This window comes from Nomascus leucogenys, chromosome 10 (assembly GCF_006542625.1).
Source record: "Nomascus leucogenys isolate Asia chromosome 10, Asia_NLE_v1, whole genome shotgun sequence".
NCBI classification, from domain to species: Eukaryota; Metazoa; Chordata; class Mammalia; order Primates; family Hylobatidae; genus Nomascus; species Nomascus leucogenys.
This window is the reverse complement of record NC_044390.1, coordinates 75,190,686-75,414,935: the sequence shown is the minus strand read 5'-3', so window position 1 is coordinate 75,414,935 and position 224,250 is coordinate 75,190,686. Positions and strand designations below refer to the sequence as shown.

At 45.6% G+C, this 224,250-nt stretch overlaps 2 protein-coding genes across 5 annotated transcripts; one reads left to right on the top strand and one right to left on the bottom strand.

Annotated features, from left to right (window-relative positions):
• Positions 1 to 4,987: 4,987 nt before the first annotated feature.
• On the top strand, positions 4,988 to 5,726 carry LOC100583627 (DNA dC->dU-editing enzyme APOBEC-3G-like). Its single transcript, XM_012509720.1, is given in 2 exon segments — positions 4,988 to 5,419; positions 5,421 to 5,726. Coding segments are annotated over 2 exon segments (738 nt in total).
• Positions 5,727 to 37,126: 31,400 nt separating this feature from the next.
• WSCD2 (WSC domain containing 2) lies at positions 37,127 to 160,170 on the bottom strand. Of its 4 annotated transcripts, XM_030821320.1 has the most exons (10): positions 159,528 to 159,827; positions 92,892 to 93,824; positions 82,706 to 82,820; positions 78,806 to 78,990; positions 64,121 to 64,242; positions 60,350 to 60,524; positions 54,581 to 54,745; positions 53,740 to 53,807; positions 46,960 to 47,160; positions 39,603 to 39,690 (listed from the first exon to the last, which is right to left on the bottom strand). In XM_030821320.1, exons 2-9 carry the CDS (start codon positions 93,271 to 93,273, stop codon positions 46,993 to 46,995), a joined length of 1,380 nt encoding a protein of 459 aa, XP_030677180.1. In that variant the 5' UTR covers positions 93,274 to 93,824; positions 159,528 to 159,827; the 3' UTR covers positions 39,603 to 39,690; positions 46,960 to 46,992. The 4 variants fall into 4 exon arrangements, with proteins under 4 accessions (XP_030677177.1, XP_030677178.1, XP_030677179.1 ...); XM_030821317.1 differs by lacking the exon at positions 53,740 to 53,807 and having other exon boundaries at positions 37,127 to 39,690; positions 159,528 to 160,168; XM_030821318.1 differs by lacking the exons at positions 53,740 to 53,807; positions 159,528 to 159,827 and adding an exon at positions 157,599 to 157,800 and having other exon boundaries at positions 37,127 to 39,690.
• Between the last annotated feature and the right edge of the window lie 64,080 nt (positions 160,171 to 224,250).

Genomic DNA, 224,250 nt, shown 5'->3' with positions numbered 1-224,250 from the left:
ACTACATACAGAGAGATGATCAAGACGTACCCAGTCTCTGTCCTCCTGAGCTCATTCATTGACTTATGAGAGAGACAGCCAATAATCAAAATTATACACTTCCCCCAGTGGAAAACAACCCCAGGAAATGTTACACACACACACGGACACACACATACGTGTATAGAGAGAGTCTCACTCTGTTGCCCAGGCTGAAATGCTATGGCACGATCACAGCTCACTTTAGCCTTGACCTCCCTGGGCTCAGGTGATCTCCCATCTCAGCCTCCGGAGTAGCTGGAACCTCAAGCACACGCCATCACACCCAGCTAATTTTTGTATTTTTTATTTTATTTTATTTTTTGTAGAGACAGGGTTTCTCCATGTTGCCCAGGCTGGTCTTGAATTCCTGGGCTCAAGTGATCCTCCTGCCTCAGATGTCCAAAGTGCTGGGATTACAGGCGTGAGCCATGGTACCAGGCCTACACACACTTTATAGAGGGATCCGATCCTGTCCAAAGACTAAGGAAACTTCCTTGGGGAGGGAACACTTGAGCTGACATGTGGAAGATGGGTGGGCATGGATGTGGTAGGGAGGTGCAGGAACAGGGTGCTCCAGGTGGAGAGGACAGCAGGGGCAGTGGCATTGATGCAGGAGGGAGCAGTGCTCTCAGTGACAGGAAGCGGAGGGGGTGGGGAGCTGGCTGCAAGGACGGTGTAGGATGAGTGAGACCAGGTGGGGGTGGAGTGGAAGGGCCAGGCAGTGGGGAAGACCTTCACCCTGAGATGGGGCAGCCATGTGCAGGGGAGTGCCATGCTCAGATCTGCATGCTGGAACAGTGCCCCTAGCTGCTCTGGGGAGGACAGATTGGAGAGGGGCAGGGTGAGAAGCCTGAAGGCTACTGCAGCCTCAGATGAGCCTTGGTGGAATCTGGACTGGGGAAACAGAGGCGATGCTGGAGAGAAATGGACTATTGGAAAGACATTTAAAAGCTACCCAAGCTTTCTCAGGGGAGTGGTTAGTGGGAAACCAACCCAGGGCCCATTTCTGCTACACAGAGGCCTCGGTGCATTGGTTTATTGTCTGAAATTAATTGTAAATACTATTCAAATGTACCTCCCAATGCACAATTATGTTTCTCAGGGGAGCCCTCTGAACACATAATAAAGCCCTATAAATAATACATATATTAACCTAAGCGGAACAGAGGCATCTCAATGCTGCACTTGCAGGTTGTGCTGTGGGGACTTTATACAGATGAGGTGCCAAGCAGTTGGACTTGGGGTTTAACCTTGGAGGTCACCTGAGTTCTGTCCTGGGGAATCTTCCAGAAGTCTCTCCCCCTGGGATATGGGGATACCCCCAGACAAGTCAGGCAGCTACTGCTCTAGCTATCTAGTCAATAGACAGGTGGGGGCAAGATGAGAGTTGGTAACGGAGGAAGAAGCACAGGTCTATACAACACTTCCCACTTCCCTTGTGCTCAAAGATGCAGAAACAACAACAGCAGTAATAATAGCAAATATTAATTGAGCCTTGTCTAAGTTTTGGGCAAGCTCTTCAGTTTCATTATCTCACTGAATCCTTGCAACAAGGATCCCGTGGTAGGGGTATTGCTATCTCCATACACAAGTGAAGAGATTGAGGTTCACAAAGGTGAAGTGACTTTGCCCGATGCCACACAGCTGGTAAGTGACAGAGCTGGGATTCAAATCTCAGTATGTTTATCTTGAAAGCTCCTGCTGTTTTCCCCAGAAATGTGCAAATGCAGAATGTCCTCTGTAGAGACCCTTCCCTGGAGAGAAGAGGACAAGAACATATTCTCTTTCCCATGTCAAATTTTGAGGATGTGGGAGTGGGGGAGTCTGAGGAATTGCTTTTTCCTTGAGAGGAGGAAATTGCATTTGAATGGGCTTGTCACTTTCACACAACCCTGAGAATCTTAGGGTTTTTGAGTTTGGAAAGGACTACTTCCTCAAGTTTGTCCCTTCCCGTTCCCCCATTTCACAGATGGTGAAACTGAGACCTCTTTGCAAATAAGATGGAGACCACCTGCCTCACTGACTGCTGGGAGATGAGAAGTGTGTGAAAATGCTCACCTGAGTCACTCTTAAAACACCATCACCCCATAGACCTGAGCATTCACCAAGCCACCCTGCTTCACTTCTTAGTTTATTGACAAGCACTTTGGTGCTAATCTGCTGTAAAGAATTTCCGCCCAGGGTCTGGGCTCCCCTGAGGAGTTTCCAGCAGAGTCCTGGCTGAAGGGGAGGCAGGAGATCTTGGCAAAAACTGCTGTAGGGCAGACATGCTTTGTTTGGGGGCATAAATGTTATTCTGAAATATTGTCCTGAATATGAGTGAGGGATGCTCCCCATCTTGACCTAGATAGTGGTTACACGGGGTAAGGGGTGGGGAGTGGGGGTTCATCTGTAAAAACCCAATTATCTATACATTGAAGATGAACGCGCACTTCACTGTAGTAAATTATGCCTCAGCAAAAGTCTTCATAAAAATAAAATAATTCATGATGTCTGCAGAAATGAGTTCCCACCTCCACTGGTACCCAGGACAGGTAGTGGCAGGACAGGACCAGGTCTGAGGGTTTGTCCTTGATTCAAGAGAGCATTTTAGAGGGCAGTGGCTCCTGCAGCATCCATCCAAAGAGGTAGAGTCTCAGGAAGGACTAAGCCCTCCTGGGGGCCTCCCCAGCCTCACCACCTGACTCAAAGGGCCTTTGATGTTTATGACACGGGGTCAGGTAGGCTCAGGAATCAGACTGTGAGGGCTCGAATCCAAGCTCTGCTATTTATGTCAGCTAAGGGCAGGGTTAGAGTTAGGCTCTGTGAGCTTGGGCAAGCTATTCAATGCCTCCGAAGGCTCAGTTTTCTCCTCTGTATGACAAAGGGCCTGATAAAGGTTTGCAGCTCTCAGGGTTGCTCTGAGGATTCAGTGAGATTGCTGCACTTTAGTGTTTAGCAGGTGCCAGGCTCTTTCATCTGACCATGCATCGGCTTCCTTGCTGGCCTCCCCACTTCTGTCTTTGCTCCCTCAACCCACACTGTAGGAAGCAGCCAGAGTGAGCTTTTATCACAGAATACAGTAATCCAGAGCCCTTACTATGGCATCAAAACCCCTATGTGATCAGCTACTGCCTCCTTCCCTAAGTTCATCTCATGCTGCTTTCCAGCTAGGTGATCCTTTCTGCCTCTCACAAGCAAAACGAAACAAACAGATCAACAGCAACAATACACCCAAGATTGGCCCCACCTCAGGCCCTTGCACTTGCTATTCCTGCTGTTCCTGGGCCCAATTGCCTCTTCCCTTTGCATGACTGATTCGTCCGCCTCCTTCTGGTCTCAGTCCAAATGCCATCTCCTCAGACAGGCCATGCTAAGGTAGCCTCCATCCCTACTCGCTGCCTATCAGATTCCTATTTTGTATTAGTGTTTTCTTTACATTAGTTACTGCCATCTGAAATCATGTTATTATGTGTGTATTTAGTGGCCTTAAGTCTGGCCCCTACTTGGATGCAACAAGATGGCAGGGACTTTGGCCATCTTATTGTATCCCCAGCAGTGCTTAGCCCAGAAAAGCTGCTCATAACTTCTGGTGGAATGAATGAAGACATAGCCATAAGCTGACATTATTTTTGCCATCATCATCATCATTGAGTTTCATGACAATCACTTTTATAATACACCATTTCCAAAGTATTTTCACACTTTTTTCCTATCTTAATGAAACTTGGGGAGGGTGGGATTTTTCCTCATTTCACCAACATGGAAACTGAGGTTGCAGGTCACTTAGTTTAGAAGTGGAGGAGCCACAGTTCTTTACTTGTGCCATTAAGAGTAATCACAGGCTGGGCGCGGTGGCTCAAGCCTGCAATCCCCATACTTTGGGAGGCTGAGACGGGCAGATCACTTGAGGCCAGGAGTTTGAGAGCAGCCTGGTCAACATGGAGAAACCCCGTCTCTATTAAAAATACAAAAAAATTGGCTGAGCATGGTGACACATGCCTGTAATCCCAGCTACTCAGGAGGCTGAGACACAAGAATCACTTGAACTTGGGAGGCATAAGTTGTAGTGAGCCAAGATCACACTACTGCACTCCAGCCTGGGCAGCAGAGTGAGACCCTGTCTCAGAAAAAAAAAAAAATAAGAGTAATCACAGACAAAGGAGGTTTCCATTAAGTGCTTCCACCTCCCTTGGCCTTTTCTTTTCCCTGTTGTCTGATTTATTACAGCCAGAAAATAAAGGAACCAGATGCCTCCCTCCTCCTCATATTGTTTTGTAGTTCTTTTCCGGACCAGGGTTCTGTTAAGGGTTTGGCTGGTACCACTGTGACCACAAACTTCCTGTGTTTATCCCTTCAGTTAGAAATCATAATCAACTGGGCGTTAAGGTCTGTGCTGGACACTGGATGACGCTAAGACACCAACGCACAGCCAAATACCTGGGGGTCCCATGGGGCCCAGACGCCTAACACAGAAAGAGGCAGATCCAGGGTATCTTTGCCCTGGTTTCCACTATGCAGATGTTTGCCACCTTCAGAGCAACAACTGGATGACTGAACAAGTCTCCAGTTTGCCTCCAGATGTTGGGACTGTGGTTGTGGAGCAAGAGCACATACAGGGAGGTGGAATGGAGGCTCTCAGCCTTGCCTGGTGGCAGATGATAGCCTGGTTGATGGCAGGCAGTTTACAATGCCTAGCCCACTGCCTGGGCACCAGTGCCTTACTGGGAAGGATTGACTTGTGATGGGATTTTAGGGATGGTGACAGGCAGCCAGAGGGAACTCCACATTGGTCAACCTATTTCATCCTTGTCAGGAGCTTAAATGGTAAAACCACCTTGTCTTCAGAAACGAAGAAATGCTGGGTCAGCTGAAATTCGAGCCCTCACTGTCAGAGAAGCTAAGCAGAAACATCTTAGAGGTAAGAACGGGGAACAAATTTCAGACAAAGATCATGGTCAGGGCAAGCCTGCCAAGAAGGCTGCGCATGAAGCCTCAGATCAGAAACCTGATGGAGGGGATGTATCCAGGCACATTCTACTACAACTTTGAAAACAGACCCATCCTCTCAGGTTGGAACACCACCTGGCTGTGCTACAAAATGAAAACAAAGAAGGACCCCTCAAAGCCACCTTTGGACGCAAGGATCTTTGGAGGCCAGGTCTATTCCAAGCCTGAACACCACCTAGAGATGAGATTCGTAGATTGGTTCTGCAACTAGAGGCTGCATCATGACCAGGACTACCTGGTCATCTGGTACATGTCCTGGAGTCCCTGCCCAGAATATGCAGGGAATGTGGCAGAGTTCCTGGCCAAGGATGGCAAGGTCACCCTGACCATCTTTGTTGCCCACCTCTACTACTTCTGGGAACCAGATTACCAAGAGGAGCTTCACAGACGGTGTCAGAAAAAACAGTCCACATGCCAGCATGAATATCATGAACTATGATGAATTTCAACACTGTTGGGACAAATTTGTGTACAACCAAAGAATGCTATTTGATCCTTGGAAGCAACTGAATACAAATTATGCATTACTGCACAGCATGCTGGGGGAGATTCTCAGACACCTGGTAGATCCAGGCACATTCACTTACAGCTTTACCAATGACCCTTCAGTCTCTGGGCAGCACCAGACTTACCTGGGCTACAAGGTGGAGTGCCAAAACAATGACACCTTGGTCCCTCTGGACCAGCACAAGGGCATCCTCCCAACCAGGCTTTGAATAATCTCAGTTGCTATTAAGATTTCCATGCAGAGCAGTGCTTCCTGTACCTGATTTCCTTTTGGAAGCTGGACTGGGCTCAGTGCTACAGGGTCACCTGGTTCATCTCCTGGAGTCCCTGCTTCAGCTGTGCCCAGCAAGCGGCTACATTTCATTGGGAGAACAGACGTGTGAGCCTGCACATCTTCGCTGCCCACATCTATAATTATCTCCCAGGATATGAGGGGCAGTGCACGCTGCAGAGGGCTGGGACCCACATCTCCATCATGACCTCTGGAAGTTTAGGCACTGCTGGGTCACCTTTGTGGGCCACCAGGGACGTCACTTGCAGCCCTGGGATGGACTAGATGAGCACAGTCAAGCCCTAAGTGGGAGGCTGCAGGCCGTTCTCCAGAATCAGGAAAACCGTAGGATGGACCTCAGTCTCTAAAGAAGGCAGAAAACCTGTGTTGAGCAGCAGAATGGAAATCTTTCAAGAAATGCAGACAGGCCATTCACCACTATCTCCGGCTGAGCAGTGGACACTAGCAAACCAATGAGCTCCTGACAAGTAGATTTTTTTTTTTTTGAGACAGAGTCTCACACTATTGTCCGGGCTGGAGTGCAGTGGCACAATCTTGGCTCACTGCAACCTCTGCCTCCCAGGTTCAAGCGATTCTCCTGCCTTAGCCTCCTGAGTAGCTGGGATTACAGGCACCCACCACCATGCCCGGCTAATTTTTTGTATTTTTAGTAGAGATGGGGTTTCACTATGTTGGCCAGGCTGGTCTCGAATGCTTGACCTCATGATCCATCCACTTCGGCCTCCCAAAGTGCTGGGATTACAAGTGTGAGCCACCACGCCTGGCTGACAAGTAGATTTTTTTAAAAAATCAGAGTGAATTACTTTTAATCAAAAATTTATACCATGTTTCAAGGATATAGTACTTAAGATTACGGTCAATACACACAGAAAGTTTTCAAATTTACTAATCCAGTGACCATTTGATTTTATATGTAGAAGAATAAAATGAAATACTAAATTAAAAAAAAAGAACTTCTAAAATTTGGTGAAGACAAGGCTTGGCAATGCCAAAGAAACTTTTTTCCCCTTGAAACAGGGTATGGCTCTATAGCCCAGGCTGGAGAGCAGTGGTGGGATCATGGCTCACTGCAGCCTCGAGCTCCTGGGCTCAAGTGCTGTCCCCACCTCAACCTCCTAAGTAGCTGGGACTACAGGTGTGCACCACCATGGCCAGCTAACTACAGAAACTTTCATCTGTTTATTCTTTCTTTAGGCACCATTAATACCTAAGGCAGGTAGAATGGGTCCCAGAAAGACACAATTAGTAGTGGCTGATTGTTGGCTTCGGTCATTGCCCGCAGGTCAGGCGGTACAGGATGCCTTAAGGTGGTAAGGGGTGAGGGTGCATGAAGAATAATGAGCACAGGGAAGAGAGAAGCAGAGCAAAGTACCAAATAAAATACCAGCCAAGCACAGATGAATGTCTTCAAGGAGCTGTTATGTTTCTCTGCACAATGTAAATACCCTTGCTATTTCAGGATGGCGGCTGGCCTGCTCAGTAACACACGTGTTCCAAATAAAGATTTTGCATGAAAGTTAAAAAAAAAAAAAAAAAAAGAAAGAAACAAAGAAGTGAAGTTCAGTGAGAACAAGTAAGCTTCCCAGAACCACACAGAATCTACCCATTGATTTGTATTGAGAATTTACTATATGGCAGGCAATGTGCTAGGCTCTGGGGATACAGCTGCAGATGCCATCCTGACCTTCATGAATCTTACAATGTATTGGCATGCAGCAGAGCTGGGATTTGAACCCATGGCTGTATAACTGTATGGTTTATACTCTTTTACTACATATCCTTCCTGAGTTAAATAAATTAGATACAGAGGAATTAGGACAGAACAAAGGGAAAGACTTCATGTTATAAAGGCTTGAACTTGTCAGGAGTTAGAGAAGACTCATTTTGGCTAGGGATTGCTGAGTCGAGATTGATTCTGGGTTTTATGATGCACCTGTCAGTAACTGCTCCCCCATCCCTGAATTCTCAAAACAGAAAAGTGATCTAATCCAATAGTATTTCCCTCCTTTGAAAAAGCAGTAAAAGATGATGCTGCTTAACCCAAGTGAATGGCATGCTAAAGGTGAAATTGCAGGAACCGAGGCAGGTTAAAAGATAAAGAAACAGGGAATGCGTGGAGACTCCCTAGCTTCTTCCATTCTCCCCATAGGGATGATTGGTTTTGCAGTTTATTAGAATCTGAAATGTCATCACTTTCTGATTCCTGAATTCCTTGGGCATACCATCCTTTTATAAACCTCATCTCGGTCTTCTGGCCACAGAATCCTCACGGATATAGATAGATGTATGGAAACAGCTGGTTCAATCTTAACATGTCAGAGATAAAAAGCCCTATAGTCAGTATTGTCAAGCCCATCCCAGGATCTCTGATGAAAAATTAGTCTCACAATACGTTAGCAGTGAGACATGGCTAAAAACTTGGACGTGTCCATGCCCGGCTCCTGTTTCCCACTCCACGATGTGATCCTCCATTTCATTCAACTGCTCAGTCATCTTCTCACATTTTGGTTCAGACACATCAATCCCTGTAAACTTGAGAAGCACAGAAACAGAAAATCAATATATCTTTAAAGGCTAGGAATATACATTACATGAATAAAAGTCTTGATACCCTATGCTATTTAACATTTATCTTAGGAATCGCAGTTTGAAATAAACCAAGCAAAGTTTGAAAGAAATAAGATTATATCAGTTAGAATGCATTGGACTACAAGTAACAGAGACCTCATTCAAAATGGTAGAATCTATAGGAAAAGTGCATTCATTTGCATACTAAGAATGCCTGAAGGTTGAGAACTCAGCAGCTGAATATTAGCATCAAGAACCCAGAGTGTTTCCTTCTGTTTGCTCTGTCATCTTCAGAGGATTGGCTTTGTCCTCAAAATGACATATCTCCTGGTCAAAAGATGGCATTCACAGTATCAGATGTTGCAGCTGCCCATGGCATCAAGTAGAAGAGCCATTGATTATGTCGGAATGTTGCAAGAGAATCTGCCCCCGCCCAACCCCTAACAGAACTCCCCTCACACCTCTTTGGCCAGAACTGGGTCACATGGCTACTGCTAAACCAATCACTGATACAGAAAGAAGATTGGCTTAGACCAGTCAGGATCCGCCCAGGGGACACAGGACAAAGAAGTGGACATTCAGACAAGATCAGGGTTTCATTTACATGGAGGAAGGGAAATAGGTTAGGGATAGGCACTGAGTGGTGTCTCCTACAGAAGAGACAGGAGACACTTTAAAAAATAATGACCAACCTGTTCAGGCCAGAGATTCACATTTTTGTTAGGAGAAAACATAAATTATTGGATCTGAGCAAAATTATGGTGTTTGATGCGGTGGGCTCTCCTAAAAAGTAAGAACTTATTTCTCAGAAAATCAGAATGCCTTATCCCTTGAGAGTAATAATTTTTCTCTTTTTTTATATTAGCTCACCATAGTTGGCAAAAAATTTAGTATATATAAACCAGCAAAAAGAAAAAGAAAGTCAGAGAGAAAGAAAGAGAAAGAAAGAAAGAAAGGAGGGAGGGAGGAAGGAAGGAAGGAAGAGAAAGAGAGAGAGAGAAAGAAAGGAAGGGAAAGAAAGAAAAGAAAAGAAAGAGAAAGTGAAAGAAAGAAGGAAGGGAGGGAGGAATGAAGGAAGAGAAAGAGAAAGAAAGGGTAAGAAAGAAAGAAAGGAAAAAGTGAAAGAAAAGAAAAGGAAAGAAAGAAAGAGAGGAGGAAGGAAGGAAGGAAAATAAAGAGAAAGAAAGAAAGGGTAAGAAAGAAAGAGATAGTGAAAGAAAGGAAGATTGATTAAAGGAAAACTACCTGTGAACCCAGGAATAAGTACTATTATAATTTTAGTTTATAATCTAAAGTCTAATTTATATGTCTGTATCTTTTAATATCTATCTAGTAAAAAAGATACTCTGTTCTATAACATTTTTATTTATGAACAGACACTTCTCAAGAGAAGACATTTATGCAGCCAAAAAACACATGAAAAAATGCTCATCATCACTGGCCATCAGGGAAATGCAAATCAAAACCACAATGAGATACCATCTCACACCAGTTAGAATGGCGATCATTAAAAAGTCAGGAAACAACAGGTGCTGGAGAGGATGTGGAGAAATAGGAACACTTTTACACTGTTGGTGGGACTGTAAACTAATTCAACCATTGTGGAAGTCAGTGTGGCAATTCCTCAGGGATCTAGAACTAGAAATACCATTTGACCCAGCCATCCCATTGCTGGGTATATACCCAAAGGATTATAAATCATGCTTCTATAAAGACACATGCACACGTATGTTTATTGCAGCACTGTTCACAATAGCAAAGACTTGGAACCAACCCAAATGTCCAACAATGATAGACTGGATTAAGAAAATGTGGCACATATACACCATGGAATACTATGCAGCCATAAAAAATGATGAGTTCATGTCCTTTGTAGGGACATGGATGAAGCTGGAAAACATCATTCTCAGCAAACTATCGCAAGGACAAAAAACCAAACACCGCATGTTCTCACTCATAGGTAGGAATTGAACAATGAGAACACATGGACACAGGAAGGGGAACATCACACACCAGGGACTGTTGTGGGGTGGGGGGAGGGGGAGGGATAGCATTAGGAGATATACCTAATGCTAAATGACGAGTTAATGGGTGCAGCACACTGACATGGCACATGTATACATACGTAACAAACCTGCACGTTGTGCACATGTACCCTAAAACTTAAAGTATAATAATAATAAAATTTTTTAAAAAAATCAGTTCACTAAATGTTCCTCTATGCAGGTTTGGTTATTCAAGTGATTGCCTAGTAGACATAGTAGAAGTTTTGCAATTTATCTGACCAATCCCCTACTGATGGACACTTAGGTTAGTTCCTTTTTATTGTTGTTTTAGTAATTCCTTGATGGGTTCTTCCTCCAGTACAGCTGAGTTTCTGAGGCCCCATGCTTAAGCCCTAGGAAGCCAGCAGATTTAACTAACCCAGGCTTTCTGCACACTAGCGCGACCTCTGGGTCCCTGCCTCCCTCTTAGAGCAGAGGGAAGAGCTCTCTGGAACCTTTAAGAAGAGGTCAGCCAGCTTGGAAAAGAGGGGATGGTAGGCAGGCAGTGATCACATGCACAGGCTCTGGAATCAAGCCATTATAATTGGATAAATAATTCTCCCTCTTTGAACCTCAGTTTTCCCATTTGTAAGATTGGGAGTGTAATACAAACATTTCGCAGGGTTGCATGAGGATTCTGCAAAATAGTCCATTTATAAAGTTTATCACATGGTCTGGAAAACTATGTGATTAAAAAGTTGCTAGCTCTATGGGAGGCCAAGGTGGGAGGATCACTTGAGCCCAGGAGTTTCAGACCAGCCTGGGCAATATAGTGAGACATTGTCTCCCCCCCTCAAAAAAAAAAGAAAGAAAGAAAGAAAAAAAGAAAAAAGAAAAAAAAAAAGAAATTGCTAGCTCTCACTGCTGTAATGTTTTATTCTTTTTTTTCTTTCAAAAACTGGAGCTACAAGCTTGCATTTGCTTTGTTATCTCTGGGGGGCCATATCTAATCCAGGCCATTGATTCAGGAGGCTGCACAAATCTGCCTAAATTATGTATTGGGGTTGCATGTTTAATGCTTGCTTCTATTTGGTTGTGTGAAGAAAATGTATTTTATTTGTCTGTAGCTGATCTGGTCTTCTCTTCCCTCTCTGACACACACCCTATGTTGGCAAAAAAAAAAAAAAAAAGAAAGAAAGTTTAAAAAATTAAGATATACCCCTGTTATGAGTTGAATTGTATCCCGTCTCCCAGTTTACATGTTAATAGCCTAACTCTCAATACATCACAGTGTGACTTTCTTTGGAGATAGGGTCTTTATAGAAGGAATCAACTTAAAATTAGGTCATTGAGGTGAGTCCTGATTCCACTATGACCGATATTTTTATAAGAAGAGGATATTTTGGGCACAGACACGTACAGAGAGAAGATGGTATCACAAGACACAGAGAGAAGATGGCCACTTACAACTCAAGGAGAGAGGTCTGGGACAGATCTCTTATAGTTCTCAGAAGGAACCAGTCCTGCCAGCAGCTTGATCTCAGACTTGCAGCCTGCAGAACTGTAACAATAAATTTCCATTGTTTAAGGCACCCAGTTTGTGGCACTTTGATATGGCAGCCCTAGCAAACTGATACAATCCAGTTTTAAAATATTTGTCCTATTGATAGTTTTACAAGTTCCTGAGGCAAATCTCCTATGGATAAACATGCGCATCCTCTCTGAAACTCTGCCCTCCTCCATTTTCTCCTGGGGAGGCTTTGGGCATATGGAAGGTGGGCATGATTTGATGGTCCTAGGAGAGTATGGAGGAGTAAGGAGCAACTAGGGTCCTCTGTTCTCCCCTGTGCTGCTTGCCATGCCACAGGTGGTAGAATACAATGGATGGAGGGAGCTTACTCTGGGCTCAGCCAACAAGCTTCCCTTGGGCTCCTCTATGTGTAAACCTGTCATTCAAGGCACCCCTGCCTTACCCTTTGTCTTAGTCGTTTTTCTGTTGCTATAACAGAATACCCGAGACTGGACAATTCATAATGAACAAAAATTTATTTAGCTCATGATTCTGGAGGCTAGGAGGTTGAAGAGCATGGCATTGGCATCTGGCATGGGTCATCCCATGGTGGAAGGGCAGAAGGCAGAAGTGAACACAAAAGACAGAGAGGCACCAGGGGCTGGGCTGGCTTTATAATAACACTGTCTCTATAACTTATCTGCTCCATCAATAAGGGCATGAATCCATTCATGAAAGCTCTACTCTCATGTCCCAATCACCTTTTTTAGATCCCACCTCCCAACACTGTTGGATTAAGTTTCCCACATATACACTTTTGGGGGACACAATGAAGCCATAGCACCCTCCATCCAGCTTTGATTGAGATGATGTATCCCAGGAGGGTGGGCATGGTGGCTTGAAGGTCACCCAGCCCTGTCCCATGGCTGCCCTGCTGACTGTCAACCCCACATCCATGTCATGTGAAAACTGAGGGGGCCCAAGAAAGCCAGGGAAGTGGGGATGTGATCCAGAGAGCCTCTCCTGCCCTCTGTGCACCTGGAACAAAGTGGAGAGAGGGAAAACCAAGCAAGCGCAACTGGCCAGTCTGCTCTTCTGCTCCTGAATCCCCTTTCTCTTCTTCTTTCACTAGCCTGGGTTCTGGAAAAGGGTCAGCTTTTCTCTGTATTTCCATTTGTAATATTCTCCTGTCATCTAATGGCAAGTCCCAAAGTTATAGATGGAAGGCGGTCAGTTCCTCTCTCTGGCAGAATCCAGAAGCCAAGCCTTTCTGGCTTAGCTGTCATGTGTCAAAGGAAGAGAATAAAAGCTGGAAAATCCTCCCTCAAGGCAATAGCCTGACTTCAGTTGATAGCCTTGCTGCACAATTCTATTTTGCATGTCAGAAACAGAATATCCCATCATTCTTTCTCTTATATAACAGATCCTATTTTCCTCCCATGCACATGAACTCTGGGGGCCAATTGGACAAGATCATGTACTTGAAATCCTAACTATACGAGTTCTTCCATAATTTCCAGAAGAGTCATCAGATACAATTTTTAAAAATTCTTTCTGCTATTCCCAACAGGCTTTGGATCTTAAATGCTAGAATAAAAAGCCAAAATGATCATTATTAAGATAATTATCAAAAATTCTTCAATCATTGTTAACAATTATTCCACCTTTCACAGAGGAGGAAATGGAGGCTCAGAGAGGTGACAGTGCTTGCTCAAGGTGGCCCAGCTGGTGAGATAACACGAAGGACAGCATTGAACACAGCTTCATCTGACTTCCAGATGTTGATCATTGCAACACAAAGAACCTCATCCATGGACAGCCTGGTATTGCTGTACTCAGGTTCCTGTTCAGTTGCACACAATTTTTCTGCTCACTTATGCAGAGTTGCTTACTAGACTTCTGAGAACCTGGGGACTGGCCAGGGACAGAACTGGAAAATATCCATGGAAAGGGTGTGCTAGGTGTGATTCCCTAAGGTTCTTAATGCATTTGTAATAGGATTAGTGTTGTCTGGAATCCTGGGCATCTGTCCCCCTCTCCTGTGCTCTGTGTGTCCCTTGGGTCTGAGGATTGCCAGGAATTAATAACCCATCTGGGGCCTTTGGAGACTAAGAAAATAGATGCTCAAGCTGTTCCCCAAATGTCCTCTATGTGATGCTCTTTGTAATGGGTCTCTGTATGGTACTTTCTGGCTTACATAGGGCTTCATCTGCCTGACCTCATCCCACTCTACAGGTTCACTGGGACAGGAGTGATGGGCTTCATTTTTAAAGAGGAGGACCAGGTGCTCACAGAAGTCAAGCCATGTGCCCAAGCAACACAGCTAAAGGACAACCATGCCCAGGACACTGTGGCTACTAAACTACTGTGCTCAACACTGAACCCAGTGACTCTGGGCAATTGGTTTCTACACTGTGTACCTCAGTTTCCTCATCTTCAAAATGAAGGGTCTGAAATGGGATGCTAGACCAGGAGGCAAGGACTTGTGCTCAAGTCCTGGGACTTAACTCTGTCCCAGGGTCTTTGTGCAATCTTGCGGAGGTCAGTTTTCCTATCTGGATCTCAGCCTTCCCTTCTGAAAACTATGGAAAGGGAAAGGGAAGGAGATGAGTTTTGACACCAGTGCAATTATCGGAAGTTAGCATATAACAAGCATCTACTATTCGCTGAGTCCTCTTCTTGAGACTCACATTACTTCATTGACTCCTCCCCAAAACCTGGGAGGTGGGCGTGGTTGTGCATGTTTTGCAGATGTGGAGACTCAACTTGGTGTGTTGCCAGAGCCGTACTCTTGGCCAGACAGCCTCTCGGGACTCTTTGATCTCTGACATTCCAAGATTCCAGGCAGAGGGGCGAATCCTGCCTCTCCCACTTTCTAGCTGTGTGACATTCAGGAAGGGTTGCTTGACTTCTCTGAGCCTCAGTTCTTTCATCTGCAAAATGGGTCCAATAGTGCCCACCTTGTGGAGCTACTGAGGTAATTAGATGATATAGTACAGGTTGCACTGTTCAGCATATGGCAAATGGGCTCTCTTTGCCTTCTCCCACCCACATTCAGAAAATGCTTGAGAGGAGCCAGGCTAAGTGAGGGGGTCGAAGGATCTCTTCTCTCTCCAGCAAATCCTGCCTCCTCCTCCCCCAATTCTGCTCTGCTCCACCAGACTCAAGTTCCAGCAGCTGCAAGTAATTGTATTTAACTTAATAGTCTTATTGATGCCTTTTGGTTCAGGCGATGCAGAGGCCTCTGGGTAGTTTGCACGTTTTAAACAAACCAAGTAAAGAGCTGATAAGCATAAAGAAGTCCATTATAATTGGATTAAGGGGGGCTTGGCTTGGTGACCGTAAACCACAGAGGGGCTGGAGAAAAAGGGCTCTTGGAGATTTCAGATTTTCTGCTTCTTTGGACCACCCCCAGCCACACCCTTTCCCTGACCCTGGGGCATTCTGCACAAGGCGTTGGCTTCCTGCTGAATAAATTGTGCGCTATTGTATTCATGTCCATGTTTTACACAGACGCACATGAGATGGTGGTGTCTTTCCTCCACTCTCCCTTCCTACCTGCTATGTACAGTTTGACAAGTGGTTCTACCCACCGGCTTTGGTCTGAGATCAAAGGCTCAAGCCCTGACCCTGTCACATTCCTGCTTATCTTGAGCAATTCATTTAATCCTCTGAACCTCAGTTTCCTCCACGGTGAAAAGGAATGGTGCTGGTTTCTGCCCTGTAGGTTTGATGTGAGCATTACATGCTGGAAAGTTGCCCGCCACTTAATAGGTTCATCAAAATGGCAGCCACTAATAACATGAGCCAGTTGGAGTGGTCACGGCCCCTGCTCTCATGGGAGCCAAAATCTAGCTGGGGTCCCAGCTAAGTAAAGACAGCCACCTGTAAGTGTAATACTTACTCAGTGAAGACTCACCTAATCCAGCCAAAGGGGCCAGGATGGCTTCCCAGAGGAGGTGGCATTTAAAGAATGCATAGGAGCTGGCTAGAGCTGCACTTCCCAAACTAATGTGTGTGCAAGTTCCCTAGGGATCTTCTTAAAATGCAGTTTCTGACTCCAAGGATCTGAGGCAGGGCCTGAGATTCTGCACTTCTAACCAGCTCCCAGGTGATGCTGACTGGGCTTGTCCAAGGGCCATATCTTGAGTTAGTAGAAGTTAGTGAGTTGATGAAGCCAAGATTTGAGGCCAGCCAGCTTGCCCCCAAAGCTGGCCTTTTTAATTGTGCTCTGCCTCCTCAAGAGACCAGCAGGACGATGGGGAACAGGTATCCTGAGGCATCTAGCAGGGCAGATGGGTCTCAGAAGCTTGTAGCCTGGGTGGGAAATTATATCAACATTTCCTTATTTTGTCTTACACTTCATGGCTGTTTTGCATTTGACAATGTGCTATATTTGAGCCTGTTCTTATGTAAAAATAACACTCCCCTCTCTGAATGTATTTTTTCTTCTATGTTCCAGTAAAATTCATGTCCCAAGCTGTGCCTTCCCACATGGTCCGACATGGTCCCACATGGTCCCTCCAGGGAGTGCTGGTCCTATGTGATCACTGGCCTGGGCAGCAATTCACACATGCTTTTGGGGATGGAACTGCCTGACCTGGATTGCATCGTGGCCTGACTACTAAGGCATATGTGCTGAGGTGTGGTGGGGTTTTGTTTACACACAAATTCTTATCTGAGGAAGGAAGTAAAAATCCTGGTATCATGCCTCCAATGGCATCAGAGCAGGGCAGTAGGGTGGAGTCTGGTCTGCAGAGACAGCCAGGCCTGGGTTCCAGAGCTGGTCTTGCTTTTTTCACAGCTGTGTGATCCTGAAGACATTATTCACCTCTCAGCCACAGTTTTCTCATCTGTCAAATGGGGCTTGTACTAGCACCCTGTCAAAAGCTGTTAAGAGCAAATGTTACTTTCTTGCTTTCTGGGGGCCCAATGTACTCAACTGTAAAATGGAAAAGTTGAGCTAGTCCAGGGGTTGACAAACTAGATCCTGTGGACTGCAGCCTGTTTTTGTAGTTACAGTTTTAATGGCACATGGCCATGCTCCTTCATTTACATATTGTCTATGGCTGCTTTTGTCTTACAGAGACAGAGGTGATTAGTCATGACAGGCTTTATGGCCACAAGCCTAAAATATTTGCTATCTTACCTGTTACATAAAAATATTTGATGTTCCCTGGGCTAGTCTAGTGAATTGCAAACTTTTATTAGCTAATATAGGGCACACTCTCAGTTGCCTACCTGTTGCATGTTGGATTTTTCTGATAAGTGGACTCTGAGATGGAATGTAGTGTCCAGGACTTTTTTTTTTTTTTTTTTTTTTTTTTAGGGAGTGCCCTTGAATCAACACCTGTGGAAGGATGGGGAAGGAAGTGGAACCAGCCAGAGAGAGAAGTTGAGCTGTGATGCAGGCTCAATGACAGTTTCAGCTGACTCCTTAGAGACATAGAATGCCTCTTTGGGAGTTGTCTTAAGTTGTGCTGTGTGTTCAGACCTTTTACTTTATATCAATTAGTCCTTCGATAAAGGCTGCCCCAGGAAGGGCATGACCTTGAAAGCTGAGGCAATCCCTGAATAACTGACAGTTGAGCCCAAGGACTTCATTGAAAGGAGCAGTACATTTTAGAGTCCCCCACCTAGCCCCACAGCCACTCCCAGCCTGTTCATTATTGACAGAGCACTGATTTGTCTGATGACCAGCCCTAAGGGTTAAATCCTGACTCCCTGACTTGTTAAAGCTTTTCATCTTTCTCCCTTTCCCCTTTACCATCTTTTCCTTCTCAGTATTCCTTAGAGCTAGCAGTGATCATGGGACCAATTCTGGCCAGTAAGGTATAAGGAGAAGTCTGCAGTGATGGAGGAGATAGCCTGCAGAAATAGTGGTCCTGAAAAAGATACTTTGCTTTCTGACTAAAAGTGATAGGTTTGAAAGGGCAATTTGACTGAGAACCCCTTTCCATTTTCTTCATTCCTACATTTCTTCCAGATGTAGTCATTGATGCCTGGGGCTGTAGCAGCTCTATTGAGGCCATGAGGCAATATGAGTTCAAAGGATCATCACATTAGGATGGCAGAATGAAAATTAAATAAATAAATAAGAAAACAGATAAGGAAAAGTAAAGAGAAGAAAAGGAAATAAAAGAGAAAGGGTCTAGGCTATTCGTATCATTGTTGAATCATTGAATTAGGCCTGGAACCATTGATCTCCAGTCTTCTTGTTAAGTGAGATATTGTATTAAGTACTGTGAGTCAGATATTCTATTACTTATTGTCCAAAGCATTTCAAACTAATAGGGATTGTTTGGCCTTATGAAACCCTGCATGGAAACTTATATGTGAAGATGAAATCAGAGCTGTTGTAGTTAAAGCAAACCTGGAAGCTTAGACCTTCCCTCCTATACTTACCTCCCTTTGGGCACCTCCACAGATCTCTGGGGAATCCTGTTTTCAAACTGAGGATGGTGGTGTATCAGTTACCTATTGCTGTAATGATGCTGTGTAACAATCACAAAATTTCAGTGCATACAGCAATAACAGCTTGTTGCTCACCATCTGGGCTGGTTAACTAGAGAATGCTGCCGATCTTGGTTGGGGTCACTCATATGTCTGGTACACAGCTGATTGTTGGCTGATCTAGAATGGAATCAGCTTGGGCAGTTGGGCCACTAAGCTTTCCTCTCTAAGTCTCACCTTTCAGCAGAGGTAAGAGACATGAAAGACAGCAGTCAAGCCTAATTAGGCAAGCACTTTTCTAGCCTCTGATTATATCGTATTTGCTAACAGCCCAGTGACCAAAGCAGGCCACGTGGCCAAACCCACAGATGGAGTGGGAAAGTACTGCAAAGTCACATGATGAAGGGTGTAAGGAGAGGTAAGAAAATAGGACCATTTTTACAATGTAACACATGTGGTATCTGAGGATCCTCCTGATTTTAAATGTATGATCTTGAAAGGTCCACAGGAACCCCATTTTAAGGAAGTGGCTTTTTCCATTTCAATGATTAGACCACACGGTTTAACAGGTTAGTTCTTAGGGCGTATGCTACGAAACACCTGGGCTTAAATACCTCAGACCAGCTAGATGTTGATCAGATATACCTGTGATGACAAATATGGATACCTATAGTGGGGATTCAGTGGATTAGAGCTATATCCATACATTTAAGAATTACACTAGGAGAACCAAGGAGCCTGTGGTTCCCACCCAAGTGTCCCTGAATGGGGAGAGGGATGATTTGTAGCTCAGAAACATGAAGCGACTGTCAAAGACTCATGAAATCAGCCATATGAATAGTGGAACATAAGTTAAAGTTCCACTTGTTTCATGACACATGAATTTCATCAAGATTAAAAGAAAAGCACTGAGCATACTTATGTAACTAACTGAGGCTGGCACACCAATATGCCGCATTTGCCTGTGTGGTGCTTGGTTCACCCTCCTGCGCTCAAGGATTTGTTTATTTGTGTGGTCACCCACACAGCTCTGTGCCACTGGATACACATGGCTTCCACTCTTCTTCAGATTTTCTCGTCATGCTCACATGCAATTTCTTTCCTGGGAGCTGCTACCACTTGAAAGTTTGTCCAAACAACAGCCTATCTTCACCTAGTCAGTCTTTTCAGAAAACCATCAGCCTGTATGCATTTATGTGTCTTACTTTTGTTCATATCTTTCTTTCTCTTTCTTCACCTGAATTAGAATCTCCAGAAGGGATGGATTGAAGTTGTAAGCATCCCAAAGGAAACAATGGTGCCTAGGCATAAAGGATATTTCAGGACCACGGATAAAGCCCTTGACACAGTAGACACTGTATGCCTATCACACAGCCCATGGAGGACAAGTCTGTTGCTTAATTTTCCTGTCTGCAGAGCACTGTTTCATCAGGAAATGGATAAGTGGTTAAGAGCTGGAGTCTGGGGTTAGCACATCTCAGTGTCACTCCACCCCCTCTCACTACTACCTGCTTGACACAGCCTCTGTTTCCTCTTCAGTAAAATAGGAAAAATAAAAGTGTCTAACTCCTAGAGTTGTCGGGATTAAGTGGCATGGTAGGTTGAATTACTGGCTCTAATTCTTCATCCCTACTTGTTTTCATGCCATGTGACTTGGCAGTTCATTCTACTGGGGTCAGGGTATATTTCCCCATTCCCTGATTTTGGGTTTGCCATGTGACTTGTTTAGCTAATGGGATATTAGCAGATGTGTTATAAGCAGAGGCTACAGATGTGCTTAGAAATTATCTCCTGTGCTTTTGTCATTGTCATGAGCAAAGCTTCCCCCAGGTAGTTACTGCTTCTTCAGCTTGAACCCCAGAACCAACCTACATGGAAAAATTTGAGCTCAACCTTTAGTCTGGAGCATAAGACCTGAAGTCCAGCCTGGCCCTGCCATGTTGTAGCACACACTTAAACCTGGAAAATAAATGATTGCTGTTTTGAATCACCGACCTGGGGTGGTTTGCAATGCAGAATTATCAAGACAATAGCTGGCCAATACAAATAAGATAAAGCATGGACAACACTTAAAACAGTGCCTGCAAAAAGTAAATGCACCATAAATTTTGGCTTTCAGGGACATCATTATCAGGAGCAGACGGAAAGGTCAGTGGTACATTACCAAGGTCTGTCTGTCCAACCTCAGGCAAGTTATTTAACCCACACTTGTTTTCACTTTCCTCATGTACAGAATGAAAATAAGAATACCTCTTCTGAGTATGTTTGAAATAATCAAAAAAGGTATGAACCTAAAACAGTTTTGGAAACTATAAGTTGTTCAACAATAAAGGCAATGTGGTCAGGTGTTCCCAGCACATCCAATGAGTTAGAAACAACACTCAGATTATGAAATCAAGTTGAGAGACACAACCAGCACCATAGGGGGCAACAGCCATTAGCTGCAATCAACAAGCTACTAGCTTTAATCCAATTTGTCAACAATACACCTTCTACTAATTTGCTGCCAGTTCCCATGTACAGCCTCTGGCCTCACCCAGAGATATCCACCGGTGTGGTATACTTTTAGCATCAGGAGAAGAACCGAATGGTTCCCAGCAATTTGCTGTAATGACTGAGAAAAAATGTTTTCATGAACACTGTTCTCTTGGGGTAAGAAGCTACCACCTGCAGGTCTCCTTGGAAAGGTAACTAAGTTACTAAGAATAGAGGCACGTGAATAGTTATCCCTGTTTAAAACAGATTAGCAAGCTGTCCACCAACTGGGAGAGGGAATGAGGCAGAGGGCAGATGTGTTTTGATGGTAAGAATGAGGTAGCATAGAGAGACAGAAAACACAAAGCACGAAGCCATGCCAAGGAGAAGGGAATTGAGAGAATGGGAGAGGATGGGAGAAATGGACAGTAATGTTCTTTGGAAGGCACTGGCAATTAGGAGACCTTGATATGCCTGGGTTCACAAGAGCATGTGAAATTTAAACAAAGATCTCTTAAATAGACCAGAAAAAGCACAAATTAAAACAGAAAAATTGAGGAGTTGAACTTTGTTAAAATGAACATTTTTTGCTCTTCAAAAAATACTGTTAAGAAAATAAAAAGGGAAGCCATCGACTTGATGTAAATATGTATATTCAGTAAAGCTTGTTATCAGAATATGTAAATAATGCTTACAACTCATTAATAAGACAAACAACCAAATTAAAAAACAGGCAGAATATTTGAACAGACACTGCACTAAAGAAAATATAGAGATAGTAAGTAAATGTGTAAAGATGTGCTGTATCATTAATTATCAGAGAGATGCAAATACAAACCACAATGAAATGTCACTCAAACCCACCAGAATATCTGAAAGTAGAAAGACTGACAATTCCATGGCTGGGCATGGTGGCTCATGCCAGTAATCCTAGCTACTAGGTGGGAGAATCACTTGAGGCCAGGAGTTCAAGACTAGCCTAGGCAATATAGCAAGACCCTGTCTCTACACAAAAAGTAAAAATAAAAAATTAGCCAAGCATGGTGGCATAAACCTTATAGTCTCAGCTACTTGGGAGGCTGAGGTGGGAGGATCACTTGAGTTCAGGAACTCAAGGCTGCAGTGAGTTATGACTACACCACTACACTCCAGTCTGGGCAACAGAGTGAGACCCTGTCTCAGAAACAAAACAAAACAAAACAAAAAACAAAAAGCCAACTGACAATAACCAGTGTCGGTGAGAATGTGAAGCAACTGAACTTTCATACATAGCTGGTGGGAGTGCAAAATGGTACAGCCTCTTTGGGAAACAGTTTCTTTTTTAAAAAAAATAAAGTTAAACCTACACTTAATTTTTGACCCAGCAATTTCACTCATAGGTATTTACTCAACAGAATGAAAGCATATGTCCATACAAAGACCTACATGTGAATGTTTATAGCAGCTATTCTAAACTGGAAATAACTCAAATTGCCAACAATTGGTGAATGGTCAAAAAAACTGTGGTATGTCCATATAATAGGGCACTGTGTAGCAGTGAAAACGAATGAACCGCTCACACATGCAGCAACATGGATAAGTCACAATAGCAGCAAGTCAACTGAAAGAAACAAGACTCATTGTATAATTCCATTCATATGATTTTCTCAAAAAGGTGAAACTGTAATGATAGAAAGCAGATTGGTGGTGGCCAGGGGGTCATGAGGCAGAGGAAGGGAATCAACTGTAAATGTCAGGAAAGAACTTTTTGGGAAAATGGTAATGTTGTATAGCATGATAGTGATGGTGATTACGTGACTGTATACGTGACTGTCAAAACTCGTCAAATCACTTACCTGAAATTGGTAAGCCTTGTTGTATGTGAAATATACTTCAATAAAGCCAACCAAAGAACATGACAAAAGAAACCACTAAGCCCACGGTACAGGATGTATTAATATTGACAATACCGATTAAATAGCTTTGATAGGCCAGGCACTTCACATACGCTTGTCTCATTTTCTAGATTAGGAAACTGAGGGTCAAGAACATGAAACGACATTCCTAGGGCCACACCACTGGGAAGTGGCAGAGTCAAGACTTGAACCCAGGAAGGTGAGCTTGGAGCCCATCTGCTTTCCACAGGACCCCATTCAGGCCCTGAGACCAACCAGACTGCCATCCTGTGGCTTTAGAATTAGGTCAATTGTGGGGAAAGATGTAATCCTAACATGTGAGGGGCCCCTGGTTTCTCTTTGGAATTAGCTAACAATTACCAAATCCATGTATTTAATGAGGTGGAAAGCGGCCTATGATAACAATAATTAGCACTTAACCATCTCTCTGTAACACCAGCTTGCTTTAAAGGCGTGTTTATTAATTAAACCCTTTGCACAGCACTGGGAGGTGAGGGAAGGGTGGATGGCCGGCTTTCCAGGAAAGCGGACAAAGGCAAGGAATTGGGTGCGGTTTTTCCTAGGTCAGGCTTCCTGCCAGTCTCAGTTTGGGGCCCTCTGGCCTTGGTTCACTCAGCCCATCAACATGCAGAGAGAAGGCACACAATCCTGCCACCCCCTCTAAATCAGAGTTTTGACGACAGGGAAAGTAGGTGTGAAATATTATGTGCCCTTGGGCAAGGCTCTTCCCCTCTTGGACCTCGTTTCTCTCAGTGAGTTGGTTCATGTGATTCCAAGTCCTACATACACCCCTAGACTTCCCATTTCAAGGATGCACTGAATCCTTAGGGGATCACTCAGCCCAGCACCCTGGGGTTACAGCAGGGAGGGCTGAGACCTGGAGAAGGCAGGGCTTTGTTGGTATAGTATTTCTGAACAAAATCCAGTTCCATGATTAGAGAGGGGAATACATAGATTTTGGCTGAAGAAAGAGTTGCTGGAAAAGTCACACTATGGTTCAGTCCTCATGGAGCAGCCTGGATCTGGAGGCAGGGGGACTGGATGCTTTTGTGGGGTATGTTGGATAAGCGGAGGGAAGGCGCAGTACTGAGTGACTGTATGAACCAAGGAATTGCCAAAGGGTGAGTGAACATGCACATAAATGAATGATGGATGAATAAATGAATCGATGAATGAATGATATTAGAGAGGCAACTAGATGTCAGTCTCTGTATGTTTCAGTCAGAATCCCAGGAGGAGATTAGGATAATCCAAGGAAGATTTTATTACAGATGGATGTTTATGAAGTTGTCATCAGAGTGTGGGGGACCCTCAGGAGAGTGTGGTGACCTAGGAAACTGTTTCCACTTCCGGACTCAAAAGGAGGAAGAAAAGGGGCAGTTCCTGGAAGTTGGAAGGAGAGGATGTGCAAAGAAGCAAAAGTAAGGCTGTGATCCAAGGCAGAGCCAGCCTACAGCTGCCCTGCAGGGAGGAGGCCAGAAGAATAAATTTCCTACCTCCCTCTGCTCCCGCCCCCATCTCCTGCCAGCTCTCTTCTGACACAGCCTGCACAGGTCAGCCTCCTGAGAAGAGGGTAAGGAGGAGAAGCAGGGGAATGGATTCAGAGGGTCATACAGACATCATCCAGCCCCTCCTAGAAATTTTCTACCACTTGCAATTCTCTACTTCTGATCCCCATGCATACCCTTTTGAGGTACCTTGAAGCAAATAGTGAGTCAAACCAAGGATGAGCCCAGAACTGTGCCCCAGTTGAGGTGAGTCAGTTCTCCCTAAAGTGTCTCTACTTTTCCTCAACCAACATGACAGCTGATACTATTCAAAGATGCTACACCATGATCTCAAATCCCATGTACTGTTTTTACAGTGGACTGTTGCCTCCCCCATCAAAGATAGAGTCCATGTCCCCTCCCTTTGAATCTGGGTGGGCTTGTGACTATGAGGAAATGATGCACTGTGGCTTCTGAGGCTAGATCTATAAAATCAATACACTTGCCTGCCCCCTCTCTCAGGACACATGCCTTGGGATCCCTGACCGCCAGTAAGAAATCCTGACCACCAATAAGCTGCCATGCTGGAGAGACCACATGGTGATAGAGAGAGATGCCCAGGTGTTCCAACCCCTTGACATATGAGAGATGAGCAGTCAGAAGATTCTAGTTGCCAGCCAATGCCCAGTGGAACAGGGATGAGCTGTTCTTGTGCAGACTACACATTCATAAACCAATAAAGGGCACAGGTTCTGGTGCTGACAGCCTGGGCGTGAATCTCTATTCCTCTGTGTGACTTTTGGGCAAGTGAGTTCACCTCCATGAGTTTCAATTTCCCCTTCTGCAAAATGCCATAGAATTGTGAAGGTTAATTGAGTTCATCTATGTAAAGTGTTTAGCAGAGTGCCTGAACTGGTTCAATTCTTGTTTAATGTCAGCAATTCTTTACTCATCATAGCCACTGATTTTGCTTCAAGCAAGTTCTTCCCATTATCAGTGTCCCAATCTCTCTGTGATAAATAAAGGGTTTGAAGCCAGTGGTTTGCAAGCTCCCTTCTGGCTTTGGTTCTCTAGCTCTGGGACTCACCTGCTTGGGGGAAGGGAATTAGACCCCAGGCCACACACTACCTCCCAGCAGTCCAACACAAACCAGAGTTTGCAGTGCACAATCTGCACCACCATATACTGAGGACCTGTCTTCTAGATTAAAGATCAAGAAAGCCCTGTTCAGAGTGATCCGGAGGGCTCTACCTCTGGGGCAGAAACCTTTATCCTCCCTCTTCAAAGCCCTGCCTTTCTTCCTGAGAGACCAGGCACTATCCACCCCAGGGCATCCACTTATTGTCAACTGCAGATTTCTGGCCTCATAAACTTATTACGAGGAAGAAGGAAGATTGAAGCTATGTATAGATCACAGAGAGTAAAATGCCATTGGTTTTGGGCTTCTCCAGTATAATGTTCACAAGCCAGCTGATCATGGGAGCACATGTAATCTACAAATATGTTCTGTTTGACCAACATTGTGTTTTAAATGATAAAAAGGTAAGAGATTTTACCTAAAAGTTTCTTGAAAAAATTGGAAGCTCTGGAAACTGTAGCTTATGTAGGAATAATTGACTAAAGCTAAGTTGTAGCCATCTCCTTCATGGGACGTAAATTCTCCTATACAGCTCCACCATCTCCCTTCCTCACCTTTTTGTTGTAGGGTCACAAATTATATAAAAACACAACAATACTGGATTTTATATTTACTTATGTATTTACCTTTATCAGAGTTCATTAATCCTTCATGGCCTTGTGTTACTGTCTACTGTTTTTTCATTGCAGCCTGAATGTATCCCTTTAGCATTTGTTGTAGGGCAGATCTACTAGCAAGGAACTCCCTCAGCTTTTGTTTATCTAGGAATGTCTTCATCTCTCCTTTATTTTTGAAGGATAGTTTTGCAGGATATAGAATTCTTCGTTGGCAGTTTTATTTTTCTCTCAGGGCTTTTAATGTCCCACTGCCCTCTGGCTTTCGTGATTTCTGATGAGAAATTGGCTGTTAATCTTATTAAGGATCCCTTGTATGGGACAAATCACTTCTCTTTTACTGTTTGCAAGGTTCTCTTTGTTTTTGTTTTTTGGCCATTTGATTATATCTCAAACTGAATGTCCTTGAGTTTATTCTACTAAGAGTTTATTGAGCTTTTGGATGTATAGATTCATGTATTTATTCAAATTTGTGAAGTTTTGAGCTGTTATTTTTTCAACTATTCTTTATATCCCTTTATCTTTCTCTCCTTCCTCAGGAATTCCTATATGCATATGTTGTTATTCTTGATAGTGTCCTATGTTCCTTAGGCTCTGTTCACTTTCCTTTATTCTTTTTCCTTTCTGTTCCTCAGACTAGATCATTCTAATTTTCCCATCTTCTGGCTCACTGATTCTTTGTTTCTGCCTGCTCAAATCAGCTGCTGAACCCCTTTAGTGAGTTTTAATTTCAGTTATTTTACCTTACAGGTCTAGAATTTCTATTTGGTTTCTTTTTATAGTTTCAATATTGTTCCTGATATTCTCACTTTGTTCATACATCATTTTCCTGATTTACTTTAGTTGTTTGTTCATAGTTTCCTTTAATTGCTCAGATATATTTGGAACCATTTATTTAAGGTTATTGTCAAGTTACTCCAATGTCTGGGCTTTCTCAGGGATGATTTCTGTTAATTTATTTATTTTTCCCTTTGACTAAGTCATACTTTCCCATTCTTTTGCATGCCTTGTGAAAGCTGGTTGTGTTGAGTATTATAGAGTGGTAACTCTGGATATCATATTCTCCCTGCTCCCAGGATTTACTGTTGTTGATTGTTGGAGGCTGCAACTGTTCATTTGTTTAGTAACTTTTCCAAATTATTTTCACAAAGTCTGTATTCCTTGTCATGTGTGGTCAGTGAAGTCTCTGTTCCACCATCTCAGTGGTTAGACAGTGACCCAACAAAGATTTCCTTAAATGCTGAAATTCAGCTTCTCTTTTCTTCATTAAGCATTCTCTTGGTTGTTGTAAGTTTTGGATTAAATTCCCAAGTTCCAAAAAGTTCATTCTTTCAGTCTTCACCAGCTTATGGTTGTTTTAGTGGAGAGACTAATTCTTTTAATTCCCTACTCTATGTTTCTCTGTGATGTCACTGAGACAGATGATATCCAGTTCCCACCACTCCCTATTGGTTCTTTGATATAGAGTTAGCTGCCATTTAGTACTGTGCCGGCATATTTTTCTTGTAGTAGAGAAGTACATTTCTCAATATGTCTCTATCAAAAGGGAGAATTGAACAAAGGCTATGAGAACCCCATGTTTCATGAAAATTACAGGGGTAGAATATATTTCTTTGTGGAAATGAGAAGTATTCTTTTGTGTTCAGTATGTGAAATTACTTCACACTTAACTCACTTGTGGAACACATCTGTCTCCTCTTGCCATGGGAATTTGAGACCCTCTACTGATTGGTCTGGTAGTTTCTTTACTTGGAAAGTAAGAAAAAGTTTTTTCTGTTCTATCGAGACAATGTCAGTTGAAACCTACTCTGGATATTAGCTTCTAATAAGGACTTGGGGATGACTCTGATGAGGTCTTCCAGTGGAAGATAATTATTATAGTATTAATCTCCAAAGAGCCTACTGGTGATTTGTTTCTCCCTTTATCCCTTGCCAATCTGTCCTTCCTTTGACCTTTGGCCTCAGAGTTCCCCAGAGTCACCAAATTTCATTTTCTGGGAATTTACTCTGGGTCTGACATAAATCATGTCAAACAGGTTAATGAAAGTGGAGTAGATTCCATACCCAATAAAAACTGCTTTGAGACCAGGCCTGCTCCTCAGGCATAAGGGTGGTAGCTCTTGTTTAGACAGCACCTACTGTATTTCAGGTGCTTCATAAACACAAGCTTATTCCATTCTCCCAACAGCCCTGTGAGATAGGTACCATTACTTCTACTTTACAGAAGAGAAAATTCAGACTCAGGGAGTTTCATATTTGGTGGAGGTGAGACTTAAACCCAGCAAGAACCTCAGAAAGTCTGTGTCCATGATACTATGTGCTGTAATATTTCATCTGGTGCTCTAAATTGCACCTGTCAGCCCACTTCCGATTTCAGTTGTGGCTGGCATAGACCATTTTGTGAGGCTTCCCATTCACTCCCAAAGTTTTGTTTCTCACCTCAAGCATATGCCACACACCCTACTTTTGGCCATTGGCTTCTCTAGTGTCGTGAACTTTGGTTGTATCTTGCCTGGGCCTATGCAAGGGGAGTTATTAGCCCAGGGACAACCCTCAACTAGTAAAAGTGGAGAGTTGATGAACAGATACTCCCAACTCCTTCTGGCGGTTGATCCTGGGAGGCAATCTATATACTTCTTAGGAGGTCCTGGTGGAATCGCACCCTCACGACCCAAAGTCATGACTTGATAATGCGGTATACCATGATCTTTCTCTTTCTTGTCTCACTTCTCCTGCTCCCTAGGGCCATCTCTCAATTAAACAACCTATAAACAAATCCTTGCCTCAGGCTTTGCTTTCAAAGGACTCCAAGCAAAGACAGTCAACATACTTAGATTTCTTGAATCAAGATTTTTTCCAAGGATGAATATTGAGGTTTGAATAGGTGAAAGTGGGAAACATATCTGTACAATTATAAGGTGAGGTTTTGCACGAATCCACCACACTAGACATGTCCACATGGGTTTTTCTGGCTTCTTCAAGGTAGTTCCTATGACAGGTTTCCCCACTTGACATTACTCAGAGAAGTTCATTTAGGGCTAGTTTATAAACTACACAGAGAAAAAAAGCCTCATGACCACACTGTTGTGCCAGGTTTTCAGCTGACAAAGCACTTCATGGCTTAATCATGTCCTTGATCCCTCAAGTTAGCCAATGGCAGGCACTTCTCTGAGTTATTACAAGCTAATTTCCTAATTTGTAAAATCTTCCATGACAACATTAACGATAATAGTGATGATAATAAAGACAATAATACTGTCGCTCTTTTTTTTTCCCTGTGTATACAGCATGGTGACTAATACAACACTCCCATAAGCTAAACTCCATGATGACCTCCATTTTAGAGATGACAGGACTAAGGCTCTCTGACATTTGACAGCTGGTCCTAGGTCACACAGCTGAGTTTAAACGTAAATCAGGTTTGTCTGAGACTGGAGGTGTACCATCCCCCACTCCCCAGCTTTATTTATATTACACCAGGGCTTGTCAAAGTCGACACTGTTGACATTTTCTGTCAGATCACACTTTGTTGTGGTGGGTTGTTCTGTGCATTGCAGTACATTGAGCAGCATCATTGCCCTCCATCCGTTAGATGACATTAGCAACTCCCCCTTCCCCTAGTTATGAAAACCAAAAATTGGCCGGGCGCGGTGGCTCACGCTTGTAATCCCAGCAGTTTGGGAGGCCGAGGCGGGTGGATCATGAGATCAGGAGATCGAGACCACTGTGAAACCCCGTCTCTACTAAAAATACAAAAAAATTAGCCAGGCGTGGTGGTGGGCGCCTGTAGTCCCAGCTACTTGGAGAGGCTGAGGCAGGAGAATGGCGTGAACCCAGGAGGCGGAGCTTGCAGTGAGCCGAGATTGTGCCACTGCACTCCAGCCGGGGCGACAGAGCGAGTCTCCGTCTCAAAAAAAAAAAAAAAAAAAAAAAAGAAAACCAAAAATCTCTCCAGACATTGCTGAATATCCTCTGGGGTGCAAAATCATTTCTGCTTGAGAACCACTATTAGAGATTAGGATTTTGCACTTGGTTTTGATCAAAGATAGGGTTCCGCTGCCCTAATTTGGAAACCACTGGAGTCATTGATTTTTAATTTCCTAATTTTGGTCCCAAGGGGTCCAAATGTTCCTTAAAACTATACATAAAACTTCGCGTGCATGTGTATATGTGCTTGCACTCATTTTTCTGGAGAAACAACTCATGGTTTTCATTAGATTTTTAAGGAGGTCTGAGAATTCCTCTTCCTCTCCCAGCCCCTTCCCAGTTGGATGATATGACTTTTGAGATTTTAAGTCCCTTTCCTCTTTTTTTTCTGCCTCCACTCAAATTTCCCTCCTCCATTGTTGTAACAAAAGGGTCTCGGGCTATGGTTTCTCCTCCAGTGTAGTCATTCCTAGAGAAGAAACTGCCACCCTGCCTCCATGGGCTGGGGGCTGTGGTGGTGGAAGCAAGGAGGAAAGAATTTCTAGGGAACCACTGAGCTGTGGAATAAGAGATTATTGCTTGGCAGTTGCCATGGGAACCTATAAACCAACTGTGCAGCTAAGAACCCAAAGGCGTCTGTACCACCAGCTCCCAGCCTGCTTCCCTTGTGGTGGCCTGATCTTCATCTCACCTCACCCCATGGGTCCTCAGCCCCCGAAAGGCTAGCACTTTTCTGGCTCTGTTTTCTTCCCTCATCTTTTGGGCTGCAGCAGTCTCCTTCTTGTTAGATGCTACCACCAACAACTCTCACTGCTGCCTTGCAAGACCCACCCTGTCTTCTTGACTCTGGACACACATGCCCCCCCTTCTCCCCAGGATGCAGTATAGTGGTTAAATACATGGACTCTGAAACTGGACTCCCTGGGTTCAAAGTCCATTATTTCCAAGCTGTGTGACCTTGGGAAAATAACTTCACCTTTTTAAGCCTTGGTTTCCCCAACTGAAAAATAGGGGCAATAAGAGTTCCTGCCCCCAAGGGATGCTTCAATGATGTTACATATGTGAAGCTCCCATCATAGTGCTCAGCACAGAATTATTATTCAATAAATATTAGCTACTATCATCACTGTAGTTTCTTGTTTCCCTTTCTCCTTGGCCAATCTCTGGGCAGGCAGATCCTTCTACCCACTGACTCAAAGATTTATGAGGCCAACAGATTGGTAGATGGTGTTAAATATAATTGATGTATTCATTCTTTCATCAGCTGAACATTTGCACATCATATAGTCTGTGCCAGGAGGCACAATGGGAATCCAGAAATGAAGATTTTGTTTCATCATAATGAAGCTCATATCTTTGTAAGACACACACACACACACACACACACACACACACACACACACTGGATTACTAAACTAAATGGCTATGTCCAGAGCTGTGATTAGGGAGGTTAGAGGAGGAATAAAATCTGGTCTCTGTAGTCAGGGGAAGCTGCCTGGAAGAGGAGGAGGCTGAGAGAAGTTATAAGGAGGCCAAGACATCAGCCAGATAAAGGCTTTCAAGTGGAGGAGACAGTATGAATGAAGATATGGAAAAGAAAAGAAATAGCATGGTATGTGCCTGTGTGCTTTGGGCAGTGGTGTGCTGGTAAATACTTAACTGTTTCTCCAAAAAAGAAGAAGAAGAAGGAGGGGAAGGGGAAGGAGAAGAGAGAAGAGAGAGAAAGAAGGAAGGAAGAAAGAAAGGAAGGAAGGAAGAAATGAAAAGAAAAACCTGATTTGTAGCATTTGCCAATTTCCATGGTGTATATTCCTATCATGACCAATTTTAAACTACCCATGGGATGCCACTGAATGTGAATTTGGGAAGAGATATGCTGGCTGTTGAGAGCTGGGCTGGCGGACTGCAGCACACCATTGGCTTTGGGGGTCCAAGATGGGGTTGGGACAATAAAAAACAATTCTATATTACTAGAGGTAATATTCAGGGCAGCTAAAGGACTAGGTCAGGGCTGGTCTGGCAAGTGGCTTGTGGCTTTTATTTCAATATCCTTTAATATTCCTTGATTCACTTATTCAGAAAATCAATAGACATCTCCATAGCACTTACTATGCGCCAGGTACTATGCTAACTACAGGAATACATAGATCAAAATGCATGAAGAGCCATGGATGCCGGGTAATATCAACAATGCTTTGTGCTCTGCTGTCATAGCAGTGCCTACACTGGGGCCAGTAGTTATCAAGGGGTCCATTGTAAGCACACCTTTGCCTCACGGCAAGTCTACAGGATCGTTGTAACCCACCCTCCAGGTGCACCGTCTCTTATCGCAGTGTTCCCTGTACTTGGGAAGCTTTGGGAAACACAAAAGGACTTCCTGTCCCCATATTTTAGAAAATCTGATTCAGGAGGTCTGGGATAATAATTAGGCATTCCAAGTCCTAGAAGCCCAGGTAATTATGGTAACAGATTAGGTACCTAACTTGTGTCTCAGAAAAGAATTTCCCTTCCTTCCTCTTGTCTCCCACTTTGAAAGGACACGCAAAAGTCTTGTCGCCATCAAGTGCTATACCCTGCGTCTCACCCCTGGCTGAATGTTCATTTCTCCATAATTGTTCAACAAATGACTCCAGAATACACAAAAATCATTTTGCTGCAACACATTCCATTCCATAACGACTGCTCATTTCAATTAGCTGTCAGAGGCCTGAAATAGAGCTGCCCAGCCCTGCTTGGATAAATCACCACCTTTGTTTGAAATTGGATTTAAGGCAGCCGGGGCAGAGCGGGTGGGGTGAGGGGATAAATATTTTATCATTTCTTCCTCCTCAGTGCTCCGCCAGTTTGTTCTCATTCTCATGTTCCTCCCTGTGCTCACCGGCAGATTGCTGACTGTAAATTTGAGGGGCAATAGTAAACCTGCAAACATGATAAATAACCATGTTGCTTTTGCGAGGACGGATATTATTATCATCCAGATTTACAGCTCTCCGCACCTACCCGTTTTATTGCTTTCTGGGAAAGCCAAGCTAGGTTTTCATGTTACATTGATCAACTTTCTGCCCTCCGCCCCCTGACATCCACTCTGAGTCACTTAAATATCAACATGGACTGGGGATACAATTTGTCTCTCTGGAAGTGAATGTGTCTTGACAGGTGTTTTCTTTGGGGACAGTTATTTATAACCACCAAAGCTATCATACAGTGGGGCGCCTTTGTCTCCTCTCATTTCTCTAAAAGTGAACATATTTTTGTTTTCCCAGTGGGAAGAAATGCAAGATCAATGATGTAAATCTCTCTTTCTCTGCTTCTCTCTCCCTGTCCTTTCTCTCTCCCTGTCCTTTCTCTGCCTCTCTCTCTTTCTCTCTCTCTCTCTCTCTGCATATTCTGCCCTCTTCTGTCCCCTCCACCCTCTGGACAGGCCTTGGATCATCCCCAGGTTGAAATCCAAGTGCTGCCACTAACTTTTGTGTCTCTTGAGCAAATCATTTAACTTCTCAGAGTTCAGTAATTTAAAACTATACGTGTTCCCCCTCCCATGTTCCTCACTGCCTATTTATAAGAGAGAATTGAATGAGATATTTCTGTCATCTCTATACCTTCCCTCCCCGCACCCCCAACTTAGGTGGTGAACTCTTGGGGACAGGAAGCCATGCCAACTCAATGTCTTTTCTCCCTTTCTCCCTGGCTCCTCTGCTCCCTCCCTGGAGCTGCTCAGGCCAGAACCTTGGGGTCCTCTTTGTCTTGTCATCTCCCCATCCACACATTCAGTGTGTCACTGTGTCCTGCAGATTCTTCCCCACCTCTCTCCATACTCTGTGCCTCTCTCTGACCCCAAAGCCCCACACTTCTCATATTTTTGAGTGCCCCTAAAGTGCCAGGCACTGATCTAGTCTCTGAGCACTGTCCCCTCTCATGAGGAGCACATAGCAGTTTCTTTACTGTTTTAAGGCTTGTCCCCCCCGCCCCATTCTCTCTCTCTCTCTTTCTCTCTTACTGTAATAGCTAAGGGCTGGGGCAGTGGAGCGCGTGCCTGCAGATTCTGTTGCTAAGGAAACCACTTCCTTGGTTACCAGCCTGGGTAGCATTTGTCTCACTATGTCTGGATCCTGCTGAGTCGCCCCCACTCTTCAGGAAGAGGATGAGGAGATGGGAGAGGACAACAGGGGTGGGGGAAGGGAGGGGTAGAGAGAGGCAGAGAGCTCAGAGATCCAGAGGTAGAGATGGAGAGATTTTGCACAGGCAGAAACAAAAATCAAGGAAGAAAGAAAGGGAGGGAGAGAAGGGGGGGAGGAAGAGGAGAAGAGAGAAGAGAAGGAGGGGCAGAAAGACAGGAAAGAAAAGAGATTTAATGAGCAGCTGGAGGAAATCAGAGACCACAAAGAGGGGAATTGAGAACAGGAGGCTGGGTAAAGAAAAACAGAGAGAAAAGGGGGAGGGATGTGGCGAGAAAACAATGAAGGAGAGAAAGGGGAAGGAAGGGGGCTGGGCCTCCGGAGGAGGCTGGGTCCCTGAGGATCTGCTCCCAGCATCCTTTTTGCCTCCCCCTCTGCCCACTGCCACATTTTCCACTGGGATGTGTCTGCAGCCTCTTCTGGGGTTATAGGAGAATCCAGAAGAAATCCCCCAAATCAGCAGATTCCGAGCCCTGGTCTCTCTCCTGAGTCCTGGAGCCACAGTGAGCCCCAGGCAGCAGCAGGAGGAGAGTCCAGGTGCCCTGGCTTCCAGGCCTGGCATGGACCCTACACTGGGGAATGCTTGGATTCAAAGCTTTCCTTCTTCTTTGGGTGCAAGGGCCTTGTCACTCTCTGTATGTGGAAAGGACTTTTAGGCCCTCGGAGGAGACAGCAGTGGCCCCAGCTCTGCTATAGCAACCTAGGCTTTCTGGGTTTTGGGGAATGCACTGTGAACAAGTATCCACTTGTGACTGTTGCACCTTGAGTTCTTGCTGTTTCGAAAAGGTTCCAGGAAGAAGCTCAGCCCTGGAAAATCAAAACCCAGTTGGATCCACAGATGCCTGAGTTGGAGATGAACTTTGGCGAACTCTCCTGATTACCATACTAACCCCACACCCTGCCCAACCCCAGGGAGGAACTTATTGGCCATTTTCTATGCATGTGACATATGTGGAAGGATGATCCTTGACTGTACATTGCGGCTTTGACCCCACCTCTGCATACAATGGCTCAGCTCACCAGTTCAATACGAGCCCTGTGTTCACTGTTGTTCAGGGAGGCACTGCTTTGGGAGCCATCTCTAGTGTCCTACTTACTCGTGACAAATAATAAAATCCCCCTGTTAAATCCTCCTTGGTTGTGGTCACCCGCCAAGCAATTGAACCCACCGGTTGTGTGGGTAACACTATTAGTTTCTGTGTGGCTTGGGCCAGCCACTCTTAGCAATGATGTCCCCCTATAAAATAGAGTTAATGATCTCTGTTCTAACAACCTCATGGGGTTGGTCAGGAGCCACTCGAGTCCTTTTCCTTCTTTGATTCACTATCTTCTCGCTGAAAGCTTTCTGATCACTTTGAGATACCTGCTCAGTACTGGTAAAACGTACATTGCTGGAGCATAGATTTTTGTCTGTCTTATTATTTTTTTAGTTCCTAGAATTGAGAGCAGTGCCTGGCACATGGTAGATGCTCAGTAAATATGTGCTGAATGAATGAATGAATGCTACCTTGGTTCTTTCTGGGTCTGAAATACAAAGATTTTATTCCAGATGGCTGATGAAGTGTAATAGGAAGGGCAGAAATTAGCCAAAGAAGAGGCTGGTAGACTGTCCAGCCCCACCTTTGGCCTAAAGGGCTTTCGCACCACCCCCTCCCACCTGACAGTGATCTGTGGTTGGGGGCAGGAGGAAAACAGGGAGTTGCATAAGGCACAGAATCTGAGAGTTCTAAGAAGGACCCGTGAGAGCTTGGGGCTAGACGCTGCATGGCTTCCTGCACTTCCAGTTGGGAGGATTTGGTGGCATGGATAATATTTAGAAAAGTGAAAGAAAACTGGCACATTGGTTCAGGGCTCAGCCTGTGACCTGAGTCAAGGCTTGATCTGAGATCAGAGGCAGGACCAGGCCCAGGGCTTGGAGTGACCAAGATCATGACTTATGCAGGGCCAGGACTGGGGCTCCACCTGTGGCCAGAATCAGGGCTCAGTCTATGACAGAGATTAGGGCTCAGTCAGGAGACACTATCAGCATTAGTTCTGGGGCAGGTCGGGGCTCAGTCTGTGACCCAGGTTGGAGTGTAATCAATGACTAGGGTCAAGGCTCAGTCTAAGTAGTTTGGGACTCAGTCCAATGTGACTCAGTCAATGTGGGGCTGGAATGAGGGTTTGTGGATCAGTATGTGCACAGGATTAGGGCTCAGTCTGTGATCAGGATCAGGGCTTAACTTTGACTCAGGTTCAAGGCTCGAGGACTGGGCTCAGTCTGTGACCAGGTCAGACTTGGTTTAATATTGGGGACAGAGTGTAGTCTGGGCCCCAGATCAGAGCTCAGTCATCACAGAATGACTTTTGTGAGCCAAGATGAACCCCTAGAGAAATGCCCTGTTCTTTTGGATTCTGGAACAAACTCACACCCTTTCTGAGATCTTCCCCTCCCCTCCCCACCACAGTCATCCCCGCACTCTCAGTCCTCCTGAGCTCTCCGTGCCTGGGGGAAGAGAAGCCCCTCTCTCTCGTCTGCCTGGCCCAGCTCCTACCCCGCGCGCTGTCCATGTGGCAGTATATAACACTTTGCCTCTCCCTCTGGCTGGGAAACAGCCCCTGGACATCAGCACCTCCTCACAGAAGCCCCTCTGATGCATGAGGAGGAAGAACACAGGGTCTTCCTTCAGCGGTATGTGGAGGTTTAGAAACACTCATCCCCACCTACAGGGAACAGACTGGACTTCTCTGTCCTCCTGGACTCTCACTGACTTCCCTGCTGCATATGGCTGTGCAAAGCATGACACTCAGGGTCTCTCTCTGTGTCTCTGTTGCTCTCTCTCTCTCTGTCTCTCTCTCTCTTTCTTACATACACACACTCTCTCTCTTACAAAGATACACAGAAGGGATGCCTCTCATAGATAACCTCTTCCATACCTGTGCACATACTCAGGCAGGAACACTTCCACCACACTCTAGTGACCTTGTCCCATCCACCATTTCTCCCCACATCCCCTCCCTGTCACAGCAGCCAAGGACAAAAGGTATATGCAGAAGACGTGCCCCCCCACCACCCCGCCAAAAATAGACAGGCAGCTTCTCACACATGGATTTCATGCACACTGACCGTTTCCTCCTTTACGCGGGTGCAATCCCATACACAAGGACCTGCACAGACTCATTACAAATAAGATGGTCATAACGGCAACTTGTGGGATACAGTTGCAAAACATAGAGAGGCAGGAGAACACAAAGGCAATTTTACACACAGAGGCACGTAATTCTTCCTGAGCAGCTATGCCAGAGTCACACAGGCACAAAAGCAGTTATATACCAACCCGCCCGCCACCCCGAACATTTTCTGTCTATCTCTGTTTCTTGTCTCTCTCTCTCTGTCTCTCTATGCCTTTCTGTCTCTCTATGCCTCTCTGTCTCTCTCTGTCTCTGTCTCTGTCTCTCTCTCTCTCTCTCTCTCTCTCACACACACACACACACTAGGAAAACATCCCATTTGTGAACCTGTCTTACACAACACTCTACCACATGGTAGAATCATCAACAAAACTCGCATTTAATGATGGTATTGACCTGAGGAATCTTCAGACAGAAGCTTGTGGTCAGAGGGGACCACCAGCAAAGAACTGACCCAGGTCTTGGACCAAGAGTCTCCCAGAGAGAGTCAACCTCCCAGTAGAAGGGAGGCCAACCCCTCCACTGCTTCATGAAAGAAGACTAGAAATTCTCCTGGGGGAAAGAAACATGGTACAAAATACATTCAGAGCCTCCTGGGTGGGCCTGGGGCAGCCCAAATCCTACAGATGAGGGAGTTGGGGAAGGGTGCCACAGGTCTAATCCCTGTGCCCTTCCTTTGCATGGCCAGGTTCCAAGGGGCGGAATGTATTAATCATATTCCTCTTACAAAAATATATCTCTTTACACGCACCTTCTCCGTGGTCTCTTTGCTACTTGGGAATGAGCATTTACCTGCTCCCCAGGTCTTCAGAGGGACTGCACAGGGAGGCTGCTGCAACAGAATAGCAAAGAGACTGTGACCTATGGCTTTTTCATCTACACAATGATGGATGGTGCAGGTTTGGACTGAGTGGGAAGCCACTGGTGTCCAGGGTTGGGGAAGAGATGGGACTCTGGACCAACACTTTGTAAGATTGATGCTCCGTGATTCAGGTCCTCAGAAATCCTTTGGTTTGGCATTTCAGCATCAAGACAGCAGTGTTTGTACAGAACGACACAATTTCATTCACTCCATTCCTTAAAGGGCCACCAAGGGAAGCTGGCCCTGTTGGACTACGATCAAGGGGAGATAGATGGTCTGGGAAGGTAGTGGGGGTCCATTTTGGGTGTGGTTCCACCTGATTAAGAACACTCTTGCTGTCTCACCTGGATAGCAAAGGACCCATTTGTAGGGGCCAGAAGGGCAGTGTAAGACTGACTGAAGCCCACCACGGAGAGATGTGTCACTAGGGCTCTCTCCTAAGTCAAATTCTGCACATGGCATGTGACCATCCTTGTGGGCTCATTGTTGGTGCCTGAGGTTCCTTGAAGGTGCTATCAGGGTCTCAAGGTCACCTCCTGGACACAGCATGGATAGAAAGGGGCAGGGTTCATGCCCTGGAGGTGGAAAGGCAAGCAGCTCGTTTCTGAGAAGCAGTGTGGCCTGGGGGGCTCATGACACCAATGGCCACACATGGTGTCTCCAATTAACCTGCCGTGAGCACCATTGCCTCCCCACACTACCCAGGATGTCAGAAACCTAAGGCCATGGAGAAACTTCCCAGCAATCTTTCTTTAGAACAGAAGGTGGCCTGAGTTAAACATCGGTGCCAGCACTTCTTGGGTGGAGATGAGAAGGGGGCTGAGAAAGCTCAGCCCAGAAGGGACAAGCATCCGGGGCCAAGTTTTTACAATAGCCCCCTGGGCTCATGCAACAAGAGCCTTGACAATTGCCATGGGGCATCCAGCAAGTCTCCATGAAGTGGATGAGCCCTCCCTCCTACAAGTGGAACCCAGAGTGGTAGGGGCAGGGACACAGGAGACAGAAAAGAGTCCATGTAACTAGAACCCCCCAAACAAGATGCCCCACATTGCCAAGGGGGGAACATGTGAGCAGAGTGGTAGTGCCTGGACAATCTCTTCCCTTGAGCCTCCTCTGTCATGCAGGAAACTCAATGAAGGCAAAGAGCAGCCAAGGGGATTGTTCCCAGACCAAAGAGAGGACAGATGAGTGGGGGTCACCAGGGCTCTTGAGTCCCCAGGGCCTGCATGGTCAGGACTCCCAGTCTACCCTTCCCCTACATGGATGCATCATCTTGGGTAGTAGTCGTCAGGGACACCCGTGAGGTTCCGCCCTTTGAGGGCCGCATCCACCATCTTGATATAGGCAGAGATGGTCTTCTGCATGTCCTCAGTATAGGGGTCATACTCGAGCTTCCGGAGCCCCGAGCGCTTGAAGTTGCCATCCTTCTGGCTCTCCACACAGAGCAGCCGGTCCTCCCTGACAGCCACACCCAGCAGGCTGACCATCCGGCCCAGCTGGACGAAGAGGTCCTGCTTCAGGTCCTCAAAGTGTACCACCAGCACCTTCTTGCCGAACTTGAGCCAGTCCAGTGTGTGAGTGGCCCACCATGGGGCATAGTTCCTCACAAACTCTGGCCACTCTGCAGAGAGAGGAGAGAGGACACAGTCAGAGGGAGGAGGAGTTCGAAAGACCCAGTCAGATGGTGCTGGCAGTGGTTACTGTTATTCACAGCACAACACAGTAACACAATTAACAATTAAGTGTAATAATACAGGCCGGGTGAGGTGGCTCACACCTATAATCCCAGCACTTTGGGAGGCCAAGGCTGGAGGACGGCTTGAGGCCAGGAGTTAAAGACTAGCCTGGGCAACATAGCAAGACCCTGTCTCTACAAAAAAATGAAATAAAATAGCTGGGCATGGTGGTGCATGCCTGTAGTTCTTGTTACTCAGGAAGCTGAGGTGGGAGGATTGTTTGAGCCTAGGAGGTCGAGGCTGCAGTGAGCTATGATGATGCCACTGCACTTCAGCCTGGGTGACAGAGCAAGTCCCTACCTCAAAAAAACAAAAAGAATAACAACTTAGCTCAATTCACTCCTTTTAGAGCTCTAAACACACCCCGATGCTTCTCACCTCAACGCTGTTTCTCCCTGGAATATTCTTGGCCACCACCTTCTCTTTGGGGATAGCAATGCTACTCGTTTGGTGATTACTATATGCCAGGCAAACCCTATGTATAAGTATGTGTTACTATAATATAATATACAACATATTATTATGTTATATATTATTTATGCTAATATATATTAATTGTATATTTTAGATTACATACTTATATATTAATAAATACATTAATATAGCTCTTAATTCCACTTAATCTTCACAACAACCTTACGAGGTATCATCATTATCTCCTTTTGATAGAAGAGAAAACTGAGGCCCAGAGAGGTTAAGTAATTTGCTCAAGGTCATATAGCTAATAACTGGCAGAGTCAGGATTTGAACCCAAGCAGTCTGGCTTCAAAGTCTGGGCTTTTAAGTACCAAATTTTTCTGTGTAGTAGTGGTATCTCCTCACAGGATAATAATGGAGCTGTTATACAAAGTAGAAAAAACATACAAAGTTTCTAACATGGCGTGTTGAGTTCAGCAGGTGCTCAATAAATGTTGGCTACTGTTATTACTGATATTATTCTGTTTTCAGGTCATCTTCTCAGACTCCCTGGGCTCAGGCGGGTGCCTCCTCTAGGTTTCACAGTTCCTCTCTCCGTCCCCTGCAGCCCCCCACAGCACTCATTATGCTGTGCAGAAACCCCCCACTTCTGTAGTCTGTCTCCCCAGCAGATGGTAAGCTATCTGAGGGCAGGGTTTAAGTGGGACTATTTTTATCATCATCTTCACACATTTCTGTCCTACCTTTCTTTATTTTTCATGGAAGTGTCATGGTGAAATGACAGGATGGATTGTCATGCAAACTTGGAGGGTGCATTTGGGACTGTCTGACTTGAAAGACAGGTTACAGAGAACCTGGGAATTCCATGGGGAGAGGCAGTCAGTTCCTGGAGCTGCTAAAACTCCCACAGAAGGAGGAGCCGGGGAAAGTGCAGAAGGGGGACCTGGAGGGTGTTGGGAACAGAGAAAAGGAATCACAGCCTCAATTCTGAGCCCCAGCTGGAGAATCAGAGGGCAGGAGCTCCAAAACCATGAACTGAGACCTGCTGCTTCTCGCAAGGACAAACACTACCCGGCGCCTGCCAGAGCAGGCAACAGAAGAACTCTGTTTATTGAACGAGGGTGGTGAGTCCCCCAGGCTGCACTGGGGAGCCCAGCTGGTTTTTAAAAATTAATTCCTACACCCTTGCTGGGCGATGGATACCCATTATCTTATTTAATCCTGCTGACTACCCTGAAAGGAAAAGGACTACTGTCTGCTCCTCACCAGGGAGGAAACTGAGGCTCAGAGAGGTGAAGTGACTTGTTCATGGCCACACAGCCAGGAAGCACCATCCAGATCAGGCCTGCCTGGTTCCAGGATGGATCTTTCCCAGGCACCAGCAGCCTCATCGCCACTTCCTCCCACTGCCTATACTCAGCAGGTGCTCAGTGAACGGTTGTTGAACTAAATTGAAATTCACAACTGCCAAATTGCAGTGTGGCGAAGGCCTCCCTTTCTTTGCAGAACACATCAGAATCTGTGGCAAGACTCCTTCCCCACCAAGTCCCCCGGAACATCACAGCTGCTTGGGAGATATTTATGCTGCTGACAAGGATATTTTTAATCCTTAAAATAGATTATTTATAATGTATCTGGCTAATTGGGCCTGTACTGTTATAATGGGTTAAGACCAGATGTATCTGAGTGATTAGGAAAAATCTAGCATGTTGTATGCTCTGTTTTCCCTTTTCAGAATTTCCCCACTCTTGCATCACCTTACAGCATCACTGATGATTCAGAATAGCTGCTACTCTCAGGGGAGTTGCCCAGGTGATAGAGACGGTGCTCGTCGCCTAGCACCCAGCAACAACACAGATCCAAACTTCTAGGCTTGGCCACCTCTCACCATCTCAAATGGTTGCTGAAAGGGGGCTGCAGGATGGCTCAAGAAAAAGGAAGGAGTCTCTCAGGTAGCTCCAGGTATCCTAGTCTTAGATGCAGGGGGCATGGAGATGACAGTGTGTCCTTGTTGACTGCAAACCTCTGTGGGTCACCAGGTGCCTCTGTCTGAGGGGCAGGAAGGGAATGTATGTTGCCTGAGCATTTCTTGGGCGTTGGGAGCTATGTGGGGCACTCTGCATGCATGATCTCATTCCGTGCATTCACGTAGCCTAGAGAGTAGGAATTCTTAATACTGGCTCCATTTTAGACACAGGGAAAAGGAGTCTCAGAAGCAGGAAGCAACTTGCCCAAGTCCACACAATGGGCGCTGAAGGCAGGGTTCCAACCCACACCTATCCCAGACTGAGCCCAATGGAAAACAGTGTGGAGATTTCTCAAGAACTAAAAATAGAAGTACCATTCAATTCAGTAATCCCACTACTGGGTATCCACCCAAAGAGAAAGAAATCATTACATAAAAACACACCTGCACACATGTTCAGTGCAGCACTATTCATAATAGCAAAGACATGGAATCAACCTCAGTGGAGGATTGGATAAATAAAATGTGGTACATATACATGCGTGTGCATGCATATATAAAATATTGATTTTATACATTTATTTATATATATCAAGAAACCTGCACTTGTACATCCTAAATATATAAAAATAAATACATTTTTAAAAAGAAAAAATAGAGCACCTGGTCTGATCAGCTCCTGCCCTCTTTTCACTCTGGGACCAGGGAATCATGACTTCTAGGCTGCCTACTGCTCAATTTACCTTCAGGCTATTGTCTGAGACGTGGGGTCTGTTTATAGATGATTCTGCAGTCAGACTGCCGGGGTTCAGGACCCAGCTCCTCCCCACACGAGCTGTGTGACTTTGGAGACATTACTCAATCTTCAGCCTCAGTTCACCCATCTGCAAAATGGTGATCTGGATAAGACCTACCTCCTACAGATGCTGTGCAAATTGAGCGAAATAAGATTTGCAAAGATCCTGGTACGGCGCCTGGGACAAGCAAGGTGCTCAATAAATACTGGTTAGTGTTATGATTGTCCATGATGCTATTTGTCCTCCTGTATCTCCTGACTCCCCACATGCTCCATCATTTTAGTTCAAACATCCCTCCAAAAGCACAATAGATATCTGAGCTGTTTCAGCAGCAGATGTTTATCCACCTGGCCCCCTCCTATGGCAATGCTTCCTCTCTTGAAACTCTCAAATTACTTCATTGGAAAGAAAAAGAAGAAAAATTAAAAACCAAAGCCCTCGTTTAACTCAGGATTCCTGATCATTGACTGCTGTCTGCAAATTGGGCAATAAAGCCATGGAACATTGGTAATGAGTTCTGGTTCCACCGGAACTGTCATACAGGTGTGCCTGGCAGGGCACAGGCTGGCCAGCCTCCCCTCCATCTTCTTGTTGATGGAAAGAACTGGGGCCTGATTAATAGTTTAACTGTACTTAATTCCCCATGGAATCATTAAACACAGTATCTGTTTCATTAAACAGATCCAGGACAATTCACCTTGTATAATCATATCACATAAAATTTTGCTGTGAATTCACTCTAGGGAGATTGTAAAATTAACTCTATGGAACCAAAAGCAGAGTGGGGGTGGTGGTTCTAGGAGTCTGGACTGAGCTGTAATTGGGAGGGGGGCAAGGGCATGGTGGGGTGGACACACTTAATAGCTAGGTGACCTTGGCTCTTACAGGGTGACCTTCACATTCTGTCACTGAGGGCATCCAACAGCAGCACTTCTCAAACCTTAAAGTGCACATGAAGTGTCTGGGGAAATCTTGTTAAAGTGCAGATTCTGACCCAGGAAGCCTGGGATAGGGCCTGACATTTGCTTGCCTAAAAATCTCCCAGGTGATGTCCATGGTGCTGGTCCACAGGCCACATTTTGAGTAGCAGGGACTTATAGCAATGGTTCTTAAACTAGGGTGCTCATCGGTATCACCTGGAGGGTTTTGTTAAAACACAGATTGTGGCTGGGTGCGGTGGCTCACGCCTGTAATCCCAGCACTTTGGGAGGCTGAGGTGGGTGGATCACGAGGTCAGATTGAGACCATCCTGGCTAACACAGTGAAACCCTGTCTCTACTAAAAATACAAAAAATTAGCCAGGCATGGTGCTGGGCGCCTGTAGTCCCAGCTACTTGGGAGGCTGAGGCAGGAGAATGGCGTGAACCCGGGAAGCAGAGGTTGCAGTGAGCTGAGATCACACCACTGCACTCCAGCCTGGGCAACAGAGCAAGACTCTGTCTCAAAACAAAACAAAACAAAACAAAAACAAAAAACCACACACACATATTTCTGGAGTCCCACTCCCAGAATTTCTGATTCAGTGGGTTTTAGCATTTCCAACAAGCTCCCAAGAGATGCTGATGCCACTGATTCAGGACCTTAAAGCAAGGGTCTCAAACTCAAGTGTCTCCAGGGGCCAGAGGGTGAATGCAAAGGGGAAGAATGGGCTGAGTGGAGACTGGGGGTTCTGTTCTTTAAGGAAGCCTCTCTACTAGAGCCCTTGTGTACCTGGGTCATGCCTTGGAGGGGGCACTTGGAGATCTCTTCTCCCATCTCAGACTCACATGGGACCCCAGGCCCCCAATATGAGATGAGTGTGGTGGATCCCCTTATCCCATACTCCCTGCAGCCTCTCCGTTCAGCCTGTTCTGACTCCTTCCTTAGTGTTGGTTTAGAGCTCCCAGCTGTTTTGAATAAGGAAAAAGAGGAGAGATGGGTGGTTCTTGGGAATTAGGAGACTTGTCTGAACCTAAGACGGGGTTGAGGTTCCTCTTCCTCTGGAAGAGGAAAATATCTGAATGTTACCAAAGGGTCAGCAACGTCTCAGGCAGTAGAGCCTGGTGATTAACGTCTGGGTTTGAATCCCAGCTTAGTCAGTACCTAGGGTCTTAGTCAAGAGACTAGTCCCTTCCTGGGATGGCTCTCACTTGTAAAGTGGGGTGTACTGATGATCACTGCCTTTCTTACCTCATGTGGTCCCTAGAGAGCTTAGATGAGATATCAAATGTGAAGTGCCCACAAGAGCTTCCCAAGTAAGCCCCGTTTCTGTTCACTTGGGAGAGCAGGGTGCCTGGGCTAGACCAGCCTTGGTGGTCTCTGCTTCTCTCTGGGCCTCAGTTTCCCCACTACTCAATAGGAATCAGTGGTTCTCAGCCCTCCACACACATTAGAAGCAGCTGGGGAACTTTAAAAATATTCACACAACGCGGGAGTGGGGTGGGCACAACACACACTGAGGCCTGTCGGTGTTGGGGAGGGAGAGCATCAGGAAGAATAGCTAATGTATGCTGAGCTTGATATCTAGGGGATGGGTTGATCTGTGCAGCAAACCACCATGGCACACGTTTACCTATGTAACTAAACTGCACATCCTGCAAACGTAACTCAGAACTTAAAATAAAATTTGAAAAAAAATATATTGATGTCCACGCTCCACCCAGTAATAGTCCAGGGTGCAGCCTGGGCACTGGGGTTTTCCCACTCTCCTCCAGGGACCCTAAGGAGCAGCCAGCACAGAGGCCCACCGAGGGATCTCCCAGGTCTTTTCCAGCTTTGACAAGCAGAGTCTGTGCTCTTAGGACAGGCTACTACCATTTGCACATATGGATATCTCAGCCTGGCGACCAGTTTTGCTTTTGACTGATTGTTCTACCAATAAATAATTCAGAGGCCTCTCTACCCCTGGGAATAACCGGACAAATGTCACCACCTATCCAAGCTTCCACCCCCTCACTGAGAAGAGGAGCGAGGCAGAGGGAGGAACAGACAAACTGCCTTGAGTGAATTGGGACCCAAGGGGCAGGCCCAAGGATTTTAATCAACGAAGTCAGTATTGAGGGTGTTACCGGTGAATTGCTGAGTTATGTCATCCTGCCCTGCTCTGTTCCTCTCTGGAGAGGGGCTGGAGTACTGGAGCAGCCTGGTTCCTGGAGGCTGGATGAGCTGGGGACAACTCACACTTGCAGAGCGCCTGCTGTGTGTCGGGGGCTCTGGACTCGGTGATTCATAGCCACCAATGGTTCATCTAATCCATTATCACAGTGCAGTGCTGAAGAGTGTGGGCTCTGGAGCAAGATTCCCTGAGTTCAAATCTCAGCTCTACCACTTTATGGAAAAACTCCTCCCAACCCCAGCTTTATTAAGGTCTAATTAATATACAAAATACTGCACATAATATATACAATTTAGTGACTTTGGTTATGTGGATACACTCATGTTACCATCACCATAATCCAGGTAATAAGCATTTCCATCACTTCTGGAAGTTTCCTTTAGTCTGTTTTCTTTGTTCATTTTTGTGTATAGTAAAAAACACTTAACATGAGATCTACCCTCTTACCAAAATCTTAAGTAAAGAATACCTTCTTGTTAATTAGAGGCACTTTATAAATGGGGCCATCTAAGTTCAGGGAGGTTAATGAGCCCTTATGGGAGGTGGTAGAGCTGAGATCTGAATCCAAAGAGTCTTTCTCCCGAGCCCATGATTTTAATCCCCTGTGCGATGCAGCAGCCCGGCTCACAGAAGGTGCTGCTTGTGGGTGGTGGGGGGTTGTGGGAGGCACCTACTCTACTGGAAGCAAGGACTAGAGCATGACACGCGCCCTCCAGGTTGTCCTCCAGGGTTCCTCGCATGAGGCATTGCCTCCTTGCTGGCCACGTTGGTCCGGAGCACGGGACCCTCCCACCGCCCCCTGCAGCCCGGGGCCCCTCCCCCCTCCCCTCCCTCCCCTCCCCTCCCCTCCCCTCCCCTCCCCTCCTCCCCCGAGCTGTACCTTTGCCCTTCCAGTGGGCATGCGCAGCAAAGCCTATGTGGCCGCCGTACTTGCGGTTGAACTCAGCCATGAGGGCCTTGTAGGGGTTGCGGATGAGCAGGATGGCGGCGTCAAAGGCCTCGATCTCTTTCTGACCGCTTTCGTGCGTCTTGATGCAGATGGTCCGTCCGCTGCGCCAGTGGTCCCGCTCACCTTTAAACCCTTCCCGCAGCCAGAGGTGAGGAACAGGACTGGTGAGCTGGGGAAGCAGGAAGCCCACCCCACTCTCTTCTGGGCCACCTCAGGAATCCTCATGCATTTGTGCACTCAGTCATTCGCGTATTTATTGAGCACCTACTATGTGCCAGGCACTGTGCTAGGACCCCGGGATTAAAATGCCTTACAAAAACATTCACGGGTCTTCAAAAATATTCACAAGTCTTCCTGTTTTTCAGAGTTAGATTATTCAAATAGTGAACACAAATAAGTGTAAAACCACTGCCCTGGTGAGTGTTACAAAAGGGGAGTATTAATGCTTGGCACAGTGGCTCACGCCTGTAATCCCAGCACTTTGGGAGGCCAAAGTGGGAGGATAGCTTGCTCCCAGGAGTTGAAACCAGCCTGGGCAACATAGTGAGACCCCATTCTCTACAATAAAAAATTTAAAAATATTTAGCCAGGTATGGTGGCATGCACCTGTAGTCCCAGCCACTTGGGGGGCTGAGGCGGGAGGATTGCTTGAGCTAGAAGGTTGAGGCTGCAGTGAGCTATGATCATGCCACTGCACTCCAGCCTGGATGACAGAGTGAGACCTGTCTCTTGACAAAAAAAGAAAAAAAGAGAAAAGGCTTGGGTGCTGTGAGAGGGGCCAGTGATGTACTGGGTGATTCCTCTTTGTGGGGAGTCAGCGTCCCTACCCCACTGATGATGGGCATGGCCATGTGACTTCCTGTTGTCCATAGAATGAGGGTGGAAGTAGGTCTTCAGCACAGTCTCAAGACATATCATATGTTTCTGCTTACTCTACATGAGGGAGCTCTGCTATCACCATGAAAGGACATGCCTTGGGGGTGGGGGGTGGGGGATTGGTCCCAGATGATGACAGACACATAGAATAGACATGGTCCTAACCTGCAGCCTGGAGATGGGCAGCCCAGTCAGCTCAACCAAAATCACTGACCTAGTCAAGTGGCATCCAGAAAGGTTTCCTGGGGGAAGAGATGCTTAAGCATAGAACTGAAAAATGAGGAGAAACTTACTAGCTCAAGAGAGCTGGGAAGGGAGGGCCAGGTGCTGGGAAAAGCAGGTGCAAAGGGCCTGTGGTGGGTGGGAAGAAATCTGTCACATACGAGTGACTGCAGAGGGAATGCAGGTAGCAAGAGGGGAGCATGGGGCTGGAGAGGGTTGTGGGGTCTGTGATAAAGAGGCCAGCACTAGACCAGAAAGACTGGGGAACACTTAAGAGGATTTAAGCAAAAAAGAGGGGCATGATCAGGTTTTCCTTTCAAAAGCTGAGGAGCTGAGAGAAGTTCTGTGCAGCTGGAGACTAGTCTAAGCCCTTTACATATATTAAGCAATTCAATCCTCTCAACAATTCTATGAGGAATTTTACAGATGAGGAAACTGAGGCAGAGATGTCCAATAACTCGCCCAAGTTACAGAGCTATGGAAGAGGCAGAGCCGAGATACAAACCTGGGCTCCGGGCACACATGTCCTTCACCCTCTAAGTGCCCCTTAGCTCATGCAAGCTAAGGCATTTGGATATGATATTAAGGCCAGGTAGAAATGTTATTGTAGTAGGCCTTCAAGATACTGGCTGTGTTTACAACCCAATGAGTCATTCTGGATATCATGTCACCTCTCTGGGCCTCAGTTTTCCTCATCTGTAAAATGGGTCCATGCACTTTCTCCCTCACAAGGCCATTGTGAGAAGTCAATGAGGCCCACAGTAACACTTCAATAAATGGCAGCTAATGCAGAATAAGACTTAGGGTGAAATCATGGACTGAGAAGTCTCCCTGTATCATCAAACCTTGGAGTATAGTTTCTTCCCTCCCTGTTGTGCTCTGGCTTTTAAGATGGATGGAGGTGAAGACTGGCTTGATACCTGCTCCTGTTCCTGGAGACAGGGGTCCAGAGAGGTGCAGCCTCCCTCACATGGCCACTGAGCAGAAGAACCAAGAATGGAATGTGATTTTTTCAATCAGGTTCCATTCTGGGACTTGCCAAGTTAAGTTGCCTGGGATAAGCCTAGTCTTGCAAATTAGCACTGACCCGTGCCCATGAGAAAATATTAACCCACAGCCTTTGAGGTCGATGGGAAGCACAGTGTCATGGAAAAAATCTCCTCCAGAGGAGAATGAGGAATAGGATGTGGGGGCTTGAGAGAGAGAGAGAGAGCTTCGGACATAAACATTTATGCAAGGCAACACTGGATATAATTTCATGTCATGTATTCTGGTAGAGCTCTGCATGACATGGACAAAGGGCTTTCCATCCATGGTTAAATTTTATCTTTACCAAAATCTATTTCACTATGAGCACAGCAATGGAAAACACAGGCAGGGGGTATACCAGAACTCACACAGATTCTCAATGAGGAAAAAAAATTGCCAGAAACATGGAAGGATGGTCAAACTATTTTCAATCAGCTCCATGCATTGGGAGACCCAAGTTACAACATTTCTATTTGTTCATGATGGGGTCAACTTAGCACAGTATTTATCAAGATTAAAAACAAACAAAAACAAAAAACCTAGAAAAGCTATAAAGATTGGGAAAGATCTGTTTCATAATCCAGATTCTGGTTGCCTGAGGAGTTTATCTATAGGAGTATTGCAAATGTAGAGAAAATTCCATTTAGCAGAATGTGTCCCAGAGAGGGAAGAGTACTATGTCTGGAAAGGAACTTTTGAGAAGGCACATGGAATAGGTTTGCCTGAGGAACAACAGATAGTTGCTCAATTGTCTTCTAAAGAAGGCCTGGCTAGGTAATTACAAGGGAATCATGGATGCAAGCTTTGAGCCAGAGCGGAATTGCTGGACTCCACCACCAGGGTGTACCCCTCTCTACTGTCCTTGACACCCAGGATCCAGCATCTCCATGACATAAACATGATATATTTAAATCCTATCTTTTAAGAGTCACCAAAATATCAGCTTATCTTGGGCACCCATGTGACCCTCAAACTCTTAAGGAGCTGCCCAACTGTCCCAGGATTTGGAGAAACAACCTTGTTCAGGGCCACAGAGAGAACAAGACATGTTTTTCCCTTCTCTCTTCCAAACCTCTGTTACTATAGTTGCTCATGCATTTTTCAGTTAGGGGAGCTAAGGTACAGAGAAGGGAAGTGGCAGAGACTGCACATCTCTGCATGTCCTAGAGTTTACTGGGACAGGAAAGTCCCATCTTGGCTCCAGGCATGGACACCCCTGAAGGCTGGTGGTTCTCCAGGACAGTGGGATTTGTTTTGAGGACAAGGAAATCCTCAGAAATCATTGTCCTGTATCAGGTGGGCTGAGAGGCTGCCCACTCTGTGGGCTGATGTACCAGTCTGAGAACATCATCCTGCCCTTCCCTCTTCTGTCTCCCCTCCTTCAGAAGTCAGGGCTCTGGCTCCTCACATACCGCAGAGCTTGAGCCTGCATTAGGCCAATGAGGTCTCTGAGATGGGGATTGGCAGGGAGAGGGAGGATGAAGCCCAGGGAAAGGGGAACGGTGAGAGAGAAAGACACAGTTACCTGGAGAGAGGGAGGGACTGAGACAAAGTGGGGGAGAAGGCAGGAGTTGGGGGAGATAAACAGACACAGAATAAAATGAGACAAAAACAGAGAAGGGGAGATAGACACCTAGAGAGAGAACAGAGAGAGACACGAAGAGAGAAACACAGAGAGGCAAAGGTACATACTGGGCAGAGGTAGACATGCAGAGAAAGGACAATTAGAGAGAGAGAGAATGAGAGAGAGAGAGAGAGAGAGGGAGCGCCAGATGGCAGATGGACACAGAGACAGAGAAAACCATGCTTTGCAAATGGCAGTTGCACCCAGTGAGGGAAAGGGAAGAAAGACCCAAGTGGGACAGACACTTGGATTCTGGGAGGGAAAGGTCCCTACATTTCTTCATTCATTGACTCATTAATTTCCTCCCTCCCTCCCTCACCAGCTTGCTGGTGGAGTGGACCCTTTTCCAGTCTGAGGGAAGAGCAGGTTGCAGAAAATATGGAGGAAAGAGAGAAAATGTCACGCAGCCCGTCAGGCCTAAGAGGGTCTGGGAGACCACCCATCTGACACATGCTTCTTACAAAGAAGGAAACTGAGGTCTCGAGGGGCAGGGGAACATGCATCCAGCCATCCAGCAAGTTGGTAGCAGAAGAAAAGAAACTCTAAAGGACTTAGATAAATCAGCAAGAGTTGCCGGGGGATCAGTTCATTGTGCAGATGATAGCACGTGCAAATCTCCAGTGCATTCTCGAACTACAAAGAGCCCATTATACCTGGAGTCTGAAAGGGGCTGCAGAACTTTGCCCCAGTGTGGCAAATGTGGCAAAGGATTTCATGAAGTTAAGCATCTTTCAGCTGCAAGGTGATGTGGGGAGAGACTGGGCAGGGTTAGCTAGATTGACTGATGCTGTTGGGGGGCAAGCGGCTCTTCATTTTGTCTACACCCCACTGCCAGCTCCAAGCTCCCAGGGAGAGTTCAATGTTAACTGCAAGGGCTCAGGCTGCAGGAAGGATTTTAAAGCTCCTAATGAAAAGGCAACTACATTCAAAGCCTCAGCTGCCTGTGACCAGCCCACAACCCCCTGCCTGTCTCAGAACGAATGAAGGAAACATCCAGTAACTAGACACAGCTTGAGGCAGGGAATTGCCACAGGGGGTTATGTTTTCTTTTTTTTCTTTTAAATCCAGTTAAAATTTTAGTAGGTGGCTCACTCCATTAATGACCAATTAATAATGCCCACACTAGAGTATTAACAAACACAGGGAAAAAATGAATTTTTGGAATGTTTTGGGTCTGGAAGTAAGAATGCTGGGTTCTTCGTCTAGGGCCAGGGATCTTGGCTCTGGTTTTGCATTGGAATCCCCTGGGAGCTTATAGAAAACACCGACGCCTGGGCCCACTCCTGACAGTCTGATGGAAATGGTCTGAGATGCAGCCTGTGTGTCAAGACTTTAAAAGCTCCCTGGGCAATGCTAACGTGTAGTCAGAAACCAATCCTCTTTGCCTTTGACTAAGTAAATGACTGTCCTGGTTACATAGCATTGAAAAAATGTCTATTTTATACCACAGGCTCACACATAGTATCTCACAAACATTATCTTGTTATATTTTTTGGAAAATCTCTGAGTTCAGTACTGACATCCCCGTATTATAGATTAGGAAATTAAAGCTCAGAGAGGTGAAGAATTTTGCACAAGCTCTCATAGCTGTTAAGTATCAGAGTGAACTTTCAGACTGAAAATCAGATCTCCTGATTCCATCTTAAGATTCCATTTCTTCTTCTCTGAAGTTAGGAGGTTGAGTTAGATCAGATGGTGAATACTTGGTGTATAGGCCACCATTCCCCATTCTCCACTTTCAACAGGCGTCACTACTAGATTAAGGCACTTTGTTTCAGAGAGAGAATAGAACCTCAGAATCTTTCTTAACATATCATCCTTAAGCAAAAATTCACTGGAATCAACACTAGATGAAACCAATTTTGATCCCTGAACTAAATCATCCTGAGGGACCCTTCTGTTTGTGACATTCTGGGATTGCATGAGTAGGGTTGCTGCCACAGTCAGGAGAGTGAGAATGTGGGCCAGCCATGGCATCCTTTCTGAACTTGCATTCCACAGCCGCTGCTCCAGGACAAGCCAGAGAGATTCCAGAATATCCCAGTGCTCTTCCCAGAAGCTCCCACAAGGCAGCACAGCATAGGGGTTAAGATCATAGGGACTGCTGACAGCCAGCCCTGGGTTCAAATCCTGATATAAGCATGCAATACCCTCAGCATGGAGCCTCATATGTAATAGGTGCTTAATAAACAATCACTCAGGCCAAAACTGGAAATTGATAAATATATAAAAAGCTGGGACTCTTAAGCAGATTCCCCTGCCTGACCCGCTGCCAACTCCAACCATCAGCCTGTCCCTCTTCACCCTTCTTGCCTTTTCTCCCCCAGTCTCTGCCTCCCTCCTGTGTCTCACCCTGAGAAAGACATACCCCCTGGCTCTCCCTGAGCTAGGGTTCGGGGATGACTCTCTATCAGCACTAAGCTGTGCCTGGCTAGTGCCTGGCACCCAGACCAGAGTACCCAGAGCCAACTTTTATTGACGACGTTGAATGCGGCCCAACACAAACTCGTAAGCTTTCTTAAAACATTATTAGATTTTTTTGTTATTTTTATTTTATTTTTAGCTCATCAGCTATCATTAGTGTTAGTGTATTTTATGTGTGGTCCAAGACAATTTTTCTTCTTCCAACGTGGCCCAGGGAAGACAAAAGATGGGACATCCCTGCTTTGAAACAACCTCATGAGGTACATACTCTTATCTCTAATTTGTGCATGAGGACACAGGATCAGAGAGGTACAGTAAGTTGCCTAAGGTCACACAGCCAGGAAGTGGTCTTCAGCTGGTTTGCAGACACAAAGACCATGGCCAAGGGCTGCTCCACATGTAGATGCAAAGCCTCCCACAGGAGGAGGCCTTGCTTCTCTGATGTCTCCCACCACGCCCAGGAGAGGGCTTCATGCCCAAAGGGCATTTCATCCATGATTTCTTGTTCCTCAGTAAGAAACCCAGGAATTTCTTACCTGTGTGATAGAGTAATAAAGATGTGGGCTTTGAAACTGGGAAACACTAGAATGCAATCCCCAATCAGCTTGTTGAAAAAAAAAAAACATTGTGTGACTTTGGGCAAGTTATTTCTCCTCTCCAAGCCTCAGTTTTCATTTCTGGGAAAGAACATCACCATCCTACCTCACAGGGGTTCTATGCAGGGTTAAATAAGAATACAGCACCTGGCCACCTACTAGGTGCCAAGAGAACATCTTTGGCAATCTCAACCTACATGAGGCGCCTCACACACAGTTGGTGCTCCACACATGCATGTTGGGACACCTAACTTAGGAAGTGCATCCAGAACATTCCGGTGCTCAGTAAACATCTGTGAATGGAATGAAAATAGAGCACCCTGCATCGCGAGTATTGTCGACTTAAATGTGGAGAGGACACCTGGTGAATAGTAGGTGCTCAATAAATGTCCCCAAAGTGAACTTAGTTCTTGTACCTCTATTACATCAAAGAGCTGCTGGTCAGTAAACATCTGTAATGAGGTACCAGCGTACAGTAGGTGTTTAAGAAATGTTTGTTGTAACCTAAATGGAGGAAAGGTACCAGGCATAGGATAAGTACTTGACAAATGTCAATTATTGAATGGATGCTGGTGGAGTATCCAGGACATGACTCAAGAAATGTTTTTGGGGTAAAAAGGAAGGGAGGGTGCCAAGCATGCAGTGAGTCTCAAAAAGTGTGCCTGGGAGAGTTGAGTGGCACACAGTAGATACTCAAGGAGGAGTATTCCCATACTCTCCAAGTGGGGACCTTCCCAAGCCCAGGGAACCTCCTGCCCTGCCCTCCCTGCCATCTCCTCACCTTTGTTGTAGAGGGAGCCATCGAAGTAGTAGCTGCCAGTGTAGAAGCCTGTGGCCAGCTCAATGAGGTGGCGAGCCCACGTGTTGCCAGCACCTGGGAAGCTGGCCAAAGCAATGAGCTGCTTGGACTTGCCTGGCAGGAACCGTCTGTCCATGCAACGGTTGTCTGAAAAGGGCGGAGCATGGACAGAGGTCAACACCAGGGGCAGATGGAGCCTGTCTGAAAGGGCCAGGGTATGAGCCCCACCCCTGCCACTTCTCAGCCAGGTGATCAAGGGCACAGGACACTTGCGTGGGTCACGGGAAAGCTTCCTTGGGCCTCAGCTTTCCCATCTGTAAAATGAGGGAGATGGTTCCTCCCTCATAGAGTTTAGGTGAGTGTTAAATGGGATAATGATGGAAAGGGATAAGCACAGTGCTTAGCCCATAGTAGGGATCCAATAGAAGTCAGCTAGGAGGGTGAATCTTCTCTCCAGCCCCAGTTTCCCCACAGCAGAGCAAGTCTTTCCCATTCACCCCTACCCTTTTCCTTCAGATTGAAACCGTCAATGGCTTCCATCATGTATTTTTTGTTATTCTTGTATTTTGAGGGCTCTGAAAAGCCAGAGAATCAGGAATATCCAAATGGTACTCACCACCTCCCAACCCATTTTACAGATGACAAAACTGAGGGCTAGAGAAAAATAATACCTATGCCTTTTGAGCATAGTATGCAGTCCAGGGTTCTTATCTTGGCCTCCGAGCCCACATGGTTGGCCTTTGCAAACTCACAGGCTCATTCTAATCCACTCCACCACATGCCAGCCAACTGGTCTCTCTGTACTTCCTCTCCTGTGCTTTGCTGTGTCCTGACATAGTGCCTTCATGCATACTGTTCCCTCTCCATTGCCTCCTACCTGCCTTTGCTTTTGTTCGTCAGCTCTCAGTTGAATGGGTCTCACTATCTTTCCATCTGTCCTTCCTTCCTTCTTCCTTCCCTCTTTCCTTCCTTCCTTCTTCCTTCCCTCTTTCCTTCCTCCCTTCCTCTCTCTCCTCTTTTCCTGACTCCCTGGGCTATCATTAGTGCATTACTACATCCATCTCCTTCATATTGTTGATCACAATTGCAATTCAGATAATTATTCATGCAATTAGTCGTGTGGTCAGAAACCCTGCCCGTATTGTGTTTTGCTGATTCACCAAAAGTTTCCGCAATATCTGGTATACAGCAGGTACTTAATAACTGCTTCTTGGATGGATGCATGAATGGGTAGAATGGTGACTGGGTGGATAACAATAATATCTATTTTGTAGGGCTCTTAGAAGGATTGAATGAAACAAAGCATGTAATATGTTAATAGTCTAAAATGCTCAAAAGGCATAGGTATCATTTTTCTCTAGCCCTCAGTTTCCTCATCTGTAAAATGGGTTGGGAGGTGGTGAGTACCATTTGGATGTTTTTGATTCTCTGGCTTTTCAGAGCCCACAGAATGCCATTACCATCAGAGTTAACAGAAAATGCAAGCCCCAGCACCTCCCACTGCAACCCCAGAGGGGGCTAAGAAAGCACAAGATTTTCTTTTGGTTCCCTCAGTTGCAAAGGCAGCTGAGGGAAGGCTCAGAGCAGGGGGTGCTGGAGCAGAAAAGAAGATGAGAGAATCCCAGATCCAGGCCTGGAGGCCCCAGGTCTCAGTGCTGCCTTCTTCTGCCCGGGGCAGATGAGCTCCACCCTTATTTACCATCCAAGGGAAGGCAGGCAAACCTCCCTCACCTCCCATGGCCCCTCATCTCCATCTCTCCCCATTCTGGGGAAGCCACCTATCCCCTACTCATGTGTGTGGACTCCATTCCCTCCTTCTTCTCCAAGCTCCTTACTCCTTCCAAACCCCAATATTTTTTCTCTCTCAGCTGGCTCAATCACATTAGCACTCAAACAGGAACAAATAGCTCTATCCTTTAGAAAGAGCCCTTTCCAGCGATCACCAGCTCCCCTTCACCCCATCACTGCCACATTGCCAGCAGAGTTGTCCACATTCCTTCATGTTTCCTCCCTTCTATCTACTCCTTGGCCCTTGCACTTGGCCTCCTCCCTGTTCACTGCCTCGAACCAGTTATGGACAAGGTCCTCAGTGACTGCCCCATGCTCAATTCAAGAGACAAGCTCACCTCACATGATTACTCGGGCACGAGGGCAGATCACTCTGCCCTCCTATAGGTAATTCCTTCCCAAGATTTTACCAGGGTCTTTCCTGTTCTGCATTAGCTGCTATTTATTGAAGTCTTACTGTGAGCCTCATTGATTTCACACAAAAGCCCTCTGAAGGAGAAATGTGAAGTCCTAGTTTAAATTCCAATTATTTCACTTACTTGTTGGGTGACATAGGAAAAAAATGATCTATCTGAGCCTCAGTTTGCTCACTTATAAAATGGGACTATTAAGCAGTGATGACAGCCTGAGGTTGTTTAGGAGAATGAAATTCATGAATGAATGCAGTGTTAGAGTAAGACAAACATGCTGGAAGTGCCCACAGAATCGATTGTGGTTCCTGGTATTGTTGCTGCTAGCTGGAGGTTCAGCTCTCTTCTCCTGCTTGTTTAATTTTTGTTCTGAGATGATCAGATTTAGGAGAAAATAAACCAAGGGACATCTGTGTGGAAGCCAAGTAAGCTTCAGGGAATGGTTTTCACTGGAATATACTGCAAAAAGGAGCTCAGATACAGGGACTTTCTAGAATATGGTTATGTTTTATATTTTGATAGTGGAGTGGATTTCCCAGCTGGCATTAACTAGTACACTTAAAATATGTGCATTCCACTCTATGGAAATGTTACTTCAGAAAAGCTAATATTGAATTATAACCAATGACAACATTCTGAAGTACAATGATGCTTGCAACTTGCTTTGAAATGCACCAAAAATTAGGAAGGATTGAGGGATGGAGAAATGGAGAGATGGACAATAAAGTAAATACAGCAAAAGTTAACGTATGTCACAAAATTCTATGGAATGAGTATATATGTGTTCACTGCATAATTCTTCCGAGTTTTCTGGAGGTTTGACTTTTTTTTTTTTTTCCAGAATAAAATGTTGGGTTGATAGGTTGGGTGGGGCAGAGCAGGCGCCTTAATTTCCCCCCAAAACAGAATTCTCTATTTGAATACTTCCTGAGAGGCCAAGGCCAACCCCAAGGTAAAAGTTGTGGTTTTCAGGGCTATAAAGAAAGTTGATTTGGTTCCTAAGCCCCATACATTAAGCAGCTGTTGGACGCAGTATTATACGCAGTTGTGGAATCAGACCGACCTGGGTTTCCATCCAGAACTGTCATGGCCTACCTGTGTGACACAGAACAAGGCTTTCCCCTCACTAAGCCTCAGTTTCCTCACCTATAAAACAGGGCTAATAAACCTTACACAATTATGTGGGATAATGAGTGTGAATTTTTCACAATGTATTTTGAGAAGCTAAGGTTGAGAGTGCAGTCTTGGGACCTAGATTGCCTGGGTCTGCATCCCTACACTGCCATGTCTGAGCTATTTGACTTTGGCCAAGTTACTCAGCCTCCCTGTGCCAAGTTACCTCATTTGTAAAATGGTAATAACAGTGCTTATGCAACTGGACTGTTTGGATGATTAGATGATTTAAGGCAGGTAAAAGATTTGACAGAGCCTGGCCCAGAGCAAGTGTTCAATAATTATCCCATAAGGGGCATCAGGGCTTAGCACACAGTAGGTGCTCAATAAATGGCAGCCCTGGTGGGCCAGGCTCTTGGCAGGCTGATGAGCTACATAACTGTCAAACCTCCCCAGTGTGTAGAAACTGCAAGAGTGACATGGAAAAATGGAAGCCCTAGTAATGGCCTGGGGGTAGGGCACTGGGAATGAGCAAACTCATCAGTTAGGGAATTGTTATCTGCTGTTGAAAAGGCTCCAGTGTCTGTTCTGGCCACTTCAAAGCCATTCATGATCACAGGGTAATTAATCTGTGTATGACTTTCCCCTGCAGGCTAAGGCAGCACAGCTTTGCACAGACTAACCAGCACTTCCCCGAAAACTAACAAAAACCCATCCTTCCCCATCGGACTGTAAATAGGGCCAAGAGCCACATGCTCACTAGGCTCTCAGAAGGACTTGAGCTACCATAGAAACAGCCACAGTTGATCACCACTGGTACCCCATCAGTCAAACAGGGACAGGCTATTGGTGGGGCTGCCACTAGCTCATACAGCACTTTTGTGCAAATCAGAAAAAGGTGCCCACTCCTTCCTCTGGACAGACGTTCTGCCATCCAGGGCACACAACATGTGGCTGGCTTTTAGGCACCACTTTTTCTGTTGGCTGTGCCAGTGCAATGCTCAGCCTGCTCTACCACATATGGCAGCTTGGTGACTGGGACATGAGAAGGAGGAGGTCTAGCCCAGTGGTGTTTTCTTGGCTCTCCAGACTCTGGGGAGTGTCACTAGAGCATGGGCAAAGGTTTCTAGCAGGGGCTTTGGAGTCAGACTCCTGAAAACAAATTGTTTTGTAGATGTATAACTGTGGCCAGTTCCCAATCTCTCTGAATTTTAGTTCTGTCATCTGTAAAGTGGGGATGATACTGCCCTGATCATAGGTTTACTGTGGACTTCACATCACTAAATAAGATGAGGCTTGGCATAAGGACTGGTACATAGTAGATGGTCAATATATTCAGACATTGAGGTGATCTTTCAGGGGCTTCCTTTGGGCTGAGTGTCCTAGCAAGGGATGCCCCCCAATCCCCACCCAAGTGCCACCCTCCCTTCATGATACCTTGGTCAGGAGAAAAGGGTTTTATTGGGAAAGTTTACAAACAGTATGACTTAAGGTAAGTTCCTCAACTGTTCTGAGTCTCAAGCCCCTCCCCCACCCCACAGTAAAGAGGGCATAATTACCGTTCCCAACTCATAGAGAGTTGAGGGGATTCAATGAAAACATGTATATGAAGGATGCAACACTGAGTCTGGCACAGAGTAAGACCTCAAGAAACTCCAAGTGTTGCTGCCTCCTCCTCTTCCTCCTCATCACCATCATCATCATCACTATCATCAGCACTATCAGCATCACTCTTATCACTATCATCACCATTATCATCATCACCATCATCATAATCATCACCATCATTATCATCATCATCATCATCATTGTCATCACCATCATCATCATCATCATCATCATTACCATCATTATCATCATCATCATCATCATCATGACCATCATTATCATCATGTCTGGTAGCCCCAAGAGACAGAAGAGGAGATAACAGTGAGTGTGGATTCCACTAGCAAAGGAAGAAGACTAGAAGTGGAAAGGATGAGTGAGACAGGGAAAGAGAAGAAGGAAGAACTTATAGATAAAATGACAAAATCTTAGAATTGGAAGGAACATTGGAGGCCAACAGTCTACAGCTTCATTTTACAGACGGAAAAACTGAGGCCCAGAAAGGGGAAATGACTTGTCCAGGATAACGCGGTGAATCTGTTTTGCAGCCAGTGGGAGACTCAGTCTCTTTTCTCATTCAGTCTCACTACAGGAGCCACCAAGGGTCCTTGGTGATGAGGGATAGAGATGGGTCATCAGAACGCTTCTCATCCTGGGAACTCCTTCTGTTGCCCATCCAGGAACTCTAAGCCTGGTGGAGTTCATCAGCCCTGCCCTCTGGCTTGCATGGTTTTCTCCTTGCTGCAGGCTGTGTGGGATGGACTGGCAGCGACAAGTCTGGGAGGGAAGCCATTGGGAGTGCATCTGGGGTCCACTGGGGAAGGGCCTAGCTCACCTTGGACTTGTGTCTGATACACAATGAAGTAACTAGGAGTCCCGCAGCTCTCAAACTCCTCCGCGCTGCACTTCTGGGCACAGAGCTGCTCATCCTCTCTGTCATGGAGCGGGAATCGGGTGGTGGGAAACCCACAGTGGCAGGCGGTGCCTGCAAGAGCTGCCAGCGGGTACTCCTGGGGATGGAGTGGGAGAAGAAGAGGAAGAGAGTTGCTAAATCCCTGGACAGCTTCAGACTCCAAATGGAGAACAGGATTTGCATTCCAACCACTGCCTTCTCTGTCAGTCTCCCTCAACTTGAAGGTCCCCAAATTCCATCCACAAACCCTGCTTTTATGATTTTGCCCTATCTGTGCACCTACTGTACTACTGTTTACTTATTTGTTTCCTTTAAGTCGATTCACTTTTTGAAACTTAAATTTCAAAGGATACTTTGTATTGCTACCACTAATAGTACTTGTGGACAAGTAGCACTTCCATACATCTCCATAGTGTAAATGCACATAATATAGAAACAAAACAAGCCATAAACAAAACAACTACCTAGGCACTCTGGCCAACCAAGACTGTGAGCCTGGGGCTGGCTCCACGTTTCCTGCATAGAGAGTAGTTAAGGGTGAGAGGTGTTGACACTGAAATACTGAAACGAAGCTTTCTCCTGGAAAGAGAACTGAAAAAGAAATCCCTTTCTCATGGTCATGCAATACACCACAGTAAATGCCCCCTTGACGAGACAGTGATATGAGACCCATGCTTTGGGAAAAGCTGTCTGAGTCTGCTCTTTTAAGCAAAGGAGATACTGATACCCCTGTGTTCCCAGAGTCTTTGTTGGGAGAGCTGCTTCTGATTGCTTTATTTGTTCTGTTGAACAGCTAAGTGGGGGCAAGATTGACCTGAGATCTGGCGGGCAAGGGTTTGTCTTCTGCCCAATTTACTTCTAAACTGGACCCACCACTTCTAGTTCTTTCTGGTAGCCGGCCCAGGAATAATCAATATGGTAGCAAACCAGGGTCACACCTGTGTGGCTGGATCCAGCCAGCTTTGCCATGGTAGCTTTGGTTTCTTTCCTAAAAGATATTCAATAGGAACTGCGGCACCTAGCTAAAGGGCAGAAGTGCTGATATACTGGAGGGTCAGCTTGGGCCATGACTGATGACATTTTCTAAATAATGAGAATCCTGGAGCCTCCTCTGACACCCTAAACTTCAGACCCTCTATCACGACACAAGCAGCTCTGTATCCCTGTCCACTTGATCCCCTTAGTTTCTCTCCTTTGCCCCCTAAGGAGATCAGAGAAAACAGGAAGAGGGAGGTTTGCAAGGGGACTTCTTGTTCACACATACACACCCTCGCTTCTCTCCAGTCCTGTGTACAGTCTGACACTTTGCTACGCTAGTTTGCCCCATAATCTCACTGTCACATGCCTGTTTATCCCCCCAATTCCAGGGGATCTGTAGGTTTCCCCAGGGCCCTCTGGAAGTGAGGGAATGCCATGTGGGTGGAGGGATTCCTGCTAAGGGGAGAGAGCTGGACCAAATGATAGCCAAGCCTCCTTTAATCTCATAAATGTCACCTCCCATCTTCTAGAATGCCTCTTAGGAGCACAGCAAGCCCTTAAGAAATGCTTGGTGATTTGAGGTAGCCTGGTCCCTCTTGAATGGCTCTGGGAAGCCTCTCTGGTGGGGTCGCCAGGGTGGATCAGAAGTTTAAGAGCTTGAATTTGGAGTCAGTCCCCAGTGTGAACTCCAGCTCTGCCACTTGCTTGTGCTGAGAGCTTAAGCAAATGACTTCACCTCTCTGAATCTTGGTTTTCTCATTTGTGAAATGGGACTGAAAATGTCCAACTCATAGACTTGGCCTGAGAAGTAAACCGTGTGATCCATGGTGCAGAGGGCTGCATGGAGGATGTTCTCAGCAAGCAGCCACTGCCGTGATGCTCCAGCCTTTTAGACTCCAGAGAAATGCTTCATGCATTAGAAGCCCAATGAGAGAAATAGCCAAAAAGGATGACTCAGAGCAGATGGGGGCATCCAGGACTCAGGGTGTAGTCTGAGCACCCAGGAGGTGCCACAATGCAGATGTCTAGCGAATGCCTGCATCCTTGATAGAGATTGTATCTTGTAACTTTGCATCCCCAGCACTAAGCAGGAGTCCTGACATACAGTAGTGTCTTATTAAACATTTGCAGATTTGGCTTGATGGTGATATAGGACCCATGCTTTGGGAAAAGCTTTCTGAATTTGCTCTTTTAAGCCAAAGGAGATCCTGATACCTCTGTGTACTCAGAGTCTTTGTTGGGAGATGTGCTTCTGATTGCTTTATTTGTTCTATCAAACAGCTAAGTGGGGGCAGGATGGACCTGAGATCTGGTGGGCAAGGGTCTGTCTTTTGCCCAATTTGCTTCTAAACTGGACCCACCACCCCTACTTCTCCCTGGTAGCCAGTCCAGGACTAATCTGGTAGCAAACCAGGGTCACACCTGTGTGGCTGGATCCACTAGCCAGTGGATCTGTGTGACTCAGAGCCACTGAGTCTGAGAACAGACTCAGACAGCTTTTCCCAAAGCACGGGTCCCATATCACCATCACACCAAGGGGGCATTTACTGTGGTGTATTGCATGACCGTGAGAAAGGGATTTCTTTTTCAGTTCTCTTTCAAGTCCTGCAGGAGAAAGCTTCATCTCAGTGTTTAAGCATTTATACCTCTCTACCCTCAACTACTCTCTAGAATGAATGAAATGCCCAACCATCTTTTTGTGGTGGAGGAGGGATGGTTCTCCTCTGGACACTTGAGTAATTCGCTCATTTTGAGAAAAAGCTGGAGCTCCTTGGACATCGCTAAGTGCCAGTTATGTGCCCAGTTCTGTGCTGGGGGTATTGAAGGGGGGCACAAAATGTACAAGGCAGAGCCCCTACCCTCCGGGAGTTCACAGCCTGGCTAGGGAGGAAACATAAACAGTCAGACATCTAGCTCCTTAGGCCGAAGAAAGATCATCCAACTCAAGTGCTATCCAGTGCCCAAAGCTCTGGATGACACTGCTGCCTGGCCTCTGCTCACACACCTCCACCAGTGGGGAATTCCCTCTGTCCCAAGGTGGGACTGTCCTTACCTTTACCTGGTAATTTTTTCATGCTTCTAGGCCCAGTTCAAATGTCACCCCCGATATGGTTTTTCTGTGTCCCCACCCAAATCTCATTTTGAATTGTAGCTCCCACAATCCCCATGTGTCATGGGAAGGACCTGGTGGGAGGTAACTGAATCATGGGGGTGGGTTTTTCCCATGCTGTTCTCATGACAGTGAATAAGTCTCATGAGATCTGACGTCTTTAAAAAGGGCAGTTCTTGTACATACGCTCTCTTGCCTGCTGCCATGTAAGACGTACCTTTGCTTTTCCTTTGCCTTCCACCATGATTGAGAGGCCTCCTCAGCCATGTGAAACTGTGAGTCCATTAAATCTCTTTTTTTCAAATGAATTACCCAATCTGGGATATTTCTTCATAGCAGTATGAAAATGGACTAATAACCGTCCTTCCTAAGTATTCATCAGTGTTAAAACTCACTTCCTCAAAGGCAGGAAAATCTATTCTGTGTAGCTCCAGCCCCTTAGATCCATGTGAAATGGTCACATCCCTCTCCCATGTCATAGATCCCAGTCAACGACTACATCTATCCCAATTGAGCTGTTGCTTCTCCAGCCAAGCATGTGGTTCCTTCAGCACTACTGCACAGTTCCCTCCCACTGAGTTCCAAGGGCCCCGCCTTGTGCTTACCTTCTCAGTGCAGAAGTCCACGCATTTGTCCACAGACATGTTCAGCATGGCAGCTGTCACGGGCAAGGCCAGGGAAAGGTTGTCAGGCCTGCGGAAGCAGCCCCGGAACACTGCACTTCCATCTGAAGAGCCAGAGAGAAGAGGACTAGTCAGATATACAAGGAGTCAGATCTGGTTGGGAAAACCACCTTCTGAAGAAAGCTCAGAGAAGGCAAGAGTCTTGCCCAAGGTCACAGAGCAAGCCAAAGCAGAGATGGAAAGAGTGGCCATGCTTTCTGTTCTTGAACATGTCTGTTCATAGTCAATGAGCTCGATACATCAAAGAACGTTCTCCTCAACCCTGGCCCCTTTGTCAACAACCCAGGTCGCTGAGATGAGATTCTTCCTGGGCCATGCTATCCCCCTTTCTTTGTCAGATTCCCATGCCTCACTTCCTCATTCCCAACCATGGCAATGCCCCATTCGGGGAAATGATCAAGTACACGGAGGATTTTTGTGATCTCATCAGGGCTGAGTGTTTGAGGACTGAGCGAAGCAAGGAGTCTGGGGCTGTCCTGTCCTTACTCACTACTAGCAGGGTTCTCCTTTCCCTCTCACTGCCCTGGGCTTTAGGGGAAAAGTCCTGGGCCTCAGAAGTCTCTACCTACCCAGTATTGGGCACCGACAAGCTGCAAGGGACTGACATGTCAGAGGCAATCTCTTTAAGAAAATTTAACCCAGAAATAGTGCAGCTACACAATAAAAAATTTGGAACCCATTGTCAAATCTTCAGTAGAAGTCATCCCTTAAGAAAATATTCAGAGATGTTGTCTTAGGTTGGGGCTACTGAAGCAGAGCCTGAGACAAATGTTTCATTGAAGGTGTGCTCTCAGAGAAAGAAAGCGAGAGGCAGGACCAGACAGAGCTAAGTGAGGATGTGATCTCAGCTGGGTGCCACCTCCATCCTGGTCTCACGGCAGGGATCAGGAAGGGGCTCTGGATGAGAAATTGCACTACAGAGTTGGCACCCCCTTAAGGAAAGGGGGCTGGCTTGCCTTGGCATTGTCTATCCTAGCCTCCAATGTCAGTCAGTTTTTGGCTGTGGGCTGTCCTCCAGGGTGGGGCATAACTTCCTGGAAGGGGCTGCTTGCTCCTGTTGGGCCCAAAGCTATTTTTCAGAGAAGGGGACAGTTGTGAGCCATTGATCGCCACCAACAGTCACCACAGGAAAGGGGACTTGGGTGGGTGCCTATAGCATCCACTACAGATGTGCGCAAAGATTTATCAATAAGGATGTTCATTGCAGCATTTTAAAAATTAACAAGTGAAGGAGTAGAAACAACCTAGGTGTCTAGCAATGAGATAATTAGGCCAATAATGTCTGAAATGACAACACACCATGGAATTCCATTGAAAGTGGAATTCCATTCACGCAATGGAATTCTATTGAAAGTGGAATTCCATTGAAAGGAATGGTGTTAAATGTTATTTTAGCCAGATGAATATGCGTTTAAGATACGAAGTTAAATAAAAACTGAGAATGTAAAATTCTACAGGTTATAAAATATCAATTTTGTAAAAAATTAATCTCTAGAGAGACATATACCAACATGTTAATAACTGTGATGTCCCTGGACAGTAGGTGTGAAGGATAAATTTTATGTGTCAACTTAGCTAGGCCATGGTGCCCAGTTGTTCGGCGAAACATTGGTCTAGATGTTGCTATGAAGGTATTTTATGTATGTGATTGACATCTACCATTAGTTGACCTTAAGTAGAGGAAATGACCCTTGATAATGTGGGTGAGCCTCATGCAATCAGTTGAGGGCCTTAAAAGCAAACCTAAGGCTTCCTGGAGAAGAAGGAATTCCATCTCAAGATCGCAGCATTAACTGCTGCCTGAGTTTCCAGTCTGCTGGCCTGCCATACGAATTTCGGACTTGCCAGCTCCCACAATTGCGTGAGCCAATTTCCTTAAAATAAATCTCTTAATATATCTATCCACATATCCTATTGGTTTTAATCCTGTTGGTTCTGTTTCCCTAGAGAACTCTGACCAATCAAGTAGGAATATAGGTAATTTTTATTTCCAACTCTTTGTAAAACTCTTTTCTAACTTTTTTCTACAATGAATATGTATTTTTATGTAATAAAGACAAAAAAGGTGAAGCCAAGGCAGGAGGATTGCTTGAGGCCAGGTGTTGAAGACCAACCTGGCCAACATAGTGAGACCTCCATCTCTAGTAAAAAAAATTTTAAGTGGCCACTGTTAAATCTTTTGAAAGTCTGGTGATACACATTTAAAATTGGGTTATTTCTCAAATTCTGAGTTGTATATACCCCTCCAGAAGCATAGCCATCCACATATAACAAAGGGCATTGTTAACACGGTGTGATCAAAACCATCAGCACAAGAACAGACCCCATTTATTGAATCCCTATTATGTGTCATCTGCTCTGCTGAGCACTTCAGAAACGTCAGCTCATGTCACCTTCTTGAAAATCCTGCAACGTTCATTGTAAACTCTCATTTTACGGATGAGAGAAACAGGGCTTTGAGAGAAGAGGTTACAAGACAAATCTAAGGACCCATCGTTTGCAAAAACTTACTGAGGCTCATCTCAGAAGCAAAGTGTTAGCCCTTGGAAAAAAGCAAAGCAAGTTGTAAAAACCATATGTCTCTCTCTGTAGCGGTGTCTGGGTCTATCTAGAGTGTAAAAGCGCTTTTTAGCATACACATATATATTTATATTTATGTGCAGAGAAGAGGATATGGAATAACTCCCTGAGTAGAAGGGTGGGGGAAGGGTGTTTATGAATGATAATTTTATATTTTAGCCATCAAAGACACCCTAGTGATTCTTTCTACCACATGGCGCCTGATAGCCTGAAGTTGCTCATTGCAGTGACAAGCCAAGAAAACTAAGAGGACATTAGGAATTTGGTTAAATGACGAATTTCCAAGGCATCCCCCAGACTCCTGCTGTCTTAGCTTTCTGGGTCTCTGGCTTTATCCTGGTGAGACAGGTGGCAGTGGTAGTGGTGATAGTGTCAGGATGCGCTGATCTGCTGCGTGGTCCCTCCAGGCCTCAGTTTCCCCAAATATAAATGAGGACTGGGAGTTAAACTATGCAGTAACTCTCATGCCTACTACCCTGAGAACATTCAAAGAGGTGTGGGAACACCTTTGATGGCTCCAGTGATTTGAGGCCACTGGCACTTGAAAGGCTGGGGCCAGAAATGTGCATGCCTGTTCTGTACAGGACAACCCTTCACCTCCTAAATGAGCACGTGCCACATCCACATGCCACTAGTGCCCCGTAGAGAAACACTGGACAGTCTTCCATCTTGTGGCCTGGGGTGCTGAGAGGGATGCCCTGTAAGGTCACCCAGAGGATGGAGTGCAGTGGTGGGATCTCGGCTCCCTGCAACCTGCGCCTCCTGGGTTCAAGTGATTTTCCTGCCTCATCCTCCTGAGTACCTGGGATTAAAGATGTGCGCCACCACACCCAGCTCAATTTTTGTATTTTTAGTAGAGATGGGGTTTCACCATGTTGGCCAGGCTGGTCTGGAACTCCTGACCTCAAGTGATCTGCTTGTCTCAGCCTCCCAAAGTGCTGGGATTACAGGTGTGAATCACCACACCCGCTGGGGAAGTGGGCATTTGAGCTAAAGATTTATGGCAATGAGACGGGAAGTCCCAAGCACTGTGGATGAACCCTCACTTAACCAGAAAACTCAGTTAGCCGGATGCTTACTCAGGTCATTGGGCAATGAGATGCTGGCTTTCCCTCTCTCTTTCCACTCCACTTGAATTTACTGAGTTCCTGCTAATGCCAGGCTCCATGCTGGGAACTCTGGGTCCATTCAGTCTGTATAGCAGCCATAGGTGATAGATGCTATGAGTACCTCCATCTCTCAGATGAGAAAACTGAGGAGGCTGAGGGAGGCTCGCTGGCTTCCAGTGTTACAGAGCTGACAAACAACACAGTGAGATCGAAGCCAGTTTCTCTGTCTCCAAAGCCTGTGCTTCTTCCAATAATAATGATACTATTATGAATAGATGCTTATATTAATATAGTATTGGCAGGGTGCAATGACTCACACCTCTAATCCCAACACTTTAGGAGGCCAAGGCAGGAGGACCCCTTGAGCCCAGGAATTTGAGACGGACTGAGCAACATAGCAAGACCCTATCTCTACAAATGTATATATATATATTTTTTTAATTAGCCATGTGTGGTGGCGCACGCCTGTAGTCCCAGCTACTCAGGAGGCTGATATGGAAGAATTGCTTGAGCCCAGGCGGGCGAGGCTGCAATGAGCCATGATCATGCCCCTGCACTCCAGCCTGGTTGACAGAATGGGACCTTGTCTTTAAAAAGAAATCATAATATTGTTGTGATCATTATTGCTACCATGTACTGATTGTGTGGTATATGATGGGAAGTAGGCTGAGCTGTTCACACACGTGGTCTCATTGAACTCTCCCATTCACCCTTGTCCTGTGGGTCTTCCCATTTTTACAGATGAGGAAACTCAAGGCTCAGAGGACTGAAACTGCTTGATACAGGTCACCCAGCTTGCAAGAGTTAGTCTGACATCTTTGATATTTATCAAGTGCCAGGCATTGTGTAAACGCTTGATATATCTTATCCGATGGAACCCTCCTAACCCTTAGCAGGAAGATCTCATTCTCTCCATTATAAAGAAGAGAAAACAGGTGCAGAGGGGAAGTGACTTGCCCAAGGCCACACAGCTGACAAGTGGCAGTATCTGGATTCCATCTAGGAATGTCTGAACTCCAAGTCTGCACTGTCCTGGGCTGTCCCTTTTTAAAAAGCCACCCCTGGCTTTAGCATTTCACAACAGTGGGACATTGATTTTCTCTCTCCCACCCTTCATGTCCACTCTGCTTTTCACCACAAATCATTCAGAAAGTCAAGGCTGTCACTCTGAGGTCGCCTGACACTGGAGTCTGATTATTCTTTAAGCATCCTCAAATGTCCAGATCTTGACCCTGGGTCTCTAGAACCAACTTCAAATTGTTAACCTGCCTCTTCCCCACCAGGATCCTATTTGAGGGACCATCATGAAATCCTAGAGCTTGGAGGGTTGCTACAGACAGTATTTTGGGGGTTGGGGCCAACGGAGGCCCCTTTGGGGCTGGGGCAGTCCTGGGCACCCTTGGAGGGATCCCAAGCCCACCAGCTCTTATCCTCTAATGTGGGTCCTTTCTTGAGTCCTGTTCCACTACCCTGGTGGGGTCTGAGGCCCCCAACACAGCAGTGTGTTGAGAAGACGCAGTCGTGTCTGAAGAAGTGAGTGGTGTTTGTGCACGTGTGTGTGTGCGTGCATTAATGGGGGCAGGAGAGGCTGTGTGAGGGCAGTTGTGGGTCTGGCTGCACTGAGATTGTTTGGGCAGTGGGACGTGACACCGAATGTGTGTCTGTTGCTTTGCACACAGTGCACATCTGTGTATGAAAGGGTGTGAGTGGTGATGTGTGCATCCCACGTGTATGTGTGACTGTGCTCATGCCAGTGTGAGTGCAGATCCCCCTGTCTGGGCATGTGGATGCCGACCTCTGAGAATGCAAATGTGATCCTGTGGACCGTGCTCATCTGCACATAGTGGGTCTGTCTGTGGGGGAACATATGAGTCTCTGGCCCTGTGCATTTGACTCTGCGCTTCTGTAGATAACTTGTGTGGCTGTGCATCAAATCAACCTCTAGGAGGGCAAGTCTTACCATAAGGTGTTTGTGCATGTGGAGACAATAACCCCATGGGCTCTCTCTGGGTTGCCCGGCAACCAGCTGGCTGAGAAAAGGGCTCCTCTTCTAGTAGAGGATGAGGCTGGGCTTCAGCCAGTCCCTCATGAGCCCAGCTCAATGCCACCAGGGGTTTGACATTTCCCGACCATCCCCCCAACAGCTGGCACCTAGGTTCAGATAAAAATACTTATTTCCCCCGTGCAAGGGGAAATGCACCATAAGAAGAGAGAATAACTTGATGGGTAGGTCCCTCTGATGGAGTCCAGCCCAGGTGGAGTCTTTTCTCAGGATGCCAAGAGCACTGGGGACCCTTGCACCTGGTGCCCACAGCCAGGGACACTGCTGGTATCTGTCCCGGTTGTTTGCATCACAGTGGGCCTCACATACAAGTCATCTCTGTATGGTAGTGTGCATGTCTGACTGTGGGAATGTGAAAGCTGAAGCAAGCCCAGGGTGGTCTTTGGGGTCCTTCACCCTCAGGAGTCACCCTTGCATCCTCTAAGAGCATGGCCCCAAATAATTGAAGGAACTGGGGCATTACTCAGGGCCTGTGGGTGGCACACATGCAACTTCCTCTAGGCTTCCTTGGCCAAGAACTCTGCCCTCTCCCCTGCCCCCAAGCTGGGCACCCATCTTTTGGGCTCAGTCCACTGATGGGTCACATTGACATGCATCTCCAGATGAGCCTCAGGGGACCCACCCTGGCCCAGAGCCCCAGGAGAGGCCTTCCATCCTGGCACCACACCAGAGAGCCATGGCATTTCCCTGGACTGACAGGCTCAGGATGAGCCATCTTGGCTGAGGAACAGAAGACTCAGCGACTAGGAAACACGAGTTCTAATCCCGACTCTGTTTCTCCTCTCTGGAACTCAGCACCTTCAGCTGTAAAATGGGGAACTCTCCTTCACATGGCACCCACTGGCACTTCTGCCCTTCCTTGTCTTTGACCATGGGCAAGTTCCCTCTCATTTCAGAGCCTCAATGTTCTCATCTCTAAAATGGGGGCATAAATATTGGGTGGCTCATTCAGAGATGGGCATGGATAAACTTTGTGAGCTGCAGGTACTACAGAGGGGGCAGTCAAAGGTCTGTCTCCTTGCCAGCTGTCCTTAGACTGAAAAGAAGGGGAGAGCCATGTGGAATCCCTAAGCTGGCATTTCTCCATGTGATTTCTTCCAGCCGGCCTAGATATTAGGAGGCCAGAGTAGGAAGAGGAAGGAAGTCTTTGTAGATCCAGCTCTGCAGAGACTGGCCTCCCTTTGACATTTAAGCACCTGCTAATGAGTCCCTGACTCTCCCAGCTTACAGAGGAGGGCTAAACTGAATGCTGTGAATACCAAGTAAGGTAAAATTTTTAGAGGACTTAAAGGGCCCGAGATGGATTAGAAGCTACTGCTGTGCACCTCTTTGGGCAAGATGTGTTCTGGGGGTGCGGTGAGGGGGATAACAGTTTGGGAAGTCAGTTCCAGGAACAGTTAATCTCCTGGGTGGCAGGTATTCCTGAAGTCTGGCCTATTCTACTTTGTGAGGAAACTGTGTGAAGTCACAGAGGGCTTCCTGATGTCTGGCAGAAAGGTTGGAGAGCCTTCCAAGCCAGGAAGAGAAGGATTTAGCTCGACACCCAGGGACCTGGGGAGCTCTCTGGAGGCCATCTCTCTCTGCAGGTGGCTCTCCACTGTCTTGGTGATCTGGACACAGAATACACACGGTAGCCAAGACATTTAATCTCCCCACTTGCCTCATTTCCTGCATCTGTAATATGGGTCACCTGGCCCTCCCCTTCAGTGGGTGAGAGGCTCTTTCATCTCTTATGTCTGAAAATGAAAGGGAAGTGGCTAGGGAATCCCTTGGCTTCCCTGACACTGTCCTGTGGTATAAAGAATTCTGGATTTCCATAGCAGTGAAAAGATGCTTTGTTTGCAAAAGGCTCTGGTGTCCCGAGGAGAGGGCCTTGGCTTTAAGGCAGACAGACCTGGGTCAGCTGCTTACTTAGCTGTGTGCCATTGGGCAGGTGTCTTCACTTTGCTGAGCCTCAGTTTTTCTCATCTGTACAGGAGGATTGTCGTATCTACCCTGCATAGCTGGGGTGAAAGTCTATGCGATGGCATTTACAACAGAGTCTGAGATATAACAAGTACTCAAACCATGACACTCCTTCTTCCTTTCATCACTTGCTCATAATATATGGAAGGTGGCTAGATCCCATGCACTGTTTGCTGTTAGTGGTCCACTAATATGCCTGCTCTTGGCATTTGCCATTCCATTATTGGCTGATAGTGACCATCACTCTGCCTTAGGGCCTGTGAGGGACAGGCTGGGCCTGCCAGGGAGTTAATTTCCCCAGGAGCCACCCTCAGCCAATGATGGATGACAGTTGGAGGAAAAAAAAATACAGCAACTTTCTGCTCCTCGGGTGGAACACGTCTGAGATTTGTTCAATATCATCCCCCAGAGCTCTCCAGTGGGGTTAAGCTTCCGTTGTCCTCACTAGAGACCTGCTTTGTCAGGGACCCTGTATTAGCTTTCTTCCCCATCTAACCTTTCTAGTCCCCTATGGGTGCATCTTGGCAACACTTTCCATGTAGCCAAGGTTCACATCCCTGTATTGGGGGAACCCAACTTAAAACATCTTGGATCTTTGAGCACTTTTAATTACAAGGAAAATCCTTCACAGATTTCAGGGCCACTGCTTGTCACAGCTCATAATATATGTGAATGGTACTCCCTGGAATCATGAATGACAACAGCAGTAGCCCTGGATGGCATCTTCCTAATGATCAACCCTTTCTAAATAATAACAATGATGGCAGCAATAACAGCTGTTTACTCTATGTCATTAGTGCTAAGTATGTTGTGTGTATTATATCTCAGTTAATCCTCATAACAACCTATGAGGTGAACAATATTATTATCCTATTTTATAGGCAGAGACCCTGAAACTTAGCAAGATTCAATTACTTTTCCAGGTCACACAGCTGGTAGGCAGCAGAGCTGGGATTTGACCCCAATCTTGTTTGACATCACATCCTAGTTTCCCATCTCTACTATCCTGAAGAAGATCTGCCCAATTTTAACAAGTTGGGCTCCATAGACTCCCATTCCAGCTACCTGAATTTTCCAGAAATCCTCTCAGGCCCCACAGTGGGAGTCCAAGGATTGCAAAAGCCCATGCCCCACATTCTGACAATGTCAGCTCTGCATTGCCAGGCTAGCTGGGATGGTACATGACCTCAGCAGCTTGGGCTTTTTACTAGCAAGAAGCAAGCAGAGCAACTGTTCATCAACTCCCTTTGCTGGGGGCAGACGAAGAACAGCCCGGAACCAGCTGCAAGTGTCTCTGAAGTCCTATCATCTCTTTGTTCTGGAGCTTCACAAAAATGAGGTAAATGTCACCAGGCATCAGCTTAGAGGCAGCCGTGGAAGAGTTCTCCTTGGTTTGAAAGAAGCCACCACCCCCTGGGTAATTAGGCCAAGCTCCACTGCATTAAAGATGCTGGTGAGGAGGAAAGGCAGTGAGCTGGAAGCTGTTAATGGCTACCTAGCTACCTATAATCAGAGAGAGATTGAATTACACAAAGAGCCTAACTGTCCAAAGAGAATTCAAGCCAGCTATTTTTAGACATTACCAAAGGCTCCTGTGGGCTGTTGGAAATTCAAATCGCTTGAATTGGGTGCTTCTCAGAGTGAATTGGGGAGTTTCCATTAGGAAAAAGCTACTCTGTAACAGGCACTGTGCTAGGTGCTTTCTAGTCTTTACCTCACTCGGTGGCCACAGAAATTGTGAAAGATTGGGATGGTTTTCATTTTATAGATGAAGCACCAGACGCCTAGAAAGAACGAGTGGCTTGGCCAAAGTCAATACAGCCATCAAGTGACAGAGTTGGGATAGAAACTTTATGCCTGATTCCAAAACCTGCATTGCTCCCAATATTTTCCTGTCCAATGACTTAGATTTTGCTTAGGGGAGAAGAGCAAACCAATTCTCTCCCATCATGATGCAGAAAAAGAAATATTTTCTATCATTCCCTTGGCCCTACAGAGAAGAGCTCATGGGGTCCCATATGAATTATGAAATTCAGGGCTCCCAGACCTACAGCAAAGGGAGGTAGAAGAAGCCTCCAGGTCTAGCAAAGAAGGAACTAGACGTGGTCCATTCCAGCAAATGTGACTGTCCCCTAATCATCTGAGGGTTCCCCTCAGTAAAAGTAGTTGGAATGGAGTATCAGTGAACATAAAGCAAAGCACTGCACAAAATTCTCCTAACTTTTGAGTTACAAAAGTTTTTGAGAGACAAAAAATTGCCAGAATTAACAACAGTACACGAAAACCACCATGTAAATTGTGAACCATAAATAAGGTATCTATTTTTTTCAGTGATAGTGTAAGCTTCATAATGTCTTCACTAAACTAGGAAGGAAAAAACAAAAGGAAAAAAGTACAGATCCCTGGGAGAGGCTGGTTTGCCATCATTGGGGTTTTAGGCAGTGCAGTGGTCAGCACCATGGACAGCCACCCTCGGGACTCAAGAGCCCCGCTCTGATGAACTTTGCAACCCAAATCTTGCAAGAATCTTTCAGGCAAATGAAATTTCTTGCAACATCCCATAAAGCCATAATGTTCTCAAATCACCAGCAGGTCTCTACCCCTGGGAGGAGAGCTACACTTGCCGACACATTTAGCAAACTACTGTGAAAAATGTAATCTGACCAAGAAAGAAGTCCATTTCTCAGTTCTTTCGTAGCAAGGGCAAAGAGTCCACGTGCCTGAGAGTCTGTGTCAAGGCAGAATAGCAGGGTGCCTGCAGACATTTGCTCTGCTAACCTTTTAATGCGCTCACTATTATGGGAGCATTCCATCACCTCACCTCAGAAACATGTAGGCTGGCACCCTGTGCGAGGCAGATGCCCCACCAGAATGGTCCTTGGGAGATAACAAGCTTCCTTTAGATCTCTCCAATCATTAAGCCTTCTGTGCCACTGCTTAGGAAAACACAATTAGGACACAGTGTTAATACCAACTAATGACTCTACAAATGAAATCTGGTTTCTGCCATAGCTGTTTGCTGGAGGGTTCACTCATTTCTCTTGCCTGATGTAATACATGCCAGAGTTGTGTGCCAGTGACTTGGAAGCCATCCCTTTCTGACTTCTTTGTGTACAAAGCAAATTCTAGGCATAATCCTAGGAAATCGAAGGCGCCACTGAGTCAGAGCAAAGACATTGCAGATTTCACATTGCATAGAGTCTGGAAACAAGGTGGAAGGAGGGATCAGGGGTCAGGGAAGGGAGGAGATGAGCTGGAGCCAAGGAGTTCCCCTAAAAGAGAGAAAATGGTGTTCTGAACCAAATTCCAGGGTCAGGGTGTCTACAACACTGTAGCAAGCGGGTATCCTAACTGGGATTCACAGACCTGGGTTCAAGCCCATGCTCAGTCCCTAAGAGGCACAATAGCCTTGGAAAAACCATGCCTGCCAGTCATTTCCTGCAATAGGCACCAGGCTTTTGTGCACTCTTTTATTTGCCTAATTCCTCTCCCACTGCTTGGTGATTTGTCTTGAGTCTGGGTATCCTCCTCTTCTCCGCCAGGCAACAACCTTTCAAGGCTCTCGTCAAATGTCCCCTCCTTTATTGAGCTGCCCCCTCCTTTAGGGAGCCTCCCCCAGTGCTGTTCAATTTAGCCATTTCTATTCTCTGAGCCACAGTTTCTACAAATGTAAAATGCAGACATCAGTGAGAAAGGTGCTTCCAACATAGCATTCAACACATGACCTTTGCTGACTCTGGACTTTTGATCATGAATTAGAACACATGGCTGTCCCTTTCACCTGGAATCCTCTTAGAATGAGATTCAGCTCAAAAGTTGCTCCCTTGGCTCTTGAACACAGAGCCCCCACAGCCCTCTGGGTCTCTGGTTCAACCAATCCTACTTGTATTGGGTCTGCATAAAATTATCCTTTTAACTCATGGTTGAACCATTTTCATTAGTATCAGGTCTGTTGCCCCATGAGATGGAAAGCTCCTTGAGTTCAGGCACTGTGCTTTACGGACCACTGAGCCTCTCCATACCTCATCCACAGAGGAGCTCATCAAGTGTTTTGGTTCAATGAATGGTCCCTGCACTCTCTTTGTATACCATGTTGCCACCTGGATTTGAAACACTGTCAGCCATCTCTCTCCTTGTCCAAGCTGCCTCCCTTCTAAGTCTCAGCCTTAGTAGCCTCGAGGTTAATAAGGCTTAGATTTTCTTTTAGGGTCTCCAGCTGAAGGTGCTCAAGCTTCAAACGTTATACAGTGATGATTTGGAACAACGGTGATGGACTTTAGAGAATCCAGGACTCCACTCTCAGTAGAAATAAGTGTGTTTCTTCCTCTTGGACATAATACAAAAAAGCTATTCTCAGATGGTACAAAGCACCACCCAAATAATTGTGCCACAGAGAAGGGGGCAGGTGAGGGGTGCAGCAGCGTTCCTGCCAGCAGCCCCCCAGCTCACCCATGGTCAATGAAAGTGTTTTATATAATACAAGGTGATCACAGCAGTGTGTGTGTGTGTGTGTGTGTGTGTGAGAGAGAGAGAGAGAGAGAGAAATGGGGGTGGAGAGACAGAGGAAGAGAGAGGGAGGAAGGTGGGGGAGAGAAAGAGGAAGAGAGAGGTGGGGAGAAGGAGAGGGGAGAGAGGAGAGAAAGAGATATTGAGAGAGAGTGTGTCCAGGTTATTCAGCCAACCTGAACGTTAACCAAAAGGAGGTCTGGCTAGTGTCTGGCTAATGACATACACAGTCCAATTCTTGTTACCTATCTCAGCTTCATCCACTAGGATGTGTTACTGGCAGCAGCTTTCCCTCTAAATATCCCTGACTTTCAGGTCATCTCTTCAGATGGTCCAAATGTTGCTATCAAAATGACATAAATATTGACATAAAGGCGAGCAGTTGTAAAGGTGATAAATCTGCCACTAAGTTAAAAACTCATAATATTAGCAGCCAAACCAGAAAGCCACTCTGTGGACATTCTCTGGCCTGGATTTCACATGCTACCTCTGTCCTCTGCCCTCTGCCCTCCTAGGCCTTCATACCTGAACTGAGGTGACTATGGGGAGGTGGAAGTTGCAGTTCATTTGGAAAAACCAGCCAGTTTGCAAATTGACCGCATGCTTGACCCTATTGCACAGCAAAGCTTGAATGGAGCTTCAAAAATATGGGATTTGAGGCTGGATGTGGTGGCGTTTGCCTGTAATTTCAGCACTTTGGGAGCCTGAGGTGGGTGGATCACGAGGTCAGGAGTTTGAGACCAGCCTGGCCAACACAGTGAAATTCTATCTCTACTAAAAATACAAAAAAAATTAGCCAGGCGTGGTGGCGGGAAACTGTAATCCCAGCTACTTGGGAGGCTGAGGCAGGAGAATTGCTTGAACCCAGGATGCAGGGGTTGCAATGAGCTGAGATGACACCACTGCATTCCAGCCTGGGCAACAGTGTGAGGCTCTGTCTCAAAATATATATATATATATGTGTGTATATATATATGTGTATATATATATATGTGTGTATATATATATGTGTGTATATATATATATATATACACACATATATGTATTTGGGATTTGAAACACTGAACACATTTTCAAGCAAACAAACAATGAGTTTCTATAAATGATGAAATTCACATGGAAGAGGCCCTTCTCTGCAAACAGACTAGCTGTTAACTTTCTGCTAAAGCCATCCGGGTGGGCAGGACTACATTCTGGACGAGATCCAGAGAGGCTCAAAATGTGGTCTGTGGACCAGCATCCTGGCATCACCTGGGAGCTCTTTAGAAATTTGGCATCTCACTGGACCTGCTGAGTTGGAATCTGCATTTTAACAAGATCTCCCAGGGGAACTCTCAGACACATGCAAATCTGGGAAGCACTGGCCAGAGGGCTAGAGAAGCAGCTGTGGATTTCTGCCTCTGTCCTTGGACTGTGTGGGAGGGGTAACCCCCAGAAAGGTCAGCACCCCCCATCTTTTATCAAGCCCATTAACTCTTCTCATAGGTCTTAAGGTCATCTGGAATTAGGCTGTGTGACCTTGGACTGGTTGGGGGTAATGAAAAACAGTAATTACCTGAAAAGGCTGTAGGGAAGGTAAAGGAAATCAGGTCTGTAATTGGCTTAGGACAGTGCCTGGCATACAGCAGATTATTGATAAATAGTTACTAGCTGTTATTAAACATTCCCCCCCCCAGTCCCCAGGAGGGGACAATGATGGGACAGTGCCCTCAGACAAGCAGCCAGCTCCTGTCCTCTTATTCACTCCCTCCTTCTGTTGGTTTGGAAATCAGAGAGATTTTCCAACAAGACTCAAACCAGAAGCTTGAACAAGCCAGGATGAATTCTGTCTTTGAAAGCATCAAGGATTCCAGAGTCGGTTTAAATTCTCTGCTGCTTACAAGCTTTGTGACATTGAGACTCAGTTTCCTCATCTGTAAAATGGGAATAAGTAAATAATAGTCTATGTCAAGGGTCATTGTGAAGATTAGATGTGCTATTCTATATGAGGCATGGAGAAAAGCACAAAGTGTTTGCTATTGTCATTACCACCATCATCATCATTAGAGACAATCTGCTCTGAGAAAATCAGGATGGGAAGGCGAGGCTCAGGCTCCAACTCAGTTTCAGAAGGAGGAAGACTGGTGAGAATGAGGGATGCAGCTGGAACCAGAGGCAGCTCAGAGTGGGAGGGAGAGAAAAGCGCATGCAGGACCATTCAAAGGAGCTGGGGCAAAGGGTTCTGTGAGGGACTGGGAGAGGCGAGGCTGGGGCAGGACGGTGGTGGCCTTGGAGTGATGGGGAGCCATGGAGGGTACAGGGCAGACATGTGGGACTCTTTACTCTGGTGGGAAGGGCTGCAGCCGAGGGAAGAGCAGCAGAGAGGGGCAGGGCAGACTCACGTACACCTGCGGGCCGACTCCTGGGCCAGCTGCAGCCGGTAGACAGAGAGGCGGTTGGCGCCGCCGCACACGCTGCCTCGCTCGCCCTTGCACTCCATGTCGCACTCTGCCTCGCTCACGTTCGTCGCCTGGATCTTGTGGCCGCAGTAGCACTCGGCGCCGAACTCCAGCCCGGCATACAGGTAACCCCTGGGGGAGGCTGCTGTCAAGCAGGGTAGCTGCCACCATGGAGACCCCAAGGCAGGGAGACTCAACGTGGAGACCTGGGGGATGGGAGCACTCTGGGGACCAGGAGATCCCAGGGGAAATAGGGAGACTGCTGATGGGAGGTTGGGGCCACTGGGAGACCCCAGGGGACAGGAGAGACCTCAGGGGACAGGAGACTCACCCATTGTGGAGACCTGGGAGATGGGGGCCTTCGGGAGACAGGGGGACCCCAAAGAAATGAGATTAGGGAGGTAGCACACAGGAAGACCCTGGAAAGAGTGTGGGGAGACCCTGAGGTAGGCAGGGAGACTCCAGGAGATCTGTGAGACAGGCATGCTCCATGGGGCAGAGGGATCTGGGTCTGGGATAGGGAGACCCTAAGAGGAGTCAGGGAGGCTACAGAGTTAGCCTTGCAGCGGGGCAGCGTGGAAGCAGGAAAGCCAAGAAGGAATACAGGGAGGCCCCTAGAGGACAGGGAGACCCAGGGAGGCGACAGGAACACCCAGGGACCATCCACCTGCCTTCATCTTCACCCTTCTACACCTACTCACATAGACACACCATGTCCATATTCACACTCACCTGTACACACCCACACATGGTACGCCTGTCACACACACACACCCCGGATCCTGTGGTCTCCCCTACCCCACTCTCTTTCTTGCTCTTCCCTGTCTGGAAACCTGAGACATTCACCTCTCCAGAGTCCAGCTTCTTTATTCTTGGAAATATCACCAGGAATGGTGCCTCCTTGTCCCTTGAGAGGAGCTAGGGTGAGGGGAAGAGGCGCAGGGAGCTCGTGAGGGAGGTAGGGACTCTCACATCCCTTTGGGAGAGGACAAAAATGAGCTCACATATTCACCAAGGAAAAATTCCTAAAAATAAAAATCCAGGCACTGCAAGGTTTTCAAGTTTTTTTGAAATTTTTCATAGTGATGGAATCCTTTCCTAAAAAGGACTCTTAGTGGCTACCCCACTCTGTAAACAAATGAAAAGAGCATTGCTTGCTCTGGCTCCGGGAGTAGGAAGGATAAAACCTGAGATGGAGGAAAACTGAGGTTCAGGGAAATCCATAAAAGAGGCTTCAGGGAGCACTTTTGCTCTTGTTCTCTAGAATATAATATCTTTAGACACCCTCATCACTTTTGAAATGATAATAGTGATTTTTAATGTAGTTTGTAAATTGCTTTTGTTCTTGTTCTCTAGAATATAATATCCAGGAGGGCAGTGACCCTGTGGGTCTTGCCCATCTATCCCTGGACAATGCCTGGCATATGAGAGATGATTAATACACATTCACGGAATGAATGTAAACCACTTCCCTGATAGACACCCTGCAGTGGCTCCCCATTGCCCTCCTTGTCAAATCTGGATGCTTTAGTTAGCTTTCAAGTCACCATTTCACTGGGCTTTGGACACCTCTGTGGCTTCCCCTCCTGACACTCCCTTTGTACCCTCTGTGCACTCCCATGCTGCCTATCTGAGCACCCTGAGTGTTTCAGTGTATTTCAGGAGTCCTGGCCTTTGAGCATGCTGTTATTTCTGCCCTACCTAGAAAACTCCTACTCATCCTTCAAAACCCAGCTTATGGTCTCACCGTGATAACTCTTCCTAAACCCTCCACATGGAGCCCTCCATCCCTTCCATCTTCTTGACTTTCCTGCACCTTGCAAAGCACATCCACCCCAGCACCCATTATACTTGATGTCTCTGTACCCTGGTTTCCTTATCTGTGGAATGTGGCTCATAACATTCCTGCCTCATAGGGGTCTTGTGAAGTTAAAGAGTTAATATTTGCAAAATGCTCAGACAGTGCCTGGCACAGAACAAATGCTTTTTAACTATTGTAGGCTGTTGTTATTCTATTGCCCAAGCCTATTGTTCATGCCTCTATCTCCCCAACCAGATGGGAAGCCCCCCTGAGGACAGGACTGTGGATGGCTCATCTCTTCATCTCCAGCACCTGGAATCAGGTCCAGCACCCATGAGGGCAGTCAACAAATATTTGCTGAACCAAATTGAATTACATGAGTAGTTCTGACTCATCTTGGCTGTCACCTTCTCTGAAAAGTATTTCCTTTCACCCCAGGCAGCTTAGACCTTGTCTGCATGTCAAACTGCCTGCAATTCTTCCATCTCAACCCTTATCTGACTATGTTATCCCTCTCTGTTTACATGTTTGTCTCCCCTTGCAGGCTGTGAGCCTGTTAAGGCCAGGGGCTGTGTGGACTCCACCTCTGTTTCCCCCGCCCCCCCTGCACCCAAGTTTGACAGATAAGTTAGTGATTTCATATTATCAAGGACTTGGAATCCTTTTCAAGTTGGAGAGGGTCCTGGGCTCAGGATTTTAATAGCGGGCTCCCCAGGCAGCTGATTTTAAAGGGGGTAGTGTTTCCTAATCAAGAACAGCAGGGGCCGGGTTTGGTGGCTTACGCCTGTAATCCCAGCACTTTGGGAAGCCGAGGCGGGCGGATCATGAGGTCAGGAGATCGAGACCATCCTGACCAATATGGTGAAACCCTGTCTCTACTAAATATACCAAAAAAAAAAAAAAGCCAGGCATGGTGGCATGTGCCTGTAGTCCAAGCTACTCAGGAGGCTGAGGCAGGAGAATTGCTTGAACCTGGGAGGCAGAGGTTGCAGTGAGCCGAGATTATGCCACTGCACTCCAGCCTGGGTGACAGAGCAAGACTCCATCTCAAAAAAATAAAAAAATAAAAAATAAAAAATAAAGAACAGCAGGAAGAGTCTCTCGGTGGTCACCCACTTGCCCATTTCCACACCAGGCATGCAGCTGAGGTTGGCAGAGCTTGTGATCGTCAGAGACAGCCGCCTGGAGCCTGAAGGTGAGCATATTAGAGCCTCTTCCTGAGCTACTACAAGGTCAAGGGGCCCAAGAAACAAGGAGAGAAGCTCAGCTCAGCCCCACGGTGCCCCCAGGGGTCCTGTCCCTGTTCACCAGGCCTCTGGGGACTTGTCCACTCTCAAAACATCAACTCCCTCCCCCCTACTCCCAGTGCATGTCTAATAAAAATCATCATTGTCTTCTTAGATTGGAAAACACTGTCTGAATAGGTAAGTGTTTCTCCCTTGGAGAAAAACAAGGAGTTTATATACTGAGAAACTATTAGATACCTTCACCTTACCCTTCATGTGGACATCTTGCAAGCCTTATGCTTACAGCCCTCATCTGCATGCACACGCACATCTAATGGAGTATTTCTAAGTTGTGTGCAATTCTTCACAATCTTGTATGCTCTCAACACAGTGTTGTACATTCAACAAATGCAATCAGACACCTACACACACAAGCACAATTCTCGGCCCTTGCACACATATTCACAAAGACTCCTGCATACACGGCCACTATTATTTAAAGATCATTGCATATTGGCATTAAGCTCACAAACACAGCTAGCTGACCCTGTACCCTGTATGCTACAAAATTGTTCCTAGACACAGTATGACACAGTTGCACAACCACAGACTTCCACAGATCAACTCTTGAGCAGTCCTCAGTTGTGTGGATGTGCTCATGCACATACACACCACGCACACACACCCTTGCATCAACCTTTCCTGTGGTCACGTGCTCACCCTTCAACACACCCTCCCATAGCAGGGCAAAGAATACCACAGGCAGGAATCTGAGAAGGAAGGGCCTGAAATGGACAAGTCTGGGATGCTGGGACCCTACCGTTCAGCACAGTTGTCCTGGCAACGGAAGATGGTCATCTTTTTGTAGTCAAAAAAGGACACTCCTCGAAGGGCCCGACTCTGGGTGTCATCCAGGTAGCAGCCGATGTACTTGGCTTTGGGGAAAGGAAAACATCAGAGATGGCTGGGGACAAAGCTGCAAGGGTTACAGGAGGAAGCCTCACCAATGTGTCTCTGGTTATGTGACCTTGTTGACCTTTTAATGTCAAGTCCTTCCTTTGGGCAGAAATGAGAGAGTGAAAGTCATTTGTCTTGGCAGAACCTGGTCTAGTCAGGGCAGTGGAGACCAACAGAGAGGAGGGAAGCCTTCTGTGGGCTGCAGCCAAGCCCTTGGGGTCACCTGGTGACAGCTGGGCATCCAGGAACCCAAGCCAAGGCCATTCCCTAAGCACCAAACAGAGCTTCCTGTTTCTTGCATTAAGACAGCTCTAAAAGGCTTAACATTTGACAACATGTTACTATCTCTACAAGCTGCCTCAAGACATTTATTTTTCCTTGGAAAGTGCCCTGGACTTAGCTATATCAAGGTCTAGGTCCTCATTTCACTTTGTTTACTTCCTAGCATGGGCCTAGAAAGTTTAAGCCAGATAACCTTTCAGAGACCTAGTTTTATTTGAATCAGGAACAAAAATAACAATCCAGTGAGATTAAAATAGAATGATTTATGTAAAAGTTTCTACCATAGTGTCTTGCATATGATGGGCATCAAATTAAGATGAGTAGAATAAGAAACTGGCCATTCACAGTGCTGTGTCAAGTACTTTACAGTTTTCCTCTATTGTGGGTCACGATGATCAAGTTTCCATTCAAAGGAAAATTTTAAATAATGTGAAATAGCCATCCAATTATAAATCATACACTTAGTTTTCTTAAAGTAGTAAACATTTTTCCTGTACTTTATGGTAAATAGTAACCCCCATACATGAAAATTGCACTTCACCATTTATAATGTCTTTTCCCATATGTTTTTTAAATTATTATTATTATTATTTGGACATCCACTTTGGTAAGTGCTTTATATACATTGTCTCCTTGCAGCCTTACAGTGAGCCTATGAGAATATTATTACCATTTTATACAGAAGAGAAAAGGGCCTGGAGAAGTCACTTGCTCAAAGTAACACAGTTCATATGTGTGGATTCAGAACTGAAGCCAAACAATCTGGCTTCAGAGCGTCTGTTCTGAACTGCTTGTTTCTGAGTTGGGGGATCTTTGTAATGCCCCCATGTGAAGCGGAGAACACTGACATTGTCCTGCTCTTAGACGATTTAACAGTGACCCAGAAAGGTGAAGTGGCCTCCCTAAGACCCACAGCTAATTTTTCACAGAATAAAGGTTTAAATCCAGGTCTATGAGACCCCCAAATCAGTAACTGGAGGTTAGACTGAGGATCCAGCCAGCGCTTGGAATTAAATGTCCCTTATAGGGGAATGATAGAAGAAAATACTAAATGCCACTTACTCACTTCCTTGGCTAGGCAGCTGTCTAGTTTAAACTGTGAGCTTCTTTCCCCACTTCCTTGTGGTGGAGAGCAGGATCTAGCAGAGAATGCAGGCTCATTACTGAGCAATCACTCCCCTGGACATGGCTCTGCTAAGTGCACTATTTTTTTCAGCCCCGCTGGAGATGTGTCTTGACCTGATCACCTTGAATTTCCTTCATAAGACAGAGGTGATTTGCTCGACTAAGAACAGTCCATCTTTAAAAGAAGCATTGTCTCCCTGGAGCAGGCACACTAGACAGTGACAGCCCTGGAGAAGCCCGGGTCTTGTCTCTGTGCTTGTTCAACAGCGCGTGCCCCTCCCATCACAGATGGAGTCACAGCCCTTGACTTGGGGCACGAATGCTGTTCATACCTGAGCTGGGAGAGAGCACTTTGTGGCCACGTGGGCAAGGGCTGCACACTAACTTCAGTTCAGCCATTCCCTAGAGGACTGAGTGTCTAAAGATGCACTGTAGGATAGGCAGGAGGGAAAAATAGAGGGAGTTGGAAGGAGAAAGAGAAGGAAGGAAAGGAAGGAAGGAGGGATGATGGAGTAGGGAGGGAGAGAGAGGGAAGGGAAGAGAGGGGGTAAAGTTTGATTTATTTTGGTGGCCTGAAGTCTTTGTCATCAGATCAACAGATTGTTTATGTGTGTGTGTGCATGTGCGTGTGTGTGTGTGTGAGAGACAGAGAGAGACAAAGACAGAAACAGAGGAGACAAAACTATCATGTGTTGAACACCTACTACATGCTATCTACTTTACTATGGGCCATGTCTCATTTTTTAAAAATTCAATCTTCACAAACTTCTTATGAACCCATTTTAGAGATGAGGCAACTGATCATAGTGACTCTTCTATATGTTTACCTTAGAAGCAAATCTTAGTTTAGGCATATTGTGTATGTTCTGACTGGTAACTACTCATGTCACATCTGCTTTTCCTCTTTTCAAAATGCAATGGGAACCTATGTCATCTGTCCAAGTTCCTACAGCTTGTAGCATCTGACTTCAAATTAAAGCCCAGGTCTGTCCTCCAACCATCTTATACTTGAGGAAGTTTCAATTCTCTTTGGCCACCCCAAGACCTGAAGGGGAGGAATGCTCATGCTGCAGAAATGCTGGGCTTGAAGTTGGATGTGATAGGACTTTGGGTGACTTCACCTTAGGGTAAGGATAGGCACATTCGGCTACCTATGGAAGAGTGGATCATGTTAGATAAGATTTTTATAAGCAAATTAATGGGAGTAAAGATGTATGTGGGCATGTCCATTGCATGTCCATCATGAAGTGAAGGGGTGGACTGTAGTGGACTGTTTGTGCCTTCAAAGCATCTGCTCTAGATAGGTTTTTCCATCAGCAGACCTTACTTTCCCTGACCACAGGAGACATGATGACCTTGGCAAGGCCAATCATATTGTCCATCCCAGCAGCCAGTGATTGCTTCAAGGAAGGACACATGACCCATTTGTTGCATTCCAATAGAGTAAAGCTGGGAGGAAGAAATCTGCCTCTCCCAGGTGCTATAACCCCAGAGCTACCACCAGCCCAGTCCCTGGCACCAAGGCCAATCTGTGTAGGAGAACAAACAAGCCAAGGCATAGAAGAGCAGAGATGAGAGTGACAGGAAGAAGACCACCAATTATACATTTGAAAATCCAGTCCAGCAGAGCCACTGCTGTAGTTTGATGACATGACACAGTGCATTTTCTTCTTTAGCTTAAGCTGGTTCAAGGTGGATTTTTGTCCCTTGGCACCGGGGTAGGGGGAGCACTAACTACTACACTGATACTCAAGCTTAGCAACTTGCCTGAGTCCACCCCACAGTGAGGGTCTCAGACCAAATCCATGCCCAGGTCTGTCTATTCAAATTTGCCCCTTCCTATATGCCACACTGAGTCTAGGATTGGGAGGAGATGTCTTGGGAGGAGGTGTCTCCCCAGAGAGACCTGCCCAGGAGGAGGAGGGAGCTGGGAAGTGGCATGGTTCCTTGGGAGAAGATCTGGGATTTTTACCATAGGACCATCTTCCCCAAAGCCTGGGCTTTTAGTTATTTGTTTTTAAGCTTTATTTTAAGTGCAGGGTACATGTGTAGGTTTGTTATATAGGTAAACTCATGTCACGAGGTTTGTTGTACAAATTATTTTGTCACCCAGCTATTAAGCGTAGTACCCAATAGTTATATTTTCTCCTCTTCTCCCTCCTCCCACCCTGCACCTTCAAGTAGTCCCCAGTGTCTGTTGTTCCCCTCTTTGTGTCCATGTGTTCTCATCATTTAGCTCCCACTTTTAAGTGAGAACATGCGGTATTTGGTTTTCTGTTCCTGCATTGGTTTGCTAAGAATAATGGCCTTCAGATCCATCCAAGTTCCTGCAGGAAACATGATCTTATTCTTTTTTATAAGCCTGGGCTTTTAAATGGTGCTCTATCCCCTTCCTCACACCAGACCAGGCATCAGGCTGAGATGTCCCACACAACAGGCGCTCAAAGACTTGTTGAATGAACGAATGATCCTGTTTCCTTATCTGTCAACAGGAGGGAGAGGAAGATACATGGTTCTTTATTAATGCTTTTGGAAAACACAGGCATGTTATGCATCACGGCCTGATTAATGGGCTGACCTCCATGGATCAGGATATCAATATTGAGTCAGTTTCCTTCCTGTCTTGGGAAAGATCTGGTGACCCCTTTCCCACGGACCTTTGGTGCAGGCTGCGACCAATACAACCATGGTCCCTGTCCTCAGAGTTGTATCACCCTGCTGAGCTCATTAGCATGGTTACTGCCAGCCCACTAAAATCCTCTTCAGCCATTCCTCAGGGCTCCACCTTCAAATCCTGCTGTGGTAGCAGAATCTCTCGGAGACAGGAGGTCAGATATGTAAAACAGGGACAAAATCACAGGCCACTTGAGGGTGGATTAATGGCCAAGTTCACATAATCTATTAGTTCGTCTCCACAGCGGTCTGTAGACTGCTGAAATGGCAAAGTCACCCCGGCTGGGCTATTTATCTCCAGTACAGAAACTGGCATCTGAAAAGAACCCTCCTGGTGGCAGTTTTTCTCCCCCTTTACTTTTTTCTTCTGCTACAATTAATCTTTTCATGAAATTTTGCTCTCTTCAATGAAGGTGATTTGTTGAAAGGGTAGCTAAACATGAACTAATTTGTATGCCTCTGATTTATGGTTTGTGAACAGATTCACGAATAGGAGGCCTCACGCTGTACTGGAGTCAACCAGATCTGGGTTCAAATCCCACATATGATGCTGCAATAGCCTCAAATATTACTCAAGCACTTGGAGGTGCAGTTCTCCACCTGAAAAGTGGGAGCAAAAATTCAACTAGGGTTGCTAGGCTGAATTGTGTGCCCTGTCCCCCCCCCAACAAAATGACATGTTGAAGTCTTGACTCTCAATTCCTTAGAATGTGGCCTTATTTGGAAATAGGGTCATTGCAGATGGAATTTTGTTATGAGGCTGAACTGGAGTAGGTTGTGTCCCAATCCAATATGACTGGTGTCCTTATAACAAGATGGCTATATGAAGACACAGAGGCAGATGAAGGCTATATGAAGACACAGACGCAAAGGAGATGGTCATGTGAAAATGGAAGCAGAGATTGGAGTAACGTGGCTGCAAGCCAGGGGTTGCTGAGGATGGCCGGGAACACTGGAAACCAGGAGAAAGGCATGGAACAGAGTCTCCCTTTGAGACTTTGAGAGCGCATGACCCTGCCAACACCCTGACTTCAGATTTCTGGCCTCCAGAACTGTGAGATAATAGATATCTGTTGTTCAAGCCACCCAGTGTGTGATACTTTGTTATAGCAGCCTGAGAAAGCTAATACAAAGATATTGTTAAGCGTGACCTAAGTAACATTAATTTGATGCATTGAGCCTATCACAGGGTCTGGCACAGAAGGAAGACACAAGAAATACTTTTTCTCCTGGAGATTCTCTGAAACACTGGAAGGTGGTCCCTCCAGAAGACCAACCAGTGCTGTCCGGATTTCCTTGTACCGGCGATGGAATTTCCTGCTCATATCTAGGCTTCCCCAGGACAGAAGGGATGCACCACTCACTTTGGTCAAGGCATAAGGATCCTACATACTAAGCTCACCCATCTCCTCTCCCAGAAAGCCAGCTGTGATACCCTATGACTGAATGAGGTCCCTCCTTTGGGGTCCCCCAAAACTTTTCTAAATTTTCTTAGTATTGTCCATTATTTTTTTAAATTAGAAATAATTTTGGCTTATTGTAGAAGAATTTTTAATAAAATGAAAAGGTGTTATAATGGGGAAAAGCACAGCTTTTTCTTCTGAGAAATATTCACAACCTGTGCTTGAATCATTCCTGTATCTCCACCTCCCAGCAAAGATCTGGGCATGTAGTAGGTGTTTGATAAATATGGAATGAATGAATGAATGAATGAAGTTAGAGATCATATATTTTAAGAAAGAGGTAGTATAAGTCCAGTGGTTAAGAATAAGGGCTTTGGACTCTGATCAAATTGGGCTGGAGTCAGCTCTGCCTCTTGGCATCTGTGTGATGTTGGGCAAATAATTGAACCTCTCTGAGCCTGTTTCTTCATCGTGAAATGGCACTCAATATTTTTACCTGATATAAAGCTGAAAGGAGAATATGGACAAACAGTCCCTGACACAGAGCACCTCAGTAACCTGCGGCCATTGCATCTCCAGCTGGAGGAGATGGGAAGTGGGTGCTCCTGCTATCCTTCCAAAAAATGCAGACTAAATCTTCCCATGGCGACCTTCACACCCAGCCCAAGCCTCTCTGTAATCTCATGGAAATAGAAGCAGCACAGCCTTTGAAGTCAAAGTGGGTTTAGCTCCTGGCTCTGCCCCAGATTAGCTGTGTGACTTTAGGAAATTCACATTACCTCTATTCCCCCGTTTTCTCCTGCAAAATTACAGTATAAATAATAATAGCTGGCATGTATTAAGGTGGTATGCCAGCTTATTATAATAATAATAGCTGGCATGTACTTTCTGTACACTGAGAAGTGACGTGATGTAGTGGTTAAGGTTCAGGTGTAAGACTTACAACACCTGGGTTCACATACTGGTTTACTCCCTCCCCCAGGTGGGTAATCTTGGGCAAGTTACTTAACTTCTCTGTGCCTGAGTTTCCCTCCTGTAAGATGGAGTTAATAACAGTGTCTATCTTCCTTCATTACTAGGAAGATTATGTGATGTAACAGACGTAAATGCTTTGAACAGCACCTGGCACTTAGAGAGCACACGCTGAACTGACCTTATGTAATCATCACAATGCCATCTGATGTTAAGTACTTTTTATCCCAAAGAGGAAATGGTGTGTCAGAAAGGTGAAGCGACCTGCCCAAGGCTGCACAGCCAGCAAGTTGCAGAACTGGGATTTGAACCCTGATTTGGCTGCTCAAAGTACAGGCCCTCACACGGCCATGTGAACCTAGAGAGGCCTAGGTAAATGACTGGCACATGGTAGGTGTCAGTTACACCAAAGAACTCAGACTCCTGCCTAGCCTCAGCTCAGCCTGGGTGCAGCTCCTCCCCTCCCACTCCTCGGCCATGATGGGCTCTGAATCCTCTACGGCTTGAGTCCTGCATCACTGCATCAAGCAGAGCCCTCACCAGCCTTGGAGAAAACAAAATGAGTTTAGCGTCAGGCTGGAGAAGCGTCTCATTTTTATTAGCGTTAATCTAATATGTTGTCTTTCCTCGCTGAACTCTGAATAAGTTAATCAAGGACAGGCTGGATTTGTGCTTTCTTAATAATACTGCCTGATTCCAAAGGCTGTCTGCTGAGAGCCCTGGGCTTGGGGCTACGTTCTTATTTTCTCTTCCTTCTCTCTGCACTTTATACAATATATAAGATTGCTGGGTAAGGCATGGTGGGGGTGCAATTGGCATGGTATAGAAGAATGCTCACAAGCTTTGGAATTAAACAGACCTTGTTTTAAACCTTGGTTCCTCCACTATTGACTTGTGTAAACTAGGGTAAGTGATTTCTTTCTGGATCTCAGTTTTGCCGTCTGTGAAATGGAATAACAATCCCTAACTTACTGGGTTGTAGTAATTAAATGAGTCATTGAAACACATAACATGGTCTAGCCTGTAATGATCATTCACTAGATATCAGCTAATATTACTACAAATAACAAGGACAGCAACTATTAAGTGACCTATTATTATGAGCCAGAGGATATTATAAGCATGTTACATATATCATTTCATTCAAATAATACATGAAAAGCAAATAGACAAGTGGTTGGTGTGAAGTAGGTACTCAAGAAATGGTCATTATTATTAGTGGTATTGATGGCAGCATTTCATTCTCACAACAAATGAGAAGCGTTGTCATTTGTGTATCATCTACACCATAAGGAATTCATATTCTGTCAGGGGACATGGACAAACATACACAATTGCCATTCATATAAGGGCCATGCCAGGAAGCATAGAGGAGGAGCATTTGATCAAGCCTGTAAGGGGATCAGGGAAAATTTCTTGAAGATTAGCAAAGATGAGACTTGGAGGAAGAGTAGAGCTAATGCTGTAGAGGTACTCCAGGCAGAGGGATAGTCATTCATTCGTTTATTCATCCAGTCATTCACCCATTCAACAAATAGGTGTTCAGCAACAGCACTTAGCCAGGGGCTGTCCCAGGTGCTGATAGAACACAGACAGGCGGGACAGGCAATAGCCCTGCCCTCCTGGAGATGACAGTCCAGTAGAACAGGCTGACCTTAAACAAAGAGGCAAACACATAAATGAGATGCTTTCAGATGGCGATAAGTGTTATGATGAAAATAGAGTCAGGGAATGTGGTTGTGACTGGGTAGGAAGTGGGGTTATTTGAGTTAGGATGCTCTGGGACGGTCTCTATGGGAAGACGAGGTTTGATTAAAGACTTGAAGGAAAGGAAGAAGGGAGCTATGCAAACATTTGGGGAGATGGCATCCCAGATAGAAGGCACTGCATATACAGAGATCTTAGGGTAGAAACAGGCTTGGTGTGTTCAATGAACTGCAAGGACAGTGGGGCAAAGTATGGTGAGGGGAGTGGGGTTATAAGATGAGGTTGGAGAGGTAGACTATGGGAGGGGTCTGGAATTTGTCCTAAGCGTTATGGGGAGCATATCTCAAGGTGTTGGCTGGCGAGGACTTTGGGGCTTTCAAAGGCCAGAATGGAGTTTGGAGTGGCTGGGGTGCAGCACTTCACACCTCACCTATACCTATAAGATGATCCCCAGGGAGATCCCAGGAGCACTTCCTGAGCACCTCTAAGCACCTACTCAGTGCTAGGCCTTCATGACCCTTGTCTCATTGAACTCTCAGGAGCATCCAGTAAAATCCCCATTTTACAGATTTCAAAACTGAGGCTGGAGAAGGTAAAATCATTTTCCTCGGCCACATGGCTGGTGGGGGTGGAGCCGGAATATGAATCCACATCCTCTGATCCATTGTACCACCTCCAACATCTCCTTTGCCTCCCTGTGAGCATTGGTTCTTGAAGAAGCAGAAGTCTAGGAAATTCCTGAGGGCAGAAAGATAGAGTCTTCTAGATGGTTCCCAGGCCAGGTCGGGGGCAGGACTGGGGCAGGAGAATGTGTTCCAAGATGAATCCCCTCCATTAATCCTGCTTCCTTCCATGGTAGAAGGGTTTTTTATGAGCTGAATCACAGTAGAACACAAAGGCTAGTGAGGTTTTCCATCTGCCTTGATTGGTGGTTTATTCTCCCAAACCATCTGGCCCAGATTTCTGAAATGTCCATTTGTGTTAATCTTATGAATTGTAGGGGTTGTGGGTTCCTCCCTAGCATGCTGGTTGGATGGGTAGATGCCAGTGGACTCTAGGAGACAGCCTTAGAGAACTGAGCGTTCAGGCCAGATGGATCAGATTTAAACTCTGTTCCTGCCGCTGACCAGCTGCGCAGCTTTGGGCAAGTGTCTTCCCTTCTTCAAGCCTCAGTTTCCACATCTGTTAACTGGGCACAGGATCATAGGGGCCTTGTTTAAGCCCATGAAGTGTAATGAAAATCAAATAAGGTAATGCACTCATGAAGAAAAGCCTTTTTATATTATAAATGGCTGAGAAAATGCAATGAAATCTATCCAGGGCAATGATCTCCCCTGAGTTCCATCACCAAGGGACCCAGCAAGATGGACTGAGAGACAGTCTGGTGGAGCAGAAGCTCTGCCACTTAGCTGTGTAATCTTGTGCTCTTGGTACCTCACTTTCCTCATCTTTAAAATGGGAATAAATAAAATCTATCTGCTATAGTTGTGGTGATGTTTCTATATGTGTAAAGTGCTTGGAAACAGTACTTGGTGCCTAGTAAGTACCCAATAAATGCTCACTGTTTTTATTTTCATGTATATTTAACAAGGACTGTGAAAGGCTGCAGGGGAGAGTCAGACTTTGACCTCTGATAGATGTGGAGTTCAAATCCAAACTTGCCTGTTGACAAGCTGTGTGACCTTGGGCAAGCTGCTTCATCTCTCTGAGCTTCAATTTTCTCCTCTGTGCAATGGGGATGATAATGGCAGGCGCTATCTATTTATCGCTACAACTATATGACAGCTGGTTCCTGTTAAACACTGAAAACTGACAGCTGTTATTACATTGTTAGAGTCTCCTCCCTTCTCCCCAACCCGTCAGTGTCCAGATCTTCCTCGCTCTTACCTCGCTCTTCCTCCTTCTCCCGGACAACCCTCCCCTTGAGGGCTCGGCTCCAGGCTCCACCGTAGTCACCAAGTTTGGCTCTCTCATTCCCATCCTTGCCTTTGAACCAGGGTCCATACCTGCGAGCGATGCTCGAGGCTTCACCTGTGTCCCGGAAACCTCTGCCCAGATGCATGTCGCCCAAGAAGGGCAGCTCAGCACCCTCAGCTGGGCCTCCTGCAGCGGCGGGGTTCGCCTGGTTCCCCGAGACAGCGGGCTGGCCCACAAAGCCAGAGTGAAGGAAGACAAGGCTCCCAGCAGTCAGGTAGAGTGCCAGGAAGGTAAAGAAACGCACAGGTTTCCGGCGGAAGTACCGCTGGAATTTGAACCAGAGCTTGGCCATAACGGGATCATTCCGGACTGGCTCTCTGGGGCTTGGCTGAGGTGCTTGGGAGGGGATGGAAGGGGCTTGGTTTCCCAAGTTTTCCTTAGGGATGGAACACTTGGGGGTCCTCAGTCTCACTCTTCCTGAAAAAGTGATCACCAAGGCCAGAAGGGGAGGGCAAGTTCAATGCTTGGCTGAGGCCATGAGAAAGGACAGAGCTTACCAGCCTTCCCAAACTCAAGATGAGCTTCTTTGGGCCAACAAAGGGGTTTTGAGGCTCAGAACACACATAAGTTGGTCCCATTTTCCTACATATTGTTCTTCACTTCAGAGTGTTCCCAAAGAACTGTGACAATAGCAATTGGAGAAGGTTTCTGAGGGTTACCAGCAGCTGCAGTTCACTTCTTGCTCTTTCTCTGCTCCTCAGGCCAATGGATCTGGGTTATTTCACTGGGGGCCTTGTTTCTGGCCTCTTCCCCAGCTGAAGACCAAGCTTGGCCTTTCTACCTCATGGGAACAGAAGCTGGTGGGTCTCCATCCAGTCAGGCATCAGGACTCAGGGACGCCACCTGCAAAACAGCAGAGACACAGGCATGAGAAGCCCCTTCACCAAAGCACAGAACCCAGAGGGTTCTTGAGCATCCTACAGGGAAATGCAGAGGCCCGGAGAGGGGAGGAAACCACCAATGGCATGAAACAGCTTAAGAGCAGTGCTGGATAAACAGCATCTCTGAGTCTTCTAGAACACTGCCTTTTTCTTGACACCAAACTGGGAATTTGGGGGCCTGGATCCTAGTGGGCCCTAGTTTGGGGACAAACTTTGTCTTGGACAAGCACAGGTTCTTATGGGCCAGTGGTTTGCTTTGCTCCATACTTCCTATATATTTGTCAAATATACACTGATCCAAGGATTACCTTAAGTCTGAAAAGTACTTTCAAGGTCCTTGCTGAACTACCTGCTGAACCTGGGCAATTCTGAACCAGACCAGATTCATTCATTTTTTTTTTCCAACAAACACTCAGTGAGACCTACTTTGTGTGAGGCACTGTCCTAGGTGCTGGAAATTAAGCTGTGAGCAGCAGAGGCAAAATCCCCTCTTTCATAGAGCTCACATTCTGGTGGGAGAAATAAAATCCATAGCCCCTCTCCTCTATCCAAGGAAGAAAAGGAAAAAGAAGGAAAGTAGGGTTATTTAGCAGCATATTTGTCCATTCAGTGTTTGTTGAGTGTCTACCATGTGCTCAGCTTTGTGCCCGGCCATCTACACTTGTCTCCTTTATTGCTCCCAACATTCCTATGGGAGGTAACTATTTCCCTACTTTACAGATGAGGAAATGGAGGTCACACAGCTGGTGAGTGATGGAGCTGGGATCTGGACCCAGGACAGTCCAAATCGCAAATCACAGCTCTTAATCAGTGTCTCTTTGACTCTGCCTCTTTCCAACATAGTCTGGACATCACTTGAGAATTCAGAGACAGCCCCCCAGACAGTAGCCCATCCTTACAGCCTCTCAGTTACCAGCATGGCTCGCCCTTTGTCAGGGTCTCCCAGGTGTGGGTCTGAGAAACAACTGATTCAGAATCACCTGAGAACCTGGTGAATATAGATTCCTAAACTTTCCAACCAGAATGTCTGGTTGAGGGGGAAACCCACAGCTGTAACCAGTGCTCTCAGATAATGGTAATGAGCACAGAGAGTTGAGAACCACAGCTTTATGAGTAAGTGTTCAGGATCATCAGTCAAGAGGAAAGATAGAATGTAAATTAGAAAACAGAAAACCCCATTTAGGCAATGCTTTTTCATATTACCACCAGCAGGGGGCCCCATGACCATCTTAGCCAACGCCTGAGATTCCATAGTCAGCCAATGGAAGATACAAATTGTAACATACTCTCCTAATCCAGACAGTAGTGTGGGCATTTAACTGTGGTTTAAGGTAGAGTTCGCCATCCCATTTATTCAAGAACTAAGTACTGAGCACATACTATGCACCAGTCACCCTTGTAGGCACTTGGAATAAATAAGTGAACAAAACAGACAAAAATCCATGCCTTTGTAAAGTCAAACTATCCGTCCATCTATCCATCCATCTGTCTGTCATCCAGCAGTCCACCTACCCATCCAGTCATTAAGCCAACCATCTATCCATCCATCCAACCATTCATCTGTCTGTCATCCAGCATCCACCCACCCATCCATTCATTTATCCCTCCATCCATCCATCCATCCATCCATCCATCAATTTGCCTTCCAGCAGTTCATCTACCCATCTATTCATTGAGCCACCCAACCACCTACCATTAATCTATTCATTAATCTGTCCAACTATACATCCATTCATCTATCCATATGAACTATAGCAGCCCATCCATCCACCCAACTCTCCACCCATCCAGTCATCCACTCATTCTTCCATTTATTTAAAAACATATGCAGATTGCCTACTATGTATGTGTTTGAGATGCAGGAATAAATAATTCACAGTCCCTGCTTTCAGAGAATTCACAGTCAACTGAGGGAGAAAGCAATGTAAACAATCATTATGCTAGACAGACTATGATAAATCCCATAATAGATGTGTGTACAAGATACAGCAATCAATATTATAGTTAATGTTTATTGAACAGTTAATACATGCCAGGCATTCTTCTACACATATACATACTCTCATTTGAACAGTTCTATGAGGGAGAGCTGTATCTATTTTTATACAAGAGGGGAATGAGTATCAGAGAGATTAGGTAAGTTGTTCAGGGTCACAGAGCGAGTAAGTGGCAGCAGGGTGGTAAACTCAATGCCACCTGATTTCAAAGCCTATATTCCTAACTGTATGTCTATTCTGGTCTTGTAACTCTTTGAGGATCTCATAACTATAGATCTATGCCAAGAAAAAAGCCCTTGCACGTAAGCTCCCAGAATTTGGCTTAAAATATCGGGAGGGGGGGGTTGGTTGGACCCTGGGTTGAGAAGCCATGGAATGTGGGAGCCAAGGGAAGTGAGGGTCTGCAACGAATTAGGGGGACCACAGAGGGCTTCCCCATGGAGGAGTCTTTGAGCCAGCAGGTCTTGCAAAAGGAGTCAAAATTCTCTGGGTGAAGGAGCAACCCAAGGTTAGCCCAGGGAAGAGGAACAGCCCACATGAGGGTGCATCACTGAAGGGGAAGAAACAAAGGAGCTTGGGGGACTGTGGGCTGGGAACACAGCCAAGCAGTGGGCAGAAGCCAGATCATGGGAAGCCTTGGATGTCAAGCTCAGGAGTTGGGACTGTGTCCTCAAAACGCGCATGAGAATCCACTGAGGTTTCATGGTTGTGCCAACACATGTGCCAGATGTTTCCACAGCTGGGCTGGGATGAGAAAAAGTCAGCAGTCCTCGTGGGATGGGCAAGGGGACACCAGCCCTTCCAGAGGCACTCAGGCAAGAACAGAGGTGGACTCCACAGGCAAACAGACCTGGGTTCAAATCCTCCTCTTCTATTCCCCCAGGTGAGTGATTGGGGCAAGACATCCCTTCTCAGCAAGACTCAGTTTCCTCACCTGTAAAGTGGCCTAAAGGATCTTGACTTCTCCCCTAAAAAGTATGTTGCTGGAAGGACTGAATTAAACATTGTAGGAGGAATACCTGACGCATAGGAGATGCTCAAGATAAGCCCCACCCCCGCCCCCTCAAGGGCACATGTGAGACACTTGAAAGCCATTTGCCACCTCAGCACATTTGCTGTTGTGGAGACAGCAAAGTTTTCAGCTGTAGTGTTCCCTGTGGCTTTCTGCCTCTCTCAGGATATTTCTGGGTCTAGTCCTTTTTCATTGTTCCCTCTTTGTTCTTTCATATTCCAACACATCTCTTCTCTAAGTGGGTGCCAAATGGGCTTTAAGAGGATAATGAGCTCGTTAGGAGCTGGCAGGGAACAGAAAGAGACTGAGGCACGGGCGATGTGGAAAATGAAGGAGATCTGCTGGAGGGATGTGGACCGTGTGGAAAGGGGCTGTGTCCACCCCCGACTTTCAGAGCTCCCTTTCCTCCTGGGGAGGGAAGGTGCTGACCTGAGTCATCCCACAGCATCCTGCCGGTGCTAGGAGGAGGCGGGGGCTCACCCAGAGGAAGAGCCCTCTGCAATCTGAGCCGGAGGTGATGCTATTTGGTACATAGGAGGGTCCCAAGAAACACTGGTAGAGAAAAATGCGTAAAAACAGTCAGGTTTATCCCCCCAGGGCTTAAACCTACAACCATGGCTTCACATACTGGACAAAACACTCAGGTGACAGCCTTGGAGAACTGTAAATCCAGGGCTCTGTGGAGGCAGCATTTGTGTTACTCAGCACTGGGTGGTTCTGGGGTTCAAGGGTTCCAGGATTCGGCTGAGCCAAAGCCCCATGTCCTCAAAGGTATCCCAGACTCCCCTGCCTCCCACATCCATCTGTCATTCTCTCTCTCCTGCCTCTCTCTCCATCTCTATCTCTTCAAGTCTCTCTCTAGTCTGTCATTGTCTCTCTTTCTGCTATCTCTCTCCAGAGAGAAATTCTGCCTCAAAGGGAATGGGGAAATGAAACTAACTGCATTTGTTGAATACCTACTATATGCTGGATACTGTGTTTGAAGGTTTTACAAATACGTTCTCCCACACTCCTCCCTCTGGGATAGCTGCAAGGCAAGGTGTGATGTTTCTTCCCAATCCACAGATAATGTGTCTACAACCCTGGGTGAGACGGGGGCTGTTGGCCTTCAGCAACCCACTTCTCTCTGTTTCTGTTTGTTCATAGCATGTTGAGGATCATAATTGTATTAATATCCCCTCCTGTCATTCACTTACAGGTGTGAGGTCCAGACAGGGGACTTCATCTCTCTGAGCTGCCATCTTCTCTCTATAAAGCTAAGTCAACCATAGAATGCCCCTCCCAGAGGTGTGGGGAGGATTCGATGAGACAATCCACAGGCCTGGCTATCATGACTTCATCCCCCTTTATTTTAAGTGACACCTCTCTAAGCCTCAGTTTCCCCATCTGTTAAATGTGGTGGATGACCTCTACTCTGCCTCCCTCCCAGGGCTGGCATGAGTTTCCACAGGGAGGAGGCTGAGAGGCCCCCTTTGTGGGAGTGGCAGCATTCGGTTACTGCAGTTCATGTTTCCAGCAGGAGCCTCAAAGTGTCTAAACACAGCCTATTTTTAGCACCAGAATGAGGCTCTGGTGTTGAGCTGCCAACTTGAAGATGGGTGGGGAAGAGCTGCCTGCAGGGGAAAGAAAAACAGAGGCATAGCCTGCCCTGTGGTTCCTTACCTCCCCTGGGAGTAAAAGTGTGCCTCCCCCTTCCAGGTTCTAGAGGCTAGGGTAGGTCAGAATGGAAGCCTGTGAGGCTGGGTAGGGGGCTGACTCCCTCTCTACAATCCCCAGCACCTGACTTGGTGGGGGGCAGAGGCAGTTCGGAGGGACTGGGCAGGCCCAGCGACCAACTGACCCCCAGATCACCCAAGCTTCACCAAGAAATAGCTATCGAGAAATCAGGTTCACGAAGGTTTGATTTCTTAAGAGTTCTGGGTAGGAGACCCATCTGTGAAGTTTCCAAGAAACTGGGGAGCCCAGGTAAAATTTCAGTCTTGTTCTAATAATAAAAATATCAGAAGTTGCTGGTGTTTGTTGAGCACTTACTATGTGCCAGTCATCTTATTCCCATTGTGCCTTTTAATCCCCACTATCATTCTTTGAGGTGGTCATTAATTTCTTTGAACATCAGTTTCCCCATCTATAGAGTGATGATGTAATATAATTTATCTCTTAGGATTGGCATGAGAACTAAATAAGTCAATATATACAAATGTGTCGTATTTATATATATTAGGTGCAAATGCTACATCTTATAATAATTTCTGGAGAATACATGTGGTTTTGCCTGTTCAGTGCCCCTTCATTCTGATACAAGGACTCCATTTTCCTTCATGGAATTTCTCCCTCATTAATTCTCAGATCATGTGGCTTGGATAGAATGGATTCCTCTTGCCAGTTGCTGCAGACATTCCCACACCTCCCTCCTGATGCATGTATATAAGAATTAATGTAGGGTGCATATATACCTAGGAGTTAAAGCACTAGTTTTTGTTTGTTTGTTTTTGTTTTTGTATGAGCATCTTATGATTACCCTAAAAGATGCCAGTTTTTTTCCAAGATTGCTGTAGTCACAACTTCCCCAGTACAGTTTGAGCATTCCTGCTGCTCCAAATCCACACCAACATTTAATGTTGTCAGTCCTTTTCTTTTCGGTCAGTTTGGTAGATCTGTAACAGATGCTGTATGTGCCCCACCCACAGAGTTAAATTCTGAATGTTCATCTGGTTGTCTGAGGGGTTTCTCCAGCACCTTGAATGGTTTTTGTGCTTGTGTGGTTGGCAGGCAAGACATGCTAGAATATTAACATTTGGAAGAAGCTGCAAAAAATGACTGATGGGAGTTGGTGTATAAATGCCCCAGCTCCCTTGCTCCTCAGCTGGAATAACTCTGAAGTGTGTATTTCTCCAGAGGGACTTAGTCTCAACCACCCTCTGTAATAGATGACTCGACTCAATAATACACCCTTTATTGATTTCTTCCCTTCCCTGTCTCACTTCCCCACTCAGGGAAGGACAGGAGTAAGTGTACTCTTTATTTCCTAAATGAACTACTTATCAGTGGTATTTATTTCTTGGAATAGTTGATTCCTTAGAATAGGAATCAATATGGTTGATTCATATCATATCAATGGTTTTTCAACCTTTTCCTTATCATTAGACATGTAAAATATTTCCAGTCTTCCCTCTTTTATAAATAAGTAATGCTATGATAAACACCCTGTAAGTAAATCTTTATACAGATCCCCAGAAAGCAATATAGGACCTTTCAACAATGATGAGACATTGGCATATTATACCCACTTTACAGATGAGAAAGCTAAGGTTCACCGAGATTAAGTAACTTGCCCAGGCACACAAAAAGTGGAGGATGAATTCAAGTGCAAAACTGAGCCTCAGTGTCATGATGCCATGGCAGACACTATGCAGACCAGCAAGGCAGCTATTCCCTGTCTTAACCACTAATCCCTCAGTTGAATCCACGCCTTGATGAAAGGAACCTTTCTGAGCCTGAAGATATGGATGGCCATGCCTCAAACACTTCTCCAGGTAGATAACCCCCAATTCCTTTAATCAAAGTTCTTTCTCACCCTTCTTGGTGGTGGACCAGCCATTTGGCAAGTGAAAGACTTAATAAAACAGCCTGAGAAGAAATGCCACTATAAATGCCAAGTCCTTTCACTCATTAGGAATCCAGAATTTTACTAACCCAACTAACACTAGGGAAGGCTTTTGCATCCCATACAGTGGGTAGACTCTCTCTGGGACACACCCTTCCATTCACTGGTGTGCTGTAATTTAATGATTCCATCGTGCTCATGATGGACATATTGTGGTTCTGCAGATCTTTGATGCAACAATTCTGCAGAATCTTTGACACAATAATCCCACTTTTTTGACCAGGAAGCATGTACACACCAGGAAAGCTTCACCAGGTTCCTAGGCACACCCGTATGTTGCCCCCTACACTTGCTCACACCACCTCCAGAAAGAATCCCCTGGGTCCCCAACTTCCCTCTGTTCCCAGGAAGGAAACTCACTCAGCACTACCCTGTGCTCACAGCCTGCCAACCATGTCCACTTTCATTTATCTTCCCCAAAACTCAAGAAAATAAATGAGAAGGCAAAGTGCCATTAGCTTAATGGCCTTTAACACCCAGCCATCTGCCATGATGTAATTAAATAAAAAAATCAGAGGGAGCATATGGTGTCCATTATAAATAAATATTAAAATTTTGTTTCTCTGGGTAATGACTCTAGTGCCTCTTGCTCCATGGGCAATCTTTACAGCCATCTTCTCTTGTTGCAGGGAGTCAGGCTGGGCCACTGTGGACAGGAATGGCCACGGAGAGGAAACATGGAAAGGGGTCAGGGCCAGAGTCACACACTCCTGCATGTGAACCTGCCTTAGGGCCATGGTGGCTGTGTGATCTTCAGCAAGGGGCCTCTCTGTGACTCAGTTTTCTCACCTGCAAAATAGGGCCAATCCACCCTGTCTCATTGGAAAGGTAGGAGGGTTAAATGAGCTACTGTTTTTAAAATATATAGCACCCTAATAATAATGTGGGCTAGTATTTATTGAGCACCAACTATGTGACAGACACTGTCTAGAGAGTAACTTGTAATCCTTACAACAACCCTATAAGAAAGGTTCCACTTGTTAGCCCCATTTTACAGATTAGGAAATCAGAGAAGTCATCTGTGCAGCGTCACACAGCTAGCAAGTGGTGGAACAGGCTTCGAGCCCAGGGAGTCTGGCTCTGGGGCCTGCACTCTTAACCATATGCTATACCTGTCATGACAGTTTCTTGGTAGGTAGTCATTCTCTGCCACAACTTTGGCCAACTAAACAAAACATTTACCTCTTCTCATGACAATACCCTTTGCCCAGACTTCAGAAAAAGATAAAGGTTCAATGAGTTGGTGCAATGATTGGTGACTACCTAAGGTAGGTGTGGAGGACACATTTTGAGGAATCTGTCTAGTGTGTGACACCCACCCCTTGCTTACAGAGGCAGACCCCAGGGGCTGTGTTTGCAGCATATTACCCTTCCCACTGGCATTGCTGGTGGATAATAGGTAGGCTCAGATCTAAAACTGGTCAATCCATTCTTGGCCCCAGAAATATGGAGTTGGGATTTGAGACATTCACATCTTTGCTGATCACTTAGACTATGGACCTGTAGCCTCAGGAGCTGTCACCAGGTGCCCAAAGAAAGAGCAAAAGTTAAGTCTGCAAAGAGAAGAAGGAGAAGAAAGTAGCTGAGCAGAGAAGAGACACTGAACCGAGACAAAGAAGAGACAAAGAACCCAAGGAAGACGTGGATCCTTGATCTCGTAGGACCAAGCCTTCCAGGGTTATAGAAAGCACTGAATGAGAAAACTGTTCATTTGTCTCTTCTTACCATGGTGCTACGTACACCAAAAGGGCACAATAAGCTACAGTTAGTCTTCAAAGGGCACCTCATAAAACAAAACATACTCTTACCATATGATCCAGCAGTCATGCTCATGGGAATTTACCCAAAGGAGTATGTACATCCAGACAGTGGAGTATTATTCAGGGCTAAACGACATGGAGGAAACTTAAATGCATATTATCAAGTGAAAGAAGCCAATCTGAAAAAGCTGCACACTGTACGATTCCAACGATATTATATTCTGGAAAAGGCAAAACTATAGAGACAGTAAAAAGATCAGTGGTTGCTGAGGGCTAGAGGGAGGGTGAGTAGGTAGAGTATAGGATTTTTAGGACAGTGAAACTGCTCCGTATGACACCATAATGGTGGACACATGTCATTATACATTTGTCCAAACCTACAGAAAGTACAACACCCAGAGTGAGCCCTAACTGACACTGCAGACTTGGGTGATAATGATGTGTCAGTGTAGGTTCATCGACTGTAACAAATGGACCACTCTGGTGTGGGATGTTGATGGAGGGGGAGGCTGTTGGAGGAGGGTCTGGGGTTATATGGGAACTTCTGTACTTGTCGCTCAATTTTGCTATGAACCTAAAATGGCTTTTCAAAAGTCTATTTAAAAAGGGGGGACAATAATTTATTTGAAAAGGCAGAGACCCACGGAGGTATATGTCAACGAAATATCCAAACTGTGGGCTCTGGGGAAGGGACCATGTTGCAGAAAGGGTCAGGGGGTTGGAGAGAGATGAAGGGGTGAACTGACAGTCTCCCTTGTACAGTGGTTTGATGAGAGGGACCCAAGGCGCAGGTCACCCAGTCCACTGGCCAACCCATGAGGCAGCTGGCAGCCCTTCTCCAAGTGCAGATCACTCTTCCCCAAGAGGGACTTCTGAAGGGACTTCTAAATCCCTATCATTAAGCCATCTGGAGTCATCCTTCTCCTCCAGGAGCTGCTGTGTCTTGGGTCAATTAGGGCACATTTGCATAGAGTTCTTTAATAGGCTGCTAATTGTCTGGGGGAGATAATGGACAGCTCTGCTGGTTCTGGGCAGAGTGTTTACCCAAGAGGCAGACCTACAGGGAATGGCAGAGAACAGGGAGGAAGGCAGAAGTGAGGAGATAGGATGGACTAGGATAGGATGAAAGGGAATGGCGTGGAGTAAGCTATCATTGACTCACATGCAGTAAGGATACATGTTATTTTGTGAACCTTTGCCTCGGTTGTGTGTGCGCATCACAATGTCAAATGCATTTCTCACTGTGGGGTCACTGAAATAATTGGAAAGTCCTAGCAATGGAGAATAGGAGGAAGCTGTGTGCGGTAGGGTGGTTCCCAAAGGCCCCTCTCAGAAGGCATTTGAGCTGAGATCTGCAAAATGACAAGGAGACAGTCATGGGAGGATCTGGGTCAAGAATGTCCCAGGAAGCGGGAGACACCATGCAGAGACTGGGAGGTGGAAAAGGGTCGGTGGGCATCCATCCCACAAGGGCCTAGAGTTTCTGCTCAGGACTGTTCTTGAACTGCAGTGTGACCGGAGCCCGTTTCCTAAATAATACATTGAGGACATTCCTGTCCCAGTGGGATATGATCACTTCTCAGAGGCTGAGCTGAAAAATGCTTGTTGATTGCTGGAACTTAGAAAAGGCCAAGGTCCAGGTGCTTGGCAAGGCTTGTGGGAGGATCTAGAATTTCTTCCTGGCTGGGGCTCAGGGGAATGTGGCCCTCAAAGCCTAAAATATTTACCTTCTAGCCTTTTACAGAAAGTGTTTGCTGACCCTTAATTTTCATCAGCAATGGAAGCTGATACAGAGTTTATGGGGGAAGGGGCTTAGGACCACTGAAGGAGTTCACCCTGTCCCTCTTCAGAGCTCAAAGGCCAGTCTCAGGTCACTCAGCTTCTTCCTTACAGCAAGTGACAGAGCTACAAGAAAGCCTGGAGATCCAACACCTAGTGAAACAGCCTTCCTTTACATAAGGGGAAACTGAGGCTCGGAGAAACTTGAATGAAATAACCTGTCCATATAAAATGTCTCGCACAGACCTGGACCCAAGCAAGTGCTCAATACTTTTTAGCTATTACCAAGATTATGATTATGATACCATAGAATCCTAGAGTTCAAAGGGCCCTTAGACACCAGCTAGTTCAAGTCTGATGTTTTACAGATGAGGAACCCGGGGGCTCAGAGAGGCTGGAGGAGTGGTCCAGAGTCACACAGCCAGGTCAGGGCTGAGCTGGTTCCTGCCCTGCAAGTTTCTTCCCAGAGCACACGCTGCTCCCTGGCAGCCCCCATCGCTCCCAGCCGCAAACATGAGCAAATTGCCATTTGTTGGTTCCACACTGACCACGGTGGATTGAACTCTAATTTAGGAATGGTGACAGCACCTATTAGCAACCCTTCCCCAGAGAGGAACTTTCCACCAGGAGTGAAAAATAACTGCCGTCCCCACCCCCACATCACCCAAGCCCAATCTTTCTGTCCAAGCCAGTATGTGTGTGTTTGGGGGGTGGTGGTAGAGAGGTGGTCTCTGTGCTCCCCAGCCCACCTCTACAGATTCAAATTCTCTTCCCCTGCCCTGGAGAACCTTGTGCCCTTGGAGGGGTTGCCAGCACCTACTGCCGGCTCTGAGCAGGACTGAGAGGTGGGCTCACAGCCATCAAAGCAGGAGGGAGGACTCTTCATAACTTCCAGGTCAGCTTCCTCACAGACATATGGGGTAACTGAGGCCTAAAGGGGAGGTGGAGGGTGATTCTACCCAGACCCAGTTTTCCTGCATCCTAGCCTTCAGCCTTGGCACCCTCCTGAGAAAGAAGAAAAATGGATAAACACCTTTTGTTGCACAACTACTATGTGCCAGGCCCTTCCATGTACCCTGTGCCATTGCCTCTCCCCACGGGCTCTGCTTGGTAGGTTGGGTTTAATCTCACTTTACAAATGAGACAGCCAAGGCCTGGAGAGGTCAGTCAACTTGCCGAAGGGCAGAGCTGGTGAGTGGCAGAACAAGACTCAACCCAGGCCTGTCTGACTCCAGACTCTTAATCCTAACCTCTATGTGACATTGTTTTCTGTGTAAGTGCCACCCTCTGACCTCTGACCTCCGGGCCTCCTCTCTGTGGGGCAAGTGGGGTGATTTGGAGGCTTTCTGTACAAGAGAGCCTTTCTCCTCTGAATGCTCAGAGCCTGCATTGAAGGCACAGGGGTTCCCAAGCCTTCAGTGGCCCAAGGAGTTCTGCTGGCATCCAACAGAGAGATGTCCCCTCATATGCAAGCAACAAGTGCCAGAAACTGACTGACCATTCCATCCATGAAGATATCACCTGGACACCATCATACCAAAGAGAAGGTGCCAGGAGGCCACACATATGTGCAGAGACTCACACATGCTGAACATGTGCACAGCCCCATGGCTGTCATCCCCCTCACCCCCAGCACATACACAGAGTTAACCAGCCCCATCAGGCCATACCCATTTATAACACATGGCAGGAATCCTTATTCCCACTTCATGAGTGAGAAACAGCAGACACCATGGGACCCGCCTGAGATACATGGTTAGTCTTGGAGATAAAACTAGAAACTGGATCTTCTCATTTTGACCAAAGGTGGTTTCTTCATCCCCTGGGATTGTCAAAAGAATAAAGAAGCACATGTCTTGAAAAGTCACGACCAGAGTTTCTCATCATCAGTGACACTGACACTTTGGACTGGATAATTTGTTGGAGAGAGCTGTTCTGTGCACTGTAGGGTGGTTGACAGCATCCCTGGCCTGCACCTAACAGAAGAGAGAACCAGAACACTGCCTGTGGACCCATCTGAATCCAGGCTTACAAAGTTTTGGTGCCAGATTCTAGAGCTCCTTTCTAAGATTTTTATCCTAGCTCTCCATCATAAGATCCTATTGTGAGGTTCCACGCTAGGATCCCCAACTTCTAGCACTCTATGCTGGGATACTAGGGTCCGTTCTGTGCAAGGAAAAAAAAAACTGTATTAAAAGGAGGAAAAAGTTATGCTGGAAGCTGAGTCAGGCAAGAAACTGCCTCTCCTTTTGTTCCTAAGCAGCTAGCTACAGATAAAAGGTGAAATATCTCCACAGGTAGCTACTTGATGTTCACCTTATCTTATGTAAAGTGCTGATTTACTGAGTGGGAGACAAATAACGTAATTGACTACTCCTCTTCTTGCTCCTTTTCTCTTGCAACCTGTGGGTTTAGTAACGTGACCATACCCTCTTTCTCCTCCAGCTTGCTTTTCTCCTTTAAATACTGAAGCCCTCAAAGTCATCTCTGGAGAAATGCACAGACCTCTCTCCTGGGCATGTCCTTAACCTTGGCAAAATGAACTTCTAAATTGATTGAGACCTGTCTCAGATAGTTTTTGGTTTACAGTTTCAATGTTGGTGGGCTCTCCAATTCTGAAATTTTGTTCTAAGCTCCTAAGATCTCATCTCCCATGTCAAGGTTGAAATTCTCTCCAGGAGACAGTCATGCCTTGCTGCCTTCCAGTGACCAGGATGAAAGATGCACCCATGAATTATGTATTTCAAGTCATCTCTAAATTGCCTGGCAATTACAGAACAGCAAGGTCAGCTGCCGGGAGCAAGAACCTCCCCTTCGGCAGAGAAAAGCAGATGGATGGAAACACAACGATATACTGGAAGATGTTACCTCTTGGAGGTAGGTTTAGGAGTGATTTATTTTTTCATTTTGCAGATCTGTGTTTCTGTTTTCCATAATCAGCTGTGATTTAAAGAAAGAGATAGAGCATGAGTTTTGATGTCAGTTAGACTTGAGTTGGAATCTTGGCTTGTCACTTAGCAGTGAGAAAGCTGAGGAAACCATTTAATCTCTCTAAGTCTTAGTTCCTTGCCCATAAAATGAGATGAGAATATGGCATGCGAACCATCTGCGTATTGACAGAGTTACCTGCAGTAACTGTTTAAAATGCTTACCATGGGGCCAGGTAATTCCCGGGCCTCAGCACAACCACAGTTATTGTTAATTGCACGTCTGTATCAACAGGCGCAGCTATGGCTTGGCGGAAGGTGAGTTCTGGAATGTGTAGGAGTCCTCCTCCAGCTCTGTCACTTTGTAACTCAAGACCATGGCAAGGCTTAAGCCCAGGAATTTGAGGTTGCAGTGAGCTATGATCATGCCATCAAACTCTAGCTTGGGGAACAGAGTGAGACCCTGTCTCTAAAAACAAATAAACAAGAGACCCTTAACAATCGCATGCCACCTCTCTGAGCCTCCATTTTCCCAACTTGTAAGTGGGTGCCATCATGCCACCTCTCAGGGTCCCCAACAGGCATCTAGTCCCTGTCGGTATCCTTTACTCTTCTTATCCCAGGCCAGAGGGCTGACAGGCACAGAGTAAGGTGGAACAGGGACAGAAGTTAGAACTGGGGCGGTCTTGTATCTCTTAATTTATTTGGGATTCTTTTAAAAGAGAGTCCTCACCAGCCCCAACATTAATAGGTCTTTGCTGTCATGATGTCTTTAAATTTAGATGAACACCCCACACACAAACACGCACCCGCCCACACACCCCCAGGAATAAATCCGCCGGGGTGGGAGGGAGGAAGGTCTGTCTGGTTGCATCCCAGGGAGGAAGAGCAAGGCACGAGGGTTGGAATAGGATGCTGATGGCTGCAGCATGTCAGGTTCCTGAGGGGATGGGTAAGCTCCTTTCAGTTCTCATAGATAGCACAGGACACCCTCTGCCCATGGCAGTGCACAGGGAGTCAGACAGGCTAGTTCCATGAAGAGGTCAACCAGATGACCACTAAGGTTCTTGGGCTTGAATCTGGACTCCCCTGCAGGACAGGCTGGGTGTCCTGGGTGACATTTGCAGCCTCTCCGAGCTGGGTTTCCCCATCTGTAGAGGAAGTGGTTGCAGGGCCATTTTCATAGGCTCACAACCTGCACTGTGTGGTCCCACAGGACCCATACTCAGAAGGCCGGCTGTGCTTGGTTTAAAGCTCTGCTGTCACTGTCTTGAAATTCTTAACAATTTTTGAAGAAGGAGCCCCACATTTTCATTTTGCCTTGCACCCTGCAAATTATGTAGTGGATGCTGGGTTGTTGTGAGAATTGGAGTAGGCTCAAGCTGTGGTCTCAAACTTTCCTTCTTCCTGTCCCCACCTTTTAACCTCATTCTAATGACTGTGTGGCCTGGAGCAAGTGGACTGAGCTTTCTGTTCCCCTGGCTCTTGCTTAGTAAAACACAAAAATAAAAACTACCTTAAAATTTCTTCTGGTTCCTACTTACTTCTCCCTTCCCCGACATTCAAACTACAGCTCATCCATTCATTCAACAAACATTCAATGAGTGACAGCCACTTGCCAAGCCAAGGTTTGTCCCATGGGCCTGGCCTGAACCAAGGGATCTATCCATAGCGAGAGTATCCTGCACAAACTGCACAAATGCATCATCTCTGAGGAAAATTTCTCCCTCCTTGGCTGAAAAGACCTCTATTCTAATCAGTGGAGGCCAAATATTCTCCACTGCCGGGGTGGTGGCATGTTTTTATATCTTCAGTTAACAAATATTTATTGAGTACCTATTGTATGTTAGGTGCTGTGAATACATCCATGAAGATGATATGACCCCTGCCATCAGGAAAATGACAATCTTATTTTTTAGCTTGTAAACTCTTGGGGTCTGTCTTAATTTCAAGCATAATCAATCCCAATTTTACTTGTTGGGCTTCCAGAACCTTGAAATATATGATTTCTTTTCTTTTCTTCTTTTTTTTTTTTGTTTTTTTGAGATGGAGTCTTTCTCTGTCACCCAGGCTGGAATGCAATGGAGCGACCTCAGCTCACTGCAACCTCTGCTTCCCAGGTTCAAGAGATTCTCCTGCCTCAGCCTCCCAAGTAGCTGGGATTACAGGCACCTGCCACCATGCCCAGCTAATTTTTTCTTTTGTATTTGAAATGCACAATTTCTAATGTTCACCATGACTCTATAAGGTGAGTGCTATTCTCCCCATTATACAAATGAGAAACTGAGGCTCAGATAGGTCCAGCGACTTGCCCAAGGTGACACAGGTCATAAGTGGCAGAACTGGAATTTCAACCTAGGGCTGTGTGGCTCCAGAGGGATTTTAGTGACACCACTGCCTCTGGTACTGAAGCTCACCTCCCCAGAGGACACATGCATTCCTTGGAGCTGGGTCTTCCCCTCTCCTCTATGGCTAGCTCATTGCCAAGTCCTGGATGATCATCTGGATCAAACCATTCCTGAAGGAATCTCATGTACAATTGCCAATCCCACCAGAGAGAGGGGAGGCCTCACACAGCACGTTGGTCTCTAAAGTCTCCTGAATCAGAGAGAAGAAGACCTTCCAGCCCAGAGAAAGCTACTGGCCATTAGCCACATGCTTGCTGCAGTTTTATGTCCCATATGGAATCTGGTTTGGCCTTTTGGTTTGATCCAATCAGGCAACTCATTGCTACAGTGTGATGCTCAGGGGCTGCATAGAGCAGGAGTTCTCAAACTGGAGTGAGCTTGGAAATCCTTTGGGGGGCTTGTTAAAATACAGGCTCTGCCCACCCCCGACCCCACCCCACATTGAAAGTTCTTGACACAGCAGGATTCCGGTGGGGCCTGAAAATGCGTTTCTAACAGGCTTCCAGGTGAGGTTGATGCTGCTGGTCCAGGGACTAGAGTTTAAAAACCTCCTGTCCAGACAATTAGAACAGCCCATGTGAAAGTGATTAGAGGAGGCTGGAAAAAAAACTCAGAGTTTGGTCCTCGGTGAGGGGATAGGTGGACCTTGACTTAAAGGCCAGCCTACTATTAGTGCCCATGAGACACAGGGCGTGTCCCAGAACCTTTCTGGGCCTCAGATTGCACATGTTAAGTGGATAGTATCTCCTTCAGAGGTTGTGAGAATTAAATGAGAATGAATGCCTTATAATAATTACCACAAACTACTACTCAGAGGGTGCTTTCTACGTAGGTGGTTGTGGGTTGAATTATGTCTCCCCAAATTCATACGTTGACATCCTAACTGCCAGTACCCCAGAGTGTGGCCTTCTTTGGAGACAGTCTCTTCACAGGGGTAATCCAGTTAAAATTAGGTCATTGGGGTGTGCTTTAATCTAATATGACAGGTAGCCTATGAGTATTGTTGCTATTATTGTGACTACAAGAATAATACCAGTGTTTCAAGTTTCTAAGAAGGTGTAGGATCTGTAGTATAGGCCTTAGCTTACATGTAAAAATAAGCAGATAAAGAATATTGAAGCCCCGTTGGCATGTAGATGTCGAATGATTCAGCCATAGTTTACATCTTGACAGATGTGTGTGACTGAGGAGAAGGTGGTAAAGTATCTGATTTACAGTGCATAGCAAGGAACAGTCCTGTCATGATTTGAAGGGTCAGGCAAATGCCTAGAAGCGAGCCAAAGTTTCACCATGCAGAGAGATTTGATGGTGCTGGTAGGTCAATGAACGAGTGATTATACTTTTTATTAGGGGGTGTGTTTTTCAGATGCTGGTCACCACCAAGCCCTTTTATAAATGTCCTTACAAAAAGAGGAAATCAGGACAGATACATCCAGAGGGAAGACACTATGAAGACACAGACAAGACGGACATCTATGCCAAGGAGAGGGGTGGGAAGCAAATTCTTTCCACACAGACCTCGGAGGAACCAACCCTGCTGACACCTTAATTTTGGACTTCCAGCTTCCAGAACTGTGAGATAATAAATTTTGGTTGTTTAAGCTACTCAGCACGTGGTGTTTTGTTACAGCAACCCTAGCAAACTGATACACCAGTGCTCTGCATTTGACCTCAACATTTCCTTTTTCTTTTTTTTTAATGAGAGAGAATTTATATGTGGCATGGTAAAAACAAGTGCGCAGGAATTTCACATATGTACACACCCGGGTGACCCACCCAGATCAAGACTCTGAATGTTCCCCTGGCTCCTAGCGGCTCTCTGCTGTCCCCTCTCAGCAAATCACCCTCCCCAGGGGCCATCACTTTTCTAACTTCTATCACCATAGGTTAGCTTTGTACATTATTGAGCCTTTTATTATTATTTTAGAAACAGGGCCTCACTATTTGCCCAGGCTGGTCTTGAACTCCTGGGCTCAAGTGTGATCCTCCCATCCCAGCCTCCCAAAGTGCTGAGATTACAGGTGTGAGCCACCATGCCCAGCTGTTGAGCCTCATAAATGGCTGAACAATGTTGAACAAAGGAAGCTGGCCCCTTACATTTAAACTCATTTGTGCCATATAAAAACCCCTTGAGACAGGCACTATAATTATCTTCATTTTACAGGTGTAGAATCAGAGGCCCAGAGAGCTTCAGTAACTTGTCCAAGGTCACACAGCTAGGGTGTAGGAGGCAGAGCCAGGATTTGACTGGGTAAGTCTGGCTGCACTCACTATACTTACTGCTTTTAAATACACAGCAAGTGCCCAGTAACTATAATCACAGCGACTTCTAACAAGCAATAGCTCTCACTCTGGGCCAGGCACCATGCCAGATCTCTCCACATTACTTCATCTAACGCGCACACCAGTCCTATTTAGTATTTTAAAAATATATCTATATAAAATAACACACATAATATATATTACATATATATACATACTAAATTTTCTATACCTCATAATATTACCAGTGAGAAATACTAATACAAGCCCCATTTAACAGAGGAGTAAACTGAGGCTCAGAGCATTGAATAATGGATGCAAGGTCATAGACTCAGCAAGCGGCAGAGCTGGGATGGCTTGCCGAACTCGTGCTCATAATGACTGACATCAGCTGCCTCCTGCCACCTGCTGCTAAGAGCAGCAGCAGGACCACAGAACTCAACAACTGTGCTTTAATTAAAATCACAATGAGATGCCACCACACACCTGATTTTTTCCAGTCACCTCTAATCGCTTTCATGTGGGCTGTTCTAATCGTCTAAACAGGAGGTTTTTAAACTCCAGTACACACACATTGTACTGGAATGGCTCAAACAAACAAACAAAAAAAACTAATCCCAAGTGCTGGAGAGGATGTGGAGCAACTGGAACTCCCATCCATCCATGGTAGGAATGTAAAAAGGTATACTGCCACTTTGGAAAACAGTTTGACCATTTCTCAAAAAGTTAAATGTCCACTCCTAGGTATTTGCCCAAGAGAAATGAAAACCCATGCTCAGGCAAAAACCTGCATGCAAATATTTATAGCAACTTTATTTGTAATTGCCAAAAATGAAAGCAACCAAATGGTGAATGAACAAACCGTGGTGCCTCCATACAATGGAGTACTACTCAGCCATGAAAAGAATCAGCTACAGATGACACAACAGCACGATAAACCTCAAAAGCATCATGCATTATGCCGAGTGAAAGAAGCCAGACTCAAAGGCTATTATGATTCCATTTATATGACACTCTAGTAATGGCAGAAAAAAAAGACAACACAAAACAGATCAGTGGTTGCCAGGGGCGAGAGATGAGAGAGGGATTGACCACAGAGGGGCAAAGAGGAATTGTTGACGGTGATGGAACATGTGTTTATCTTGATTGCAGTAGAGGTTACATGGTTGTACACATTTGTCAAAACTTGCCAAACTGTGCATTAAAATGGGTGCATTTTACTGTAAGTAAATGATACTCAATACAAAACATTAAAGAAAATGTAACAATAGGCCAGGCGCAGTGGCTTATGCCTGTAATCACAGCACTTTGGGAGGCCAAGGCAGGCGGATCATGAGGTCAGGAGATGGAGACCATCCTAGCTAACATGGTGAAACCCTGTCTCTATCAAAAACACAAAAAGATTAGCCAGGCATGGTGGCGGGTACCTGTAGTCCCAGCTACTCAGGAAGCTGAGGCAGGAGAATGGCATGAACCTGGGAGGCGGAGCTTGCAGTGAGCCGAGATCGCGCCACTGCACTCCAGCCTGGGCGACAGAGCAAGACTCCGTCTGAAAAAAAAAAAAAAAAGAAAAAGAAAAAGAAAATGTAACAATAACCAGCTGTGCTTTTTCCCTCCTATGCTGGCTGCTTCCCTGAAGGAAAGGATGCTTCCAAGAGGATTAACACCTGCTCACTTATTCTAGGCACCTGAAAGGTTCACCTGGAGGCAGGGGATGGCTCAGTGGGGCAGGGATGGCTCCCAGGAACAGCTGGGTTCCCACACACCCCTCATCCCATTGCCTGCTTTGCTCCCAGAGCAGTAACACTGGGGTTATTTTTGCTCTGAGAAGTACCAGCCACAGGGCTCTTTCTCTGCAGGCAGCCACCACCCCCTGCTGTGTTTACATAAAAACACATTTGCACAGGGTTTTGTTTTTACATTTGCCTCAGCGGCCTGGATCCTATTAAACTGAGGGGAGGCCTGATTATCTGGCTGGAAGCAGCTGATGGGAGAAGGCAGGTTGGAAGAGGGTGGTGCGGGCACGTGCTTCCTCTCTTTTAGTCTGTGGAACCCTGGGGTCTCTGTGCAAAGGCCACAGCAGTGCTCATGGGGCGCACTTGTGCATGTCCCAGCATTTCTCAGCCTCTGCACTACTGACATTTTGGGTCAGATGCTTCTTTGATGAGGGGAACTGTCCAGTGCTGTGCATTGCAGGATGTTTAGCATTCCTGCCCCCTGTGTGCTGGTAACACCCACCAGTCGTGACAAGCAAACCTGTCTCTAGACATTGCCAAATGTCTCTTTGGGCAGGGAAGGAATTGTCCCCTGCGAAGAATCACCTGCTTATAAAAAGAAAGCTGATGCATGCTCAGCTCAGGGTCCCCCTCCCTTCCAAGACCACCATCAGCACTCTGAAGAGAGGGGCGAGTCTTGTCTCTCTCACCTCTGTGTCCCTGGCTCCTGCCACAGTGACTGACACATTTCCATTTTAGAAGCTCAAGGAGGCGGAGCATGGTGGTTCACACCTATAATCCTAGCCTTCTGGGAGGCCGAGGCAGGAAGATTGCTTGAAGCCCGGAGTTCAAGGCCAAATCTGGGCAACAAAGCAAGATCCCACCTCTGCAAAAAAACTCACATGTTTTAAAGTTAGCCAGGTGCAGTGGCATGCACCTGTAGTCCTAGCTACTCACGAGGCTGAGGCAGAAGGATCCTTTGAGCCCAGAAGTTTGAGGCTGCAGTGAGCTATGCTTGTGCCACTGTACTCAAGCCTGGGCAACAGAGCAAGACCCTATCTCTAAAAAATGAAAAATAATTTAAAAATTAGGAGCTCAAACACATTTTGTGGGATGAGCAAACCCTGGCAATAGGAATGACCCAGTGTTCATTAGCTTCCTTGGTTTGCAGGACACTGTCCAGCAATGACATCAGACTCTGGCCACCATGTGGGGACTCATGTACTAAGTGCCAGGCTGTTCCCATATTCCCTCACCAAATCCCCACAGGAGCCCTCGAATCAAAATCCATGATTGTCTCTATTTTACAGGTGAGGAAACTGAGGCACTCCGTTGGCAGGTGGTAGAGCTGGGATTTAAGCCTGGAAATGTCTGACACCAGAGCCCAGTCTCTTAATTATAACACTCTATGTAAGGCAGCTTCAGCCTTGAATATTTTTTGAGGGCAAGATGCCTACACACGTGGGGAGGGAATGTGGGTGGAGAGTGGAGAAGCTGCCCAGATTACTACGGGAAGGAGTGTGGACTTTGATGCAAGACAGACTAACATCCAAATCCTGCTTAGCCACTTGTCAGCTCTGGGAACTTGGGCAAGTGACTGGGCCTCGGTTTTGTCATCTGTCAAGTGGGGACAGTGATCATAATTCAGCACAGCGGTTTGTATCAAGTGAGATGACGCTGTAAAGTGCATAACGGGGCCTGGCAAACACCCCACATTCAAGGAGCATGGTTGGATGAATGCACAGCAGGCTTTGGGGAGAATGGCCCAAACTAAGATGGTGATAGAGGTGAGTTTATGCCAGATCATCTGGTAGGGAAGGGTGTTCAAACCCCTGATAGTCCCTGACACACACACACACACACACACACACACACACACACACACAGACTGAGCCAGGAATCAGCTCTTCCTCAATGGCTTCCTGCCTTCTGATTGGATCAAGTAAAGGCCGACTGTGTGTGCAGACCAGTGACAGGACTCCTGGCTGGACAGGAAGCACACTCGGGCCCCTTCACCATAGGAGTCAGAAGAATGCTGACGCCCTGGAAACAGCAGAACCTCATTCAGCATCCCCTGACCCCAGCATCTACCTGGCAATCAGTCCACAGGCAACTTGGATCTGGCCTCCACCAAGGCTGCTCTTGTGGGAACCCCTGAGAAGCACCACTTCCCCTCCCAGGCCTGACCAAGGGATAGGATGAAGGCAGAGGAGGGTGGGGGGCCTCCTGGCCATCAGCCATAGAAGCTTCTGATTCTCTGAGTTAATTCAAGAGCCTTCACGTCTCCTGCTGAGCAGCTGAAGAGCCCTCTGGAGCCTCTTTTCAACTGAAAACAGTAATTTGCAAGAGCTACCATGCCTGGAGCAGAAGGCCTTTCTCACAGCCAAGAGCCAGTGGGGCCACTCTGAGACTCCGCAGCTGCTCAGGCTGGTGGCTGGTGGGAGGACCTGGGCTGAGGATGGGAGGCGGACATCTCGACAGCGCCCCAGGATGAGCTGGGGCTTTGACAGTGAAGCAGCAACAAGGGTGCCATGTCTTGTGTCTTAGTCCTCTAGACTGGGGGGCTTAAACAACACACAATTATTTTTCACAGTTCTGGAGTCTGGGAAGTCCACGATCAAGGTGCCAGCAGATCCAGTGTCTATGGAGGACCCAATTCCTGGTCTTCTCACTGTGCCTTCCCATGGCAGAGATGGCGGAGGGGTGGGGGAGGAGGGAAGCAAGCTATCTTCTGTCTCTTCTTGCAAGATCTCTAATCTCATTCATGACCTAATCACTTCCCATTGAAGATTAGGGCATTAGCTTGTGAATCTGGGGGGACACAAACTTTCACACCATAGCACCTGGTGTGTTAGCTTCCTAAAGCTGCTGTAACAAATTACTGCAAACTGGGTGGCTTAAAACAACAAAAGTTTACTCTCTCACGGCTCTGTGGGCCAGAAATCCAAAATCGAGGTGATGGCACAGTTGGTCCTCTGGGGAGGCTCTGAGGAAAAATCTGTTCCGTGCCCCTCTTCCAGCTTCCAGCAGTTGCTGGCGATCTTTAGCATTTGCTGACTTGTAGAGGTGTAACCCCAATCTTTTTCTCTGTCTTCACGTGGCATTCTGTGTCTACATGTTTCTGTTTTCTTTAATAAGGACACTAGTCACTGAATTTAGGGCCCACCTGAATCCAGTACGTCCTCAACTTAACTAGTTACAGCTGCAAAGAATCTATTTCCAAATAAGATCCAATTCTGAGGTTCCAGAGGGACATGGAATTTTGGGGGGCACTCTTTAGCCCAGTATATCTGGCATTGAATGCCACCTGCCACTGTGTGACCACAGACAAGTGCCTTAACTTCTCTGATCCTGTTTCTTCATCTTTAAATAGGGCTAAAAGTAGGACTTTTGTGATAATTGGGTATGATGACAAAGTATAGCAAGTGATCATGAGCACAGACCCTGGCAGGACCTAGTCTGCCACCTACTTGCTGTGTGACCTTGAACAAGTTACCTAACCTCTCTGGTCATCCATTCCCCTGTCTGTAAGGAGTGAATATTGATCACAGTCCTCCTTCCTCTCCCATAGTCCCAGCTTCTTAGAGGTCTCTGACAGCCCTCTAGGGTCCAAGGGACCCCTCAGGATTTCCAAAAACCCTAGAAATCATATATTAACTCTCAACAATGGTGCAGCTCTGTGCTTTTGGCTAGATTTGAATTGACTGAATGCAAAGCCTATTCTTTCTCAAGGCAAGTAGAATTCCTCATCAATAATATTTGTCAGTGTTTCTGATAGTATTTCTTTTTTGTTTAGGAATAAAAAGAATTCTTATTTAAAATCATACAGTTTGACAAAATTCTTCCCAAATATTTACCTTTATTTTACAAGCAAGTACACTGAAGCCCAGAGAAGGGAAGTAACTTGTCCAAGGTCACGCAGCTGGTTAGAGGTGAAATGGGGATTTGAATTCAGTCTGTTTGACTCCAGGATGGAAACTCTTAATCCAGCTGTTTAATCACCTCAGTAGACTATAAACTATAGAGCAGAGAAATAGAATATGAGCCACATATATAACTTAAAATCTTCTAGAAGTTATGTTAAAAAAATGAAGAAGGAACAAGTGAAATTAATTTTGATAATATATTTAATCTATTAGATCTAAAATGTCATTTCAACATAAGTGTGAAGCATTATTGAGATATTTCACATTCTTTTTTTCATACAAAGACTTAAAAATCTGATGTGTATTTCACATGTCCAGCACACCTTACTGCAGTCTTGCCATATTTCAAATGTTCAACAGCCATACGTGGCCAGTGGCCACCGTAATAAATGGTGTAATTCTAGCAATATGGGTGTCTGAGCCTCTCTCTGACTTCTTCATTCCTCCATCCATGACCCTGGAAAGCTTACTGTCCTGTGCCCTGTTCCCCTACATGCTGCCAGTCTAATGAGCTCGTTAAAGCCAGTGACAAGATGGTGATCGTGGATTTTTATGCAGATGTTTGCATGTCAGAGGGGTCTTCCTAAGAGCTAGAAAACTAGGTTCTTTTGGCTGCAAATCAAGAAGCACCACCGGCCTTCCTGGGCGGGAGGTAACAGATTTGAGTGACTTGTGTCTCTGCCACCCAGACTAGTCCAGGTACCCAGCGATTCATTTCACGGGCACAAAAGCACCAGCCTTTCCCACCTTAGCACAACCTTACCCTGGCTGAGGGCTTTGTATGCTCTGAAGCCAGTCTGGTCTCATGTGGACCTTTGAGCCCAGCCTTAGCCCAGGGACCCCTGTGGATCAGAACTAGCCCTGCAGAGATGCCTAAAACAGCTTCTGCAAGCCCACAGGACTGAAATCCCATGACTAGCTTTGAGACCCAGCTCAGCCACTCCTAGCTGGGAGAACTTGCCTACCATTCTGTAAAATCAGGGTCAGAAAAATACTTCCTCTTTCACAGAGTTGACAGGAGGATCAAGTGGGGCTACATAAGAATCACTTTTATCTCTTGAACGCTGGCATCATGTCAGACACTGACTAAGCATGTTACCCAGAACTGCTATTTTTATTTCCATTTTATAGATAGGGTCACTGAGTCTCTGAGAGGTGAAATAACTTGCCCAGCCACACACAACCAGCCAGTGATAGATTCAATGACCATAGATCCTTTCTCATAGGGTGATTATGGGACTTAGATAAATTAGTAAACTAAAGCACTTAGAAGAGTACTGGGCAATAGATTTTTGTTCTCATTATCATCATCATCATTGTTGTCAATATCATCAACCCTGCCATCATCAGCAGCAGCATTAATATTTACATCATCACCATCATCATCATTGTTGTCTTGTTATTGTCTTTGTCATCACCATCATCGATGTCATCATTATCACTTATTTTCCCATTTCTCTCTGTGTGTGTAGTGAGTACACTGCATAGTGCTGGACCTGCATTAAGTGAGTTTCCTAACTTAGCTAAGCAATAAATTGTGCTAAAACTAACCCATAACAGAAAAAAAAATAAAGGTAAGGCTGAAAGGTGGTTCTTGTTTGGAAGACACACATACAAGCTCACACACATACATCCAGGACATTTTCTTTGGCTACAGAACACCGCCGGCATACAGCTTCAAGAATGCCTTTGGGGAGAGAAAAGCAAGCTACCTGCCACAGGTTCCGCGGGGCTTATTCTCCCCTTCCCAGTACAAGAAGGCTTTGGGAGCACAGTCTCTGCCTTCAGCTTCTTGGCCACCCTGTGGGGAAGCCGCCAAGTAAAATAACCTCCCTTGGGTCTTTAATGTGCTGCTCAAATAGTGAGGACCTTGTTTGGGGTGTTATGTCAACACTGCCAACAAAATTTACAGAGTCACTGCCAGTCAAGCTCTGGGCAAAACCAACAGTGTGCTCTCTGGCTACCCTTCCTCTCACCCAGGGAGGTAGCCTCTCTCTGACTTCTTCATTCCTCCATCCATGACCCTGGAAAACTGTGCTGTGCCCTATTCCCCAACATGCTGCCAGTCTAATGAGATCGTTAAAGCCAGTGACAAGACGGTGATTGTGGATTTTTATGCAGATGTTTGCATGTCAGAGGGGTCTTTCTAAACTCCAAGCTCTGGGTGGGCGGGAAGCAGACAGAGCCAAGAATGGGATTTCAAGAAGGGGAGTGACTTTGGCACCACTCAAATCAGTCACAGACGAAGCCTCCTACCAGCTCACACTGACCTTTCAAACTTGACGTTTCTGTCAAGGCCCACGGACAGCCTAATTTTGCAATTCTTTGCTCTCAGCAGAGGTAGGGGAATACCCTAGAACAGTGGTCCCCAACCTTTTTGGCACCAGGGACTGATTTCACTGAAGACATTTTTTCCACAGACCAGGGGGTGGGGGGCATTGGTTTCTGGATGATTCACGTGCATTACATGTATTGTGCACTTTATTTCTATGATTATTACATTGTTACATATAATGAAATAATTATACAATTCACCACAATGTAGAATCAGCGGGATCCCTGAACTTGTTTTCCTGCAACTAGACGGCCCCATCTGGAGGTGATGGAAGACATTAGATTCCCATCTGGAGGTGATGGAAGGCATTAGATTCTCATAACACGTGTGCAACCTAGATCTCTTGCATTCGCAGGTCACAGTGGGGTTTGTGCTCCGGTGAGAATCTAATGCCACCACTGATCTGACAGGAGGCAGAGCTCAGGCAGTAATGTGAGCAATAAGGAGCGGCTGTAAATACTGATGATATTTTGTTCACTGGCCCACTGCTTACCTCCTGCTGTGTGGCCCAGTGGTTGAGGACCCCTACCCTAGAACATGCTGAACTAGGATATTGATTTAACGAATTTTATTGAGGACTTGCTATACACCAGGCCCATTGCTAGATACTGAGGTGCAGGAGAGAATGGTATAAAAACACAGCTCCGTGAATCTTATACAGTAAGGGAGAAGTTTTATGTCACAGGCTTGTTATTCCACTCGGATTTCAGAACCATTCTTTCAAGCTAGCAATTGCTGAGCCCAGCCCTATGTTAAATGCTTATATAAATTATCCATTGTAATCACTGCAACAACCCCATGAGATAGGTACTAGTCACAGTATCCCCATTTGACAGACAAGGAAACTGAGACACAATGAGATTGATAAACTTGTCCAAAGTCATTCGGTAAGTAAGTGGAATAACTAGGATTTGAACTCAGAAGTCTAAGGCTGTATATGCACACGGAGGAGCATCCCACCCAGTCTTGGGACGGGCAGTCAGTCTTGGGATAAGAGATGTGTAGGGGTGACCTAATGGAGGAGATGGGGGCAGAATAAAAGGACACTTGAGGGAGACATGGAGATGGTGATCCAGGGAAGATATGTGACTTGCTCAAGGTTTCTGGCTGAAAAGTGGCAGAGCATGATCAGGATCCAGGACTTCTGCTCCAATCCCATGTTTCTGCTCCTTCTTCATACCCTTGACCTCGTGAGCCCTCCTGTCTAACCAGCTAAGCTAAACCAGGGCTCAGCAGGAGCCCAAAATAGCTACGGCTTCCAGGCAAAATTAGTGCCAAGTCAATGTTGCCCCCATTTATCACTCTGACTTCAACCTTGTTATTTTCAGGCAACATGGCACTAAGAATGAGTTGAGACAGAAAACGAGAGAGAGGCTCCTTCAATCCTGCTCCGTTGCTGAGTTTCTAACGGAAAATTTGTTATTTATTTAGAAAAAACAATGGGACATCAGTTGATTGCAGCCCCAGGATCATTTTACCCCTCACCCTCTTCTAGCATTGATGCTCTCCAGAATCCACATTTCATCCAACGGTGGGGTTTGTGTGGGGTTGACCCAACACTCACCTCCAAAAATAGGTCCTGTCTAGCCTAAGCCAATCAACATGGCCCATATCCCTCTCCCACCACAGTGATTGGTTCAGAAACAAGCAGGTATTCTAATCAGAAACAATAAGCCTTTGGCTGGGAGAGAAAGGTTCTAGATTCTTATGGATTTGGGCATCTGGGAGAAGTGAGCTTGGCCTCCTGGCACTATCTTGCTACCATCAGGGCAGCTGAAGCCTAGGGGAAGGTAGAGACGCAGAGAAACTAAGATCTCATGAGCTTTCTTTGAGCCTGGATCAAGCCATACCTGAAGCAATCCCTTGCGAATTTTGATGTCTGTGAGCCAAAATAAATTAGTCTCTTTTTAGAAAGTCCACTTGAGTTGTGTTTTGGTCTTACTCAAGTTGTAGCCATTGCAGAATGACCACCTGGGTTTGGGCGGTGGAGAACACACAAGTGAACATCTGGAATAGAATGAAAATTGAGGGGTTGGAGTGGGGTGGGGAAGGGTCTTTCCAAAACAAAGATTTAGAATGATCATGAGTCCAAGAGGCAGAGTAAGCTCTGCAGAACATTTAAATGCAGCTTATGGCTTCCTCAAGTAAGAACAATTATAGCAATGATTTTTGTCTATTAAATACTTGGTTATTGTATTTTGTGCTTCATCTCATCTTATCATTCATATCACTCTATAAGGTTCGAATATTCCCATTTACAAGATGAGCAAACTGAAACCCAGAGAGGAGAAGTGGCATCCCCTAAAACATGCAGCAAATAGTCCGGCCGCTGTGCTCACGCCTAGAATCCCAGCACTTTGGGAGGCCGAGGTGGGTGGATCATTTGAGGTCAGGAGTTCAAGACAAGCCTAGCCAACATTGTGAAACCCTGCCTCTACTAAAAATACAAAAATTAGCTGGGCGTGGTGGTGGGCACCTGTAGTCCCAGCTACTCCGGAGGCTGAGGCAGGAGAATCACTTGGACCCGGGAGGCAGAGGTTGCAATGAGCCAAGATCATGCAACTGCACTTCATCCTGGGCAACAGAGCGAGACTCTGTCAAAAAAAAAAAAAAGAAAAGAAAGAAAGATGAAAGAAAGAAAGGAAAGAAAAAGAAAGGAGGAAAGGAAGAAAGGAGGAAAGGAAGAAAGGAAGAAAGAAAAAGAAAGAAAGAAAGAAAGAAAGAAAGAAAGAAAGAAAGAAAGAAAGAAAGGCAAAAAAGTGCAGCAAATAGACAGTGAAACTGGGATGGGACACAGGTAGGTCTGACAGGGAATCTCCTGTCCCAACACATCACCACCTCCATAAGAACAGATGCATGGGAGAGATCCTGCTTACTCTCCGGTGGATCAGATTTAGTATCTGTGCCTGCGAGCCAATGACAAAGTGTGTGAATTTCACCAGGACCACTTTCTCCATTTAACCTTGGCAGAATCCCAAGGGCAATAAACATTCCCCCAAAATGGCAGAGAACTTTGCTGAAGCCAACAGAAGATTTTGCTTAGGCGCAGACACCCTAAGAATCTCAATGTAGAAATCTTTGGGATGTCCATTCCCACTGCTGGCATCAATCTTTAGACATAAGATTCATTAGATGACCCCATCACAAAAATACCAAGAGGAGAGTCGTTTACTGAGTTCTTCATTCACACTCACAGGCCTCTGAGGCAGGTGCTATGATCATCCCACTGCACAAATGAGGGAGTTAAGGCTCAGAGAGATGAAGTCACTGATCCAATATTACAGACCTAGCAGAGCATTTGGACAAAGATCTGACTCCCAACCAGGAGGCTTTTCAATACATCAGTGTTTCTCAAAGTGTAGAAGCCATCTCATCACAAGGGAAGATTCCAGTGTTAAATACCATTCTATCATAAAGTGAGAAAAGTATTCACTTTTAATTTTCCTTCAATATCTCTGATGACATCAATACAAAATCTCAGTTTGGTGCTAATAGAGCTTCAACACCTCTCATATGCTTGCTAATCTGCCTTTATAACAGAGAGAGGCCTCAGGCGCAGAATCCCAGGCAGGTAATGGTGCCCGGCTAGAATTGATCTACCTTGTCTTGGTTTGGAGTGTTTGTAGTGATTAACCTCTATTTAGGGAAAGTCATATTGATTTCATATTCACAGGTTAGTTAACTTCCTAAATAAACAATTTTCAGTAAAAAAGTAAATCAATTCCAAGAAAAATAGCAAATGTGGGAAAAATTGCAAGGGTGGTGTGCTGACGATTTAAGTTTGGGAGATGTCTCCACCTCACATTCAACTAAACTCCAAACTTCTGTCTCATCAGCTCAGCAAATGGGAGGGTCCCACATAGAAAGAACATGTAACCTTGGTACCAGCCCAAACTGGGCCTGCTCTGTTGAAGACAAAATGCTGAGCAGACGGGGTGCAGTGGCTCATGCCTATAATCCTAGCTCTTTGGGAAACCAAGATGAGAGGGTCACTTGAGCCCGAAGTTCAAGACCAGCCTGGGAAACATAGCAAGACCCTGTCTGTACCAAAAAAAAAAATTAGAGTCCCCTTTGGGGTAACAGAGCCTGGGTATGCACAACAGAAAAATCTTTGACCTTTAACAGCACCCGGAACCATGATTCCTCCCCTTGGAACCAAGAAGACTGGGACATGACCAGGACCTAAACTCTGGAAGTCTTTCAGAAGTGAGGGGTCTATTGGCCCAGAAGATCCAGGGTTAAAATCTGCCTCAACATACTTTACTATAAATGGTCAAATTGTAAGCCCTTTAATCAGACCCTGCCAACCCACTGTTCCTAAATCATTTCCCTTGCCCTCTGATCGCTTAAAATTTGCTCCAGATCCCAAATTGGGGGGACAGATTTAAGACTGACTTCTGTCTCCTTGCCAGCCAGGTTTACAATAACGCCTTTCTTTTCTCAAAAACCAGTGCCATAGTTGTTGGCTTTTATGTGCATTGGGCAGCAAGTCCATTTGCTGGTTAGCAAATGAGCCCACATGAAAAGGCGACTGGATATCCTCTTCGTCTCCACCTTCTCCAACATCACAGCTCTGAAACCCATCAGGTCAGATGAGGCTTTCCTGGACTGGGATGTGAGGAGTTACTGGGCCTCCTTGTCTCCTAAGCATTGTGACCCACACAATGTGGAGATGTGGGTAGATCTGTTGGAGAGAAAGCTGTTGCAGGCAACGAAGGCATTCCTCAAGTTAGATTCAGGCTGGAGACTGGTGTTGTCCACTGAAGCGAAACATTCACATACCTAGGACCCTGCAATTCCACTCCTGGGTATACACCTACAAGAAATGAGTGCCTAAATCTCCCACAAGATTTGTACAAGAATGTCCCTAGCACCTCTGTTCATTAGGGTCCCAAACTGGAGAAAATCAGCCATATGTCCTTCAAAAGGAGAAAGGATTAAAAATTGAACAAACAAGAAAGAAACTGCTGATATCTGCAACATCGTGAATAAATCTCACAGATTTATATAAATAACATCGAGCAAAGGAAGCCAGGCACAAAAGAAAAGACAGCACAAGATCCCATTCATATGAAGTTCAAGGACAGGAAAATTAATCTCTGGTGACAGGGGTATCAATTACGAAGCAATGAAAAGAAACCTCTCTGGAGTGATAAAAATGGTCTGTATCTTGACCTTGGCAATGGTTCCATGGCTCTATAAGTTTGTAAAAATTTATTGATTTTGTACTTTACAGTATGTAAGGTACACCATCGCAGGAAGTTTTCAAACATCTCCCTCTCTGCAAAAAAAAAAAAAAAAAAAAAAAAAAAGATTTAAGATTAAACAACAATATAAATAAGTGAAGGGCTACAGGTCTAGTGGTAATGCCAACCACTCTGTCATGGGCCCTGGGCTGTAGAGAAGACAGTGACCCACTGGGATGTCAAAGGCAAGCCATCATTGATGCCACTATGTGTCACTCATTTATTCACTACCTTTCCAGGCATTCACTTATTCTTTTAGTATCTTTCCTTAATTTTTTTTATCCATGCTTAGTATATTAGTTTCCTGTGGCTGCAGTAACATATGACCACAAACTTACTAGCTTAAAAAAAAACATAAGTTCATTCTATTCAGTTCTGAAAATCAGAAGTGTAAAATCAAGTTGTCTGCAGGGCTGGTTCCTGCTGGGGGCTTCAGGGAGAATCTGCTTCCTTGCTTTTTCAGCTTCTAGAAGCTGCCTGCATGTCTTGGTTCCTGGCCCCTCCCCTTCCTGCCTGCATTCCATCACTCCAACGTCTTCTATCATCGCATCTCTTGCTACTGACTCGGATCCTCCCTGCCTCCCTCTTATAAAGATCCTTGCGATGACAGTGGGCCCACTTGGAGAATCCAGGATAATATCCCATCTCAAGATCCTTAACTCATTTACATCTGTCAAGTACCTCTTACCATGCTTAAGGTACCATATTTGCAGATTCCAGGGATTTGAACGTGGACAGGTTTGGTGGGGCAGAGGAGGATTATTCAACCCACCACACTTAGAAAGAAGGATGGTATAGACTTTTTCTTTCTTTTTTTATTTTTATTTTATTATTATTTTTTTTGAGACAAAGTTTTGCTCTGTCTCCCAGGCTGGAGTGCAGTGGTGCAATCTCTGCTCACTGCAAGCTCCGTCTCCCAGGTTCAAGTCATTCTCCAGCCTCAGCCTCCCGAGAAGCTGGGACTACAGGCACCTGCCACCACGACCGGCTAATTTTTTGTATTTTTTGTCTTTTTAGTACAGACGGGGTTTCACCGTGTTAGCCAGGAGGATGGTATAGACTTTTTATGAGCTCAGACTTGGAATCAGATCAGACCCATCTGGATTCAAATACTACTTATTAATGATATCACTTAGCTGATGACCTACCACTTATTAGCTTCATGTCTATAGGAATACGATTCAGCCTCTCTTGAAGCCCCAGTTTTCCTGCCTATACAATGAGGCATCACTCTACTTCCTCCAGGTTTTTGTGGGGAGTAAGTGAAGTGATGTTTAAGGCAGTTAACACAGAGGCTGGCACAAGATACAGGCTCAACACACAGCCTGTGCATGCAGTGATATCTTATGAATGAATGATATTGATGGAAACAGCCATTTACCAAGTCCAGGGTACTTTGCTAACCAGGTCTGTCGGACTCCAGAATCCATCAGAAACTGTTCTGGAAGGGCCTCCAGGTCTGAGCAGAGGTCGTTTGGAGAGAGAAAAGAGAAGGCCTTACTCCCAGCCCCTCCAGAAAATGGAGGAAATGCATTCTCCAGGATGCGGAGAAGGGGGTCTGAGCCCTGTTCCTCTCCCCAGCAGGGAATAAACATCCAAGCTTTTCTGGTGGCTGCCTGTCATTTATCAGAGATGGAATTTCCTTGGCACTTTGGGAAAAATAGATGCCAAGATGCAGAAAGAAATAGATTTTTTTCTTTCCCCCAGAAGTAGAACTTGGCTCATACATGTGTGGGGCACGTTGATACAAACGGAATGAGAAAGCTCTGGGAGCCCTGGGGACTGAGGGTGTTGCTTGCATCTGAGTGTGAAATGGGTTGGGGGGCTGGGGATCCCCCAGCCCATTTTCCAAGGCATATGTGCTTGATTATTCCACCCGTGAGTCTGAAGGGGGCTTGGTGACTCCTCCCTATGAACAGGCAGGATTCCAAGAGCTTCTGGAGAGATGTGAGCCTGCAAGGAAAATGCTGAAGAAGCCCAAAGGAAGAAATGAGAACAACGTGGCCAATGTTGTCTTCAGGCTTGGAAGAGAATCTGAGGTCACAGTCCCTCTGCTGTCCTTCCTTTCCACCCTTACCAGTATTCTGTGGCCAAGGGCAGGCCTTAGCATGGACTGTCCACCATCTCTGCCACTTGGCTTCTGTGCAACGTTGGGCAAGCGACTTCTTCCCTCTGTGAGCCTCAGTGTCCCCATCTGTAAAGTGGGGAGGATGGTGATGCATGGGCCATGGTGAGGGCTTGAGATGACAGTGCACAGTGAAGCCACGGTAAAACCTGCATGTGAGGGGTCTCATTCGTTATTCTGATCAGGTGGAGCTTTTGTTTTACAGATAAGGGCACTGAGGGCCCAGAGTGGGAAAGCAACTCACCCACATCACATAGCCCAGCTGTGTTCTGGGTTCTGACCCACTCTGGACCCACCACAAGCTTCCCAGGCATCACAGGACTGAACATGCTGGTCATAGGAATAACAAAACAAGAACTTCGCAGTGAGCACTCGCTTTCTGCTGGGCTCTGTGCTAAGCCAGGCTGCCAACAGAGAACCACAAACCAAGTGGCTTAAACAACAGAAATTTATTCTCTCCTGGTTCTGGAGGCTGGCAGTCAGAGGTCAAGGTGTCAGCAGGACTGGTTCCCTCTGGGGGCTGTGAGAGAATCTGTTCCAGGCCTCTCTTGAAGCTTCTGGTGGTTTGCCAGCAATCTTTGGCATTCCTTGGCTCATAGAAATACCACTCTGATCTCTGCCTTCCTGTTCCCATGTCCTTTCTCCTGTGTTCAAGTCTGTGTCCAAATTTCCCCTTTTTCTAAGAACACCAGTCACATTGGATTAGGGGCCCACTCTACTCCACTATGACTTCATCCTAATTTAACTAATTCCATCTGCAATGACCCTACATCCAAATCAAGTCACATTCTGAAGTCCTGGGGGTTAGAACTTAAACATATGAATTTGGAGGGAGGAACACAATTCAACCCTTTACAGCCCCTATATGCATTATGATAATTTTCTTATAACAGCTCTGCAAGGTAAATTGGAATCAATATTTCTATTTTACAGATGAAGAAAGTGAGGTTCAGAGAGCTGAAAAACTCCCCCTAAAGCCACATACACCATGTGTGTGATGGCAGCACCAAGATTTAAACATCAGGTTGCACCATTCCAAATTTCATTCTCTCTACCACACACCTGCCTGCCTCCATACACATGCTTTCATCTATCATCCCAATAATCCAGTTAGGTGGCTTCTGTTATTATTACCACTTTATAAATGAGGAAACTGAAGCTCAGGGAGGTGATGAGACAAGCCGAAGGCTTGCAAAGCTCATCAGTGACAGAGCTGGGATTTGAATGCAGGCACCTGCCTCCTGAGTTTGTGCTCTTGACAATTTCACCCCTCTCCTATTGAGAAATCCTGGGTGTGCTGCACAACACAGTATAGCATAATATAATACAGTATATTGTGTTGTATTATCTATCACATCATATATCATATCTGACACGGTTTGGATTTGTGTCCCCACCCAAATATCAAGGTCAATTGTAATCCCCAGTGTTGGAGGTGGGGCCTGGTGAGAGGTGATTGGATCATGGGGGCAGATTTCTCTCTTGGTGCTGTTCTTGTGATAGTGAGTGAGTTCTCATAAGATCTGGTTGTTGTTTAAGTGTATGGCACCTCCCCTGCCAGCCTCTCTTTCTCTTGCTTTGGCCATGTAAGATGATCCTACTTCCCATTTGCCTTCTGCCATGACTGTAAGTTTCCTGAGGCCTCCCCAGAAGCCAAGAAAATGCCAGCATCATGATTCCTCTACAGCCTGCCTAACTATGAGCCAATTTTCTTTATAAATTACCCAGTCTCAGGTATTTCTTTACAGCAATGCAAGAACAAACCAATACAATATACTATCTTGTCGTATCCTATCCTATGGCTACAGAGTAACTAAGGTGGGATTTAAAGTAAGCTCTGTCCACCTCAGACTGCAGGCTCTGAAGCGAGTCCTTAGAATCAGCCCATCCCACCAACCATCTTCCTGCAGAACTCACAGCAATGGTTCATTTTCACGTTGGGTCTTGAAAGAAGCTTACCTTCAGCAGCCATCCTTGGCAGCCTCTAAAGGCCAAGCAGCCACACCCTTCATCCAGCCAAGATCCTAAATTAACTATGAAGCTGTAACGAATGTAACGTGGCTCTCGTGTTATCGTACCGTGTCTGATATCTCCACGAAGGCCCCTCGCAGAGCCCTGGTTGGGCAAATTCCCTTTGTCTCAGCACAGGGGGAAACCTCAGGAGCCCTCACAGCCAGAAATACCCTCAACAGTACTGAATCCTTGGATTCTGTTGTCTGCCAGAGGCAGATTGTATAGGAGAAAAGCCAACGCTGAAAAAAAACAAATGATGGCAAGGACCGTCCTCCCACGCCTGCATTCCCCAGCAAGAGATGCTGCAGGGGCTGCCGGGGGCTTTCTGGGGCAAGGAGACAGATTCCTCCCCTGGGCAGAACCAACTCACAGTCCAAGAGCAAGAATAAGAATCCCTCATGCTCAGATGATCTCAAGCAGTTGGAGCGGGGATTTCAGAACATCACTAGCTCATTTGTTTCAGCAAGACAGCCATTCATCATTCCATGAGAGTTCACTGAGCATCTACAATATGCCAGACTCTGTGTGCTGGGGATGCAGAGATGAGCAAGACAGAGTCTTACCCTCCACGGGGATCACAAATGAGTGGCCAGAGGCATAACACTGTAGTACTGTAGAGCCCCAGCTTAGCCACTTTCCTCTCTGCCTTGGTTCTCTCATCTGTAGAATGGGTATACTGTGAGTAGTTTCTATCTCACAGAGCTGTTGTGAGGACTAAATGTGTCACTATAACAAAAGAGGCTTAGGACTGAGTATGGTGTACAGAAAGCACGACATGCACATTGGCTATCAGCACCAGCATCATCACTAGAGCTGTGATGGGGAAGCAGCAAGGACTAAGGAGAGTCAGCTGGAGAAGGAGGTGTCAAGAGTGACACCTGAGAAGATGATGTCATATTAAGAAAAGGAAACCAGATGGAGGAACAGCCAGGGCAACCTCCAGAGGTGGGACAGGGCTAGATCCCTTTCAGAGACACAGAAGAGGCTAAGATGGCTGGAGCACAGTGAGCTTTGATTTTATTCTAGGGGCCACAGAAGGTCTTTAACCATCAGATGTGTGTTTCCAGGAAGAACTCTGGCTGTAGTGTGCAAGATGTTACAGAATCCAGGCAAAAGATAGATGGTTTGGATCAGAATAGCCAGAGGTGAAGGCACAAGCATCAAAGACACAAGGAGGGTAATGCTGGTTCCATGAGGGTGGGGTGGGATCTGTTTTGTTCACCATTGTATTGCCAGTACCTGGCACATAGGAGGTGCTCAGGTAATACTTGTGGCTTGAGTAGACATGGAGGGCAAGGGAGAGGGAGGACTTGAGTATGATGACTTGGGCAGTCGGCAGGATGTTGATACTGTCAGGGAGGGATGCAGGGCTGGGACAGGAGACCTGGAAGTCCCCTGGGATATAACATCCCTTTTTATTCTGCTGTGAAAGAAGCATCTTTGCCACCTCTATCTTCCAGAGATGAAAATGGAGACTCAGAGAGACAAAGCAACTTACCTGAGATCACACAGCACAGAAGGGGCACATACTGGGCCTTGCATCTAGGGCTGTTTTGGCCACTCCTCACCTGGCCCAGTGGCCCTGTGTGTAAGGACCCCCCCCAGGGACTTGTCATAGGAGAAAGGATGGGAACATGCTCAGCCTAACGCCAGGTTATATTTCACTGCTTAGAGCCTCAGGCTCTTCTGCAAAATGAAATCTTGCAGCCAAGTTAAAGGGTGGCCTTCATTGCTGGCTGTATCTCAGCAGTGTACTTTGAACTTGAACCTCTCCTACTCTCTCCCTTTGTGGCTGCTATCACCCACGCCTCTCCAGGGGCAATTTAATCTCTGGGTGTCCAGTTCTCTGACATGCTCCAGAAACGAGGTCAGTAGGGTGAATTGCAGCATTAGCATAAATTATTGACCCAGAGGTGTATGGCCACTGAAGGACTTTATGTGTAGCCCACACCCGGGCTCACAGCCTCAGACATCCCGTAAGTACAGGCTGTGCGGAGAACGCAGAAGGAATCTGCCGAGTGTAGGATGTTGGCTGACATGGTACCAGCCTCAGACAGCCTGTAGTGGCTGGGTGTTTGTGTGACCTCAGAGAAGCCTCCCACAAGTTACGAGATAATTTCTAGAGGAATTCATTTGTATTTGATTTCCCTAAATTTTTCTCTCTTTCTCATTTCAAGCAGGTGGCCAATTTTTTTGTGATCCTCAGCCCCAAGAATATATTTGCAGGGCAGGAGACAGTGTTTGCAGGAGGCCAGGCTAGACCCACAAACCCAAATGTCTACCAGAGCCAAGGAAGGGAGAGGAGGCCGCTTGCAAGATGATGAGGAAGAACAAATGGAGGAGCTCACCCCACTCTGGATAGGGAACTTGGGGAAGACAGCAGCTGGCACTCAGCTCCAGCCTGTGGTTGCTTGGAATATCCTAAGTTTTTAAGAGACTTTGGACATCTGGGTTTTCATATAAAATATTCCACTTTTTAAATCTTGGAAGCTAAAGTAATTAATTTAAAAAGATACAAAAAAGGGAAAACTGTGGAGAGGGTAAAAAGATCAGTCATTGCCAGCACCTCCGGGGGTAGGAGGGAAATAGGTGGGGCCCAGAGGATTTGGGGCCATGAAACTCTTCTGTATGACACTGTAATGGTGGACATATGTCATTACACACTTGTCAAAACTCAAAGACTGTGCAACACAGAGTGAACTCCAATGTATGCCATGAACTTTAGGTAATAATAATGTATCAATATTGGTTCATCGGTTGTGCCAAATGACCCTCACTAAGACAACTTGGTCATATAATGGTGGAGTGAAGGACAGAGTGGAAAGAGTATATGGAGGAACTCTGTACTTTGCTACTCAATTTTTCTGTAAACTGAACACTGCCCTCCAAAATAAAGTCTATTATGACAAACAAAAAGCAAACAAACAACCAACCAAGAAGCCATAGAGAAACATCTGGGGCCCTCATTCAATTTTACAACTGCCTGTTTGCAAATTCTGTTGAAAGCTCATTGATGAGCTTATGGGGTGGGGTCCTGGGGAGGAAAGTGGAGGTGAGAAGTTGATTTCTCTGGGACAGGGAACAAGCCAGAGGTTCCAAACAAGTGTGGCAGTGCCTGAGGGAAGCGTCTAGACACGCAATGCCAGAAATACCAATGTGGGCAGAGGTTCGCCTGTTGCTCCAAGCTTGGCTCAGAATAGCAGAGTTTCTAGACTTAGAGGAAACATGCTGGATGGCTAGTCGGGGTTTGGTGGTGACCAGGGAGAAATTCATCCATCCTGGGAGCGAGGAGCCTCAGTAATGACTGAAATTAGAGTTTTTCTACAACTCAGTAGAGACTCCAAGTTGAATTTGACTTAATTTAAAAAGATTTAAGAAAGTTGATATTTCTGGTATGCCTGTATTTGTGGGCTTAAATAGATTTCTTGATACCCACAACCCACATTTGTCCACCTTAGCAGAAATCAGCAATCTGTCAGGTCAGATTTTTTAATGTGCTGGCTCCTTAAATATATAGACGAGGTAGGATTTCAACCCATTCTTAGAAAGGCTCTGCTCAACAACCCAAGGTCATCCCTCTACTACTGGGTCCCGCTTATGGGGAAATGAACACCTATGAAGACCCTACTATGCACCAGCCAGTACATGGATATTCTTTTAGAAAGTTATAACTGCTACTATTGATTGAGTGCTTACTATGTGCTGAGCTAGCTTGACTTGTTAACCTGTGAGTTAACCCACTGTACAGAGGAGGAAACAGCTCAGAGGTACTAAATGGTGGGTTGAGGTTGCCTGATGCTAAGTGGTGGGGCCAGGACGCGGACCTGAGCCTGCCTGGTTTCAGAGCACGTGTTCCTCCCCTTCCTCTTTGTGAAGATCCAAATCTACTGCCTTCATCTTCTCACCATCTGACAATCTATTCACACAACGCAAAGCCAAATAAAAATTATATTTTTTGCTCACGTGAGATTTTTAGAGTTTTGGCAAGCATTTAGGAAGCATCTGAAAAACACTTTCAAAATATTACATTTGAACAATATTTGAACTTCAGCAGATGGCTTGTTGGTATGTGTGTGGGGGGCACAGCCTGGGTGGTGTAGATGTATATTTCAAAGAACTCAACATACCACTTCCTATGTGGGGTCTCCAACAGTTTCCTAAATCTTTTGAATAGCCTGGAAGAGGTTGGGAGTCTTTTCAGATCATCTTCATCTTCCCAGACAATATGGGAGGCAGAATGATAACAATAGTATTTGTCATTCTTAATATTTATGGAGCTATGTGCCAGGCACTGGGCTGTGCTCTTTGCATAGATTATATCACTTAAATCTCACCACAAACTTACAGAGGAGGTACTATTCTTATCCCAATCATCTAGATAAGAATACTGAGGCTCAGAGAAGTGATGTAAACTGCCCAAGGTCACAAAACTCACAAGTGTTAGGGCTGGGATTTGAACCTAGGTCTCTGACTCACAGAGATCACATACCCACCACTAAGTTTCCTGGGGTCTTCCGGTCGTAAGCAGGGCCTTTCAGTCAGTGTTGACCTCTTGGGACTATCACAAGAATCATACTGCCATTTCTTCTGTCAGTCAACAACCAGAAAATATAACAGGTCCTTATTCTAGGCTTAATAAGACACACATGGCTGAATAAAATTTTGTCTCCCTGCTGAGAGCCCTGATTGGTGTATGCATATGGTATTAGCTGTGCATCAGGAAGAACAGTAATTCTGGTCCTAGGGTACGGGGGCCACAATCATGCCCCTAACGGTACCCCCATATACCAACTCTCTTCCATCCATATCGAAACTTACCTGTCCTGTGCCCCATTCTCCCACTTCCAACATACCAATATGCTAACAGCAAAACCTTATCATATCTAAGCTGGAGTTAACCTTAGGAATTGTCCCCATTATATAGATCAGGAAACTGAGGCCCCACAAAAGAATGTGACTTGGCTGAGGTCACAGAGCAGATCCAGAACCAAAACCCAGGTCTCTTCACTCCTCTTTCAGAATCCTTTCCACAACATTACCCTGCAGCTGCAGGCTGGGATCTGGGGCATATTCACCATGTCTCACGTGGTACTTCTAGGTGGTACACAGATAAACTCTTCTTAAAATGTCAATAGTTAAGTAATTATTTTAATGGGAATAGTTACAAAAATCATAAGTGCCCATCACACCTTGATTGCATATGTATTATTGCTTAGAATAAAGCAATAATAAATAATGAGTTCATTTGGATTCATGAAAAATTTGCAGCTCTGGGAAAATTATTGAAGATAGATTAATAAATGCTGGAGTATGTGGACATTATTAATCAGAAAAAGAAATGTTAATGGAGGTGATTATGGACTCTTGTGCATGACAGTGGGAAGATGCCTTTCCTCTGAGAAGCTTCCTGGAACCCTTTTGTGGCGAGCAGAATGCTCCCCCAAAGATATCCACATCCTAATCCCCATAACCTGTGAATATGTGACCTGTCATGCAAGCAAAAGGGACTTTGCAGATGTGATTAAGCTAGGAATCTTGAGAAGGGGAGATTATCCTGGATTATCTCATGGATACAATATCATCACAAGCATCCTTATGAGGGCAGCAGGAGGGTCAGAGGCGGAGAAGGAGAGAAGACAACAGAAACAGAGCCCAGAGGCATACAATTGCTGGTTTTGAGGACGAAAAGGGGTCATGAGCCAAGGGATGTGGGTAACATCTAGAAGCTGGGAAAGGCAAGAAGCCAATTTTCCTCTGGAGCTTCCAGAAGGAACTCAGTCCTGCCAATACCTTGATGTTAGCCTGGTGAGACCCATGTTGTACTTCTGACCTTCAGAACTGTAGTAGAATAAATGCGTGCTGTTTTAAGCTATCAGGTTTGTGGTGATTTGTTACAGCAGCTATTGGAAGCTAATACACCCTTTGCAACTCCAGGACACCATCTACCCACTCTGAGGACACTCAGGGGGCCCTGACCTTCCCTCCTGGTGCCTCTGCTTTCTCTAATCCAGTAACAACAGAAATGCCTTCAACTTAATGCTTTACAACCATGTGTTGAGCATCACACTTCATCTAGACTAAGGAAAACCTTCCAGCAGTGTCAAGGCAAGCAGTACCACCACCACCCCCATTTCTCAGATCTGTCTGCTATCTTCCATTTGCCTCTTGAGACACGCTCTTCCCCTTCATCTGCCTGCTGTCCACCTGGAGGTGGCTTGGGGGAACCACATCAATGAGCTTTCTGCTTCCCTAACTTCCACTAGAGTTTGGCCAACGGGAGGCCCTGGCAGGATATTGGAAGCTGGGTCAAGGATGGTCAGGGCATACATTTCTTTCCCCATCACCTCTCCCTCTGTGGAGCCACCAGGGTTGGCTGAGCCCCTCTACCAAAGAACATGGCACTGCAGGTGACCCTCTCCATAGAGCTAATTTTTCTAGGTTTCTACACTTTGCCTTTTCAGGCTTGGGGTGATTACAGCTCCCCAATACTGCTAACTCTGGGGTGCTGCACCATCCCTTGTGATTTTCCCACATCCTGCCCCTATGGTTATAAGCCCTCACTCTTACCAGCATCCCCACTGATACTGCAGAAAATGCAGACGCAGCACAGACAAGTGCCATCACTCTTCCAAGGTCAGGAACCAATGAAGGGTAGAGACAGTGGTGAAGGCTGAGTCTAAAACCCTCCACCAGAGGTTGCCAGGATGGCTCATGGAGTGTGGGCTACAGAGACCCACAGAGCACAGGTTTTATTTAATTATTTTCTTGACTTGAATTCATCACTAACACTGAGCCAGTGGGAGCTTTTAAATACAAACCCAGTCTCTAGGTCTCTTGAAAGATAAAATGAGCTGCACCATTCTAAGTGCTTTCTGTGTTAACTTCTTTAATCCTCACAACTCTATAACATAAGTACTCATGCTAAGTCAGTTTTTGTTTGTTTGTTTCAGACACAGTCTCACTCTGTCACCCAGGCTGGAGTGCAGTGGTGTGATCTCGGCTCACTGCAACCTCTGCCTCCAGGTTCCAGTGATTCTCATGCCTCAGCCTCTCAAGTAGCTGGGGTTACAGGTGTGCATCACCACACCTGGCTAATTTTTGTATTTTTAGTAGAGATGGTGTTTCACCATGTTGGCCAGGCTGGCCTTGAACTCCCAACCTCAGGTGATCTGCCCACCTTGGCCTCTCTCCCAAAGTGCTGGGATTACAGCATGAGCCATCATGCCTAGCCAAACTCAGTTTTAAATGGGGGAAACAAAGGCACAAAGGTTAAACCGCCTGCCTGAGTTTAGGGATCTGAACCTAGCACATCGATTGATTCTGGTAAGCTGAGCCTCCAGACGTGGCATGGGCTCCTCGCTCTGCCACGGTTTGCAACAGGCCCTTTTTATACCACCCACCTGGCCTCCAAAGGCCCCTTGGGCTTCTGGGATGGCCCTGGTTAATTCCTGGGACTCATCTTTATCCCAGAGCAGGCTCTGCCACCAAGAGGGGAAGTTCGTCATCATCCCTAATGTGGCTCACCCTGAAAATGCACTATTCAGGGCTGAATTACACAGCATTCAGTACCCGCCCGACCCTGTATTTCTCTGGCCACATCGTGGATTTCTGATTGTGTCCAGCGCCTGACTGGAGCCTGTGGGAGCCCAGCACACATGTCCTGTGCCCAGGAGCACACAGAGCCCTTGTTCTCCTGGCCTCCCACCCTGCCCTGCTCAGGTTGAACCCTTGCCTTGGCCTGAATGGGGCTCTCACTTTATCCTTCCTTGGTCACAGCCCACCAATGGGGAAACCAAGCCAAACAGAGGCACTTTCTAAAAATCTCTGAAACTGGAGCTGGCTAGGCCTCCTTCTTCAAGTGCAGCACACTCAGAATGGGCAGTTTTGCTGGGTTTTGCTTCTCTTCTTTTTCCTCTTGGCCCTTGCTCGGGTTTCCTCTGAGCATTCCCCGGGGGGAGCAGAGTGCAGCTAAATGCCCTCATTGTGAGAGCAACTGCAGCGTCCCTGATGCCTGGAGCTGGATCCAGGAGAGCAGTGACTCCCGTGGAAGGAGATCGATGGCCCTTCTATTGCAGACCATTCTCCTGTCTGGGCCAGTGTACGCAGAAGGAGGGCTGGGAGGGAGCTGAGAGAATGTTGGAAAGAACTGGCTTGACCTCAGGGGAGGCAAACACAATGCTAGAAAAAGATGAGAAGTGTTATCTGTCCAAAGAGAGCAATTAATTGGTCATTAGCCCATGGAGTAGGTTTTCATCTCTAAAAACCCTCAGAGGTGAGAGAGAGGGAACTAGATCAGGTCCCAGAGAGCGGCCTCAAGGGAGTTCCCAGTGAGTGTGTGGTTAATCAATATTCATGGCATTCTGGGAGATTCCCAGGAGGGCTGCATGGATCAGGAGGCATGGCAGAGTTAGGCCTAGATTCTAATCTTGACTTTCATTCTAAATGGCTGTGTACCTTGGGCGAGTCCCTTTCCCTCTGAACATCAATTTCCCCAAATATATAATAAGAGTTGAACCCACCTCTGAGCTTGATTCAGTGAATCCTGTACTCCATCTCTTCCCTCTTCCTAGCTAACAGAACCCCCACCCCTGGGAAGGAGGTCATTTGCCAGTTCCCAGGGAATGTATTATGATTGGCCCAAACCAGTGGTTCTTAACTGGGGCTAACTTTTCCCCCTCTCCACCTGCATCAAGGGGACATTTGTCAATGTCTGGAGACATTTTTATTGTCATTATTGAGGAGGAGGTGCTATAGGCATCTAGTGGCAGAGGCCAGGGATGCTGCTCAACACACTGCAATGCACAGGGCAGCCCCAAACGCCCGCAAAAAGAAATTACCTCACCACAAATGTCAACAGGGTTGAGGATGAGAAAGCCTTCAGTAGATGGTAGGTCAGCAGTTTGACCAGTAGATGAATCTGCGGGACCTCATGGGAGTGAGCTCCCTGGGAGATGGCACAGGGAAGGAGTGAGGGACAGTGAGGGAAGCTCGAGTGCTGACCACACTGGACTCAGCCAAGCAGAAGCTGAGCACCGGGACAACAAGGGGCCAGGGTGTGGGCTCATGCTCAGGCGGCAGGAGCCCAAATCCAAGGAGAAACTCAGGTCAGAGGAAGGGTTGTGAGGTGGGGACCGAAGCCAGGCTGCACCAGGAGGCCGGCTCCTGGAGGCTCCAACAAGGGGCCTTTTTTCCAGAGCTTCTCATGGAGGTCTGCTCAAGTGCCTGCTGGGCCCAGCAACATTCAGCCCCAGCAGCAACCCCACTGGGCTTGGCACCTGGACTTGTGTGCGGGGGCAGTCGTATCCGGGCAGGGTGGGCAGAGACAGTGCCAAAGGGAAGGTCAAAGTGGATCCATTCCCAAGCACACACTGAGCACCTACTGCATATCGGGGTCCTGCCTGCCTCTCTCCTGTGTCACTGCATCGTCTTTACTTCTGCTTCTGTGCTCCGGACAGGCATGCTGTGTTCCTACCATACTCCAACTCCACCTTCTGTAGGGGACTTTCTGCAAATCCATCCCTCACACTGGAATATCCCCACCACACACACTCCTTTGCTTGGTCGAGTCCCGCTCATTCTTCCCATCCCAGACTCCACACCTCTTCCTGGGAGAGACCCTTCCAATCCCCCGAAATAAACCAAGTCTCCCTCCTCCATGTTCCTGTAACACTCTAGCCTCTCCCTTTGAAAGCTCACAACACTTCCTTTAAAGAACTTATTTACAATTAGAGGGGGTGAATTCTATACTTCATCCTCTGCCCAGAGGGGAAAGACAGAAGAATGGTTAAGAGCACAGCCTTTGGCATCAGTCAAAGGCAGGTTCAAACCCTGGCTCTGCCACCAACTGCATGACGTTGAGCAAACTCCCTCACCTCTCAGAGCCTCGGTTTTCCCATCTATAAAATGAGGGTAATAATAACACCACCCTCATAGGGCTGTTGTTAGGATTAAATGAGATCCTCCTAGCAACATGCCCAGCACATAATAATCTATCATCATGATTATAATAATTATTATTATCATCATTAGCATGGTGGTTAAGAGCATGAACTCTTGGGCCAAGCATCCAAAGTCAAATTGCCTGACCTCACTGGACCTCCATTTCCTTGTCTGTGAAATGGGAACAATAATAGTTCTTACCCCTTAGGGTTGTTGAGAACATCACATGAGCCAGTGTATGTGATGTCCTGAGAACAGTGCCTGGGGCATGGTAGGCAGAACATAAGGGTTTGTTACAATCATGTTTTAAGAGCCAGGGGATAGGAGCTGGGTCTGTTTTGTTCACTGCTGTATCTACAACAGGTGCTCAATAAATACTTGTTCACCAAGTTTCTGCATAAGTAGCACACAGCCTAATTGTGTGTGTGTGGCGGGGTGGGGGGCACATCATAGCCACACCATCACCATCTGGTTGGGGCTATATGTAGGGGTAAATAAGATACTCTGGCCTCCAGAGAGCATCCCCCTGCCACTCCAGGAAGCCTGAGCACTGAAGGCTCAGCCTCAGCTTCCTCATCTGTCAAGTGGGCCCTCAACAGGACTTTCATCATAGGAATGGGGGCCCAGCCGGGGGAGGGGGGCGATGTTGGTGCATACTGAAAGCTTCTGACAGGCCTACTGGGGAGATTTCCAAAAAGAGAGAGTGGTAAAATGTAGGGAGTTTTTGTCTGTTTGTTTAAGCTGCAAAGCCAGTGTTGTGATTGGCTTCCATTCCAGCATTTAATTAAGTTAACATCGAGTCTCTGTTGTCTTTGGGTGAAAAGAAATAAAAGACTGTCCACTTGCTCAGAGGTTTCCCAATGTTTAGCTTGACTGCAAATCTGTTGCAATCCCTCAGTCCCATTCTCTGCCCAGTTCCTGCCCATCCCACTGGGCCAGGGAGATCAAGGGTAAGGACCAAGAGGTTTCACATGGCCAGGGGTCTTTGTGAATTTTACAGGGTTTCCTGCAAATCACTCTAAAGTGAAGCCTTCCATAATTAGCATGCCAGTGAGAATCCTTCGATCATGTCTCCTCTGCTGACTAAACAGAAAGGAAAGGGACACTGGGGTGATGCCTATTACCTGAAGGTGGGTTGTGCCTCCTTGAGCCCCCACCTTGAAGTCAGCCTCAGACTCTGAGTCAGACATGCCCAGCTCCACATCTGCTGTGTGACTGTGGGCAACTCACTCCACCTCTCTGATCCTCAGAGGCCTCATTTGTAAAAATGGGATGATAACAGTAATCACAGGATATTGTCAGGGGCTTCAGTGAAGTGATCCATCCACAATGTTTAGCCCGGTTTCTGGCACTTAGTAAGAGCTCAATAAACAGCAGTCATTGTTATTGTATGACATCATCCAACACTTGCAAAGACTTCCAAAGACCTAGGTTCCAGCTTGGTTCTACCACTCATTACTGAGTGGTTTTTACTCACATCATGTTACCCCTAACCTCTCTGATCTTCCTCCATCATATGATGAGAGGAATTCAAGCCCTGGAGAGGATAATGAAGTGGATGAGAATGATCACCATCATAAGTATAATGATAGTTCCATTTATTAATTGATTCTATCACTGAACTGTTTCTAAAACTCTTACCTCCCACACTACCCCCACTGCCATTGCCCCAGCCCAGGCCTCATCATCTCACACCACACTCACTTATTCATTCAACAAACACGTAGTGAGCACCACAAAGCGCCTACCAGGCCCCTTTCTAGGTACTGGGGCTACATTGGCAAATACACAGGCAAACATCCCAGCCTTTGTGTGCAGCGGTTTTCAACTGGGGGTGGTTTTGCCACCCCTTCCCCACCTCAGGGGGCATTCGGCAAATGTCTGGAGATAACTTTTGGTTGTCACAGAAATCACGCTACTGGCATCTACTGGGTAGGGGGCCAGGGATGGTGCTCAACATCCTACAATGCACAGGTCGGCCCCACGCCACACAAAGAATGACCCAGCTCAAAATGTCAATAAAGCCAATATGGCAAAACTGTTCTAGAGGGAAGACACAGGCAGGAAACAAAATAAATCAGTCATTCACAGGGTAGATTTGAAGGTGATAAGAATTATGGAGAAAAGACAGAGCTGTGGTGGGAGAGGCCAGGAATGGGACAGAGGGGGTGAAAGTGGTGGTGATGGGATTTACCAAAGATCTCATGTGGGGTAGGAGAGAAAGAGTATGGTCATTTTCTTTCCTTTTCTTTTTCTTTTTCTTTTTTTTTTTTTTTTTGAGACAAGGTCTCACTTTGTCTCCCAGGCTGGGGTGCAGTGGTGTGATCATAGCTCACTTTAGCCTCGACCCATCTCAGCTCCCCAAGAAGCTGGGACTACAGGTGTGCAACACCATACCTGGCTAATTTCTGTAATTTTTTTTGTAGAGGCAGAGTTTTGCCACATTGCCCAGGCTGGTCTCAAACTCTTGAGCTCAAGCAACTAGCCCGCCTCAGCGTCCCAAAGTGCTGGAATTACAGGCATGAGCCACCATACCCGCTGTCCCTGACATTTCTGACCTGAGCGTCTAGAAGAATAAATGAGTAGGGTAGCCCAATCCAAGCATCCCTTGATATCCACTCATAACCCTCCCTTCCCCTGCCAATCCCTCCCCTGTTCCCTACACAGCAGCCAGGAGAGTCTTTAAATAGAAATTTTACACCTCTATTCCCTTCTCTAACCTCTAAGCCCGCATGGCTCCCAATGGCTGTTGGCACCCACCCTGACCCAAAGGCCTACCATGACATGAGCCCTGCAGGCTCCCCAATCTTCCTCCCCTTCCCACTCTCTACCCCTGCCTGACCCTGCTTCTCTTGAGTGGCTCAGGTCAGATGCCACCTGCTCCAGGAAGCTTCCTCAAGCAAAGTGCTTGCTGAGCATGCTGGTCTGTGATGTCCTGTCTCCTCCACCTGAGCTCTGTGCAGGTGGGCATCAGAGCTTCTTGCTCACCATTCCAGGGTGACCCACCATCCAGGCTTGCCTGGGATCCAGTTTTGCAGGCCGGTTACACATTCAGTGCGAAAAGTGGGAAAATCCTAGGCAAACCACAACCAGTTGGTCACTCTCATTATATACTTGATGTTTAGCAGAGTCTAGGCCCAGCTAAGCTCAATTAATATCTGTTTAATAAATGGCAAAAGATGTATACATGTTTTGTATGGATGGATGAAGTTCATTTTAATGAGTTAATAATCCAAAAGGACTAGCCGGAATTTTGGGAATCCCTGGAAGACCCTAACCCTGATCCATCCTGACTGGAGCTTGAAAGACCTATAAAAATCACAGCATCTCTGTTCTCTAGCCAGGGCCCAGGCCAACCTGTCAGTCTGTGCAGAAAGGGAGGTCAAGGCCATTGGAGAACACTTGGAGCATTTGAGTCCAAAGACCTAGTTCTCCTGAACCTGGACGCCAGCCCACCCTAGGCCTGGGCCTCAGCTGCCCCACCTTGGAGCCCTGTGTCCTGATTCAAATCCCTGCCCAGCCCTGTCATCTGAGCTCCATCTGGGACAGTTTATCTCCCTGGCCAGCAAAAGTAGGTATCTGAAAATGCTTCTCCCCAGGTTTTAGTTTCCTTTTTCTTTCATATTTTCTTTTAAAAATACTTTCTGGTGAAATCAATCCTCCATCCTTATCATGTTCTGAGAAAAGGGGCTAACTGTATCCTCTAGGCAGGTGGCCTCTGTGCCAGGACAAAAGCTGCTCTGGTTCTTTTCACACATGTAAATCTGAACCCCTGGGGGAATGACAGGACAGAGTGGTGCACACCCACACTCAACTAGAGAGTAACTTGGCTTAAAACAGGATTTCAGAGGATGTTCTCTGTGCATAAAGCCCAACCAATGATGGTCCTGGTGGATGGGGGCCCCCAAAGATAATCATCTTGGGGGATGGAAGGGATTTTTTTCACGACCACAATACAGAAGATAACATAAAACAAAGATGTACAATTTGCATCATGTACAATGATGTACAGTTTGCACAATGAATGCACACCCCATGTAACTCCCATCCAGGACAAGAAACAACACTGCCAGCACCTTGAGACCCCTTCCAATAACATACCCCTCTCCTTCCCCAGTCAAGGTAACTACGTTCAGGACGATGGTGTTAATTTCTTCCTTGTTTTTATGTTTCCACCAAAGCATGCATGCATCCCTAAACACTATAATGTAGTTTAGCTTCTCTTTTGAGCATTTTATAACAAGAATCCTGTAGTATGTGCCCTTTTGTAGCTGGTTTTCTCACTCACCATTATTTTTGCACCATGCCTCCTTTCACGGCTTATAGCTGTAGGTTGTTCATTGTTGCTGCTGTGTACTATTCCTTGGTATGTCTAAACCTCATTTTACTTATCTATTCTACCATAATGGACATTTCAGCAGTTCCTGTTTTTCACAGTTAGGAGTATTATAAAACAATAAAAGAATGTGTATACCGATTTCTGTTGAGTGTATATCTTGACATAAAACAGCAGAGTCACAGGGCATGTATTGTGCTGCCTAAATACTGCTGAACAGTTTTGCAAAGCAGTTGTACCAATTCACACTCCCACCAGCAGTGTATGAGGGTCCTAAGGCCTCTTTGAACTCCATCTATTAACTCCACAGTTTTGTTGTATATATGTGGCAGGCTTGGAGTGTTAGCCTGGGAAGCCTACTGAACAAGACCCAGCTGGTCCCCTGCCCCCAAAAGCAGACAGTCCGGTAGAGGGGATGCAGGTTGGTTAGATCAACACACAACGCTGTAATCACAAAGCCTTAAGGAATGCTGTGGAGCTTGGAGAGCACATGCCAAGGGGAGCCCCAGAGGAATTTCCAGAAGTGATGCTTCACCCAAGACCTGAAGGAGGAGTTGCAATTAATCAGGTGAAGAGGGGTGGGGATTGAGTGGCAAAGCATGCTGGGCAAGGACACAGTACATGCAAAGGTCCTGAGGTGGGAGGCAGCAAGGTGTGTTTAAGGAGCTGGGGGAAACAAAGGCCCAAAGAGGTCAAGAAAGTCTCCTGAGATGACATAGTAAGTGAGTAGCAGAGCCGGGCCTGGATTCCACTGCTCAGGGATCCTTGGTGCTCATGGATGCAGCCAGTGCAAATGTAAACCGGTTCCCTTGAAATGCAAGGCCCTGTCACAAGAGGCAGGGCCTGGATTCAGGCAGGCCAGAGTTCAAACCTTGGCTCTGCCATGTCCGAGTTGTGTGAGCTTAGGCAGTTCCTTTGCCTCTCAGAGTTTCCTCATCTGTAAAAAAGAGGACAGTGATGGGAAAGCCACCAAGCTCAGGGCTGCTGGGGAGTAAAGGAGGCTGTGCTGGGAAAGGGCCTGGTATGGAGTGAGTGCTCACTCACGATAAGGGGCATCATTGTCTCACTCCCTTTCACCAGGCTGCTGGGGCTGCAGTTTTACAGGAGGAGCTAAGCTTTGTTGTGTACCTACCATGTTCCTGACACCTCCTAGAAGGCAGGAGCTCCAAGGGTCTCCATGCTACGGATGAAAAAACTGAGACTCAGAGAGGTGAAGTGAGTTGCTCTCCATCACACAGCTACAAACTGGGAGAGAGCTAGGATAGAATCCTCCCGCACACATAAGGACGGCAGCTGAATTACCTTCTCAGCCTCGGCAGAGAGAGTTTTATCCCAGGAAATCAATAGTGTGAAGCAGGAAATCAGAGAGAACATTAATAATCTCAGGCAGCAAAATGAACTGCTTCGAAGCAGCCATTCTCGCTGAATTCCATCCACAAAGCCTGTTACAAATGGCACAGCTCAGAGGAAGACAGGTGCTCCCATGGCCATGAAAAAGGATGCTGAATGCATAACGCGTATGACCCAGGTTGGTAGAACAATGGGCCAGTGTGTCTTTTGAGGTCATCCATAACACAAGCTCTCAACATACAGACAGTGCAGGCTCTGGTTCCCACATGCTGAGGAGACTTGGCTTTACAAGAAGTGGTCCAGCAGGGCTCACAGACACACTCATCTAGCCTGCCCTATGTTTTAAAATTGCCCGAATTGGTGGAATTCTCTTGGAAAAAAAAAAATCAAGATATGTGACCATCCTGAGCAGGCATTCTTGTGTGGCAACAATAGGCTGGGGCTGGGAGGGGCAGCGCCCTGTGGATGGAGCACTTGGTCTCTGGCTCACCATAGTCCTCCTGCCTGTCTCATGCCTATGGGACCCACCTGTCCTGGAGGCATCTGGATTTGTGGCTGCCCCCCTGCAACCCTGGTGCCATCACAGCTTTCCGCTGGTAAACTGACACAGGAGGTGGGGGCTTGTTAGGGAACAGCCACTTTTGTCAACCAAATGGGAGGGAAGTGACTGATCCAAGGCTACACAGGGGTTAGTGGGATGTTCAGGTTGAGTCTTCAGGATGTGGAGTGCCTCCCATTGCCCTGGATACTGATGGGCCCCTGTCTGGCCTATATTATCACCCTGCTGATAATAATCACAATTGTAACATTAGTCGTAATAGGCGTGATTTACCAGGCACATTGCATGCTGGGGGCAGTGCTAAGTACCTTGCATGCCTGATCTCATATCATCCTCACAGCAAGGCTCTGAGATGGGGACTAGATAACTTGTTGACCAGTCATTTTAGTCTGACCAGTTATCTCTTCCCTTTCCTTGGTTAACTAGGTTCTGATTTTCCACTGGGGGCCCACCCCCTCCCTAGCTATTGGTCTTTGTGGCTCAGGAAGCCACAGACAGTAATTAATGCCCCTCCCCCAAAGAGGTGTCAAGGTTGATCACATGACCCTGACCTGATCAAACAGCAGAGATCATTTCCCTAGTCGCTGTGACAGGTGCCAGGAGGCTGTAGGTCTCAATTTCAGAATTCCTGGAACTGGGCTTGCAGATGCCACGATATAAGTAGGGAGAGACTGATGGGTATTTGTGTTTAGAAGAAGATAGCTAGTCTAAAATGAAGCCCACACAGAGAAAATGGGAGCCAAATGATTAGTGAAGCATGACGGAGAGGCTGGATGTGGTGATTCATACCTATAATCCCATCACTTTGAAAGGCCAAGGTGGGAGGATCGCTTGAGGCGAGGAGTTTGAGACCAGCCTGTGTAACAAAGCGAGACTCCATCTCTACAAACATTTTTTTAAAAATTAGCCGGGCACAGTGGCACCCACCTATAGTCTCAGCTACTAAGGAGGCTGAGGCAGGAGTATCTCTTGAGCCTAGGAGGTTGATGCAGTGAGCTATGACAGCACCACTGCACTCCAGCCCGGGTGACAGAGCAAGACCTTGTCTCTAAAGAGAAATAAAAAAAATAGAGAAAGAGAGAGAAGGAAGGAAAAAGGAAAGAAAAGTGAGAGTTGACCAGAAAGAAAGAGAGAGAGACCTTAAGATGCCAAGCTCCTGGATCCAGCCAAGCCTGAAGCTAGGTTGCTAGTTTTATAAGCCAATAAATTTCATTTTATGCCTGAGAATAAAAGAGTGTAAGGATGTTTAAGTTGGGTTTTCTGTCACCTACAACCAATAGAATCCAGATGAATGCAAACACTATCATTATTTCTATTTTACTCATGTATATGAGGAATCAGAGGCCAAGGAGATTGAAGTAAATTATCCAAGACCACACAACTGTGAATTGGAGCACTTGTACTTGAGCAAGATCTGCCTTACACCTGAAGCTGCTGGGTTAGAAATATTGGTCTCTTATAGGGCTGTCCCTCTGCCTCTAGGAGCTGAGGGTTGGAAATTTTAGAAATAGCATGTATTCAGAGCTGCTGGTACCTGTGGTGTTTTGAGGAGGCCAGGGAGGGAGGAGAGGAGGCTGCATAAAAATGAAATACATAATTGCTATTTAAATCAGTTCAGATGCCATAAGAAGAAAAATCAAAGCTTTCTGTGGCATTTACCCAGTGCCATTTTTAATTCTACCTTATCAAAACACAGCTGGGATTAGTTTTTCAAAAAGGAAAAAGCTCCTTTAATAAAAAAATAAAAATGTTCTAATAAAAGTTAAAATAGCCCACAGGCCCATCAGGTGACAAAGGAAGGAAGACAGGGGAATTTTAGCAACTTAAAGCAGATTAAGAAACTAATTTGTTGACTCTTTTCTCCAAAGCTCACCTCTCCCTTGGAAGGCTGTGTGTTTTGCATAATAAAGCTGAAATCACCCTGTTCTCTCTGCTCTTTGCAGGGATTTCAATAGGCTCCCACCTCAAGTTGAGGGGGGACAGCTGGGAGGCCTTTCTTCTTGTTGCTCCGGCCAGGGTTTAATGGAATCATTCAACTCCCCTTTACTTAAACTCTTTACAAGGTTTCCCACTGCTGGGAGGGGCTCACAAGGCCCCGACGACACTCCAGTTTCATCATATACCAGCTCCCTCGACCCCAAAAGCAGGAACCTGTGACTATGAGACATTTACCTAGTAAAAGAAACTTTGCAGCTGTGACTAAGTGGAGGATTTTGAAATGGAGAGATTATCCTGGATGACTCAAACAGGCCCAATGTCATTACCAGGGTCCTGATGGACAGTCGCAGCCAGAGACAAAGATGTGATGACAGAAGCAGACATCAGAGTGGCTTGGGGCTATGAACCAAGGAATACGGGCGGCCCTCCAATGCTGGAAAAGGTAAGAGAGTGGATTCTCCCCCTGGAACCTCCAAAAGGAACTCAGCCCTGCTGACCCATTTTAGACTTCAAACCTCCAGAACTGGCAGATACTAAATTTGTATTGTTTAGAACCGGGGATGGTGGTGGCCATCTGTAGTCCCAGCTACTCAGGAGGCCAAGGCAGGAGCATCGCTTGAGTCCAGGAGTTCGAGACCAGCCTAGGCAATATAGTGAGACTCTATCTCTTCAAAAATTTTTTAAAAATCACAAAAACAAACAAACAAAAAAGAACAAGAAGTTTTTAAAAATTAGCTGGGTGTGGTGGCACTTGCCTGTAAGTCTCAGCTACTTGGGAGACTAAGGTGGGAGGATCACCTGAGCCCAGGAATTCAAGGCTGCAGTGAGCTATGATCGTGTCACTTACATTCCAGCCTGGGTGATAGAGACTCCATCTCAGCCGGGTGCGGTGGCTCAAGCCTGTAATCCTAGCACTTTGGGAGGCCAAGGTGAGCGGATCACGAGGTCAGGAGTTCGAGACCATCCTGGCCAACATAATGAAACCCTGTCTCTACTAAAAATACAAAAAAATTAGCCGGGCGTGGTGGCGGGCGCCTGTAGTCCCAGCTACTCGGGAGGCTGAGGCAGGAGAATGGCGTGAACCCAGGAGGCAGAGCTTGCAGTGAGCCGAGATGGTGCCACTGCACTCCAGCCTGGGGGACAGAGTCAGACTCTGTCTCCAAAAAAAAAAAAAAAAGAGAGACTCCATCTCTAAAAAATAAACAAGTAAAGAAAGAAAGAAAAGAAAAGAATTTAAAAATTGTCTTGCTCAAGCCACTACCTTTGTGGATATTGTTCATAGGGAACTCATCCGCTCACGCTGAAAAGCAGCCTGGGAGCGAAGGGCCCACAGGACCTGTCATGGATCAGGATGTGAAAGGCCCACGTTCAAGTCCCAGCTCTGCCACGATGCCCAGGGTTTGGGAGGCCTGGCCGGCTGCTCCCTGGGACCCCTTCCAGAGCTGGCAGCCTTGCTCTGCTGAAGTTCACACTCACGGGGGCAGTGGTCACAGCAGCCCAAGGCTTCAGGACTGTAGCAGGGGCTGGCAGGGGGTCAGGGGGCCAGCAAAGGCCCCTGGCTGGGGGGATCATGAGGGGTGAGGGCAGAAGATCTGGGCAGTCCAGGGGAGAAGACACTGACACCTCAATCCCCAGCACTTGAGGAACAAGCTGTGTGGGCCCCCAGCTACTACCACCTGGTTCTTTTTGAGCGACACACAGGTTTACCTCTCATGATCAGCCAGTGCCCAAAATCAGGCGGACAGACAGAGCAGAAGGTTGCTGTAAAAGCTACGCCAGGATGGATTATGGGGAGAGGCCCTGATGACCAGAGAATCCCCACGCCTCTTCACTCTGCTCATAGACAGTTAGGAGGTGCCTCACCGCTCTATGATGGAGCTCACCTCTGACAAGACCTGAAATAAAAGCCACCCAATCACAATCATTACGTTACTAACTGGCACTTATGTAACCTGTACCATATGCTAGGCGCCATTACGTCATTGAATCTTCACTCAGCCCTTCCAGTTTTGTATCTCAGTTTTACAAATGAGGAAATGGAGGTGAAGAGTGGTTAACTCACGGCCCAAGGCCACTCAGCTGAGAAGCAGCAGAGCTAGGATTGAAACCCAGACAGGCTGACCCTGGGCGTGACTCGGGATGATGCCATCATCCTACCCCGTGTGCCTTCTGAGTTCTTGCCCTGGGCTGAGAACTCTCCATGCATAAGGTCACGTCATCTTCACAGCAATCCTAGACACATCAGCTCACTCTCTCTCTTTTGCAGGTGAGGAAACCGAGGCACAGAAAGGTGATGCCAGTGGCCCAAGGTTGTGTGATCAGCTGATGGTCTCTCTAACCCAAGCCTGGTGCCTCTTCTCAGCTTTTCACTGCTGAGCTAGGTTCCTGCTCACTCGCCACTGGCTTCGGCCAGTGTGAGAGAGTTTCTGTTATTTAAAATCTGCCGTGTCCCATTCTGACATTTCAGAACCTCATATGGGCTTGTTCTCTCCCTACTAATAATGATGAATATTGTTCTGAGCATTTACTATGTGCTAGGTATTGTGCTGGGGTTCTATGTGAATTCACTTATAAAACACTCATAGCAACCCTTGGAGAATGCATTATTGTTATCCCCATTTTACAGATGAGAAACTGAGGCACAGGGGTTAAGACACTTGTCCAAAGTTAGTGAGCAAGTGGCTGATCTGGGCTGTGAAGCCAAGCAGTTTCAGTCTAGAGCCCATGTTGGTGACTCCAACACTACACAGCTTCGAATTCGCTCACTTTGGAGCACGTACCACTCTGGATCCTAATCTCCTCCCCACCTGAAGCTGAGCTGGGAAAACTCTTCCTAGGTGCAGGCGCTGGGTCTGTTCCAAGTCCCCAGTTCACAAGGGCTGGTGAGGGAGTCTTCCATAAAAATGGAAACAAGAAGAACAACTCCTAGAATTACTACAAGTCATTTAGCCATAAATTCTCTCTTGTTTGAAAGTATGTTTCTCCCAATTAATTCTATCCCATGCATCTATCAAATTTTATTTGGAGACAGACCTCCAATGCCTAAGGAATGATCCAGGAACTCACACCTTCGTTATTTTCTTTCCTAAGGTGGTAAGCTGAGGCTGCTCTTCTCAGTCTGGGACTCAAGAATTCTGGGGCTCAGATAGCAATAGGATCCACCCATCTGATGGTGCTAAGTACAGAACACTCATTCATTCATTCTCTCAACAAACATTGAGCACCTACTATGCACCAGTCCTACCTTGGTGGAGAGGCACAGCTGTGAACATGAAGCCTGCTGCCCTCCCAGGACAATTATCCATGTGTCTCCTCTGTCCTCCCAGGGGGCATCGCTACCCAGGTCTATCAAGTTGGGCTCATCTCCCAGGGCCCAGCACAGGACCTGGCAGCTCTGAAATGAAATAGGTGCCTAATAAAGAGTGTTAAATAAATGAATGGATGCACAAATATGTTTATGAATCAAGCAAATCACTAAATAACATTCACGGCAGAGGAAGCTGAAGTTCAAAGAGAAAACTTATTGGAGATGCCCCAGATGGTGTGAAGAGGCAGAAACCGACTGATTCATCACGAGTCCTGAACAGATGCCCACAGACACATTAGTGCTAGGAAGAATCTTAGTTATGCCCATTGGAGAAAATGACTTATCTTCTGGCTAAGATGACCATTGTTGAGTACTTACTCTACACTAAGCATGATCTCACTGAATCCCTGTAAGAACCCTATGAGGTAGGTATTATTGCCATTTTACAGACGAGGACATGGAGGCACTGTGAGCCCATGCAACCTGCTCAAGATTACACAGCCTATAAGCTACCGAGCTGGGATCGGAAGTGAACCTATTCAATCCCAAAGCCCAAGTTCTTAGCCCTCACTCCTAAGGCACAACAGAGTTAAATGGGGCATTTTTTTACCCAGCTACTGGACATGTATGAAGATGTCATCGTATTTTTTTGAGGCCGGGGCATCTATGGCAGGCTGGCTCACCCACCTCCATCCAATGTCCCGTCCCAGTGGTGGGTCTTCCCGCATGCTGGCCATCAAACGATAGAACCTCACTTCTCAGAGTCCTCTCCAGCCTGGTTTCTGCATGTGCCCACCTCCCACATGAGATATAGAAGTTGAAAGCAAATGTCATGAGACAGGCTGTGGTGCTATTCCTTCTACCATGCACAGACAAGAAGGTGCTTTGGGTTTCTGCAGCAGTTGTAGCTCATGTACAGCTGTCCTCGGTGCATAGCAGATGACACTGAGGCTGAGAGGGAGCCGTTGGCTGCTGTTAAGTGGCTAAGATCTGAACCTAGATTTGCCTGATTTCAAAGAATGTTCATTTCTTGAGCACCTATCACACACCAGGTACAGTTAGATGTCACTTATCCAACATTGTGAAAAATGAAGAGTTCTATTTAAGTGAGTTTTTCAGACACCAGAGGTTACCTACACAGAAACATTTATTAGTTTAGCCATGGGATCAAATACTTTATGCAATGAATTATTCCTTGCCCTTGCTCCTGCCTGTTAAATAGGATTTAACTATTTCTTGGGGCCAGCACAGAGGCTGGCCATTTCAGTGTCCTATAACAAATTCAGCTGGACAGAAGTTACAGGATGAGGTTGCTGGACCACTACACTAAATTCCCCCAAGCTGTCATTCTTTTATTTCTATGCTTCTTATTTTTGTAATCTCTTCATCTTCACCCTTGTTCCCAGGCTGTCAGCTGTTGCTTCTGCCTGCTGTCACTGTGTACTCTCTACCATTCTACAGTCTCATCACTTGCTTCTTCTATGTGCTATGGGGCCTGGGAAATCAGGTCACTGAGCTCATCACAATGGTGTGCAGAGAAAGAGTAAACAGGCCCTGAGTGAGGGAATGCTGGCTCTTTTCTGATATGGGCACTGTAGTAATTAAATCAGATGACTTTCTTATTGTGTTTTATAGAGAGTTGAGTTCCCAGGGTAAATGGCATGCAGTTATGATGGTGATACACCTAAGAGCTATGTGAAAATTAAAACTAATCTAATTGTTCCAGAGATTCTAGCTTTTCTACCTGTCCCATCAGGGAAGCTTTCAAAATGCAAAGAGCCCAGGACACTGGAGTGTAAACAGATATTCTAGAGGCAGAAATCAGGGCCATCTTAGCCAAGTGGGGGAGAAACATGGGTGATCCACTGTCTCTGGAAGCTTAGGGGCTTTCTATGAACCTGCAAATCCAGAGCCCAGCATGCTCAGCCCCCAGCCCTGGTGAGTAGTCTGCCTTTAACTGTCCTAGCAGGGGACCCTCCAGCCATTCAGTCACCCAAGCCTGCCCAGCCTCAGCCTCACTGATAAACTGATGTTTACCATCCTCAGGCCTGTGGGGATGGACCTGGCCTGCTGCACGCCATTTCCAGGTTAACAAATGAGAGGGAGAGAAAAGGGAAAGCTTCCTCTGAGGAGTTCCCAAAACCGTGCATCACCCCCACCTGGGAAAGACAGAGCTGGAAGGCAGGGGGAGGAGCAGCTGAGAACATGGGCTTTGAGATCAGAGAGACCTGGGCTCTGCCATGCACTAGCTCTGTGACTTTAGATAAGTGAATGAATCTCTCTGAGCCTCAGTGTCCACATGGGTCAAGTGGAGACTGGGGTCCCTTAACTCACAGGACTGTCACAAGGATTCAGTGAGAGAATGGAAGTGAAGCTCTGATTACAATGCCAGGCACTGTAAACACCTTGCATACAGAAGCCATGGTGATCAGGAAGGTCCGCAGGTCAGGGTCCTGCAGGGCCACCTTGGAGCACAGGCCAACATATATTAAGGCTTTAGTGCTACTCCAATTAGAAAAGAAAATGGAACCATAAAAAGCTGCACTGGAGAAGTCCTTTGTGATCATATGTAACTTCTCTCCCACTCTATAGATGGGAAAACTGAGGCCCAAAGAGGGGAAGGGACTTGCTAAAGGCCACTAAGTCAGTTGGTGCAGAGCTGGGATTCAGACCTCTTCAGTTCCCACTCAGAAACTCTTTCCCCAGGACCACTGTCACCTGCCTCCTACTGTCTATGTAGCCTTGGATTGTCTCTCTCCCTTTCTGGGTCTCCATCTCTCCATCTAAGAATTCTCCAGCTCACAGTCTCTGGAGTTATTGCACCTCTTCTGACCCTCCAGATGCCTCACCTGTGGATGAATGCAAACCCCATATGTCACTTGACTCACAATGATTCAGTCAAGTCCATCAGATTTTTGCCTTGGTCATCCTAGTCCAAAGCCCAGGACCCTGGCTGAGATTTTCAGCTCATGGGTCAGCAAGTTTTTTCTGTAAAGGGCCAGAGAGTAAGTATTTTAGGCTTTGCAGGCCATGTGATCTCTGTCACAAATACTCAACATTGCTGTTGTAGCTTGACAGCAGCCATAGACAATAGGTCAATGAATGGGCTTAGCTGTGTTGCAATAAAACTTTATTTACACAAACAGGCAGTGGGCCAGATTTGGCTTGTGGGCCATAGTTTGTTGGCCTCTATTCTAGACCATTCCAAGCTGGGTCCAATATTTCCTCTGGGATGAGAATAACCAATTTGTCCTGGTTTGTGTGGGACTCCTCCAGTTTTAGCACTGAAAGTCCTGTATTCTAAAGAAACATCTCAGTTTCAGACAGTCAGGATGATTGGTCACCCTATCTGGGATCTGGAGGCCCCTACTTTCTCTTATCTCTGCATTGCTGTGGCAGTGACATTCAACTGTCTCCACCATAAGGAGGAGGAGGAGAAAGAATAGGAGGAAGAAGAGTTATTGTTTATTGTGGCTTCCAGCAGGCAAGGCACTGTGTAAGGACTTTGCCAACATTACTTTGTTTGATCCTTACAACAATCCAGTGAGGTGGGGCTGAAGTTCCTTCCAGTAAAGGGTAAAGTCTGGACTGGAGCCCAGCTTCATCTGCCTTCAGAACCCAGGTTCTCCTACTTCTACCTCAGATTGTAAGCTCATTGAAGACAGAGCTGGGGTCTCTCATTTCTGTATCTTCAGTGCCCAGCACAGAGTATATGCTGAGAAGATTCTGAGCAAACACTGAATATCAGCAAATACTGATGCTGAATGAATACTTGAATGAATGCACGGATGGATGGATAGATGGATGGATGGATGGATGGATGGTCGGATGGATGGACAGATGGAAGGATGGATGGATGAAGAAATCTCACCACGTTCAAATAGACACTTCCCACTTCTGTGACATGATTCATTTCTGCCAACCAAACCTCCAGGTGAGTGAAGGTGGAAATGTCAAATATATGTTATAACATCAGTTACATAAAACATGCCTGCTGGCACTGGGGAGGCAATATGACATCATGGTTAAAAACACGGTCTCTGACATCAGGTGATCTGTGTGCAAATCCCAGAAAGCCTGGCTTCTGAGCTGTGTCACCTGGGCAAGTCATTCATCTCTCTGACAGAAGACTAGGTGATATACAAAGCTCCTGGCACAGCGTGTGCACCTGGTAAACACTTTGTACGTGTTACTTATTATTATTAGTGTTGATATTAGGATGGACAGAAAGCAAGGTAGGAATAGGGCACCAACAGTGAGAAGTACAGGTGTTCATTATGCACCTCTGAATAAGTACCAGGGTCAAACAGGAGAAGGAAATAAAGATGACTTACTGGTAACTGCATCAGTTAGCTATGACCATGACAATTGTGTGTAACAAACAACCAGAAAACCCCAGTGAGGTATCTATGAGAGGCATTTATTTTGCTGATCTGCTTGTGACCAGCTGAAACTTGGCTGGACTCATCCCTTCACCAAGGTCTGGGCTTAACATCTGCCCATTTTAGGGCCAGGCTGAGAGAGCAGCTCTCCACCTAGCCATGGCAGAAACACACAAGGTCCCCTAAGGCGTAAGCTTGGAATGGGTACACTGTCTCTTCCACTTCACTCTAATGGCCAAACCTAGTCACATGGCCGAACCCCAAAGGGAGGCAGCAGGGTCATAAGCTTTGCCTGCTCCTTGAATGAGAAGAGCAGTGACGTCTTATGGCTAAGGGCATGGATACAGGGAGGAGGGAGGAAATGGGAACAGTGATGCATCCATCCTGATAATCAGGCACTGGCGGACCTTGAAAAGGGGCCCCACAGTGGCCCAGTCCTGCCCTCCTCACCAGCTTCTCACCTCAAGGTTCTGCCTCATCAGCTCTTGGGCAAAGTCTGGAAGGCCCCTAAGCAGCAACACTTGTGGTCCATGGGGAACCAGAGACCCACCCATACCCCACCACAGTCCCTATCTTCCCAACATCTGGACCTGCTCCAGGGAGCCATTAATCTCGGGCAATTTCTTTCCTCACTTGATTTGTTTATTTAAGGAAAACAAGTTGCTCCTAATTAGAAACACTGCTGTCGAGATGTTCAGCACATCCTAGGCTGCCTATTTTCAGACCTTCTGCCTAAAATTATACCTGTGCCTTTAACATCTGCGAGTTTGTTCAGCAGCCGTCCTAAGTGGAAGCTTCTGGCAAGATAGATTTGGGCTGTTACAGAAGGTGAGGGAGGCGGGGGCAGGGGGATACACCAGGCTTTGGAGCACTGCAAGGCAAAGGCACTTGGAAAAATGAGCACGCAACAACAAACACTCTGCTCAGAGCTGGCACCAATTGCTGAATCAACACTCGGAAGGTGCACGGCACAAGCACAGTTCAGTCCTGAGGAGCAGGGAGAAGAGTGATCTCAAAAGTTCAGAGATGGTTTCTGTTTGGAAGCTCACAGGTATGTTCACACCCCTCTACCCACACACTTGGTTATACCCCGAGAGACACTCAGACACACCCTTGGAGATGTGCATGCTTAGAAGTACACACATATACACAGACATGCACAAAAGTTACACTGCTGCATAAACAGGCAAACACGCTCAGAAAAACACACATGTACGCCCAGAGATGTGCAAAAAGATACAGTACAACACCACTCAGAAATTCACTCATACGTGAGACAAAAGTTACACTGGAACACACAGAAATACACCTTCAGAGACACTCACATGCACACAGACACACTCAAATGTACACTTCAACCAACACACCCAGATACTGACACTCACAAACACACACATACACACAGAGATACGCTCAAGTATGCAATGCTACGCAGAGGCACATATACTCAGAAACACCTGTGTATATGTCGAGAGATCCACAAAAAGTTCACACTGCAATACACACAGTCACACACCTACAGAAACACACATGTATACACAGACACAATCAAATGCACACGCTAACATTCACAGATACACACGTTCAGAAACTCACACGTATACACAGAGACATTCACAGAGATTACACCACAACAAACAGATGCACACACATACAGAGACAATCAGGTGTGCAATGCTACACACACATATGCACATAGAGGCACACACAAAGGTACATTAAAAAACACGCAGATACATAATGCCTGTAAGTGCATAGCACAAACTCACACTCACATGGCTGTATGCACATGTGTGCAGGCACTGAGAAATGCCCACATATATGCAGGCACTGAGAAACGCCCACATAGACATGCAAATAACACACACAGCTATGAAAACATGCACCAGGCAGACAGTACAGCTTCTTAAACACGGATCTTTCTGCACAGATCCCCTAGAGCACACACGTGCATCTGTGCAGGCATACACCTGCTTAGCCCAGACACACATGACTCACATATATACAACTGCTTAACATTCACAAATGTATATACATACCCACCCTTGCACAGATTCACAAGTGCACCCATTCTCTTGCAGGCATGCACACACACACTCACAAATCCATAGACATGCACACTCACACTCACAAATCCATCAGACACCAAGTACACACACTGACACTATCACATGAGTGCACACACTTATGGTTCTCATGTAAGTTATGCTCACACAAGCACATGAGCCCACACCTGCATGAGAATGCACACATATGCACACATTCACACACGTGTCCACACACACACCTTACTCTACCATGAAAGCAAATTGTTCGTTTTCTCAGAGTCTTAAAAGTCAAGTCTAAGTAAGCATACAGTGGAATTGCTCCTGTCCCCCATGAATTCACTCCATGTCACTGGGATGGGGTCTGCCTTCCCCACTGATGGTTTCAGCATAAACCCGGGGCAACCCACAAGCCTCAGAACCACACAGAAAAAAATCACACTGACCAGTCCACTGCATTCCCTGACAATTTCAGCAATCCCCCGTGTGTGCATATGCAAGCACACACACACGCGCGTACACACACACACAATGCTGTAAGACACTTCCTTCCCCAGCTTGACTTTTCCTGCCAAGAACAGTAGCCTTGTCTGCCCAGCATGGGGTAGTTCTCAAGCGTCAGCTGACTGAGTGCCCTACACGCAGACATTCTGAACTTCTCTGCCCTGGTCCCTAGACAGCTGCGAAATTGAAGCCATGGAGACTGCCTACCTCCACCTCCTGATGTCCTGGTGATACAGCAGTTGGGTGCATCCAGCACTCCCAGACCACCCTGGACTCCCCACTGGGAGTGGCTGGTCCAGCAGAGATTTTATGAGAAAGCAGAGAGAGGGCGGGGACTGCAGTGTCAGGTGATTGGAGAGAACAAGGGCCCTGCCATGAAGTCAAGGATCACCTGGTGCTCGGTGGGACAGGGCCAGTCTCCCTGGGGAAAAGAGCACCCAGATAGATGCCCACACACGAGACCCAAAAGCAGGTAGCCTTGGCACCGTTGAGCTTCACTCCTTGCTAAACTCTACAATCAGCACCCTCCGGGCACCATCTCAGTTAGTCCTCTCAACAGCCCTCTAAAGTAGGAACTGTGAACTTCCCATCCTATAGTGGAGGAGCCGAAGTGTGGAGAGGGAAGTGACTGGTCAAACTTAGATCTGATCTGAGACCTAGGTCTCTTAAATTCTAAATTAAGATCCCCTCCTGGGATTACAAAAATCTCATCAGCGACAATCACTCAGGGCCATAGAGTGTCTCAACTGAACTGGGACCTCTGAGGATACATGAAATCTCTTTACTTTTGAGAAGCAGCAACTGAAGCCCAGAGAGGTCTAGTGATTTGCCCAAAGTCACACAGCAAATGAGAGCCAACTTGAAGCTCAATCTCCTGACCCGGACCCAGGGCTTTTTTCCAGGACATCAAGCACCAGATTCTGATGCCCTGGAGGAATTCCTGGGTTTTGGCAGCCTGGGGACGCAGCTCTAACTTGGCCTGAGATCAGAATCCCACCTCACACCCCAAGAACTGTCTTAAAAACAACACAGCAATGCTACTCTGCAGAGGCAGATGCCCAGCCCAAGTAGGTAGCACCATGCCATCTATGGGGCTGTGACCACAGGGGCGGCTCCAAAATGATCCTCAGAGACCAGGTGACCTCCTTGGAGCATGCTTTTTACTAATAGAAAAAATCATCTAGCCAAACTTATGAACGGTGTATGGGGCTCAGCAGAGCCTCTAGGGGCCTAGAGTGTGGGGATGAGAATGTCAGGAGCCCCTCTCCACTTGGCCCTTCCAGCCCCTTTTCTGCAAAAAGTTTGCACCTCCCCAGGCTCCAATAGGAATGGTCTCATTGAGCAGCCAGGAAACTTCCCCTATTTTTTTGCTCACCTAAGGAGCAGCCCCTTTGAAGCTGTAAGAATTAGGAAGTGACCTCCACCCTTCCTAGTGGTTCTGCCAAGGAGGTGAGTTGGCTCTTTCCAAGATACCTGGGGCTGCTGGAAAGGCTTGCAAGGAGGTGATTTGGCTGAGTTGGTCCCCTAGTCTCTAGTTCCCTCTCTGTCTGTGCACACACACACACACACACACACACACACACACACACCAGAATAGACATAAGCAAATCTGCAAGGCACCCTACACAAAACCCATTGCCTGGGCAGCTCTGGCTGTTGGCATCAGATGACAGGCAGCCTTCTTCACCAGAGTATCACCCCCAAGAAACATCTTCTGCAGCCAACTTGGAAATATGACTAGCTCCCTCTCCCTTGGAACTCTGCACTGGCCAGAAAGAGGGTGATTCATAAATCAAATTTACGGGGCCCACTGCCTCCCCGCTGGCCCACCTCCGCGGGAGAAGCCCTTGAATGCATGCCTGTAGGGGGCACAGGAATGCCCAGAGGAAGGATGCCTGGATGAGCCGGAATGTCCCACCCTCTGCCAGAGGAGAGAAAGTTTGTCATCTACGCAGAGCTGGGCTGTCACCACTCTGGGTTCTTCACTCGCCGGGCTCTGGACGACGAGCCCCCAACCGGCGGGGAAGCGTCTGGAAAGCGAAGCCCAGATCTAGGGGCAGAAGACATTTCGCACCAGCTCCGCGCCCGGCTCCCTCCTGGAGCCCTCTTCCCAGGTCCAGGCACCTGAGTCCTTACCTGAAGGGTCTCTGCCACTTGCAAACTCTGCCAGCGGAGCTCAGCAGGCGCCCGGGGTCCCTCTCTGCGACTCCCGCGTCCCGCTTGGCGCGCCCGCTCTGTGGGCGCCTTCCCAGCTGCTGCAGTGGCTTTAAGGAAAGGGGAGCCTGGATTTCCTTTCTCGCCACCAAGGCTGCTCCTGCCGGGCCCTGGGGCTATTTCTCCAGGTCTGGCTCAAGGGGCATCCTCTGCGCCTCCAGCGGGAAAGTGGGATAGTGTGCGCCTTGAATTGCAGCAGCGGCGACAGCGGTGGCCGGGGACGAGGAGGCGGTGGCGACGCCAGCCGGCGAGCCAGGGAGGCGGGCGGAAGCGAGAGGAAGTGAAAGCCGGGCTCCTGCGAGCCTGGCGCTCGGGCCGGCGGCACTGCGGGTGCCCCGAGCCGCGGCGAGGCCCCGCGCGGGCACCCGCCCCGGGGATGGAGATGTCCGGGCCCGGTGCGCGCAAGGCACCGGCTGCGGCTCGGCGCGGAGCTCCGGCCGCCTGGCTCTCTCTCGCTGCCTCGCCGCTGCCTCCTCGGCTGCCTTGCTCGCTCCCCTGGACTTCACGTCTCCAGCCCTAGCTCCCCGCGCCGCTGCCGCCGCCGCCAGCAGCGCGCCTCAGCCTGGCGCGCTCCTCGCACGGAGCCACAGCACTGCCTACCGCTTAACTCCTTGCATGCCACCTGGCCCTCCCGCAGCCTCTCGGGGAGCCGGGCATAGCCGGTGTCAGGCCGGCTGAGCATATCGGGCAGGGGTCTCTGCCTTCCGGCCTCAGTGTCCTCTTCTGTAAAATGGGTTCGAGACCCAAGCCCAAGCCATAGGGTCGCTGGAAGAATTCACTGGGCGGATTACGCAAAGTGCCAAGCTGCCTGACACGGGGAGTATTCACCCCAAATGGCAGAGTGCTTGCTGCTGCTGCTGCTACTGTTGTCGACCAAGAAGGTTAGCACGGTGCCTCGCAAATAGTAAACACCCAATAAAGCGCAGTTTCGGTTTTTGGTATTTCGTTTGTAGTTTTAACAGGTGGTAAGTTTTAGCTGTGTGACCTCTGGGTGATCACTCGCCCTCTCGGAGCCTGTTGCTTTCCAAGCTCTGTGACCTTGGGCAAGTCACAGCACCTCTCTGAACCTCTGTGTCCTCATCTGTAAAATGAGGACCGTAATGCCCGTAGTCACAGAATTCCCAGAGAAGCTCTGGCAGAACAGCACCTCTCATAACAGGGCAGGGCACCTAACGGGAGCTGGACATCTTTTCTTTCTTGATCTGGCTGGTGGCTCCACAGGTGTTTGTGACAAGTCGTTGAACTGTATATTTACATATCAAGAGCTTTTCTGTACATGGGTTAAATCTTAACTGTTTTTTGATTTTTGTTTTTTGTTTTTGTTTTTGTTTTTGAGTGACCATTCTTGAGCAAAACAGAACTGGGTTCAAGCATGGGCTCTATTACTTTCTGGTTGTGTCACCGTGACCAAGTTATTTCATCCTGAGGAGCCTCAGTTTCCTCATCCATACAATGAGAACAATGGTAGTACCTACTGGATAGGTGATATAAGGATTAAAGGCATTTCAAGCAAAATAGCAGATATAAAGCTTGAGGCCTGAACTCAACCAGTATCTGCTGGTACTGATCACATATTCTACAGTATTATATATGTCCCATAGTAAGGGGTGTCTGGGAAATAACAAAGAGAACTAAATTTGAATCTCTTCAACAGTTGCCAGGTAAAATACAGGATGCCCAGTTAAATTTTTAGTATAAGTCTGAAATTTTACATGGGATATACTTTCACTATTTTTTTACATTGTTTACTCGGAATCCAAATATAATTGGATGTCCTTTATTTTATTTTGCTGCATCTTGCAATCCTAACTCCGTAATTACCAGCTGTGTGTCCTAAGGTAAATGACTTAGCCTCTCTGGCCTTGGTTGCCCAATCGGTAAAATAGGACTAAAGATTTCTTCTAATGTTGACAAGAGAATGAAACTGATTAAAGTGGGTGGGTGTTACCAGCAGCACATGTTAAGCCCTCCACATTTGTTCCCTACACTTCCTGTCAATCATCTCCCTCCCTCCTCTTCTGTTCTTCCTCTTTTTCCCTACCTGTCTTGAGGTTGCCAGGGCTCTGCACAAGCATTGTTTAGCCCTCTTGCTGGCCTTCAAAACTAGCAGATTATAATTAGCCATAAAAAAAAAGCAGTACAGTTGTAGGATTTTCATCTAAAACACACATACAATCAATTTTGCTAAGAAGGGATGAAGTCTGTTTTTTCTAGACCTAACCATTGAGCACACTCTAATTTTTGCTAAGGGCTTGTGCTCCACCCCTATGTATCCCTGACATGATTTGTGTTTCAGGTTTCTGAGAGAAGCCTCATCCTCTCTCGTTGCCTTTTATTTCAGCTCAGAATTTTATTGTTTCTGGCTGAAGTCTGTTGCAGGACTCAAGGAGAAGGGAGAAGAAACAAAGCGATCTTTGAAATAAATTATAAAGAGCAAAACAGGGTGATGTAAGAGAGTTTCCGAGCATGAAGATCCGCCGACACCTCCGAACTACGTTCATAAAACGAGTCACTACCCCATACATCACTGTCATTTGAACCACAGTGTCTAAAAATAGGATTTGCTCTAATTTCCTCCATAGCTGGAACAAGTGGAGAGAATGTGCGAGTAGTGAGTGGGCTGTGTCAGGCGGTAAGTAACTTCCCTTAGATGGTATTGCTCTATTGTGGAAAGAAGGCGACTTGCCTTCAGAAATGTCAGGCATATCCTGACAGTGCTCAAAGGGTTGAGATGAAGGACTCTGGAGTCAGCCAGACCTGGAATGGAACCCCAGCTCTGCCATCTCCTAGCTGGGTGACCTTGGGTAAGTTAATTAACCTCTCTGGGCCTTATCTTCTACAAAATTGAAAGAACAGTATTTCTAACTTTACGAGCATTTTGTGCAGATTAAGTGATAGGCTCATACAGACAGTTTACCATAGTGTCGACCATACATGTATTATGCACACGAGCCATGACCTGTTATTATAACGATTCCAGATGGACAGTGTATATCCAAGGCAAAGTGTGGATGTCATTTATTCAGGGCACTGGAGAGAATTCTAGTCCTGGAATTCAAGCGTGTGTAGTTGTCACAGATTTTTTTTTCAGGCAAAAAAACAACTGACTCACATTATTATTAATATGTGAAAGGGAGAATGAGGTTGGGAAGAGGGAGTTGCAAGGGGTCACTGTGATTTTGTCCTAGGGGCAAATATACACCTAAAGAGGTCTTTGAACTCAAGGAACTTGGGCGCAGTGTCCAAGATAGGCTGGTCATAACCTCCATAGCCCTGTGTTTCTCCATCATCTGTGGAATCTCTCCACTCCCTCGCCACTCCATTTAGAGCCCTACTGTGAGCTCCCAGCATCCTCCTAGCCCATCTGACAGAGGTTGATGCTTGGTCTCCCAAGCAAACTCCTGGAGATAAAGAGCTGTGTCTTGTAACCACGTCTCTGTTCCTAGCACCCGACACAGGGCCTGGCACATAGTAGGTGCTCATGAAAAAGTTGATGAATGAAGAAAATTGTCCAGTATTATCATAGATACATAGAAATTAGAAGAAAACCTTGTATCTTAGTCTGTTTGGGCTGCTATAACAAAATATGATAAACTGGATGGCTTATAAACAATAGAAGTTTATTTCTCATAGTTCTGGAGGCTGAGAAGTCCAAGGTCATGGCACTAGCAGATTTGCTGTCTGCTAAGGGCCTGCTTTTTGCTGGTTTATAGATGGCACCTTCTCACTGTGCCCTCACATGGTAGAAATGGCTAGCTAGCTCTTTGGAGACTCCTTTATATGGGCACTCATCTCAATCATGAGGGTTCCACCCTCCTACTCTAATCACCCCCAAAGGCCCCAGCTCCTAACACCATCACCTTGGAGGCTTGGTTCAACATATGCATTTTGGAAGGACACACATATTCAGACCAGAGCCCCTGGTATGATCAGGAGAGTTCATCCTCAGAATTTCAGTATACAAATGTAGAAGAATATATATTGCGGCACTTTTTAATGGTGGAAAACTGGAAGGAATCTAAATGCTCATCAACAAGAGAATGGATGGATCAATTCCAGCATATTCTTAAAGGAGAGTACCATGCAGCAGTGAAAATTAATGAGCTAGAACTCTATGTATCATCACAGATAAATCTAAAATACTATAGTGTTGAGTGGGGGAAAAAAGCGAGTTGCCATAGGACGCATATAGAATTTTACTATTTAATAACATGCAAAAACCTGAAAAGCAATTCAGTATATTTTTATGCATATATATATATATAGTAAAATCATAAAAACATGATGGAATGATGAACACCAAATTCAGGACAGAGGTTACCACAGCTGGGAAGAAAGTGGTTTGGGAGGGTTTGCAAAGAGCTTTAAGTGTGTTTTTCATGTTCTGTTTCACAGAAGCTTGTTCTATTATTTTTTACATGTTTTTGTATGCCTGAAATATTTAATTAAAGAAAAATGAATAGGGCCACAGCTAAGAGTCAAGGCCAGGTGGAACTGGCCTCATTTCTACCCCATTCTGAAGTTTGTTGGCTGTGTGCCTTGAGCAAGGGATTTAACCTCTCTGAGCTTCAGTTTACTAAACATTACGATTCTTCCAATGTGATTTCCTTGAAGAATTAAACGAGATAATCTGTAGAAATTGTTTAAAGCAATATAAACACTCAACAGATAACTATGGTCATAATTATGAATGGTCAACAGCAATTCAGTCTCAAATTATTTGAGGGCTGGAAACATCTCAGAAGATCATTCATTGCTAACATTTCTTTACAGGTGAAATCCCTGAGACTAACAAGATTAAGTTGCCCGAGGTCATATGAATTCTCCATGTGCATGGAGGGTCCTCCTGCGTGAGGTACTGTATGGGACTTCCCCTTTAATGCACTTCCTACAAAATCTCCAGAAACCTTTACCTTGTTCCAGGGGACCAATGACAGTCAGATGGCAGACCTGTGAAAGCTAGGACACAGATCCCAGAGGCAGGGGACAAGTGCAGCTTCAGGAGTCCTAACATGGTTTCACCCCTTCTCTCAATCAAAAACGTATTTATATCATCTTGAAAGAGATTAAGAATGATAATCCTATAAGGCCATCCTTTTCTAATTAAACTTTTAAATAACAAAAAATTTGACTCAGTTTGGGCAACAAAGTGAGACCCTGTCTCTATAAAAAAAAAAAATACAAAAATTAGCTGGGCATAGTGGTGCATGCCTGTGGTCCCAGGTACTCAGAAGGCTGAGGTAAGATCACCTGAGCCTAGGAGGTTGAGGCTGCAGCGAGCCAAGGTCATGCCACTGCACTCCAGCTTAGGCAATGCAGCCAGACCCTATCTCTAAAAAGATTTTTAAAATTTGATACTTAACACAAATGGGCAGATATTTGCACAAAAATACACATTCTAGAATGCACTATTTATAATACCCCCAAACTGGAGCCAAATATCCATCAGTGGAAGAATAGGTAAGTAGTGCTGTATTCACTCATGCTCGATCTGTTCAGCCCTCTGCAAAGCAGGCATCAAGGTGGAATTAGAAGTGCAGAAGGTGTACTGGAGGAAACTTTCATTGGAATATAGTATTCCGTGGAATACTATACAGCAGTAAAAATGAATGAAGCATGGCTACCATACAATCACATGGATGCATGTCACAAACCGAATGTTAAACAAAGAAAGCCAGACCTGGGGGAGCACACGTGGTCTGCTGCCATTTATGTAAGTTCAGAAATTGCAAAACTAACCAAGCTGCTAGGAGAGTGGTTACAATTGGGTGGGAGGTTGTTACTAGAAGGGGGCTAGTGGGGCAGGGATGATTTCTGGGGCTGAAATATTGATCTGGGTGCTGGTTACGTGAACGTGTTCTTTGTAAAAATGCGTCAAGCTGCACCTTTATTTGTACACTTGTGTACGTATGTTCGACTGCAGTTAAAAGTGTTTTTTAAATGTAAAAATATGCAAATTTCAGTATTTTAACCTTTATCAGTTACCAATGCCTAAGCACCATCCTGGACGGAGCCACATAATAAGGGGGGTAAATGTAGGACTCTAAATTAGCATCCCCTATTAAGCCTTGACCTTGAACATACCAGCCAGAGCCAGCTTTCATTTCAGGCTCTCTGAAAAGAGGATTGTCAACGTAGAACCAGGCCAGGTGGAGACAAGGGCCATTACTCAGGACATGTGATCCAGAAGACAGGCAAACCACCAAAATTATCTGATTTGGCAGATTCTCGGGCTCAAATGACCCAGATAATGGTCAAACTGCCATAGTGACACCACATATTGCAGCCAAAATATCTACGAGGTTGACCCTTTCACTGGGGCCATATTTGTGGGCAGAGAGAACAGATGCCTCCCTCGGGTGTGGCTTCTGCAAGAAGAGCCGTGGGAGCTCTTTGAGAGACTGCAGAGGCCACGGAAAGGTAAGGCAGCCTGGGATGCCTGAGGGGCTCCTGGTAGGCCCCCACCTCCTGCCATCCTGCCCTGTGGTTCCTCCCATACCCTTGCCAGAATACACATGGCTCTGAGCCATGGAGCATGGATTATTTTATTTAATCCTCATTTAATCCAACAGCCTAGGAGGGAGGTAATAGCATTATTATTATTTTTTATTATTTTGCAAGGGAGGAAACTGAGGCTCCAGTGGGTCACCCAAGTGTGAACACCAGAAAGGAGTGAAGTCATTTATTAAATTATTTATTTTTGAACTGATTCTCTCCTCAGCCACACCCTCTCTTACCCTTCCTTCCCCCAGGAGCACTGCTCCCCATGACTTGCCCCAGCTACTGAGGCATCAGGCCTTGGTGTGAACCTCACTTCTGCAGGACGCTCAATTCACTCAGTCCTCTGCAAAGCACGTACCAAGGTGGAATTAGAAGCACAAAAGATTTACTGGAGGAAACTTTCATTGGAGGTGGAGGCTAGAGAGAGAAGGAGGTTAGAGAGAGAGCAGACAGTGCCTTCAGACTGTGATGCAGATCTGACCCCTGGGAAGGGAGAGGAGGAAGGAAGAAAGGCTATGCAGAAAGAGCCTTGGACTGCAGCACAGCCCTGGGAAAGTCTCAGCCAGCCTAGCAAGAGCCTGGAGAAGACTGCTCTTTGGTGGGTTTGGATTCTCAGGTTAGGCATGGATGGCCCTGCCTGCTTGTCTTCAGTAGCCCATGGGTTCACTCCAAATGTTCTACAGAAGGCGAATATGAGCATTAGTTTATTCAGTGAATTGATTATGGAGTGGGGAGCAGAGTGTCTCTTAAGAGCATCCATGGTAATTATTTATTGCATGGCTGTCTTCCCCTCTGGACTATAAACTCCACAAAGGCAGGAATCATCCTGTTCAGAGAGCAAGCCTGGCAGAGTAGATGCTCCATGAATATCTGTGGACTTACAGACTCTTCTGACCAGTTCCTCTGTGTCTGTTGATTGCCACGCACTTCCTGAAGATGTTCCATGTGGTGTATTTTAATGATACAGGTGAGGGATTAGATGTTGGATCTGGGTTCGAGTCTTAGACCCAGCTCTTCCTAACTGTGTGACCTTAGGCAGGCCATCTCACCTCTCTGAGCTTCAGTTTACTCGTCTGTAGAATGGGGACAATAATCTCTACCTGTGGAGTTGTTTTGAAGGTCAAATGCTATAACAGTATTTTTGCCATTATTATTAAAATGAACAGACTTATCATATGTAGATGGTTACTTTCAGTATTTCTATGATTCCATAAACTGTAGGGCCACAGTCTCCAAGACATGAATATTATCTTGAAGTATATTTTTACTTCCATGGATAACTCATATTCAGCACACATTGGCACATCTCTTGTTGAGAGAAACAGTACTGAGCAGAGATTATCTTTTATCATCATTTGTTATCTGTTCAGTTAGCTGTACCACAAGCCTGCCCTTGAATGCAGGATCCGTATCTAATTTGTCTGTGTATCGCTAGCACCTAGCAATGGCCTTACACATTGTAAGGACTCAATACACGCAGGTTCCTGACCCCCGGCTGGAGCCACAGCCACATGCCACGTGCATTTGTTGATTTAATCCTTGCAACAGACCCCCATGGCTAGTATTGTTTCCATCCTGCAAATTGAAATACTGAGGCCCATGAGATGAAGTGACTTTCCCAAACTCACAGAACTTGCAGGTTTCAGGCCTAGGTTATTCTGGCTCCACCGTGGGGATTTTCCACTGGGACACGTGGCTGTCAAGGCTGGCAAATGGGTCAATCCAAGATGCAGTCTAAAATGTAGCACGATGCCCTCATTCTCTCAGGGGACTCCAGCCTGGCCTCCAGAGAAAGGATCTTGGAAAGCAGCCTCTCCTGGCACGTTCCAGTTTAGACACACAAGCCTCCTGGGAACTCTGAGAGCCATGGGCTCATGGGCTGGATGGATGATTTTTACCTTGCAGTTTGCAGGAGTCAGCCTGACCTGGTTACAGAACTGCTCCAAGAAGCTTCAGTCTTTTGAATGTCATTTTTCCCCCAGGACTTCACAGTTCAAACCTTTTCCATGTGAATACACTTACGAGCCACAGCCCGTCAATAACAACAGCAACATTTACTGAGCTCCTATTCTGTGTAGGTCCAGGGTCCACTGATCCGGAGCCCTCACATCCATTTTGGCCTTGCAATCTCACTACTGCCGTGAAAGGCAGGTATTCCCCAGATGGGAAGACAGAAGCTCAGGGAAAAGTTAGATCACCTGCCCAGTGTCACAGTGCTGGGAACTGGTGCAGCTGAGATCTGGACCTCACCCAGCCAGGGTCTGAGCAAGAGACAGGGAGTCAACACTCAGGCAGCCAGAATGGAGCTTGCTGTTCCACCGCCCACCTCTAAAGCAGGAGCTCTTTAAAGACATATGGGGACATCGTTGTCCTTGGCACCCTGCCTCCTCTCACCATCTTGTCCATCCCCCAAACCCAGACACAGCAATCTTTTAGGACAGACACAGCTCTGGCTACACCCCGCTCCTGCTTAAGACCTCTAAGCGGCTTCCTAGCACACACAGCTAAAAGCCCAAACTCCTCCACTCATTGCTAAGGCCTTTTGACATCTGGCCTCAGATCCACTTCCTGCTGCATTTCCACAGCTCCCCTCCACCCTCCAGGGCGGATTCTCCATGCCTCCCCCCATGCTCTACTCCTTTACTGCCTTGCCTTTGAGTGGTTTTCTCTCCTCGAACTGCTCTTTCCTCCCTTCCATTTTTCCATCCAACAAACTCCTGCTCAGCCTTGTGTTTCACATATTGCCTTCCTTTGGGATGTCTTAGTTTCTAGAACCCTCACTAATATAGCAGGGCCAGGGAGAACAGATGGAAACTGGTGTGGCCAGTTGAATCTTACTACCCTCATTATACCTTTTGACATGATCAAAGAAGGCAGTTTTGTATCCATGGTCTAGCGCAAAGAAATACATCACAACTACCTTGTATCCATGGTCTAGTGCAAAGAAATACATCACAACAACCATTTTCATGAGCTTGAAACCCTTCCTCTCCTCTCATGCATTTGTTGTTTCATTTGCCCAGCAGAGCATACCTCATCTTTGTAGGAACTGCTGTTCCGAACTACAACACGTGTGTCTGGAGGAAGTCATCCCTGAATGTAGATGTAGATGGGATGCCCTTGAGCCTGGCTGGGCCAGTCTTAGAACTCCATTGCCCTAGCCACAGTGATTGGTCCAGCAATTGGCACATGATGACTCAAGCCCAGCCAATCAGAAACATTCCCTGATAATTGTTCTACTTGGTCTTGGTGGGTGTTTTGAGAGCCCCCAGCTCAACTGGGGTTCCAGTAGCAGACTGGCTAGTGGCCCTGCTCTCATGGGAAACAAAGGGGAGCTGGACATGGGTGTCTACACAGTGCCTTTCATGAGATACTTATTTTACCTGGCAGATGACCTAATGCCTAGTTGTCTGACCTGCGACCAGGAGATCTCTCACATGGGAAACTTGTTTATATTGGCAGACACCCTGTGGCTCTCATCTGACCTGTAGCCAGTTTATCCTTGTCTGACCATTGCATTGGCACTGGGATCCTGCCCTTCTGTTTTACCTGGTGTCCGTGGGGTAAACCCAGCCTGGGGCAAACCCAGCCTGGGGCAGCCCCTAGTTCTTCAGATGCAAGATGCAAATTCAATAAACCGTCACAAGAGGAAATAAGTTCAAAATTTTCTACTAGAAGATCCAAGGCAAGGAGGGCATAATGATTTGGGAGGACAGTCTTCTGTCCCCAGGTCATGCAAGGCAGAAATGAAGAGTCAGGCAGAGAGAGAGAGGACATGGTGTGCTGTACATATAAGGGAACAGGGTGTGGGTCACTTTCAGTTTGCAAGGAAATGTCTGAATGGCCCCTTTAAATGATTCAACAGGAAAGTGGGGAGCCCAGTTGCTAGGCAGGACAGAGGCCTCAAGTTCTTATCTTCAGCCACTGGCTCTAGCCATTGGGTGTGGTGTAGAACTGAAACTATGTCAGGAGTCACTGAGCCCTGCTTCTGGTTTGAGAAAATTAAACTTGTGTTCCAAGCAGATGCTAAGGCAACATAAATTTGTCAGAATTCACTACAATGGAAAACGGCTCTATTTGATGTGGTCATGAGGCTCTGAGTTAGGAGGTGCAGAGCCACCTGTGATGTTGGTTTGAGCCCAGTGGGGACAACTGTCCTGAAAGAATGAATGCAGACAAAACGCGAGAGAAAGAATATGTTGATGAATTAGTTCCTGGATCTAACCTTCCCACCCCAAGACCAGCTACACCCCTGATCTTTCTGCAATTTGGGTCAAAAGAGCCAACTGGTAGGCCTTTGGTAGGTTCAAGTTTAAGATGGGTTTTGGTGACTTACAATCATAGGGTTCTGACATGTGAATGGTTTAAAACTCCTTCTCCAGTTTTATTGTGCCATAATGTCATCAATAAATATTTACTAAGAAACTGATGTGGACCAGGCACTCAGCTAAGCAATGGGACACAACAGTGAGCTAAAGATATGGTCCCTCCCATACAGAGCTGACAGGCTGGAACTGCACAGTCCAATGCAGTAGCCACTAGCCACTGTGGCTATTTAAATTTAAAATAATTAAAGTTAAGTTAAATTAACAATTCAGAGCAAGAAAACAAATAACCTGATTTAAAAACAGGCAATGCATCTGAATAGACATTGCTCAAAAGAAGAAACACAAACGGTCATCAAGTATGTGAAAATGTGCTCAACATCACTAATCATCAGAGAAATGCAAATCAAAATCCCAATGAGCTATCACCTCATACCTGTTAGGATGATTATGATCAAAAAGATGAGAGATAACACGGGTTTGCAAGGGTGTGGAGAAAGGGAACCCTTGTCCATTGTTGGTGGGTGTGTAAACTGGTACAGCCATTATGGAAAACAGTATGGAGATTCCTAAAAAAATTAAAAATAGAACTCCCATATGATCCAGCAATCCCACTTCTGGACACATATCCAAAGAAAATGAAGTCAGTATATTTTAGAGACATCTGCACTCTCATGTTCATTGCAGCATTATTCACAATAGCCAAGATATGAAATCAACCTAAATGTCCACTGATAGATGAATGGGTAAAGAAAATGTGGCACACACACATACACACTGAAATATTATTCAGCTTGTAAAAAGATGGAAATCCTGTTGTTTGTAACAACACGGATGAACCTAGAGGACATTATGCTAAGTGAAACAACCCAGACACAGAAAGACAAATACTGCACAATCTCACTAGGTAGAATCTAAAAAAGGTCAAACTCATAGAAGCAGAGAGTAGAAAGGTGGTTGCCAGAGGCTGAAGAGTGGGAGGGGAAATGGGGAGATGTTGGTTAAAAGGCAGAAAGTTTCAGTTATGCAGGATGAATAACTTCTGGAGATCTAATATATAACATGATGACTATTGTTAATAATACTCTATAGTACACTCGAAATTTGCCAAAAGAGTAGATCTTAAATGTTCTTATTGTCACTTCACAAGACTAATGTGGTTCAACTTTTATGTAAGAAAGTTGTGAGTTTTCAGTTGCCATGGACTCCCAGGTTGAAGGTTATGTAACCTGAGCATGCCCAGATGAACCAAGCATGCAACCAGGGGTAGAACCTAAGTGCTTGGTTGGAGGAGGGGATACTGAATTAAGAAATGGACACCATACGGCAGGGTCTGGGGTCCAATCAGATTGAGCCCTGGCATCACCTCACGGTGTGGTCCAGTCAGAACACACCTCCTGGTATCACCTCATGGCAAGATCCAATCAGATCACACCTCATTACCCTCTGACTATAAAGCCTGCCCCAACTCCCAGCTTGTGGAGACAAGTTTTGAGTGTTTCCTCCTGTCTCCTTGCCAGTCAATTCACAGTAAACCTTTATCACTGCAAAAACCTGGTGTTTCAGTGTGTGACTTGGCATTACATGTTCACAAATGGACCCAGTTTGGTTCCATAACATCACCACAAAAAATTAAAAATAATAAAGATGTGAGGTGATGGATATGTTAATTAGCTTGATTGTGGTTATCACTTCACAATGTTTACATGTATGCATATCAAAACATCATGTTATACACCTTAAATATATACAATTTTTATTTGCCAATTATACCTCAATAAAGCTGGGGAAAAAAGAACACATTAGTTAAAAAAAATCTGAGTGTCTTTTCTTCATCCTCTTCTGATACTTAACCTGCTTTTTCAAGGAGGAAATTTAGTTCATTGCTGAGAGCTACTTGATCTTTGATGTTGAAGTCCTAATAGAACCCTAGAATATATATGTGTATATACATGTGTGTACATATGTATATGAAAAAATAAATATGCATACACACAAACATACACATATACATTTCAAACACACACACATATTTCAAAGGTTTGGTAAGCCTTCTGATGCCAATTTCTAAGCAAGAGATTCCAGAAATGGAATGTCATCATAACACAGATGTTACATTCTCTGGAAATTCCTGCAAGAAGTTTGTCCTTTTAAGTATTTAAAAATAAAGAATTTCTCCAAATAAATTCAGTTATTTACTCGCACCACATGTCAAGTACTCAGTAGGAACATGTGGCTAGTGGCTACCACACTGGATAGCACAAATATAGAACACTGCCATCAGAGCAAATCACTCTATCAGACAGCCTGGTCTAGAGCTTCACTAGCCAAAGTGTTATTCTAAGACTAGCAGCACCAGCTTCACCTGGGCGTTTGCTGGAAATAAAGAATCTCAAGCTGCAACCCAGACCTATAGAGCCGGAATCTGCATTTCAATAAGATTCCCAGTGACTCACATGTACATTAAAGTTTGAGAGACCCCGTCCTGACAGCCACTCCTAGTTTAGCCCCCTCTTCCTGACTGTCACAACCCACCTTCCTGTGTCCAGGATTGATGGTTCCAACCTCAAGAGAGACATACAGGCGTGTATGGTCATCAGCTTACTGACCTCTTCCCCCAGCCACAAAATAAACTCCAAAGGTGTTTATCCACGAGCAAAGGTTTCAAGGAACAACCCCAATGTTCACCCCAACAAATCCCCTCTCAAGGCATTTGCCAAGTTAGAATATAGGATTGGCATTAATAAGACCACCAGACTAGGTTGAGGTTTGGTGGCAATCCCACCCCAGGAACGATTTTTCAATGATTCATTTTTTTTTCAGGGTAAAATAACTACAGACTGCTGAAGGGAGTGAAGAGTTTGTGTTATATTATATTTTTATTTTTGCAGAAAGAGGAAGAAGACTTTCACTGTGTAGCAGAAGCGTCCTCCTTGCTTTCATGCTGTAAAGGATTTGCCCACTCCTGTGTGGGTTTCCAGGCTGCCAACCAACTCAGCCTGATTGAGAAGCCCAATGTACTCTGAAAAACCCTTATACACACACACACACACCACACACACACACACACACACACACGCTTGAACTAATTGGTGGCACCCAACCATAACCAAGAAAAAAGGCAGCAAACACACACACACACACACACACACACACACACACACACACACGCTTGAACTAATTGGTGGCACCCAACCATAACCAAGAAAAAAGGCAGCAAACTACCTACATTTAAATTGCAGATTGTGACCTTTACGCTTGAAATCGTTTCAAACATCCTGTTTATAGCTTTGGGGTTCTGGCACTCAATAATCCTACAAATCATTTTCCTCCTTTTTTTTAATGGTTATTATTATGCATTACATTTCCCCAATTTCTGGGCCTCACCCCCAGTTGGTTTCTCCAGAGAGACTAGGTAATTTGAAAATGCCTGCAGCATGACTTTTTTGCTTTAATGTTGCCAGTTTATTCTACTTAGCTGAACCAGATGCAGAAGCTGGTGAACAATGCTTGGCCCTGCCCACTCATGACAGAGGGAGGGAAATGAAAAAGAGGGAGGGGGTGTGGAGGTGGGAGAGAAAAAGGCTTTTTCTCCAAGCTGTAAAACTTCTCTGACCCAAAGGTCTTTAATGCGTGGGTCTAGGTTAGCATTCCCTGAAGTGTTGGTAAATTACAGGGAAATATATTGGTAGGTGTTACAAGGTAACTCTAGGTTAAACAGAAGTGAAAGGATTCCTTAATGCAGGACTTCTCAGGACCTTTAAACGCTAACGTGTATGGAGAAGTCTCTTTGGTGTGAAGCGGGGAGGCAGGTCTACTGTGTCATTTCACAAGTTTATTGAATTAAGATGCACCTATTTCTCTGAGTGATCTCACAAAACATGGCTCACAGCCCACTTGGGAGGCACTGCTTGTTCTGGATACAATGGTACAATTGCAGACAGGTAGGCTGGCTTCCCTCCCTCCCTCCCTCTCTCCCTTCCTTCCTTCCTTCCTTCCTTCCTTCCTTCCTTCCTTCCTTCCTTCCTTCCTTCCTTTTTCTCCTTCTTCCTTCCTCTTTCTTGCTCTCTTTCTTTCTCCCTTTCTTTTCTTCAGCAGAGTCTTACTATGTTGTCCAGGCTGGAATGCAGCAGCTATTCACAGGTGCAATCATAGCTCACTGCAACCTTGAACTTCTGGGCTCAAGTGATCCTCCTGCCTTAGCCTCACAAGTCTCAAGTCTGGGACTGCAGGTGCACATCACCACACCCAACTTGCAGCAAGGTATCTATGACCCAGCCTTAGGTGCTCCAGGATGTCACTTCTGCCACATTCTATAGGTCAAGCAAGTTAATAAGGTCTGCCCAGATTCACAGGAGGTGAAATAGCCTCTGCTTCTCAATAGAATGTACATCATTTTCAATCCACCATGCTGTCCTGGGCTTCCCAAACAGTATGTTAAAGACTCAAAGTCAGAAAGACAGGAACATGAGCCCTGCTTCCTGGCACTCTAAACATTTCCATTTTAAACACCAGCTCACACCTCTCCAACTATACCCACAGATCTAGGAGTTGGAGTTGGATGTAGTTGTTTCTACTTTCCAACATTTCTCTCCACTTTCTTCTGGAAACAAACCCCCCCTTTCCTGAGGGGACCCACAGGTACTTAGAACTAGCCTGTTGAGAGTAACAGCACACACTTGATTTCTCTCTGAGAGCTCATGCCTGAAGCACAATAAATGTTTGATGATTGAGTGAGTGGATCAAGGAATAATTCTAGCAGAAATAAACAGTCATGTGTATTGCGGGCCAGGCACTGTGCTATGTAATTTATATTCACTTACTCATTTAATCCTCATTACAAATTTATGAAATGGCTACTAGGTTTATTGCCATTTTACAGATGAGGAACCCGAGTCATTTGCCACATGGGCAACAAGTAGTAAGTCAGAGATTCCAGACCAGATCCATCTGACTTTGCATCTGATGTTCTGAAATGCTCTATAACTGGACAGAGGGAAAGAAAAGCAGTCAGTACCCACTGTGGTCCCTATTTTCTAAGTACTTCTGTATGCAAGATTCATGGGTTACTATTTATTGTTTTCTCTATGCCAGGCTTTGTTCTAAGAACTGTGTTTGCTCATTCAACCCTCATAGCAACCTCATCATGTAGAGATTATGATAATTGAGGAAACTGAGGCACAGCAATGTGAATTGACCTACTCAGTGCCACGTGGCTTGTTGTTAGAGGCAGAGCCAGAATTTGAACCCAGGACTCTGGCCCCAGGAGTCATACTGTCCTCCATTTGGCCACTCTAAGGCACATCCTTTGTTTACTTCCCAGATGGCAACAAAAGTTAGAACCAAAAGGCCAAATCTCAGTTGCATTCAGCTCTGTTAGAACCTTCCAAACTCAGAGCTTCAGCAAGGCTGGGACAGTGTCCTGCTTCCTGCCTGGGTTCTGAAGACATGTACCTTTTCAGCTTCTCTCGCCCTCCCTGGGCCAGTCCTGGCATGAATCAAAGCATTTGAGCAGAAGGAAAACTACAGCTGGGCCAGGAGCCCAGCCTCGGGGGTCCTGCTTGCCAGGCCTGGCAGTCTGAACAGCCCCCGTTACTTCTGACCACCCCTCTGACAGCAGGATGGAGAAATTCTCTTTAAGGGGCTCTGAAGGCCCACCCTGCATTCCCCGCATTCCCCACTGCCTCAGGGTGGAAAGAATTTCCAACCAAACTTGGCAAGCCAGGAAAGACTGTGGCCTGGCTGCCCCTGCTGGAAGTTGCGACGCTGGCCTGGCCCTTCTGCCTCCCCTTGCTCACTGCTAAGAATAACCAGGCTACCTCCACACCCACCACTGGGGCTGCAGCCTTTTCTGAGATCTCCCTTTGCTTGGTTTAAACCCTCCATGGTAGAAGAGAAATTAGACTGCAAGCCCCAAGAGCGGGAGCTCGAATCAAATTTGTGTGTTGCAGAGAACACTGTCTTGCTGTGTTGGGGGAACCACCTATGTCTAGGGCATGTCTGGAGATCAGAGCTGCTTTCCATTAGGACTGCGTTCATTTGCAGGGAGCCGGCCCTTATACCCTCTGGGGCAGATGCTGTCAGTGCCTGGCCTATATTCCTACCCAGTGCAGCAGCTTCCTAGTGCAAGCCTGGGTCTCTTTCCTGACGATTTCCCTGAGCCAGGCTATCCAGAAGTGCTAGGGAGTGGATCCCACAGGAAGATCCTTAAAACAAGGACAATCGGAAGGTCCTTGTCCCTGGGGTGGGATAACTCCAAGCATGTAAGCAAGTCTTATGCTGCCTCCCACAGTCACACCACTCACCTGCTCATCAACATACCTGTGTTGACTTTCTTCTCTTCCCTGTTTCACTTCCCTTCTTCCCTACTGACGTTTCTAAGGATTTGCTCCTTGCCTCAGTGTCTGCTTCTTCTAGAGACGCTCAAACTGAAACACTTTCTGAGGCTCCTGATTGGGAAGAGTGGGGAAGCCTCTCACCTTGAGGGGCCAGGCTTTTCTTTGTCAGGGCTCATGAAGGTGATGGGTGGAGTAGGCAAGCAGACCTGTGACTAGCCCCTAAATCTTCAGCCTCTGGCCTTGTGATCCCTGGTGTGGGTTTCTATCCACTGCAGCTACTTTCCTTCCTGCTCATGTTTAGCTCCGGAGACTTTGGAAATCATTTGCAGTCCAGGAGCCTGGGCCAAGCAGAAGTCCATGTGCTGAAATCTATGCTGGGTGTGACTGTGTGTCAGACACTGTGCAGGGCTCTGGGGACCTGGTGATGAGGGTGCACGGAGCATTTATCAGAGGGAGTCAGCCAAGCAGAGGTCCAAGAGGTCTTCCCGATAGAGATTTTTTTTGAGACAGTCTCATTCTGTCCCCCAAGCTGGAGTGCAGTGGCATGATCTTGGCTCACTGCAACCTCTGCCTCTCAGGTTCAAGCGATTCTCCTGCCTCATCCTCCCGAGTAGCTGGGACTACAGGTGTGTGCCACCATATCCAGCTAATTTTTGTATTTTTCGTAGAGACAGGGGCGTCACCATTTTGGCCAGGTTGGTCTCGAACTCCTGACCTCAAGTGATCTGCCACCTTGGGCTCCTAAAGTACTGGGATTACAGGTGTGAGCCACTGCACCTGGCCCTGGAGAAGGTGGAGAAGATTCTGATGTCTGCACTCCAGCACTAGAAATCCTGATTTGATAAATCTATTACAGGTGTGGCCTGGACAGTGGCAGGTTTGAAATCTCCCCAGGTGATTCCAATTTGCAGTCAGGGTAGAGACCTACTGCTTTAAGGTCCTCTCAAAGCCTGGCTCTGCCTGTTCAGCTGGTGGGCTCAGGGGAGAAGGTAAGAGTTTTAATGGTAATGTCCAAGGCAGCAGTGTAACCCGGCTTCTGTTGGCTTATCCACCCTGGTTCATGGGGGTCAAGGAAGGCATGGCCCATAAGGGACGTGTGGTAGAGGAGTCAGGCCTCCTAGGGCCCTCGAGTATATACCCCAGATGTCCAACCAGTCCACACTAGCTGTGCTCATGTGTAACCCTGAGAACTCATATTCCCTGAAAATGGAGTCTATGACCTAGTGAGGAAGCCCACGTTGCCCTGGAGGTCAGCCCAGCTCTGAACACACACACACACACATACACACACACACGCACATACACACACACACACACACACACACTCTCAGCATGGGACCAGGCACACATTAGGTGCTCAATCCACTTATCAGCACTTACTGTGTCTCTGTGACTGTGCTGAGCAATTTGTATACATTCTATTTTCATCTCTTCTGACAACTATAATAGGGTGCTGATTCCACTGTCCCCATTTTAAGGCTGAGGCAAGGAAGGCTAGGAGATGTTAAGTAACTTGTCCAAGGTCACACAACAGCATAACTAAGATTTGAACCCAGATCTGATTCTGAAGTCCAGGAGTTGCAGAACCATTATGGAAACTCCTTCCCTATGAAATAGGCAGAAAGAACCTATAGTTGAATGTTTGAACGACTGAATGAACTAATGAGTGAATGAATGAATGAGTGAAGGAGTGAGTGAATGAATGAGTGATTGGTTGGCTGCCAGGTTTCATGTCCAGTGGCCCACTTCTCTTTCCCATGTGATTTTGGTGACTTATGCACCATCCTTGAGCTCAAGACAATCTCATTGGTAATGAACTTCCAGGTCTCATTCTCTGCGGATTCCTCAGTCTTTGTCCTTCTCCACTGACAAAGCTGTCCTGAGACAGGTATTACTATGCTGCCCATCTTCAGGCCACTATTCATATTAAAACTAGAAACAGGCCAGGCGCAGTGGCTCACGCCTGTATTCCCAGCATTTTGGGAGGCCGAGGTGGGTGGATCACGAGGTAAAGAGCTCGAGACCAGCCTGACTAACATGATGAAACTCTGTCTCTACTAAAAATACAAAAATTAGCCGGGTGTGGTGGTGTGCACCTGTAATCCCAGCTACTTAGGAGGCTGAGGCAGGAGAATCACTTGAACCCAGGAGGCGGAGGTTGCAGTGAGCCCAGATCGTGCCACTGCACTCCAGCCTGGGAGACAGGGCAAGAGTCCGAATCCAAAAAAAAAAGACTAGAAACAACACCTCCTATAGCACAAGCTCCAGAGAGTGGTGACGCCTGGGGTTGTACAACATGGCGGCCATGGTGGAAACATTTAAAGGGATATAAAATGATCTTATCTCACCATCCAGACCCACATCCTCCCCAAAGGAGGCGTCCTTCCCAACCAAAGCTCAACTACCTCCTGCTCACCCTGTTTGGTTTTCAGCCATGACTTTCACTCTGACCTCTAATTAAAGTGAGTATATTAAAGGTCAATATTCCCAAAAGTGCAACAGAATTTCTGGGTTTCCCTGCATGTGGCCATACAGCCTTTGTAGTCAGAAAGACATGGGTTCTAATCCCAGCTTCACCACTTTAGCAGCTCTGTGGCTTTGTGCAGGGGACGTTACCTCTCTGTGCTTCAGTTTCCCCATCTGCAACATGTGGATAATAATAGCACCTCACAGAGATGTGAGGATTTGAGGAATAAATTATATCAGTGCTTCTCAAATGGGGTTGATTTTGTTCCCAGGGAACATTGGATGATGTTTGGAGGCATTTTTGGTTGTCACAACTGGGGCAATTGTACCGACATCTGGTGGATAGAAGTCAGAGATGCTGCTCAACATCCTACAATGCACAGGACATCCATCCCTCTGCCCCAGCAACAAAGAATTATCTGATACAAAATGTCAATAGTGCCCATATGATCCAGCTATTCCACTTATGGACAAATACCCAAAGGAATTAAAAGCAGAGCCTGGAAGAGATATTTGCATATGCATGTTCATAGCAGCATGAGTCACATTAGCCAAAAGGTGAAGCCACGCAAGTCTCCATTGACAGATGAATGGACAAGCAAAATGTGGTGTATTCATAGAATAGAATATTATTCAGCCTTAAAAAGAAAGGAAATTCTGACACATGCTACAACATGGATGAGCCTTGAGGACGTCATGCCAAGTGAAATAAGTCAGTCTCAAAAAGACAAAGACTGTATGATTCCACTTATATGGGGTACCTAGAATAGTCAAATTTATAGAAGCAGAAAGCAGAATGATGGTTGCCAGGGGCTGGGGGAAAAAGGGAGTGAGGAGTTATTGTTTAATTGGTATACAGTCTCATCTCTTTCATCCCAGATGAAAGGAGTTCTAAAGACAGATGGCAGTGATGGTTGCACATTACAAATGTACTTACTGCCACTGAGCTGTACACTTAAAAATGGCCAAAATGGTAAATTTTATGTGCTGTATCTTTACCACAATTTAAAAAATATTAATAGTGCTGCTTTTGAGAAACGCTGACAGAAGTAAATCATATAGCACTGAAGTGGATATAGAGTAGCTACCCTCAAAATGTTAGTTCCCTTCTATTTTCTTTCTCTTTTTTATTTTATTTTATTTTTATTTTATTGAGATAGAGTCTTGTTCCATTCCCCAGGCTGGAGTGCAGTGGCTCAATTTCAGCTCACTGCAACCTCCGCCTCCCAGATTCAAGTGATTCTCCTGCCTCAGCCTCCCGAGTAGCTGGGATTACAGGCCTGCACCCACAAGCCCAGCTAATTTTTGTATTAAAAATGCAAAAATTAAAAATACTAAAAGTAGAGATGGGGGTTTGGCCATGTTGACCAGACTGGTCTCAAATGCCTGGACTCAAGCAATCTGCCCACCTCGGCCTCCCAAAGTGCTGGGATTACAGGCGTGAGCCACCACACCTGTCCTATTTTCCTTTTTTATAATCACCCAGAATTTAACCTTTTACAGTTATCCTGGCTGATGTGTTGTAAGAAAAACATATTAATTTAAAAATGTGGGCTGGGCGTGGTGACTCATGCCTGTAATCCCAGCACTTTGGGTGGCTGAGGTGGGTGGATCATGAGATCACAAGATCGAGATCACCCTGGCCAACACAGCGAAACCCCATCTCTACTAAAAATACAAAAAAAAAAAAAAAAATTAACCGGGCATGGTGGCACGTGCCTGTAATCCCAGCTACTCGGGAGGCTGAGGCAGGAGAATTGCTTGAACTCAGGAGGCGGAGGTTGCAGTGAGCCGAGATTGCACCACTACACTCCAACCTGGGCAACATAGCAAGACTCTGCCTCAAAAAAAAAAATGTGGGATGATGAGAAACAGGTTCTAGGCCTATGCTCTCCAATAGAAATATGATAGAAGTAACAATATTTATTATTTTTGTTTTTGCATTTTTATTTTAACAGCTTTATTGAGCTATCACTAACACATAAAATTATATATATATACATCTATATTTAAAGTGCACACCTTGATTTTTTTCTCATTTAATTTTTTAAAGTTTAGATTCAGAAGGTACACGTGCAGGTTTGTGACATGGGTAGATTGTGTAATGTCGAGGTTTGTGTTTCTAAGGATCCTGTCACCCAGTGGTGAATATAGAACCTGGTAGGTCGTTTTTCAGCCCTTACCCCACACCCTCCCTCTCCTCTCTTGGAATACCCAGTGTTTATCATTTCCATCCTTCTGTCCCTGTGTACCCAATATTTAGTTCCCACTTATAAGTGAGAACACACACATGTAATTTTAAACTTTCCAGGAGTCACATTAAGAAAGAAAAATAAAACAGGTGAAATAATATTACAATATTTTAAATATTTTATTTAACCCAACATATTGAAGATAATGATCATTTCAACAGGAAATCAATATAAAATATGAATGAGCTATTATATACCTTTTTTTGTACTGGGTCTGCAAAATCCCATGTTTATGTGACCTTCACAAATCATCTCAGTTTGGACTTGCCACATGTTAAGTCCTCTGTAGCCACAACTGGCTCATGGCTGCTGTATGGAACAACACGGTGTGAGATGAAAACCTTTCCACTCACAGGTCAGATTGGGAATGGAAAAAAAAGACAAGGAGAAATAGGAAGAAAGGAAGGTAGGAAGGGAATCTTCCAGAGCATACCAGCAGGAAACAGAACTAACATCTCCAAAAAAGGGCTGGAGCCTTGTTGTCTGCCTCTCTGACTGTAGCTGCTGGAGACAGTGTTCACACCCTGTCTCTCCAGGTCAACCTGATTCCACGAGAGGTCAAAGACAAGCCCAGCCTGGGACCTCAAAAGTGGTGGACACTGACTGCCCAGCCTGGGGAGCTTGTTCTCCACTTGCTGCCCACAGCGGGAACACCTGGTCACTGGAGAGGGCCAGAGGACCACCATCCCCACCCCCATGAAATCAAAGATACTGTTTGCATAAGCCTCATCCAAGGCTTGCTCTTGCAATATTTTACATTTTTATTTTATTTTATTTGTTAGAGACAAGGTCTTGGTCTGTTGCCCAGTCTGGAGTGCAGTGGTGCCAGCCCACCTTGCTACAGCCTCAAACACCTGGGCCCAAAGGATCCTCCTGCCTCAGCCTCTCAAGTAGCTGGGAGTACAGGTATGCAACTACCACATCCAGGTAATTAAATAAATTTATTTTGCAGAGATGGGGTCTCGCTATGTTGCCTGGATTTGTCTCAAACTCTTAGTCTCAAGCAATCCTTCCGCCTTGGCCTCCCAAAGTGCTGGGATTACAGATGTAAGCCACGGTGCCCAGCCCTCCTGCAATATTTTAAATCACCTTTAGCTTAGGGAGGTTGAGTGCCTGCTTGTTTCATCAAGCAATTCCCTGGATGAGACAGAGCCCATTTCCATGGCTAATATGATGGAGCGTTTGGGGAATGCTGAATCCATTAGGGACCGAAGTGGTTTCCCATTGTCATTCGCTGAAATCTGATGACTGGACAGCTCAGGGCTCAGGGTAGAGGCCCCAGGATCAGTGGGTGGATTCCTAAAACAACTGCTAAGTCAGGGCAGTCCTGATAAGACCATCTGCAAAGTGCTTAAGGGCACAAGCAGCGGGACTGGGCTTTCTGGGTCCACATCTCAGCTCTGCCACTTGCCATCTGACAATGGGAAAGCAATTTAATTCCTTTGAGCCCCTATTTTTTCTATTAAAAAAATTTTAGTTAACATATAACAATTGTATATATATGGAGTACAAGGCTTACATTGTGGGATGATTAAATCAAACTGATTAACATATTCATAATCCCATATACTTCTCTTTTTTTTCTTAATGGCAATATTTAAAATCTACTCTTTCAGGGCCAGGTATGGTGGCTCACACTTGTCATTGCAACACTTTGGGAAGCTGAGGGAGGAAGATCATGTGAAGCCAGGAGCTTGAGACCAGCCTGGGCAACACAGCAAGACCTCGTCACTGTAAAAAATTAAAAAGTTAGCTGGTCGTGGTGGTGTGTGCCTGTAGTCCCAGCTATTTGGGAGGCTAAGGTGGGAGGATTGCTTAAGCCAAGAGTTCAAGGTTGTGGTAAGCTAGGATTATATAACTGCACTCCAGCCTGGGTGGCAGAGGAAGACCCTGTCTCAAAAAATAAATAAATAAAATCTACTGTTTGAGCAATTTTGAAATATACGTTATTATTAACTACAGCCACCATGCTGTACAATAAACCTCTAAAGCCTATTCCTTCAGGAACACAGAAACTTTGCGCCCTTTGAACATCTCCCCATCCCACCCCACCCTACCCAGCCTCTGGTAACCACCATCCTACTCTCTAGGTCTATGAATTCTACTTTTTTAGATTCTACATAGAAGTAAGATCATGCAGTACTTATGTTTCTATGCCTGTGAGCCCCTTAATTCATTCATAAGGTGGATGTAAGAATTGTTATTCCATTTGCCTTGAACAATCTTTCCCCAGACATTGCTTGACTCTCACACTCACATTTCCCTAGTCTTTGTTCAGTTGCCACTTCCTCCATGCAGCCTTTCAGCACTGCCTTGTTAGAAACTGCGACTCCACCCCAGCACTTGTCATTCCCTTTCCCTGCTCTGTTTTATTTTTCATAACATTTACAACTAACCACACTACATTATGGCTTTATATGTTTTATGTGTTGTCTCTCTCTCCCCAGTAAGAATATCAGCTCCAAGAGGGCAGAGGTTTTGCCCGTTTTGTTCACTGCTGTATTCCCAGAATGAAGCAGGTGCTCAAAAAACATTTGTGAAATAATGTATTAATTAAATAAGCACCTAACAGTACTTGGCACAGAGTAGGGCATTATTATTACTCAGACATTGTTCACAAATCAGGCCAATGTCACATGGTTTCTACTTTACTAATTCATCTAAAAATATTTCTTGTGCATATACTATATGCCAAGGAGTGTGCTGGGCTCTGGTGATGCAGGAATGGACAAAAGGACTTATAGATCAGCAGAGGACTTCATAGTACCTCAGAGGTTATTGTGGTGATTGAATGAATGAATGCATGCAAAATACTCTGCACAGTCAGGCACAGAGTGGTTGTATCAGTCAGCTTTTGTGATGATAAAGCTATGTGACAAACACCCCCAAAATCTCAGTGGTCCTCAGCAAATAGTTATTTCTTGCTTATGTCTGCAGGTTAGCTGTGGATCAGATTTGGATCTGCTCCATGTGTTTTGTCATTTTGCAATCAAGGCTATAGGATTGGCTCCTAATTTTTTTGTAGTGACCGAGTCTCACTGTGTTGCCCAGGCTGGTCTCAAACTCCTGGCCTCAAGCAATCCTCTCACCCTGTCCTCAAATGTGCTGAGAATACAGGAGTCAGCCACTGTACCTGGCCCTCCTGCAATATGTAGGCATACTATTCTCTTAGGAGAAAGCAAGAATTGGCAGAAATTTGTCATGCCTAATGGAGGCTACTGCCTGGAAATGCCACGTCATCACTTTTGCCCACATTCCAATGGCCAAATAAAGCCACATGGCTAAGCCCAACATAGCAGAGTGAGGAAATATACTCTGCCCACAGAGCAGGAAGGAGAGAGTGAATATTTGATGGGTAATAGTACAAAATACCATATGTTTAATAAACTTCTTTATAAGGGAGAAAAAAAAGTTTCTCTCACAAAACCCAATACAGGGGGCGGTTGACAGTTACACATTATCCCAAGGAGAGTCACCTAGATGGTGATAGAGTTGGAGGCTAGAAACCCATTGGTATTTGTATGAAGAGGAGACAGCACCAGTTTGCAGTCAAGGCAGACTCAGGATCCAAGCCTTGGCACCATGAATTGACAACTGAGCCTCTCAGCCTGTCCTTTCACCTCCCCAGGTGTCATCTGTAAAATGAGCCTCCTACATGGGGTCGCCCAGAGAAGCAGGAGGTCTAATATATGGGCAGGTCATTTGTGAGCCATGAACACCCCATGGTTGTTGGGTATTATTCAGAGCCATTAATGGGTGTGATGCCCAGTGGCTCAGCTCAGTGGGCATTTTCTGAGCTTTGGACCACCCCTGGTGGAAATTTGCATAAGGTTCCGTTGAATGTGACATCTCAATATTTATCTTATAATTCCTTCTCCAGCATCTCCTGTCCCTGATTCAGAGTCCTAGTCCTAGCAAATAAGTCATCCAAAACAAATATTATGCTTCTTGATGGGCCTGGTACTCTTCTAGGGGCTGGGAACACAGCAGTAAGGGAAGCAGAAATAACACTTGCTCTTAAGAACTTCAAGTTCTATGGGGGGGGAAGAGGGATTTTGGGCAAGTAATTCTGAATGTAGGGAGAGTTAGGGTGGCACAGGAAACAATGGATGAGACTGAGAGAAAGAGCCAAGTTGGAGGGGAAGTCTTACCAAGAAAGCCACCTTTATGACAAATGGTGGCCAGAGTTGTGATGGAGACAAGCATGGGAAGCTGAGAGAACCCAGTGGGGCCACCTGATCCAGGCTGGAAAGTCCGAGGTGGCTTCCTAGGGGAGATATATCACACCATAGTGGTTGATTCTCCCAGATCCACTCCATTAAAAGTGATTGGATGTGTCAAAGCCACTGATGCTGATGCAATTCTCCTTCCTGCCAGTGATTGGCTCAGGGAAGGACATGAGACCAATCCTGGCCAAGGACACATGAAGGACAGTCTGTTACGAGGCTGCCGGGAAAGTTTCCTTGGTTCCAAAAACAAGGCATAAGAAAAAAAATTCTGGTTTCTCTGCATGTTCTGGGTCTGGTTATGATGTCATGTCTGCTACATCCATGTTGAAACCTGCCTGGCATAACACTTCCAGAGTACATACATGGAAGGGACAGGGATGCCTGAGGACACCATTGAACTGCTGCCTTGACCAAACCAGGACTCTCCTCCCCTCTTGACTTCTGAAGTTCCATTCATGTGAAACATTAAATGTTCTTACTGGTTCTGCCAATTTGAAGAAAGGATTTATATTAGTTGCTTCTAAGAGCTAATATAGGGGAAACCTGAGCTGGGTTTTGAAGGATGAATAAGAGTTTTCCAGGTGAAGAAGGAGAGAAGGTCAACTAAGGTAGAGGGAAAGAATCACAAGGGGCCAGGTCATGGAGGTCTGCTATATACCAGGCTAAGGATTCTGGCCTTACTCTGAGAATGGCTTCTCTACAGATCAGGCCCCTTAGGAGGCAGTACAGACCTGAGTTCCACTCCTGCCTTCCCCACTTGAAAGCAACTGAAAGTAGACAATGCACATAAAACTTCCTGAGTTTCCATTTCCCCCTCTATAAAATGAAGATGATAACACCTACTTTGCAGGGCTTGATGAGAATTAAATAAGCTAATAGGCATAAAATCCTTAGCAAAGTCTCTGGAATGGGGTAAATGTAGCCCTTATTGTTACTAGAGTTGTATTATTTTTATACCATTATCATCACACACACACTGTATTGGTTAGCCATTGCTGCCTAATAAACCATCCCCAAACTCATTGCTTTAATTGTTTTTCTCATTGTCTGTGGGTGATTTTTCTGGCTTCAGCTAAACTCACTTAAGTGTCTGAGTACAGCTGGAGGTCAGGTAGGTGGCTTCATTGTCTTGGTGGGCTTTTCAGTATTTGAGGGTCAACTGGCTGTAGGCTGATATAGAATGACCTTGTCTGAAATGACTGAGCTCCCCTCCACAAGTTCTCATCTGCTAGCAGATATCCTGGGGTTGTCCCCATGGTGGCTGGGCAAGATCTCAAAAGAGAAAGTAGAAGTGTTCTAGTCCTCTTGACCCCTGAGAATGCCTAGGAACTCTCTGAGTCACTTCCACTATACTCTATAGGCCAATACAAGTGATAAGGCCAGCCTAGAGTCAAGGATTTTTCGGGAACCAGACTCCACTTTTCAATGAGAGGAGCTGCAAAAGCACATTGGAAAAAGAGTAAATACAGAGAAGGGCAGCAAATTGCCACCATTTCTGCATCTACCACACATAACTCTGATGTCAGGAGACCCGGAATGCCCCACTCAGAATTTGTCTGATCAGAGTCCCCAGCCAGCAAACATCCAAAAAAGGCTGTGGCCCACTCCAAAGGCCTCCCCGAGCCTCTTTCTTGGCTGTATTTGTACATTTTGATTGGTTCCCCTACTTATCAGTCCCAGCAGGAAGAACCTTCCTTGTCACCAGCCCCTGGAGAATGATTAAAATCTCGCACTATCGTCCAGACCTTAATAGGAGATTCCTGAAGGCAGAAACCTGACTTGCCCTAATTTTCCATAATTAACTAATCAAGGCACATGGTATGGCTGCTGCTGTCCTCGGGGGCTCTCTGGCTTTTCCCAGACTGCCCAGTAAGTCCCTGCTCGCCACATCGCAAGGGGGAAGGGAAGCTACTGTTTATGGAAGACCTATTATGAGCCCAGCTGGGTGGGCGTTTTCTGGGTGTGAACTCATTGCTTTTCTCAACTGCTGAGCCAGGTGGATATTATGATTTCCATGTTATGATGAACTGGCTGAGGCCCAGAGAGGTGAAGTCACTTGCCTAAGAACACACAGCTGGGAAATTCCTGAACCTAGGTTAGTGGTTATTTGGTTACTTATGGGGCCATACCTGGACAGGTTCCAAAGAAACTGATGGTGCAAGTCAATACAGCCTCCTTTCTCTGAAAAATAAACAAACAAACAAACAAAAAACAACAAAAAAACGGGCCTCCTGAGGTGATGTGATTCAATCACAAGTGTCTCCCCTAGTGGCTATCACAGTGCTTAGAGCCCCTGCACTAATCACTCCCTTCACTGGGTATTTCTTTTTCCATCACTGTCACCAAAAATTAGCACCAGGCAAGGAGACCCTGTTAAAATACAAATAGTGTGGAGCTCCAATTAGTTAAAACAGTTTCCTGAGCTTCCCCTCAGACCTTTTAAAATAGACTCTTTAGGAATGAGGCCCTGGAGTCTGTATTTTAATGTTCTCCTCCATAGGTAATTCTGATGTAAAAGCCACTGACAACATCCTGCACGGAAAGACACCCACACAGTGTTGCTGTTGTTGTTGATATTAAGTGAATAAAGCAACTTGTCTAAAGCTTGACCCCGTATTTGACAAACAGATCTCAAATAGGCAAAGAAAAAGTCTGTATGGAAAACAACATACTGACAGTGGAAAGTTCCCTCTCAGAGAGGGGTGATGGAGCTAGGTCATGATTATCTGTATGGCTTGAGCATTGTGCAAAGAGCACATATTCCCTTGTAATCAGAAAAAGCAGTAAGACTCTTTTAATGCAAATATCCTTGAAAGAGAGAGAGGGCATTGGCAGCTGGGAGGCAACACTGAAGAAAATCTCTGACTGTGGCAGCTAGCTGAGAGCAAAGCCTTACAGGAAAAGGCTTTGGTGTAGGCACCTCGGGGAGAAATAGGAGGAAGTATGAAAATCCCAGCAGGAAGAGGCACCAAAGTCCAGGTCCAACTGTTTCTATATCCTGTAATCTTAACCTCCATGCTGAACCATTGTGGTAGATTGCAGTGGTGGCCCCAATTCTTCATCTGTCCCTGTGCCTATGTCCTTGCCCATGTGACTGTAATGCTCCTCCTCTCTCAAGTTGGCTCCACCAAGTGACTTGCTTTGGCCAATGAGACTTTAGCAAGCATGACCCAAGATGAGGCTTAAAAAGTGGTTGTGCCTATACCTCTCCCATAAGACCACACCCAGGCTGTCTGTTGGAGGATGAGATACACGTGGAGGAGAGTCCAGTCATCACTGTTGACGATGTTTCTTTATCCACCACTGTCACCCAAAATTAGCACTGAGAAGTCCCAGTCTAAAATAGAAATAGCATGGATCTACAATTAGTTAAAACAGTTTCCTGAGCTTACCCTCAGACCTTTTAAAATGGACTCTTTAGGAATGAGGCCCTGGAATCTGTATTTTAATATTCTTCTCCATAGGTAATTCTGATGCATAAGCCACTGACAACATCCTGCATGGAAGGACAGGTTGACAGCCGGCTGACCCCAGACATGTGAGTGCACCCAGCCAAGATCAGCAGAGCTGCCTTGCTGACCACCCAGTAGTCACAAATGACCAATGACCAATAAGTGTTTATTGTTTAATGTCACTGATGTTGTTTGTTATGCAGCATTTGGTAGCAGTAAATAATTGATACAAATTTGGACCCGTTCATGCTGACTGCACAGAAGAGCAGCCCTTAACGCTGACCTGTTTGGTGGAGTCTGATTCTGGCAAAAGGGATGTTCTGGGCAGGACTTGCTGGTAGAGCTGACTCATGGGTGTCACCCCTCAGTTATTATTCTGATTTATTTGGTATCTCCATTGCTCATGAGCTCTCAAGCATGAGTATACTTTTTCCTATCACAGAGTAAATAATGGAGCCCTGTCAATTCCACAGTTCATCAGTCACATGCATATTAGACTCGACTCTGCTGACAATCTCTTCTGCTCACTCTCCCAGATGAGCAGACACAAGACAGTAACATTCTTTTTTCCCTTCTCCTAGGTGTTTACATTATAGATCACAAGTACTTCCTTGCCTGGCACTGTCATTTTAGCTAACTCCATCAGCAACACACATTCAGGTGACTCCAGAACCATGTACCCACACTCAAAGCCTGTAAATAATAGAAATGCTGTATTGAAATTACCAGGATTTCTGCTATGTGCTTATATACATTAGGCTATTTAATCCTCATGTGACAGTGCAGTAATACCATTATAGCAACATTTTAGAAGGAACAGAAGATGGTTCTTAAAAAAAGCTGTAATGCAGGTGAAAGATAAAATCCATACTATATTAGTATAATGTCCATATGATGTCAAAGAGTTCTCACAAACTGACCGGAAAAATGACAAACGGCCCCAGAGAAAATGGGCAAAGAATAGAAATTTATGGAAGAAATCCAAATGGCCAAGAATCAGAGGAAAAGAGGCTCCAATTCTCTAGAAGTTAGGCAAATGCAAATTAAAGTAACAATGAAATATTATTCTATACCCATTGAACTGGCGAAAATTAAAAAGAGTTATAACACCTCCTGCTGGTGGAGATGAGGGGAAAGGACATTCTCCTGAATGGCTGGTAGATGTGGAGACTGTGAGTGAGGAAGTTATCAGCTTGCCCAAGTTAACACATAATAAATGGCAGAGTCATCATTCAAATCTGGATGCAATGAGCACCAAAGCTTATGCTATTAACTACTAAATAACTGGAAGGAATGTAGAGATCTATCTAGAGGGTTTTCAAGTTGCATATATATAGCAGCAGAATCTCTCTCCAAATAACATCGTACAGAAAGTCCTAGTCTCATGAAAGAAATAGCAAAGAGCTGCTATGGTTGAAGATGAGGTTGGGTGTGGAAGGGATGGTTTCATCTCTCCTCTTGTGCCCCTATCCTCATTATACAGCCAAAGAATCTCTAGATCTCCATGGAACAGAGTTTGAAAATGGCTATCAAGCCCAATCCCACAATTTTCAAGGATCAGGGGCATAAGTGAATGGCTCAGAGAAGGCAGGAATTGCTTGAGGTCACACAACCCATCATAGCAGAGCAGGGACTAAGATTAGCACTCCTGCTATATGATTCTCAGGTTTCTGGATAGTCCTAACTGTCATGATTGTGCCCACAGTCATCCTTCATTCAGCACCTTCTAGGTGTCCGGCGATGTCATGCTACATGTCTGCTCCTCACTGTGACCCAGCATGAGTTGACCAAAGCCAAGAAGGGTGACAGGACATGCCCAACCCCGCACATCTAGGAAGTAACCGAGACAGGATTTGGACCAGGTCTACCTGAATCCAAACCAGAAGTGTCCTCCACTGTACAGGATTACCCCAGGTAAAGCAGGTGTGGTTTATGAAGAGTGTAGGCAGATGGGGCAGGGACTTTAGCCCAGAGCCCACATGCATGATCCCTCAATCCCACCTGCCATGTTGTGTTCCATCAGGATCTTCACCGTCTTCTCTTTCTTTATGCATCAACTCCTGACCACTCAGCACCCAGCACTGCCCCAAAACTAGATAGTACTCAATAACTGTTATTTTCTGGCTGCTCATTCTTAGAGGCTAGCTGTAAGTCACCTGTGGGGAGGGAGGTGGACTGAAGGCAGAGTCCTGGGCTCACAGCCTAATCAGACATTTCCCAGCTGTGTGATTATAAACAAGTTAATCCACTGCTCTGTCCACCTGCTCCTTCAGAGATAAATCAGGGTTCTACAGTAATAGCGCTGCACCCATTAGGATGCTTTGGGGTGCAGGTAAAAGAAACCCCAACACACACTGGCCAAAACATTGACAGAATCTATCATCTCGCATAACAGGAGGTCCACCAGGCAGATTCCCCTTTGGGGTATAGATTTAGCAGCACAACAATGTCAAGGAAAATGTAGCTCCCTCATGTTTCAACACTGCTATCTTCAGAGTTAGTTTCCTTTTCTGGCATATAGTAAGATGGCTGTCTGAATTGCAGGTGTCACATTTATTAATACATAGCTACAAGCAGTAAAGAGTATCCCTCCCTTCTTATGCCTCCTTCTTAGTAATGGAAGGTTTCCCAAAAGCCCCTAACAAATTTTCTCTCACCTCTCATTGGACAGAACCGGGTCACATGCTAACCCTTAAACCAATCATTGGCAAGGGGAATAGTATGGCTGTGATTAGTTGGAACCAATCATCTGCAGTGCAATGTCTGATGAGAAGCCAACTATTTATTTTGAATCAATGCACTCAAAAAGGATAAGGTGTGCTAAATGGCAAGCCCAGTGGGACTTCTGCTTTTTTTTTTTCAACTTTGAATCTAGGACACTGGAAACACTCAGCAACTAGTGAGTGAGGGTATGAGTGAGTGAATGAATGAATGAAGAATTTCTTTCCTCTCATTGCTTTCTCCATTGCCCAACTCAACCATCTCTGGATGACCTCAATGCCCAAATAAGCCACAAAAGATGGTGGATCTGGAACAAATTAGGAAATAATTTGAACCCTCTGGAAAGCTCTACTGAAGAGATGAGTGAATCTGGGCCAAGCCCAAGTTGTCTATGTCCAAAAATACTCATCAACTTGTCAACAGACTCCCTTGGGTTAGGGTGGACACCACATGGCTCACTTACTGATTTTGCCAGTGGTGGTGTTGCTGCTAGTGTTCTAAATGAGTTGTCCCTAGTATTGAGATAATTTTGGAAGACCTTTTTATGAGTATGGTTAATAACAGACATAGTTGTTCAGAATAAATAGCCAACCTAGTTTTGGCAGTGGGAGAATAAACATTTCAGCCAGAGGAAATAAAATGGGCAGGGTTGACTACCTCTAACTGGATTTTTGGTGGTCTCTATCCAAGATAGGGGCTGGTTATTTTGCCTCACATTGGAGGCACAGTGGGAGAGGACAGTGGCTGTCCTCACATTCCACCAGTAAATTAGTCTCCCTCTGGGAATTCATGCTGAAGGCTACCAGTTAGAACCCAACTAACCGAAAGGAGAGATACAGCATCCCCACCACTACGAGTATGGTTAATAACAGACACAGCTGTCCAGAGTAAATAGCCAACCTAGTTTTGGCAACTCTCTGTGGTTGGAGACAAACCATGGGAAGGTGCCCAAACTTCGGTTCATCCACCTATAAGGTGGGGTTTCGATGACATGATAAACATTGAGAAACATAGACGGCAATGCTGGGTAGAAAATGGGATCATATGGCCCACAGTCATGCTGTGAGTTTTGGCAATTGTGGCAGGAGTACAATTTGCTCACAGTTTTTTTCCTTCTCCACTGTTACACATTTCACTGTGGGTGGAGTGTACCTTCCTATCCCATTGATACTGGGCTGGACCATACAACGTGTGTTAGCCAACAGTAAATGTTTAGAAATGCTGAAGTAACTCTGGGCCACTTCTGAGCTTAAGCCTTACACAGTTTTGCCTGTGTTTTCATGTGCTGTCTTGAGATTTCTGTTCCCTTCCTTTAGAAGAGCATGTCCTGTGAGGCCACTAGCTCCAGAATGAAAGACAAAGGGAGTGGGGTCTTTCCTAACCTGCAGAGCTATCCCCAGATGATCAACAGGACTGTTAAATAAATAAATAAAGTTGGCTTTGTCATGAGACAGGAATAATTATCTCCATTTTAGAGATGAGAAAACTGAAGCTCTGTGAAATTAGAGGACTTGTCCAAGGTCACAGAATCCGAAATCTGCAGAGCTGGGATTTGAATGGCCCCAAAGGCTAGATTGTCCTGCTCTCTTTTGCTGCACTCAAGTGAATGATCAAGAATACAAGCATCAGCCAAGCATGGTGGCTCATGCCTGTAATCCCAGCACTTTTGGAGGCCAAGGCAGGTGGATTGCCTGAGCACAAGAGTTTGAGAACAGCCTGGGGAATATGAGGAAACCCTGTCTCTACCAAAAAATGCAAAAAATTAGTCAGGCATGGTGGCACATGCCTGTGGTCCCAGTTTCTCAGGAGGCTGAGGTGGGAGGATCACTTAAGCCTGGGAGGCAGAGGTTGCAGTGAGCCGAGATCACTCCACTGCACTCCAACCTGGGTTGGAATGAGACCCTATCTCAAAAAAAAAGAAGAACAGAAGTGTAGTTCCTTAAGGGCACAAGACCGCTGCTCTGCCATCTGGGTATAGACAGAAAAATAGAAGCCTCTTCTGGAAAGCCCCTCTCCAGAGACCCATTGATCTGACCCCAAATTTGTAACTCTACAGAAGGTCTAGAAGTGGTCCCAGGCAGATGGGTCATTGTCACCTGGACAGATCTCAGCATCTGCTGCTGTGTGAGCATCGTGTAGAAGAAGCCAAGAGGAGACTCACTCCTTCCTACTGAGGGATGCCATTCTGTTCTTAAAGGCATTTATTGAGCATCTACTGCTTGCCAGAAATACATGGGATGCCATGAGAAACCCGAGGTTCTTTCTAGATAAGGGAAAGAAATACATTCCAAAGTTCTCAGCCTCACATCCAAGACTCTTCTCACCTGACTCCAAACAAATCCCTACTGTTACTTCTGTCAACACTTCATCCTCTCCTACCCCTCCATTCACTCTAAACTCAGGCATATGAAAATTGCTTGCTCTAAGCTTTTGCTTAACTTGTTCCTGTGGCCTGGGATGCGCCTCTCTGTTCCATCTCAATTATGACATTTCTGTTCACCATTAAAGGTGTGATGGGTCACCTCGGAGCCCTCTTTCCTGATCCCCTCCTCTGGGCTCTTTGTTGTCTGTGACAGCCATCTTGATGCTGGTCTATATGGAGGGCTGACTTTCCCATAAGCCCACAGTTTCCCACAAACAGAGATGTTTCTTTACTCATTTTGTATCACTTCCCATCCCAACAGGTAACACAAATGCCAGATACTGGGTAGACAATGTATGTGAACATTATGCCCTTAGTAGTATAGAGCACTTCGGAATTTATTTGTTAGTGAGCTCCAGATTTAAGTCCCAGATTCCCTTCTTTCTAGCTCTGTGACTGTGGGGAAATGGCTCACCTCTCTGAGCACTGCCAGACACTATTGTTGAAGGATTCCATGAGATATTCCAGAGAAAGCAACTAGCACTCAAGAAACGTAATCTATTCTTATAGATCACATAACCCTCAATAAATGTGATCTATTCTTATTACTGTTGTTGTTATCATCCATTACCTTAGATTCTGGGATAATGGGCAATGATTATCCTAGATTCCAGGGGTCAGAAAATTTGTCTTTAAGAGCCAGATTGTAAGTATTGCAGGTTTTGTGGTCCATGTGGTGTCTGTTGTGCTACACAAATGTGCTGTTGTACCATGAAAGCAAGCACAGACAATATGTAAATGAATGAGTATGGCTGTGTTCCAATAAAACTTTATTTACATAAACTGGCAGTGGGCCAAATTTAGACCATGGTTTGCTCACCTCTAACCTAGGAAATTAAAGGAAACCAGAGATGGAAGGTAGAACTCAGGCTGTTTACATCAATTCTAAAAGTCACTGCAAGCGGGGAACCTGAGGCAGGGGAGGAGTCATTCTTGGCTTGTCAAGCAGAAGAAGAAATGAAGAAATCATAGCATACTGATGCATGACCTCTGGATTCAGACAGACATGAGTTCTGAAGCCACTTGGATCAGCTGCTGTGTATGACTTTGGGCAAAGGACCCCTCTCTGTTCAAGCTTCAGTTTCCTCGTGTATAAAATGGAAATAACAACAACCCATATTTCCCAGGCTTGTGGGGAGCATAAAGTCAAAGTGTTTAGCTACCTTGCCAGAATTTATAGGAACTGTGTCAAAATGCCAGAGAAAGGGAACATTACTGAGACCCTAGGCAGTGGGAAGGAAAAAAAATCGAAATGGAAAATGCTGACCTTCTATTAGCTTCTAGTAAACAGAATTTCTCAGCAAGACCTTGTAAACCGCTTAACTTTCGGCAAGGCTGACATTTGGGGGTTGATAAGCTCAGGTGTCGCTCATAGCCAGGAAGCTTTTTTTCTCAAGAGGACACGAGAGCCTCAGCATTATGATCCCAACACCTCTAATCTCACCCCCAAACAGGTGCAGGCAGGGGACAGGGTCTTGGCACCTCTGGAGTTCCAGGACCTGTCCTTTGACAGGGGCTGGGCAATGTTCCCCAGTCCTGCCAGTATGATGGGAGATGGAGGTGGGAGTCTTGTGGGTGGGGTATTTTTCTCCGGATGATCCAAAATGGAGGGGAATTCAGGGGGGAGAAGCACAGATTAATACTGGAAAGCAAGGGGATTAAAAAAGATTAAAGAGGGTAAAGAGAAACAAATGCTGATCTACTGGATACTTCTGACTCAGAATGCCAGGTTTTTCCCTGATTCCAATAAGCTCTTTAAAAAATTCATGAGGTTTCTGTTTCTCTGAGTATTTATTCAGGGCCCCAGGATAAAATCTGCTTTCATTGTGGGCAAGTCCTGGGGGGAAGGCATAATTTGAACAGTTCAGGCTAATAAATTACACAATGTCAACATGTTCAGTCACTAATGCCCTTCAGCAGTCTCAGGCCCTATTAATGAGAGGTGGCCAGAATGAGAAAGGAAACCATTCTCTGGCTTTATTCCTCCTTTTATTTATTTCCTTCCCTTCATTTCTGAGGGGGCTTTCCTGTGTCAGGCACTGGGGACATAGAGATGAAAAGGCCATTGAAAAGATACAGTCTTGCCAGGCATGGTGATGTGCACCTGTACTCCCAGCTACACTGGAGGCTGAGGCGGGAAGATCTCTTGAGCCCAAGAGTTAGAGATCAGCCTGGGCAACATAGCGAGACCCTGTCTCTAACAAAAGAAAAGAAGAAAAAAGGTCACGGGTATTGGAGATGACACTTTCATGGAGAGTTCTAAGGCAATGTGATGGGTCCTAGAATAGGGGCCAGCAGGTACTCTCCACCAAGCCATGCTATATAGTCACGGTGGCACCAGGGGTGGGAAAAGGGCAGGAAGACACAAACCTTCTACCCATGCCTCTATTCTCTCATTTAAAATTGGACCCATGATCCTCCAGAAAGGGCAGGCTCTAAAAAGTTAATACTTTTAAAACTATAAAGATGAAAAAAAAGACTAGAAACTACCTAATGTCCAACAACAGGAGGCCAGTTATGTAAATTAGGCTACTTAGTGTCATATGATGTGGCCATTAAAGGAATGAGGATGAAGGTTGTGTAGCAACATGGAAAAGATGCTTACAAACTAAGTCTGGCAGTGAAAGGTGAAAACTGCATTTTATTAAATGAGAAAACAAAAGAAACTTCGTAAGGTCTGGTTGCCCTGGGGAGTTGAATCTGGAGGGGTGAGTATTTTGGGGATTGGCTCGCATGCTTGTCTCCCCACTGGATTTGGGTACTTGGGGAGCAGGGACCAGGCACTGTGAGAGATATATGTAAAATCTCCAGCTCCTAGCCCTGTTGCCCAGCTAGGGTAGATAAAAAATGTGTGAGAGAACACAGGACATTGATGCCATTCATCCCTGCGTCCTGGGCAGAGCACAGTAACTTGCACATAGAGGTTGAAATTGCAGCCCTGGAACATGGAGGGAGGGCTGGATGAGCAACAAGGGAATACAGAAGGAGAGAGAGAGAAAGGAGAGAAATGAGAAAAAGAGAAAGAAAAAATGAGGTAGAAAGGAGGGGAAGGAGAGAGAAGGATGATTCTGCCTCAATTTAAAGCACTAACATATATTCAAGAAGTTATCTCTCCCAGGATCTAGCCAGACTCCTACACCTTGCATGATTACCTCCTGTAAAAAGCTGTCTCCTCTGTGGCCCCAAAGTGAGGCACATGGAAGCTGCAGCCATGGAGCTCCCTGGGACAGCTTTGGGCCCCAAGGCAGGCGCAGGCCGAGGAGCCTGGGGAAGGAGAGTGGGTGTGGCCCTTAGCCTTGAGCTGCTTCTTGGGCTCCGCCCACCCCATGATCAGTCCCTCAAGCTGTTGAATCCCCAAAGCAAACTTGGATGCACTTCTGAAGGCATTGACAAAAAACTCTGGATTTTACTGATGGTTTAATGGGGCCTAGAGGATGGAGATTACAATGCATATCCAAGAGTAAAGCTCCCTAAAAATCCCCTTCTGGTGTCTCTGCCTTCCCTAGATTTCCATTTCTTCTGGAAGTTGCCATGCCTCTCCCTTCTCCCTCTCTGCCAGTCTTCTTCAGTCATGCTTGTTTCTCTCTCCACCCCTTGTCCTCAACCACCTTGTTCCTCTAAACTCCCTCCGCATGCACACCCACCCTGCAATCAATACCAAGTTCCAGCTATTGGCCACATCCCACATGTCCAGCTTCCCCAGCCAGCCCGTAATTTCTTCCCCAGAAGTCTGTTCCTTGCAGCATTTTTTCTGTCTAGCATCATGTCGGAATTTGATTAGTAACATAAGTCTCTGGCGACTGGGATGAGCTCTAAGTTTAAATTTAATCTTTGCAAGCCAGGTGACCTCAGACAAGCGACATCATCTCTCTGGACCAGTTCTCCTGTCCACAAAATGAGGATCAGATGAACACATGCCTAAAAAGATTTCTGTGAATATTTAACAAGATGATGCATGCAAGGTGATGATCGAGAGAGAGCATGAAGTTGTTCTTAGCCATCAGTACTATTATTTATCCACTGAAACATTCTGTGAGGTCAGTAGAACAAGACTATGGTCCTCATTTTGTTATGAACAAACCAAGGAGCAGAGAGGCGAGTTGACCTGCCCAAGGTTGCATAGGACCAAGCAGCCAAGTCAGAGATCAAGTTTAGTTCCTTGAGCCTAGACTCTTTGGGTATCATCCCAACTCCTTGAGGTCAAGCATTAAGCTGGCAGGTACTGTTATAGGAGTTATTAAGAAATTATTTTAGCCAGATAGGAAAAGGGGTCCTTGGGAAGTTTTCGTTTCTTTTAAAGCAGCCTCAGAAAAGTTTCTTGTCTAGCAGGAAAGCCCCAGCTCTTGGTGGGGGAGAAGTGGGGGGCAACCTTTGATATGCAAATGCCAACCATTAGAAACTGGGTCCACCCAAACATAGCGATTCCCACTGCCATCTTCTTGCCCTTGCCCTCACATGTGCCTGGCAACACGGCTGCCCCCACATAACCCCATGTGTGTAGAACATCATGGCGTCCTTCATTTGCATATTAAAAGGCTAGTGGGGGAAGGCTAGGTTTTTCGTGGGCTACATGAGTGACATGCCTGGTCAAACCAATCCCCTGAGCCCTATGCAAATCAGACACCACTTCCTCCAACGTCCTCATATAAGCAGCCACTTTTGTTCCACACACGGGTTTTCTCTTTGTTGGAGTACCCCCTCCCACTCTCTCTTAAAGGGGAGCTATTTTCTTCTTCCTAACTTCTTTCTTGCCTATTAAAGTTTTTGCTCCTTAAAACCATTCCACATGTGTCCGTGTCGTTTTATCCAATTCAGTGCGAGACGGAGAACCCTGGTGTTCCTACACTCATCGGAGGTCTATCAGTACTAGTGGCTATGAACCTCCACATCTTTGGCCCTTTACATCCCAGGTCCTAGAGGTCAAGCCCTGCAAAGGCAAGTACTGGCGAGTGGAGGGCCCTGCAGCCTGGATGCTGTTAACGCACTCTGGGGAAGGAAGGTTCTCCTTCCTGGCTTCAGTTTTAAGAGGCTCAACATTAAATTATGATGATATATGGCATGGAATTCTGCTGCCTTCTAACCCCTGACAATTACATTTCTTCCAGGCACAACTCCAGAGAACCCATTTTGCTGTTCTCGGCAGAGTCTGGAGAGACCTGCAGGAAATCTGGTGTCCTCACGAGCCACTTCTCACATCGGCCACTCAGAGACTTCCTATATAGTTTGACTATGTGGTGCCCCTCTCTGGGGTGTTGTCGTTATTCTAAAGCCCAGAATTCAAACGTTGTCACTGGACCCCAAGCTATCTGCCAAGACTCCCTCCCCTTCCTCTGCCAACATCATCACTTGGTACTTCATGGTATTACATGGTGGCTAGGGGATTCTGGAGTTAGACCGACGTGATTTCAAAGCCTAGGTGTTATTCTACGAACTGGGTAAATTATTCAGTCTCTCTCAGCCTCCATATCTTCACCTGTAAACTGGATATTTATATAATTATGGAAAACGGGTAAATAATACTTCATAGGACTATGATAATTCTATGAGATTGTATCAGTTATATACAACTACAATAATGCCACATAATAAATAACCATAAAACCTTAGGGACACATGAAAATTGGCAATTCAAAGAAGAAATATAAGCAGCCAATGCATGCACACATAAAAAGGCTTCATCACGCTAGTAAACAAAGAAAGGCAAATAAAGAAAAAACAAGGTGTTAGTTTTCACCTATGTCCAATTGGCAATGTTTTAAAATACAGACTTTACATTTTAGAACAGTTTTAGATTGACAGAAAATTTAATAAGAGAGTTTGGAGTTCTCAGTCTTACCTATTAGTAACATCTTATCTTAATATGATATATTTGTTTCAACTAATGAACCAATATTGATAGAAAATTATTAACTAAAGTCTATATTTTATTCAAACATCCTTATGTTTTACCTAATGTCCTTTGTTTTGAGCCTAGAATCCCATCCAGGTAGGATTTACATATGGCTATCATGTCTCCTTACATTCCTCTTGACTATGATAGTTAGGCACTTTCCTTGTTTTTTATTACCTTGAGAGTTTTGAGGAGCACTGGTCAGGTATTTTGTAGAATGTCCCTCTATTAGCTGATTTTTTTTTAATGGATTGACTCAGGTTATGGGTCTGTGGGAGTACGACCAGAAAGGTAATTGCAGTTTTCATCACATTATATCAAGGGTACATACTAACAGCATGACTTATGACTGTTGGTATTGGCCTTGATAACCTGGCTAAGGTAGTCTTTGTCAGGTATCTCCAGCCCACACTGAAAGAGTGAGGAGTTATGCTATCCCTCTTTGAGGGCAGAGCATCTAGGTAAATTGTTTGGAATTAGCCTGCATGAGAGATTTGTCTCTTCTCCCCCATTCATTAAGCTATTCAGTCACTTATTTATATCCGTATACACTCAGAGATATATGATTTATACCTTGAGTTATAACTCAATTCTTTATTTATCTTGTTCCAATTTTTCCAGCTTTGGCCATTGGAAGCTCTTTCACTTGGCTTCTGAGCTTCTTTGATATACACTTATCATTTGTTTTAGCACATCCTTGCAATCTGACACTATAAAATGCTCCAGGCTCATCTTGTGCTTTTACTGCCCCAGTCATTGAAACAGCTATTTCTCCAAGTACCTCTGGTTACTTTTATTAGAGAATGGTATTAGTAACCAGGATCTGGGCATTAGGTGTTCTTCTTGCTACAGGGGTGTCTTTGCTTCTAGGCCCTCTCAGCTGACATATTTTCTTATGTATTCTAGTGAATACACTAACCTGTGTAAATACACATATCTATAAATATTTCTGTATGTAACCATCTGTATCCATATTAAGCTAAACGTTGAGTTCATACTGATGTCCCCAGCTCCGATTCATCGCCACACGGATCATCTAGCTTCCTGCCCTGGCTTATCTGTAAACTCGCACTCCAACAGTGAGAAACATGACTTTCACCAACTTATATCCATTTACTTAATTCTTCAACTCTAGTATACATGTATAGCAGTATCGGAATTGTTAACCTGTATTCCCGTGGGAAACAAATTTATCAACTAGAGTACAGTCTTATGTACAGTTTCTTGTGCCTTTTGTCTTGCAGACTCCATTTATTTCCAAAGTTATGCCAGCACCTCCCCTTACACTCCCTTCAATGTGGTTGATTCAGGCATTTGTCATACAGTTAGATTCTTTGTCATAGTCTGCTTTCCCTCCTGGGATCCCAGCTCCTTAAATGATTTTTTTAAATTGCATTCATTAAGGTTCACTCTTTGTGCTTGAAAGTTCTATGGGTTTTGATAAATACTTAATGTCTCGCATTCACCATTACAGTATGATGCAGAATTTCATTACTTTCTTAAAAATCCGTTTGCTCCACCTACTCATCCCTATACCCTCTCTCTAAATCCCTAGCATCAACTGCTCATTTTACTCTCTCTTGAGTTTTGTCTTTCCCAGAATGGGTGATGATGTTTTCAAATGCTAATATTTATTAAATAGTATCACTGAGATTATGAAGAAATAGGCCTCGGTTATGCTACATGTTGCAGTTTGCTCATTCATGGCCTAAATGTCTTTTTTTAAAAAAGAAAAAAGGGTGCCTATTTTTTATTTTTAATCCAGCAAATTCCACATCTAAAAGTTTATCAAAAGTAAATCATTCTGAATGAGTACAATGATTTGCTATGAGGATGTTTATGGCAGTATTTTTTATTATCATGAAATCATCCATCAATTAAATAAATATTTAGTGTGTGCTTACCGTGTGCTATTCACTATTTTAGGCACTGGAGATTATAACCCAACAAGAAAAGACAAAAATTCCTGCCTTCAAAAATCCAATATACCTCATATAGCTTGTATCCTAGTAATTAAAGACAGACACACATATATGCATACATACATGCATGTATATGTATACACACACACATACATATTCTGATGATGGTAGGAGTGGGAAGAAAATAAATCAGGGACGGTCATTAGGCAATGCCTCTGTGGTTGGCAGGGTGATTTACCTCACTGCCCATGGAGTCCTTTTGGGATTAGAGAAACTCAAGGTGTCCTGAGCTACTTGTGGTGGCTAATGTGAAAAGTATAAAGGACAAAATTGTTTCCGAGCATCTCCTGGCAGACAGTTGTAGTGAGGCTGTGAGCATTTGATGAGACAGAGAAGGAGGAAGGGGTGAGAGTTTTATGAGGAGCATACAGATCTCCTGAGGCATACTCCTCATGCCTGCCAGTGCTGACTAAAGCAGAGGACAGGGCATTTATCTGGAACATACAGAACTTGGAGGTTCCTCTTGGCTGCAGAAAAACACCAGCCAGCCATTAAAAACAATGTGTTGATAAATACTTAATATGAAAAAATATTCATAATATATTTTACATGAGTAAAAAGCAACTAAAGACTGTATATACAATACAGGGATAGTTTGGTCACACAAAATATACATACTTTTGTGTATATAAACATACAGAAAACATGAAATAGAATGTTGTCTTTAAATTGCCTCTTTTCCTTATACATGTAACAAACATGCACACGTACCTCCTGAATCTAAAGTAAAATAAAATTTTAAGAAGTCAACTTGCAGAAAATTAGCACCTTGATTTTTCAGTCTATAAATATGGCACACCACTTCATTTCTTTAATTCTTTATTAAGCTCTTTCAGCAATACTATGATTTTTTTTTTTACTTTAACATTATTGCAATTCTTTTGTTAAGTTCATTCCTAACTTTTCTGTGCTCATTAACACCAGTGTAAATAGAATTAATTAATTTCAGTTTCTAATAGTTTGTAGCAAGTATATACAATTGATTTTTGTATATTTTGCATATTAACATGGAATTCTATATTCATTTTGTATTTCCTATGATTAGTTGTAGATTTTATAAATACAATCCATGGAAATAATCACATCATTTACAAATAGATTTTACTTAACTCATTCCTTTTCATCAGCATGCTTTTTATTAATATTTTTTCTTTTTGCCTTCTTGGATGATTATGGTCTCCAGTAAAATGTTAAATAGAAATGGTCCAGCCTGTCCTTGTTTTGCTAGTAAGGGGAGAACATTCAATATTCAATTATTAAGTATGGCATTACCTAAGGTATTCTACTGATGTCCCTTTTCAGATTGAGGAAAGTACATTCTCTTCCTAGTTTTCTGAGAGTTTTTCTAAATATTGCAGATGAAAATTGTTTTGTTCAATGCTTTTCTTAAAATTATATTTTTTTTCCGTTAATCTGATAATATCATGAGTTATAATTTTTATTTTTTATTTCTTTCTTTTTTTTTTGAGATGGAGTCTTGCTCTATCTGTTGCCCAGGCTGAAGTGCAGTGGCATGATCTCGTCTCACTGCAAGCTCTGCCTCCCAGGTTCACGCCATTCTCCTGCCTCAGCTTCCCGAATAGCTGGGATTACAGGTGCCCGCCACCAGGCCTGGCTAATTTTTTTGTATTTTTAGTAGAGAGGGGGTTTCACCGTGTTAGCCAGGATGGGTCTCGATCTCCTGACCTCGTGATCCGCTCGCCTTAGCTTCCCAAAGTCCTGGGTTTACAGGCGTGAGCCACCATGCCTGGCCTTTATTTTTTATTTCTAAGGAAGCTCCCATTAGTCATTGCATTAGGTCATTCTTGCATTGCTATAAAGAAACACCTGAGGCCGGGTAATGGTTGGCTCACGGTTCTGCAGGCTGTACAGGAAGCATCATGTTGGCATCTGCTTGGCTTCTGAGGAGGCCTCAGGGATATTTTATTCACTGTGGAAGGTGAAGCAGGAGCAGACATCTCACATCGTCAGAGCAGGAGCAAGAGAGAGTGGGAGGTGCCACAAACTTTTAAACAACCTGATCTCACGTGAACTCACTCATCACCAGGGAGATGGTGCTAAGCCATTCATGAGAAATCCACCCCCATGATCCAAACACCTCCCACCATGTCCCACCTCTAATACTAAGGATTATATTTCAACATGAGACTGGGCAGGGACACAGATCCAAACCATATCAGTCATGTAATATCCTTCATATACGCTCCCCTCCCCCAACACACACACAGCTGAATATGATTTGTTAATACTTGATTAATGATTTTTCTGCATAATTTAATAAAGGATGGTTGACCATAATTTTATTTTAGCATCTATTTCTTCATTATCAGTGTCATGGTAACCTCATGAAAATAATAAAAGGTATTTAGACTTTTAAAATTTTTCTCTTTTTGCTTATCTGTGTTTTCTTAAGTTTCTACGGTCAAAATTTATATTGTTTTTGTAATCATAAGGGAAAAAGTGAGAACAACAGAAAAGAATGTAGAAATGGATGTTGAAACTATCTTCAGTAAGAATCAATCATGATGTCTAGAGAGATAAATTACCACTCCCCAAGAATACTGCCTCCAACCTAAAGAGAGTGCCTTGCACCTCTGCCTTCCCTTGCAGCTGGAGATCAAGGCACAAACCGTTTCCAATCCTGAGATGCCATGCTTGCTTCTCTGAATTTTTTCTGTGGCTTTCTCTGGTGGTTGAAGGGACTTTGGAAGCAGGAATGCAGATGGGAGTGGACTCCTCAACCTAGACTCAAGAATTTCACAGAGGCAGACAGAAAGGGGTTTCTCTCACTTACCACAAACACCTCTAAGTCGCTCACCCTGGCTTATTGGACTAGAGAGCATCATGGTGCCAATTTCCTCCAGCATAAGACCTGATACTCGAAGGTTTTCTGCTCTGAGTGTGCAAAAAGTGGTGCCAACCTTGATGAGGACAGAGAGTGAGTATAAGGCAACAACACCTAGGACATCAGAGTGAAGCTAACATGTTTGGTATAAAAATTGGCTACAGTACTTCATCTAAACACCTTTCTCATGCTAGAGCATTTACCAAGCATCACTTCATTCTCTCCCCTACCATCACCCATGCCTAGGAATCAGAGGTGAATCAGATGTGGATCTAGCCCTCATAAATCTCCACATCCAGGAAGGGATGTAAATCATAGGCACATATCATCTTAATACCAGGCAGACAATAAAAACCAACAGAAGAGAGCAGTTGAGAAAACAGAGCATTTACTTCCAGCTGGGCTGGGAGCCCCAGAGAAGATTTATGAACTCTGTGCAAAATGAACTCCAGGAAACTGCCTAGGAAGGAACTACTCTGAGGGCAAAAGCATGGGGAGTGAGTAAAATAAGAAACAACTCTGTGAATATGAGACTAGTTTTCTTTTTTTTTTTTTTTTTTTTTTGAGACGGAGTCTTGCTCTGTCCCCCAGGCTGGAGTGCAGTGGCGCGATCTTGGCTCACTGCAAGCTCCGCCTCCCGGGGTTCACGCCATTCTCCTGCCTCAGCCTCCCAAGTAGCTGGGACTACAGGCGCCCGCCAACACGCCCAGCTAATTTTTTGTATTTTTTTAGTAGAGACGGGGTTTCACCCTGTTAGCCAGGATGGTCTCGATCTCCTGACCTCGTGATCCGCCCGCCTCGGCCTCCCAAAGTGCTGGGATTACAGGGAGACTAGTTTTCTGACGTCATTGTATTTCACTTTTTGAAATAGAAATAGACATCATTTTTCTAACTTAGAAAAGTATTTTATGCTCACACTAAAATAGCCATATATATTCCAGTGTGGGGCTATCATGTAATTTAGTCATCTGCTCTCATTGGTTAGCCAAGTGGATTGTTTTCAAGTTTTCATGATTAGAAGTGACCCTATGATGAATAAATGTATTGAGACTTTGTCCAATTTTATTTTAGAATAAATTTCTAGGAGAAAAATTGTTTGATCAAAGTGCATATATTTCAAAGTTTTTAATATATACTGCAAAATTTTCCTACCTGGACCAATTTATATTCAAAGGCATGAGAGTGGCCATGTGTCCACAATTGCCTAATTACATATTATCATTCTTTTTAATCTGCTTGCTCTGTGAAATGATACCATGGGAGCTAATGAGCCAAATGATATAAACTAGTCTGTCACCATTTTATTTTGTCTTTTCCCCTTCATTGAGCTCAGTGGCTCAGATGAAAATCTCTGAAATCCTCCATGCATCACACCTAGAAATGTCCCTGCACTCTCTTTCTATCTTTTCCCCATGACAACTTGAGAGCAGATGGTTTATAAGCTCACTCTAAAAGCAACATTTTCTTTATATTTCTCAGGTCAGGTTTTGAAAACCTGGGCTGCAGGGGTGGAGGCCTATGTTGTGGTAGAGAGATGACCTGGCTCTTAAGAATGAGTATTTTCTTCATACCCCTGGTGTGCATCCGCACTTCTACAACTGTCTCTGTCTCTGCCTGGCATGGATCACTTAGAGCCTCCAAGGCAGACCTCTGCTATAAACACCCTTGTCACTCTGGGACCCATCCCATTTCCCAGCCATTTGTGAGCCAATGTCTCCATAATGCAGGATAATGGGAAGTCCTTAGATCTTGAGAGAATGGGCTTGGGTGGTGTTTAACAAAGAACGTCTCTATAATGCTTAGTTCTAAGTCTCCTTATGTGCTCCGTAAACCAGGCTGATTAAAGAGGAAAAGTGAGGCACAGAGAAGGGGAGACATCCACATGAGGTCATACAGCAATCACCCTACCTAAAACCTTATCACCCGAGTCCTCTGTTAGAACTCACTGCCTCCCCCATGGCAAACTCCTGATTCTAAATCTTAGCACACTGTGCATCTCATGCAGAGGGTTGTTTATGATGTTACATTACCAAGCTTTTAAAAGTCCAGATGGTTCCAGTCGTGGGGGGTCTATGGGCCATAAAACTGTCATCCTCACAACTCAAGCCTCTCTTGTGGTAATGATGTAATCTGTTTGCAGAAAAAGGCCCCAGTCCAGGCTGTCACTAGAGCAGTCACCTCCAATGGAGGCACAAGCAGGGATAAGGAGTGTTCATGATAGTTCTATTCTGAGCTGTGAAAAGCAACTTTCCTTTGACTGTTCTCTAGCACATAAGGACCAAATGTATTAGAGGAGTGCAGGAATAAGACTAAGACCTCTGTACCCACCTCATCTCCCCCTTCTCTTCAAGCAGAACTGCAGAACTGCTGCCCCCTCTGAGCTCTTGCATGTGCATTTACACTTCAGGGAATGTCCTTTCCTACTTTTGTCTTTAAAACCCTTTAGAACTGTAGGTACAAATCTCAGCTCTGAGTTTGTCTAACTCTGTGACACAGGACAAGTCATTTCATCTATATGATCATTTATTTCCTCATCTCTCAAATGGTGTCAGTAATTGATTCAGCCTCACAGGATTGCTTCAAAGATTAAGCAAAATAATCCTCATGGGCTGAGGTTGAGGACATTTTGGCTGTATCAGAAACCCACTCAGACTAATTAAAGCAGAAAAAAGCAGGGTGAGGATTTGCTCAGAAAGGACACAGACCCAGTCTTAGGATGCAAAATAAGTCACGTCATGTACAAATTTTCAAGCAATCACTCCAGACCCCCACATGCAGGAAGTTCAACATCTTCCTCCTAAAATCCCACTTGCACCCTCACTTGGTGTTGGCCAACACTTCTTGAACAGTTCGTGGGTACCAGGGGCAGAATGTCCACAGGGAGCAGCTTCCCCAGAAGACAGTAAAGGCTGGAGTCCAGGCAAGGCACCATTGCTGTGCTTGGCTAACTTTTGGGCTGCTGTGAAGATGGCTGTGATGTGGCCTGGTCAGCAGCTTTGCAAGTCTGGACTGGACTTTGCACGAACCACTTACTGGATGTCAGGAGAGGAGTGCTCCACTCCCACGTACCAAATTACAGTGCTTAGCCTCAGCTTGCTAGTCATATCCCACTTCCCAAGAATCTGGAGTAAGTTCCATGAGGTCAGGAAACATGCCTAGCTTATGTATCACTGTGTGCCCAGTGTCTGAAACATGGGCCTGGTACAAAGTAGTCATTACATGTTAAGTAGATGGATGGATAGGTGGGTAGGTAGGTGGATGGGTGGATGGATGGATGGATGGATGGATAGATGGATGGATGGATGGATAGACAGGCAGACAGATAGAGATGGATGGACTGACAGATGGATGGACAAATCATAGTGTGAAATATCAGACCCACGTCATGGTTAAGAAATGTTATAAATGAATACCTTTGGTAAATTACCATTTTGGAATAGGTAGGTATGTGATGTTTTTAAAACAGAACAAGTAAACCAAATTTTAAAAATCACAGGCTAAGAATTTGCTGGCTGCATGAATTTGTCATCTTCACTTGCATTATGCAACAATCACAAGCATGCATGTAAACGTATTTATAAAGACAGTCTGTGAATACATGGATACAATTTCTATTGATGCCTCTGGAATAGAATTAGGTCAAAGGCCACTGGGAAAGGAATGAGAGCAAGCATTTATTGAGTGTCCACCAAGGGTCAAGTTGTTTAATTAAATGCTACCCTGTCAGATCCTCTCACAACTCTGTGCAGAGAGCATCACCATCCCCGCTTCTCAGGTGCAGGAACTGAGGTGCAGTGAGGCTGCACATGTCCTGCTTGGGGACACACAGCTAGTAGGTGGCAAAACTAGCTTTGAATTCAGTTTTGCTCAGTCCCAAATCCTATGCTGTCACCATTTCCCCACACGACCTGGCCGGAAGAGGGCCTATGGGAGGAAAGAAATGGGGCGAGCATTGTTTAAGGATTAAGTCCTATAAGTCCTGTTATCTCCTTCATCCCACAGCAATTCTGTAAGGGAGGAATTATACTGTCATTACTCATGCCTCGAAGGTGGGGAAACTGAGATTTGGAGCTAAATGCCACTTCCAAGGTCACTGATTTAATCCTCAGGAAAGCTCTTTGAGGCCGATTGGATTTCATGTCTATATGACTCTGGCAAAAGCAGACAATAGACTGGGGCCCTCGCAGGCTTGCTCAGTGCCCTAAATTCCTTCACTACACTCTCCTTGGAGTCACAGCTTTTTGACTCTGGTTAAAATGCAAATCATACCTGGAAGGGATAACACAGAAAACCATTATCAGTCTGGAACAAAGCCAGACCACATTCATGTCCAAATTCCATTCTCAATACTTTTGGGTTTTTTTTTTATAACTTAAAAAATATTTTTGGGGGAGCAATTCATGTTCATTGTAGAAGTTTAGAAAATGCAGAGGCAAAAGAAAATTAAAAAATAAAGGAAAGAAAACAATCACCTGAAATCTCCCTGAAGTAGTCATTTTATCCTGTTGCATCTAGTAATAGGACTCAAATGTTGCAATTTTGCCCTGAGAAACTGTATATCCCCCACTCTCCACCCAACTCATTAAGGTAAAGCTTATTCCATGCCCCCGCCTTAATGCGGTTAGAGGAGCATGTGACCCAGAAATGGCCAATCAGAGCATCACAGCCCTGGCCACAATGATTGGCTCATGGCAGGGTATACTACCAATCCTAGCCAATAAGAGCTCTGCCCAAAACTTTCAATGGAATCATTGGGAAAGATTTTTTTTCTTCCTCTTCCTAACTGCAAAGAGGATGGGAGCAGATAGTGGTCATTCTTGACCCAGTCTGTGGAGAGCTTACCTGAGAATAAAGTCAGTTCCACAGAGGAGTTGAGGCATGTGTAGAAGTAGAATTTTGATATTATCTGAGTGTCTGGATCCAACTATACCTGAAGACAGTGCACTTAGACTTTTCAGGTAGTAAATTGAATCATATTCAATTGCCAGTATTGGACAATTTTTGACCTGAAAATGACGATTTCATATGGTTTAACTCAATACATGAGAAAACAAATTTCCTTTCCTACTTAAGTTGAAATTGAGTTTCTGGCTCTTGCAACTGAAAGAATCTGGTTCAATACATCCATCACCCAAATAAAATCAACATTCACATTTTGGTAGGTCTCCTCCCATACTTCTTATGTGTGTGTGTGTGTGTGTGTGTGTATGTGTTGTATAATATAATCATAGTTCCTTTTGTAATATGCTATCATATGGCACTTTGTATTAATAATTAATGATTTATGACAATTTAATTTCACTTACTGTTTATGTAATTAGTTCTTCAAAATCCTCCTATGGTCTGACAGTTTCACGAGAACAGTGCTTTATTCTAGCCAAACACATTGTCAGCCCCATAGTAGGTGCTCAATAAATATTTGTTGACTGTACTAATACACAGATATACTAAAAAAAATGGAATTCAGTATGAGAGAATGGTTTAGAGAAAAGCCAACCTGCAGCCAGGCATACAGCTATTGGATTCTATAAAAGTGAGACATATAGTCCCATTGGAGTAGGGCCCAGAGATAGAACAAGCAATGAAACCTGGGCATCTGCATTAAAATATAAATGATACAATAGTGGAGCCTGGCAGTTTCCATAGAAGACTGGCAACTGCCCATCAGCCTTCTTAACACGTTGGCATGGGGTGGGAGTTGGGGAGCACAGAAAAGAGATCTAAAAGCAAGACCCATGGTTTGCAACCCACAGAAAGAGGTTCAGCAGAAGGTTTTGGATGCACCTACTATATGTTCATCACTCAGACCACAGGTCCATGATACATTAGTGCCCCTCAAGGTGGTCCAAAAAATGCAGGGAAGACATGAAAGGCAATCAGTCAATCAATCATGCCACTACCATTATTATAGGCTCATGGATGATCAGAATGTGAAGACATGTTGTTGTTGGCCTGTTGTTATGGTAATTATCATCAATCTTCACATCAACAGCCTAAGAGTGGCTGATATGTATTGCCTGGCAAGGTGCTAAGGGGTTCTCGTGCATTGTCTCATTTTGTTCTTGCAACAATCCTATGAGATAGCTACTATTAGGTACTCATTTTAGAGAGGAGGAAGCTGAGGCTTAATGCAGTGAAGACAATTGCCCAGTGACACATAGTTGGGAAGTGGCAGAGCTAGGATTTGAACCCAAGGTCTTCCAACTTTTCCCTCTCTGGTTTTCTAGGTGATCTCATCCACCCCACTCATGGTATAAGTGAGGACGATGAGGCTCTGAGAGGTAGCAGTTCTGAGGTGGAAAGAGATGCTGAACAGCTGTTAGAAGCTTTATGCAATTACACCTACATATCAAACCTTTGCCTTTTCAGAAATGATCCTAAGCAGAGGATGGGGAGGGCCCTGATGCAAAGGGATACAGATGGGGTTGACCAGAAGATACTTGCTGACATTTGCATTACATGAAGATATTGATTGCAAGGGCAGCCCAGAGCAGCCCTGGAGGGTTTAGGTGAACTTCTCCACCTTGGAGAAGTTCCCACTCAGACCCACACTGGAGCATGCATGAAGATGTACACTACTACCATGCAGTCTGCAGTGGTAGCAAGCTGAAGCCCTCTAGGTTTCTGTCCCTAAATACTTGGATGATTAAAATATGGAGAACACACACCAGGGAGTACCATGCGGCAGTCCTAGATGTATGAATGACAGCATGAGTGGATCTTAAAATCACAGTGCCATGAAGAAAATAATAGACAGGACGAAAACCACAGCAGAGTATCATTTAGGTAAATGAAAAACTCATGCACCCGAAACCTTTCCCAGAAACAAATACAAATAAAAAGATATACATCAAACAGTTTAGGTTGGCTGCCTGTGGGGTGTGTATGAGAGGAGAAGGGAGAGGAGGAGAGTGAGGCATGAAGATCAAGGGGAATAAATGAATGGATGAATGGCGCACGGGAGATGCTTGCAGACAATAATGTAAATGTGTCATAAGCCAAGGAGTATGAGTGCCTCAAGCCTCAGCATCCCAGATCTGAAAAAGTAAAGAAACACAAAGACAAAACCACTCAGCTAGGCTTGTGAGTAAAATTAAGTCATAGCATAAGGAATCCAGCATTTTAAAAACACCTACTGTGTATCAGACACTATTGCTAGGGGCTTTCTCTGTGTCATCTCAATTACTGTTCAACAGAACATTGGGAAGAAATTAGCATTTGTTTTGCAAATCAGGGAAATAGAGCAGAGAGTTGAGGCTGGAGGAGAGCAGTCCTCAACCAGGTTGTCAGAACCCAAAGTAATTTGTTTTCAGATTTTCCAGAATAGACATTCCACAGTCTATTTTCTGGGAGCAAATGGAAAGGCATCATTAGTTGCTAGTAAGAGAAAAATTATGACAATTCTGTAGGATGGCCTCGTTCTTTTTAAAAAAAGTGTGTTGCATGACTTTTCATATAGAAAAGGGGCTGGAAGGATCTGTGTCCAGGTTTTAGTAGGAAGCTCCCTGGGAGCAGGGGTGAATCTGTGCTGGTCAGCCTTGTCTACTGCTGTGCACCGATTCGGGGCTGACCCACAGGAAAGCTCAACATATTCACATAAATTAATCTCTGGATGGTGAAGTGCCTTTTCTCTGTGCCTTCGTGTACCATCTGCATTTTTAAAAAGAGCACAGATTACTTTTATAATCAAAAAGGAACAATAAAGCTTTTTCTGTTTGGAAGGAAAATGTTTGTTTAATAAGAATGAGCAGAGGGATTCTGAGGCCAGCTATGTCTGAGAACCCCGTCTCCCATGGCAACAACAGCATGTGTATTCTCAGAGAGCCCATGAGTAAGTCTTGAGTGCCTACTCTATGCGTGGTTCATGGCAGAGGGCTCAGAGGGAAAAGGCAACTTGGGGAAGGAACGGTTACCAGCAGAGCCCACGGAGCCTGACTCTAGGCTGGCGTGTGATCTTGGGCAAGTTCTTTGGCCTCGCTGAGCCTCTGCTTCCACACTGCAAGATGGGCACAATACTAGCCATGAAGGTTAGCCCATGCCTAGCACAGAGCAGAGGTCCATATGTAATAATATTGCCATCATGGATGAGGGTGAGGGGAGCACCGTAGCTGGTGGGAACAGCAAGGGCAAAGGTAGGGAGGGAGGACTGCACTGGGTACTGCAGGGCCTTTGTTTTCAGGTTTCCTCTTTTAGGAAATCAGAGCCGGGGCAACAGGTTCCTTGTTCTTCCCCAACCTCCTCTGGAGCTGTACTAGAGGAACCTAATTGCTAGTTTTAAAAGGCAGTAAAGAATCATTAGGGCCAATTTCATCAGTGCAGTGTTCTGTGTGCTGGTGAAAAGATTAGGAACAACAGCACAGCCAAGGGCTTCCAGACCATGGCCCCAAACCAGGTGATTAAAGATGCAGAAATGGGATTCCAGACGCAGAAAAAGAAGGAGCTGCCTGAGGAGAGGGGTCCAGCTCTATGGAGACAAAAGTCCTGGGAATACACAGACTCCACACATGCATCTATGAGCTTCTGGTAGAAGTACAGGCCCTGGGTGTTACAAACACACACACACACACCACTTAATGAGCTCTATTTGGAATTAATTTCTCTCACCCAAATTAAACCTGAAATGAGACACCAGATTGTCCATCCACAATTCACCCTTTCTTTTACTCTTGCCTTTAAGATAACACAAATATCCGTAATATACAGAGTGATTACTAGGTACCAGACACTATGCTAAAGGCTTTATGGGAATTTAGCCTGTCCTCTTTCCCAATAGCAGGTCTTAATTAGGATTGGGATGGGTTGCAAGGACAGGAATAACAGTGGCTTAAGGAAGAAAGGAGTTTATTTCTTTACAATGTTAAACAAGCTTAGTATAGTTGGTCCAGGACATATGTCAATGACTGCAACTCCTTCTTTCTTGAGGTTCTGCCATCCTCAGCATGTGGCTTTCTCCTCGTGGCCCAACAGATCTGTTTGAGCTCCTGCATCACAACCACATTCCAACCAGCAGGAAGGAGGAAGGGACAAAGAAAGGTTCCCTCCTCTCGCCACTGCACTCCAGCCTGGGCAACAAAGTGAGACTCTGCCTCAAAAAAAAAAAAGAAAGAAAGCCTCCCTCTTATCTTTTAGGATCCTTCTAGGCATCTGCATATGACGCTTTTGCTTATATCTCTCCACCAGAATGTAGGAATGTAGTCACAATGTCTACCTCTAATAGCAGGGAGTGTTAGGATATGAAGTTTTTACTCCAGGTGAACGTGGAAATTAAAAAGTTAAAAGTAAGGGAAAGAAATGGGAAGGATGGCTATTGGATGCAAGGAGGATGACTGTGGTCTCGGCCACAGTGCCACTACTATTAACAACAATCCTGCTTTTCAGGTGAGGAAACTGAGGCTCCAAGAGGGGAAGTGACTTATCACAGGTGACCATGATGGTACATGGTACCATATGGTGATGGTATGATGGTACGTGGCAGATGGTATAGTACCATATGATGATGGTATGATGGTATATGGTATCATATGATGATGGTATGATGGCATATGGTACCATATGATGATGGTATGATGCTACATGGCAGACGGTATGATGGTACATGGCAGAGCCAGGAGTTGAACCAATGTTTCTTTGGCCCTGAGCCACTGGGTCTTTTGAAATCTATATAAAAACTTCTTTTGTCTTGATTTGTGAGATTTTGGTGCACCCATCACCTGAGCAGTATACACTGAACCCGATTTGTAGTCATTTATCCCTCACCCACTTCCCACCCTTTCCCCGAGTCCCCAAAGTCCATTGTGCCATTCTTATGCCTTTGCATCCTCATAGCTTAGCTCCCATTTATGAATGAGAGAATACAATGTTTGGTTTTCCATTCCTGAGGTACCTGTAACTGAGATATATATATATGTGTGTGTGTGTGTGTGTGTGTACATATATGTACATGAACACACAAGAAACTGTGAGATATATATATGAAACATATATGAGATATATATGATACATATATGAGATAGATATATATGAGATAGATATATATATGAGATTATATATATATATCTCACAGTTTATTTATCCACTCATTGACTGATGGGCATTTGGGCTGGTTCCACATTTTTGCAATTACAAATTGTGAATCTCCACACTGTTTTCCATAGTGGTTGTACTAGTTTATATTCCCACCAGCAGTGTCCACCTGTTTCCCAAAAACCTATGGAAATAAAAAATTTAAAATAAAAATAAAAAGGACATAGTGACAGTCAAAAATAATAAATAAATAAAATAGTCAAATTCATGAAATCAAAGACTAGAATGGTGGCTACCAGGGGCTGAGGGCTGGGGAAAATAGGAAGTTATTGATAAACAGGCACGAAATATCAGTTATGTAAAATGAAAAATCACTAAAGATCTACTGCACGACATTATACCTATACTCAACAATAATGTATTGTACACTTCAAATTGTACACTCAACATGAGTGTACTTACCACAATAACTTTTTTAATGGAAAAAAATGAGACCCATATAAAAAGATATAGAGGAGAAATTCCACAAACACACGGAGACACACCTTCAAACTCACAGGCTTCAGGGCTTGAAAATCATATGCAGGGTTTCACAGCAAAGTCATTTTGACAACTGAATCCAGATCCCCAGGAAACACTTGTTTCTGTCGAAGCTGTGACAGAGCCTTAATTACAACAGCCTAAATACTATGCTGCACTTACAGGACATGGGGAGCAGGCTATGAATTCCTTTTAGAAAGTCCCTTCCTCCCCAAGGTAAACCAGGCAGGGAGGAGGTTTACACCAGCTCCGGAAGGACACCTGAACGTCCCTCTCCAAGGTGGTAGGGGTGTGCTATGCGGGTCATTTGTCCTCTGCTCTCTCTCATCTGAGGATGTGCAAATAATCACCATTATTTGAATTGTCTTACAGAGCAAGGAGAAAATAAAATCCTACCAAGGAGTGGGTGAGGAAGGTCACCTCTAAGGTGAAACTCCCCTTTCAATGTTGACATGAGGGTCCCATGATGCCCTGAGAGCTTCCTGCAGGTGCCCACAGGACTAGGACCTTCCCCTTTCTTTGCCCCATAACCACTGATGCGAATTACCCTCTAGGAGAGGAAATGCAAATGACAGCTATCATAGCTAAGCCAGTTGACATGCAAGTATCTAACAACACTAGTATCTCCTTACATGCCTGCATCACAGAGTGTCATGCATCATCCCCATTTTACAGCAGAGAAAACAAAGGCTTAAAGCCAAAAGTGAAATAGTGCAACCCCTTTGGAACTCTGTTTGCCAGTTTATAATAAAGTAATACATACTCTTACCTACAACCTCACCATTCTACTCTGAGGTATTTATGTAAAAGAAACAAAAACATACATGTGCAAAAAAGATTTGTACGGCCAACAACACCAATGTCCACAAACAAGAGAATGGATAAAAAATATGTCTCCACACAATGAAATACTACTCATCAGTAAAAAGGAATGAACACTGATCTTGGCAAGAGCATGGCAGAATCTCAGGGAAATTATGCTCCATGGAAGAAGCTAGACACAGAAGAATACATATTGTAGGATTCTATCCATCCAAAGTTCAAGAACAGGCAAAGTGACTAGAAGGTGACAGAAATCAGAACAGCTGCCCTGCATGGGAAAGGTTACTGAATGAGAAGGGTACAAGGGAAGCTTCTGGAGTTGGTTTATATAAGTTGATCTGGTGATACTTCCAGGGGTGTTTATTTGGCAAAATTAGTTGAGCTGTAGACTTAAGATTTGTGCATTTTGCTGTGTGAAAATTATGCCTTGAGTATTGGAGGAAAAAGACTCACCCTGTTACAAGTGGAAAATGAGCTATGCCATTGTCCAACAGCCAGTATGAATCAAGGTGGTAAAAGTACGGCCACTGCCTCTTTTAAAAGGATTGGGAAGACTCTGTCTGGGTCAAAGGTGTTTTTGAGTGTTCTCCCTGGGCCAGGTCCTGTGCTTAGGGTTGGGGTAAAGATGGACACAGTCCTGTCCTGATGAAGCATTTGTCCTGGGACACGGACAAGCATTCATCCCAGGGCCACATGGGGAGGGAGGAGCAGGGACAGTTGATGCTCCTTGGAGCGGACTGAGTCCAGATCTCCTGCAGGAAGGGGCAGCAAGTTGCAAAGAAATAGGGGAGGAAGAAACATGATGTAGGGATTAGGTTGGATCAGGTTGGGCAGAGACCCGTACTATGGAAAGAGAAAATGTAGTCTACATGGGAAGGGGACTGTCAGTAATGCAGTCCTCCTGGAGCTTAGAGTGGAGATAGGAAGTGACCATTAATAAAAGTGACTTTCACTTATGCACAACTTACTCTGTGCCTACCATTCATATATTAACTCATTAAATCTTCACAAGGTCCCTTTGCAATAGATTGTCCCCATTTAACAGATGATGAAATTGAGGTTCAGAGAGGAGAAGTCACATAGCTGCCAGTTCACATAGCCAGTGAGTGGCAGTGACAAGATTTTAACCCTGGTCAGCTGGGTCTAGAATCCGCTCTCGCAGTCATTCTGCTCAGCTAACGAGGTAGAGGGGGCCAGATTGTGAAGGCCCTAATCAGCCTTTTTACAGTTTCATCCTGTAGACAAAAGGAGTTGGCTCTTCTGTGAGCTTCAGTTTCCTTATCTGTAAATATAGACAATATTTTGAATCTCAGGGGAATGTTAATGGGGCTTAAAGTGGAAGAGGAGCATCAAGCAACCAGCAAAAGGCATGGCTAGTATAATGCCATCATATATACTAGCTGTCATTATTCTAATTCTAGCTGATCATCTAACTGCTAATATGTGAAGACCTACTGTGCACAGGCACTCTGCTAAAGAGTTTGCATGAATTACCTCTTTGGTCCTCACAGCCTGAGTGTTATGGGACATTATTATTGCATATCCCACAAAGGAAGTGAGAGAAGACAAATCTCTAAGATAATGCTGTTAACCAACACCATTGAAAGGTTGCAGCCCAGAAAATCAGGATCTGGAGTGCACGCCCCAACCCTACCCTCTTCCACATGGCGGCCGTTCACTACACGTGGCTATTGAGCACTGAAACAACCGAGTCCAAATTGAGATGTGTTGTGAGTATGAAATACACATCATGGGAGGATGTATGTGTCGAAGAATTTATCCATTTCTTCTAGATTTTCTAGTTTATTTGCGTAGAGGTGTTTATAGTATTCTCTGATGGTAGTTTGTATTTCTGTGGGATCAGTGGTGATATCCCCTTTATCATTTTTTATGGCGTCTATTTGATTCTTCTCTCTTTTATTCTTTATTAGTCTTGCTAGCGTTCTATCAATTTTGTTGATCTTTTCAAAAACCCAGCTCCTGGATTCATTATTTTTTTGAAGGGAAACCAGGAAGAAGTTGAATCTCTGAATAGACCAATAACAGGCTCTGAAATTGAGGCAATAATCAATAGCTTACCAACCAAAAAAAGTCCAGGACCAGATGGATTCACAGCCGAATGCTACCAGAGGTACAAAGAGGAGCTGGTACCATTCCTTCTGAAACTATTCCAATTAACAGAAAAAGAGGGAATCCTCCCTAACTCATTTTATGAGGCCAGCATCATCCTGATACCAAAGCTGGGCAGAGACACAACCAAAAAAGAGAATTTTAGACCAATATCCTTGATGAACATCGATGCAAACATCCTCAATAAAATACTGGCAAACCAAATACAGCAGCACATCAAAAAGCTTATCCACCATGATCAAGTGGGCTTCATCCCTAGGATGCAAGGCTGGTTCAACATACACAAATCAATGAACGTAATCCAGCATATAAACAGAACCAAAGACAAAAACCACATGTTATCTCAATAGATGCAGAAAAGGCCTTTGACAAAATTCAACAACACTTCATGCTAAAAACTCTCAATAAATTTGGTATTGATGGGATGTATCTCAAAATAATAAGAGCTATCTATGACAAACCCACAGCCAATATCATACTGAATGGGCAAAAACTGGAAGCATTCCCTTTGAAAACAGGCACAAGACAGGGATGCCCTCTCTCACCACTCCTATTCAACATAGTGTTGGAAGTTCTGGCCAGGGCAATCAGGCAGGAGAAGGAAATAAAGGGTATTCAATTAGGAAAAGAGGAAGTCAAATTGTCCCTGTTTGCAGGTGACACGATTGTATATCTAGAAAACCCCATCATCTCAGCCCAAAATCTCCTCAAGCTGATAAGCAACTTCGGCAAAGTCTCAGGATACAAAATCAATGTACAAAAATCACAAGCATTCTTATACACCAATAACAGACAAACAGAGAGCCAAATCATGAGTGCACTCCCATTCACAATGGCTTCAAAGAGAATAAAATACCTAGGAATCCAACTTACAAGGGATGTGAAGGACCTCTTCAAGGAGAACTACAAACCACTGCTCAATGAAATAAAAGAGGATACAAACAAATGGAAGAACATTCCATGCTCATGGGTAGGAAGAATCAATATCGTGAAAATGGCCATACTGCCCAAGGTAATTTACAGATTCAATGCCATCCCCACCAAGCTACTAATGACTTTCTTCACAGAATTGGAAAAAACGACTTCAAAGTTCATATGGAACCAAAAAAGAGCTCGCATCGCCAAGTCAATCCTAAGCCAAAAGAACAAAGCTGGAGGCATCACGCTACCTGACTTCAAACTATACTACAAGGCTACAGTAACCAAAAACAGCATGGTACTGGTACCAAAACAGAGATATAGACCAATGGAACAGAACAGAGCCATCAGAAATAATGCTGCACATCTACAACTATCTGATCTTTGACAAACCTGACAAAAACAAGCAATGGAGAAAGGATTCCCTATTTAATAAATGGTGCTGGGAAAACTGGCTAGCCATATGTAGAAAGCTGAAACTGGATCCCTTCCTTACACCTTACACAAAAATTAATTCAAGATGGATTAAAGACTTACATGTTAGACCTAAAACCATAAAAACCCTAGAAGAAAACCTAGGCAATACCATTCAGGACATAGGCATGGGCAAGGACTTCATGTCTAAAACACCAAAAGCAATAGCAACAAAAGCCAAAATTGACAAATGGGATCTAATTAAACTAAAGAGCTTCTGCACAGCAAAAGAAACTACCATCAGAGTGAACAGGCAACCTACAGAATGGGAGAAAATTTTGGCAACCTACTCATCTGACAAAGGGCTAATATCCAGAATCTACAATGAACTCAAACAAATTTACAAGAAAAAAAACAAACAACCCCATCAAAAAGTAGGCAAAGGATATGAACAGACACTTCTCAAAAGAAGACATTTATGCAGCCAAAAAACACATGAAAAAATGCTCATCATCACTGGCCATCACAGAAATGCAAATCAAAACCACAGTGAGATACCATCTCACACCAGTTAGAATGGCGATCATTAAAAAGTCAGGAAACAACAGGTGCTGGAGAGGATGTGGAGAAATAGGAACACTTTTACACTGTTGGTGGGACTGTAAACTAGTTCAACCATCGTGGAAGTCAGTGTGGTGATTCCTCAGGGATCTAGAACTAGAAATACCATTGACCCAGCCATCCCATTACTGGGTATATACCCAAAGGATTATAAATCATGCTGCTATAAAGACACATGCACGTGTATGTTTATAGCGGCACTATTCACAATAGCAAAGACTTGGAACCAACCCAAATGTCCAACAATGATAGACTGGATTAAGAAAATGTGGCACGTATACACCACGGAATACTATACAGCCATAAAAAATGATGAGTTCACATCCTTTGTAGGGACATGGATGAAACTGGAAACCATCATTCTCAGCAAACTATCGCAAGGACAAAAAACCAAACACTGCATGTTCTCACTCATAGGTGGGAATTGAACAAAGAGAACACATGGACACAGGAAGGGGAACATCACACACCGGGGACTGTTGTGGGGTGGGGGAAGGGGGGAAGGATAGCATTAGGAGATATACCTAATGCTAAATGACGAGTTAATGGGTGCAGCACACCAACATGTCACATGTATACATATGTAACAAACCTGCACGTTGTGCACATGTACCCTAAAACTTAAAGTATAATAATAATAAAACTTTTTAAAAAAAATACACATCAGATTTTGAAGACTTTGAGAGATATCATTCATATTTTTATTACATATTGACCATTACTTTTTTGACTACATGTGAATATGATAATATTTGGACGTACTGGGTCAAAGGCAAGATGTTATTAAAATTAATTTCACTGGTTTCTTTTTACTTTTTTAAAAATGTGACTGGGGGCTGGGCGCAGTGGCTCACACCTGTAATTCCAGCACTTTGGGAGGCCGAGGTGGGAGGATCACGAGGTCAGGAGATTGAGACCATCCTGGCTAACACGGTGGAACCCCATCTCTACTAAAAATACAAAAAAAAATTAGCTGGGCATGGTGGCGGGCGCTTGTAGTCCAGCTACTTGGGAGGCTGAGGCAGGAGAATGGCGGGAACCCAGGAGGTGGAGCTTGCAGTGAGCTAAGATGGTGCCACCGCACTCCAGCCTGGGTGACAGAGCGAGACTCCGTCTCAAAAAAAAAAAAAATATGTGGCTGGGTATATATCCAGGGGGATGTAAACTGTTGTATCAAAAGACCCATGCACGTGAATGTTCATTGCAGCACTGTTCACAATAGCAAAGACATGGAATCAACCTAGACGCCCATCAACGACAGATTGAATAAAGAAAATGTGACACATACACACCATGGAAGACTATGCCGCCATAAAAAGATCAAGATAGCGTCTTTTGCAGGAATGTGGATGGAGCTGGAGGCCATTATCCTCAGCAGACTAACGCAAGAACAGAAAACCAAATATCACATGTTCTCATGTATAAGTGGGAGCTAAAGGATGAGAACTGATGAACACAAAGAGAACAACAGACACTGGGATCTACTTGAGGGTGGACGGTGGGAGGAGGTAGAGGAGCAGAAAAGATAACTATTGGGTACAGAGCTTAATACCTGGGTGATGAAATACTCTGTACAATAAAACCCCATGGCATGAGTTCACCTTTGTAACAAACCTTCACATGTACCCCTGAACCCAAAATAAAAGCTTAAAAAGAGAAAAAAAGAAAAGAATTGCAAAGCTCATAAAAACAATACAAAATTGGTACGTGGTAAATAATTACAGAAACTGAGGAAATAAAAGACTCCCAAAAAACTTATTTGATCAATTCCATGTAAATAAATTTGAAATAAATTTTAAACTTTCAAAAAAAATGTGGCTGCTAGAAAATTGTAAGTTGCATGGGAGGCGGGCATTCTATTACTGCTGGGCAGTGCCACCCTACACTGTGCTGCTTTTCTCCTTCTGTGGGGTGAACCATACATTGGCCTCCCAGCCTGTCCACATGGGGCCTTTCAAAGTTGCTGCATTTGAACTTCAGTTTCTGTGTTGATGAATTAACTGCTTTGTCCCTCACACCTTAGTGTGTTTTTTTTTTTGGGGGGGGTGCATGCTCCTGTGTCCCCTTCAAAGACATTTCCTGCCAGGCTTCCTCTTCACCATTTTTAACATCACGATGCACAGATGGTGGGAAAAGGCAGAAGGTCCCCCACGCAAACACAGCATCACAGCGTCCCATGCCCTCCCCTGCTAGCTGCTCTATCTGATAGCCCATGAGCCCTGCAGTTCCAGGTTGTAGCCCACGGCAAGGTTATTGAAGCTGAGATCGGCTGTCCTCTCTCTCTCAGGGAAAATAAAAATATTCTAATTAAAGCTGGGTAAGCCCTGGGAACAATAGTGCTGGCACTGGGGCTGATGGATGTAATTCAATTTGGAGTGTGAAGAGCGGGACTCTAGGCTCTTGCTGTTACCATGCCATTTGGAGGGCAAAAATGACCCAAAAATGGATTTAAAAAATGCAATCCAGCTCACAGGAGGGTAGAGGTGGGGATCTGAACTGCGTGACAGAAAGATTCCTATTCCATCTGAAGCCAGAGGCAGCAGAGAACAGATGAGGTCATGGGACTTGGGGACCCAGATATACCTGGCTCCACCAAACTGCAATTTCTGTATCTGGGGCGGGAGGTCATTTTGGTACTCCACCTCTTGGGCCCTCATGAAGACTGAATAAGGTAATGCAGGCAAAGTGCTTGGATGGGGGCTCAATTAAACAGAAGCCATTCTTCTTTATTTTTATTCCTCCTACAACCCACATGTTGACATTGAACCTCACCAATTCATATGTTCTCAGCAGATGCCTGGAATTGCAGACAGATCCCTGGTTCCTGGGATGACATGCTTGGAAAGCTATGTGGAAAGTGATAGGGAGAGGCTATGACAATGGTTACTGTACTTACCTGTGATCACATCTAAAAATAATCATTGCAACAAGGTAGATAAAGTATTATTATGCCAACAGCTGGCTACTGAATAGAAGGGAAGTTACAAAGACCTGGATGCCAAATCTCCAAAGATTTTAGAGAAATGTCAGAATTGGTTCTGTATTCGACAAAAAGAATAATTTATGTTTTCTTCCAGGGTGTGGAGTCGGGAAGGGAGATTAGAAAGAAAAGAGAGAGGACAGGAAGAGAAAATCTAGCAAGATGGCAAGAGCTGGAGCTGGTGAGGGAAAGGGAGTCTGAGTCACCCCTTGACCACCACCCACCCCAAAGAGTGTTGATCAGGGGACATTTGAAAAGCCATGATACCTAACATTCCATTTGGAAATTGTCTGCATTAAAGCAAAGTTAACCCCTCCTCTGTCTTCCACCACCACCCCTAAAATCTGCAGAAAATTCTCCTAACCTCAAAAATGTGTCATGTAATTGGATGTCTTTCTATTTTTTAAAACAATTAGATTCAAGCAAGAAGCTCGGTTTCATGTCTGGACTGATGTGGAGCTACAAAGTGGGGAAGCAAGAACCATGGAAACATGGCTTCTTCTGAGAATTGACAGAAATCTGGAGGAGGGCTCTGAAATGCTCAGGCCACTGCTGAGCTCTCATTATGTGAAGACTTCTTCCCATTGCCCCCCATCAAAATCCTTTTTTAAAGCAGACATTCCAGAGACTTGGGGTCCTTCCTCTTGGTTAGTGGCCAGCTCTGCATCATTTTGGATTCTTTCTATTAAAAACAAAAATGCACAGATCGAATCTAACTGAAAAAAGCAATGAAAAAGTAAACTGGAAAGTTACTGGGAAGCTCCCAGTATTGAA

Bases quoted from the DNA above. Each gene is read 5' to 3' on its own strand.
- WSCD2 (XM_030821317.1), bottom strand. From the start codon at position 93,273: ATGGCCAAGCTCTGGTTCAAATTCCAGCGGTACTTCCGCCGGAAACCT. The intron at 82,821-92,891 runs GTAAGAGCGAGG...CTTTCCCCAAAG, and splicing joins GGAGAAGGAGGAAGAGCGAG to CCAAGTACATCGGCTGCTAC. The intron at 60,525-64,120 runs GTAAGCACAAGG...CTCCATCCCCAG, and splicing joins TGGACTTCTGCACTGAGAAG to GAGTACCCGCTGGCAGCTCT.